Below are 288,358 nucleotides of genomic sequence, written 5' to 3'. Positions count from 1 at the left end.
GACACTGAAACTCTCCTCCTCTCCTCTCCTCTCCTATCCCTCCATCCCCAGCTTCTCCTGCTTTCCTTCTCTCAGTCCATATTACCATGGTCTGCTGCTTCCCATCTCCTGCGGGGATTAGCAGGCTAAACGCAGGGAGAGGCTCAGTAGCATATGGGAGACGGTCCCACCTCGGATCGTAAATTCGCCCGTGATTGAGGGGAGTGACGCCAGGCCCCTACTGGGCAAGCAGGAGTTCCAAGGCACCATGCCGGGCGGAATGACCTCAAAGTGACATTAAAGCAACCTTGAGTGGGACTTTGTGTATCAGCGCTCTAGCTGGAACATGATGATAAGGCTTCAGATTAACAGTTGCGACTAGGGGGGGGATGCACCATCTTCCAGCGATACAGGAGATTAACGGAGAGGAGATGCATGATGCACGCGTGCTCACACACGTTCACTGGTAAACATGAAGGTGTTTGGTCAGCAGCCGCAGTGACAGCATCTATTTACAGGTGATTTACTCGCTGTTACAGCATGTTCTCCTTTGTCTTTGACAGGCCATTAGGTGAGGTGAGGAATGAAGGTAGGACTTAAGAGAGAGATTCAAGTTTAATCTGCCTAATGCAGAAACACCATTAAAGCCTTCCTTCAACATGTCACTTCAGGCCAGAAGTTTAACTTTATACTCTCTCATTAACAGAACGTGGGAGCTCATCAAAGATGAATGTCTCGCCCTGATGAAAAGTAAAAGATATAAGAGGGGTTCTCATACTGTGGTCAAATAAATCTTTCCGTTCTCCGCTGTTATTCAATAGTTCCCAACCTTTAATGTCTTACTATATAGTGATATCTACTTTTCACTCTTGTCATCGAGTGCATATATATAAGTTCTGTGTATCTAGACAGGATTACACATTACAGTACTGGAATAAAAATGTTGCGGCAAAAAAAGTCCAAAGGATTTTGCCTAGCAGTTTTTCTTTCCCTTTATTTCCTGCAGTGACGTCTGACAACCACTCGTAAAGTTTCCACATTGTGAACCACTGCCTTAAATGATGCCAAGTAGCATACCAATATAAAGTAATAAATACTGCAGATAAAGTACAAACAGATAGAAATATATTTATTGAACCTGTATGAGACATTTTCATATTTCAACAGACTGGACACAGCAGTAGAATTAAGAAGTAAAGCCACTGCAGAACTGCACAGTTGCAGAAATGCAGACCTGCAGAGCCAGATATTGAATAAAAATAAAAAATACACAGTGTATACAATATATTCCTAAAATACAGCATTAATAAGAAATACAGTGTGCAATTTAAAAAAAGATTGGAGTGCAATAAGAACCTGGCAAAAGGGAAGTGCATAATAAATGCAGTAAGAGTATCATCACAAGTATACTTTGTTATGGTGAATGGTTGGATCGATTTCCTGTAATGTTCTTTGTGACAACAGAGCTGAATGACTGATAGGAAACAAGCTGCAGTGTGTCGTGGAGGAAAAGGACGTCCATGAGGGAGAGCGGTTTGTTCAGTGACCTCCTGCTCCACAAAGAAGTCTCACCACTGATGATACCGGCCGTTTGAATGAAGTTATAGATCCTGCTGTGGCACCACGAACCATTATTGGAAAGTAGCTAAGTTAAGTAGAATTTATAGGTTATTGTACTTTATTTGAGTATTTCCATTTTACAGGAAAATACTGTAATTTCTACTCCACTACATGTATAGATAGCTGTAGTTGCTTTAAAGATGATGATGGAAAATGGATAGAATGACTGGCTTTGTCTGTCAGTCACATTGTCTGAATTGTTAACAACTCTGTTTCTGGTTCAAATGATCAATAACTTCAGAAGTCAAGAAACCAAAAATAGTGTCGCAGAAATTGTTATCTTATTTTATTTCCATCCAGCCATGAATGATCTATAATGTGTGTCCTTTGAGGGTGGTGGTGGGGGCTGGACCCGACCCCCAGCTGCCATTGGGCAAGACACAGGGCCAAACCTCTACTCACATTCACACCTACGGTCAATTTAACCTGACACCAATCTGCTTGTCTTTGGACCGTGGGAGGAAGCTGGACAAAACCCACATGGAAACTCCACACGATAAGACCAACCCGGGATTCAAACCTGTGAGGCAACAGTGCTAACTACCGCACCACCCCATATACAACAAGTATTTCTGGAAATTAAACTGTATAAAAATTAGTTTAAACTTGTTCCACCTGCAGCAGCTGAAATACTGTGTACAAACTGATGCTTCAGCATTGATACCGAGTAAAGGATCTTAATACTTCTTGCACTAAAGCCAACAGTCTTCCACGTGTATGCACTCTACTGATAAATCTCATGTTCTCTCTTCTCTTGTCTCTCGTGCTAAATACCCCGTGTTTATCTTTCTCTGTAAGAAAGCTGGACCCGTCCTCCAGCTTTGATGGAGATGGATCCAGACTTTACAGACTTCTGCTCTGTCAACACAAAAACATCGATGTTTCACGCTCTGCATTAGAATAATACCAGAAGTCTGTCGGGGGGGGCTCTGTGGCTAAATCAATACCGTAATTACACTTTTGGAAAATCTTATGTAATGCTTGGTGATAATTGGACTCTGGTGTATCGTAATCAGTGGAATTGGGGCTCGGAGATTCCTCTGGCTGAGGCTGTGGATGTGGCTGCAGTGAGAAAGTTCTGATGAAAATAGGAAAGAACACAGATGATCTCATGGAGCTGCTCTGATGTTTCTATTTAGTCTATGCACTACAAGAACGATGGCACAGTTCACAATAACAAAATATCAAGTTTTCTTAGTTTCACCAAGTTTATTTTGTGACGTTTGATTCGTATTGTATTTGACATATTTAGTTTCCAACATCACATACCTGTCTATCCCCTCGTTTATCCACCTCAGGAGTCTGTCTCACGTTTCCTCACGTGAGTGACTGCAGCATAGACTGTTCACAAAGAGCGACCACACGTCTACAACTCCTCCTATTGGACAAAGATCCAGCTGAAATATCACGGTGTGGGTGGTGCTCATGTCTGTGATTTGGAGCCAGAGTCTGGGTAGTGGTGATCGGGATGTGGAGCTGAGGTGTCAAGGTTTTCATTCCACTCAGGGTGAATTTGGGTAATCTGGGACATTTTTTGCAATTTTGTCTTCAGTAACTTATTCCGATATCTGTTTTTACACAAATTATAGCCTTCTGTAATCCCGAAGATGTTTTCTAAACACACCAGGAGAAAGAATGGAGATATCATACTCAGAGGAGACATGGCCAAGCTTTGATGTTCTTTGTGCCAAAAACGAATATTCTGCCTGAATTTGATAATGTGGGACACTTGTATTAATAAAGCTTTAATCGCCTTGTTTTGTGCATGTCAAGCTCAATATTTCCATTTTTTTTAAACAATTATGAAAAACGACAAGAAAATTCATAAGAAAAGTTACATCATTCATAGAAATGTCATTAGTTCAACTAAAGATGTAAAAGTAAAATTTTCTTCAAAAAAAACCTTTCTTAAATGAATAAACTATCAAATGAATTTAAAACTGATTATGAGCTAGTTTAGCAACCAGTCAATCATTTTAAACAGACAGGGACACACTGTATTTACCATTAACTCCTGTTTGATAACTAAAGACCATATGCTACACCTCTTTAGTTTATCTTTTTATTTCCAGATTACCCGAGGTATGCTGTCCCACATTATTAATCATGTTTGATAAAGTGGGCCAACCTACAACTGTTTACAAACTGTTTCAAAAACTCAATGCATATTTTGTTGCTTGAAAACATCACAGACATAATTTGAGAATATTTGGCTTCACTGTCTGGAAGCCGTCATGTCGTCCATCTCTATGAACAGTCTATTGTCTGCACATGTCCCACTGAAGCCATTGTCTCAACATGAACCTTCAACAAGATGCTTTCATTGACTTTTAATGAAGATGTAACTAACTCTAAGTAGAGGTGATGCAGTCAGAAGGAGGAACAGCAGCTGCTCTGAAAGTGCTTCAGGATGTGATCAGCAGGTACAGCGGTGGTTAGCAAACATATGGGAGGGGGGGGGGGGGGGGGGAGCTACAGCACTTTATATACAGCAGTTCTGTCTGGATGGCTAATTAGGTTTGAGTCAATGACAATCAGTTTTCATGTTCTTGATGACTTTTGGGGGCTGAGAATGAAACCGAGAAGTTTTAAGTCAGCGCCACGGAGCTTCCATTCTAAGTGTTTTATGCAGCTTCTGCATCAAGGCACATAAATAAATGAACACTCAATAAAGTGATATAAATAAAGTGGTGCGCCGGATGGGAGCAAAAAACACAAAGACTATTCTCTGGGCAGAGCTGAAGGGAAAAATATACAGTGTTACGTATTCAGAAGACGCTTTTGTTTTTTGAAAGGCGGAAACAACTCTACATTCGGATCGGGACACATTTTCTCTCAGACCCTGAGCTCAATTTGTGGTATTTTGACACTGTTTACAAGCGGCGATACTGGGCAACAGTTACTGGTTCTCATTAAAAGATTATTCCCTTTCACGATACATTTGTCTTGTGTTGCCGTTGCCAAGCGGGGAACATGCCCACTGGAGTTCTCATCACTCACCTACTCGCTGTGGCAGGACTGGCAAGCGGCAGCTCCTTCAAGGGTACTCGACAACAAAACATTTTTATACCGCGTGTTCCTCTGCAAACACAAAGGAGCTCCTCTTCACCTGTCAACACGATTATCCAGCCCAGTGTTTCCCGCTGAATGCAGACCGGTGGTCTTACTTTCCCACATGGAGCCCTAGGAAGCCTCGAGATGTGGGACAAAGAAGGCCCACAATCCTTCCTTGGATTACCTCATGCCTTTGGTCCCTGAAGTGGCCAGTCAGTCTCGCTCTCTCCCCCCTCTCCCCACACCCCACCCCTCTTACAAAGCCAAGCGAGGGGATGGAGTAAGTAAGGCGGAAACGGGAAGGAATCAGAAAAAAGAGAGGAAGAGCAACAGTGTTGAGGGAGTAAGAGCATAAAAGGTGCGGGTTAGGAAACAGAGTGAAAGTGTTTGCTAAAGAGAGAGAGAGAGAGAGAGAGAGAGAGAGAGAGAGAGAGAGAGAGAGAGAGAGAGAGAGAGAGAAGGAGGGAGGGGTCTTGTGTTTAGTATTCATCCATGTTTGTACGATTAGGCCAAGTGGGGCAATTACTCCAGAAGGAGAATAGAGATTGGGTCCAAGCGCAGGACCAGCGATTCACATGAGGGTTTCCTCAGGGACACAGTTCAGCGGCTGTAAATCTGCCGTCCACTGCCGGATGACCTCACACAGCACGGCAGCGCACACACATATTTATGACTTGGTGCCCACCCACTACTGTTACATGTCCGCCTGTGGCCACCGACCTTGTCTGTTGTTTACCAGCATGACTCACCATCCTGATTGGATATTTGAGTGAGTGGTACAGTGCACTGACATGATTTTTCCCTGGTAAATATTGTTTTTCTCTGAGGACACTTCACTTTGCTGCATTAAACTGGTTTGTTACGGTTAATTTCTTTAATGCTGGTTGCATGTTAAAGAAACCGTGTATCTCCACTTATGGAGGTTCTGTTTTTATCTGTGTTTGATTGTTTGAAGGCAGGATTACACAAAACCCTACCTAGCAGTTAGAGCTTTAATGTTTTTTGTATTTGCTAATCTGTCCATGACTCCAGGAAGAAGAGCTTCTTTTTCCACTTTCTTTAATTTTGCGAGATGAGGGACTTTTTTAACATTTTTGTTGATTTCTCATAAATATAAATCATGGATTTGCAGAAAAGGAAAACAAATCAAGCTTGTTTAGGGGACTGATATCTAGGATTGTTTAAATGTGGTTTCATCAGGGGACTGTTGTGCTTCAGTGGATGAATAAAAACAAGTTCCTGTTTATGATGCTTTCTGTCCACGTTGGGGCTGATCGCCTCAAAAAGCCACACAAGTATTTACATAAACAGCAAGGTGATATAGATGATTTGTTAGTATTGGTTCAAATGGGCAGGGATGGAGCAATATTTAATTTAATTTGGACTCATGTTTCTTGTGACTTGACAAATATGCAGTTGGCCAAGTCCCATCTTTACTCTCACCGGGTCCGTTTTGTTTTTCACTGACAAACTATTTTTTGACCAGATATTTTCTGGGCAGATCGAGTGCAGGGACTTAACGGAACTCAGTAATCAATAAAATGCTTTATTTATTAATAGCACCAGGAAGATGGTTGGAGTGAATGTTGGTAACACAAAGTGCACAATGATCACACCACAGAACAGGGATTACATTCAGAGTACTATGGACTTGGGCAACAAAAGCATCTAGGTTTAGATTCAGGAGTAATTGTGGTTATGAATATGGTTTAATTGTTTAGTTCAGATGTCCTGATAAATTTAGGATCAACACAATTGCAACTAGTCACATGTAAAATACTACACAACCTTATCTCATTAATAGACAGTGTAAGCTGGTTGTTGTTATAGTAAAGGTATGTGTTAGAGGCAGGGTTGGCTAAGGGGAACTGCAGAGCTTAGAATATACATTCTCGGTCATTGTTTATATAAAAATATTCATTTAAATTGAGCTCTAAAGTTGACTCACAAAATTCTTCAGATATTCGTACCTGCAGAAATTGAGAAACACTAAATTAGATGTAGACATATATTTTCCCTTCGGTCCAATTTGTCTGGTTAAAAAGTTGAAAATATTTCTCACCTGAATCTTGATCTGAAATTATAGACAAAAGAAAGTTCCTAAAAGAGTTTGACCAGAACTGAACCTTTCACAATGAAAACTTTGAATAAACCTAAAAATCATTCCCATCATTTAAATTTCAGGATCTTTCTGTTCCTTCACTGCACAATGTTCAACAGGTGGATTCAACTGAAATACGCTGCTAATCTTCACAAAGCTGCATTGTTGTCAGTTGTTGTCCTTCAAAATTAATTTTGTTGCACCCATGGCTTTAATTTCCATTCATATTCACTCCACAGAATACCACCTACTGCTTATTAAGAGCCATAATAAACCGCTCATTTACTATTTGTGCTGTATACAAATACAGCCAGTTACCACTAATTCGTTTTACTCAGATGTGATTGAACAGGCTGATTTCTGACACAGCAGGTGTCTCTGTATACACGTCTTGCCTGGATTTACTTGTTGTTGATGCAGCTTCTGTAGTCAAACACGTACCAGTGGAAGGAAAAACCCAGATTAAACAAGCACCGCACTCGAACAAGAATAAGATCTTCTGAGATTCCGAGGGAAAACCGATCGCTGAGATTAAAGTGTGATGAAATCGAGGCAGGGAAAAGGCAAACTGTGGCAACCATCCCTCCGATATCTCAGAGAATCAAGCTGTCTCAGGGCATCAAGTGTTTCGAATCATGGATGAATTGGAAAAACAGCTAATATCTCACCGGACAGAGCCTCATTGATTTTACCCTGAGAGCATGGAAAAAAAGAAGAAAATCACTTTGCAAGCAGCGTGAAGCCCGAGCCCCTGGGCACGCAACTTAACCTTGAGGTGCTGAATAATTCTTCAGTGATTTGATTTGAGCCTCAGTGCCTTAAAGCGGCTGAGGACCGATGACCAAATATAAGCCTGTTAGGTCACAACCAGCAGGTGGATAAATAAAGTAAAGTCACACTTCTTCTTACTTATGGGGAGAGTTTAAATGCAAGCAAGAGGAATACAAATGAAATGTTTTTGGTTTGAATTAAGGTGTTTTTATTATAAATCTCCATGGTAAATATACATTTGTTTTTAGGTAATAGACAAACAGCATCACAATTATCTGCTTTTTAGAGACAGTATTGAAAGGGACCTCTCTGTGGGAAACTATATGTTTTTTACCAGAGCTGATGGAACAGAGGCAATTTTCAAACCGGACTGGAACTTCACTTCTCTGTAGATTACCTTTAAAACAATATCCATTGAAGTGTTGAAACTCAATAAACCCCATGGCAAATATATTTAATATATAGTTTTTATAATATCTTTCTTTAAAATCAGAATACCAAGAAAGAAAAGGGCAGAGCGGATTTTCAGGATAATAAAGTCTTTCAATATGGAAATAAGCCACTTCAGAGAAAAGCCAAACACTGCATTCCGGTTAGTTATGTTGAACACATCTTTGAATTAAAGAGACAGGGAATGGTGCAATGTAACATTACATTTACTCCATTATTGTTCAGATTTGCAATTTTAAGTTAACTGTAACTTACTTGAGCATTTACACGTTACGCTTCAATCGAATTCATCACAATTAAGACAAGGAAGACATTTTTATTCTGATATATAAAGGAAATACGGGTTAATCCGACCCTGTGTAGGAGATCACCCTTAAAGTATTGTAAATGTATTAAATACATAATGACAAACTGTTTAGAATGTGTCAGACCGGCTATATTATTTATACTTATTGTACAATGTGTGAATCTAAAAGGGCTCCACCTCAATAATACCTGATGGACATATTAATACATGCAATACATACGGCAATAACACAACACACTGTGTAAGTGTAGTTTTTGATGATGACACTTCATTAAATGTGTTTTAATATTTTTTTGAAATTAAATTAAATTGGTGCATTCTCCTTGTTTGATGGCACTTTGATACTAAAGCTAAATTGATGTGTGCACTACAAGTCCCTGCCATTGTTCATACATGTATGATGTAGATGTATTATACAGTAAAATATATTCTAATAAACAAAAACAGAGCAGGCACCACCTCATACAAACTATACAAGCATGTTATATTTTGCTTTGGGATCATATATATATCATATATCATCAACCATATTCCTATTTATCCACCAGCAGTCGCATGTCAGTGTATAGAAAGACACACGTGACATTCATTATTAAACATGTTCTCACAGATGATTTGAAAAACAGAACCATTTGTCCTGGGAGAATCCATCAGTTTCCCTGTGGTCGCAGCTCAGTATGCGTTTGGTTTGCATTGCTGCTGAATGACTTTAATGAGATGAATATATTCATTTAATGTTATTTATTCATCTGTTTATGCATGAGTTAATGCAGTCAGTCATTCAGTCATTACACAGCCCCGTCCAGACCAGAACACATTCTGTGCATAAACACAACAATTTCCAACAAGACCAGTTTGTATTTGTATCATCTATGGGACATGGCTTTTCAGTTTTTTTCATATTGTCATATACTGTGTATATTCTTCCTACAGCTTCATACGTCTACATTTGTTTCCATTCACGCATGTTGTTTTTGCTATATTTGGTTACATCCATATTTATTTGTACTAATGCACTCACACTATTCCTCGTCAGCTCCCTGGTGCACGCACGTTACTCAGAAACTCACTGGAGCCGGGTCCATCTTCGGTGACATCTGCCATCAGCAGTGCATGACTGTGGAGGGATGTGTTCAAATCTACAGGGCGCCGTACTGAGCGGTTCCCATTGATCTACATTTGCCTGACACTGTGACTGACAGAGCCAATCAGCCTATCACGGCCCTGGAGACGAACAGACACTCATTTACAGGTGAGACAGGGTGGGGATGGGTTTGATTGATTGACGGACTGTCACAGAGCCACTGGGGCATTACAAAACCATCCCTGCACAGCAGTGGGGGTAGTGGGAGCAGCGATATTATGTTGGTGTGTGAGTGTGCGCGTGGATGCGTTTGCATGGGTGTGTGCGTGTGGATGTGTTTGTGAGTGCGGGTGGTCATCCTTATACAGATTACCCATCGCACCTTGAGTGAGGTGACAGGTAAAGAATCAGGCTGTCAGGTTGGGCCCGGCCCACATCTTCAAACACTGACAGAATGAAATAACCTGAGGCAGGGACTCTGACAGGCTGCCAGTCCACAATCATATACGCTCGGCACATAGACACGTAGCCATGAAGGTGCCCATACCCACACCCCCCCGAGGTGCTTCTCCACTCTGCCTATGTATTTATATAGACTCCTAAAAAAAACAGCGCTCCCTCTGGTAACTTCTCTCAGTCTCCCTCTCTCCCTCTCGCTCTCCGTCGTCTTCCCTCCCTTCTTCTATCCTGTGGTCCAGGGTGGGATTCAGCGGGGCCATTACTCAAACAAGGCCTGTCAGGGCAGATAGCGGTTGTTTGTTGTTTAACACTGTGCAGAGGCAAGACACAAATCTGGAAGCATTTTGTTTTCTTCTCACCAGTTCTTTGTTGAAACCGGCTCAAACTGGCCCTAAAACCTCAAATTTGATGATTTTCTTTTCCACAAATTGTTGTGTCTAATCTGAAGGATCATAATTAGTAGAGAGGAAATGTCTTTTATGTAGCCTAGAAATGTCCGCTCAGCATATTTAGATATCACAGAGAATAAAGACCCAGCTATTTAACTACCTGTTTCATAGCTTTAGTCTTTTTTAGTTTTACAGTGTTTCTTTGGATCTTTGTTCTGCTAAATTAACTTCTTATCCAAAGACATCTACTGCCCTCATGAGGCCGAGAGACGTAGGTCCAATCCAACAGGGCAGTTGTGTTTTTCCAGATTCAAATATACAGTATATTGAATCCTTGAGAATACAAGTTGCAGAAATGTTTTAGTTCAAGAATGAATACACATAATTTTGATTGGAACTTGCCAAGTGTGGCCCACATGGAAACTGTCACATGTTTTTCTGATATTTGTTTGGCATGGGAGAGAAACTGTTGATGCTTGTGACTCTTAACGCATCAATATCTTCAGTTGATCATATATATATATTGAAGAGGTCACTCATAGACAAACTCACACTAAATCTTTACTTTTCAAACAAGTTCCTCTCAACTCTATAAATCTTTATAGCATATCTCAGCTATAACGGCAATTTTTTTTTACAGCCTGTAATTCAACTCTCATCCATTTCCCCTCAATCTTTCAACATAGTGGTCAGCTATGAAATGTAACTGTTGATTTAAAATAAAATAAAAACCTAACCCTAATCTAAACCTAGCCCCCACCTTAAACTAAAATTATCCTAACCCAACATCAACATCCTATATTTATAGCCCTATAAAATTCTCACAACCTTTTCTAAATAAACTTACTTACTCATAAAATCTCTTTCCTCTTTATTACTGGACCTTAGCTTCAGCTCAACCTCAAACTGAGCCAAGGTTTTCAATACCAAGCTCGACCTAAACAAATTCTCTCTACCTCAGTGAGGCTTTGGGACATATTTCACCTCTTCCAAATAAAACTCTTCTCAACCTTATCACCAACACATACAAATTTAGAGATCCAATTATTAGGAACCCCGTTCTAACGTCTCCTTTCGGCCTTATATTTCTTTTCCCTGGGCAGGACTGCACAAAGCGCTCACTGAAATCCACCACGCCTTTGTCTCTTGACTCCAAACCATGGAGTCATCAGTCTGCACAGGGAGAGTCATCGTGGTACATTCCTGAACCGAACCCTATAGCTTGAAGAATAAATATTGGACTCACACTTCATGTAAATTTGTGGTTGTGGTTAAGGCAAAAAAAGATAATATTACAAATACAACAATATCCGATACTGATTTGGATGATAAAGTCTGAAACTCCACCAGCATTCAAAAAAATAAAAACAAAAAATCAACTTAACTTTGCACTTGTGTTACAAGCTGTATGATACACACACTGTAACATCCACCATGGGAGCACAGAGCAGAATCTGTTGATGAAAGCCCCTGTGCAGCAACGTATTATATGAACTGGTGTTTGTTTGCAGTGTCTCTCACTGGGTGGTCTGGTGCAGCATCAATGTTTCATGGGAAAAGGAAACATGTGGTTTAACACTTTCCTTCAGCGTGGACCTGACAGTGTGGTTGGGTGTGTGAGTGTGTGTGTTATTGATGTGCTGTTGACATGTTGCTGTGAGGGAAGCCACGCTCCAGTGGAACCTGTTCCGCTAACACACCTGTTGCTGACACTGGCAAAAGAGCAAGATCATTTCCTCTCCTGGCAGGAATTGCAGTTCTGTAAGTTTCAGTGAGTCTATAGTTTTTTATGTCTTTACATAACTTATCTTCCTTTCTGTCATCGTCCCTCATTTGCTGCTATGTTTCTTTTACAGTTTAAAAAAGCATAGCAGAAACCAGAAGTCAACCTGGGACCTAACATAATAGCTGTGAAATGAAGAGACAGAGCCAGAAATCCAGTTAACACTGCAGCACATGGAGCATTGGGAAACATGTCAGCTGACACGTTCTGCCTGGACATATATTCTCACCCTCGTGTTATTCCTCACGTCTCTGCATCCTCGTGTTTTCAGATGATTTTGGATCCCGGGCTGTTTTACCAAGTGCTCCGGTGCCTCAGTGAGCTTCCCAACCAGGGTCTGGCAACGAGCGTTTCCCACAAACTCCCCGTGATAATAACCCCAGCACCATGGAGCTGATTTTTGACATAATAAATGAACAGTTTGACAGATGAAGGAAGAGACTGAAAGAGGAGAGTCTGAGAGGGAAGTTCTCAGCCTCGTCAAATCTTAAAGCTTGGTCTTATGGCAAATGTCAATTTGAAAAACAGATTTAAATTCATTCAACACAACAAATCAAACAAAAAAAAATTGTAAACAAACTGAGAAAACAGATGCAACTAGACACCAGTAGATGGCGGTAATGTGCAATTGAGCTGCTTCCTCAACAATAAAACCAGTTATCAGTGATTGGTTAATATTGCATGTTGTTAATACAAGCTAAACAAAAGTCGCACATTGCTAAAACATTCTTGATATTATTTTTATTACGTCCATTCCTGGACAATTGGAAATAATCATAAAAGACTGTTTGGACTTGGAAATATTTAAACAAGAAGTTAAGTCATTTAAAATAAATAAATAAATGTAAATAACATTAATAAGGCTGCTCCTCAAATTTCCTGCAGATCAGTGCTCAAACAGAATGGAACTCAGAGGGCAGACATCCTCTGACAAGGCCCAACAGTCACATTGTGAAAGCTCATTTAAAATCACCAGAATATAATAAAGAATAAAAGAAACATTAGAATAAATGATTGGCAGCAGCATATGAAAAGCAGCACTGTCGAGTGAACTGGTGACTTTCACTCTGATATGACCTTATTGTTCTGGTCAATTAGTCTTAACAGGCAGATGATGAAATAAGCCCCAGGTACAGTTGACATTTAATCCTTTGGTTCCCTTTCAAACAGAATCACTGTGAACTTGAGTCAAATTTCCCCGAAACCCATTTCCATGTCATCTAAAGCAGGGGTGAGGAGGAGCACATCTCTAATCGACATCCATTACAGAACTCAGTGAATTATTCCACACATAAATTGTACATTTGTGTCTTTTTGACATTTGCCATTTAAAAATGAACTTCTGAACTTTAGTCTAACTGAGTAGATTTTTCCTCTTTCCTTACAGCATATCGCCGGCTCCTTATAATGCCCTCACCCTCGATACCTCCAATAGGACAATGGAGAAATCGTTATCTCACCTTACAGATTACTGAGGGTTGGACAGACTCTTGATCATCCGTGCTGTGTGCAGCGCTGGGTCGATCCCTCCTTTTAGAAACATCCTCAAGTTGAAGACAAGTCTAATCCCCACTAGCAAGAGGGGCGGCCATGTTAACCACACTGACCCCCCCACTCACCAGCCAGAGAACAAAACCTCAGACCTCAGCGACCTGTCAGGTCCCTGAGCTGATTCAGTCAGACCACAGACTGTGGATGAAGTGTTGAGACCCGTTCAGGTCTGAGGTTTCCGGTGTCTCTCATTAGTGCCAGAAAGAAATCACCTGTGTGCTGGTTCCAAACACATTGGATCCTACAAGTCCCACAATGCACCCCAGCCTCAATGGGACTTCTTCCAGAGCTTGTTTACTACCGTGATCACACTACTCCATAAGGAAACATGTGGATTTGGCCATGTTTCTCAATAACGTTTACACTTTGTCCTGCACATTTCACACTGTTTTAAGTTTTTATGCCAGTTTTTTCCCCCATCTCTTTTGCGTTATATTCTTTTAGTGTGATGTCTTTTTAAGTGTTTTAAGGGCAGGTGCAATATTCAACTTTGATTCTGCACTATTATTCTGGGTCTTACACAATTTTGTCCTTCTGTGCTGTTTTTTGTTGTTTGTTGCGCAATGTGCTGTTTTGCAGCTGCTGTAGCACTGTGACCAGAGACAAATGTCCCCAGGAGGACAACAACATATATTTGATGGATTAGGTGTTAATATTATTCTTATTAAGAATTCACAGGTTTTCAAATAAACAGGCAGAACCACCGGCAGTTACCAGCAGCCAGCAGCAGGGGTCGCCACAACCTACATTCCTTTCCAAATAAACAAGTCTTTGCTCTGTTCCCAGAATGTGATGTGGAGTAATAACAAGAATTATGACATGAGAAATTTTGACATTTTATTGCTTTGTTGTTCGTAGCTTTATATGGTACATTGGTTCAAAATAATAAATACATTGCATAAACAAAACTGACCCATAGTACTAGAGGTTGTAGAGGAAAGCTATTTTCAGCCATGATGGCTCCAATGCTCTATGATAATGTTAGTCTATTGCTGAATCACTTTCATCTTATATCTGAACAACTTATTGTTTGATTGTCATAAATTGTGTACAGACATTCATGACAGGAGCATGACGCTTAATTGCCTTTGACCATGAGAGTGATACCTTTGGTTTTAAATGAATTAGCTCAGTAATATTCAGATTAATAGCAATAGAATTCAACACATGCATTATTCTATTCCTTAGGATGATACATTTACTTTTCCTCAAGCCATCATTGGATCAACATATCAAGGTGTCATCCATCAATCAATCAAATTATATTTTCATGATCCATATACAAAAAAATCTGAATTTGCCTCATAGAGCTTAACAAGGTGGGAAATCTCCTGCTCTCACACCTCGAACTAGATTGAGAAAAAACGTTGCAAGAGAGAACTTCCTCTCCCCGGACTGACAGAAGTACAGTAGATGTCATGTGTAACAGAAAACAACAATATAGCAATAACATCAATCACAAATAACAAAAACAGTGTCTAACATAAACGGAGAGGTATATCAATGTTTAAAGTATTTATACGAAACAAAAGATCTGCCAGAGATCAATGGAGCAGTAATGACGATGATAATGATAGGGGCATTACCGGTATATGTGGGGGTAAAACAATCAAATTGTAATTGTGAACCACAATCAGCTCCCAGCAGGATCCATGACGTGGCTGCAGCAGTGATCCTGGATCTGCAACGACAAAGAATGAGGGAAGAAGTCAAGACAGTAACATGCATTGATGTGTTCATGTGATGAAAAGGGAGAAGAGGAAAAGAAGCTCCATGTGTCCCCATACAATCTCGGGCTACAGCAGCATAACCCGTCAATCAATCAATCGATCAAATTTTATTTGTATAGCCCATATTCACAAATCACAATTTGTCTCATAGAGCGTTAAGAAGGTGTGACATGCTCTGCCCTTTAACCTCAACCAGAATTAGAAAAAAACTTTTAAAAAACAACTTTTAAGAGGGTAAAAGGAGGTGGAAACCTCAGAGAGAGAGCCACATGTGAGGGATCCCTCGCCCAGGATGGACAGAAGTGCAACAGATGTCACGTGTAAAGGAGAACAGCAGCAAGAAAAGGGTATTAGCAAGATTGATTAGAATAGACACTTTCTATCATAAGGTAAGGTCAAGGAATTAATGGATTATTGAGGAGAAATATTATATATCAAGCAGTCTTGTTGAAATCAAGGTCCAAGGCAGACCATATATAAGGACATTGTAATTGCTTGTTAGCTAATTTTTATATGCTAAAAATAAATGTTAACGGTGGTAAGTCGTTTTCTGTTTTGAACTCGCTGATTGATTACTTACACACTTTACAATCCAGTGGAGCACATTAAATATTCATTATAACCCTTAAAGATCTGGGCTTATTGCTGGTCTCTTCCACTGTAGTGTTGCATAAGTCCTTCCCGGAAAGAGAATATAAGATATATATCAATTTAAATACAGGAAGATGCTGTTTCCTTGTGTGTGGGCAGCAGAGTTCATGAGGAGGAATTATCACAAAGCTATCAAGTTACTAGAAAGCTGTTCTCTTGTGCTTTTAATTTGAAACAATGAGAGGAATTATGGGGCTATTAGATATATATCATATATTATATTATAGCTAGTAGCTTTAACACAATATGACAAATCCTCTGTTTGACAAATATTGAGTGTTGCCTTCCTAGAAATGCAAGCTGTGAATTTCTCACTGCGCGAGGAGCTTATCAGCAAAGTGTGTGTTTCCTGATAACATCTACACTGCTCTCCAGTAACGCACAGGGGAGGAGGCCGGGCAGGAAATATCAGCCGATGCAGAGGATGATGCTTTGCTGCTCCGCGATTGGTTGCTTGTAAGTCAGCACTGTGCCTTTGATCAACACTTAACGTTCAGGGGGCTGGGGGATTCTGGGAAAGCGTGTGACAACAACAAGCAGGAAAACAGCTGAAATAATCACTCCTGGTTTTGCTGTGGATATCATTACTAGAAGTCCTGGCCAGACCTCATCACAGCAGAGATGTGCAATAGTGCTTCCAGGAAGACAGCTGAACAAGATGATTCTGACTGTGGCCGGATGCCATTAGACTACTTTGAGCCTGAATTGATTATTGCATTATAACAGTATGTGTTTCAGGAGAATTCTGTGGCTGTAGTGAAAGTTTCAAACAGGGAAAAGAGGCCTGGATAAAATTCTCTGCACTGCTGATAGTGAACTTGTTCTCTGCATCTTCCTCAGAGAAGAAATCACAGATTCTGCAGCTGAATGTTTTAGGTGTGTCTTTATGCACGTTAGAGAATTACTCTACATTGACCAGCAGAGGTCAGCAGATACTTGGTGATCTTATGAATTACCCGGGCTGAAGCAGAATTTCATGTACCATGCCTGTGCTTTCATCATTTTAGTAGGAAAACTAATATTATCCTCAGTCTTCTTCCTGTTATTGCAGCTAATCTTTTCCTGCAGCTAAAAGCAGAAGGCGCTCAGCAGCCTTTAAATCCAGATTGAAAACCTGTAATTTACTTTATTTTATTAGGGTTAGGGTTATATATAACCGTTTACATTCAGTATCTTTAGGATTATAAACGTTTTTTATACAGATTTATCCTTATTTTTGAATTAATCCAAATTAATCCTATTTTTTATCACACCTTTAACTCTTTTATTCTGCTTTAAATGTATTTATTATTAAAAAAATTGTTTAGTTAATATTCCTTTAGGATAAATTTTCTTTTAATGTAGTCTCTAGGACGTTTTCAAAGGGCCTGTCCTGCACTTTGAATCTAACTCTGTGGGTGAGATATATTTTATAAACATGTTTTTACTGCAGCAGGGACAGAGCATCACCCTGGTACGAAGATGAAGTAGCATAAATGCATTGGACATCTTTTGTGGTTAAGACTCAAGTTGGTCTGTCAAGCCTTTGATCTGGTTATCTGACACTCAGCTGTTGTAATGGTTTTTAATTATCATTTTTTACTATCCACTGAGATCCACACTTTCCTGCCATCGGCCCGTGCAGTGCTCAGGTTGGTCTGTCCAGTCTCAAGGTCTCTGACCCTCTGGCCCTGTGACACTGTGGTGTTCTATCTTGTGGGGATCATTTAGGATCAATATCCTTCATGAACATTATAGAGCACCGGTCGAACAGCTTCTTCTCGGTCAATGTGACTATTTGTCTTCTGCTCATCCACTGTTCCGATATTCGTTGCATATGACCTCTCTACTTGTTAGTGTTCCAGCAATTCACTATTCTCAGTTCTTGTTCGTGCGTCGTTAAAATGGAAATCCGTGCTTTGAGAGCCCTCCTGTGCTTTGAGAAACCCTCCTGGCTTTCGTCATGTTATTAGGAAAACCATAATTATCAGTCCGTCTTTGTGACCTGTTACGCCAGCGGATATTCCACCTGATCAGTGAACAGCAGAGGGCTGTGTTAGTGTCCAGAGCAGCGTTACAGCGGTTTTCATGCCTGCAGGTTAAATGAGCTTATTATGGATCAGCTTCTAATTGGTTTCCTGATCTCAGCTTCTCACACCAAGTGTTATAAAAACACATGCAAATAACACATGCACATTATCACTGCAGATTATGTCGTCCATGTGAGACTAACAGCGATGACTCCTGCCAGGGGGCCAGAATTGTATCTATCACAGGGATCTCAAGGTGCTGTGATGGTGTGACATGACTGATGGCACGTTGTGACAGGCCTTGCGTTGGAAATGGCGCAGCCCTTCACAGCAACACTCGCAGCGGATCCACTTTGATCTAGTTCCCTCTGCAGCACGTGAAAGAGTCAAGGGTGAAAGTGGGGCCAGAATCTCGCTGTCACCTGACCTCTGAAGGACGCGTGAGAGTGATCTGTGGCCCTATTCTTTAGCGCCGGATACCCTCAGCCTTACGGAGGTGGTGGTGGTGGTGGTGGTGGGGGGGGCGGGGGTCATGTGGTGTTGGTATGCAGTGGAAAGAATGGCCCCCGCCAGCACCGGAGTTGTGGCATGCTTTGCTGTGACATCACTGGTCTCCTGACCGCATTCCTGCCGAAGAGGCTCGCCTATGTTTGGAAAAGCTGTGTTGACCGGTGGTGAAACCAAGTAAGGGTGAAAAGAAACTGCATCTCCTCTCAGGGCAAACTGGGGGCTACTGGCTAACGCAAGTCACGTCAACATACAACCCCCCAGTTGAGACGATTGCATTCTTATATAACAGGTCAAGTAACCTGCGACTCTTCTTTATTTTTGACACCGAGCTGTAATACAGCCTGCAGGTTGAAAACAGTTTGATACTTATCTTTCCTCTTTTCACAACACATTGAGAAAGATCTGCAGCTGTACAGTCCACTTTGCACATTCAGGGAACAGCAGGGGACTCAAATCCAATCTAATCTTACGAAGGTCGTTTTTGAAACAGTGCTTCCAAAAGGAGCTCCGTCATCCTCAGGACACACAGTTCATACAGTTCAAATTGATTTTATGAACAACATCAGCACTAAGATTGAAATGGTGGGTAAAGTAAATAGCCTGTATTTATATAGCCCTTTATATTCCCAGTTTAGTTTTACCATCCACCCAATTGCACACTTTAATAAAGGGAATCTATGTGCAGGACTTTCCATATCATACTTCAGTCACACAGTGCAGGCACAGCCGTCAGGAGCCATTTGGGGTTCAGTATCTAGCTCAACCCACTCTACCGGCTCCTTAGTATTCAACAGAACCGGCAATGACAGTGCAATGCTACATAGGTTATTAAACTTATACCAGGCCCTCGTGCATGTGACCACACACTCGTACCTTTCTCTTCTAAATATATCTGAAACGCACAGAGGGACAGAGGGAGAGCGTGCGAGCCAGTGCATTCTTCCCATTTCCTCGTTCTTTGTAACACAGTCAGATACAAACCACCTGTTTACAGTATGTGCATGCAAACCAGGAATGTGATGGGGAGACATACAGCACACAGCAGAGGAGTCTGCTTTACAGTCACCACACCCGGCAGTGTCGTGCTACAGTCCACTGACGTAGTTTGACAGTGTATTGTCTGACTCGGCTGTATCGAGTGTCACAAGTTATTTCCCACCTTATTGACAGACCGGTGAGGAAAAGGTGTCAAGTATTATATCCTGGTTGCAGAAGCTAAACGTCTTTAACGAGGGGAACTTTAAATGAATATCAGATTTTGTGTTTTGCACCTTGCTCGGCCCCGAGTGATGTTTTCTTGCTACAAGCCGCCTCTTCACAGAAAAGCATCACTTTCCTTCCCCTGCATTCATTTTGCACAAATGTCCCTTCAGGTCCCTTGAGGATAGGAGCTGCGCAGCCCCTTTCACTTTGACACAATGCGCCAACCAACTCCCCCCCCCCCCCCCACCTCCATGTCATGTACCAGATACTTTCACCTTCACCCACATAGAGAGTGGGAACTGTTTACTGACACTGAGTCGCCCTAGGTGGGCTTCATTTCTGCTCTGCAATTTGCATGCATGCTTTTTTAATCAGCAACAAGAGAAACACAAATGCCCGGCATTTACAAGCGCACATGCGGTCTGTACAAGTTGTCTTTGTCGTATTCAGTTTCCATGTGGTGGTCATTTAGAGAGGGGGAGACAGACGGAGAGAGGGGTGAGTCAAGGTGGACGGAGCAGAGGAGGTTTAATAAATGGAACAAAGAGAAAAATGGCACAGGACATTCTGACCCGGAGTGTCGAGAATGGAACACGAGGTGAGATCGACACTGTTTGTCTGCTCCGGCCCCTGTGATGGGGCCTCGTGCCAAGACTATCAAAAGATCACCGGGGCGCGAGTGGTTGCACACACACGCACATGCACGTGCTTATAAATGTTACCGTGCAGATACAAGCTCACATGCACGCACGCACACAGGTCAACTATGTATATTCATACAAACAAACACAAACACACACATGCACACTCACAAACACACACACACACGCACAAACAGTTAATACTGATGTCCAAAGAGAGCAGGAAAGGAGATCAATAGCTATTAAAGAGCGCTGCAAGGTTATGTTTCTCTCTCTCCCTCTAATGTGCACTGGCCATGATTTGTTTCAGGAAAAGCTCACCGCCATTTCTTTGCAAATGGTCACTTGCTATTACGGGAACAAATAAATAAAGACAGCAGCACATTTCCTATTCCTCTGTGCCCGTGAGGCGTTATTTGTTCCACGTCCCTAAAGTAATGTCAAGAAGGTCTACAGACTCCATTTAGCAGGTTTTACAGCAATAACCCTGCAAAATATCACAAACCATAAACGTGACGAGTGTTCAGTGTCCTCCTGCTGCGATACTGCACATGCTGTAGAGGTGAAACTGTCATCGGCCCCTTGTGCTTCATCGGAGGAGTTAGATAAACTGGAGGGGATACTACTTGTCCCTGCGAGTCCACATGACTTTCTTTTCTAATTGATTTACAGGGAGAGACTCTCAAAATAGCCACTTGGTGGAACAGGCTGTCTTTGCAGGGCATGTGCCTGTAACACATGCAGTCCTTTTCCATTTGCTTGAACAAAAAGTATAACGTGGGGTCAGAGAACATTGTGATATTGCTTGTTGTCAAGATGGCCAGTTTTGTTCTAATACTGTCTGACTTTCCTCCATGTTACCAGCCTGCTTTAGGACGCAGGACAGAGGCCTGTTTAAAGGGTTTACCAGATGAAGCACAGCTGATTGCTCTGTAATTGCGAACCATGCCAGGACTTTCTGTGGGCGTGCCTTAGAAAAGAGTGCACAGTATGCACCCTTGATTACCTAAGATGTTTTCTGCATTGACCTTTATTGAGTTAGGATTTGAAAATGTACTCGCCCCAAGTGTCTGCATCTGTCTACATTACTGCATTCAGGGGAATTGCAAAAACATGTAACATGACTACGTGCTGCAAAAATGAAAACTATGCACGGGGGGAATTTGCCTACAGGGAGATTTCAAACATTGATACAAGGGCTGTTGCCTTTGGTGTAGAAACTCACTTCAACAGATCATCCAGCATTAGTCACATTTCACAAGAATATAAGAGATATTGAAAGTAGTCGATATGCAGAGTCATTAGGCAGCAAGTCCAAAAGATTCCAATCCAGGCCGGTCCTGCTTTGAGTCAGCGTTTGTTACTCTGATGCCATGTTTGACTTTCTCTCTCCTCGTAGACATGTGCCCGAGCTGTTAAACCTGGGGACGAACTTCACACATTCTTTCGAAGGTCATCTCACATGCACTGCAAATCAACGTCAGAATTTGTTCACTATATAATAAATAACTTGCTGGATTCATGCAGCAAGCGTAGCTCAGTAGTTTGTGCCTCCGACACACAGAGTTTGATAATCTCACTGTGTCAGTGTGAGCTGCACTGGTTTCCTCCCACATTCAGAGGAAAAGCTAATCAGTTGAATCTAATTTCACAGATATCAGTCCATCCTATCTGTGGCTCGAATATGTAGAGATCTGTTCATCATGTTGCCTTCACACTTCTTCTGTGTATTTTTAAGAAAGTCTAGTGTCAGATTTTGTGCAGAACAGCGGGTTCACAAGAACGGAAACAGCAACAACTGAGTCTTCTGCGTACTGGGTGGAGCTTCACTGAACTTTGAACTAACTGGTGAACTGCTCTTTGTGCAGCTGCAGGTTTCTGTGGACTGAGTCCGGCAGCCGCTCAATCACTGGAGGTCTCAATAAGAGTTTAAGCAAGAGAGCTGCAACCAGCAGTTGGTGCTGGGCTGCAAAACGGCTTGCAGAGGAAGCAGCAGGGGTCTGCAGCCTGAAGAGGCTTAAATGAGACGCCTTGTCTGAGCTCTGTCAATGAACGCGTGGAAGGGAGTCAGCTGAGCCATTATCTGATGGCTTTGAGATCAGCTGCTGTAGCTGTCAGGTGGGCTGAGCTCGACTCCGCCTCACGCTCAATTCTCAGCAGTTATCAAATTATCGAAAATGTTGCTGTAATTTGTAAAAATTCAGTTACACACCAATCATTTTATTATTTGTGTTTTTTCATATCTGACATTTTTTTTCCGAAACAAGGCACAGCAACAACAAAAAGCACACAGAATATCACTGAAGTCACACTTTAATGTGATGTAGATAAACGTTCAACATTGCAATTCATAAAGGAATCAGAAGAGGATTGGAATAAATAGCAAACATCTATTTTTAATATATGCAAACTAGTAACAAATATAAGTTATTCACAAAATAATACAGAAAAAGAAACAGGTGTGGCGTGTGGAGCAGGAGCAGACACAAGAGCCTACGCGTCAAAAGCCACTGGACTGTCAATGAGAGGACTGTTAGGGAGGGGTGAAAGGTCAACCAGTAGCAGGATGGGAGGTCACTGAGTCAGAGGTGGCTCCCTGTGCAGTAATTGGGCCGTCCCCTGGGCTGTGTAAGAGGGACTGGACAGCTGTCCTGCCCCACAAAGATACATTAACCCTGCCCTGGCTAAGTGCAAACTGGACCTACTCTCTGCTGTAAATGGCTGTAATGGATCATGGTCAGAAACAGCACAGACAAGGAACCTGTAACAGTGCAGGAACAATGGAGTAACGTTCGATTTACAGAATATGAAGCTGTTCGGTGACATGCACACGCCTCATGCTGTCTTCTAGTCCCTTTATTCCTGGAGGAATCATATGTGTATTGTGTCTGTTGAGGGTTTGTGCTGTCTGCCTGGTGCAGCTGCTGTGTCCTTCAAAGGGCAGGAGGAGGAGAAAAGGGCCAGAGAAGAGGAGAAGAGGCTCTGTGCCCTTTGCCGTCTGATCACCATCGTGCTGCTGCTCCTCTCTGTCTTCAGCCCACTACTCAGGTTTCACAGCCCACATGACTGAATCACACAGTCGCCCGGGAAATACACGTGTGCGCACTTGCACACGCTCACAAGCAAACACATAGCCCCGGGAATGATTCATCTTTACCCCCTCATTTCCCCCCCGGGAGCAGTGACTCAGGCTGAGAGGAGAAAGCGAAAAGGGAGACAGGACAGAGCACAATGCGGCGCAGTGCAAAGTGAAGAGAGCAGGGAGCAGCGTGACGATGAGCAGTTTGGCCTTCAGTGCTTTTGAGGGGGCAGCAGACGCTCCGTGCTGCAGGGTGAACATGAGCTACATGATGCACAATGCTCGTCTTAGTCACCAGGACAACTGCTCTATGGAGCTCAACGGAGAGAGACGCTCTCTGCAGGAGTCAGAGACACAGTTTCAATTTCCTTTTGATTCAACACCGGGGAATTATACTACACGGCCGTCTTAGCTGTGAAGAACAGAAATCAGATTCTGCAGGTAGGCCAGTGGGTTTAGCTGTACAGGGAACTTCATTTCCCCTCATGAAGACACTCTCCTCACACTAGTTATTAGTGCTTGTACTGAAAAAGGAATTACTTGTGCAATCGGAGGCTAATGTTGAGGCCAAGGTTTTTAAAGTCTTGCATGGAAATATGCTGAGAATCTAAGCCGTGATGTAAAAATACAAACACTTCAGAAAATGCTCGCCATTCAAACATAGCTGCAGAGTTATTCCTGAAATGCTTTTTCGAAATATTTAGCATAGCAATATTTAGCATTTTTCTTTTTCAAATGAAGAGAGTTCAAGTTAGCGATGAGGGTTGTGGCACTTAATATATCACATGTTAATCTGGTCAATGGACTATTTCTATAGCACTTTTCCGATCACTAAAAGTTCTAAGTCACATCAACCCATGTACACACATGGTACAGTGCTTCAATATGGAGCACTTTCTATAATACACTCTAGGAGCCAGGGATTAACCGACCTTCTGGTTAGTGGGTCCACACTTTATAATGTATATTATAATCTTACTGTTGATCTCATTGATCAATATGCATGTCAGGAGAGGATACAGATGTTCAAATCCGCTCTCTTTTAGAAATGTTAAACGACATTAAGGTTTTAATAATGATGATCAACCAATATAGTTGATCCTGTGATTCTTCTTTTCTTTCTTTGTCTTTTGGAGGCTTAACACCAAGAGCAGATACAGATGCTGAAATGTATCTCCACAATATCTGCTTGGTGTGCAGCTACGTGCCGCTCATATATTATCTAAGATGTTTTTTTGCTCTGTATCATGACTCCAGTTTAAGGAAACTACCGGGCCTGTCTTCAAACAGCTTTCTCTGACTGGGCTGATAATTCCTTTCTCTGATAACCGAGCCAGTTGGTATGAAAGAGCTGACCTTTCAAACAACTTATCTTCACATCTATGTCTTTGTCTCTGCTGCATGTTTCAGTAATCACTGCAGAGAAACTGCTACAGGTTTCTAACCACGTGGTCCTGTAATCGGTGCAGTTATGAGACGTCGCCGTGATCTTTTCAGACAAGTGAGTCGGGGGTGAGTCAGAGTGTGTAAAGTGCAGCATCTTAAAACATGCCCCGACCACGTGGTGTGGAGGGAAGAGAGAGAGGGAGAGAGGTTACCGCACAGCAGTTGGGCACATGACTCACAGCTCTTTGTCTTTGGGATGCTTTCAACTCTTGTCAGTGCGGGTGGCAGGTAGGTGTGTGTGTGTGTGTGTGTGTGTGTGTGTGTGTGTGTGTGTGTGTGGGACTGTTGGTGTGTGTCGTCAAATGTGGTGAGGATATGTACCATCTAATGTCACTGTGGCTGAGGGGGCAGAGTGGGCAGCCGCTAACCAGAAGGTCGGCCCAGATGTGCGCAAGCTTCCCCATCTGCAATGCCGAAGTGTCCTTGGGCAAGATACTGAAGCCCACATTCCCCCTCATAGAAAAAGAGTGCTGTCCATGGATGCACTGTATGGATGTTGGTGAATGCCAATCAACTGTAAACTGTAAAGTGCTCTGACTGGTCATCAAGACTAGAAAGGTGCCAAATAAATACAGACAGATCTTAACTTTTCATGCATGAACAATACATCAATATTGATAACAAACTTGATTTATTCAGCACTTTTAAGTTGTACAGTGCCAGCAAAATAAAACAGGCATTAAAATCCTCAATTTAAAAAAGGAAGAGTTAAAAACAATTAGATGCTTAGCATACGGACGTGGGCCGCTTCAGGCAATGACAGCTTGTGATCTTCTTATGGTCCAAAGAAAATGCAGGTGAGCCTACAGTTGCCCAACTATAGGCTCAACCCTAAATATTGGCCCATGTAGTAAATGGTGAACATGGCCCGAATAGTTCAAAACAAGGTTTGGTTGACATGCGGTATTGCTGTTGTCTCTTAGCTTTGGCTAAAAGCCTAACAGCTGAGTTCTGGACAGTCTGTACTGGCAAGAAAAAAGTTCTTTTCATGCTCTGGCATAAAATAACACAGCTCAAACTTGTTTTATTAGGTTGCATTAACAAGTGGGCACAGAATTTTCCAAGTTTGAGCTTTTATGTTGCGTACTTTAGAAATCACTTTTCAGAAATGAAAACAACCTCGACCCCGGTGCCCATGATGCGATACTGTGAAGAGAGTCAAGCGAAGTGGAGTTTCCTTCAGCAGAGGAATCCCCCTGATGCTGTGACCTGGTTTCTGTCTTTCTCACACAAACACAAACACACACACACACCCACACATACAGTGCAGATGCTAGGACAAGCCGATGCATGCACCAATAGGTATTTTATCTTATTTTGCATCTCTCTGTTCTCTTTTTTCTCACAAAACTTCACAGGGGATAAAAAAGTGATTTACTTTCTGATCCTGAAGTTTGTGTTTAACTGTCATTAAAGTCAAATATTTCCATGTCTTGCATAGTAAACCCAGTATCTGTTACCTAGATCCCAGTGTTGCTGTCTGCGTTGTGGCGAACGGGCCAAAGAGGCAGGTCATCATTGGATTGACCCCTCTAATGGAGTATGATGATCCCTGACCTCTGACCCTCGCACCAGTCGCCGACTCAGATCGAGAATCGGCACTTTGCCACATCAGCCGGCTGATAAAAAAACATTGAGAGCTGGCCCTGGATCAGCAGCTGTGACCATGTTTTAGCCTCCCCCCCCCCCTCCACCATCACCCTGCAGTCAGAGGGGGCTGACAGTGTGGAGGAAGTGAGCGCGGTGTCAGATGATTATCTGGCTGACAGGAAACCCTTTTGTCTCTGAGGTTATCTGGCTGCCTGGAGAGGAGATGACGTGTTTGAGTGTGGGGGGGGGGGGGGGCATTTCACTGTCACTGTGTACAACTGTGGTCAGTTTCCTGGAGATGCACCCACGGCCAAATGCAGACTAATTCAACGTGACATTTGGTTTTCCAAAATGACGATTGCCATGATCGCAAAATGAGCTGTTCCACTGCAGGTCAGCCTGAGATTCCATTAACCCAAATCAACATGAAGCTGTCTCCCTGTGCCAGACTTTCCCTCTTTCCTCCACTATGCTTTCTCTTTTCCTCTCCTTTTTCACCTTGTACCCCCCCCCCCCCCCCCCCCCTTGATGCCATGCTGCTTTTGTTGTCGCTTGTAGCTGTGAGATTTCACAGAATTTACAGGTAACAGGACCCCAACCACAGTGTGTGCAGAAGCGGCCGAGGTGGTCTAGCTCTTGCTCCAGTTCTCCGTATTCTCTGTTTACGTCTGCAGCCATCTGTGTCAGCCGAGTTCTGTAAACAAAGGAAAGTGGAGGAGCTGAGATAAATATTCTGTGTAAATACGTGAGCCCCCTCACTTTGTATGTGTCAGGCAGACGAAGACATCATTAGCTTTAGTAATCCCAAGCTATAAATCTCCAAGGAGTTTTGTTTTGGTCTGCGTTTGTTTGTTTGTTAGCAGGATTACACAATAATTTTCACGAAAGAGAGGTGGGTCATCGCCAGAGGAAGAACCCATTAACTTCTGGAGAGGATCTGGATCAGGGGGCGGATCTTTCTCAGAGAATAACTTGTTGATCTTGATGAATAAAATCTGGCAATTATCAGGGATGGATGTTTATGAGTGTTTTCAATTTGATGCAGATCAAAACAAAAATATGTGTGTTTTCATACACTAGTTATTTCAAATGAGTATTCAAAGTCCACATGGACTCACAAGACTAAACAAAACCACAATGCTGCATTTAATACCAAGAAAAGCCAAACAGATATATAAAACAATTTTATTAATTCAACATTGGGCTGTTTTTCAATCATTTCTTTAGTAAAATGGATTCATTTAAATCACCGTATGCGCATAATAAAGAAAGGCCACCTCATTTTTCAACTCTTCCACGATCCTGCAGGTTACACAACTTGATTTTCGTCCCGAATATTTCTGCCGACCTGAATAGCCGGCGGCAGAATTCCATGTCTTCACTGTAAAACTGAGGATATTTGACTATTGAATAAGCAGAATGGGACTTTCCCTCACCGAACACTTTATCAGGAACACGTGTACACCTGCTAAGGACTGTGAAGCTGAGAAATCTGCAGAAATGATGTGATGCAAAAACTCAAAATGATGATGTTTGTTAAAATACGTCCAAAACATGAAAATGACCTATTGTTTTTGGTATAAAGGGACTTTCCCAGAAGGGATGTGACTTCCCAGAAACACGGTGGGGCCACTTGTTGACTCCGCAGGTGTTTGGTGGTTTTTTGAGTGAGGGGTCTGGTGGTAATTTGCTGTTGCACACACACACACACACTAACACACACACACTAACACACTCACGCACACACACAACCCTAACCCTCATATTTACTAAACTTGTTTTAAGTGGCGATTGTGGTTCATTCTGCTCTGTTCTGTTTCAGTTTCAGTTTCATGCTGGACAATCAGGCTCACAAACCCACAGGGACATCTTTGCAGTACATGTGTGTGTGTGTTTGTGGGTAGGGGGATCTGTCTGGGTCTGTGCGTCTGCTTGTTGGGATTTCAGTGTAGTCGCCTTGCTCTGGTTCTCACTCACAGGTTGGGTGGCCCTGAGTCTTCGGGGTCTGTCTCTCCACCGCACAACACTGCCCCGATGTCGACCACAGACTCACGGCACTCGCACACAATCAGCGCTAGACAACACAACCTTCGGAGGAGCAGGGTGGGCTCATGCACGGAGATATCATCATCTTCGCACACAGCATCTGTCCTGTTGAAACGTACTTGAGAAGACATGGACCCCCCCTGTCAACACGAGGGAGCAGCTCCGTCTCTTCCCCTCTGATCTTCAAAAGAAGCGCAGAGAGACTTTAAACAGATAAATAGAATATCCCATTATATGTAATCCCCTTTCTCTCAATTTCACCCTCTTTTTAATCTGTTTGTCTCACACGCAGGCAAGTGAGGACACCGTCTCTCTGGTGTCTGACCAGATGCGACTGCAGCTTCGGCGTCAGCTGCTCCTTTAAGCTAATGAAATGGAGTTTTAAGATTTTCAACAGGGGGATCTGCTGACTTTAAAGAGATGCTGCCTTTTGCAGATAATGCTGCGGCAGGTGGAAAGGCCGAGTAATCCAATTAACACAGGGTCTTCATCTAATCATCTGAGGTAGAGGGGCTGAAAGAGACTGCAAGGAAACAAGGAACAAAAGTAGGACCATTGTAGGGTAGGTGCTTACATTGTCCACTTATAAAGAAAGTCATTGCATACTGGACACAAGTTTGTTACTAATACAGTTTCCTTCTGTGAGGATGCAGCCGCAGCTCAAACTCCTACAAATGATCATCCAATAATCCAATTACTATATTTTGCACAATGCATACAGGTTACTTTCTAGAGTCCTCCAGGGTGTGCAGACTTTGGCTGTAAACAAGCCTTGTGTAACGTTTCACTCAGTCTATTAGGACATCACCCTGAGTGCACAGGCTCTTAAAATAAAGCTGTGGCTGTGAGGACAGCTGAGGGCACTTTATCACTGCAGCTTAGATCTGCTGCCTTCACTCGGGTCTGTCTCAGGAGCTGCATGCTGCATTTTCCCTGCCACTGTTTCCCATGTTCCTTTCAACATGAAAGGACCGTGCCTGTGTTTTGAACTCTGCATGTTTCATGTGCAGCTGAGCCATGTGGTCAAACCTCTGCGAGCATGCTCCGTGTTTGTTTGCCACCATCGGGTTCAGAAGAAAGACGCTTAATTCTATGGTTCTCAGCATGTTTACTGGTGCACTGGCTGTGGAGTGTGTGCATCTGTATGTGCTCACGCTGAACTGTGCGGTTGCTTTGTCTGGTTAATGAACGATGCACAGGTGTCTGGCGCGTAGAGACCTGCTGCTTGTAACTGACAATTCATGCTTCACACACACAGGAACACACACCCTCAGACAGATGGTTCACACACACCCACTGCTTCATTTCCATTCACATGCACATGCACATGCGGCCCCATAGCTCTGGCCAGAAAATGTGTTGAACAGACAGAGTGAAAGGGAAAGGTATGAATATTGTCGCTACACACGTTTATTTCAGTGTGGCGGGAAGGGGTGGGGCCCTGACCACTTCAAGACTGTCTGAATCACATGGATCTCCACCCTGCAGGGACTCCAACCGTGTGAGTCAAAGACAGACACACAGTCATAGAGAATCTGCAAATGACAAGGCCCTCGTCTCTCAACATTATCGGAACACAAACCCAAACCTTCCAATGGGAAGGGAAGCAGACAGACAGTCATAAAGTTAAATGGTCTGATAACTGCCACATCCCAAGGCTATCATTTAGCAAACTGCATTTAGCCAAACAGAACAGCACCTGCAGTCATAACGTGCAGTTTCTCTTGCCACGAGAAGATAGTTTAACAAGGTGAGCGGATCCGAATGAGTGGAATCAGCTGACGGAATTTTTCGCATAAGGTCCCCTTCATTTCCCACCGCAAGCCCTCCGCTGCATACCAGCGATCACGTGACCCCAATCACGTTGAATTTATTCCAGGAGCAACGTGGAATAGATTATGCCCTGACACGTTTAGGCTGTGCCGCTTTTGGAAACACTGATAGCCAGAGATAGAAACCACAAGATGTTGTTAGCTGGAAATAGAATAGTCCCTTTAAAAAAAGGAACTGGGGCTCCGAAAATAAACCTTTCCAGGCTCGGTTAGAATAAATCTCCCACGAAAAGTACAGATAGACATCTTAGGGGGATATTTACTGTGCAGTCATCCACTTAAAGTGGCACATTCGCACTCTGGCTGCCCTACATGCACCACGTCCACTGCAGCTTATCCACAGTATTCAGGTGAGAGGTGGCTACTGTGCGATCTGGTTCTCTCTGGTTAGTTCTCAGAAAACCCAGAAGCTAATCTTACTCTGTTTCTGCAAAAATGCAGGACCACTATGTGATGGGCTGCATAAATAAATGATAAATATGCAAACATGAGCACAGCCTCATCCAATCAACACAGCTTTTCCTTTGCTCAATCCACATGCAAAGTGATTCGTTTTTTTGCATGTTCCAACCAACTGAGGCTGAATTTGTAATCTCCCTCCACGTGAACTGTGCTGCAGGTCATTGGTAGTCCGGAAATAATCAGAGTGGCGACAGGAAACGACCACATGCTGCAGGGATTTATGGGTTTGAGGACATATGACAGACAGTCTGTGTTGGGAAGGCCTAAGTGAGTTTAACTTAAGTCTCGTTTCCAGTACTGGCTTTCGTGTTTTCTGAGGCAGCATAAAAAATGATAAATGATGCAGAGGACTGCAGACTGCTCGGTCACCTACGTTCAACTGCCCTGGAATTAGTTTTGATCTCTGTACCTTTAACCTCAGGGGATTATGGGTTGTCAACACTGTATCCTGTAAATAACCCGTTCATGTCACTCAGGCTTTCAAGCTCTATTTTTACTATGTGAACCCAAACAGATCCCCCAAAAAATTACTTTGTGATCAAAAGTAATTACCAATGCACATTTTGCCCATCATCATTGTTGAATTTTTTTTTTAAAGCATTGATGGTGAGACACTTTCACTTCCTCCATCCGTCGTTTTCTTCTCTTTCAGTCTCCATCAGCTGTTGTCTCCGTCTCTCTCATACACGTGTATTGTCAACGTTCAGTCGGGCGTATGTGACTGTTGGTGACTGTGAGTGTCTCTGTTGTATCCTGCCGTTAATCCACTTCCCTCTGAAACACTTCCTTTCCCCCTCCTAGATATACTCACACATGCACACACAGACTCCTGCATACAAAACACACACACACACACACACACACACACACACACACAGCTGACCATATGTGTTTTTCTTTCACAGTCAAAATATCAGCAACGAATGACCAAACTAGTCGTAGATTCTAAATGATTTCTAGCAAACACACACAATTTCTTCACTCAAATTTAAATGCAATCCATTTACGATCATATATAATAAATAAATCTCATCTACACTGAAAATGAAAGGTGCAACCACCGTTTTGATTTAGTAGTTTTCTAATAGGTCGATAGGTCTAGCTGATAGGGAACGCTCTCTGCTGGATTACTTAGAAAAACTACTTAAAACTGTGACATCCTTAATGTGTCACTTCTCCCCATTACTGGTTATGACCCACAGCAAAGCAGAGGTGGGTGAACCAGCCATTTGTCATCATGTAATCTCATGGCCAACGTCACAGTTTGGTTTAGGAACAGAACCTCTGTTAGTTTGACGGAAAGTTTGTGGTTGGGGTGAATATAAACACTTCGGAATAGAAGAGCTTCAGCGTCATGGCTCCGTGGAGATAAGGTTGGGGAACGGGTGTGGATAGATAAACATTTGTCTCCAGCGTGACTTGTCTGGGTTTTTATTGATCCATCCACCCTAGCAAGGACTTGATCGCACGGCTACTTCACCTCCTCCTTTGCTTTTAAAGGTCAACTAACAATAAAACATAACAATGGGTCATTACAAGCTGCCTGCATGGATGACTTACAGGAGGACATTCCCTTCACAACAGTTTTATCTTTGTGTCATTTCTCTCTCCTCCATCTTGCCTCTCATCAGATTCACTATATGACTGAAAACTTCACTTGTGTTTCAAGTATCAATGTAAAACCTGCTCTCCCCCTTGATTCAGAACTTGCAGCTTGACTCACATGCTTCTTGCTCTCGTCTTGCACACTCCGGATGTATACAAATATGAGACATTTCTCTGTTTTCGTATTCTAATCAGTCGTTCTCCGCCTCAAGACTATTTTGGGTGACACACATGCACATCTTTGTATCAGTGGATGTAGGTCAAATCGGCTGCTTCTATCGAATCGAGACCGGCTTGAATGAAGAAGCGGGTCAGTCGAACAGTTATGCCCCAGATATCTTAACCTACATGTCCTCTTTTGTGTAAGTGGAGGGAAAAACAGAGAAAGGGAGGACAAGCCCACCTGGAAACGTCTGGGATGTAAAAAAACGCCTTTGTCTTTCTCTTCTGACAGCCCAAGGTGTCAGAGTCAAAACAATACAAGAAAAGTATATTGGATGTCAGGACAGAGTTTTCAACTCTTACTTGACTGGTCCTCGATTCTGCAGTAAACTTTAACAAATTCATCTTGCAGAGACATATTAACATGCACGTCACATTAAAACCCTGTGTTTCTAAGAAAACACATTTACTTTTGAATTAGAGTTTAAAGAGGGAAATTAAAGCACTCTCTGAAGGTGAAACTTTTGAAGACAGTTATTATTATTCCCTGTGCACGCCCTTCACTTCTCCATCAATTATCCCACAGACCCTACTTTGCATGATAAAATGTTCTCGGTCAATTTGCAGGCTTAAAAGAGGATATACAGCAGCTTCAGTGGTCGGGTAGTCAAGAAGACCAGAGAGAGCAGCCCCAGCTCTGATTTTACCATTTACAAAGCTCTGGCAAAGTGGAATACTAAGAATTCTACGTCCGCCCTATAATATAGCGACCATGTAATTAGAGAGAAGAGGGGCTTTTAGATGCTGAATTGTCTTTTGAGGTAGTTCAAAGACAAGCAGCTGCACTGAGCACTGGAGGCCCTGGAGGACACGAGCCCTCATGTGCAGTAACTGATCGATTGTACTCGACTTGATTGACTTTTGCAGCAGTGCATGATGGGCTGTGATGCTTTTTGGGGCACCAGACTACACTTTGAGTTTGTTTTACTGTTTGAAAAAACTGATGTGTGCTTGACATGCAAAAACAAACTAAAGAAATGTGCAATGTGTGATCAAATCTGATAAAAACCTCTGGGAGTTAACAGTCTAGTAAATGATGACTGTGCAAAAGCAGAACCATTCAAAAACATTAGCTCCAAAGTGATGTGACTAACACAACATCTTAGTAGCAGCAAATGTAATATAAACCTTTTACGGATCTATAAAGATGCATGCAGTCATTTATGTCTTCAAGCACTTGCCATATAGTTTTATACCAAATGACAAAGAATAGATAAAGTTGCACATGCAATTGATGCAAGCACAATTCAAATACACAAACTGGATGTTTAGAGTAGGTCTAAGGTCAAGGTCTAAGTTAAGAGATATTCCAGCTGTTGGACAATAATTTCAGCCACTCTCTCACGTTTTAAACATTACATTGATAATTACATGCTGCATGTTACAATTTCCACTCACTTAAGCAGTTAAAGCAGTGAAACAGGAGAATCATGTGCTTTTCATTTTTTTCCCATATACTTTCTGCAGACAAAGATGTTTCAGAAGTCACCACATGAAAAGGATGCACGCTTTAATTTTACACCGTCTCAGACTAAACTTCATTACAAACGAGGTCATGCACGGCCGTGCTTCTCTCCTCCACGTGCACCAGCAGCATGTGTGCATGCCTGAGTTTCACGGATCTGCAGGCTCAGAGTTTCTCCTCTCATTCCCCCTGAGAAAACAAAAGCCTGCGAGATGTGTCATTGTGAAAGCTCTCCCCCTCAGCAGGGGAAAATCCTGTTGCCGTACATGAGCAGTTCTGAAAGTGCTTGGCTCTCAAAACAGTACTCCTTGCAAATCCACGCAGATCAGCTGTTTCCTTTTATAGATTTTGGATAACCACAAAGATGAGAGTATAATAATTACACACAAACAGTGTGGTAACGGGACAATTGTATCGAGCTGTGAGGTTCGGGAGACACAGACTGATATTACTCCTCATCACAGCTTTTTGCATGAGAAAGTAATTTTCTAACATGAAACCCAGAGAGTGTTATGACTTTCTATCCAGGCGCTGGTTTGAGTTCCTGAAGTCAGTCAGCTTGTTGTGGGGAACAAAGGCCATAAACAAAGATGGACGACATGGCGACTCCTCAGAGGTGAAGCTACATCGTCTCAATCGACCCCCGGTGACTGGCTGAGGTATAGGTCTTAAACCCTGCCTCCTCCAGGTTAGTGGATGGGACATGGGCCAAACCATAATGTCCAAACACACGTCAATTTTCACAATGATGGTTTCTGTCATTCTCGGTATAGTTCTTATCACACTGGTGTTTGTTCAAGTGGTAATATTTCCAGTGCGTTTTTTTAATTTACTTATTTGATGCAAGAAAAGCAAGGTGATATCTCATGATTGACAGCTGAGACTGACTCATGATTGGTCGAGCTTGTGTATCGATAGGATCCGAACCCCTGATCGCTACAGCACAGACTCTGGCTCAAAATGATATCATCCAGGCAAGATGGCAGCCTTCGTATCCAGGATATTTTTGCTTCATTTCTGGATAGTAGGAGGACATATTTATGTACAATCTATGGTGAATTCATGATGCTGTCTGGAAACCACTGCTACTGTTTATGTGCTCTTTGGGAAGGCAGCTCTAACCCTAACCCCAGCTGACTCAGCCAAGTCTAAAGCCATTTCCAGACATGACCTGCGGGTAAATTGGCCACAGAGTTTAGCCGTAGTTTGCATTTCACACATGCACAACACAGCTGGAGGTTGTCTGCACAGACGCATTCACAACAGCATCAAATCCTCTCCATTATCCATGCTGGAGGCTGAGCAGTCGGGTGCAGCAGACAGAGACAGGAAGTGATGTATTACCTCCGCTGCAGAGATCAGGTGATCTCTTGACAACACAGCAGCTTTAGTGATAGAGAGCAGTACAACTTGATGGATCGCAGACCTGAAAGGAGGCGCATTCAAGTGAAGCACAGTTGTACCTCTTGTGTATATGAAAGGGATCAACAGTTAATTAAGTAAAAAAATGCAAAGTCAACAGAGTAATTACATCTCAGCTGAGGCATAATTATCTTTTGCATACTTTAAGGACATAATAAAACAATTAGAAGGGAAACGTTATGAAGCTGCAAAGATCAAAAAGGGCCCAAGATTCCTCAAACATGTGTAATTCCCTTTTAATCTAAGTGTTCAGCATAATCAGCTTATGTATTTAAACTACAGGACTAAATAATCTTTAATAATAATAACATTAATCATGCTAATCTATCGTCCCTGGTCAATATCCAGTTTGGATTGAGACCACAGAAATGTTTTTGGGTTTATTGTCACCTAAATATATAAAAACGTTGAAAAGTCTTAACGCACTGTTTTGTCAAACTAAAATCATCAAGCATATCGTTGAAAGAAAAGTCTGAGTCATTTCTAGCAGAGACGTGTTGTGTCTGACTTCTATTAAAAACACTCCTTTTGTTTTCCCCGTCTATAAAAGGGTTAGTCAGTGGAACCGGGGCAGAAAACACCAGTTCACCGGATTCCCCTGATTCCAGGAATAAACACTATAATCTGCAAAAACGCGTCTGTTTACTTACTCACAGCCGCTCCACCTCAGCCATGACATCACGGCCCGTTTGCCGAAAACACAATAAAGACTTTGTAATTTGCCAAATCTATTTGTGTCATTGTGGCTAAAAAAAGGAGTCGCTGCTCTAAAAATAGAGAGCGCCCGGCGTAAACAATGGACGCACAAGTGCTGTTATTACAGAGCTCAGTTTCCCTCGGCACTGCTAGGATTACAGGAGTTAGCAGCACACGGGCGCACTGAGGCATTCTTGTTGCTGACGTGGTGTGCGCCGTCATAATGACTGTGCAGAAAAAGACTGAAACCATCCACACCTGACCTTTGGGTTGAGCAGGAAATCAAGCAACACACAGAGGTTTAGGTTTGCTTTTGGAAGAGGTTCAACGAGGCGGAGGGGAGAATCCTTCTAAACATAGTCAAACAGACCACAATACACAAAGGCACATACAGCCGCCTCACACTGCAGCATTTAACCTGATCTGAGAGAGAATCTAATTCCATGGGCGTACTACTAATTATAGACTCACAGGGTTAATTACATCATCAAAGAACAGTATGTGCTAAGCAAGCCAATCGCAGCATGAACTGTATTCTGTACACCCAGCATGAGTTCACTGGAGATGTGAGGCTGCTGCACAATGTTTTAAAATGTTTTGTGTAGAAACAGCAGATCTTTGACATTTTACTGGTGGATAAAGAAGCAAAGAAGCTTTAGACAAGTGCATAAGAGATTCACAATAATGCAAATCATTTCCACCATCTGTGTAGAGATGTTTTGTTTTGCACAGTTTAGATCTGTGTTCTGTCTCTTTATTGTTTTCCTGTGTTTATTCTGTGTTACAGCATATTGAAGTTTTGAGTTTTTTAGAATAAGGTGGTGATATTACAAGAATCAGGTCGTTAGTGACAAGAATGAAAACAATTATAAGATTACAGTATTTAATTAAATGAGAAAGAGATTATGTTAAATTTTATTATAATTAATTACAAAAATAAAGTCCTAATTGAATTAGTGGTCCTGTTAACCACTTTGTGACTCCTTTCTTAATACATTTTATTTAACTTTAACTTTTTTTAAAAGAGTGTTTATAAACTATGTGAACTCAATGAAAAGGTGGAAACACATTTGGAAGAGAAGACTTCTGCAGTGCTAAGAAAATGATGACAAAGATCAAGTGGATCCATTTGAAAAACACCCTAAGTGTGTGTGTGTGTGTGTGTGTTCGTGTGTGTGTGTGTGTGTGTGTGTGCGTATGTATGTGTGTGTGTGTGTTTGTATGTGTGTGTGTTTTAGAGTTTATCTAATCACTCTGTATCTGACAGTGAATTAAATCTTTATGATGCCCTTTCCCCAATTTTGCCTCACAACCAAACTCCTCCTCCTATTGTTTTTTTTCATTTATCTCGATTCCTCGACAACCTCTCTCTCTCTCTCTCCCTCTCCCTCTCTCTCTCTCTCCTTCTCAGCAGCAATATGCACACTCAGCTCCCAAATCCCAGCTCTTTGTCTCCAGCTTAGAGCTGTGATCTCCATGACCTTATACAAATATGATCGTTTGAAGAGGAACTGAATTAATACTTTTTTAACAACCGCTCTGGAATTAATCCTGTTCGAGCCTGTGTATTTTGTTAATGCTTTTTTCTCCGACAATTCCAAACCCTTGATTAATGGGTTCAAAGGAGCCAGCATATGGGTACTCAGTAAGATCAGAGTGTACTGCACACACACACACACACACACACACACACAAACACACACACAAACACGCACACAAACACACACACATAAACACACACACACACACACACACACAAGCCTGGATTAAGATACAGAAGGTGGAGCTGCCATTGTAGCAGCATTATTACTCATTAAAGCATATTTGTGAAGGGATTTCAGGGTTAGCGTGTGTCCGAGGGGATTTCAGGGGTGATGCCCAGCGAGTGATTAGCAGCCTCCAGATGTTCCTGACATCGTCTGCCTGACCACCGACACTGTCATATCGCCTGTTCATTGAGAAAGTGTGTGCGCAGAAGTTGCAGCGAGAAAAGACCTGTGAATGTGACGTCCCAATTAAAATTAGGTTTTAAACTTAAAAGTTCCACACTTGTCTTTAGAAATAGATTCCTAGGAGCTCTGCAACTTGTGCATGTTGCTAAAAACAAAAGTTTGTTGATATTTATTAAAGTATCTTTGTTTGGTGTTAGCAGGATCTCCCAAAAACTGCTCAATTGATTTCTATGCAATTTGGTGCAAAGATGGGGCAGAAAACAAGGAAGACCCCAATCAATTATGGTCTGGACTCAAGTCAGGGGATAGGTCCAAGATTTATTTTTGCACTGATATAAATGAGTGTGTAAAATTTGGTACAGATCAAAATTAAGTTCCAAACTTAGTGAATTTAAATGTGGTATCATGAGAGGAGGTCTGAGCTCTATAGGGTGTCAATGTTTGGAAAAGAGGGGAAATGTCTTGTTAGAAAAAACAAGATGAACTCTTGGACATCTGAGGCAACCCGTAAAGACAAGGTGGAGATCTGAAGAGCGGTTCTCTTTAATGTTCTCAGACAGGAGCACGAAGAGCGAGGGGAGCCGTGGAAGAAGAAAGGGGATGTGAGGGGCGGGGAGTCATTTTCTGAAACTTCAAGAAGTCCCAGTAACTGTCTCTGAAGGTGCTGAGCTCATCTCATTTTACTGGTGCCACCCATCTAACTAATGTATTTTTGAATTTGAACACACTGCATTTTATCTCACATGATGACACATTTAGACGTCCAGTGCTCCTAATATTGGATGTATTTGAAATGACTAGATGTTTTAATGGTGGCCCTCTTCATAATAACACTTTAAAACAGATTTTAAACTGAAAGTTATTAGAGTCTGTGAGTTCATTGGGTTCAGTGACATCAATACTAAGTCATCTAAACCACATCAAACACTCGCTTCCCTCTTCTCTTTTCATCTCATATGTTTCTTCTCCCTCCTTCCTTTCTTCTCTTTATTTCCTTCAGTGCAGTCCATCCAGAATACCTGCACTGCGTACTTTTCTTTTCATGCCATTATTCCTTCTTCCCCCCCTCTCTCTCTCCTTTAAAGTTTTCCTACTACGCTTTCTACCACAGTCATGTAGCCTGAGGGTGTGAACCTGTGTGCAGTCTAAACAGGGTGGAAAAAGACAGAAAAAGAGAGAAAGAAAGAAAGAAAGAAAGAAAGGAGAGTGAGGCTGGGTTTTGAAGAACAAAGCTTGTCATTAGCTGCTTTGTAAGCTGCACAGAAACTTAGCAGCTGTGCAGGAATGACTTACTGCATCAAAACTGAACTAGAATGAAACAGCGATGAAACTAGAATGACACTTAGCACACCTGCAACAATTTCCTTATGAAAACACATTCAAATTCTATCGATCCAGATTTTTATTTCGATCAAATTGCACACACTCATACATCCCAGTTCCCTGAAAAACTTAATATCGCAATGTTTAAGAAAGGGAAAAATAATTTTTTCCCCGGATTTGCCCCCTTGATCTTTATCCACACAAACAATTATAATGGATTCTTTATTGACCTCTTCCTCCTCCTTACACCAAGTTCCGTGTGAGTGTAAATCGTTTTTGCGTACTGGTTGACACACAAACAAACAAAGGGACAGGAGTGAAAAGATAACCTCCTAAATAAGGTCAAAATCTTTACTATAACAAACTACCTATTCTCTATACTATAGGTATGATGCACAGGCAATGAGATATTAACGTTATAACTATTGTCTCTGTTTTACGGGTTATGATTGTCACTGTACAATATAAAAAGGGGTTGTGGACCTAGATTATATCTGTCGAGACTTTTCATTAATCATAAAGTCTTGCAGGGGTCAAAGGATTACATGTTCCTCGAGGTCATATATTCTTTACATGCATCAAAACCAGGTCAGTGTGTCAAACAGTGAACTGGACTCATGTACAGTCTCCTTTGTGCCCCAGAGCCACCCAGATTACTGTGGCCCCTCTCCGAGAAGGGCCCCCTTCTTCTTTAGCTGTTCGGCTGGTGACATCTCACGTCTCATTAACTCTCACCCAACAGGTGAGAGCGCAGCTGCAGAAATCTGCATACATCTGTCGCAGCCCAGCGGCCAGCGGGCGAAGGGGGCCGGCGGGCCGGGGGGGGAGTCATAAGTGACACAGCTGTGCTCATAAACACATACGGTGGAGAGATAAACGTTTAACAAGTAGTGTCGCATGTGCAAAGAGCCTGGCATACAGTAGTAACCCCTGGGTTCACGTTTATGTCCACAACTTAGAACAAGAGTGAAGATTATGGATGAATAGTTGATCTTCATACGTCTCGTTCTATAACTTTTGGTGTTAACGTTAACACCAGTTAAAGATATAATGTGTAAGAAATCTTGATTAAGATGTCTAAAAACAACTAGATATAGTATATTGTTGAATTGTGTGGTTTTATTGTTCAAAAAGTGTCCAACAATGTTCAAATTCACAGAAATCCATTCAATTCATTATGGTCGCCTTTTAATCGCGTCTCATCCGCTTGAAGGAAAAACACACAGTTAGCCAGTCCACTGTTTGAATCAGTCACTCATACTAGATCGAGATTATTCATTTCTATTTGCTACGAAAAGTGATTAAATCTTTATTACATGATTATGTATCCTTATCCATGAACATAATATCCACCTCAGGTCACATCATTGGCGATGGTGGTGAAGAACATCTCCCATGATGCCATGCTGCATCACGATCACGACGTTATCTTACTCAGTCCTTTGTTATTGTTTTGACTGAGAGACCCCCTAATGGCCAAAGTTACACATTGATGCATCCGTACATGCTGTTTAACACACACACACTCTCCTCACACCCGAAAGGAAAATTGCATCAGGGCTTCGTCGTGTTCCGGCTGATAAGTGAGGCCTAATGGTGCCACTTCCTCCTTCACTTTGATTGATGGCTCACTATCAGGCCCCTGCGAGCGACCACAGCTGAACGTGCGGGTCATGGGTCAGAGCAGGAGAGATAACCACCTGCTGCCTCTGCTCGCTGCCCCTGCATATATCACACGCTCTGTATGGCGTGGGCGTGGCCGCGCGAGCACGTTGACGTGTGTGTGTTTTAGTCGTCGGGGAACTCTGAACAGGTCGTCTTTGTTCTGTTGGTGGAAAACACGCCAGCAGATGTTTCAGTTTAGAATGAGAAGTAACTAAACATGACCAGAACAAAGGCCGGCATTGAAACATGACATGAGCCGGAGCCGTGCTGCCGCAGAGTCAACGAGTGCTCGACCACTGTTTTTTTGTGGACAATCGAGATAAAGCTGCACCTAAAGTCCCCCCCCCCCCTCCCTTAACACGTTTGCAGAAGCCGGCTAGGTGCCTTCATTAGGGATCACAGGCACTTTACAGGTATTCATTACCACCTTTGCCTGCGTTAACCACACCCAGTCAGTCAGTGTTAGTGCCTAAGTGACACCTTTCTAGCAATGATCAAGAAGCACCCGCCCAGATAAACACAGGAAGTGGGTGTTACCGGGAAAATGGAGGGTCAAAGAATAAGAGAACCCCTGCGATGACAAACAGGAGGATAACGTCCAACTTGACAATACTAATTATCGAACTGCAAGTTGAATGTGAACAAATACACATTTACTCTTTGTTTCACGTGATTAAAGGGTGATTTCCACTGCTCTGGTCTTATCTGTGTCCATCTCTTCCTATGGGGAGTAAACAAACAGCACTAATGCATTTTAAAGAGCTGCACGTCTGAGTTCTATGCTGACACACTACAGGCCACATGGCATTTACTGCATTACAGTGTGAGGACGGTGAATAATTTGATGTGACAGCATTAAATGCAGCCGTCTCTGAGCATTTCAAAATAAGAGCTCAGCCGCAGCAACATTCAGCACGACAGATATGAAGGAATATCAGAGTCTTGCAATTATTTACACCTCCGCATAATTGAAGGTGAAGTGAAGTAGCTGAGGAACGTCAGAGTGTGTTGATCAGCTCCACAATGGTTTTTTTTGTTGTATTATTACAGCATTTTTAATATCAGTATGTAAATAATACTAATATCTATATATAAATAAAAAACTAGGTATACATCATTTCTGATACAATAATAAATAAGACCTACCCGAACGTATTTAAGTCCTTGACCGTCACATCTTCACATATTTAAGATTATTTAAGGCCCATTTTATGGAAACACTGTAACACAGAAAGTTAACTTTAAAAAAACAACCTTGACCTGTTTTTCTGGATGTATTTTGACAGATATTAAACGTCTTCCTTATCCTGAACCGACCGAGCGATCAGACGACAGACTGACCATTAACACTGACATGTCCTCCCATCAGGAGGGAAGACTGAAGGTGAAGAGGAAGAGTCAACTCCCCACTCTGCTCCCTGCAGCAATCTGTTTCCACAATGGAGAATCATCTTCATTCGAAAGCGTAAAGTCCTTATATCGATAGCATTTTGTTTTTGAGAAAAACTTTAAATCCTGAACCTAAAAACAATGAAGGAAGCTCAGGACTACGGTGGCCCTGAAAGCTCAACGAACGGCAACTTAAGAAAACACATGCAAAAGTAAAAAAACATCTTCATCAATTTCACAACACAACACAAAACATTACAGCAACGCGCTGCAAAAAGAGAAAAGCGCTGCAAATACCGGAACGAGCTGCAAATAGAGAAACGCGCAGCAAATACCTGAACGCGTTGCAAAAATCCAAACGCGCAGCAAGAAGCCAAACGCGCAGCAAGAAGAGGCCACAACACAACGGAAGTGTTTCCATGGGACAGCTAAAAGTGATGGACACTGCTGCCACAAAAAAGTCCAATACACCATAGAAATTCGGTTCCACACAGGGTTCGGCCACCCGCGGCTCTTCGGCCCCTCTGCAGTGGCTGTACAGTACAATGTTGTGCATATGTTTCGCGAACGCTGAACTTAACGAATCAGTTTTCATATTATTAACGTGAACGTAACGATGAACGTGAGTGAACGTCACGTACATCACCGTATCAGGCCATCATGAAATACCAGGAACGGGCGAGTGTGTGTGTGTGTGTGTGTGTGTGTGTGTGTGTGTGTGTGTGTGTGTGTGTGTGTGTCGCTCTTTTGATAGTAAAGGTTTTGTACCCCTGCACACTATGGACAATATATTGCCTCACAAACAGGGGCTTGCTTGTTAGCGCTGTTTATTCAGTTTAACAGGAGAAGACGACATGTCTCTAGGTCGGATCATCTTCCGTGATCAGAGCTCACTGTGGCTCTCTCCGAGTGAGTGGGCGGGGTCGGAGCGCCGGGGGACACACGTACACACACACACACACACACACACACACACACACACACACACACACACACACACACACACACACACACACACTCGCCCGCTCCTGGTATTTCATGATGGCCTGATACGGTGATGTACGTGACGTTCACTCACGTTCATCGTTACGTTCACGTTAATAATATGAAAACTGATTCGTTAAGTTCAGCGTTCGCTAAACATATGCACAACATTGTACTGTACAGCCACTGCAGAGGGGCCGAAGAGCCGCGGGTGGCCGAACCCTGTGTGGAACCGAATTTCTATGGTGTATTGGACGTTTTTGTGGCAGCAGTGTCCATCACTTTTAGCTGTCCCCTGGAAACACTTCCGTTGTGTTGTGGCCTCTTCTTGCTGCGCGTTTGGCTTCTTGCTGCGCGTTTGGCTTTTTGCAGCTCGTTCCGGTATTTGCAGCGCTTTTCTCTTTTTGCAGCGCGTTGCTGTAATGTGTTGTGTTGTGTTGTGAAATTGATGAAGATGTTTATTTACTTTGCTGGTGTTTTGTCAACTTGCATGTGTTTTCTTAAGTTGCCGTTCGTTGAGCTTTCAGGGCCACCGTACAGGACACCTTATCTTTCTATCTGCTCTTAAACTAACAGGAGTGTCTCCGCAGGACAACGTTCGCTATCAAGTTAATCCTCGAGGGTGTGTGTTAACAATAGATAATGAGCTACTTATCAGATGGTTAGTTCTGGGATTAATTGCGTGGTCAGTGTTATTCAAACAAGACACCCTGAAGACACCCAGAGGGGCTGCACAGCTAACTCATCAGAAATGCAGAGCAAGCTGAAGTGAAGCTCATTACTGTGAGTAGGAGCAGACAGACAGAGCACACACACACACACACACACACACACAAACACACACTCACACAGACTAGACAGTGTGAGCCAGTAATAAACAGGAATGTTTCAGTCTTCATAGTTAAGGAGATTTACGGTAAAAACGGATTTTGATGCTATGACCAGAAACCTAAGAGACGCGTAGCTGGATTTACTGCACACTGAGTGGTAAGTGCAGATATTACAGTCAAAGCCTCTTCTCCCCTGCTTTATTAATAACTACACGCACACACAGACACACACACACAAACACACCCTGCTCCAACACTTTCTACCCTGACACTTTATCTGCACTTTTGCACAGCGCTGTTGTTGGTTAGACATCTTTTCAAGTAATTCTCAATAAAATATTAACCTAAATATCTGACCACATTGATTTGAGATGTTGCTAAATCCTGCACCCCCACGACCCCGACTGTTTATCATGCTCTGCTTACTGTTTAAGTTTTTTTTTTTTCTTTCACTCTCCGCCCCACAAGCTCTTTTATTATGGAAGAGGCTCCACAGGAATGTTATGCTAAACTCTGCACTGCAGACGTCAGGCCTTTGGGTTGAGGACACATTCCATTGATTCCATTCATTTTACACTGCACACATGCCCAGAGAGAGAGAGGGAGAGAGGGAGAGAGAGAGAGAGAGAGAGAGAGAGAGAGAGAGCACTGAGGGAATCCCCATGGGGCCTTGGTGCACACTAAACGCTATACAGCAACAGCTGCAGACACAAGTGTGTGATGTTGGGAAAACCTGCAGCTAAACATCAAACCACCCAAAAAGCCCATTAGATCAGCACTTCACGAGGCTCAGCACACTCCCGCTGTCCTTCAAATTAACATGTGTTGTCGGCTTTGTGTCAGACAGACTTCTGAAGGTTTCCTTTCAAACCTTTGATCGGACCTGCAACAGATACAGATATAGATCAAATACTGCAACACGACAGCAGACACTATTCCTTTGACAACTTCTATATTTGGTCGAGCAGTAAATATCTCTCTCTCTTTGTCTGTTGCACCTCATAATGTAATTAATAATTCCAGGAACTTCTGTGTATCTGTATTTGACTCACATACCGTAAGAACAATTCATCTAATCGGCTTCACACATGTGTATTTTTGAGGGCCCAATGAAGTGGTTCAGTATTAATACATTTATAACAAACAGGCAGTCACCTCTCTGCAGCGGCGGACCAGTCACCACAACAGCACGACAACGGCAACAACGGCTGATTCTCCAGTTCACGGTTTTGCGAACTGAGTCGAGCTTCGCTTGGCTTTAAATAAAGATGTGAACAACTATTTGCAGGTCACTTTTACAGATTCAGAAAGAAAGCTGCAACCAGCGTCACCACAGGACAAGCAGACCACCCATTCCAAACTGGTTAGAATGGGTGCTGCACCAGTATGAATATCGGTCAAACAGAGACAACCTCTGGCTCACTTGCCTTCGGGTTTATAGTTGTTGTTCTTCGTTACCTTTAAGCCACTGGACGTGTTTGTCTCCCCACATTGTTATCGCTCTCTCTTTGGTTCAGTGTAGAGATTACAACTCAAGAACAATGGGGTAGTTCAGTCGGTATTATAAAGCACCCTCATTTCTACCCATGGTGACTTAGGAAGACAGAAGAAAAGCTGAGGGATAAAACCACATCTCTGAAAAGATGTAACACTGAGGAGATTCCACACTTAGCTGAATCTCCTTAATGTTTTTTAATTGCTCGTGGAAAGAAAAACAACTTGTCGGCAAAGACGGAAACAAACAAACTTAATCCTATTGTTCTGCCTCTGGATGTTTACCGTGGTATGATCTGTTGTTTCCATATGGTTATTTATAAATGATGAGCCCTCCACAAAGAGCAGGGATTGTAATCCCTCGATGTCAGATTAGTTAATGCTTAAATTCCTTCTGCTTTATATCACGTAGGAATTATGAGAGAGAGGAGGAATTGAACAAAGAGCAGCTGTGGCACAGAATTTGAGTCAATTGGGGAAATGATAGATAACTGCAAAAAAAGATCGAATACAACTGGAGTATTTACACAAGAAAACTAGCATAGCACTCAGGTGAGCTCCCTCTGTACCCCTGTAAGGCCCAACAGTCCCCTTATGAAACCCCAGCTCACTAGATTTGGATCAAAGCCAGATTGCTTTTCATCAAGATCCAAGAATTATTCTCCAAGAAATTCAAAAAATAGTTGAAAATCTTTTGCAATGTTAAAGGTTGTTAAAAATTCATGGATCTGCACCCATGATCCAGAACTACATCATAGTATATTAATGGGTTCTTCCTTGGGTCATTCCTCAACCTTCAACAAAATTTCATGGAAATCAGTTAAAACATTTTTATGTAATCACACATACACAGACAAAAACATAACCTCCCTGGAGGGAGTAGCGATGGGGGCACTCAGAGAATGAATACTTCGGCCAAGGCTAACGCTCTATCTCCCCACGTTAAAGAAAAATCATGGATCCAACCATTTAGCTGGAACTGCTCCAAATATTTAACATTTTTTGCCATATCTCAGCCCTTCCAACAAATTTCATGGAAATCGGTTGATACGGTTCTGCGTAATCCTTCTAAAACAAACACATGAAACCAAAATGTCTTTGAGGAGCCTTTAATAGAAGCTTGTATCAGTGGGCGGGCAGCGGTGCTGTGGGCGCAGGGTACAGTGGGTGAAGAGATGACGCAGAAGACAAAGAAGGCGGAATTATCTTGTAACATGCAGAAGAAAGACAAACTCACAGGTGTCAGGGAAAGTCAAAAACTGGCCCTTGTCATGTGCAACCAGCGTCGAGCATGTTGATCTCCTCGCACATATTTATGCATGTTAAACTAACACCTCCAAACACACACTTGTCCTGCTTCTCTCATACACATATTCACACACACACACACACACTGGCACACACACATTAATCCTCAGGGGGGGGCGGTCAGTTGTCGGCTCTCGCTGTGCAAAACATCCCAGGGGGATTTTAGAGAGCACTGATCCTCTGAGATTGCGTATGTGTCAATATGTAAACATGTGTATCCGGATGCATTGCTCTGTTTTTGTTTTCAGGGATGTGCTGTATTCTAACATGTGGCGCTTGATGTGCTGCTGCTGTTGTTGTCATCCACATGGTTACACTGTGCCCTTTTGGGGGCTGAATTAATTAAAGGATTGTTTGACTATGCAGAGCGGGATTAAGACAAAGTCCTTTGTATTTAAAAAAATAAATACAATAATACCATGTGTGATGTTTACTCAGTTCTTCCTCTGAAGAGTCACAATCGTCAAATCTACTGGGCAACAGGCTGCCAGAATATGCATTCATTTCTGTTTTTTATTTAGTTTTAAGAAATTAAATGACTCATGTTAACCAATAGCCATTTGATTTTAATTCTATGAATCTCTGCATCTGTTTAACTGTGATAAATACAAAGTAATTCTCCCATTTCCAAAGAAGAAGACACATAACACTGGGATCTATTTCTAGTGAATACGAAGGGAATAAAGCATTTTTTTTTTGTAGCAATAAAACTAGAAGCAAAGGACAACAGCCAGACAAGCTCTGTCCAAAATGTTGGGAAAAAATCACTTTATTCTTGAAACTTAATATCTGTTACCTCAGCCAAAGAGGATAGGTTTTCACTCCCTGTCCTTTGGATGTTTAATTTGTTAGTCAGCAGGGTTATGCAAAAAACAACTCTATGGATTTCCAGGAAACTTGGTGGAAGAATGGGACATGGGCCAAAAAGGAACCCATTCCCTTTTGGTGTGGATCTGGAGAAAAGCAATGGATCCAGGAATTTGTTTCCCCCCGGCAAAGATAAAGTTTCATACATGTTAACGACCGCCTTGGGCCTTTTGATACCATAAAAGAGATATTTTATGTGATAAATTATGAAGTCATCGCCAGGACTATTTCCAGAAAACGAATGCCAGTCTGAAATAAATGGATTTCAACAGCCAGGGTTTGTGATGTCACAAACCTGAAAAACCAATCCTGTCAACATGTGGATGGGGCTTAGTAGCTGGAAAAGGCTTCTCCACTGTAGCTGAGCTGTAATAATACAGATATATCTGGTATATTTAGGGGTCTGATATGAGCTTGTGTACTTTGGTGAAGTTTCAATTTAATTGGGCTGTTGCCAAATCTAGTTTAGTTTAGCTTCTTTCACAGAAGAGTTAATTTCAGTACTAACACTGTCAATTTAAAGGTTTAGGCTCATTTCAAGAAAAAAAACTCAAATTAAATGATATACATTCACCACTGAGATGTGCATTCTCTTCACGAAACTACATGGATGCAATTAGCACCTTCGTGTTAGTTTCTGCAAAAGGAAACATCCATATTGGGTCATTAGCAGGTGTGATCCCAGGTTGCCCGATTATTGTGCAGAAAGCAGTAGGTGACAGAGTCAGTGGCTGTGTCCTGAACTCACATTAAGTATAATCTCCTCATGTGACCCAGATTACATCGCCCTACATAGGCCCTGCGGACCAAGACACTGCTGATCCCTCAGTCCAGACTCCGCTGGTACTGTGCAGCACTGTGCACGAGGCACACAAAGACGGCCTTGTGCTGATGCAACAAAAGGCAACAGAGAACATCAAACACATCTGTAGAGGGAACACCCCCCACTGTAGGCCAGAGGCAATCCCACTCTGTGTGCGAGTGGGTGTCTGTGCGAGTGTGTGTGTGTGCGTGTTTTTGCGTGTGTACAAATGATGATTTTATTGTGTACAGTGCTGGACCAAGTGTCCCTGTGTGGGCCCCACAGAGGAGCGGACCGTGACCTCTGGATAATCAGCTGTTGAAGGCCTTGATTAGCATTAGGACCCTTTCTACGTCAGAGAGCCGATACTCTGGACCCAGAACTGCTCTGATTCCAAAGCTGTCTGGATGGAGTCCAGCCCTAGGAGTGGGCCTTGTTCACTGTTTGGTGTTTGCAGGGGGTAAGAGTGACCCCCCACAAGAAGGAGAAATAATATCCCCCACACATACAGAGTGTATTTGCTTGCAGGTTCTCACACCCCCCCTCCTCCTTTTCTTCTTCCTCTTACTTCACCTCCTGTGTTATACTGTAAAGCTCCACAGAAAACAAAAGGCCTTTTAGAGAGGATGACGTAAGAATAACATTTCCCAATAAAACCATATTAACATAAACGATCTAAATCTGTGATTTAATACATTGAGTACTGGCAGTGTCTTTGCAGTTACCTCTGTGGGGCCGTCATGTGGGACCACAAGACTAATTTAAGCATATGAGAGTCATGTTATTGAGGTGGTGCTGGACGGTGATCGTCACTGTGCCGAGCTGAGAGGCTGAGCTGTCCTGTGGTGCTGAGTGTGTGGTTCCGTGGTATGACTGCAAGATGAGGCAGCATGAAGTGGGCATGACAAAGGAGAAGAGGAGGCCAGTGGGAGCTCCATGTGGGAGGGCAGTAGGAGTAGCAGCACAGAATAAGGGTGTTGTTTGTTGGATCGTGTGTGCGTGTAACACAAGATCATGTGAAATGAAAGAGTCCAAGAGTCTGTTGCCTGTTTTACTTACAGATGTAGGAGTTATGGTGTATTTATAATGATATATTCACAACATAAAAAGACAAACGCATTAATGTTGCATTCCTGTCCACACTTATAGGCAATGTAGCAAAACAAACTGTCTCCTCTCCCTTTGGGTCTCTCCTCCACACAAATCGAGTGTTAAGACACTAAAACGGAGATTTTTACAAATGTCTTCCAAAGAATATCAGAAACCCTAGTTTCCATGTATCCACAGGTACAGAAACAACAACAGTGTTGTCTAGAACCCAGTTTCTCTTATGTTGGTTAGTCCTGCAATTACAAGTTTGCAGCCAAATTTAGCAATACTGCACCCTATTACCGGCATTCACAGGCATCTGTCTCACCCGATGCTACTTTGATCAAACCTTCTACTCTTATATTTGACGGATCGTTGAGGTTAACTTTATCGCCACCTACTGACCTTAGAATGCTTGCCTTAGCGTTTGTAGTAATTTGTGTTCTAGTCGGGACGGAGATATTTTGTTAAACAAACGTGGTGAAACTTTTTTTTTTTTTAAAGGGGAATAAAAAAAAATTCAGAATAGTGTAGATTAGGCCAAATTGATCAAGTTGAATACAATGTTAGATGACAATGTAGCGTTGTTAGTGATTTTTTAATCCACTAATGTCATATCTAATGCTGTTTACCTACAGCTTTAGACATGGTGAGATACTCAGATCACAAAAATATGGTTCGATGGATGTTTTCGACATTATGACTCGAAAGGATCATGCACATACTTCCATCTTGCATGTAGAAGAGAAAACTGTCAGCACAAAAAAATAAACTACATGAATAAACTACATGAATTGTTTTTGAAAAACATTGGAAACTGGCCCCACTTTGTTGTTTTTTTAACTCTGCCTGTTAGTCTGAATGAACAGAAACAGACATTTGGAAATGATGACGTAGACTTCCACGTTCACTTCCTTAAATGCAATATGGGCAACAACTTACAACTGCTGCTGAAGTTTCACATCCCGGGGGTTACTTTTTGTAATTGCTCTTCCTCATTTTTAGAATTTGCTGCAATAAGGAACCAATATCAGTAGACCTTCTATTTCCATCATTGTAATCTGATTACTCCTGATTTGGAGCTCACCATGGCGTTTTAAATTGATAACACATAAGAGTGGGTGCAGCCTGTACGTTTCGAAGAATTTTAAAAGAACATTACTTCCCTGAAATCTGAGAAAACCGATGTCTTTAGACATGGTGAGATACTCAGATCACAAAAATATGGTTCGATGGATGTTTTCGACATTATGACTCGAAAGGATCATGCACATACTTCCATCTTGCATGTAGAAGAGAAAACTGTCAACCAGTATTAACGCTATTAATATGTAGGATTCATCATTATAATAAATGGTTAATATAGGAAATTTGTTCCAATGGTTCTTTATGGAGGATAGCTTGTTTGAGACAATCACGTCAATAACTGGTACAAACAAGTCACAATGTGAATCAGCCGCACTGCATTTCTTGATGCAGCCACCGGGGGAGCCCAAAGTCTAAAATTGTCTGCACATTGTGGCTTTAGTTCGTAAACCTTTCCGATACAGATGCTATATATTTTTAAGCCAAGCTGAAGTATTTTCATTCATAATCTCCCTTCAAATTCCCCTAAAGAGACATAAATATATCTGTGACATTGTCTCCATCATAGGAAAAAATAAAACAATCCTAAAACAGATTATTCTTCTATAATACACATTTGTTTTTCCCCTGAAGCAGAATCAGGGGAAAGATCAGGAAGCAGCACACAGCCTGGTGCAGCTGAGTCACTGGAATATCACATGTACCTGTGACGTGTTCCTTTTTTATTAGCTCAGTGGTTCTATATTAACAAATCCTTTTAATTCACAGATCTGTCACATTAGATTCATGCTTTTCTCTCTATTTTTACATAACAGATGTTTTCCATGTCCGTACAACAACAACAGTGTAAATCTTTCCTGGGGCAGGTTCTTTTTTAAACCAACATAAGCACGTGTGTATGAATCAGGACTTTACGACAGAACTGCAACCACTAATACATTTGATCTTCTACAGCTGGATTCTGCATGCAACTGCGATTTATTAATGAAAAACAAGCAAAGTGTATTAAAGCAATGGAAGCAATAGACATATCAGTAATCAGGCCATGTATTTTGTGCACCAATTGCTGCAGCTCTGCTACAAGAAAAGACTAAAGTACAGACTGAAACAGGCTCAGGTCGAGTGGTTGCTCCTCATTTATCTGAGGTTTCTCTCTGCCTCTGACAGGACGGGGACAATCGTTGGCCTGGATCTGCAGAACTATCTGCTTGGAGACTGATGGTTTTGCCCCACATTCTGTTTCCAGGCCTATTGCAAAAAGAAAAGAAACAAGACATTACACAGAGCCAAGCAAAGACACAAACCAGCTTCCCAGCGAGCACAAAGAGCCTCAGTCTGAACGAGGTACACATGGATGTTCTGTGGTCAAATGTTCTTTGGTAACAATGGGTGGCACAATTTTTGCCCTGTGATCAGAGCAAGAACAAAAATGAAAGGCATGTTATTTCTAAATATGTGGGAAGGGGCGTTGCTATAGATTACATTTTACCAACCAACACAACCATTGAGAAGCACAAAAAATAAACTACATGAATTGGTTTTGAAAACTTTGGAAACTGGCCCCACTTTTGTTTGTTTTTTAACTCTGGGGTTGCCTGTTAGTCTGGATGAACAGAAACAGGCATTTGGAAATGATGACGTAGACTTCCGCGTTCACTTCCTTAAATGCAACATGGGCAACAACTTACAACTGCTGCTGAAGTTTCACATCCCAGGGGTTACTTTTTGAAATTGCTCTTCCTCATTTTTAGAATTTGCTGCAATAAGGAACCATTATCAGTGGACCTTCTATCTAATCACTGTGATCAGATTACTCCTGATTTGGAGCTCACCATGGCGTTTTAAATTGATAACACATAAGAGTGGGTGCAGCCTGTACGTTTCGAAGAATTTTAAAAGAACATTACTTTCCTGAAATCTGAGAAAGTAGATGATTTGCTGTGGATGGTATTCTATAGTGTGACTTGTAACACTTCAGGCAATATACAGGGTCATGGTTGGTTCATGGTTAAGATAATAAAACACAGCAGCTCATTCTGTGAACAGCTGATGCAGATATTCATCAGAAGGGGAGTTTTCTGCACGTGTCGCAGGCAGGAGAGTCAGCAGCCTCACTACAGGGGAATTTAACAGTTCTGCGTTTTTATCACTCGCTTTCCAATATTTTCTGATTATGCAGTTACTCCCAACGGTTCGGAAATAAAGCTTCGACTGTGGCAACACAATCAACCTCTCACTCCTTCTTTCCTCCAGCTGATGTGAGATTACGCACATCAGGGAAGTGGTTACATGCAACCATGGAACAGCGTTTCCCTGTGCAGATGCCATGCGACAGTTCAGATTTCCTCCTCTGCACCGCTGTGCGCGAGCATGGAGGTCCAGAGGCTGAGCGCCCTGCCACACAAACACCACGACGTGTCCTCGTGCTCCCGTGAAGTTACACAACCCTGCGTCACACAGTCAACTGGTGCTCTGCAAACAAAACATGTGCTCTGTTGTGATCATCAGAGGTCTGTGGCTGACGCATGTCAGCCGGCTGCATTCACCTGCGGTCCCAGGTGTGATTCATGGTTACACAACCGCAGCACAGGACCGGCCGTCACTAAAGCCCTGCGCACAGCGTGGATTAAGGTGTTTTTCAGTAACAAATGGGGGAATCCACACATTATATCATGTAAACTCCACTCTTACATGTTAAGGAAGCGCTGATCCACAGCTGCACCTGAGGTGCAATGTCACAACAGGTGCACACAAGCAAGCCAGGTCACCTCAAACCACATGCATGTGTCATGCTGTTTTCTCAGTGTGCCTTCTTGCTGTCTCGTGATTTTATTGCCTCAATATCTCTCTGCCCTGACCCGAAAATCAGCTATGATATATCAACTTTTAAATCGAAAGTTTGTAACTTATGAAATATAAACTTTGCACAATTTTATGAAATAGATTGTAAAACATTTAGCTTATTTTCCATATGGATTTTGTGTGTAACAGATATGCATTTAATGGTTTCATCACTCAGACGTATTGTTCTTTCCTGCTTACGATCCATGGATAACAAATCGATGTCGGAAGGCTTCATTTATTTCTTCAAGGTTTTATGTGCCATCAGTTTAAGTTTCTAATGACTATTATCCACGGTCAGAGGCCAAAATGCGTGGAGAAGCAGAAGGTTAAACTCCCAACTGACTGAAGGAGCGTGATGTAGTGCAGAGACACAGGAATGTAAACAGACAATAGATTCAGAGCAGAGCTGTGATATTGTAGCTGTTTTTTGTCCAAGCAGATTTAACAGACCTCTGCATATCAACAACCTTCACCTAGGTTGTAAATTAGAAGGCGTTAGCTATTCCTCGAGCACAAGCAGCTACTTGATTGGTCTGGTTTTCCAGCCAAGAGTCACAACCTAGAGGGGATCCACTGAAATCAATTGAATCACTGCAGGTTATTGTTTTGTTATTTTTCTAATGTGGGGGTGACTCCTTGAGACACTGCAATGACAACATGACTCACATGAAGGAATCAGACAAAAGTTAAAGTTTAAATCAGTCTCAGTTTTAATACAGGGTCATACAGGGGACAGCAGTCAGCGAGGCAAAGGTTACAGGGAATCCATAGAATCCCAAAAAAAGCAAAAAGTCAGAAAACCAGACCAAGGCAGCAGAACCTCATGGAACAGGCCGTCTCGGAAACAAAAACAGGTTCATAGAAGGGCATGAATGCTGGAAAGCTCGACTTGAAGCACAGAGATAATGTTGCGGAGGAATGTGTGTGAGCAGGTGTATTTATACTGGGTGACTGACTGGTAATGAGCTGCAGGAGTCGTGATGCAGGAAACTGAAGAAAGGGAGGAAGTGAACAGAGAGAAGGAAAAGCTAAATAAAACAGGAAGTGAGAGCTCAGTTCGGACAGGTCGTCATGCACTGACACTTTCTAACATGAAGCCATTTAAAAAAAAAGATTTTGTTATTTAACTTTTATGTGACAATGCTTTGGTTGAGATTTGTGACAGGCTTAGAAACAAAAGCAACATGGTTGGATTAAGGAAACATCACTGTTTGAGTTGTTTAAAAAAAAATCCATCGCCACATTTTTGTCCTGTACAAATAGGTTTAAAAATGTAATAACTACAATTTTTTATTAATATTTTTGCATTATTTCTTGAAAACAATAGTTTTTTGAAGATGACAATACTTTATCCCTTAGGTTAAATTAATTGCAAAGGAATATGAATGGGTTCTTCCTTGGACCACACCTCAGCCTCCTAAAAAGCTTCAAGACAATTTAGTTTTGTAGTTTTTGTATTACCCTTTCAAAAGACAAACTGACATAACATCCTCCAGCAGATAAGCTGATTCATATTTCTACAATTTGAGGGATAAAGAAGATTGTTGTCGTATGATACACAAACCTACATGTGTGATAAGTGCTTCCACAACAAAAAAGCTATTGTCTATTACTTTTTATCTAAGAGACCTGAAGACAAGCGTTCACTCTTCACCCGGCGACAGACATTCCTCAGATAAACCTCAGAGGATAGTAACCAATTCATAAGTAGACATAGGCAAGGAAACATGACATCATCTGCCTCAGGCAGTATCTGTATTTCCCCCTGAAACACAGATACAGCATCATGTCAGTACAGTACAGCATCACACGTCTGAATTCTCCTTACATAAACCCTCACCGCTCGCCCCCGCCCCCGGATGAATCAGCCATTATCTTAGACGCAGGCCAGTATCCTTAGACAAGGGTCTATTCTCCAAGTGCCTCGGAGCTGCGTTGTTGTTAAAGGGAAGGCCGGGGACTCACAGTGTGTACAGACACTCAGTCTGTGTGGAGAGGAGATTAATCTGCATGGTGTGTGTATTGTGTTCATAACAGATGAACATGACTGCAGAACAGAGAATAGCTCATGTGCTTGGTATGTTATCTGCAGCACCTTCCGTCTTCACTACAGAACTTAAAGAACATATCATATCCAACAAATAGTTTGGTGAGGTTTATTCACTTTCATGTGATAAGTGCAAACATTAGAGCATCATTATCAGCACTTCTTTCTGTGTGTAAAGCAAGTTGTTGAGTTCATGGGGGTCAGATAATGCTCCTCCTGTCCCTGACCGTCAAACTCTCCTTCACTCACAGGGAGGCCTGTGGAAGGGGGGGAGGGCCCGAGGTTAACAATTCCTGCGTTTTACTGCACATCTATCACCAACTGTACGAAACCCTGCAGAAACCAGATCCTTTTTCAGGCAGCTGTCGCGTGCAGCTGGTAACCCGAGACCGAGCCCTGCGAGAGGCTTTTAATTCCACACATGTGGCACTACCTGTCCAGGGTGGATTTGAAGATTTTATGCGCGTGGGGGCAGCTGCTGTGGCTCGTAAGACATGATAAGCAGGGAGAGGCGAGAGAAAAGAAAAAAAGAAGAGAGAGGCGGCGAAAGTGCCCCCTCTTAGATCTTACACATAAATCTGGATCCATGTATGCACCATTCATCCCTCGGCACCGTTTCTGGTGCACATGACCACATGTGTCTGGATACGTCAGGAAAAGAGAGAAGGGGCAAAGTGGAAATCTGTCACCACAAGTGTGTCTGTATTTATGAAACTTTACCGCTGACTGCTGCCTCACAGTAGGTCCCCCAGAGACACTGCACAGAGGGGTTAGTGAGCTGATGGGCGTGGGGGGGGGGGGGGGGGGGGGGGGGGGGGGATGAGAGGAGGCATAGCACAACACTGGAGATTAAATAAGGCTATCGTGCTGTTAAGTGGATATAATCTTCGGTCTGAATTATCAATGGAAGTACTGTGCTGACTTTATTTGCATTTTGCATTTGAATTAAAGTAAGAAGGACGAAAGAAAAGAACTTCTGGCTCACTGACTCTCCTCCTGCTCTCTCCCCTCGAGTGAGGTGACAGACTCGCTGCAGAAACATTCTTGCAGCGATGATTCAGAGGTGTGTGCTCTGAGGTTTCCTGGAGAGAGCTTCTCTTCTTGTGCCCTCAGAACACTCTGCTCTGAAATAAGCTTTCGGATGACTTATCTAACGTTTGCTAGTCGTCTGTGCTCTTTGAAAAAGTGCAGAAAGTGAGGACTTTAACAACGTGGTGGGACATTTGTCAACAAAACACTTCAGCAGGTAATTTATAAACGCTCATATAAACAAACACGGAACAGCAACGGAACCTCTGAGGTTTTTTATTTGATAGGAACATTTTGTCTCTTTCCTTCTTAGCACTGGAAAGGAGGGAGACAGCCTGTTCTACTTGGAAAGCAACAGACACTGAGTACTACTTAGAAAGTAACCGTATCCTCATTGGGCCGCTGCTGGGCAGTGACTCGGCCTCTGTTTACAGGAATGAGCACAACACCGATGCACTGAGGAGAACTCTCCGGTGCAGAGGCAGAATACATGAGGAGGTAGAGTAGGCCGTGTTAATATAAGGATTTACAGTGCACTTCTTATTTCCGAGTTCTTTTTTCTCAGAAGCTCACTCACTCTGCAGCTGGATGTGGACTTCACTTATATGTACTCAGCTGGACTCAACTTCCCCCATGTCCTCCTTTCCCTCGGCCTAGTTTACAGCCTGGTCTGGCAGCCACATCAAACAGGAGTTCTACCATTGAGGAATTAAATGCAGGTGACTGAGAAAAAGGACGTGCGGGGCGATGTGGGATGTTTGATGCTGCGCTGTCTCACACAAGCACCGCACTTCGACAAGCTCTGTGGTCACACAACTGTGGTTACACAGTGTAAACATTGTTCAAGAGGGCTCACAAGCACTTTATGACCTGATTTAACCTAAAACTTTTCATATTCAACCTGATTCTCCCTTGCTGCTCCTCTGACCCCGGATCGTCCCTCCTGTTACATACATGGCTAAACGAAGAATCCAGGTTGTTCTCACATAACTAAAAAGCCACCAAGTTACAAAGAAGGTTTTAACAAATGCTCTTCTCTGTATATCTTCTCTGGACACAAATGGATAAGTTTACTTCCACTAAATGACAAAGAAGGCAGTTGTGAGAAGTCCTCCACAATAGAGAGCAGGCTCTCCTCATGGCTTTCCTTGTTGAGCTGCTACAAAATGCAGAATCAAACAGCCAACTCCATTGCTTAATCTTGCAGAGCCACTATAAAAGACAATTCAGGGACCATGTCCCTATTCAGGAACCATGTCCTTCGGAGGATACATCTGAAGACCGATTGCATCACAGCGACGCGACAAGGCTGTTCCATCCTCAAGGCTCCTTCAAATACCAAATGCATTCTTACATTTCCAAAAAAGCAAAGGAGACAACATTTGGATCCTTTCCAGGCCAACCCATCCCAAGATTCATTTCGTGCCATTGCAAAAGCTAACAAGCTAGCTATGCGCTCAAAGCAGCTAACAATGGAATGCTAATGGCGGGAAAAAGCTGGAACTCCTCCATGGACCAGACCATCTCATTTCAGTTTTCTTTCTTTGTTGTAACACCTTCATAGACTCTGTCCCTGAAGTGGGATACAGCCTACGTCTTAAATCTGTTGCAGTACAACGTGCAACCATCAGGAGCAGCACTGAGTAAAGGGCTCTGTGGATTTCTACCTTTTTGCATTATTTGTGTTGACTTTAAGTGAAATTGCATTAGAGTTGGCTCAACATTGTTTCCACTGATCTGAGATTGACATTTTAAACCTGGTGGTGTGACTGAGAACTCTGATTAGTGCATATTGTCAACACTCTTCCATGAAGGAACGTACTGATCATTGGATGAAGTGCACAGATTGTGGTATAAGAATATGGTTCAGGGTCCTACAGAAGTTCTGAAACGTCATTCTAGTGTCTGTTGGTTTCAGATAACTCTCAAGCCCAAAGGGTACTCACATACTGTTCACCTGTTTGCATTACTGCTCTCATGAAATATTCAGTTTAGACTTAGACTTCCCTGTCACGTCAGATAATATGAAACATTTCGATGTCTTTACTTGCAAAACAGTTTCTGCTTTAGGTCTGAAATGTCTTTGTTTTATCACCGTCCAAGAAAAAGTGTAACTCCAAAGACACATGGTTTTAACAAGAGAAAAATGTGTGGGATCAAGCCTTAAGTTTAAGTGATAACTAATCACATATTCATGGCTCATCCTAAGGCTAGTTTTATACACATTGGACTTTTTACTTGTACTATTACAACTTTATTATTGCAATATTACAACTTTATTCTCATAAAATTATTTATTTTTTCTTAATTTTATGACTTTATATTCTTAGTTTGTTTACCCCTCCGATACTCGGTGGTGTATTTCTACACTGTGAGTCCATCACCATCATTCTGTGCTTGTCTACAGCGGCTCATTCCCCCTCTCTTCAAACAGCTGGCCGGTACAAGAAAACAGGATGTAGGTAAATTCTGCTCCGCTGAGAGAGGTGATGTGTGGCTCGTGTTAGATGGAGTTTGAGTTCAACGTGTTCACTGTTGATGATCACATCAAAGTGACTTTGCGTTTGGCAGAGCAATAAAAATCCCACTTCAGTGAGTTTCTGCTTTTAATGTGTTTACACTAACGACATTAAGTGTTTTAAGTTAAAGCCCACGCAGCAGAAAAAAAACACATCTTAGAATAATATTTGGCCGCTCAAAGGAGGCTCTTAATGTGCGATGATGCAGCAATGACTCTGCCTTGAGATCATTTTGGCTCTGTGCGGTGGAGGGGTATTTAGAGAGGTTGAGTTTATCTCCTCCTCCCAAAGTGATTAATCCCCGAGTAAATGTATCATTTGATAAAGGATTACTCTCTATCTCTTTGTTGTCGCTTCACTCAGAGCAGATCTTCCAAAGCTCGGATGCATCAACTAATCTACATCCAAAAGTGATTCAATGATAGAGTCAGTGCCTGAGACAAAAGCACTGTATGCTGCTGGTTTGGACTGAGATGACAGCAGATTGCTGGAGTTACTTTAACTCACTCATCTCTTTCACAAAGACCAAAACTCCCTGACATATGATCAAAGCATTTGTTCATCTTGAGAATCCTTTTTTTCCCCCCTCTGTGTTTCAGACTTCAAAGCGCTCCAACATCTTACGCTCTTCTGCTTAACAAAGAAAAGAAAAGGAGGGAGAGGCAAAGCACTTGCAGTGAGGCTGCTCCCAGCAGCAGCAGGACGGTGAAAGCTGACAGCAGACACGAACACGGCTTATAATACCTGGACTGTCAAACACATGCAGCCCGTCTGCTTTCTTCTCCTCCTGCTGTCTGTCTTTCTGTCTGTCCTTCTTTCTTTTCCCCCCTTTTCTCTGCTGGTCACTCTATTTTCTAACAGTGACAGCGTGGTGAGTCATCTCGGACTTTCCTGCCTCTTCTCTGAAACTGACCTAATGTTGCTTTTTCCTGGCACCTGCTTTTAGCACGCAGCCCCCCCCCCCCCCCCCCCCCCCAAACACACACAAGTTTACAATACATTGACTTACATTAGTTTACTGCCTTACCCTAACCCTAACCCTAACCCTTGAACAACCTTACCTCAATCTAACCAATACAATAACCTAACCTTGACCCCAAACCTAAATCCAACCCAAATCTAAATTTGACACTCACTTATACCAAACTTTACATATATTTATTTTGTTTGCCTTTATATGGACCAGACAATGGTCCATACTCCTCAACTGGTCATGACAAAGTCAGTGTTTATGACGGAAAAGGCTAATAAAAATGCATGTACACATGCACACGCACGCACACACTTATACACACACGTGCGATATTAAGCGTTAAGTCTTTTCTCCCTTTTCTGTGAAGACCAAATTTCACACACAGGTATCTAACATCTCACCTTCTCTCGTCTCTTCGGTCCTCTTCCCTGAAGCAGGTTATGAACCCATCTAAAGGGTAAAGACCACAGGAATCCCCCCCACCCCCTCTCTGGCTCGAGGATTAGTGTGGCTCCCGGACAGTCTCATGTCACACTGGAGTGTGGAGCTGATCTTTCACCTCTTCTCTCTTCTATCTTAGCTTCCTCCATGGGGCTCGGGAGCTGGCCTGGGCAGGTCGAGTGGACTGTTACTTGGGTGTGAACGGGTGCCTGTGCGGAGGCCAAGTTTCACACTCTGACCCGAACCGTATCTGAGAAATTCTGAGTGTTTCTTAGATATGGCAGAGAAAACAAAACATTCCATACCTGAGGCCCAGTGTAATCTCTCGTGGTGGCACGAGAGCTTACACTGGCCTCTCGATGCTATTTTTGAAATCATCTTGACCCAGAAAGTATAGTTACCTCAGCAGAGGAGCTTATGACTTCACCTCTGTCCACCTGTTTGTTGGTTTGTCTGCAAGATTGCACCAAACAACTGAACAGGTATCCATGAAACCTGGTGGAAGGAGGTGATATGTGTCAGGGGAGAACCATGTCAGAGCCCGTGGGCTATCACCTGAAAGAGGAATTAGCCCCTAAGGGCAATTGCCAACAATTTGGAGCTCCTGGTTCAGACTCTTCCGTTTACTGTTTACTGGCCACATTAGGCAAACGTTACTGTGGGGGTTTGACTCTAAGGTGATACAAATGCAGGCACAGATGTTTGGTTGATGAACACCAATTTAATATGATAAGACAAAACTAAACGGGCTCACGGTGGCAGGAGTTCGGCAGAAACAGATAAATCCATAAATTAATACGTTCATAAACAGACAAACTTACACGAACAAAGGAAAAGGTAGGCAGTGATAATTAAACACAGGTAGGACCCATTGGGACAGGTGCACATTATCACAAGGGCCGGAAATGGGAAGTAAAGCAAGACGTACGCATATGAAAATAAGTTTTAAAAAAAAAAATAGGAAGAAGAGCTCAAGCGTGTAAACAAATATCCAAAGAGAAGACAACTCAGGAATTCCAAACACAAGGAAAGCAATGTCCAAATCTTAAGTCCAAAAAAGTCATTCAAGAGTTCGCCAAGCAAAACACAAACAGGGATACTTTATTCAGGTATAAACCAGAAATTTTCTGGCCCCAAAATGGTGTCCCTCATCTACAGATCTGCATATTCACATGTAGAATCTGTTTATAGAGATCAGGGAAGAACCCATTAAATGTTGTTGCGGATCCAGTTCGAGAATCTTTATTTCACTTTCTATAAGAGCTTTTTTTAACATTTGGGGAACTGGTATCTATGAGTTGGTGCCATTCGGTGCAGCTTGATTGAATCGAAGGGGATTGTGGGGCTCCCCACTGAGTGTCAATCTAGTTTCAGCAGAGAGACATGAGTCAGCCGCCGCCCACCTCTCACATTATTTACATAGTTTAAACATTTGGACTGTATTGATTATAACATAGGGTTTATATGCACAGCTGGGTATATGCTGTCTTGTGTTTGCACCAAACATTCATGCCCATGACACACACACACACACACACACACACACACACACACACACACACACACACACACTCACACACTCCTTGCATGCACACAAAGAAACATGCACCTGTCTTTGCAGTCGCAGTCTTCAGGTAAAGAGTTAAATGAAGACACTCAATCGCCGCCTCAAGCCACCGCAAACTTGCTTGCGTGTCAACGTTGTGTCGTGTGTGCGTAAGCGTATGTTCTGTTCCGTCTGTTGGCTCCTCCTTAATGATGCCTGCGAGTTTAGGAAAAGAGATTTAGACTGTTCCCCCCCCCCATCCCCCAGTGTTTAACAAGTAAAGGTGGCAATTATAGTTTGATTTCATCTGGTGAAACAAAGGGGGAAATAAATAAATGTTTGTCTCGAGATTTTTCAGAAGTGCACACGAATAAATATATATGCATAGATTCAACTTTATATATCAGTACGCCAGTGTCATAATAATGCAGTCTGGGAGTGCCCATATATTTCCATAGCCAGTCTGGAACGTCCATGTATGACAGAGGGAAAGAAAAGTCCATCGTGTGTGTGTGTGTTCCAAGTGCTTCCAAAAGCACACCTTTGTAAACACAATAACCTCATAGCGTTTTGGAAAGTGTCTCCTCCGCCCATGAGGTCACGAATTACGTCCTCAGGGTGTTCAGTAGTTGAATCACGCCGATTAGATCAGCCAGTCAGCACACAAGCAGCCATGTGGGTACACAAAGCGACGATGGCGGAGTGACGACTGCACAGACAGGGTGGTGTACCGGAAAGACGGGTTCTCCCTCCAACTGCAATTACCCACTCTGTTGCTGTAAATACACGGCCGTGGTCTCTATCCGCTCGTCTGGGTAAACCGGGAGCTTTGAGGGACTGCACACAGGCAGGCCATTGATGGCTCGGTGTTATCAAGTGCTTCGACAGGTAGATGCAGGTATAAAGTAAAGATAGTGAGGTCGACAGATTGTTATCGGCCATGCAGCAACATGCGCTGTTGTAGGTGCAAACAGTGCAGATAGGGAGATATAATGGCAAAGACACTCAGGAGAGTATATTCTGTTTGTGTTTACACCCCGTGCAAGACTCAGCAACCATATGTGTGTGTTTACATACACAACAGTAGAAGTGTGTCCTTTATTTGGCTTGAACAGGTGTGTGGGTGCATGCATACCTTTTACTTTTTTTTTTCCTCCCTCCATCCAATCTGTCATCTAAGCGAGTTCACAAGTGGTGGTAGAAACAGTGGTGTGTGTCAGGAGATCAGACCAGGTGCCCGAGGTCCTCTGTGTTATAGGTCACCACATTCAGCTGGCACACTTCTCCTGCTTGATAATTATCACTCTCAGGTAAATAGGGGCATCGCTGGCGGCTGCAGTGGAATATGTTCCATCAGCATTGACATGTACTTGGAGTCTATTCTTTTATCAAAGCCTAATGTGTCTGTAATTATCAGTCCTTTTGTGATTGATTATAAACAGGACTATTAATCATATTTGTTTTCATTGGACCATCAGAGGAGGCCTGCGGGTTCAAGAAAGGTTTTGTGTTGTACAAATTATACAATAGATGAATTATTTTCCTTTGATATAAAACATTCAGGCACATTTCCAGGTACAAAATGTTTTTAATACAAGCGTTTACATAATTAATGAAAACTGGGGCGGCGCAGTGGTGAAGTGGTTAGCACTGTGGCTTCCAGGCAAGAAGGTTTCCTGTTTGAATTGGATCGCCATACAATTGGGGTTAGGTGTAAGCTAGGGTTGGTTTTCTAGAATAACTAGTAAGAGCAGACCAGACTTTGAAAAACTGCAACTGATACATACCATCGTCAACTGCTGCAAGTTGACGTTTCCTCATTAACCACCGATCAATCGTCTCTAGGTCAATAAGAAACAAACCAACCAATTATTGAATGCTGTCTAAATGAAATATTTGGTTTTGTTTATTATAGTCTGTGCTTTTTTTCCTTTTTCTTGTTGTCTTTACTGGTGCTTCAGAAACAAATGACCAACCCTACCTTTAACTGGAGACACTGAACTGTAACATTCAGTCTAAGGTCTTGGAATGAAGCTTGTTTTCTCTGTGTACAAATAAAACCTGCAAATAAACACATTAATACACGCTGTGTCCTGTTTACTTTGTTATTACCTGCTGGATATTTTCCGATCAAATGCACAGGTAGTTCTCACAGAGCTTCCTGAATCCCGAGGTTGTGGTTAACCTTTTCTTACTAACGTGTTTTCTGATGATTACCTGCAGCGGATACAGCTTTTAACAAACTTAAGCGAGCAATGCATTCAGTATCTCTCTTCTTTCATCCAAATCCCAAAACAAACCATAAATGGCAATGATGTTGAGATATACAGCAAAAAACATGTGTGCTGGTATAAGCAAACTAAATAATAGTGACACATAAAAGAATATTCACCGGATACAGGTCCTTTGGTGCAACCCTTAAAACAGAAGGATGATATCAACATGACGGATAAGAACATGTTTTCAGGCGTGTGCGTCCGGCCCCGGTCGTCTCATTTCCAGCTGACTGACTGAGTGCAGTATCTGCTCAGACTCCCCGGGCAGTTGCTGCTGTTAATTTAACTTTGAACACATTCTCCTGGCATCCTCTGAATGACCCATTCACGGTCAGTCACAGTCAGTTGATCCCCACCTCGCTCGCCACGCGGGATCAAGTGCCCTCGTCTGACACATTTTTAAAAATCCCAGAAAAAGAGGCATTGTTCTCAATTTGCTTTCCCTGGCAAAGTTATGTTTGGACACAGACGACTTTTTGCATCGCAGCTAATGACAGTGTGCGTTATAAACAAAGAGCAGACAATGGCTCCTTAATTGAATCAACCGTCGCCCTGATTTCGGGGGCCTCCCCCCCCCCACACCCTAATTAAGTGCCGCTCGTCGGTTGTCATGGGAGACAATGACAACCTGAATGGAGCTGTCACTCCGGATCATGACTGACGTGTTGCCGTGGAAACCGGGGTCAGTGGGTTTGCGCTGCATGTGGAGGATGTGAGATCGGAGGAGGAAGAGGAGGAGGTGGAGGAGGAGGAGGAGGAGGAGGACAGGAATGTGGAGGGTGTAAAGAGAATTTTAGATCCAAGAATCAGCTGGGAGTCAGGCTTGCATTAGCATGTGATGAAAACAGCCGAACAAAGCACATAGGTTTTGCACAATTGTCTCTAAAGGTCAGTGTTGCATTAGCGATCTTTTAGAATGCTATTTGCAATGTGTCATTCTATCTCTTACTTTAGCAATCATCTCATCTCTTCTCCCTCTTTCTTTCATTTATCTCCATTACCTGCATTCTGCAAACATGTGACTCAAGGCTTTTAACCCTCGGCTCTGTGTACTCTGCGCGACGGTTCAAGGCAAAGTCTGGATCTCGCTCGAGCGGGGCTTTTGATTAACAGCTTTGCATGCGTCTCCATAGACTTGGCTGCTGTGTCAATATCTTGTTTTTGTGCAGCTCTGAATGACTCCTCTGGGTCAACAAACTCTGACTCTGTCCTGGAGTTGCCATTGTGTTTTCAATAACAGCAGCTTGGAGGAAAACAGGGCCATAAAAAGCTGTAGAGGCCGTGAGCGTCTGTCTGCTCCCCCCGCCCCTCATACTATATGAGTCCACCCAGAGTGCTCTTTTTATTTGCAGAGGCGTTTGAGGTGAAGTGTGCCACTCTTTATGTCTTGGCACAAATCCACACCCATCTCTTTCAAAAGCTCTTTATCTTTCCCTTCTGCACACAAACACACACACACACACACACTGCAGAAAAGTGGCCCCTCTATTCTTCATCACAGTCTTGTATTTTTGAAAGGGCCTGGCTCAGATATCCTATAGACAGGACTAACAGCTGTTGCTAAGCCACCAGAGCTGGCCCCCACTCAGCACCCAGTAGGGACCCGAACCTCTCCATGCCTGTCGCTGTCTTCATCCCGCTGTCTAGCCCGTTAGACTGGCTGTCTCTGTCTGCTTTCACTGTCTGCCTCTCTCTTCCTGTTTATCCCTGCGTCTCCCCTTCTTTCACTGCTCCTCGTCTTCCCTCTAATTACACTGCAATCCTAATTCTTAATTTAGTTTTAGATGAAACCTCCTTTTGTTTTTTTTGGATGACAAGAAAGAGGAAAAAGAAAGGGAGAGGCTATATGAAAAACCGAATGACTCAGGGAGTGGGACAAAGGAGGTGGAGAGGTCCTGTCCTCTATTCATTCAGTGCAAAGGCCCCAGACTGGGCCACACGTCCCATCACTACACACACACACAAACACACACACACGCACACACTTCACCCCACCCCAACCACCCTCTAATCTGCACTGTTCCGCCCTGAGGGCCCGAAGCTGGGGCAGCTGCTACTGATGGAGCCAGGGAGCCAGCTGTCCTCAAATACACACACACACACACACACACACACTTACCCCCCACCCACACACACCTTACTCATTCATTTGGGACAATGGAGTTAGGATAGGAGTGTGTGTGGCTCAGGACTTTGGAGTGTGCCATGGTTATGGGGAGGGGGGGCCCTCGCAGTCAGTAAAGTGGCTTTTTATGTTCGCTTTGTGTCTCGGCAACAGTTGGCAGCACGTGTGTCAATGACACGCCTCTCCGCTTTATTGTCCATGAAGTCGGAGGGTTTTAGGAAGACCCGGGACCAACACACTGACACACTTATCGGACCGACAGCAAACAAAGGAGCGTGTGTGGGTGGAATTACGGTAACTTTGGAAAAGCACAGTCTGTTAGAAAAACAGAAAAACACAGACACACTGTTTGCTCTGCCTGTTTGTGGGATTTCATCATCTTGCAACATCTGCAGCAGACCTGATCTTTTAACAGGTTTTCAGTATCCTGGAAAATACATGGGGGGATTTGCTCTGGAACACACCAACCTTGTGCATGTGTGCATGTGTGTGCGTGCCTGCGTGTGTGCGTTCGTGTGTGTATGTGGTTTCCCTTTGTATTAATAGATATAGAGTTAGGATTACAAAGTAAGGGCATTCACAACTTTGCACGTTTTACTATAAAGAAGAGAAGTTCTTAGCTGAGCTTCAAAAACAACACATCAATGGATTCAGCCGTGACATTGTGATTGGTTTATCTCTATCTCTAACCGCTTCACTTTCTGACTCCTGCTGCGATTGGCCAGCCCTCTGTCTGCATCCCTGATTGGCTCAGCTGCTGATTGCCTACAGCACTGCAGCCGTCCGATTGGTGGAGCAGCAGCCTAGCGATTGCTGTGATTTGCCCCTGGTTGAGTGTTACACCAGCCAGAGCGTTTTCCTTAATGCTGCAGCTGCTTTGGAGACAGGGTGAAAGCGAGCATGTGTTTGTGTGGAGGCAGATTTGCTCGAATGGCTGCATGAGGCGGGTTAGGTGTGTAGTTAGCAGCTAGAAGCCCATATGGCTGATGACACATACACACACACACACACCTGACGGCTGCCACACACCTGCTCTACTGTCTATGGTTGAATAAGATCAAAAGAAACAAGCCCTCGGGGACTTGTGTTTGCGTGCGTGCATTTATGTGAGTTTGATGAGACATTCACTCCTTGTGGATCTGTGCCAAAAAGAAAAGACGATTTCATTTGAATGAGAGACAGCTTCCAGGATAGAAAAGTGTAAGAGCTGAAATAGTGTGAACCGTGCTGCAGGTTGCACTCACACACACACACACACACACACACACACACACACACACACACACACACACACACACACAAGATAAAGAAACATATGGTGCCCTTGCATGACAGGGAAAGGTGGAGGATTGCAGCATGGGTGGCAAGAGGAAGTGAAACTCCGAAACTGCAAACTGCACTTTAAATTATGCGCTGATATTATTCATATAAAATGTGTTGTAGGTGGCAAGCAAAGTGTAGAAAGAAAGACAGAGGGAAAGAAAAACAGAAAGTAAAGAGAAGGGAGGGAAGGAGGAAGGAATCATGGTAAATTAGAAAAGTAGGATGAAAAATAGAGAAAATCCATAAAGAAAGAATGAAAGAAAGAAAGAACGAACGAACGAACGAAACAAACAAACACACAAAGAAAGAAAAAACACGAAAGAAAGAAAGAAAGAAAGGAAACGAATGATAAAGAAAGAAAGAAAGAAAGAATGAAAGAAAAAAAGAACGAAAAAACGAAATAAAGAAAGAAAGAAAGAAAGAAAGAAAGAAAGAAAGAAAGAAAGAAAGAAGGAAAGAAAGAATGAATGAAAGAAAGAATAAAAGAAAAGCAAAGGAAAGAATCATCATGGTGAATCCACTGGTGGATTGTGGCATTGTGACCTCATGATTACGAACGGAGAAACCCTTTAATTTGCCGTAGGAATCAAAGTTCCTCTGCGCTCGTTTACAAACCCACCCACCAGCCTACACACCAGTGCACGCAGACGTAACCAGAGCGGGACGCTCAAAGGCTGGTTTCTCTCGCTTCGCCCACGAAGGCAACAGAGTCCGTCTTTGTCACTTTCCCAGTCAGACGTCAGTGAGAGTTCTCCTCACTCTGGGGCTGCAGATAGATCTTGCCCACACTGAGCCCTCATGTGTGTTTGCGTATAAATGAACACCCACGCGCACACACTCCAAAACAGTGCTTGATACTGTACGAGGAATGATTACTTAATAAAGACCAACAGCAGATGCAGAGCCTCCTGATATATGAGAAGGCATGCATGCAAAAGGGCAGACGCACACTTTCATACTCTAGATCGAACCTTTGACACACAAACACTCAAGTGGGATCTTTTGTCTGGATGCACACATGCATGCCTGTGTTTGTTTGCAACAGAAAACAGATTGGTGCAGTGTCGGTGTACAGTAGTTGCTGGGTAGAGCTGAGGAGTGTGTGTGGAGGATGTTGTGGTTGGCTGGACCCTTTCTTTGTTCCATACACTGTCCGTCTGGTACTCTGCGGCTCGAACGAGACAAAGGAGCCAGTCTGGATTCAGACTGCAGTCAAGAGAAGACGAGGTTCGTCTGAGGGAAAAGTTTTCTTCCATTGTATTTACCTCCCTCCTGTCACTCATGCTTTTGAAGTTGCCTTGAGGAAGACACTGAATCCCCAGCTCCACAGGCTCCATTTCACCTCATCCCTTCGGTATATAGAGACATCAGTCAAATATCACCTCCACACGTTCATATTGCTGCTATGCATGGACTGTCACTCATTTACGTGATTAGGGAAATGTGATTGCATGCTTTGTTGGGTGTGTGTGGATAAACACACACACACACACGCACACACACACACAAACAGAGAGAGAGAGAGGGAGAGAAAACGTGGATTACTGATTAGATTACCTCTCTCTCACCCTGAGGGCACGTTCAGCTGAAGAGCTGCTCATGGAGTTTAGACGGAGAGAAAAGAAGATTAACGGAGAAGACAAAGAAAGCCTGTTTTAAGAATATACAATTTAATTAAATTGTAAAACACACTGATGCAGATGCACTGTACACACACACACTCCCACTGTTATGAAGCTATACTGTTTACTTGCAGCTGCATCCTGTGTGGCAGTTAACACATGGCGTCGACTCATATGCACCCTCACAGGGACAAAGAAAACACACAAACACACACACTTAGACTCCTTGCAATCCTCTCAGCACCACGTGTGGTTTGAGTTTGTGTTTGTGCTCTCGTGTGCTCGCGTTTGCCATATTTTTACCACTTGGGAGATACCGGAGCTCCCGTGTTTTCTGAGTGTGTTCACGATGATAAATGAAGTATTAACGGGAAGACCGCAAGTTCCTGGTGGTAAAGGGACTTGAAACAGGTGCCAGAACCAGCAGTCAACCTCTGTCATAACAATAACAGCTGCATAAGGACAACAGACGCACATGCATGTACAAAAACACATACTGCTTTTAGTGTGACAGGTGCTCGTGCACAAGCATGCACGCACACAGCTTTTCTATGGTTCCTATACGTTCAAGAAATTTAAATTATGGAAAGTTTTACAACAACAACAGTAAAAGAACACTCTTGATGTGTTTGTTCAGTTTTCAATACAAGCAGATAGACACACACACACACACACACACACACACTCACACCCCTTATAGTCCGTAATTGTGAGATTAAACTGCTGATTTCTAATTGGCCTCGCAGCATGTTTGTTTGACTCTAGTATTACTGCCCAGTGTGTTTTCCTCCTTCAGTGAGCTGATTACAAAATCTCTGCCCCCCCCCCCCCCCCCCCTGTCAACACGCTGCCGGATAGATACCACTGTTTGATTAATTCACAAACACACATGTCATAATCCCCGCCCTCCTATTGGCTGCCGTGAGGGCACTGTTTCCAAAGCAACATGGGAATGCCGGGTGTTTGGCTCCGCCCCTCTCAGGAAGGAGCCGCATGTAAACAAAGCCGGCATGCGTGCCGCACATTGTGTGCTCCACCTGACTCTGTGGTAAACAGAGTGTGACTGTGTGGACACGGCGGCTGACCTCTTGTGTTGCATGTTGTTTCCATTAACCTTTGTGAGCATGTTGCTCGTGTGACGCCGTGTCATGGGATCATCACGTCTGAGATGAGAAGACAGGCTGGGATGTGTGTGACATTCTGCATAATTATTATATATTCGATTTGATATTCTGCATATTTAAAAGGTGAGCTGCCACCAATAACAACAACAGGCTGATGTCACTGTGAGAAAGCAGGCGCAAGAGCTTGATGCACAACAGCGGTGTCAGTGACCTGTCCTCCTCTCTCACCCCCCCCCCCCCCCCCCCGCCCCCCTAGTCATTTTACGGGATGTCCAGTCTATGCCGCGTGTGTGTGTGTGTGTGTGTGTGTGTGTGTGTGTGTGTGTGTGTGTGTTTGTGTGTGTGTGTGTGTGTGTGTGTTTACCTCTGTGCCCCAGATATCGCAATACGACCTCTCCTCTTCAGGCCACCAGCTAAAGGTAACCCAAGTTCAAGAGACTCAGAAATCTGACTGGATCATAACAGGTCAGACCTTCTTTACTACGGTGTGACCCCAGCTGCCGGCCCATTAAGTCCCCCTCAGTAAGTAAAAACATCAGGGAGGTGGAGAACAATAAGGTGATTATTAGAACCTAACAACACATTCATAACTATGATCAAAATACCCTCACACTCACTCACCTATCCCATTGAGCAACAACTCCGGGGGAACCAATCAGATTTCTGTTACCAACAGCAACCTCTCTTGTTTACGCCTGCCTTTGGCTAATCCTGCACTCTGATTGGCCGTTGCCTGAGCCTCGGAGAGCAGCCCCTCCCCTCTCTCCCCTCCATCCCTGCAGATTAAGTAACAGTGGCAAAAACAAAAAGAGCTTGTTTTTGTTTTTCATCAGTGATGATGCGCCCGCCCCAAAACACGGGATCTTGTTTAGACGTAAAAAGCTTTTCAGTTGTATGATTTCACAGTGAAATGCAGATGAGCAGGCTCAGTGGGAGAGGAGGCGGGACGTGGCATTCCGCTGTTGCCATGCAGCCTCAGTGTGTTACTAGGTTAAGTATGGTATGTTGCACTGAGAAAGAAAAAAAAAGGAAAGTGCAAGGAAGAGGGGCAATTGCATCAGTCCCTTGAAAAGTCCTTGAAAAACATACGCTCTCCTTTTTCTCCACCCTATGCAAAATTCTAATAGCACTTCCATTCCATTCCTCTGGGAGGGATTTCATAATTGAAATGCAGCACATCACACGGCAACAGCGTTCAAACTTTGAAATGCTCCCTCGTGCATGAAAGACACTTCTCTCTGTTTTTGATCATGAATCCACCTCAGTGTTTTTGTAAGAAAAGAAAAAGAGAAAGAAATCCTGCATGATGAATGTTTATGAGCTGTGTGAAGTCTCATTGTTCCACTTTGCAGCTGGCAGTGAAAAGCAGAGAGTGTGAACACGGCAGCCAGCTGCTGTTTGTTTTGATCTGTGGATCTTTGTTCGGATCCTGATGTTGTAGTAGAGGCACCGGGAGATAAGATAGGTGGTCAGTCCAGCGCTCACGTTATGATGCAAGACCGAGATGTTCAACGTTCAACTCCCAAGAAAACATGTCAGCCGCACATGTGTGCACGAAAACTGAAAACATGTTGTGCCCAATTTGATGTTTAACTCGCATGCTGGAGTTACCACACGCTTTTTTCTTTTTCTTTCCTTCCTTTGACTTGCACAGTATTCGTGTGAGTGTGAGAACACATCGAGTGTATTCACAACCTGCAATTACTCATTCACTCACACCCAGGTGCACTCTCATTCTGATAAACTTGTTTGTGCATGAGAGAAAAAGGGGCTGACGCGGGGAGCTGCTGGATCCTCGCTCCCCTTGTAACCCTGACCTGTAATCGAGTGACGGCACAAGCGCAAGCAAACAAGGCCTTCATCTGGGATCCTCCTCTTCGCTCCTCTATCTGTTTTTTTCCACCTCTCCTGCTCCCTTCATCTTCTGCTTTCCTTCACTCATCCACACTCTCATGCACTCTGCTCAGGCTCTGGTCTAATTAGCATGTGCGCTGAGAGGAGAGAGGCAGTCTGGCTGTCACCCTGTTTACCCTGCTCGCTCTGTCTCACAAGCCCTCTTTCTCCAGGCTGCCTTTTCAAGTCATGTACACAAAACAACACCATGACACTCCTTCATATAAGAACACAGGGCTCAGTATTTCTTCTTTCTTTTTGATGACCACTTTGCATGCACAGAATCCAGATCCTACCAACCTCGTTCTCTGTGTATGCAAAACACATGTGTGCATACCTCGGATCTAACAGTCCCTGCGGATAAGAGCGAGTGTTGCTGTTTACGCCCCTACTTGGTTTTAACCTTAAATAGTCTTTCACATAAGCACAATGGAATTTGGAATGTAAACCATCCATGCAATCCTGTCTCTTTCTCTTAACACCCTCTGTGTCTATCCTTGAATCAACCTTGTCGTCACGTCTGCCCTCTGCGTCTGCATGCCAGGAGGGAGCAGCGAGTCCATCATTCATTGCACAGTTTACTTCAGTCTATGTTTTATTTGTACATGTCCATCATGTGTCTGTGTGGACGGCAGCTTCTTTCCTTCTTCTCCTCCGGGCTGTGTTTCCATTATAGCCGTCCCCTCTGGTCTGCTGCCGTCCCCTCGAGGATTGCAGGCTATGCGAGGGGGTGGGGGGGTTCCTTGCATGTCTTCGAGTACATGTGCTATTGGACGGATAAGTACAGCTATGTCAGTAATGTGTCGGCCCGGCCAAAGTTACAGGCTGCTCTCCATATTTGGCAAATCACTTAGCCCCGCCGCCGCACCCGAGCCAGAACGGCAGCCACGGAAAAAACATGGAAATATGCACAGAATGCAGACACAGACAGGGGTGTGGGGGTGGGGGGGGGGGGGAGAGTAGTGAGAAATAAGATGCAAATTTTCCGTTCATTAAATACCAATGCAGCCAGAGTAGATCTATTTTAAGGTACTTTGCGTTATATTTGGCAGCTTTGCTATTTTCCTCTTCTCCTTTCTCCTCATCTGCTCTCTGCTGGGCCAGAGGGAGCCAGGTGAGACGTCAAGACGCAGACTCTCTGAGCTGCTGACCTGAAATAGCCTTTGTACTTTACACTTACCACATTGCATGCTGTAAGGACACGAGACCCAAGCCCCAGTGTAATTCAATCAATGCACATCCCTGCTTGTGGACTTGGATCACATTCTTGTCACATGTTTACGCTCTCTTGTTTTCTCAGTATTTTGCATCTTGCATGTGATGCTGCTCACTTCATGTGAACCACCGGGAGGTTGGATCAGGTTAGATGTCTGTTGCCAGGATCATGCAACCTAAGTTTAGCTGTTGAGGTTTACATAAGGTCAATGCTATCGTGGCTTGTATAATATTTTCTTCATAAACTGTTGTGGCTGTTTGAAACTGAGTTTTAATGATATAAAAAGTCAATCAGGGCATCAGCATATAATCCTATGTGGATGCCGATAGTGGAGACACTGCACCCAGAAATCGCACATTTCATCCAGTCAATCCATTCTGCTGCTGTTGAACAAACACCCTGATGCAATCCCAGGGCAATTTTCTGCAGTCATTTTAAAAACAAACATCCAAATGACTGGATCCTGCAAAAATAGTCGACGGATTATCTTTCAAATTTAACAACAGTCTCTCTGCCGGGCTGATCATTTATATTTAAGACCATTGTCTCATTGGTTTTGACCAGAGGACTGAGGGTGGTATCTCACTTTAACAGCAGTTAAGTTGGTGTCATGACCTCATCCACTGTGACCTGCTGCGTGTGTGTCACCCTAACCACCCCCCCCCCCCCCCCCCCCCCTCCCTCAAGCATACACGGTAGATCAGCATAATTTAGGTCAGGTGTTTGTGTATAAGTGTGTGTCGGAGAGTGTGTATGTGTGTGTGTGTATGTGTGTTTGTTTGTGTGTGTGTGTGTGTGTGTTTGTTTTTAGTGGGTCATTCTCTGCTTGTCTCACACAGCTCCATTTGATTATAGGCTTTGCAACAAGACAACCGCGACCATTACTTCTGAACTAAGAGGTTTGGATCATGTGATCTCATCCCTCTCGGTGTGGTGCAGTCATCCCAGGTGCCCAGGTGTGTGGGTGAGTGTGTGTGTGAGGGTGTGTGTACATGTGTACTCCTCAGCATTTGCAGCTACCTCAGATCAACTCAACCCCAGCCGAACTCGGAAACCAGCCGTGTCAGGTCACACTGACAGACTCTTCACAAACAGCCGCCTCAGTGTGCTTGTGTGTGATGGCCCCCGGCAGCGCTGAGAAATTCCCTGCACAGTAAATCTGAGAAGTTTCCGAAAGTTGCATATTTTGCTGGCTCACCGCGCAGCCTCACAGGGGTGAGCTCACCGCGAGTTGAGCAACAGCAGCAGCAGCTCGTACGCAGCTCTTTTCTCGAGTGAGTGACACATACTTAGATTAGAGACACCCAACACCATCCATCCATCTATCCATCCATCCATCTATCTATCTATCTATCTATCTCTACAGCCTGCCAGGGCCAGCTGGGCCATGAGCTCATGCTACCAATCCGGCCACGCGAGACAAGAAAGAAAGACATGGAGAGAGAGAGGGAGAGAGGGAGAGGCTCGGAGCTGGGTGGGGTGAGAGGGGAGGCTGCCTGCCAGCTCATCGTGTAATCTCATCTTGCTGTGGTTACTGTAAGTGAGAAGGAGAAGGGAATGGGAAGATGGGACCACAGCTTCCAATGAAAGTAAAGGCTCTGGAAAGGGCGGATCAGGCTACTAAAAGTTCCTATGAAGCATTCAGCATTTACAGTCCAACCACAAGTCTGGGAATCTTTGGGTTTCCTGATCTAGAAAACACATACTGTAACATCCCACCAGTCAGACTCCAGCCCCACATTGTGTTATGATATCACAGGACAAACATCCGTGCTATAAACAGTGTGTACTTGACCTATTGAGTGAGGCTAATAATAATCAACTTTATGTTTAGAGCAACTTTCAAAGCAGAGTTACAAGGTGCTTTACAAAAATTGAAGGCAAACAATAGAAAACAATTAAGAGCAATTTGAAGATCACAGCATTACAGCACAAATGCAACAATAAAGAAGTAACAGATGAGAAACGAGTTATAGCAACATTATGAAATGATTAAATAAGTTGATATCATCAGAAATATTAGCACATTATCACAGTAGCATTATAGTTTCCATATAGCATATACATTTGTCATACAGGTTTTTAACTTTCTTGTTTCTCAGTCATATCCAGTAGAAGGACCAGTGATCTTTGTTACAGACCACCGGAAAAGATGCAGTGTGGAAAGAACCACTTTTTAAGATTTTGGATTTAACGTTTGACTCTTTTGATTTCAGTCGCTAATAATTGCTGCCAAAGAGGTTGTGTTTTCATCTGTCTCCGTTTGTTTGTTTGTTTGTTTGTGACCAAGATTACACAAAGACAAGTGGACGGATTTCTACGAAATTTGGGGGAAGGATGCGACATCTGCCAAACATTTCATTTTGGTGTGGATCCAGGATTTGGTTCCCTTTCTTAAACATTTTCTCCATTTGAATGATTCATGGTCCTAAATTAAAAACAATGTAGGTAAGTGTGGAACTGATATCTTTCTACATGTATGTGAACTTTGGTGGAGCCTGATTGAATTCAAGGGGACTGTCAGGCTTTGGCAGAGGACTCTACTGAGTGCCATTCTGTTCATAAATACAACTTGAAATTTTGTTTTCCCCAAAATATGGGAAAATAAGCTCTTTCACTTGCTTGCTGAGGGTAAGATGAGAAGATTGATACGACCTCTTCTATCTTATTAAGCTCGGGCCAACACCTGGAGTTCTGGCATCACTGTGAGGTTGCCAGCCGACCATTTGCAGGATCCAGGAAGTCTCTGTGCCCCGGCCAAGAAACACTTCCACACATAACCCCCTTTGTAAAACCACAACCTGCTTTTACTCATTGGTGTTTGTTCGGGATTAAGCAGAAATGCACCGAGTAAATTAGCGAGCATTTGTGGCACTTTAGGGGGAAGTTATGGCCTTGGAGAGCACCAGGCTAGCTGTTCCTCCTTGTGCCCAGTCGTAAGCTGAGCTGAGTGGCTGCAGGTTTCAGTTTCTTATTGATCGGACAGCTATGAGCGTTTGTATTGATCCTCCCATTTAACTCTCAGCAGGAGGATGAGTAAGCGTATTTCACAAACTGTCTAATTTTTCTCCCTGTGAGTGTAAACTGATCCCCTTTTAATCACCACAGTAGATTTTGGGGTTTGTATTTACACTGGATCTCTGTGTTATGGCTCGTGTGAAATAGAGGAAAACAACAGTCTGGCTTGTGTTCAGGAGTATAAGCTGCTTCCTGATGTTTACCATCTTTCTGCGCCACGGTTGAGAACACTAATGTTTCTCAGTCACAGCACATGTGTCTGGTCTTGCTCCCTCCCTCCCTGTCTATCGAAGCGCTAGATCTCTGGCTCAGACCTCGTGCAGACAGTCGGCTTGTCTCGACAGTCTGGACTGTTGCTTCAGGCTTTGGCACCACAGCCAACAGGGCAGGGAAAATATGTTTTTTACGTCTATAGTATTTCATCAGCGGCAGAACCACTGAGTCCTTTGCCTGAGTGTATTTTTTCCCTCTCTGCTGGCCCACATTCACTTTTAGCCAAAAGGAAAATGGTATAAAAACAGAGATGTTGCTGTTTTTAGTCTGGAATAGAGACTGTATGAGTTGCTGCTGTAGAAAGAAGCACAAAGAACTGACCACTCACAAAGACCAGTAATGTAACTTTCATCCAAAGTAGGTCAAGGACTTACAGTTGATAAAACAGGGGAATTAATTCCAATCTTATCTATCTCTTCTTTGTTTATTCAGAACACACAATGGCGTGGAACACATAACAGGCTCACTAGATAGCATATTCTCCAGCAGGCATGCGCTTATGGAGAATAGCCACACCGCAGTGGCGTGGAACACATAACAGGCTCACTAGGTAGCATATTCTCCAGCAGGCATGCGCCTATGGAGAATAGCCACACCGCAGTGGCGTGGAACACATAACAGGCTCACTAGGTAGCATATTCTCCAGCAGGCATGCGCCTATGGAGAATAGCCACACCGCAGTGGCGTGGAACACATAACAGGCTCACTAGGTAGCATATTCTCCAGCAGGCATGCGCCTATGGAGAATAGCCACACCGCAGTGGCGTGGAACACATAACAGGCTCACTAGGTAGCATATTCTCCAGCAGGCATGCGCCTATGGAGAATAGCCACACCGCAGTGGCGTGGAACACATAACAGGCTCACTAGGTAGCATATTCTCCTGCAGGCATGCGCCTATGGAGAATAGCCACACCGCAGTGGCATGGAACACATAACAGGCTCACAAGGTAGCATATTCTCAAGCAGGCATGCGCTTATGGAGAAATGGCCACACCGCGGCGGTGAATGGCGCACACATAACAGATACCGATTCATTCGTCAGGCTCCGAATTTGTGCAGTGTTGGGGGGTTACAGTATTAGCTCATCATTCCTGTGTTAGCATATGGGGAGTGATTAAGTTGGAGCCTAGACACCAAACACAAACATGTTCTATTGTGAATAATAAATATCTTAATAAATAAGATAAATAATCAAACGTGAGTAGTCTGACTGAAATGGAGCGAAGCCAGCGAGCTAGTTCTGGCAGGCAAATCGAGCTGCGCTGCTTCAGTCATGTGCCATACATCAGGTGACATAAATCATGTGACATATCAGGTGACATACTTCACTTGCCACAGCACTCATCCACTGCATTAGGCGGTCTATTTAAGCAGAGGGAAATCCCATCTGTCCAACCATACCCGAGCGTCTTGACCCCATGGTATTCAACCAATTCCTACAGAGCAGTGAATAGATCAAGAACCAATAACCTTATCATGTGTCAATGCTGCTACAATAGAAAATCTATGAATCCTCAATGATGACAGGTAAGACTGTCATTTACCTTGGCTTTATATTTCCTTATTACTGAATTGTTGTCAAGGTGAGTCAGAGTATACGATAACGGAAGCAGTCTAATAGGAAATCTGACAAGGACGCTCATTTAATCCTCTACATGACCTTATCCTCTCTAGTCTTAGAAGAACACATGTTCACAACAAGTCTGATAGATCTTGTCGAGACTTCTGAATTATCATTGCTAAGAATAAATACTGCTTTCTGTTCTTTCTTCTCTATGATCAAACGCTTGCATCCCTCTTCAACCCATCTGACGACACCCTTGCCTACCAACAATGGTTGAAAATGCATGACGAGATCTCCTCAAAGCTTCGCCATCCCTGCCAGAGCTGAGGCCTAACACCTGGATGCTGTCCCCGCACTCCCTAAGATGTGGCACCGCTATGACTGCAACACTCCATCATCAATGCTACTCATGCTATGTTGGACACCACAAGAAGGAATATTGACTCTCAAACATCATCTGCAGCCTTGATGTTTTAATATGTAATCTCCGCTGCACAAATTCTTTGTTGCATGTCAGATCTCGGGATCCATCACGTCTCCGCGTCCGGGTATAGTCACTGGCATGTTTCGGCGCGCCTTCATCCCCTCAAATGGTGACGTTACAATGCAAACGATGCCAAGGGATTCATTGCACCCTTGCCGTGGCATACATCTGTTCCTGTCCATCCTGGGAGAGGGATCCCTCACATGTGGCTCTCTCTGAGGTTTCTACATTTTCCCCTGTTTATGGGGGTTTTTTGGTAGTTTTTCCTTACTCTTGTCGAGGGTTAAGGACAGGATGTCGCATTTGTTAAGCCCGACGAAACGAATCATGTTTTGAATATTGGCGATACAAACAAAACATGTGAGTGAATAATTTCTATGTGCTTTGCAGACTGATTCTTTTATTGCATTTCAGGTGGTTTGCTGGGCTTAAAGGTGAAATTCCGATGCATATGTTGCCATGTGCCAAGTTCACTATATTCCCGTATATGGAACCTCACCAGGTAGTATATTCCCCCGCAGACAATTTGGCTACATCGAATGACCACACCACGGCGGTGAATGGCTCACATAACAGGTTCACTAGTTAGCATATTCTCCTGCAGGCTAATGCCCCTACGGAGAATGGCCACACCCCGGCGGTGAATGGCGCACACATAGCAGATACCGATCCATACGTCAGGCTCCGACTATGTGCAGTGTTGGGGGGTTACAAGTATTTGCTCATCACTCCCATCATTACTGTGTAATCATATGGGGGAGTGATTAAGTTGGAGCCTAGACGCCAAACACTAAATCTGTTGTAATAAATATATTACATGATCAAACGTGAGTTGTCTGACAGAAATATGGCGACGCCTGCGAGCTAGTTCTGGCAGGCAACTCGAGCGGCGCTGCGCCAATCAGGTGTCATACATCATGTGACATACATCATGTGACATACCTCAATCTCCACAACCATCTTAATACACACCCACCTTATCAGGTGGTCTATTTAACCAGAGAGACATTTCCCATCAACCCCTCTTGCTCGCACTGCTGCTGCAGTATTGCTACCTGTTGCTTTAGTCCCTCCACCACCCCAGCATCCACCTGTAGGCCCAGCATCCATCTGTAGGCTCCAACGGGGGGTTACAAGTATTTGCTCATCACTCCCATCATTACTGTGTAATCATATGGGGGAGTGATTAAGTTGGAGCCTAGACGCCAAACACTAAATCTGTTGTAATAAATATATTACATGATCAAACGTGAGTTGTCTGACAGAAGACCAGTAATGTAACTTTCATCCAAAGTAGGTCAAGGACTTACAGTTGATAAAACAGGGGAATTAATTCCAATCTTATCTATCTCTTCTTTGTTTATTCAGAACACACAATATAACACTCAGTATTTTATATAACTCAGATTTGGTCTTTGTTGAGGTCATTGATTATTGTTTCTTTTCTTTTTTTTTACACCGAACAGGTCAATATCATGGTAAAGGGTCTGTTTTTAATTATTTATATAACTCTTTTCTCGTCTTAAAGACCACTCAAAGTGTTTTACAGTCCAGTTTTGACATTCACTCATTTTTACACACATTCATAACATGCATTCTATACCACACACTGTCAACACATCAGTCAGGAGCAACTCGGGCTTCAATATTTATGTTATATTAATATATTTATATATATAGGATTCTTCAGTACACTTAATGGAGGAAACCGGGGATCGAACCACTGACCTTCTGGTTAGTCGAGGATCTTCTCTATCCCCTGAGACGCAGCGGCTTGGACACAATGGTCACTTCCGTTGTTTCTCTTTGTTTGTCATAGACTAACTCCTTCAAATCCCCTGTTGTATGCATTATGCACATCTTAATTGTGTTGTGCTCTAACCTTCCCTCTGAGCTGGCAGGGAAATTTACTGGTGATTTTTACAAGACATTTTCCTGATATTTCATTGATGTCTCACTGCCTACTAGTGCAGATTATAATGCTCATGGAAAGTCCCTTTGTTGCAACTCCCCTACTACTTTTTTGTAATCCTGTGTAAAGCTTCCTCTGTTCTTAGAACACTGAGCAACAGTCCCGGCACAGAGGGACACCTCCTTTTCTTGTGCATGTGTGGTTGTGAGCATTCATGTGTGTAAAAAATGTGCATATACAGGTGCCTGTTCACACTGTGAGTGTGTTCACACATGCAGGGGGATGACCAGTCGGTTGGCTGGAGACCGAGTCGCTGCCAAGAAAATCGAGACGGCTTCCACTGAAGTCTGCGTTTCCTTTGATGTGGGCTTTCTTTACTGTCAGCTTCAGCTCACAGCCGACCACAACATTCGCAACACTTCCCCTTACCTGCCGCTGACTATCCGTCTGACCATCAGTCTGCTGCAGCTCAGCCTCTATTCCAGTCTACATTCTACGGCCTGAGCACACGTGGCTGTCTGCGCACATGTCTGCAGGAATTCAAAATGCATAACTTGTGCCTGATGGTTTGCATGCATTGTTAAGCCTTTGCAGGATTTATAACACGGAGCCTTTCCCAGCTCTGATATGTAACGTCAAACCTCAAGTGTTTTACAGTTGAGCAAAAGTAGGTTATTAATACAATACAGCCCTCCCTTTTCCACTTGAATGCACAAACCTATAACTGAACAATGGCAAACGCACATCTACCCCCAGCTGCCAGTGCAGAGAAAACAAAAGAAAGCTCTTTCCTGCAGGTCGACCCCCCCCCTGTCGCGGCCTCAATTCTGGCAGCAGTGATTGTGGCGCAAAAGGCAGCTGGTCTCTGAGTTGTGAAAGGTCACTGCCGAGAAACAGCACATGTCACAAGAATCATTTTCTTATAACTCTTCCTTTGTATCTATTTAGTCTCTTTCTAAAGAGGTACCTATCATTTCATCTTTACTCTCCAGTTGCCACCCACTCTTCAGTCTTTCCTTGCCCATATCGGGCAACACTTCCTGAGACGTCTACGTCTGTGCGAGCTGCTGCAACTTCCCACGCTCGGCTGCATCTTAGCTAACTTTAGACCTGCTGACATGCTCTGCTGTGAGGCTTCACTGGAAAGGAGAAATAATGCTTCTGACAAGAGAGGATGATATTGATTCCATGTGTTTATTTCACAAAACATCAAAAGTGAAGTACAATTCAAATTTAACATTGCATCGGTTTCGTCTGCATATTTCAAAGTAAGAACAATAGTCCGTTAATAAAAGTGTCCCAGGTACAGACACTGCTGAAATCAGGATTCGCAAACAGAGTCTCTGCTTATTCCAAGAACATCCCGATAGCTGTGCAAGTCCTTTGAGACACTTTCTGAAACCATCTTGAGGACCAGCATCTTCCTCTTTCCTCTCGGATGAGATTCACTGCAGGCTCCAAACTTCCATGAGTCCATTTCTTACAGTCTCCTTCTCCGTGACTTTCTCTGCTCACTTCCCCATCTACTTGTGATTCAGGGCAGCACCTGAGTCACGGCTCATCCTCTTTTCCTGCTCAGTGCAGTACAATCCAACTCCTTCTCAGTGTCCATCAACCTTTCGGTCCACTCCACGAACACCTGGTCCACGGCTGACGCCTGAACTCGCACCCCAGTCCTCAGGGTATAATCCAGAACCAATGTGCCGACCCAGACTGGTCTGCAAGGGTGCACTCTGGCAGGGGTGCTGGTTGTGGGAGGGTCTGCAACCACAGCCTCTTCATCCCCAGAAAAAGTGAGGCAGGAAGGCTTTTGTCGCCCATCAGCTGAGGCTCAGCTCCTTGACTTTCTTATCTGCATCATCACGTGAAGCATGTCAGTGGGATGTCGCTTCAGCGCTCTGGGAGGGTGATGGTGGGCACCCAGTCGTACGCGCTGCGGCTCTCCTCACAGAAGTGGCTCAGCTTGTCCAGAGCGGGGTCTTTCCATGGGTTTGCACTGGGGCTCTGGAATGAAAACAAAGGAAAGGGATGAGCTATTTTGAAGTCAGACAACACTCAGCCAGACACCCAGCTATGCAGACATGAAGGAAACCTGGCAGCGTGCGCACAGAAAACTCAGACAGAGGAGTGATTCGTGCATGAATCACTGGCTGCCAGGTCCCTTAATGACTCTTTCTCTGTGTGTGTGGGTGTGCTCTCACTGCCGGGAACGTACCGTGACAAGAATGCAGTGCGCGTCCTTGGGCTCGCCGGTGCCGTCGGCGCCCACGAGGTCGGCCAGGCGCGCGATGTCGTTGACTCGCACCACGTTGATGTCGTTGTCGAAGCAGAAAGCCTGGATGAGGGTGAAGTGGATCTGGAGAGCGATGTCGCACTCGTACTCCTCATCCGTGGCGAGCACGCAGAAAGCCACGCTGTCTGGATCACTGCAGGGAACAAGAGGAGCAGCGCGGTTAGAAAACAAGTCATTCCCCTTCATCCGCATACGTCATTAATGTACAAAAGTGCGAACCGGAGTCAAACTCGTGAATTGGACTTACACATTCATGACTTTGGCAGATTCGTAGACTCCCACTGTCAGGTAGTCCTGCTTCTTGGCGGAGATGAGCAGCTCCTCCAGCGCTGCGCCTGCACTTTGCACCCTTCAGACAGAAAAAAGCACGCACCATCAGAACACTGCGCATTGGAACATTCAAACATTTAAAAGCGTCAATCCCAGAATGTGGACTCAATAAATCCGTGCGTAAATTACTCTGCGTGCGTAAAACACTCACCTATCTGCGTTATCCATTGCGTTCTCTTGTCCGCGGATCTCTTCCAGAGTCATAGTTAGAATAATCCAAGTGCGATCGGAGAGTAGAATGAGAGAGGAGCGGTTGCGTGTCTGCTAGAGTCTCTGTCTCGTGTTATTCTGAGCTCGGATCAGCCTGTGGGTGGCTTTATAGCAGCTCCGCGTTGTTTCTCGGCAAGGGGCGGACTCTTCCTGCTCGCGCCTGCTGCCATTGGCTCGCTGCGGCCGGTGGGTTTCAGAGGAAAGCAAAAGTCCCCGCGGGGCAGATCCACCGGGGGCTTGTTGACAACCCCACGTGGGGAGAGATTACAAGAAAATTCAAGAAACCCCCTCCCACCTCCTTCCACCCACCTCCACGGTCGATCCTGCATCGTCAACATCCAACATCACCATGTCCAAAAACTAAAAGTCCCCATTCACTGTGTATTTGTACAGTCATTGCAAATAGTGACACTATGACTTCTTGAACCCTCGGATGCTGCAATCATCCTGTAAGATACAAAACAAAAGGATAGAGGAATAAGGTAGACAAGAGGATAAAAGAGCAATAGATTAAAAATGTAAAAATATATTAATAGATAAATAAGAGTACAACGTGCACCGTGACTATGGAATTATTGTTTTTAGAGAAATGTACTTGAGTAAAGTGCAGTGGCACAGGATGATTGTGTAAAGAGATATATAAATACACATATCCATATATATACTGTATGCACAAACAGTATATAGGCAGGTATGGTAAACATAAAGAATGAGTATAAAATGCTATGCTATGGTAGATTCACCATGGCATAATATACCTTAACCCATAAATACTATATTGTTTGTAGTGCAATTATATAAAGATGCATACGTACATAAATACAAAAGTATAAATTCACAATATTATTCAATAAAATATAAATATAAAAAAGTATATGAATCTGGGAAATTCACGATAAGAAACACACAGGTGGAAAAAGGTAATATGATTTGATATAGTTGGTGTACATCTTACAGAAGTTGTGCAAGTAGTGGTAGCGCATTATGTAAAATCACATTATGTATAGCCAATTATACCAGTTATATATGTAAAACATTTCACGTCACGTATAATGATTTCATGGGCTCTATTGTATAATAATTCCAGGCGGAGTTTGGGGCTTGAGGTTTTTCCACCTTGTTTACCTCCTCACCAGAGATCCGGCTGCCAGGAAGCCTGCCCTCTGTTTGTAGGTTGTATAACTGTTATAAAAAGAGAGGGTATAACAGACCAATACATTTCACACCAGCTATAAAAGGATCATGCAACTGAATATGCACATGAGTACACAACAAAAATGAAGCGTCTATATATAACAAACAGCAGAGGGGAAATGAATCCATGAGGAAGTCTGGAAGCATCGTTTCCAGGCCTGGACTTCCCCGAGCAGCTTTGGGGAATCACTGCCGGGATATTTATAGCTCATCCAAACTTTCCCTGAAGTCTCAGCTCCCGGTTAAACGGCTCGTTGGTGGCTCACCTGCACGCCTGCGCGCTCTGCCAGCCTGTTACCCAACGTGGTGCCCCGGGAGAGTTACAGAACTGACGGCCCGCACTGCCTGACCCAGACTTGGCCACTTGGGATTTAGTGAGGGCGAAGTGTGTCTGAGGAGGTGTTTGTGTGTGTGTGGGGGTGTGTGTGTGTGAGTGTGTGTGTGAGAGAGAGACCAACACAGCTTGTGACCGGCACACGCCACTTAATCCATTGAAAAGGATGCTTTAATTGCCTGTTTGTCTTGAGGCGCGTCGTTTCTCCTCCAGCAAGAGAGAAAAAGACAAGAGGGACTTTGTGTCACAACAATACTCCACGTCCTCCACCTGCCACCCACCCCAGCCCATTCATGAAGAGAGAGTGTGTGTATGTGCGTGCGTGCGTGTCTGTGTGTGTGTTTGTGTGTGTCTCTCCCTCTGTGTGTGTGTGTGTGTGTTCGTCACCCCATGCACTTCCATTCACTGTCCTACAGCAGATGCCGGACAGATGTGCGTCTCCCCCCTGTACCAAGTGGTCGTATCATGACATTGTATCTTATCTGATGAACTGTAGACGTTTATATTCAGCATCATTATACAGAGGTCAAACACTGTTCACACACCAATTGCAATTCGAAAAACAAATTATCAAACCTCCTAAAAAGTTGTGTAACATTTTGCACTACAAACACAGACCTACAAAGTGGTACTTCTTCTTACTGGAATTGGTTTCAGCTGAATGTTGTTTTCTTTGCAGCCCCCTGACGATGAGTAAAATAATGAACCACGGTGACATTTGCTTGAGGGCAAGTGAAGGTGCCCACGTGTTGACGACTTGACCTTTAACCCCACCTTGCACGAGGCTGTTAGATGCTGATCACCTGCTCACCCCTGCTCAGAGTGAAGCCCTTTCAGTATCAGAAACCTGGACCTGCAGCGCCACCTGCTGGTGATGTAAGGAGCGACCTTTCACCCACTCGTGAACGAGTCGGAACATGTCTGAAAAGCTCGTGACTCATGATTCCACCGTCGCACATGAGTCACCATCCCGGTCCCTGCATGCTGTTATTCCCCCACAGCTGAGCGGACGTCTGCGGCCAGACAAGTGCTGTTTGCGAGCAATGGGAATACAAAGTGAATTTGAGTGAAAAACAAAAAAATCTCTAACGTTGCAGAATTAAGAATATATGAATTTAACAAGCCTGTAATACAGAGAAAATGCCCAGAACACCGCGTTGTTAACCACACAGGTAGATTTACTTAACATGTAATGGGATGTTATTTGTCATAAAGGTTACAGAATTTAAAGAAAGAAACGAAACTGCATGAATCCGTTCTTGTCTGGAAGTTTTGGGACTTTTACAAGTTAACATTGCAGTCATCAGATTATCTACGAGAATAACCATCTAATAATTAATAAATGTTTAAATTAAAATTGTTTCTTTGCATTGACTATAGCTGTGGTTTTCTGGTTTGATTGTAGGCACAAATTTCCCTGTTGCAAATGGCACTGTATCCATTAATCAACAAATGTATTTGTAAAGCGGCCAATCACAGTTTGCCTCATAGGGCTCGACCATCTGAAAGGTGCAACATCCTGTCCTTGACCTTCCACTAGGGTGAGGAAAGACTCCCCCAAAGACTTTTAATGGGCGAAAGAAATGCAGAAACTTCAGGGAGAGACAAGCGGAGCATCCCTCTCCCAGGACAGTAGCACAGCCGGACTATTGAAGATGTATTTCTACATTAAGACAGAAATCAGAATTGTTGTGCAGTGGAGTTAAAAAAGTCTGTAACCTTTTGTAAATTCTAATTTCAGAGCAGAGTTGAATGAGGAACAACCCATGTGCTGATCTATAAAACCACAGTCATTCAGATATATAAAAAGTTTATTATTATTATCATAGATGTCCAGACATGTTTATACATAAAGAGTTCAAAGGTACAGAAGAGCGACAATCAATGAAGCTTATTTACATTCCATTCTTTAACCGTCAAATGTCAGTGCATTTGTTCAACATGAGCAACATTTAAAATCTCAACCTCGACTAAAAAAAAAAGTAGTTTCAATACTTTTTGATTCCATTTACCACTGACAGTAACCGAAGATATAAATACACAGAAAATGACAAAAATGCCTCACTGACAGAACAGGTCATCACATTTTTTTGTATATTTTTTACTGCAACACAATTTACTGAGCAAATATACATCAAACCCCCTTTTAATCTGACGGTTCTAATGTATTTCAGATAGGTTCATAAAATATAAGAGCTGTACTTTGATGTAAAACAGGAGATTGTAGGGGCGGACTGGGGTTAAGAGGTCAAACGGTTCAGTGTCTACAATTTAAAGACAACATTTTTCTTGAATCACTGTACATGAATGTAAAAAATAATAAAAATAAGCATTCCAAATTTCTAAAGGTGCATGATGCCCTTGTTACAAGGGAAAAACTAACAAACTTCACAAGTTTTCTAAATGTGCTGCGATGGCTTTAAGCATTATGGTGACCAACAACCGAGTTGATCGAGCTTCATGAGAAACAAGCAGCCCGTCTGAGTCTAAGCAATGGATGTTCACGACTAATACGATGGCAGGGTCATTATCAAGCAGAGCACGTTAAGAGCTGGTGGAACAGATCAGGTTCACGCACCGACTCGCACCCTTCGTGTTGAATGATTTAAAGAATCAAGTTATGCTTCTCTTAAATAAGCTTCTGCCGCTTCATTATACATTTTTTTGTTGTACTGCCGACAAATTCACAAATATTGGCCGTCACCACTGGTTTGGAGACTAAAGTGAGGCCTCTGTGTTTAGCAAGAAGCCTCCAGCAATACAGGTCTGCTGCGTCGCTTATTCCTCAGGTAGTTTAAATTGCTGAAACATTGGAATCTCTCTCCTGTTTTATCATTGGTAGAGAATCAGAACAAAGTGCAATTAAAGTTACAGTAGTACAAGAGAAGGCTGCTAGAGGGGAAAAGTAGGGACGGACAGACTGATCCTAGGTCTTTATGATTAATGTTTTTTCCCCCTTCCTCCTTTTTGTAAGAATAAGATTCCCTCTTCCACCAAAAACATTAGGAGTATGGCTCCCTCTGCTGGTTATAATGGTAAATATCCCCCAACTACATCTCATCGGAGCGGTGCTGCTGTATTATGACAGATGGCGGGTTCCGCTCTATCCAGTTATCCTTTGCATCGGCGGACGGCATGACCGCGTCAATGGCTCCTTCCTCTAAAGACCCTAATCCTCCAGCAGGACCCGGCTTCATCTCCGCGGCCTGAGCAGGGGCGGGGAAGTCTGCCGAGGAGTTGCTGTTGACGCCGGTCTCTGATTCGGGCTGTTCCACCCTTTGGTAGTCAGGGGTGTGGTTCTTCTGACTCATGGCGAAGATGGCGTTCACGTTGTCCACCTCCGCCTGCGGCACGAAGGGAAGCACGTCCTCTTCAGGCTCGAGGTAGGAGAGGGCGTCTGTGCTTTCTTGTGGAACGGAGCGCAGGGTTCGGGAGATGACTGCAATAACCAATGAGAAATGGTTAACAAGGCTGAGCCATTCAAATTCATGAATCATGGGTTACACATGAGATAAAACAACACTACATTGACAAGGATCCGCTGCTGTACACACCGAGTTAGGTGTTTGGAGGAAACGTCATGGCAAGAAGGGTTGAATAACAACAAACAGATTCTATTCTGATGTAACTTACTGGATGTGGGTGTGTAGATCTCCTTCTCTGCTGTGTTCCCACCGAACGGATTGACTGACGGGAAGATGATGAGACAGAAAGAGAGCAGGAAAACCTGGAAGGCAAACCACACGAGGAAGTGAGGAAGAAATACAGCATCATTACAGAGAAATCGATATTTAATATGAGAAAAATGATAATCAAGTGACTAAAGGGAAATGAATAGTGTCCACAAACTTACCATAACACAGGTGCTGGTAGTGCTGGCCTTCATGGTGGACATCTTCACGATGGACTGAAGTTTCCTCAGTTGTTCTATCAAAGAGCTGCAAGAACCAAGAGACATCTACTGTCACAGCTGTCGACAGAAACACTAGATTTGTATTATTTAAAATGAATACAGACGAAATATCTCAGTCTGTACTTACATGTTCTGTTTGTGGAGCATTTGGACTTTCTTCTGTAATTCCAGGTTGTGTGCAGTACAGATGGCAACCCTGCAGGAGGCACATATTCAACAGTCAGGATTTCTATCCTTTATTTGATCCTTTTATAATTTACTTGTAAAATGAAGACATATGACAAATCTTTGCTATGGTCAAAAGGAACAATTCAGGCAAAAGTGATGCTCGCTTCTACTTTAAATACTTCCCACAGTAAATACTTGGAAAGGCCATCATATTGACCTCAAGAGATTATTAAATATACAAAGAATGGGTCCCTGGCGTGTAACTGAACAGGAGAATATACTTAAAGCTCCAAGGAATATTTGACACCCAACTTAGGAACAGATGTCGAAGCGTATGCATCTATGTTTTAATATTTAGGAAATAATTCCTGATTTGCAGAAAACCTCCTCTCACCTGTTTTCCAGTCCATCGACATACACCTTCTTCTTCTTGCGGCTCTCCTGAGCAGACTGCTTGTTGCGGATCTTCCTCCTGACCCTCTTCAAGGTCCTCTCCTCTGCCTGTGACACAGAGAGGAAGAGGCTCTCAGCAGAATGTTTTAACGTGACAGATGACAACGATTGTATAAGAGCCTTTCGCAGCTAAGCCACAGAAAGACTAAATCAATTGTTCATATTTATTTAGCAAACACAGGGTGTGAGGGGAGAAATGCAGAAACAGGAACAATCAGGTATGTTCAAACGATAAAAGGCGAACAACAATACATCAGCTCAGTGGGAAAAAAGACATGAAGTGCATCCGTTACCTTTGTGAGAGGCATGTGTGTGGGGAGGGAGGCTCCCTCTTTCGCCAGAAGCCGCTTCTCCTCCTCAGTGAGAACAATGTCTTCGAACTGAAACTGAAGGGAGAAAACAACCATTTGCAAAAAGAAGAAGCTGTGCATACGTCTCTCACCCATTTGTGGCAATATCAGGAAAAAATACCGGCATGTGTGGCATTGAAGCAAAGCTGCTTAAGCAACAATAAAAAGATTTAAAAAGTTGCATGTTACTTTCTTTAGCTCTTTGTTAAAATATTATTTTTAATCTGGTTTAAATTTGTGAGAGAAACTGACCTCGTCTGTGTTGAGCAGCATGGAATCCTCTGTTGAGTCCTCCATGGACAAAGTGCAGGGCAGCTCGCTGGTGATGTCCTCCTCCATCTCCATTTCCTCGGTCACCAGGTCGTCTGCCAGAAGAAAGAACATTTTAAATAAACGATTTTGATCTTTTTGGAACTGCCACCTCAAAGTTAAGTGTCTCCATTTATTACATCAACCCCCACAAAATCTCTAAATCCCTAATACAGGTTTTCTGAGGGGATTTCCATTAATGAGATGAATTTTGTTTGTTTAAGGTCCACATACCCAGATCAATGAAGACATCTGTATCTGGCCTCTCTGCCCTCACACTCTGCAGGGCATCCATGTCCTTCCCCTCGCTCTGCAGCAGAGAGTAGCAGTGATCTGACTGGACTGTTACGGCCTCCGTGCTCTCCGTGTGCACCTCTCCAGGGACCAGGGCAGGGTCCGAGGGAACTGGACTGGGCTGTGAGTAACTGGGGCTGGGCACAACGTCACTATCGCTGTTGTTGGGACTCGGGCATCCTGGAAGATTGGTGTTTCCAACTACAGTACTGCTGTCATCAGAAATGCCGCTGTCGCTGCCCAGGGGAGAATGAGAGGGACAGAGGGTCCCCATGTTGTCTTCTTCCTCCAACAAGCTGGACAGAAAGTCTTCAGTGTCCATACCTGTCAGCATCTGAGGGACCAAAAACAGTATTTATATATGAAACACACAACAGGTGAGCTCCGTATTACAGTTATACCCAGCTAACTTTATCCTAAGTTTATGCATCTTTTTTGGGGAAATCATCTTACATCTTGTTCAGACAGCCAGGATTCGATGAGCCCGTTTCCATAAGGGAAGAAGGGCTCCGTAGATCCGTCCTCTCCATCTTGGAACAGTAGCCCCAGCAGATCTGCTCCATCCATGGTTGGAAGCTCCTTAGTGACTGACATCTGTAGTAAACAGAGCAGCATTCACATTAAGTTCAACATTAGAGGTAAATATCTGTTCAATATTTATTAATCTATGTTGCCAATAGGAGCCTTTGACAGAAATATCGGTATCAAGGTCTCTGTTTGCCGATATGCAATGAAACAAAAAACTTTTATTTTACCGTAAAAACAACATAGAAAATATGTGGTTTTATGTCAATATTTTACAGAAGAAATATTTTCTTTATTAGGGCCCGAACAGTAGGAGACAGTGATAGGCCTTATTGAAATTATGAGGATTATTCTTTTTTTTTTTTTTTCAGGCAAGTTAATTGGCTTTTTGAGGGATTTAACATGCTCAAATTCTTACCAAAATTTTTAGAAAATTAGAAAGTAGTGAAAATTTACATATTAAATATTTTGTTGTATCGTGTTTTCTCGGACTCAAAACGAGATTTTGGAAAACAAACCACAGTTTGATATTGGAAACAATCATTAGTTACAGCTTCACAGTTAAAAGGAAGCAAACGAACAGCTGTAGCTGACTGAGATGAAGTTGAATAACTCCAGAGACTACCATGTGACAGCTTATCAATAGTTCCAATTATCAACCTCAGCTGTGACTAAACATTGTTTAGTCACAGTTTAAAAATCTAAGAACCCGAAATGCTATAACATAGTTATTTTCGTTATTTTAAGTCAAAGAAATTAATTGATGTTAGATAAGACAAGATAAGATGAAACATTAATGATCCAACAATGGGGGAATTCACAGACGAGTCAGTATGACTTAGACAAGAGAGTGAAAATAAAAATAAAAAAGACTATGCACATAATAAACATCTCTCACCACAGAAATATTGTATGTATAGATATGTACTTAAGTAAAGTGCAGTGGCACAGGATGTAAAACTGTATTTGTGCACTAGACTAAAGAAATATGTGCAGATTAGACTGTATGAACACTCACAGGAACATATGGTACAGAATAGTACAAAATCCTATAAATGGGTATAAATTCACCTTAGACAACTAAAAACACAATATATGATATATAGTGCAACTTCAAAAAGATGGATATAAATTCACAATAGAATACAATATAATGTAAATGTATGAAGGTATGCAGGTAAATATATATATGTATAACTAGAGCCTGCAGGTACATGTGGATGAGAGCTGGGTGCTGTTTGGACCGTGAGGCGTTCAATGACCTTTGCCTCCCTGATATCTTAAGTGTGGCAGATGAGACTTCCGCTGTCAAGAGGTTTAATAACACGTCGAGCAAAGTGCCATGTAAACATCCTCACATTGCATCATTGCCACGCGGACATCATGACCTCATCTCATAGTGGGCCCCGCCCCCACATCTTTGTAACAGATACACGAAGTCAAAACAAATAACGCGGCGGATCTCGAGTTTAAAAGCAGGAAACGACTGGATTCATGTTGCGTGTGTTTCAGCGTAGAAACAAGAAAAAAGCAAACACACACACGGAGGCATCTCTGTGTCTTGTGTCTCTATTGTCCTGCAGGAAGACAGTTGTCCTGCAGCATGTCCACGCTGAGACACACGGAGAGGCCTATTGTTAGCAGCAGCTCTTATAGAAGATACAAGCTGTTTTAAAATCTCATTTAACAAGATGTAAAGATAAAAGATAAGCATATTATTGAGTTGACAGGCTGACAGGAGGAGGCGTGTTTAGGCCGCGTATCAATAATCCTGTGAGGATCTTTGTTTAAAGAGGGCGTGGCCCCCAGTCCCTTTAAAACACACTTTTAAAAACATTACACACACTTGACGTTCGAAGAGTCGTTTCTCTTACCGTTCACTGTGAGGAGACTGGAAACCATCGACTGACTGGTGAATCGGAGTGTGTGGCGTTTCTTCCCCTCGGCTGCTGTCACTGCACTTCCTCCAAAACCACCTTCCAACGAGGCAAAAAATGCGTCATCGCGTCAAGCCGGATATCTGTACGTGAACTTCTTAAGAGGCTTCTGGGAAATGTAGTGCAGCGCTGTTTGGCCTGCTGATTAGCCTGCTGATTGGCCTGCTTCCTGCCCTGGCATGGATGTATTTATTGATGTTATTTTATATAATCATCATCTTCTACTTATAATAATCATAAAAATCACAATCAAAACGATGATCACACTTATTATTATTAATATTATCTATACCCAATGTCAGCTGGTATCTATCTATATGGACAAATATATGGATCATTGCTTTTGTAAGTGTTTAAAATATCAACATAATAGGGAGAATGTTTTTCTTAAAGTACAAAATATGTCAGTCACATGTGGATGATTTAAAACGCTTTGATGTCTGTGTCCTTATCACAGGTTGAACTTCAGGTGTCAATAATCTGTATCGCATCTCCCAAGAGAGTGTGTGTATTAGTGAGTGTGTGTGTGTGTGTGTTAGAGACAAACAGAATACAGAAATCTGATGCATTTCAATTTTAAAAGTATTTTAATCAACACATGATCATCGACATTGCATCAAATTATATAAAACAAAAAATGTATATATAACTGAAATACATACTGAAATAACCTGATTCAAAACTGAAAAGGATTCAACTTATTGGTTTATATTTTTAGCCTCATGTCATGTCTTGACTTTTTCAAGCAACAGGGAAAGAAATAAAATAACAAAATTTAAATGAAACAAGACCGTCTGATTTCATAGCATCACAGAAAACTAAGGCATTGGAAGAAAAGTGCAAATCAACAATAAAAACCTATTTCATGTGCTTCACCACTCATCGCCTCATCAGGATTTGAATTTCAGAATCTTTTCTTTAAGATCCATGCTACATTGAGTAACTAAGTAAGACTTGTGGTCTACAACTATCTGACCTGCAAGACCCAAATCAAAGTTATGTATGCCATCTAATCCTCGTTATGTGTCCTTAAATCGAATTTCATAACATTCCCAAATCTCATGAGGAATAGGTCCATGTCAAAAAAAGAGTCGATAATAAATCAATGGTGGCAGCATTCTCACAGAGACTAATTTTACTAACTATAAGAGAGATACTAAAGTAAGAAATCCCAGATTTCAGGAGCAGAGTAGGGTTATATACTGTGATATTTCAATGTGCCTTATAATGCTGGACTGAAAAGCACTTTTTATTTCTAATGAAGTCCATGCAGGCTCAACCAAGACTAGAACACCTCGTTTCCACATAGCTCAATGTCCATATCCACGTCAACATGAAGAGTATTCTTTTCTATGGAAACTTCCTTGATTTGGAAGTGCAGTGAAACTCCCATACTCCATGCTTGGTTGTCGATGTTGGACAAATCATATGCACTGCAAGTTAGCATAAAAAATATTTAGCTAAAAGGCTATTTCATTCAATTCAGTTAATCTGAAAGATTGAATATTACCATGATCAACCACACTGAGAATTTGTATGTACATTATATAGATAATATATAATTAATCATTTGAATATATCCATAGATATATTGATAGCAATACAATCAACATAACAACTTTCTTTAAATCAGCAATTTGAAAGTATAGTAAAGTAAAATCAGCCCTCTCCCATGGCTCCACCACCTATAAAAAATACATTCTGTGCAGTGACCACTAGGGGGCAGAATCCATAAAAGACACAGAATTATGGACACGAAATTAAACTTTGTGGAAACGAGGTGTTAAGTCATTGAGTTTTCAGAGTGGAGCAGAGCATTTCGTCACAGAATCACGCAGAGTTTAGACGTGTGCCGTAAATTACGGTACACTTTTAGTCGCTCCTTTTTACTTGTTTTAGTTGGTCCGACAACCTTGGCGGCTGCAGGCACGCTGTGAACAGCCCGCCTCTTGTGAGCACGGTGCAGCAGGATCCGGTAGACCCCGGTGATGGAGCTCCTGCAGTCTTTCCCCTGGTTGTTGAGAATGTGTTCTGAGGTGATTCCCAGTGTCTCCAGCGCTGCCTTTACCTCCATCTCCTCCTCCCTGAGTTCAGGTGGATCCCCCTCTGCAAGGTAGGACGGGTCCAGTTTAAAGGGCTCCATGGACCGCGGGAAGTCCACTGGGAGGAGCCACTCACAGCCCATCATCTGCTCCACCTTGCAGCGGTCAGATGGAATGGGTTGAAGGATCCCTCTGATCAGCCTCTGGCACGCCTCTGGCACCCAGGAGGGCAGGATGTAGGCCCCCTCCAGGATGCATCGCTTCAGTTTGGCCACCGTCTCTGCCCTGAAGGGCATGGCCCCCGTCATCATAAAGAACAGCATCACACCGAGGGCCCAGACGTCTACAAAGATGCCGACGTAATGCTCGTCTCGAAAGAGCTCAGGTGCAGCGTAAGGCGGAGAGCCGCAGAACGTGTTAAGTGTCTCATCCCGGCGGCTCAGCGTGCTGAAGCCAAAGTCCCCCACCTTGACACACGAGCTGCCGGTGTAGAAGACGTTCTCTGCCTTCAGGTCACGGTGGATGATGTTGCTCTCGTGCTGTGGGAGAAAAATGAAAAACTGAGATCAATGACTGCGGGTCAGTCTCAGCTGTCAATCATGATATTCCACCCCAATCATATAACTCATGAGAACCAAATTTACCTGAAAGAAAAGGAAATATTAGTGTGGTAAGAACTACCTAAAATTACAGGTATCTTTAAGATAACAATATTTCATAGGTTAAGTCCAGGTCCAATATGCTTACATGGAGGAGGTGGAGTTTTATATCTAAAATGCAGCCAGCCACCAGATGGCAATAGAGATGATTTAGTTTAAATTTTGGGGAGGTGTCATGTTGAACATCTTTGTATAGACTAAAGTAAATGATCAGATACAAAAATCTAAATGGTCAATGTTATTTCGACATATAGTTTTGAGATGTGGTTAAATCTTACAAAGATAACGTTCAGATTGAGATGTGGTTTCCTTAATATTCAATATAAACTCCTATGTTCTGACCATGTGTTGAACAGCAGAGAGGATCTGAGCAAAGACAATCTTGCCATCGGCGTCAGAAAGTTTCCCTTCCGTGGTAATTTTGGTGTAGAGCTCCCCTCCCCCCGCATACTCCATCACCAAGTGTAGCCGTGTCAACGTCTCCACCACCTGAAGAGGGAAAAGACGTCCTGTCAGAATGCATTACTCAGATGAGAACTGGATGTCCCCACACGGTGTGATCCCTGAGAAAGCCCCTTGTGATCAGCTAATGGTCATATCCAAATCAAGAGGAGAGTGTGTGGTGTGTGAGTGGAACCTCATAGAGGCGTATGATGTTGGGATGGTGCAGTCTCTCCATGCTTGAGATCTCTCTGGACAGCAGCCTCTGGGTCTTCTGATCCAGCTTGGTTTTGTCCAGGATCTTTATGGCCACCTTGTCTGGAGACGGATCAGAGAAAGATCAGTGAAACTAAATATCAGAGACACATTTCTAAAGAGAAAGTGGATTCACTTCAACCATGCAGAAAAATACAGTTTATACCAGAAATAAGGTGATATTGTAAAAAAGTGGAACAAATACTGGTTTTGTATTTTGTTATGAGGGTAAAATAGTAGGTTTAGAATATATGTAATTTTAGAGAATATATATATATATATATATATATATATATATATGTTTTTTTTTTAATTCGTAATACTCGTGATATAGACCTTTCCCCCTTAAATTAAAAGGTTTCTTGGTTCTTGCAAGATAGACTTTTTTCTCATTAAATTAAAACTTTCTCCTTGTTATATATTAACATTATTCTGGAAACCTCAGATAGATTTTTCTTTGATAAGGTCCTCATACTTTCATCGTGTCTATCGCTGTGCATCACGACTAATTTAATTTAAACTCTCTGATAAATCATGTACTGTATCTGGAGGATAGAAAATTGTGGCCTGGTTCCAACTAGCGAACGCAGAACTGTCCCTGAAGTGACCAGGCCTGACGCTCTGCTCCAGATAATTTGATGGAGGATTAACTGCCACCAGAAACCAATTTTCCTGATTATGTTCTCCCCAGGGGTGAACTCTCACTTTCAGCTCCAGCTGAGGGAAACCTGTTTTAGTGCTGTGATCTAAAGTCTAAGCAGATATGAAACGTCAAATCAGTGAATATCAAATTAGACAGGGGTAACAGACAGATGAATTACTGTGGCTACTTTGTTTTCCGGAATCAAATTTAACAAACCACATTTTTTAAATGCTCAAGAAACATTGTGCAAATTAAAAAAATGTAGAAATCAAACAACTGCAAAAGCTCAAAATGACTTTACATACAGTGTTTGAGACTCACGCAACTGATTAATGATTCATAAAGATAAATAAAATAAAACCTCAGGTAACTAAATACAGGAAAGTTCTTAAGGGGCAAAATGGTGTTGAGATATCTAATTGTGCATCGTTATACATTATTCAGGCTGGTATTAGACTCCCTTTCAGCTGTGACATCGCTTTCAATGAGCATTTAAAATGCATCGCAGCTCACATTGTTTTTGGAGGACTGAGTGTGACACACACACACACACACACACACACACACACACACACACACACACACACACACACACACACACACACACACACACACACACACACACACACACACACACACACACACACACACACACACACACACACACACACACACACACACACACACACAGTAGAGTACATACTATCCTGCAAGGACACACACTAACACACGCACAATCTCCTCTCTCTCTTTAGCCTTTGATGAAGCATGCAGCAATTTCAGCCGTCGCTAAGGAAACTGAAGATCTCTAATCAATCCATCTGTTCAAGGGCAGCAGACAGTCTGTCTCTGTGTGGCTGTGTCAGCCCCCTGACCCGGAACACATCCCCTTGTTGGTGAATGGCTACATAAGATCACACTTGTTGGTGTTGCAGCTCATCAGCCTCACTATCACTTAAATCTAGGAAGAAGAGCAGAGCCAAGAGCGAATCTTTTATCTTTAAAGACTGATATTCTACAGTCATTCCCAAAAACATGTACAACTGACATTTTATTATCCCTGTGCATGTGTCGCACGGTTTCATTTCATTAATATCATATCAGCTTCTGACCTTTGGTGAGGGCGTGAATTCCCAGCTTGACATGGGAGAAATTTCCAACACCGATCTCTCCTCGAATTTTGTAGAAGCCAATTCTTCTTCCCACTGTCATCTCGCGGACGACCCTGTGACCACATTACAGAAGATGTTACACCAAGAAGAGAAGAGCCACCACAGAAAGGATTTCACTGCATGGCAGGTGAGCAAAGGAAAGAGAAATAAAAATCTATCGAATTCCTAAATTGAAGAAATAAAAAGGGGATTTCTGTTTTCTCTCCCACCTGTCATCCTGGCACATATCCAGGTTCAGCCGTTCCAGTGGAGTGAGGCGGCGGATGGTGGCTCCCTCATCGTCCGTGTTGATGTCGGAGCTGTCCTGGCGGCTCCAGCGGCTGTACCGTTGGCCACCAGTAACCACAGCTGTGCCTCCGACGGAGCCTCCAACTGAGTCTCCATTAGACTCTCTGCCGGTCTGTACCCCGGAAACTGAGCTGCTCCCAGCAGTGCCCGCTGGCCCCGACGCCGACCCCTTAGAACCTGCTGCCCTGGCCCCGGCTGCAGTCCCCTCTGGACTGTTCTCAGCGGGGCAGACAGCAGTCATCCTGCAAGGTGGAGTGGACTTAGCTCATGGCAGGTAGGGCTGCATGACTGGGTGCACACAAAGAACACAAACAGTGGGTTCGTTGTTAGATTCTTACAACATTTTTAAAACAGTATATTTCTTGACTACATGTGGTGTGTTTTCTGATGCACTTTCATTGATGTTCTGATGTTCTTTAAACTTCAAATAAATGAGAGCAACAAAGAACACTGCATTAATAATATATTTGGTGTTACTTCTCATTAAATCTATATAAAGCCCACTTCAACATGTGTTATTCAAATGTTCTTGTCTAATCATACATTAAATATTCATGGTTTTGCGACACACACTCTTTGTGTAATCAAAGTGTTGTTCCTCACATATATCCATAGGCTGTAAAATAAAAATGCTAAAGTGAAATAGCCAGCACATTCATTATTCATTCCTGCAGGTTCATTAAATGCTTTAATATAAATATTGAATCAAATACATTCTTATTCCATTGTAACAGCTGATTTGAAGGAAATTCATTCAACGTACCTTCAGATATGTGAGCCATGTCGCAGCTAAATCCTTTCAGAGTCCCAAATCTCATAGCTATAGAGACCGCCAAGTCAAAAAACACATGTTACTGATGTGTTTTCTTTTACTCAACTCAACGAGTAAGAAGCTCCAAGGCTCCGCAGACCCAAGCACATGCTGCGTCCAGAATTCCCAAACGAGCTGCAACTGACACCGGTCCTCACCACAGTGGAATATCAGGGGCGGACTGCAGCCGCAGTCTCATGCATTTCAAGAACTTCCAGCAATCAAAGTTTTAGTTTTCCTCATTTGAAGCTGCTGAAGAAGAGGAGCCGAGGCTGAAGATAGGATAGCAGGTTTTGCTTGCTGTTAGATTCACCATCATGGTCGTGTCTGAAGAGATCTGTGGAGCTTTAATGGGCTCTCCTGAGTGTCCAGGGTATAAATAGGTCACAGGCTGAGGAGGAGGGATGAGGAGATGAAGGGTCGGGAGAAAGAGGCTGAACAGATGATAGTGTCAGGGTGGGACATTCATCAAGACAACCTGGAAAAAAAAGCACAAGAACGACACAAAACAAATGTCATTAATGTTAAAATGGAAACCCTCCTTTTCCTTTTGCTAGTCCAACTTTTTTCTTTATAATCTCATTTATATCATTTAGAATATTTTTGAGAACTGGATTTTTTCTATGAATCAAGTGTCTTTGAAATGTGAAACTTTGAGTTCACATGTCAACGCAGGTGTAACCCTTCACTGTCTGCTTGAGTGCCCGTTAATGTGGGTTGTAATCCCTGCCTCACGTAGCGCTCGAGTCCCGTCCTCCGAGGGCAACAAAGACTGACGTTGCCGTGAGAGCCAGAACGGACAAATGAGCGAGATCCTCATGACTCTCGGCCAACAAGGGGATTCTACCAGCATGAAATACCAGCGTGACTAACCTTCACATTTCAAATAAAAAACATGAGTAATGACCGGTACTCCCTAATGTCAGTGTGTGTGTGTGTGTGTGTGTGTGTGTGTGTGCATGTATGTTTGTAATGAGGTGATACCTGCATGCTGCTCTGACAGCAAAGCTCTAACAATGTCCCCCGAGAGGGAAAAGTAGAAGGTGATTCTTAGGTGAAGCTGAACACTGACATGGAAGAAACAATTCAATTTAGCCAAATAAACTTCACAAAATCTCTCTTACATGCATTCAAAAAATAATTATTACTCTAATTATTTAATTTCAACTACATTTCAAATGTCCATGTATCTGTATTTACAAAGACTCAATGTAATGGGTCACATTTAATGCAAAGTTTTCTGTCACGTTGAGTTAGTGTGAACAAAACAACTTGAAAAAAGTAATAAATATATACAGTAAACACATTAGTTGTAGGCATAATTATTTGTATTAGTGTTAACCTGTGAACTGAATGAACTGGACTGGCCTGAATTGTCTTTACTTTCTAATTCCCCATTACTTACTGAGGTGTTGAACAGAATAATAGTGTGCACTTACTTTCTACCAGTGCAAGTCCATTGTTCTATTGAACCCAACACCTGAATACAGCAGTGACTGTATATACACACAGGATACTCAGCCCAGTCCACACATGTCTCAGCACAACTACATTTTGCAGCAAACACTTTGTAGTGGAGTATATGATTTTGCTGTATTGTAATTTGTACTCATGTTTGAGTAATGTTTTATAGTATTTTAGGAAGTTGCTCAGCTTTTAAAAAATGATTTACATCCTTAATAGGAACAAACAAGAGTGATGCTGAGTGGTACTGTAGGGAAGCCAGAGCCTATTTTGAGGGGTTTGATCTCTTCATAGAAATAAAGTTAACCGGCTTTATTACATTACATGTCATTTGGCTGACGCTTTTGTCCAAAGCGACTTACAATTAGTACACTCAACATTTATCCTGCACAACTGACGCCAGCAGCCTTTTAGTACATCCTCAAAGCATCACAGGGCCTAATGTGGCAATTCAATCTCTCTCTGTGGATTTTAATGTCAGCAAATGACCAGGAGAAGTAAATACAAATACAAATTGGTGACCCAGTAATATGGCCATAGTGATGTCAATAATCAAGAGTTGGAAAAAACAAATTAAAAAACAAAAAGGAGGTTGTGTAAAACTGACAGAAAATATTTATCTTGTTCTCCCTCAGTTTTATATAAAGTTTGCATTTTTATTTTGAGTCAGAAGAGGACACTGTGTGCCGTGTGTTTATGGGTCTGTGTGTGTGTGTGTGTGTGTGTGTGTGTGTGTGTTTGAGACAGGAGTAACACGGTGTTCTGGAGGTTGCTCTCTGTTCTCTATATATAAAGATGAATGAATCTATGTTTAAGCTGCTCTGGGAAATCAAAGCCATTCTCCTTTGTCAGGCTTGAAGTCTCCCAGCCTTTCAAACACCTTGCTATCATCACACCATGAATATCTAAGCATTGATCTCAGGCGGCCGAGAAAGGCCTGGCCAAGAGACGAGAGGCCTCCTCTTTACAGCACAAAGCTACACCAGCCTTTTATGTGTGTAAATAAAAAAGACTAAAGGACAAGCGTGCATGAGATAAATGCAATAAATAATAAGAGGAGAGCAAGACTAATTCTAAAGTGATGAGGAAATTGTATTTTTCAATTGCAGATGGATATATACTTGATCATTTTATGTAAATGATGGATTAATACGTCTTGGAACATATTCACAAATAGTTTATTGGACCATTCCCACTTTTTTCAACCAAAACATGAAAAATATCAACTTTACAAATATGTTCCAAAAACTATACTTATAAAGCTGGTTTTCAAAACTGAACTGACGTATTATAGCATCAAGTGGAGAGTTTCTCCACCGAGGGTCCGTCTTTAGACGAGCATCTTCCCAGATTGCTTTGTGCTTTACTGGATCCACTGGATAACAGATCTCCGTGGTTGCTTGGTGATGGACACTGAACCAGCATGTTTGTTTGTCTTCTTTGCTCAGGCTGAGGATTAGGTATTAACCAGCACAGAGTGTGAAGACAGAGAGCACACTGCAGTGCTGTGTGAGACAGCGTCGAGCAAGCAGAGCAGCCAAGGGAAATGTGTGTGTGTCTGAGAGAAGACAGAACACACACCAACAGGAGCACTTTACATGTCTATTACACAGTAACTAGCTTAATGCTGAAATCAATGCATTAAGCAACAAAGGTCATTTTAGTCAAACTATAAGTCCAGGACATTCGCCAACATTTTATATCTCAAAATTTAAAATATAATAATTTTAAAAATATGTTCTGGCTGCTGGTCTGACCATTAAAGATACCTTACATGGTTTAAGTACAAAATATTACTTATACAAATTGAGAATAAGCAAATCTATACTGAATGTGTGTTGGAAGTTTTAAATTTTAAAGACTGTGGGAGCCTGGTTTCAAATCTGAGGTAGATCGATCACGTGTTAAACATCCTCACAGTGCTGACACAATACATGAGCAACATATCTATATATAATGATGTTTAATGTTATGTTGCTATTTAAGAACATTATACTGTGATAATTATAAATATTGATTTATTGTCCAAACCAACTCTGGGGTTATGTTTAAATCATTCTTGTGATGTAGTGAGGACCGAGCCACATCCCGTCCTAACTTGCTAAATGTTTGATTTACAGACATAGCTAAAAAACCCTCTATATGAATTGTTTACCACGGTCCAGTCTCTGGGTCTGAAAACAGCCTCCCCCTTCATCAGCAAACACAATCAGCTGTGCCAAGTGTGGGTCCTTACTCACCAGACAGTCAATCATGTGTCTGAGGGTCCCTAAAGGGAGGGAGGAGAGATTGCGCTGGTGCACTCGTGCTACCATCAGCAGCCTCTTCACACACTCCAACAACAGAAAACACGAGAGCCCTTCCACAGCAGCTGTGGATCGAGAATTAGTAATTCTTACCTAATTGCCTGTCTGTGCCTGAAGACGATGTATATGAGGAGACAGGAGCTGTGCAGCGTATATCTGCAGAACAGTTCCTCCTCTCCGATTTGTCTCTTTAAAAAAAAAAAAAATCACTTTTGAGTCCATTCCCTCAGTCCAGCCTGTGTTTGCATCCCATTCTACATTTTTCACTGCCATTATGCATCCGGGCACAAAGACAACGCACGCGCCAGTGCACACACATTCACGCGCACCATTTTCCCTCAGACAAACACATGCACAAGTGCACTCGTGTAAATACACACCCGGAGAGTGAGCTGTACCCACATAAAGCTCCCCAGTGTGATAATTGAGACACACGGCTGACAAGAATAAAGAGCTCAACGGTGAAAGGGCTGCAACAATGAGGACCACGGGCCCTAGGAACAGAGAGACAGGCCTCACTGGAATCTATGGGGCAAATATTTCACATTTTCCAGTTCCCCAAAAAAAGGGTGACCTCTAAATCCCACCCCCCTGACACATAACCACACATAGTCCAAACCAGAGCTGAACACACCACTGTGGATGCGCTAAAACCAAAGGAGGTGGAAATAATTGAGTTCCAATACCTGGGACTGCAAAAATTTCACTCAGTCTTATTTATCTACACACACACTGTTCTTCCCAAAGACACACACACACACTGCTGTGTAGTTCCCCATACATCTTGGAGAGCGACAGAGAGATGAAGACGTCTCTGAGGCCTGAACAAAGTTACCATGGCGCCTTGTGCTCAGAGCACAATAACACAACAATGCACGGGACACTGTTACTGCTGCGCCTGGTGCCTGAAATTTGAAATCTCACCGGTTTAAATGTTGTTCGCTGTCTGCGCATTTCAAAAGATTAGAAACATTCTTATTCAGGGAGAAATAAACAATATGAAAGATTCTTCTAGAATATATAAATGCATTCAGCTTTCAATCCAGGTCAGAGGAATTAAGGGATGATGTATTTGTTTTTCAGAATTTTAAGTTTTGGTTCTTTATCACATGGTTTTAAATAGTTTACATATTGATGAAGGAAGGGGGGAAAAAAACATAAATAGTGTAGTTAAAGACACAAAATGGAGCCAACTGATGGATCAGTGGAATAAATGTTGATGGGGAAGACTGTGACATCTGAATCTGGCAGCTGAGTCATTCAGATCTCTCCTCTTTCTTTGCCAAAATGCAAATAACCCAGTCAACGTGTATGAGAAGTGTAACCAGTTCTAGTTCCAAGCTTTATAAGTCCTTATAATCACAGGTAGGTTTTGGTGGTTAAACCATTATTCCCTAACAATGCTTGTAATCTGTATCAATATTTGCTGATTGGTGGCAATAAATCTCTTGCTCCTGAACCTTCAGTTAAAATGTCCTCAACCTGCAGGAGAAGCTTCTTTTTATGATGGCTGCTGCAGATAAGAGCTCATCAGAGCAACAGGTGCTGCAGCCAGACTGTGTCCTCTCATAACCTGCTGTCCTCCAGCTTTGTCTACCTCAGCACACGGAGGCAGAAGAGGGCTGACGGAGCAGAGTCTCATCCAAACTGTGGATCCCCCCCACCCCCCAGAACTTTTGATCTGTTTACTGCGCGTGTGCGTGCGTCACGTGCGTGCGTAACAGCCAGGTGATCCCTCTCAGGAGTGCTGCATTGATAACACAAGACCATAGTTTGATTTTAAAATATATAGGTAACGAGGTTAGGAGATTAAATCACATTGTTTTAACCCGTACGAGACGAGCTCCATCCCCTGCAGAGGGGACTATTAGAGGTGCTGCAGAGTGGCCAACCAGGATGCGGCTCTGATGTGATTCAAAACGCACATTTTGCGTAACTCAATGTTGAATTGCGTCAGTTAAGTGAATGACAGTCAACAGTTCTCATCCCCAGCAGCAGCAGGAGGAGAAGCAGGAGGAGCAGGAGGCCACTGCCCACATCAACCAGCGCGTTTCTCACCACAGACCCACCAGCACAGAGAAGAGCAGCCACACATCTTACCTGGATCACCTCCTCCACAGGAGCCCGCCGACCTGCACCTCCCTCCCCGGTGCGGAGATCATGTTCTCCGGTGACATTCAGCGCACTGAGCCTCCTGCTCTCCTGCTGCAGCTGCTCCCTAAGTCTGTTGTGAGGGGAAATCCACGTGACGGGCAGGTGCGTCGACCAATCGGCGGCGCCCTCACAGAGTGCACCGCGCGCGTCCGAGCCAATGGGAGGCGAGAATTACGGATGGAGCCGCAGGATCCGTTTAGCTCCAGTCTGCGGCCACAGGAGCGAACAGAGCCAGGTAACTTAACCCGTGAGTGTCCCCGTGGGCCGGGTATTAACACGGCACAGGGTCGAGGTGGGGTCAGGGGACCAGTCTGCTGGACAGGTAAATGCTTGATAACCCAATAATGAAAATAGAGCAGCTTCGGTTGATAAATGGGAAATCTAAACTCATGCTTATATTTTCTATTTCTATGTTTTGTTATTGTCTTAATATATGTACATTCTTGACTGGAATGACAACAAACCCCAATTTCCCCCCAGGATCAATAAAGTACTTCTGATACTGAAGTCAAAAGTTTGGGTTTCATACTTTTCAGCGCAACATGTATGTTTTTTTCACTGGCAGGGGTGAAGATGAGATGAGCAATATGTGGATGTTATTCATTTCATGTCACATTTAGATGAATCTCATTCAAGTGAATATCAAAATCCTGATGTAAAAGACTTTTGGGAGAATGTCATCCCTGTGATTCCTCAAACAGCTGATGAACTACAAATAACTTTACAAATAGAAACGCTAGACCAAAATATTCATCATATAAGAACAGAAGAAAAATAGATTTTCAACATACGGCTCATGAGGATTATTCTGCCACTCCCTGATGTCCACAATAACTATTTTTGGCCACTATGGGTCAGTGTAATCCTGATATTAACACAACATTGTCACCCTCAGTGATGGTTAGAGATGCAAACATTTCCAACAGATCCTGAGGGAAATACAGATTCTGGCTCCACCAAATAGTAGCCGGCAGTGCATGTGTTGTTTTGTGTAGGTGATGTACAGAGGCTGAATCCAGTGAAGTTACAGCTGATAAACCAAAAGCAAAGGGGAACAGCAGACTTGGATGCAAACGTCTGTGGGTTCATCACCGTTCAGATTATTGCCATTTTATCAATTGAAGAAAACAAATAATCAAACAAAGTCTGAAGGTATATTAAAGACATTTAAAGTGTATCTTTACCTCACTAAGACTATCAAGCTCTCTGAAGATGGTTGCAAGACTTTTAGCCCATTCTGGAAACCAGTTTTAATTCCTATTTGACTTTTTCCTACAAAAACACCATAAACTCAATATTAAAATAAGTTTGAACACAACTGTAGCATTAGCACTGATGAGCTTCAGCAACAGGCAGCAGCTGTTTTATGAGCTGCAATGGGAACATTTCATTCAGTGTCCAATTCTCTTGGCAAGTGATCCAAAATATAAATCCGAGTTGAGATAAAGACAAAAATAAAAAAATAAACACACATTACAATAGGTTGATGAAGCAGTGAAGTCTTCAAAAATATGGGATATGACGGCAAACAGCGTTAACATAAATACAGCTTGATAAGCAGGAAGTTACTCATCTCTAGAAGTTCAAAGAGTGATGTTGCCAGGAACAAAGTCATTCAACATGATGGCAGAGAGCAGAACATATCATGGTGTCGTGCTGGATCCTGCATGCAGTGTTCTGTATGGAAGCTCAAATGTCAGCTGCACGATAATGCAGCCATTCACGGTGAGAATGTCCTTCGAGTCATTTTCACATTCTCATACATCCGCTGCGTGTTCTACTTCCTCAACGTTCACCATCTCCCCCTCCAGCTCTACCTCCACCTGAGATTCCACAACCTGCTGACCGTCAACTTCAGTCGTGGTCACATGCACCACCTGGATCTGCACCCCAGCCTGCTTCAGTCTCTCCATGTCCTCCTCACACATCTCCGTCACCCCTTCGTCCTCCACCACCACCGTTGCAGTCTCTTCCATCTCCATCATATCTACGGGCTCCACTGTGACGTGTTCCACCTGAATGCCGTCGTCCAACAGGACCGTTTCAGTTCCTTCTATGCTCTGCGTTGCTATAGCGAGGGCGACGGTGGCAGCAGGGTCTGTAATGACCAGTTCTTCAGTTGACTTGCTGTCCTCAATGGAATGGGCGTCCTTCAGGTGCATCTTAAGCTCTTTCGGGTGAGTGAACCACATGTCGCACACGGTGCAGTGGTTGGGCTTGTCGCCTGTGTGGCTCACGAGATGGTCTTTGAACTGGTCCCAGCTGTTAAACACACTGCCGCAGACCTGGTGGAGGCGGTAGAGGAGGAAACAATAGGACAAGGTCACAGACAGTCAAAGGAGCATTTGGCCCTGCTGTTGCTAGAATATTGGGCCAACTGTAGCTAGCATGAAACTATATCATTTTGCCAACTACTGGATTTTTTTTTTATATGACTTGGGAGTGGAAATAGTTTTACCCAATTAGGCTGTGACTTCTGCCATCAGTACCACCGTTTTTACAAGCATTTGCTTGTTTCACCTAGACCTACATTTTAGATGGAAGTGACACGAGAATCTTGTCTTTCATGCAGGAAGGAGGCTCAGGCCCACAGTATTACTTGGGAGGCATACAGCCCTGGTTATCTTATTATTTCTCACACAAACAAATATTAATTATATATTTATAATAGAAATTAAAAAATGTGCAATATTTATTTATTCCAATATCGAAATACATGCAAATATTTAATATTAAACATTCCCACTGAGATAGTATCAGACGTGCGTTTCCACTTTGATGATGTTCACAGTTTATATTTTGTCAATACCTGTCAAATTAAATTCCCCAAGGTAAACCAACTCAATCTAAACTGACAATGCATCAGTTTATACAGAATTAGAACCGTTTTCTACTGAAGACACAACTCTATAATCGCAGCGCTTTCTGGCCTTGATTCTGGACAAACTGTACCTGGCATTCATAGAGTTTCTTGCGTCCTTTCTTGGCTCCTGCCCCATTCTGACAGGCGGCCATATGGCATTTCAGAGTGCTGTTCCTCGCAAAATGCTCATGGCAATCTGGACACTCGTAAGGTTTTTCCCCTAAAGATGGACACGAAAAGACAGACATGTACTTCAGGACATGTAACAAGAGGCCCACAGGTCAAACATGACAAATTATGGTTATATATGAGCTCATCCAGCTTTTCATTCTCACCTGTGTGCTTCCGCAAGTGCTCCTTAAAGTGGCCAAAGTGGTCAAAGTGCTTCTTACAGTATTCACAAACATGAACTTTCTTTTGGGGTTTCTGGTTTCGAGAGAGCTCCTCTGCTTCGAAGTGAAACGTGCTGATGTGCTGCCTCAGGGCGCCCTCTCGCGTGTAGGGTCGACCGCAGTGGTTGCACACGTGCGGCTTTTCCAATACGCCCTGGTGCGTTTTCAGGTGCTGTTTGAGGTGGTAGTACAACTTAAAGGAGCGGTCGCACTTGTTGCATCGGAACACGTTGTCCACTTGTGAAATCTGGACCTCTACGATGTCGACGTTCTCCAACACCTTGGACGCAGTCACCGTTTCCTCCTGATACACAAGATCCTGCCAAGCACCAACACAGAAGTTCAAACTTTTTGGTAAGTTCTTCAACGTTTATTACTCCACAGCTTCCCAATTAATAAGCCAAAGAAACAATAAAACAACCGTTGATGAAAAAGTGACAATACCTCTTCTATACCTCCCTTCTTGATCATATGTATTGTAGGTTCCTCTTGCTGATATTTGCTAGTTATGTCAGCAAGAAGAGCCAAAGCAGAGTCGTCCGAGGCAGACTGGGCGTTCTTTGCTGCATCGACCACCTCCTCTAAACCCGAATCCTCCACCTCAATGCCCCCATCCCCGATCACCTCAATCTCCACCTGGAGAACATTGAAAATATTCAGTCTTGACATTGTAAAGGTCACTTGTGTTCAATTCCTACATTCTCGAAGCAGCAAGAGTCGATTTTTTTTTTGGTGGAAATATGCACTACAAGAAAACAATAACATTTCAGTCAATTGAATGTCAAGCGATTATATTATCTAGGCATTACTTACCGATTCTCCTTCCACCGAGGGTAGAGTTTCTGTGATCACATTAGAGGTCTCTGCAATCTTCCTCTTTTTACCTTTGCTCTGTTCCATCACTGGTTTCTCATTTATCCTACAAGACAGAATTAGCTCATGTTGAGAGGTAACAACATCATTATAACATCAATTAAACCCGAGTGGCACAATTCCGCTTCTTCAGGTTCAACATAGGCATGCAAGTCTCACTTATTTTCCAGCGCCTTGATGGCTTCCTGCATCTGGAGGTACTCTGCAGCCTTCCACACATCGTACGCCTCCTCTTCTCCAGATACAGCTAGTGTAGCCGTGTAGGTAAACTCCATGAGCTGGCTGAAGGCTGTATTGCTCACACCTGTTGGAAGATGACAAAGCAGCAGTGGTGAGTTAAGGCTGTTGCACCTTATAAATACCAGGGTAGGTTTAAGGTCATTTAAAAATATCTCACAACTTCATAGTGTGTCCATCAGGGGGCACTACCAAAATATCTTTCAACTGTAAAATGCTGCGCTCGATATGCTTGGAAATAAAATACAAAGAGAGATAAAAACAGTTATATGTTTATTTTGAAGTTAGTATCAGCAGATATATCTATATTTTTTTAACTTCTCCATACTGATTGGTCTGTTCACATCAGCTCTATTTTCATTTAAGCATTTTAGTCACCTGTCAATGCTTTTCTCAGAATTGAAGTAGAACACAATACCTTCTATCTCCACCAGTGGCTCCTGTGTAAAATCCTGGAAGAACGTGTGGAAAAACTGACTGCATGCTGCCAACACCGCTTTATGGGCTCTGAACTGGTGTCCTGCAAGAGATAGGAAACATGGGAGTTGGAAGTGCTGCTTGGGTCATTTCTTAAAGGCATTAGAAGATAACCTACAGTGAATGACTACTTACCGTCCACGATTAAAGTTATGTCTGTGAACTGGTCCAGCTGCCGTTGCTCATTGAGTTTGTCCATCATGACTTTGTAATGTGCTGGGTACTCGCTGGCTCCCTCCAGCTCCACCTCCACTTCAGCCGCCATTATTCACCAGGTCCTTCTCTGCAGGGAACACAGGAAAACAAACTTTTAAGAAAAGTAAGGTATCACTCAGAATTTTGTGTAGCTCGGTTTACTACTTATCATTTACCAAGCATCTGAGTTACAGAAAATATTCCAAAGTACAGTTTTGTAATGGCTGACACTAAATTCAACTCAAACCTCATTTTTTAACACTGTAGATCAAAGTACAAGTTCAAACCTGCACACGTCTTTAAGACTTAGGGGTGGTCATAATATCAATAATTTTCATCGATAGAAATATACCAAGGTCCAGTATTTAAAGATACAACACTTGCATATTGTGCGGGGACAACACATAATTGATCTACCTCAGATTTGTTCAATATTTTGCTGTTTTGTTTGTAAAGATAGATTGTATAGCAGATTTCAAAACCACAGCGTTCCCTGAGGAGCCAAAATCAGTCTGATATGATTTATTTGTATCTTTATTCAAGCTCTCGTCATACTTAACCTCACATTAGGTATATATAATAAAAAACATAAAACTGCTGCAACTTTCTACACGTTCTCATTTTGCATGACCCCGCTTCACATTTCCTCTATTTTCAGGGATATCAATCTGACCCATGAGGAAGCACAAGTGACTGTAAATTAATTTCGCATGCTTTGGTGCAAATTAAAGTGATAAAAGGTGCAATGGTTTTACATGTGGTGGCCACAGACAGGTGTTCTCTCCTTCTCCTTCCTGACTGATTATTCTCTAGTTTTGTGTTCTCCTACTGTCACTACTGGTAGCATGAGGCGATATGTGCAGCCCAATCAGGTTGCACAGGTAGCCCTGCTCGTACAGGATGGCACATCCATACATGCGGACGCAAGAAGATTGTCTGTGTCTCATCACACAGTCTCAAGATCATGGACGCTGTGTATTGGTGCCTCTAATATTCAAGTACCAGCACAGACTGACCAGGAGCTCACTGATGCCCTGATCCAGGTATGGGAGGAGATGCGCACCATCAGCCGACTCATAAGGAGCATGCTCAGAACGGTGTTGGGATGTGGTTTTGAATCCAGCGCTCAATGGGTTAATGATGTGTGATTTAAGTGTTCCCTTATTTTTTTGGGCCAGAATATAGATATTTGAAGTTTGGATCAATTAATGTAGATGATTTAATTTGTTAAAATTTGACATGGCAGGAAAAAAGAAACAGCATTAAAGTCTTTAGCTGTGTAACCAGAAATGAAACAAACTTAACAGAGCAAGACATTTCATACTGACACTAAAGAAGAAGTCACAACTTGTTGAATCAGAGCAGGAGCAGAGATCAGGAACAGAACACCTAAAATAATCAGCTCAGGAGAAAGTGAGTGAATTCAGAGGAGGGGTCCTGAGATACAACCTGGAGAGGTGCGACTCTAATTCAGTTCCTGATCCCACACATGGGCAGATTAGCCAGGGAACCAGCCTGGCTAGCTGTTAGCCACACTAGCATAACACACAACTCCGCAGAGCAAAACAAGCCCTTTCATAGACGCGATACGTGTGTTTGACCGCAGACCGACTCCCCGGGGCCACCTACATCTGTGTGCCGGGTTCGATCCCGGAACATGAGCGGAACTCGCGTGGTAAAGCCCCTACAGTGTAACAGGCGACGGGCCTCTTAGCACGCTCGCCATTTCGCGTTTTTGACAATCAACATTACGTCATCAAACCGCGCATTAAAATACACATCTCCCGCTCGTATTCCCTCGTTAAACCCACCGCGGGTCAAAGTTCGCGTGGAAACACGTCGGTTCACTCACCTGGAGTTCGGTCACACGCGTGTTCTGCCACAATATTCCCCGCGACGCATGAAGCTCGCTTCTACACCCGTCGGTCCATAAAAAAGGGCGGTCGTTCCAGTCTCCGGCCTCAGTTTCCCACAATCCACCGCGAAGTCAAGGACGCCGAGGACCGTTGCTTGGTGACAGGTGTTTACGTGTTCGAGGGATCCGCCTCTGGAGACAAGGAAAAGTGATCCTGACCCAAAAGAGACAAAAGTCTATTTACAAGACATTTCCACCTGTAGTTACTTCTCTTATTGTAGATCAAACGTTATGTGCCATTGCAGAAAATAATATTTACTTCAAATAATGTATAATGTGAGGTAGACCAGTGTTAAATCTGCTTACTGATTGATAATCAAATAAATATAAAATAAGATAAGATTAGACTGTGTCAATCCCAAAGTAATCCCAACAGCAACAGTAGAATATTGAGTAGAATACAATACAATGGATAAAACCGTATAGAATTAAGTCTAGCAATAAATGCGGAAGTGTATTGTTAACTAAATAAAAATATGTACTCTGTTTAAGTGTAAACAGAGTATATATTAGTGTCTAATAGTAAATATGAATAGGAATGAGAATAAAATAAGCACTAAAAGAAAATGTAAGACACATGAGACAGAGAAACTAATACTAAAACAAAGTGGCACTAAGTAGAAATCAATCCCAAAGTAATCCCAACAGCAACAGTACAATATTGAGTAGAATACAATACAATGGATAAAACCATATAGAATTAAGTCTAGCAATAAATGTGGAAGTGTATTGTTAACTAAATAAAAATATAAAGTGTAAACAGAGTATATATTAGTGTCTAATAGTAAATATGAATAGGAATGAGAATAAAATAAGCACTAAAAGAAAATGTAAGACACATGAGACGGAGAAACTAATACTAAAACAAAGTGGCACTAAGTAGAAATAATAAAAGGAGGAAGTGATATTGAATATTGTACATAATATGGAATACCGCAGGTGGTGTTTAAATAATAAGAGGATGGTAATTATTGCACACAACTGGTAATGTTAGAATAATGGTGGAAGATATATGAAATCCGGTTATGTAACAATAGGCCACTGCGCAAATCCTGAATATGATTAAACAGTTAGAGGTTAAAACCTGCAGGTTAAACTGAGTCAATGTCCATCGTCAAAATTTGCAAGCTTGAATAACTTTATACCTTTATAACTTTATTGGTATATGGTGTCATCTTAACATTATGAAATCAGACCATCTGAAACAGGCTGATATGTCTTATTACTGTAGGTTGTTCAGGTCAGCGTGTTCTCTTGAGGGCCACATGGTGTCAGACGCTGTTAATGAGTAACACTGGGTCACAGAATAAGATAAATTACCTTATTCTCTGTCGTCTCAGATGGCTGCTACATCAAAGTCATCACGTAGCACTGCACCAAACGCCGACCTCGACCTGGGGTTTATAGATACTCCTTCATTTATTCAATCTTTCTTTTTTGGGGCTGTAATTGCAACCTTTATATCCCCTGCTGTAGCTTTAGTTATTAGTTAACTCCCACTAGTGGGATTATTTTCTCCAGTGTGCAATACTGCTGGTAATTTCCCTGCTCTTGTCATTACATACCTAAGTGGAAAACCATACTACTAAGTCAGCAGCTGCAGAGTGTGTTCCCAACAGGACAGCTTGAATCAGGACAAACAGCTGTTTCCACCTGTCTTCAATACTGGCTCAAATATATCACTTTGTCAGGATTCGAACGCTTGGCAGAAACATCCTCAACTAAATGGAAGACTATCCACACCGCCTGTAAATCCACATGGAGATGGACAAACACTAAAACTGTCACACGAATACGCTGGAGAAATACAAAATATACTGCAAATGTGGTTGTTGCAGGCCTGACTCTAGTAATCTGAGAACGCGGTGACCTCACTGCTCTCAACTGCATGGCCTATATCTGCAAACAGATTCTCAGCACGGGCTGTTTGCAGCTTTTAAACATACTCACGGTTTAATGCAGTGTTACTTAACAATTAAATCCTAATTTAAAACAAGATTCAACAAGAATTACGAATAATTTGGAAAAGCACCTGAAGCCTAAGGTTAGTTTATATGTTGGTCATGTCCTGCCTCGTCTGTCTGTGTAAGTTAAATTGCAGGATGCTTTTACAGGACAAATGTCACTTGTGCATATTGAATGACTCCTGATTTTTGTGTGGATCTTGCAGAAACATGCCAGCACCAACCAGATTCCTGCCCTTTGTCCTTTTTCACTTCCCCCATCCTCTGTGCTGAGTGAAGTTGCACAATGTTCTTAGAAACAGATAATACACCTCTGTATGATATACTTAACGCTATGATGAAAGTATCAATTTACAAGGTAGATTCATGCACTTTCTCCAGGCCTATCAAATCTTAACCAGCATTAATAAAGAGGAAAGTTTCCCCACCCCCCCACCCTGCGCACCATTCCCCTGCAGGAATTTGTCAAACTGCCAGTTGCTACCAAACATTTTGTAATGAAAAAAGTTGGAGAAAAAGTGTAGGCATCAGCAGTCCACGGCTGGGACTGAACTTTGTCCTCCTTCCTGATAGCAAAACAACAAGCAGAGTATAAAAGGGGGGAGCAGCGGGGGCAGAGGCTTGTTTTTGTTCCTGGAGTTGCAGCAGCGAAGAACTGAGCAGAGGGAAGGAAACTTTTTAACCAAACGGTATGTGAAGGAATTCATTTGATTTTATCCAGTTACTCAATATGCAGTGAATAATGTGACATATAAATCTATTTGTAAATGGACACAAGCTAAAACTTAGAACTGAGGGGTATTTCGCAATTCAGTGTGTCTGAGCTAGTCCGTGACGCAGATTTGCTTGCACCAGTCATGAAACAGTTGTTTACTCTATTTAATATTGCCTCCTGTCATGCATGAGGTAAAATATTGCAGAAATATTTAGACATCCTGTCGCACTACTTGTTGTTTTATTGTGTTTATCAAAGTCCAGATTTGTAAAGAAACAACCCCGATTTGCAATCCTCTAATAAACTGCTTTGTTCAGTCTACTACTTGCACTGTTTTCTTCATTTAACCCTGTCCAGTCAGAACTTGAGGGAAACCAGGAACAGGATTCTTAGGTTGATTTGGAGAATATAAAAAGGATAACCCTCCTCTTGTGTTTTGCACCATACTAGCATTCTTGTCTGCTGAGCTTGACCAATATGTCCTCCGTCTTTCTCCTCTCACCCTCCTCCTTTCCCCCAACACTTCTCCCTCCTCCTCACCAAAACCCCCCTTCTCCTCTGTGCTCAGCAGAATAGGGGCAGTGAGGAGGCGCCACAGTGATGTGGGTGAGCCTCAGCCTGCTCCTCTCTCTCTGCCTGCTCCATGGGGGCGGAGCAGAGAGTGACGGAGGTGGGCCTCGCTGTCAGCCGCCGTCCTCTTGGAAGATAGGGGAGGTGGAGCCGATGAAGGAAAGGATGGGCAAGGTGACAGTGGTGGCCCTTCTTCAGGCAAGCTGACTGTTCTGCTTGGTGCAGGCTTCCAGGTATTTATTGGAACATCACGTGTTCAGTCAGTTTTAACCCTGACCTCTTGTCCTGCTCCTTTGTTCATTCAAGATCAAGCTTGACGTGATGTTTCCCCCTAGGAGTCCTACCTCTGTGGAAAAGCATTTCATTCTCCTGCTTGGTCAATCAGAAAGTGTTTCAGAAACGTATCAGATGAAATATAGGGTCAGTTACATTTGATCCGATTGGCTCGTTATTTGTCAGCAAGGTGTAGCAAACACAGATTCATCCCTCTGAGGCAACTCTCACAAAGTTCACTTGAAGAAGTGCAACCTGTTCATATATATTTGTAAAGCATTATCTCAGAGACTTTTTTTTAAAACTCAAGGTCTGTGATTGCTCTTCTCTGAACAGATTGGACGGCCTGCGCCTGAAGCTGGAGAGTCAGGGCCTGAGGGATGTGACCTACATGGTCATTAACCACCAGGAGGAGCGGGCACAGCGCCTGCACACCTTGCTGGCCCAGAGACTATCAGAGAACATCATCCTGTACAAACAGGAGGAGCAACAGCCAGATGTCTGGCAGACGCTGGTGGGAGGGAAAGACGACTTCCTCATCTACGACCGGTGTGTTACCTGTAGTGGATAGTTCCCTTCATTCATTTGAACCTTTATAATCTCCATAGATATTCAACCTCCACATGTTTTCCTATCATCTCGCCATCAGGTGTGGCCGTCTCACCCACCACATTTCCCTCCCATACTCCATCATCGGACAAGGTCATGTGGAGAGTGGGATCAAGGATACCTACTGCAAACGCATGTGTGGGGACTGCACACATGAGGTAGATCATAACTGCATCAATATACACCGATTTAAACAGTGTCATCAGATAAGGTGTTTTTACACATTAACTCAAACATGGACTCTGCATAACCTCTCCCCTCTCTATGTTTTTACAGAGCGCTGAGATTCCAGAAGAGTGCAAAGAGAAAGCAGATGTACAGCCTGATGCAGGTGCTGCCCCAGCTGTGGAGGAAGGTACAGGACATGGTCACGGCCACGGTCACCATCATGGACACCACCATGGTCATGACCATGCCCGCCATGGGGATAATCATGGGTTTCACCCCCGTGGCTTCGGCCATGGAGATGGTCACCACCAAGGTCAACACCATGGAAATCATGATAACCATGACCATGGACAAAGCCAAACTCAACAAGAGCTTAGTCCACAGGGGCAAGAGCAGAATGGTCAGGTGTTTCAAAGGCAGCAACATTCAGAGTTAGGCCAGATGCAGCAAGCAGTGCAAATAGACCAGGTACCACAGGAGGCCCATGGAGCCCATGTGAGGCCCTGAGTGCCAAAGAAGTTGAGTTGAAAATCAAAGCACAGCTGACAGGGGACAGCAGGCTCTGACAACGAAGCCTTTCCTAAGGTCAGCTGATGCTGACACTGACGCAGGCTGTTTGGGGAAGCAGGGAGCGAGGAGCCCGTCGGTCTCTGACACTGTGATGAGGCGCTGCCCGCCTCCTGACAGTGACACGGACTGACAGGCGATGTATCCAATAATGTTAGGGAGACCTGACAGTGACGCTCGCCTCATGCTGACTGACATCAGCCTCAGCCAGCCCAGTGACCCTGACCCCCAGGTGTAGTGAGCTGAGGATGAGAGCAGCACTAAGCTGAGTCTGATATCAGCCTCATATTGACATCTGCTAACAACACCCTGGTCAGGTGCACTTTTTACCAACAAGTATTACCCTGGGAAAAGGCGGGTCCGTCCCTGACAGCATGTTTGATAGATGAACAAAAGGTATCCAGCATCCCAATGAAAGATAAACAAACGCCTTAAAACATGTGGTGTGTTTCACTCGTCTCAGCATGTCTGACAGTGTGTCGCACCCATTTTTTCTCGGGAGTACACGTGGTTATCATATTTGTAAATTGCCTTTTCCATTTCGCTCTCCATCCTTTATGAAACCAGACGCAGAAACTACGCTCTAGTGGCGTCTGTATGAAATCCGGCAGGAGAGAGAGGAGAGGGTAGTTAGGGAACATGATAAGCACTCAAAATATTTTATAATTAAGTATGAGAGGATGTTTGAAGAAACAGAGAAATTTGATAGACTCTGCAAACACAACAAAAATGAATGATTAAGAGGGAATAAGAGAAGATGTTATCACAGTAACATCATATTATGAGAATTATTTAGTTTTGGGGGGGAAACCTGAAAGCACAAAACATGTAAAAGCAAATCTAAAAAACTTCACATCAGCGAAATGTTTATCTGCAGGGCCTGATATAAATGTTTTTTTTAGCACGTAGAATTGCAGTAACCACTTCCTTTTGTTTTGCAAAATCCACACACTTGATTACACTAGTGTAGGTCTTTTCAGCTTTCAACGTGCACATTTTTAAATGACATTTCATTATTTCTTTATTTTTGCTTTTACTAGACATGTAGGCTGCAAATTGTTCATTTATACAAGGCTTGTTTAAAAAAATAAAAAAATAAATGCTCTATTGTTTGAGAAAAAGACAGAAAGAAAAAGAGAGTGAAGCGATGAATGAATGTTGGAATACACTCTGTGCTTAATGACGGTTTCTGTGGGAAGGTCATAATCACCATGAAAACCTGATGCCTGCACAGAGAACTGTATTGTGTTAATGTCGTCACAAATGCAAATGAAAAAGGGAATAAAGATGGTTGAGTTGCAGCTTTGGTTTATGTGTGTTTTCTTGCCTAAGTGAAAAACAACAGTTGACAGTGATTAGTATATTTAAGAAGTGTTAGAAGAACTGTGGGCAGTTGAGTTGATGTTGGTGGGATATGGCAACTGTCCTACATGTGCCTGAGAAGTTAGAATCAAACAAAGCACGGGGATCATGCTAACATACCAGTCATTCAGAGCTGATGTCTCTATGCCCCTTATTGTGTTGTGTTTATGATACAGGGTTTTTTCTTTGAATATACACTCCTGATCAAAATCTTAAGACCAGTTAAAAAATTGCATGAATTTGCATTTTGCACTGTTGAATCTTAGAAAGGTTCTAAGTAGAGTTTCAAAATGCAAAAAGAAGAAATGGGAACAAGAGCCCAAAAGTTGTGAGCAGGCAATTTATTGAAAACAACAATTTAACTGAAGTAGGCTGTTCATCAGCTGATCAAAAGTATAAGACCACAGCTAAAAAAAAAAAAAAAACCTCCTAAAACAGAAATTAAAGTGTCAAAAACTGACTCAGTAATGAGTTGCTCCACCATTATTGTTGATCACTTCAAATTCGTTTTGGCATGCTTGATGCAAGTGTTTCCAAAAGGCTAGTGCAAATGTTGCGCCAAGTGGTGAAGATGGCTTCACGAAGGGGATCCACTGTCTGGAACTGAAGTCCATTTTTGTAAACTTCCATTGCCATCCATCCCCAAATGTTCTCAATTGGATTAAGATCAGGGGAACACGCAGGATGGTCCAAAAGAGTGATGTTATTCTCCTGGAAAAAAGTCTTGGTCAGACGGGCATTGTGAATTGGAGCGTTGTCCTGCTGAAAAACCCAGTGGTTACCACACAGACGAGGGCCCTCAGTCATGAGGGATGCCCGATGCAACATCTCCACATAGCCAGCTGCTGTTTGACGCCCCTGCACAACCTGGAGCTCCATTGTTCCATTGAAGGAAAAAGCACCCCAGATCATGATGGCGCCCCCTCCACTGTGCCGCGTAGAAAACCTCTCAGGTGGCATCTCCTTGTCATGCCAGTAACGTTGGAAGCCATCAGGACCATCAAGGTTACATTTTTTCTCGTCAGAGAATAAAACTTTCTTCCACCTTTGAATGTCCCATGTTTGGTGCTCCCTTGCAAAGTCTAAACGGGCAATTTTGTGGCATTGAAGGAGACGTGGCCTTTGAAGACGTTTCTTGTTTTTGAAGCCCTTCCTTCGCAGATGCCGTCTGATGGTTATTGGGCTGCAGTCAGCACCAGTAATGGCCTTAATTTGGGACGAGGATCGTCCCGTGTCTTGACGGAGAGCCATTCGGATCCTCCGGCTCAGCGCCGGTGAGATTTTTTTGGGTCTACCACTTGATTTTTTTGTTCCATAACCCTGAGGATCTTTTAAGAAATGCAAAATGACTGTCTTACTGCGTCCAACCTCAGCAGCGATGGCACGTTGTGAGAGGCCTTGTTTATGCAGTTCAACAATCCTACCACGTTCAAAGACGGTGAGCTTTTTTGCCTTTGCCATCAAGAGATCTTCACAGTGTGATAACTTGACAGGAAATGACATGGAATCCAAATTTTTGCACAGATTTTTGCTTTTAAAGGCTGTGGTCTTAAACTTTTGATCAGCTGATGAACAGCCTATTTGAGTTAAATTGTTGTTTTCAATAAATTGCCTGCTCACAACTTTTGGTCTCTTGTTCCCATTTCTTCTTTTTGCATTTTGAAGCTCTACTTAGAACCTTCCTAAGATCCAACAGTGCAAAACGCAAATTCATGCAATTTTTTAACTGGTCTTAAGATTTTGATCAGGAGTATATAGAAGATTTATGTGAAGGGTGCAGTTCTAGCTCTTGTTCATATTAGTCAGCAGGTGGCGCTGAAGGTCTACAAAAAAAACAGCACCACACATGAACTGTCCTCCTCACTCACCCTTTGCAGGTTCAACACAGACTTTGACACCTCCACTAAAATGAAAAACCTCTTCAGCTCAAACGATTGAGTATTTTCATTTCCATGCAGTACTGCAGCATTTTTAATAGTCTTGTGTCATAGCATCTTTCTCCATTTCTCTTTATACAAAATAATGAATCCAGTGGTTTTTACTACCCTGATTTTGCATGTACATGAGTGATTCATCCTGTGCGTCATTTTGAAGCTTTGCAGGGGCTGAAAGTGGGGACAGCACAGTGGTTGCTTCACATCAAGATGTTTCTTGGTTTGAATCCCGGCTCGGCCAGGGTCTATCTGAGTGTTTGCATGTTCTCCCTGAGTCTCTGTGCTCCAGCTGCCTCCCACAGTCCAAAGACATGCAGACTGGGGTTAGGTTGATTGGAGAAATTGACAGGAGGTGTGAATGGTTGTTTGTCTCTGTATGTTGGCCCTGTGATGGACTGGCGATCCGTCCAGAGTGCCCCCCCCGCCTCTCGCCTCGCCCAATGTCAGCTGTGATTGACCCCAGCCCTCAACGATCCCCAAAGGACAAGCAGTATAGATGATGGATGGATGAAAGTAGGTTTCCATCACGTAAGTGAGACTACTTAAAATTAAAAAATGTCCATCCCATTTAGTCAATTACGGTTTTGCATATTTTGATTCCTCAACTACATAGGTTGTTTATGACACGTGTACATTCATACACCCTCTTCACCCAGAGGTCTGTCCCCTGATAAGCTGTATGACAACTGGCTATTTTAAAGTGATGTCTCCCGCTGTATGTCTATATATCTTTATCCAGTATTAAGTATTTTGTCTTATTTATTTTCTGTAATGTGAATGGTGTTGACTACTACTGCAAGTGAAATGGACTTCAGAGATAATAAAGATAATCCATTCATTCATCCATCCATCTATCTATCATGCCATCCATATGATGGTTTTCATTCTATTTGAATAAAAATAATCCATTTGGTTTGTTTGAGTTTTTATCAACCACAGGAGGTGCATCTTAAACCTCATGTTTTAACACTCACATCATGGAGTCAACATCCAGCTCAGAACCTGTGAAATTGTGTCCAGGACCTAAAGTGTAACACCCTGGGCTTGGTGTCATGTATCTGAATCGCCTGTCAGACTGTGTGTCTGAAAAGGTCAACAAGCAACCGGAGGTAATAAATGAGAGCGAGGCGGGCTGCATGTGTGGGCGTAATTGGGCTGAAGATCCAATACAGGGGAACAGTGACTTATGGGTAATTACCTGCAATGTCCTGAGACGAAGAGCTGTGAGTGGCTGTCTCTCTGATTCAATCAGCCCCACACAGAGCAGCGCAGTACACAGCCTCTGTCTTAATTGTCCGATATGCTTTCCCCCTGATGCACAACTGTTTCTGCAACCGCTTCCTCTCCACTTACCCTGGCAGCGAGAGAGAGAGAGAGACAGACAGAGAGAGAGAGAGAGAGAGAGGAGAGAGAGAGAGAGAGAGAGAGAGAGAGAGAGAGAGAGAGAGAGAGAGAGAGAGAGAGAATCACACACTTGTGAACTCATTCACACACACACAAAGTTCCTCTGTGTTGCTGTAAAGCAAGTACGCATTCTTCACTTTGCAACCAGCACACATACAAACACACAGTTCATTTTCCTCTCTCAGACACACACGCACGCACGCACACGCCCGCGCACACACACACACACACACACACACACACACACACACACACACACACACACACACACACACACACACACACACACACACACACACACACACAACCATTTGCATTCGAACTCTCAGACCACAGTAGCCTGTACATATTCTTCATTACCATCCCTTTCTGTCCCTGAGTGCTGATCTGAACTGACCTTTACTGTGCAGCTTGTTTCTCGTGTGCTCTTAATGGCAGCGGGTTTCGTCTGGTGGACAGAGTTGGGCAAAATACATTTTTAAATTGAATCCATGTTAGAAATGCTACTCTGAATTATTATACTGTATACCTGGTGAATCATAAGTACCTCCCCTAAAGGAGGTTGCTTTCACCCCTGTCCGTTTGAATGTTGGATTCCCCCCGAAACTTGGTGGAAGCATGCGGTGTGGGTCAAGAAAGAACCCATTACATTTTGGCGTGGATCCAGATCTTTAAAGATCTTCTGACAAAAAACATTTATGGAGCTGATTTCAAATGATGTGTGAAACTTGGTGAAGCTTGCTGAATTTAAAGGGCAGTGGTACCTCCCCCACATCGCCCAAGAAGATTGTGATTGGTTAAATAAATACAAACGAGAAGGGCACTCAGTGGAGTGCAAATCTCTGCCAAGGCCCAAAAGTCCCCTTGAATTCTATCAAGCCGCACCAAATGACACTCACTCATAGAAACCAGTCAACTAAATGTTTCTGATTTCTTTCATAGAGATTCATCAATTATTCTGTGGGAAAAATTTGAAAATGTTGAAAAACAACCTATCTAGAAATCTAAAAAATCTAAAAAATCAACCCCCTGATCTGGATCTGAACCAAAATTGGATTGTTCTTCCTTGACCCACATTGCATCCTTCAACAAAGTTTCCTGAAAGTCCCATTGGTTGTTTTTAACTTTTGGCAAGAACCAAGCAACACAAAACAAACAGACAGGGGTAAAAAAAGTAACCTAATTGGCTTAAGTAACCCTCCCCTTTTTTTTCCCACATAAGAAGAATAATATTGTTGGTATACACAGGTTTATGTGAGATTATAGTTATTTTTGTTACAATAATTGTCCAATTTATGCTTTGAAAACTACAACTATTAAAAACAGGTTTGACTCTTAGAAAAATCTAATGACAAAGGAATAATACACAATGATAATTAGAGTTTGCAGTATGTACATTTATTGAGTTACTTGTTGAGAGCTTATTGATCACACATACAACACCAGAAAGGCTCAACTGGTAAGGGAACAATATCAAATCATCAATGTTCAACACCCGGCCTCGAGTAAAACAACAGCGAACAGACAAGGACATTGGCTCCAAGGTCAGGAGGGCAAGAAAATAAAGTGTGAAGTCATTATGAATTAGTCAGGCCAATGCAAACCGATGTTTACACACTGGAGATCACAATGCAGCTGTTTCAAAGTCTGACATGTAGAATAATTCTGGTGCAGTGAGCCTGAACGACACACGTCAGAGAATAACAGCACATATGTGATTCATGCTGCCCCCGCCCGTTACAGGTAGTAGGGTAATGTGATGGCTCTGAGCAATCAAATATATAACACACACACACAAATAAAGGTCGAAGCCACTGAACCTATTCATGAAAAAAACAAAACAAGTCTATATACTACAGAACTCAAGTCGAGAATCCAACTGTTTCTCCAATAAGCTGAAACATATCTGGCACGAGTCGCTTTTATTTTGACAAAAGAGTAAAAACCAGCACAGACTCCAGCTCTCTTGATCATTCCCAGGCTAAGCATGGTGACAAAAGCCACTCTTCAACTGACACACACACAAAAAAAAAAAAACGTAGCCAGGAAAATCATTATAAAACACTTCAGCTCCATTTAAATGCACTTTTATCAGGAAAATGCTGAAATCACATAGCGGGAGACGTGTAACGAGGGTAGAGTTACAGTAGAACTAGTTTCTCTCAAACACTATCTGCTCTATCATCTATCCATAAATCTTTTAGCAAACATTAAATACTCCATTACAGTACATCATCCTAACAATCTGGTAGTGTAAAATATGTCCTATGAACATAAACTCTGTTGAACAAAACTAAACTCTATTGATACTGAAGGGTCCTCAAAGTCAGATTATTGTGCTGAATGAAAAAAAAAATATATATATATATATATATATATAGAACGCTGCTTGTAATAACATGTAATTCATAGACAGGATTTTGTCCGATATAGAAAATCTGAATACTATTTTTAAAAATTCAGACATATACTGTATTTGTACAAAGTGCTTGCTCTAAAGTCTGTTGTAACATTTATAAGCTCGTAATAACCATCGCAACCTTTTACACTACATTAAGAATTAGCTCATTGTGAACTGGTAATGGCAAAAACAGGAAAAAAAAACGCTGACACAATGCAGTAACCTCTTTACCTTTTTTCCCTTTTTTTTTTCAAACAAATTTTCCACTTTATCATAATTGCATTACTTTTTCCAGTTTGCACACATTCACATCACCACGGTACATCTGGAAAAAGAAAAATCGAATCTTAGCAGTGCTTTTTCCATTGTCTGATTTTCCTTCATATAAACAGAGAGCCTTCTGGGGATCTTTGGTTGGGAATGGTGGGAGTCGGTTGGTGGGGAAAGAAACAGATTGTTTCCAGATCATTTCCAGAAATCAGTATCGTCCATTTGGCAGGTTTTCATCGCCTCAGCATTTAAAGTGTTGAATGAACCCCTCCCACCACAGTAAGGCTTTATGTACCGAGCAGCAATATGTTGTGATTAGTAACATTAATGACATTAAAAAAAATATATACTTGTAATTTTACAGCACTAGTAAATATATTAAGACATTTCTGCAACAGCATTGACCTGCTGGTATCATTAGCACTTATGGCAGCAACAACAGAACACTGAGCTCTTTTGAGAAAAATTGAGAAAGAGGGAAATGGCACATGTTTATTATATTCACATTTCTTTTATAAATTGTCATTCTAAGGCTCTTGCTTTGTCTCTCTTCATTATGGGATTGTCTGATACAAAATAGACTGTTCCTTAGTGAGTCACTGGCCTGCTTATCTCAAGGATAATTCCAAGGCAGGATATGTTGTCCCTTTGTGTTATGTGTTCATCTCTCACTCATTCGCACATGAAAGTTCATTATGTCGCATCCCATCATGCATATAGCCCAACCTTTACTTATGTAGCTTATTGTGTAGTGTGCTATGCTGCTGTTTGCCACAGGCATATTGTCAATGTCTTTAATTCAAAGAATGAAAAAATACAAAGCCATATAAGCCTCTTTTGCCGTTATAATCAAACACCGTTGATGAACCAAGGGCACACTCAGTGACTAGGAGACAATTCTGCCAAAATAATATCCTAACATGTTATTCTAAGATTATCATAAGGTTAAAATAACTATTATAAGCCAAATTGAATCGACTTGTTTTCACCATCCGACCCGAAGCTGGATCTCTGCCCCTTTGGCCCTGATCAGCATTTTTGTTTGGAAACTGTGGTCAGTTTTACAAGCGCAATCAGAAACATGCAAATTACAGTTGACTGGCCTCAGAAAATCAACATCCTCACAACTATTTGCTTAGACAATGTTCAGATCATAATGTTATTGGCTATGTCAGGAAGGCAAAATTAAATCGGTCAATTAAGGAAAATATTTATCATGCAGCTGTTTGTGTGTGAGTGTGTGTGTGTGCATGCATGTTACTGTTTTAGTGCATGTGCAGGCTTTTTGTAGTCAATCTATGCAGAGAGGCTTCACCTACATAGCGGTACATATGCTGAATATATTGTAGCAATGCATAAATGCACAAATCCCAATGACATATGCAAACCTCAGCCCACGCATAAGGCGAGCCAATAACACTATCATAGCGCAGGTGGTTAACACGGTGTACTCGGCAGTTAATAAGTATAAAATGTTAGCTAATTACAGCTATTACGTACTTTCACAGTCTCTCAACTTGCTCCAGTTGCTGTCCCTGCAATAACTATGCAACATGAGAAGAATAAATCTCTCGAGTTGAAAGCTTGCAGTTTAAAGTGATGGATTGTGAGTGAATGAGTGAGTGGATGCTTGAAAAAGATTCTTGGCCTCATGTTGCTGCATGCGTGTAATGCGTTGTTTATTTTTCTCCCAAACCGCCTGGTGTTCCCTTGTGGAAAATAACATGCCCTTGGGCAAGGCACTTGGTGGTAGTACGGCACTATTTGTACTGAGCGTCTCCGAGATGAGACTGAATCTGAGTAGACCATTCCACACACTATAAGAAATGTTGATGAGTATTGTAAGTGATGTATGCTCACAGTGCAGCGTGCATTTCAAAATAAAATGAAAACATATAAACTCCACGTTTTCATTTCCCTTTTATTTGTCACCTCAACTGCTAATCGACTTCCCATAATGACTTTCAACACCTCCAAAGGACGGAAAGCAGTGTAATTAATATGTTACGTTCTCAACCTGAACAAAATTTTTGTTGTCGTGAACGCATCTGAACGAAAAGAGTATGGACCCAATCCCGTATACAATCCTCCGGAGTTCATGTCTGAAAACGGCTTATGTTTTTTCTGAGCAAAATTGACATCAGATTGGCAATATATCCACTAAAATGTGACCAGCATACTATGAACAAAGCGAAGCCAAGAATGCAAAGTAAAACTGCTTAGTTCTGGCTGGAACTGTATTTAGGGGCTGATTCTTCCTATATCTTTATGTATAAAAATATATATCTCTAGCGAAGTGCTTATAAGATCACATGATGAAATAAGAAATTTAAGATAACAAAATAAGCCATGATCTAAGCGGCAAACATCTCCACCAGCGAGAGGTGTCAAGGACAGCAATGACGTGGGGGGGGGGGGAGGGGGGTGAAACGCATGACGAGAGTGTGCTTCTCTTCGTCAATCTTACACTGAAAAGTCTCAGCAAGATTAAGACTTCTGTATTGTCAATGCTCCAAACACAATCAGCCAGAGGATGCAATGAGACTGGAGCGAGGTTAGCAGTGAGCTAATGCTTTTTTTTGAGGGGGGGGGGACGGACTCATTACAGCCACAGTCTAGGGCTGTTATGTGTCTGTCAATTACATGGATGTAATTTTTCTAACACGTACGTTCGGTCAACTCCAACATCCATATCACATTAACTGACGAGGCAGAGTCAGAAACTAACAGCTCATTACGCCCTTTCAGCAACCCTCTGAAAACAAACACCTTTAAAGGCTCCTCGCACTTTGTGCTACAGGTTTTTTGGTTTCCAGCAGGAATTAGGTAGAAACAGGCTTTTGTGAATATGGGGGACTTCCTAGTTAATCAACCTTGCACCCTAAGGTCCAATGGCATGGTCATTTCATGGTGAGAGGCTCCCCAGCAGGTCTGGGGTGATGTACCCTACAGGCATAGCAGGTAGGGCCTTGAGGGGGTACTGTGGCAGGCATGGAGGGGAACACTGACGGGGAGGTTGGTTGAGGAGCAGACTGTGCTGAGTGTCCACCTCCTGCACCACTGTGTAGTCTGAAACAGGAGCACTGAACTGGGACTGGGGAGATTCAGGAACAATGTAAGATGATTGGTTTTCATCCACTTTGGTCTCCACTGGCTGCAGGGGTATGGTTTGGTACCCTTCACCAGACATAGGGGAGCCAGGGGGTGTGCTGATTTGCCGGGTGGTGCTCTCTGCGGTGTAGCCGCTTCCCTCGGGATCCACGACCAGCAGCTGAAACTGCAGCTCTTTTTGCTTCTTCTTCGCCGTCCCCTCGTTGTCTTCGCTCTCTTTTCCTTTATTCTGTGTTTCACTCTCAGTGGCTGAGGCGCTCTCCTGGATCCGGAGTTGCTGGCCGGGAGACAGCACCACGCCTCCAGAGGGCATGACGTTGCTGACCTGGGCGTAGAAGTCTGTGTTGACCCAAGTCTGGGGACCTGCAGTTTGGGTTTGGACGAGGTTCCTATCTGAGGTTGAAAATCCTTCTCCCACAGTGAGGGATGCTTCTCCGTCCTCGGGTTGGCCTGGCAGCAGGGTGGCAATCATCATTAGGGTGTCATGGTCGAAAACATCTGGGTCATAACAGCTGGCCCTTCCTGAGTCATCATCCGGGAAGCTGACGCAGAGGGAAACAGAAAGAGAAAAGGGGATTGAATTCATATAGCATAGATATTGGTTAGCATGAAAACACAGCCTTCACGTAAGAACCTGTGCAGTACCCGATAGCGTTGGAGCATCCGGTGTTCATGTGGTGGCTGGCGTGTTGGGGCAGGCCAAGGAGCCTCTGGGTGTCTGAGCCCTGGTTGTCCTCCTTCTCCCCAGAGTCCCCATCCTCAGCATCCACCTCGATGAACTCAACCCACGGCTCGTCTTGGTAGAAATCTGGTGCAAAGGTGGACAGGCCGCCCATACCTCCACCACTCAGGATCATATTCAGGTCGTCCAGCTTCCCCTTCTGCAAATGCACAAATTTGTACAACAATATTAAGCGTTTGTGGGGCGATCAGGAAGTAAAAATAAACAGGACTTTTAGTTTTCGCTGCATAGTTTCAGCTGTAAATCAAGCATTGTGTTTCCACCTTTGTCTGATTACGAAATAGCAGCGTTTTCATTTCGTTATTCAGATAAGCACTTCTTTGTTCTGAGGTCCAGGGCTGGCTTATAAATGCATCCCACAGCCAATAATACACCCACAGCACAATACTGAACCAGGACCCTCTTCAAGTCTTATTATCCCTCAGTGGTTCTACTGTCCTTGTTGGCTTAAAAAAAAACAAAAAAAAAACAAAGTGGTTGCCTTTAAAATTGTTTACAGATATATTTTTTTTTTTCTATTTCATTGTTGACGAGCAGCGGTTGGAAGAGGGATGGTGGGTGTGGGTGGGATGATTGCGTGGCCTAATGTTCCACATGGATGTCCAGGGTCGTCTGTTTTTAATCATATTAAATTGGAAAGGGACTCAAAAAACAGTGGTTACACAACCCCTTCTGAAAAACCAATCCACAAATTCCTGATGTAAACTGTTGTGAATTATTGATGGCTATAATTTAACCCTTTAAGCACATGCAGTACAAGAAAAAACTTGATATTTTACAGCAGAAAAACTAAGCTGACAGATAAATCATGAATTATTTCAAATATACGGCCTCTTTAGCATATTCACAACTACAACTTCTTCTCTTGACGACACAGAAAGCCGACACAATATATCTGAGACAAGAAAGCTACAAACAGCCGGGCCAATATATCACTGGAGTCTATTATTTTGTTCATCTAAATAAAAGGCAAGGCAGAATAACAGAGGAGAAATGAATGTACCTTCAACAGCTCTGGATCGATGCCTTTAATTTTGGGTGCAGGAACTGGTGGCAACAGAATCATCATGAATCTGTAGAGGCAGCAAGAGGAGGACATGATGAAGATGATCTGTTTATAGTATTTGTCAGTGTGTGTGTGTGCGCGTGTGTGCGTGTGTGCGTGTGTGTGTGTGTGTGTGTGTGTGCGTGAGTGTGTGTGTGTGCGTGGCAAAGTATGAGGCCCTGCTGAGAAGTGCCCTGCAAAATCTGCTACAGATTTAGCAAACACACGCATGTTGTCACTGCCATCATGCTTCAGCAGGTCCAGTGTGTTTCTGACAGAGTTGGTTGGATAGAAGAGAGAGAGAGACCATAACTCTTCCTACCTGTACTGCTGAGAGACGACAATCAGCAAGAGGAGTATGAGGAAGCCCACAATCACGAAAACAAGTACAACTGTGAGCGGGAACGTACTCTCTGGGGAAAGAGCATAAAACAGATTCCATCATCACAACCACACAGTTCCAAGTTGATGCAAAGCGCCTGAACCCAAATAGGCAACGGACCAATCAGATTGAATGTTCCACCCTTGACCCAAGATGACTTTACCTCCGCTGAGAATATCATCCACGTGAATGAAGATGGAGTCACTGAACTCTCCAAACTTGGTGAAGGCCTGCATCCTGCAGTGGATGTGCACTTCATACTCTTTGCCTATGTGCAGACCGTAGAGTGCCTGCTGAGTGTGCCGCTGAATCGTCAGCTGCAATACAGAAACACATGGAAGACAATGAAAACAGAGCATAGAGAGAGAGAAGAAAGTGATTTTGCAGTGTTTTAATTTATTAGAAAACATCACTGAGGACTGAATTAAGCTGAACAAGATGGTGTGACGTATATAACAGTGACCTTTCCATAGGGGCAATTGTTATTTTTGTCATTTCGGATACATTAGGCAGAGGACTGTTACAATGGAAGCTTCTGAAAAGTTGCCAAGGCTGCATTTGTCAGATGGTGGGCCATGCCGTAATGATTATGAGCCTGCACAAGGTCCCATGGCCTCTGACCTACAGATCCCTCCCTTCACTTCCTTTAGAGAGGATGTGTTTTCCCAGAGGACCTTGCTCTGGCTTCCATCGCCTTGCCAACAAAGCTACACTGCATTTTAGCCATGAGACTCCGTGGGGGAGGGGGAAGGAAACACGACACTGTGCCACTATGACCTACCCACAATTTACTTTAAAGAGAGTGCATGAGTGTTTCGTTTGTGTGAGCTTGTGTGTGTGCACATATGGATATGCAAGTTTTAAGGTTCGGTTTAACTGGGTCGGCACACAAACTAGTGTTTGCCTGAAAGCAAAGGGAAGAAGAGAGAGAGAGAGTTTAAGAGCAAATAAAGAGAGAGCGGGCACTCACCGATTTCCAGTTTGTGGTATTTATCTCTCTATACTCGAATTCGTACTCAAGGCGCATCCAGCCCGTGTCGACGTCTGCAGAGGGCGGGGGCTCCCAGTTGACCATGACATCATACCTTAGTCCAGAGGGACTTAAGTTCAGGAGGGTCCAGTTTAGAGCCACTGGTGGGTCTGGACGTACTGCCAGGAAAAGGGTAAGAGTTCAACATGAACTTAAGGAAAACAAAAATAAGCTATTAATACACCTCAACATGGTAAATTCATTAATGGCTTAGAATGCACTTGACATCAGGTGAACAAATAAAGAATTATAGTTAAACATAGATGATACTCATGCACATGGAAATTAAAAAGGCTATTTGAAAAATATAAAAAATATAAAGTATAATGTGTAGATGGGCGTTGCTGTTTTGTCACTCTTGTACTCACTGGTGTTAGCCCGATCATTGGAGGCTCTTGTATTGACTATTTTGAAGGTGGCATATGCAAGAAAAGCCGTGGCATCAAAATAAATAAATAAAAAGGGCCAATCTACAAATTCATGGCATTCTTTCTGTTTGAGTTGATAGAGTTGATATTTGATCTGAGGTAGACGCAAGGCAAAAAAAAAAACATCCCTCAAAGGCGCCAACCTTTTATTGGAAAGCCAAGTATTGCAAATTGCTATTTCTTGGGTTCAAATTTCAATAGCACACGATTGGAAGCAATAAAAAAAAAACTCATATGACGACCAATAAAAACAAGCAATCTTCTAGGAGATGCCACCAGCAGCCGTTGAGATTTTTCTCCGGACAGCCTTTAGAGCCAATGATTCAAGTGGTTCTTTATTCGACGTGTGTTGTTGGTTCAGTTTTGAAGACGACAACATCCATATGTTATCTATAAAACAACACACTGACACTAGTTTGCACACAAGAACTTTCCCGGGAAGCGATATCAGCAAACACATGACATTGACATGTGATAATACAGCGTCTATCATTATCGTCCAGAGTCCTGATTAGATAAATACCATCAGACATCAAAACACTTGCTGTGATGTTGACAAGCATGTGACATTTGCTGATTTGCTATTCAGCAGCAAATACCATTTCCTGGAAACTTTTAGGTGGGATCCATCATGCTAAAACATGCTTCACATTCTGTAACCCGCTGGAAATATTGTGAAGAATTTCTCTAGTTCGTTGGATGTATTACAAACATTAGGATATGCACAAATGTTTATTACTAACCAATATTTTCCACTGTAAAACAATCGTCCTCATCAAAAAAGGTGGCGTTTTGGCTGCGCAGCTGCAAGCAGTAGGCGGTCCAAACAACTGTGTGGTTCATGTCGAAGAAGCATTCCCTGTTTGAATAGTCATAGTGGGGACACTCTTTCCATCGCTGATCGATGATTGGACGGCTGAAGGAGGGATAAAGTGAAGGAGGAAAAAAAGGAAAGGAAGAAATTATTATCATCTGTAGGTTTGAGCATCTTGGACACACATATATGAATTTAGTGTGACACGTGATAGAAAATAAGTCCCTTTCACACTGGAGAAAACAAGTAAGACCCATTGACATCGGGCTTTTGTCTGGGAAATGGTATAATCAGCTTTCACTCATGGGTCAAATGACTTACAAATGAATTAGATCCAAATCTTTGTTATACAGTGCCATCTGAAAATAGTGCCCAACGGCAGGCGAATGCTAACAGACTGAGTCACACTACTGCTCAAGTAGCATTCAACATTTTCAAGTTTCAAGTCAGCATTGAGTTTGAAGGGACGAAAGTAAAAGGTGCAAATAGTAAACAATGTGTTTTTTTACTGTTTACCAACGTTTTTCTAGCATGAGACGTTGAACAGAAAGATAAACTTATCAATTAGCACTTGAAAAGGAGTATAAACTTTAATTGAAGTAGGCCCAAGGTGAGTTTACTCACTCTTTCTTAAGGTAGAAGACTCGGAGAGCTCCAGGGGAGGACAGGTTCTGGAAGGTGCCTGGACTCCACCAGCAGCGGAATGTCTCCTGCTCCCTGGACACGCACTCAGTGAAATGAGGCTCAATGGGAGCTAAAAGGCAAAGAAAGACACAAACGGTAATGGACAGAGTAAACAACACAGACTGCATTAGGCTGTAGAAACACCTGATTATCAGTTAATGAATTCTGCAAAAGCAACCCTCCATAACTCCATAACTCTCTTATGCTACTTTTGCTGCTAGTCACCAAACAAGCTAACAACAGCTAACTAAAGCTTGTTTGTTTATTCGCTATATGATAGTTTGATTGTTCTCAGAATTTACACCAGTGAAATTTGACTAACACTTTGTAGTTTCATGCTTTTGATTCCCAGACATGATCTGATGAATAGCATGCTGTGCTACGTTAAACAGAGGCCGTCCATGATGCTAGCTAGTTAGCTTCACTTGAGTGATTTGACTAGCAGCTAGGCCTAACATTAATACCATCGATCTAATGGCAGACTGATACACTTCAGTAAGTTAAGAATCATCTACTTCTTATGTTAAGTACAACAAGTTAATCACATTTGGTTGTGTTTGTGTAGCCAACATTTTCCTATGATTCCCAACAACGCTGTTTTTGAGCTGTTGTTTTTGTGAAGCTTAGTTTCTGAAACTCGTTACCTCCCTGTGAATGGCCAAGGCTATTAAATGAATTCTAAATATAGCACAATATGATCCTTGAAGTATTCCACAGATACATGGGGCCAAACGTATCAACACTACTTTCTCATACACACTACACACAACCTTGATGGCAGCTGTTATGACCAGTGAGCAACGCGAGTCACGCTCTGCTGGTGTGCAGTGGCTAAAGGGCCAACTCATAATCTGCAGCGGTTGATGCTGCATCGAGTTTCAGTCCCCGTGTTTTTCAACCATTCATATCTATCCGCATACATTTCATGTTGTCCTCTGCCCCACCCCGAGGCCCTGACTCAGCCCCTTTCCACCTCTTCTTCATCACCCTGTTACTCCTCATCACCAGTCCCTCACCGCCAGTTTGGTGCAACCATAAATAAGCAACTGAGGGTATTGATTTCTGCTCTACCCACTCTCCCACAGCTCTTCTCATGGTAACTGCTGCACTATATCACAGACAGAACCAGATCATAAACATTTCCTCAGAACACAGGGCAGGAGTTAAACAGACTGCAGCTAAAATCTTTGGAGATTTTTATATAAACGTGCAACAAAAATTATATCCACAGTCGCTAAAAGCTGATGAATCTCACTTTAAGTCATGAAGGTTATACTATAGGCATCTGCATACATTGTGCCATTTGTGCAGTGACAAACACTGAACCAGCATGCCTCTCTGATCAACATAAACATCTTTATAACCACAGACACCACAACTAATCACCCGAACCAACAAGCCCTACTCCAGGCAGGTATCAATCTGCACACACTCATCATTTATTCACACAAAAAAATCCTATACACTATTACTTTGATTACTTTGCTGACTTGCTATTAGATGCCAGTGTAGCCTCATAATTCATTGCATTCCTATGACATTTTGCCTCTAGCCCTCTCGCTGATCCCCCCCCTTTTTTTCTCCACCTTCCCTCCCTTCATCTTCTGCATACTGTCGTGGTTCCCAGAGCTTTGCTATTTCAACTTGCCCTCCCTCCCCCATCCAACAAATTCCAGCTGCCACCATCAAAGAGCTTTGTGCAAACGCTGTATGCAAAGAGGTTTCGAAACTACAGACGGACTGATTGCGGAAAAAAGTTAAATAGCACCTTGGAAATGGATGGTTTTGGGTTATACGTCTCTTGATGCCTTTGATTTTCATGGTTGGCAATATCTCCAACAACCCAATACAATTTTTGAAAGTAAATAATTCCTGATGCATATGTACTATGTAAATTCCTTAATTTTCATGCTTTAAAATGTAATTATTTACATGGGAAGACAATCTTTTGAGACAAACTCCAACAGCTTAAGACTCAAAAGAACACAGACAGAGTATTGAAAGCTACCCTCAAAGAATGGGGCTCTGCTGGTTAAGGTCAGAAAGCACAGCATTTTTGTACAAGTTGTAAGTTGTAAGGGAGCAAGTTGCTTCCCTGTCTGGTTTATAGTTGAAGTGTGTCAAAGGTGAGACGATGTGCAGAAACACCTGGAGTCACGCAGTCTCTACTAGTTCTCAACGTCTTTTCTTAATCATTTGCTGACTATCATACTTCTCATCTGGCATTATGATGAAATCTGACATCATAAGACTCAATCGCTAAATTGTTCAAGTTGTAACTAGCTCATAAGCCAGTGGGCAACAACTTGACGGCTACATGTTGATCATGTAGAGGCTGGTATACTTTTGTTTTAGGGCCGTACTTGCAGGTTTCTGCTCATACTAACCATCACAGAGTGTCAGTGATGAGAGGCTACATCATGCCTGTACTTGCCAGCTGCCATTAAATGAATAGCAGCTAAAAAACCTGATTTTGTGTGCGTATGTGCATGCTTGTGTGCGTGTGTGCATGCTTGTGTGCATGTGTGCATGCTTGTGTGCATGTGTGCATGCATGTGTGCACTCCTCCTGGTTTTCCATACATATCTGTGGGTCCTTGTGTGCTGTGTGTGCAGCTGAGACTGATAAACAGCTCTTCGCTTCATGTCCTGTGTTCATCAATCTATACAGAGCAGCTAGGAAACCACTTATCTTCCTTGATGTCAGCTTCAGCCATTACGGATTAAAATCCATTAAAAAGCCTAAATAAAGCCCTCTTCCTCCAGCCCTTGTGGCAGCTGGCAAACAGCACTAAAAAGGAAGTGAGAAAGGTGCAAGGAGGATTTATCGGTTATCGCACTGTGAAATATTTAACTATCGTGAGGAGTGCAAGGAAAATGAGGCTATGACGCTATGAATTACGACCTTTTCCAGCTCATTTGCAGATAGAGGTTAGTAATGAGGTTAATAACGCTTCCAAGGAGAGAGGAAGAAGCTGTGAGGGAGGAGGTATGAGGAAAGAAAGAGGGAATAGAGAGAGAGACTGCAGATGGCAACAGTGAGAGAAAGTGAATGTATTATGATGGAAGACAAAACTGAAAGGCAATGTGAGATCTTTGGCTGCAATAACCATCATCATTCAATGTTAGTTACCATTAGGGGAAATTACTGATAGGTTAAAAAATGGAACAGCTTTATCTGCTATGCAATGAAACCTGAAACTATTTTTTCACTATATTTTCAACAATGTCAGGCTGTTGAAAGTCATCAGACCAAACATTAGGCATCTGCGTGTTATTACTTGATGGTGCACTGACATAAGCTAAACTTTTAAATTTTGCTTTATTCAACATATAAATCTGAATAATCCCTGCCCCCATCCGACATGGAGAAAATTCTTTGTGATCATCTATTTCAAACTACAGAAAACTGTTTGCTAGTAGTGCCATGGGTTATTTTTTTTATTTTACCTATGCTACAATAAAATAACGCAAAATATACTGAACTAAAGCAGACACATAAACAGTAGACATACAGAATCCGAGTGTCTCTTCATTGTGGTATTGGCACATTATCAGTCTGATTCCCCTCTGCTTGAAGAGAACACACACACAGTGATGCTGAACAGTAGAAACTGTTATCTCTGGTCACTTCACTCACATTCAGCTCTTGGCTGACTGTAAACACAATTAAATGACAGCCAAGGCCGAAAAGCTGGTGCGAGTCTCAACCCAACCCAAATAAGAGGAATAAAAGGAAAATGTGAGCTGTTTTAGGTTAAAGTTATTTATAAATGTTATATCATGTCACCACAAAGTTTGAACTACTGTCAGCAACAACATCTGATTGATACTAGAGCACCCAGGCCAGATGATCCAAATCATTTCCTGCACCAGCATCGGACTGTGTGTGTCAACCAGATGGAGAAATTGGCAGCACACACTGGCGCTGTGCACATGTCGTATCCCTGCATCACACGCTCAACACACACATGCTGTTTTCTGCAGCACACACTTGTTGAGGTGTTAATGCATTTACTGCAGAAAGAGTTGTTGGTCTTTCACAGGGAATGTGAACATGCGTAACACGTAGATGAGATGGGAGAAAGGATGGGACAAAGTTTGGAAAACTCTGACCGGAATTTAATTTTATTACGCAATTGTCCCAATGCTCTTCATACTTAAACATACATATTTCATTTTTGGAGGAAACTTAAAGGGGACATATTATGAAAAATCCACTTTTGTAGTGCTTCTACACGTTAATTTGGGTATCTGGCATGTCTACCGTCCCAAAAACTCTGGAAAAAAACAACTCCCGCGATTTGTTGTGGTTCCTCTATGTAAGAAACTATACGATAGAGTGTGTAGAATGGGAATACGACCAGAATTGACGTCACAATCGGTCTACATGGCATAGCCCCCCCCCCCCCCCCCCCCCCGAGGCGGAGATCTGGTGGAGGAGGAGACCGGGTTACGTTACGAGCCACAGCACCCTCCTCAGCTCGAGGCGGCGGGTGTTAGCTGGGAAGCTAGCCGAGGGGGGACGCTAAACAGCCAGGGAGCGGGGTGAGAGGCGGAGATCTGGCCGAGAAGCAGAGCCTGCGGTCGGGGTAAGTCACAAGCCCAAGCCCCCTCCTCAGCTCGGGCTCGCTGGGTGATGTTGTCGGGATGCTGGCTCCATGTCAGAAGCTCGCTTCTGGTGGACGTGTCGGTGTTTGTTTACGGTTAGCAGCAGGGAGCTAACGCTAGCTTGCTGTTAGTTTGTGTTTAAAGTTGCAGCACTTTCTGGGATGGCTGCTTGTGCACGTTTTTACAGCAGTATTGCATGTGGAACCCCGGCCGGGAAGCATCGGACTGGGAGGTGGGGGGAGAGATCCCATTTCGGGTCCGGAGTGGAGGAACAATGCTCTCGGAGTCGTAGCTTGTGTGTGTGGCGCCCCGTGGATGCAGCAGGTATACATAGAAAACAATGCACTCGGAGGCTAACCCGAGTCGTAGCTTCTGTATGTGTCTGTCTTTGTAATGAAAATAGCACCGGAAGGTGTTCCAGGACCCCTCCGGTCTCCGGCTGCATTGTACCCGTGCTAAGGTGCTTGCTCAGCGGACAGCCTCTCCTGTGATGCCCTGGCGGCGAAGCGGAGGGGGGGAGAGAGCGGCTCCTTATAACTTTTGTGACCTGTACAGATTTGCTCCAAGCACCCCGAGCGGCACGAACCGGTGCCGGTCACCAGCAGCTCGTTGCCGCCTCCGTCGCTCGCTTTAAAATGAACTCATACCCGGGGTTTTAAGTGCATTTCGCCGCAAAAGTTGCAGCAGTGTTAGCCTCCAAAGCTGTAGCCCCCCACGATCCCTTTGTCTGTGTGTGTCTGTGTGTGTGTGTGTGTGTGTGTGTGTGCACGCGCTCAGAATATATCAAAACAGGTCAATCTGAGGAAGGCTGTTTTAGACAGGGTAAAAAGGGTGCTGTTTTAAATGATCCTTGTGGTATTTTGACCAAATTTTTTTACAGACATTAAATTAAGACCCCAAGGAGCCATATGAACTGTGGTAAAATGGGCATAATATGTCCCCTTTAAATAGAAAAAGCTACTAACTGTACTTAATAGTTGAGGTTAAATGTTGAGTCAGGAGGCCATGTGGAATTTGAGAGAGCCAGAAAGTGCAAGAGGCGGGTCAGAGGAGAAGGGGGGAACGCTGAATGACCGCAACAAGATACAAACAAGAGAAGGCAAACAGCTGATATAAATAACAGCCAACATGCACATGCAGGTTCACACATAAGTGCACACACGGACTCACAAAAAACATGCACATGCACACACTGAACTTCCACCTCCAAAACAAAAACAGACAGAGAATATCAAAGTGCCATTGTGCAGCTCCTTGAATACGTCCTGCCTTTCCTCCAAGTGAAGCAACAAGACCCATGGCTTCGCTTCCCCCTGTCGCATTCGGCAGCACAGGATGACAAGTGCTCGCTCCATCTGATCCTCATGATTCCCATCAGTGCTATAGCTTTGAAGTCTTACAGACACAAGCTGGTGTGTTTAACAATGCAGTGACCCAGTCAGCATATTCAGGTCCCAACCATGTATTAGCCTGAATATGTTAATCTCCTCTAATGCAATTACAGCCCGTAGCATTGGCTTAGTTGTGTCATATTAATTTAAAGTGAGAGTAAATATAGATGGGCAGGGGCGTTTGGCTTCCAGCACAGACACCTGCACACACACATTTCTCTAGTTACCTTTCTGCCTCTCTTGCTTTTTATTGTGGCTTCTTCCGACACGCTGCCATCCGCGCTTCACTAGGGTGTCAGATGTTTTCACAGGGGTCAAAGCAACATGTTAAATTCAGCTTCTGACCATGGGGCCTCACACAGAGCCGCGAGACCCTCGTTTTAGATATGAGATAAAACGACTCAGCCGACATAGCATTAGCTTTTTTTCTTAAAGTAGTTTTTAAGACTAAAATGCAAACTTCAAATGAATTACTTTTTTCTTTTTCTCTAATGCCCATCAGTCTGCCCTTCTGCTTTGACATTTTTTTTAAATATTTTTTTCCTCAGACAAGTTATAGGGACGTTAGTGTCCGATGAGCAGTGCTCTGCTGCTGCATCTGCTATTTCACAGCCATCCTTCATTTACAGAGCGTTGCCTCAACAATGAACTCTCCCCCCCACCATTTAACAGTATGCATTTCTCTCTCCTGCCTTTTAAGGCTCCAACTTTACACCGCACTTCAGACATTGCATCCCAGACAAGGCCCCGATTTTGCCTCTCAGGGCAAACACAACCGCGTCTCGTGTTTAAAGCAGATGTAACTGTAGATTGTGTGTGTGTGTGTGTGTGTGTGTTTGTGTACGAGCCAGACGGACCCAACCTCTGCACGGTTACCAATGGTTACCACCGGTTACCACCTCTGTGGCCTAAAAAGCACAGCCTAATGCAACAGGATCAATGTATAGGCCTGAGGAGCGAGTCCTCTTGAGACACACACAGGCAGACGCTCGGGGAGGGCTGGGGCGAGATGAAGCGTATATGTGAAAGAACGGATGAAGACAAACGACTGCCTATAATCACTCTGGTAAACCTTTAAATATATAGCAGCATCTCCAAACGTCTGCTCATGGCTTGTTATGCGGCTCGCCTAACAACAGACATAAAGATGCGGCAGAAACAGCACAACCAACAACACTCCAGGTAGGCTCCTTTCAGTCTGTTCAGAGAAACATCTAAATGGTTTAATACAAACCCAAAAGCACCGGATGACACCCACTCCCCCAGATTCCAGATTCACTGATTTCTGCAAGGGTCTGGGAGAAGTGTAACGTGTTATCGCAAGTGGAGAACAAAAGCTGTCGGGATCAGAGGCTGTGCGGGGTGTTAACTCGAGAAAGGCGTAGTCTGCATGTGTTTGCTTAAGCTATCGAAGACCAGGGCTGCGTTAAGCCATCGCTTGCTCAAGACCGTTTAACCTCAAACAGTTATCAGTGGTTTGTCTGCAGGCTTATCAGAGCGGTAATGTAAATGGGATAGTGACGTTTGCTACGGCTTGTGAGCAAACATAAAGTCAAAAAACCTGAGGGCAAACGACTCAGAGCTCAGAACTCTATTTAGGGTTTTAGCAATTTAAAGTCAGGAGCCGACACACCCATAACACTAGAGCTTTTACTATAACATCATCTGTTTTGCGTGAATATTATCAGATTGATAAATGAACTATGATATAATGAGCAGCTCCAATGCTACAGACATAACTGATGGCCCTTCTTTAATCTAGTTTTCATGTGTTAATACATACAGCAAAATCTTAACAGGAAACACAGCCTTAGATTCTCACTAACTTGTCTGCAATGAGAATGGATGCAATGAGCATTCACCTCCAGGTCAAATGACTCTGCAGTAGACACAGGATTTAATCAGCTCTGGCTCTGAATGGCTGTGATGGAAGAGTGTCACTCGGGTGAACGCCCTTATTTGCCAAGACAGCGAGGTGAGACAACACAGAAATCCAAAAACAGAAAAGGCAAACTCCTCTACTGGCGATGGGAAAGGAATAAATAACCTTTCTTATCTGGTTTAGCCACGTTTAAAATACTTGCGTACACCCCTCTTACCAAAAACAAGACTGACAGGCATAGTAATGACTGAGAATTATTAATTACCACAAAAAATTATATTTTAAATTATTTTAAATTATATTTGATTTATCAAAATTCCATAATGGCCCATAACCATTTACTCCAGATTGGGATGTTCCAGGTGATTTAACCTCGGCGGTTCTTTAATAAAAAAGAAGATGAGAAGATTCATAACCAGCATCTGTTGGGCACAAAAGTGTGGCAACAAGCACTAGGACCACTTCTTTCTGCTTGGAAAAGCAACGTCTAGTTATTTTACCACTAGAAAAACACAAGAGCACTGAACAATATGTTCAGAAAACATGATAATTGAACCAATATTCAGGAACTGCGCTGTGGCACTTTGGCCGGCTGAGTTTATTTTTCCTCATAACTCAACTTCACAGATGCATCGCTTTGACCGTTTTATCCTCTGATCGCTGGATTTTAGAACGTTCCAGATTGTATAAGTGACCCAGGTGACCGAGAACCATGAAAAATATCCTCCTTGGACTGTTTGATTGAGCGTGAAGCTGAAACATTCATCAATCAACATGTTACATTAATGACGGTACCCCCTATACAAAGCCCCTCAAAAGAAGATGAAGAAGGGTGTGGTCAGAAGAAGATGAGATGATTTGGGATTTTGAAGCTAAAGCCAAAGAACATATTTCCAACAAATAAGGGGCCTCCTAGGGAAGTGGCAAAAAGTCAATACACCATATAAATCCCTAATGACAACATGACACAAAGGATGAATGTGTGACTGCATCTACATTCTCATCATGATATATATATTTTTATACATCCTGCACATTAATCCTGTCAAATCCCACCACCAGACAAACACTGCACGTTATTAAATGTCAGCTTCATCAAACAGGTTGGGAATATTTAAGTTGCAAAACTAAAAAAGCAAAATGCAGAGAGAAATAATGGGTCCACTGCTGTTAGCTTAAATGTCATTCAGTGTGTCATAGCGTTTCAATAACTATATAACCAAGATGTACTCAAAGGGATCATCTGTACAGGGAGTTGGTACCAAGGCAAAAGGAAGGTCCTGAAAATGTTTTTGTATGTGCAGGTGCCACATGAAATACTGTGTCTAGAGGTAACAGGTGCTGCAGAGGTCTGAGAAGCTGTCCACACATGGTCTCAGGTCTCTATCCAACGCTGTCTGTCAACCGTTAACGGCAATGAGCAGATGTGACTAAGAATCAACTGGTGAGACAGGGACTTACAACACTGTACATACAGAGGATGACAAGCTGTGGTGTCAAATGTTTTCAGGGCCATTAAATGACTCTGCATTTTTATGTTGCCTTAGAAAGAAAGAAAGAAAGAATAGAAGAGAATAGATAAATTTGAAAATATTAAAAAGTGTGATTTTTGAATCATTTACATTCAAGAATGACAAACTGTGAACATAACAAAGATAATCAAAAATAAAGAAAGACAGCACAGAAGAGAAAAAACTCATTGAAAAATTGTAGAAAATGTTATTAATCAAATTAAATCAATAAATATTATTGTGATGTATGCATATGGACAAGACGCTAGATCAATCTTTCTGCACTATAATTCTGCACTATAATTACAGACAATGTCTCATGTCTCATTTCTCAAACAAATTCATGTCCAAAATCTTCAGTAAAACAGCAGCGAGTGTCTGAACAGAAAATGGTGTCTTATCTGTCTCTCAGAAACAGATAATGGAGACACGTCCTGACAAACAACAGCAGACAGCAACCCTAACCCTGTGTATCTTTGCTGTGAGAGTTTCCTTGAATCATGTTCGGTTCCCGCCCAGGTAAACTTCAGTTAAACAAGAACTGTCTTGGCCAAAGTTGCCGGGGCCGCACACTTTAACCCTGTTCATGCTGCAGTCGCTCCATCCGGTTGGCAGAATTTACCAACTCATCGCCATCTCTCAGTCACTCCAATGTTTGAGACTGGAAATGGTGCCGTGGAAGACATCATAATTCATGTTAAAAGTCCTATCTTGGAGAAAAGGGGGGGAGTGTGGCCTGTTTGCTCATCCGCCGCATTCTTTCACCTAATTATTTCAAATGGCTCTGTGACAACTGGATTAGCTGGCTGAACATCCTGCATCGTCCTGTCCCTGGACTTTGATAGAGAAGCCCCAGCCATGTATTTACCCTGGCTCTATTGATCCCAACCTGTTTGACAAGCCAAACCAGGAAAGTGCTGCATTTGCTCAACGCTGGACCTCGTGTATCTGAGCAAACAAAGCATTCTGCAACTGATGTCGGACACAAGACGCGATAACAAGTGTCAACAGCAAAACCTGACTCACGTCTGTTAATGTTTCATGAGCTGCATGTAGAGATTGTGTTAAAAATATACTTATTTTTGCTAATTTGTCCTCACAACAAGAAGTGAAAAAAAAAAAATCAATAACCTACCTGATGTTGTCATGTGGTCCCGGTCCAAGAGAAACGCCGAAGTGGGAGTGGACGGCCAGTCCAGGCAGGAAATTAGAAGAATCAGGAGGTGAGAGGAGGGTGAAGAGAAGGCCATGATGCTGGAGACAGAGAGAGAGACAGAGGCCCTGTTATTATAATTATCAGCTTGACGCCATGATGACATACCCATGTTAAAAAAAAACTCCTTCCTTCCCTCCCCTGTTTCCTCCCTTTCTCTCTCTCTGCCCTAGGAGGACAACTGCCATTTATTTTCAGCTGGTGTCTGTGAAATCCAACACGAGACCGGGCATAGTTAATAATTGTCCCAGGTTGCTGCAGTGGCAGTTGAAGATCAAATGTATGAAACCCAATTTTACTTTGTAAATGTGCTGTTTGTGCCCAGTAATATTTCTCAAGCTTAAGCCTATTCGTCATTAGCTGTGATTTTATCCAGAAATACCTACTGAGGGTTCAGATATCAGAGAAAAGAAACGAAATTAAAAACATCTGCAAAAAGCAGATGTTTTTAGCCATGAGCTGAACTTCGGATGTTTTCCAGAGGGGACGTGTGTCTGTATGCAAATGTGAGAGTTTTTACTCAAGACATTTACCTGAACTTTTCATGCCCACTTGTAAAATATCTGTAAAATTAATCTATTCATGTTGGCGTACATGTTCATGGGGTTTCAAAGATGTAATGCTTGCAAAAGAAAAGCAGGTAATTTCAGCGTGCAAATTTTATATCTATAATGTATAATATACATCTGCCTCATACATCCTTTATCTTCCTGAATTTTCCTGTTGTGAGAACGTCTGACTCAAGTAAATTTCCCACTGAGTTCTTCATATGTGAAAGGCTGAGTCATTTCTGGAGTTCATATTTGAAAACATAACCACTCACTGCAACAACTTCATATAAGGTAAAGTTAACCCAGTATTTTATTTGGCATTTTGGTTGCAGCAGTTTGCACCTCAGCTGCAGTCGATATGGAAAAACTGTTTTCAGACATGTGGACGCAAATGTCTGAAGGAGACTCTCCGCAGTTACTAGGGACTTCATCGGCCTGACCTCTTAAAGCTGCACATGACTGCTCCACCTCTCACCTGAACGAGGAGAATTTGTTCCTGTTGTGAACATGTCTGTGCAGAGAACCTCCCGTTCTGTTGTTCACGTGTGAAAGGCAAACTCTGTGTTAACTCTGAGGCCAATTCTACCTGGAGGTCATGTCTGAAAACGGGTTTAGCAAACAGTTGCTTATCTACACATCCATGAGCTACATTAGCAGTAGCATGGATTATTAGCAGTCATTCTGGCCAACTTCACTCTTCTTTCAGCTCTGTTTTTGGTCTCCACCAACTGCTGAAGGAAATAATGCTCTGTATCCCCATAAACCTTTTATCATGTTCATTAGCTAGCTGCTTACTTAAGTACACTAAGATACCCCTGAAGGAAACTGCACAGTCAGCGATATCAATATTACATACAGCTTGAAGCTCTCTCATAAAACCAATTTCACATAAAGCCTGGGCCACACTGCCGGCATCACTCGTACGTGGCAGTCGCTGAACTTTTTCCACGCCCCTGTTGACAGGTTAGAGCGGCCCCACTGCCTACATTAGAGTTCCACCTCACTACTGTCACACGCCATTTAGAGTTTCTCCCCTATTGTTCTTGAGAGACGCCTGCGATTCCCAGGATACATTCACAAAAACAGATTTGTTGATATTCATAATGACATAATTCCAGCAACATTACATAAAACTGACACCTTTTCATGTATTTTCAATGTTTGGACTATATCTGAAAATAGGCATGAAAAAATATTGGGTTTTAAAAATAATTTTTGCAAGTACATGTCATCAATTGAGAAAGGGGAGGCTACATGTGTACAGACAGTCAATGTTGAATATAATGATTTAATGTCCATAATGTTTTTATGTAAAATACTGAAAAAAAGGCTTTTATCGAAGGCAAACTGGAGTAGCAGTGCTGCAGCAGACACGTTGCCGGTGCAGACACATAACAGCAGCTGCAGCAGTTCAGAGAGGTAGGCGTCAGGCACACCAGGTAGGCAGCGCGGCCCAGGCTAATCAAGCAGGAGTATCTATTTCATTTAGTGTCGCTATCACATTGTTTAACTAAATACAGGACAATCATTTCCCCTGAGCCGGATTCCTCTCCTACAAATGTCCCCCCTGACACCTTTAAATAAGAGATGTGGTGACTGTCTATCTCGCCCCAGGCTATTCTGGGAGATTCATTTCCCAGTATGTGTTTGGTCGTACAGAAAAACCCCAGACAAACTCTTCCTCCAATACGCTGGTGTTGGCGGAGAAGTTCTACGAGTCAAGTACGACCTCTAAATATAGGCCCAACTTTATGTCCGCACCCTTGGCTATTTACAGCTGTGTCTCCACAAACTCGCTGGGCAGCCAACAAGCCCAAACGGGGAGCCTGAGTTTCTGAGGGCAACAGTGCCATTATTTTTACCCAATTCTGGTGTGACCTGAGGACAGAGGATCTTAAAGACCTACAGCATAACTACAGTGAGCAACAGAGCATACTGAGTTAGCCTTTATGTATTTACTTAGGGTTGGGAGCCGAGAGATAAGAAGCCAAAAGACCAATTCACGATATATATTTTTACTTATATAGAGTGACAACTACTGAGTACCTGTGACAATACCTTATTTTCACATTTTCAAATCCAACCAGCTTTGAGTGAGCCTTGCAAGACTTAGTGGGAGGTAAATGCCGGGACAAAGTTCATATGAGTGTTGGTTCAACAGCATATATCGAACACTGGCACCTCATTAGGGTGAGGATGTCAGATCTCCATGTACTCTGGATTAGATTTACTGCAGATTTCAAATAAAGCCCACAAGAAAGGCAACTACAGCAAAAACAAAGGGAGAAAAACATTGAACTAAACATAGAACAGCAAAATGTGGAAAAACTCAGTTTTGCTAAATTTAACTTACTCATTGTGACAATGACTATGTTTACATGGACATTGAATTTCGATATTAACCAAATTAAGACAACAGTCTGACTGAGACACTGCCATGTAAACAATATATACTCAGATTACCAGTGTTTTTCTCTGGTATTTGAGGGATTATTGATGTAGACTTTATCGCCACTTATTGGCCCGACATTATTGTTTGAGATATTTTCATAAATGTAGGTAAAAATATTTGTTCAATGACAATCAGCAGTACTGAAGACAAGGTCATAATCGCACCATAAAAATCGTATTGGAACTCCATTGATCAGTTGTCAGTGTGTGCGTGTGCGTGTGAACATTCCAAGGGTCAAGAGGCCACACATGCCCGAGTTATACAAAGCAAGAATTCATGGCATGGATCTGTCAGGCAGCAGGCTCATCTGGCCTGAACTAAAAAGATCCATTTAAAATCAATCATTTATAATTGTCAACCCTTTTTCTACATCTGATATTTTTGCCCGAGTTCATTTTCAGTCTCCCACTCCAGCTCGCTTCATGTCTGACTATCTTCTGTTCTGAAATCATAATTGAAAACATTTCATTTTTCTCTCCTCATCAAAAGCTGAAGCACCATTATGATGGTGAATTGAACATCGCTTTAATGAGCACTTTAAAATTGCTCTACTTCTTCTTCTTCTTCTCCTCTTTTATTCCTCCGCATTGTCTTTTCTTTCAGAGCGTAACATTCGTTAATCAGTTGAGGAACCAAAGTACTATAAAAGAGGGCCAAACAGCCCCTCCATTCCAACATGTGGCCTCATGTTAATCCCAACGTTAGTCTCCCCTCCTCTCTCTCTCTCTCTCTGTGAAAGCCCTGGCAGGCCTGGTGCTTCTTCTCCAACTCGTGCACATTTCTCCCCCATTCCTCTTCTTCTCCAGGGCCAATTACAGGCCTCCAGGCTCGCGGGAAGGCTGCCTGAGCCAATCAGAAAAGAGGGAGGCTCAGCCCAAGCCTCCTGGGGTCCCTTGGTAAACATTTAAGGCATCTGTGGTCAACCTTCCTCCCACTACCTCTGCCCCAAAAACACATACACACGTACACACACACACACACACACATGCATTCAACATGAGGGCATCACACATACAAACCCACACACACACAGATGGCCCCCCACTGCCAGAACCAGGCTTCTCTCGCGTGTTTCCTCAAATCTCTATTAGTCATCTGTGTTTGTTCAAAAGGATCTGCCAGGCAAGGGAGGTTAAAGACCAAGGGGGTTTGGCAGTGTAAGGGTGAAGCCAGGGAAAAAAAGAAAGTTTAAGGGGTGAGAGTTCACATCGTGTCTGTATTAGTCCCCTCTATAGCTGCAGGAGAAAAGTATGCACACACACACAAGCGATTTTATGAGCCAAAATTTATCTGAGGTTCCACCAGAGAAGAAGCAGAAAGAGTGCAGCGTATGTGCTGAAATATTATGTCTTCATGACTCAGTCGCCATTTTTCTAAACTTGACCCAGCTCACATCCATGTCCTCATTTACCTTGTTCCCGCTTTTTGGATACGACTGGATCCAGGGAGGTAAAAGTTCAAATTTATGAGGAGAGGGGGAGTGGCCTTTAGAAACAGACTGTCCTTTTTCTACACTATTGCTGCAGGGTCATTACAGGGGAGAAAACATTGCCAAGAGGAAAAATGGGAGAGCATTTTCAGATTTATGAGGGAACTAAGATAGTTACAAGGAAAACAAGCAGTTTTGCAAGATTCATCCACACAGACACAGTTAGAGTTTCTTATTAAATCAATTGTTATTGTGGAAGAAATATTCCTGAAGAAAGCATTTGACTGAAATGTTTTATTAAAGGTTCTAATCTAGCAAGTGTAGACAGTGTTTGGGTGTTTACACTTATTATTAGGAACGAAGAGGAAAAGGTAATTTAACGAAAACATATCTGAAGTCATATCTGAAATATGTTCTAGCTTACTGCTTTTGAATACACTATAAATATAGTGGGAGTGATTTGGCCCTAGTGTATTTGTTGGGGAGCTTATCTTGCTTTTTATTTGCTCATAAATTGGTTATTGGCTGACACATGCTTCAGAGACACTGTTTTACAAAATCAACTCCATGGGCATAAATGTCCATGGACAATAAACCAAGAGACATTTTCAAAGTTGCTTTTTCTCTTTCTGAAGTGCAGAAATGTCAGGTTTTCTCATTAGATGAAAAACAACAGGTTTTGTCCACATTCTAAGAGATATTGAGAAGTTTTAAAGATTCCAGAAATGAAATCAGAATGGGTTTTTTTAAACCTCTTCATACATGTTTTCTTGTCGAGGTGCCCATGAAGAAAGTGATCCAGATACATGCAATAAGTGAACAAACAGTCAGTACTGAATTGGTCAAGTATTTCAGAACTCTTGATGATCACCTATAATAAAATAAAATGAATGCAAAAAGGCAATTCTACAAATATAGCTGTTAAATTAAAAATGGTTTTGGATCTAGTGGCCTTAAAGGCATACAGATCAATATTTTCACCTCTTTACTCGTAGTGCTACAGAGCAAGCAACAAGTGGGTCAATATTTTGCATTGAAAAACCAATACATATATGCCTGGTATCCAATGGATGTCGTTTAATTAGTTAGTTTCATCAAATATATTATCAAAGAGGGCCTCAGTTAGGGCCTCCTCTTATTAAAAATGTAGCAGAAATGTTTACTCAGACTCCACCCCTATTTCCACCCCTGCTAAATGTTAACTTATAGGTTAAATGTGATAATTTCACCATACATCATACATTCATTAACACAATTATACAAATGCACAATGTACTTCCATGCACAAACATAAAAGCACCCAGGAAAATGAGGTCGCCCTAAAATGGGATAATGACTGTAATGACCACATGCTGGGATGGACTCATGCTACACGGACAACCTCCAATGAGTTGTTGGCTTCAATCTGTGTGACACCGGCACACACACACACACACACACACTCATTAAGACAGAAGACACGGGTGTTCAGCTTATAATTGGCAACTTTGCCTGAGTCAAGTGATTGGTCCAGATAAAAGGCAGTGAAGAGCAGACAGAGTTTGACATCAGAGGTCAGTTGTAAATGTGTCGCTGGTGGTAAAAACAACACAGAGAAGGCTCCTCAGAGGGAGTCAGACAATCTGAACTAATACCTCACCTGATCTTAAACGTTGGCTCCAATAAGCACTGTGCAATTTTTCCCAAGCTCAAAGAACACAACTTCGAGAAAAACGCAGTATGAGTCAACCGGTCAAAAGTACATGTTCCAACTACTCGTTGATTTGAAGTTTTGGAGACCAAAGTCTACCTGTGTTAAATATTCAATGAAACTGCTGCTGAAACCAATGTCTAAAAAAAAAACTGGCAAATGACATACAGTTTTTTTCAATACAGAGAAGTAAATAATAAGGAACAAGGGAAAGCTTGCTCTGTGTTTTGCTGCATCTTCAGATGGATGATGCAAGTTGATGACATCTTTCTCTATGTGTAGTTGTATACACACAGACTGACTCTTGAGTTTTTCCTGCCAGAGTGCTTATCTCACTTGGCCTATTAAGGGCTGCAGGAGCATTAAAGAAAGATGTGAATCAATCTGGATTGACCTGGTTATTTACTATGAAACCAGTGACTGAATTAGCAGCCAAACCTGAATCGCTAAATCCCGAGGCATTCAGGGTGTGACAGCCTGCAACCAAAGGCAATCAACTATAATCCTGGAATCAGGCCCATATGAATAAAGCATGAATTTGTGACACCACAAAGCATCTTTAATTGGAACGGGGGACCACAGCGGGCAAGTAGGAACAAGCACTTTGGGTCAAATGTGCCAACGTTAGCTAGAGCTAGTGGTGACGGCAGGATTAGGCTCCAACAGGAAAACATGCAAATGAAATATAACTACTCACAAAAAATAACCAAGACGATTTATTTTGAACCATTGTGCTTTTCTACATCAGCCAACTTTGCACTGCCAGCTCCTCCAAGTTGTCAGTTTGGGAAACGTGTTAAAGCACTTCTGATAAATGGTAAATGGTCTGTATTTATAAAGCACTTTTCTAGTCTTGAGCGCTTCCCATTTACCCACAGCTTCTTGCACCCTTACCTTCGTACAGTGCATCTATGTGCAGCACTGTCTCTTTCTTACATTACTCACACACTCCTGGCCCTAGGGGGCAATTAGGGGTTCATAATTTGCCCAAGGCCAGCAGTATAAGGGAGAAGGGGATCGAACCGCCGATCTTCTGATAAGTGACCACCCACTGTAACTTCTGAGGCACATGAATTGTAATCTGAAAATGTCAGCTAATAGAGCTGCACAATGGCAACATGATAAAGGCTGAGAACATCGGAAACCAGCCTGACTGGTTTATTGGTTGGCTGATTAAATTGGTAGATGTGATTCTTTTCAGAGAGTAGATTTGAATTGGTGTTAAAGTGTTTGCTTTATTTGTTAAATGAAACTTAAACTTTAATTTGCACCTTTAAATCTGTTTCACTTCTCTCTTTCTCTGCCTGGGTCAAAATTCAATTACAATGTTTCCCTGATTTTAACCTGCTTTTACATTGAACGGTTGGATGTATTTACATGCATTAACTAACCTGTAAGCATGTGTGCGTGAGTGTGTAAGTGTGTGTGGAGAAGGTATTCACGCAAGCATGCTGCGTTTTTAACCTATGTGAGTGTGAGTGTGTGCGTGAGTGTGTGCCGGTGTGGGGGAGTATATACGCAGGCATATGGTACGTTTTTAACTCGGATGTGTGTGTGTGTTTACGTGAAAGTGTGAGTGCATGTGAGTGAGTGGAGGAACTAAACACATGGGCAGAGTATGTGTTTTTAACATGTGTTCATGTGTGTCTGTTTGTGTGATTTTTACTCTGTGAGGACCACTTTCAGCATAGACCTTACGGAGTGAGAACATTTTTGGAAAGTGAGGACATTTTGGCCGTTCTTCCCTTTTCAAAAGCTTGTTGGAGTGTTAAGACTTGGTGTTGAGGCTAGGATTAGAATTAGGTTTAGGTTATTAACAAGAAAGTGTTTGCGTGTGGGAGCGTGCGTCTGTGTCTGTGTGTGTGTGTGTGTGTCTCTCAGGCATGCAGATCTGGCTACTGGATGGCTCTAATGTCTCCTGCTTCTATTTCATAAGAGAGAGTGGAAAACTCAGAGTCAGCACACTGGCATGAGAAGAGCCTCTGCTGGACGCAGATCAGGACACACATCTGCAAACCCCGCCATGGTCTGTGCGTGTGTGGGAGGCGAGACAGGGAAGGAGCTGGCGTGTGTGTGTGTGTGTGTGTGTGTATGCCCGTGCACGGATATGTGTCCGTTAAATCAAGTGTGTGCATTGGAGTGATAAGAAGAAAGGCAAAGAGAACAAGCAGCAGAGCACAGCAGACGTAGAAAGTATGTGGACACTGCACCGTACAGAGCAAACATTTGATCCTAGTGGAGACTGTCTGCTGTGGTGGTGAATGCTACACACTCATTGCTTCAACTTGAAGAGTTAACAAGTGTTTAAAAGAAGATATAAAAGTTCTTGTTGGTTCTTGTTTAAAGTCTACGTGTGCAGATCTGCAAGCTGCTCTAAATCCTGCACTTTCTCCCTCGTTGTCGGACACACACGTATATCCCGAGAGTCGTGCACACCACTAAGGAATAAAACCGAATGGAGTGTTGTCAAAGGGTGTAGAACATAACAGCTGTACTTAATGTTGTACGTGGGAGTGTAGCAGACACTGAGACAGAAACTGACGGAGCTAACGTCTCTTTAAAACTTCTTGCCTCGTCTATTTAAAAAATCTTTCCTTTTCCCTTTACCTGGTGGATGCTAATGGCTGCCATTACGCGTGTCCTTCGTCGTGCTTTACCTCTGCTTTAGTGCTTACTGAGCGAGCATTCCAACGTTGAGTCCCATTAAACGTGATTCAGCTACATTCAGGTGAATATTTTCAAAGCCACGCTGTCTGAAAGTATCAACGGGAACCGATTTCTGAGGATTATTAAATTGGCCTCTAAACCAACAGCATCCAGTGGCCGTAATAAACAAGCCGTTTTTCATACAGCTGCGTGTGATGTGATTTGGATACGAAGAACGAGCCGTTACAGAGGAAAACTGCGAGCAAAGCATTCCTGTCCAGTTCATAAACACATTACAACTAAACAGGAGACTCAACAGGGCAATAAAACTGTCTCTGAGGAGATTAATTAGCCAGTCCCACTACAGAGCAAAACAAATCTTTAATTAAAATATTATTTTTTACATAAAACATGAATGGCTCCAGCAGATTTGAGCAATGAGGCTGAGAATCCTTTTTTTACCACCAAAAACCACAGCCTTGGGGAGCATTGAACAAGGCCCCGCGTCTACAGGTTTGCACATTGTGTCTAATCATAGGGTGTGAGTTTCCTAATTGAAACAGCAGAGCAGGGGAAGTGTTGACAGGAGCAAACAATATGAGAGGAGAAGCTGCAGCTAAAAAGATTTGAAAGTTACTTCAAAAGCTGAAGCCGTTCAATGAGATACAAACTCTGATATTCTGGATACTGGATGATAAGTATTCCCACTTATTCAATGTTATCAATACAGTGCAAGACCCTGGATTAATGTTATGTATATTAAATCTCTAGGATGTCCTCCAAACTCGTTGAGCATTGGTTAGCCTCGTGAAGTTCTGGCAAAAAAAGTATTTTACATATTTTTTATATTAATTCTGACCATTATCTAAAAACTGCAGTTTTCCTGTTTTATATATAATTGAAAATGAATTTTTTGGGGCTATTTTAATGAAACCAAAGTAAAATTGTTATCATGAGCTGGTCGTGGTAGCTTCTGACTGACACTTCTAATTTTTTGTGATTTAACTGGCTGAAGAACTTGAAAATGGATGTTCATCGCCTGTAAAGTCACTAATCATAGGTGTACTTTATGAATATATATCTGTTATGGGCCAAACTGAGCTCCATGTACACATAGATTGTGTCAAAAATTAAGCAGCTCTCCAAAATATTTCGAAATATTCAGGCAAATCTTTAGCAGGTCCTTCTTACTATCTTAACCATAACTCACAATATACAGCTGAAAACCTTAAATAGAAGTCCTGACGTGTCGTTATTAAGGGGGAGAGAACTCAGCTGTCCAAAGCAACCATGTCTGTCCCCCCATCCACACAGCGTCTTACACCAAACTGCAGCGGAACCGTGGACAACCTCAAGTTTCTGTGGTTTTAATGTGGGCTCTTATCAACAATGCAAATGAAGCCACAGACAAGCTACGGGCAGGTTGAAGTGAAACTCGTTCACACTCACAGCCAGATGCGTAAAGACGAAGTAAAGCAGTCTGAAGCAAAGTTTTGCGCGTCGTGCGTCTAGCTGCGTAAAAACCGGACTTTCTGGAAACATGGAGACAAAAGGTGCAGTAAACGCGTCGGACACATGGAACCACTCACTTGTTGTGATGTCTCGAGCGGATCGACTTTTCAGAACTTGGTCATCTGATGTCCAGCGCGAGCTCCGACAGGCGCGGAAAAGTCCTGCTCCCGCACCTCGAGCCTGCTGCTCGGCCCCGAAACCAGATCTGCTCCGAGCGGGGTTCGTTCACATCGCCCACCCACACCTCGGCTCCAGTGCGCGCCGCTTCCCCTCGGACGGATTTCTGTCTTTTCTGCCTCTCACTTCATCATCAAGCCTGAGCTGTACTTTCAGGGCTACACACACACACACACACACACACACACACACACAACACCACCTCGCTGAGACTGAGCCACCGTGTGTATATGTGTGTGTATGTGTGTATTGTGTGCGTGTTTGTGTGCGTGTGCGTGTGTGTGTGTGTGTGTTTCACATGGCGGCGAAGCGCCCTCATCTGCCAACAATCCACTCTTACTCCATGATGAGCTGAGAGAGAGAGAAGAAGCCTGCAGGGACAAACCTCCAAAATAAAAGCCAGAGGGAAAGAGCAGCCTGCTGCAACACTTTCTCTTTACTCTGACAAAAATATGAATTATATATTTTATTCTGTGGTTTCATTGCACCATATTAGTACTATGATACAGTTAAAGAAAACATATTACAATTATAAACCAATGCAACTGATTTCCTATTGAAAACACAGCTAAACATAACGAGTCTGATAGTCAAAGTTAGATAGATAGATAGATAGATAGATAGATAGATAGATAGATAGGTAGATGCATTTAAGACCAATATTTGTATTTATATTTTCATTTTTATTTATTTATTTTCCAGTACATATACAGTCCTTGAATTAGGGATGTAGAATATTATTAAAATCAGTCATCAAGAAACTAGTTCCCTAAAAAGTTGTCAAACGTACATATCCTCTGCTTATTTACCTGTGGGCTGTGTTTAACAGAATAAACAACAACAACCTGTTTCTGTATGTAGTTGAAACAGTGCGTTATGAATGGTGTGACAAAAAAAAAAAGTGCAGTCCTCTCACATGCAGGGTCCACTGGAGGAGTGCATGACGCCACGAGAGGCTCGCCTAGAATTTCAGCTGTCAGTGGATATACAGCCCCCCCCGACCCAGGAGAGGAAAAAATCACCCCTGACACGTGAGAGAAGAACACACCCATCCAGCTGTTGCTGCTGGTTCTGCAGGTTTTTTCTTTTTCTCTCCCTGTGCACAGTCAGACTGCCTGTGTTTGCCTGAGTGGACCTTTGTGCTCATTTGTTACATTTCATCTCAAGATTCCACTTTGAATCCACGACCGTCCCAAGACAGACATCCATCCATTCGGTGCAAACATAATGTGCAGCATTGAAAAGCCATACAAGGATAACATTGCTGTAGCATGCTCAGACTGACCTCCCTTTACAAGCACACTGCACACACTACACTTTTGAAGTCTGATCACGTCGACAAACAGGGTCAATGGGCCTCAGCTCGAGATGCATGGTGGTATGACAGATCTGAATAAACTGCATCGTGTCAGGAGCAGTGTTCAACGTGCTCAGCTGTAAATAGAAACACAGGCAGAGAGATAAACAGGCAGAGGCACAGAGGAGGGCTGGGAGTCTGTATTTTTCCCTCCTCCTGCCAATGCAAAAAGCCGGTGTGTATTGACATAATTTTCGATACACAGGAAGAAATGGAATTGGCCTGTCTGTAGGCCACTGAGCGGGCCGTCCTTGTATTTTTTATTTCCCTGTCCCCTTTTCGTTTACAAGGTCCACAAGTTATGGCCGAGCTTTTCCCAAGTCCTCCCCCCCGGCTGCAGTGCACATAAAAACACTCGATGAGCTACCAAGGCTGCTCTCGTGTACAAATTCAATGATTTATAGCTTGCAGCACAGTGGAAGAGGGAAACAAGTACCACCGAAAGCTATTCACTGAGATTTGTTTACCATCTTTCACTAATCATTTTTTTCTTCCATACCTTTTTCAATGTACTTTTAAAAAACGATCAATCCAAGCGGGGTAACTCCAGGTTACTCTCCTCTGCTTACCTTTCACTTGACTTGAGGCGCTTTGTGATATTAATTACCAAAGAGCAACAGACATGGCCAAACAATTAGTTTGTATTAAGTGACCTCTGTACATGTATTGGTAGAGAGCTCTGATTGGAGGAGAGCGGGGGGCGTCCATTGAATTAGTTCCTTTGTTATGGAATACTCGTTCCTGTGATTGTCTGCTCTGAGTGATCATGTGGACTTAGGCTGTATTGAATGTGACAACAGAACAATACATACGGCCCACAGACTGATGCCGGCGCTGCAGTGGCCTGAACTGGGCTGCATCCAAACCAGTCCCTTTGAGCTACACCCAAAGTGGGATGTTTACTGCGGGCGACAGTAAACAAGTGTAAGCGCAGTCATCGGATTAACCATCAAAACTGTGCTCTTCATTTTTCAATTCACTTCCAGTATTTTGTTAATCCACGATTGCTTTTTCAACTTGAGGTGATAGAATATTAAAAAAGAAAATTATTTGAGGTGAAACGTTTTGTGTCATTTATAAGATTTAATGACAACTTGTGCTGAATGACAGAGCAAAACCCTGACAAAAGAATGTAGTTTTAATAATAATAAAAAATAATAAAGGCTAAAATAGTCAAACTGATTTATTTGGGACTAACCAATCAGTGGGGGGGATGGTGTATGGATCAATTCAAATAATCAATAGTGCTCAAGTTCAATGTAATTAAGGAGCGTCTCACTTCATGTGGTAATGTGTCTCATTTATGTGTCTTTAATAGGTTTCAAGCAGCAATGTGAGTCTGCCTTGTGACACAAGCTTTGTGTTTTGTCCTTCATACCATTTATTAACAATATAAAAAAATTATCTTCAGATTTCCATTTTCCATCTATTTTCTCATTTATTTAATGGACTCCCCTGCACCTGTTTGACAAACAGCTTTTTCCCTCTGGCCATTAGACTCCTTACTTATTTATTTGACCTTATTGTTTCTTTTTAATTAGTTTTCCTATTTTGTAATTGTATATTCATTCGACAAATACACATTTTATTCTGTTTTATCGTATATTTTAACTATTATTTTTCCTCTGTCTGTGGCTTACTTGCACTGCAAGACCACCAGTGTGGAAACAGAATAAAACTGAGTCCTTGGTTGTTTTAAGAGATGTTTTTTTTTTTCAGTTTCTGAGCCTCCTCACTGAGCACGCATTAGCTGCTGCAGCCACAAATGTCCCGGCCATAAGTGGGTTTCTGCAGGAGCAGGCCTTTCAGCAGCCATGTAAGATCTATTAGCGTTTGTCTGTCTATTTTTGTTTTCCACATAATTTAAGAGTGCCCTTTGTGTCATCCCCCTCAAGTCACCTGTAATGTATTTAGTACAGGCTCATATTGCAAGTGTGTCCATTCCCAACTGTGTCTGCACCCTACTGCCAATTGGATTAGGATAAAGGAGAGGAGATGGCTACAGGGGGAGAACCTGCACACACAGCTAATATAGGGCACGTCACTGTGCTCCTGCTTACATATCGTCTCTAATGCAGAGCTGTGGATAGGCTCAAAGTGATTCACATGTAATTCACTATTAACAGTTCTGAACCCTCTTCCAGTGCCAAGAGTCCCTAACCTGCCACATACATGACAGCGGGGGGGCGGTGGGATGGATGCACTGAAGTGTAGGGAGGAAATTGAAGTGAACTGGTGAGATTGCATGGGATGAGTAAGATCCACCGAGTATCAGCATGAGAGGCCCGTCATGTGCAAAACAACACAATTAAGAGGGACGCTTACCCTAATCAGTGAATGCATCATGTAAATTATGTTTTTTTTCCCAATGCCTTCTTTAATCTTGGCCGTTATCGTGGAATACAAATCAGGGACTTAACTCTAATGAGAGGAGGAGAGCGTGGAAGGAGTGGGATGGGACGAAGGTGAAGAAGAGGAACAGCAGGAGATGGAGAGGCTGATGTGAAAAAGAAGCAGTTGGAGTGAGGTAGTGGGAAACAGCTGGTTGCATTGACCCTTTTTACAGTTTTTAGAGTTAAGTTGAGTCTTACAAGTCAAATACTTATAAACACAGAAACAAATCTTCATTATAATAACAGTATTTACTTTCTACCTCCACTCAGCATCCATGTGTTGGCTCTGATTATTGCATGTCTGCATTATCTTTGCACGAATGATGCTTGATTTTAATAAATTAAACGACACAAATGCAATTCAAAACACATCGCCTCGAAGGAGAGTCTCGGAATACAGAGGTAGCGATGCAACAGTAATAGTTAATAGTGCAGAATTATAGAGCTGTACAACTGTTGCTTCAACCCCACTTATTTCTAGGTACACAAACAGTGTTTTCAATAATACATAACCAACAGACAGCATGTTTCAAATTAACCTCTGTGCAAATGTAAAAATGAGAAAAATTACCCTATTTTGCAGCTACAAGTAAACCAATTTGAATAAGGCGATAACATGAGACATTGCGTTCACTGAGGTTTCATCGAGCAGTAAAAAACTCTGGGAAAAGACATACATATAAATATATAGGAAATACCTATGCAAAAATATTCTCCATGTGAAGTAAGTAAAAAAGTGTGGAGAAAATGTATAGAGAGTTAAATTAGGGGCTTGGGTAAAAATGCTGAGTTTAGACCTTGTATTTTTAAAATGCTATGATAGAGTCGTAATCCTCACCTTGAATGCTTTGTATTCTTGAGGTCAGTAATTAAAGCGATTCTTCCTCATGACACTTCAGCGGCCTCCTGTTGATTGTGGGAGATAAGAGGCTGGAGGTTTTCTACCAGTTCACTCGTCCAAAGTATCGCCTGGGAACCTCCCCCCCCCACCGACCAACCCCCAGCCACCGTTATGGGGAGACGTTTGCTAATGGTCCACAATCTGCACTCTAAATAAACTAAATAAACAGACCTTGAAAATATCCTAACCCAGCAAATTACAGAGGTGAAACCAAACTAGCTATAAACCCACAGTATCTTCTGCAACCACTTCACAGCTGTCCATGTTGTCAGTTCCAGCTCCTCACGGGTGGGTCTCTTCCTCCACCAGGATCACAGAGTAATATTATAGGATTAGGAAATGTTATTCTCTGCACACCTGCCCTAAGAAGAGCTTCCCATGGTTTGTATAGTAGTTATTTAATGTGGTTCCATCCTCAGGGACAGTCTGTGTAAACATAAGCATGTGCCTTGGCACACAAACACACAATAGGTAAATAGATGTAAAGCGGGGACCAGGAGTAAAACATCCTGTTTACAGTGAACAGGATGTTGTTAGGATGAAAAGTCACTTTGTGCCCATCTCCAATAGAAACACGCTCATTTTACACACACAGCCGCCCCTCTATTACTTCCTTCAAAATCTCACCAGTAAAAAAAAAAGATAATAATAATTCTCTGCCTGGCCACCATTCTGCTCAGCTTAATGCCCCTGAATTGCACCAATCATGGCTGTTCTAAATCTGTATGTCTATGAAAATGATTGTTGAGACTGAGGAGCCTTCTGATGGACGGGCTGCGGAGGAAACATACTTTTGCCAATAATTTGTGGTTGCCTAGGGGACTAGAACAAAAGAGCGTCAGTGAAGAGCATTATCTTGTCATGCATGTGGCCCTAATGGCATGTGGGCGCCGCCGCCGGGGACAACTGAATATGAAACAGTTGGCGCAAACACAACTTTAACACATTAAGGGAGGAATGATTCAAGTGTTGCAAATTCAGTTTAAGTCCAGTGAAGCGCACAAAATGAGACATGGAGAGTGTGAGGGAATGATTTTCCATAAATGTGGATGTAATCAATTGTGTATTCCTCATGTTTGCTGACAGCTACATGTGCTGATGAAATAAAGACATATGATTAACTCTTAATTAGTTTTTTAAAGGTCCAGTGTGTAAGATTTAGGTGAAAAGGATCTATTGGCAGAAATTTGATTTGAAATCATCATAGTAATGTTTTCACTTGTGTTTTTTTCTTTACCCTAGAACTGTCCCTTTATTATATTTATATACTTTATATTTACATCGAGAGCGGGTCCTCTCTATGGAGGTTGCTTTTTTTTTTACAGAAGCCAAGACTGTTTTGAGTTTTTATGTCAACTGAAGGCTACCACAGGTTCTCTGTCATGTTTGGAAGGGGGGTGAATGGTATTCAGCGTCAACATGCAACAACACCACTAGATGTCACTAAATTCTACACACTGAAGCTTTAAACAATAATAGCCACAGAGAGGAACTTAAACAAAAAAATGAATAGTGATAATAATAATATATATACACCAAACTAAATGCACCAAAACAACAGTGAGATAATAATAATAAAATACACCATGCTGTGGAAATGAATCTGTACATATAATTTAAACCATTTTTTTTATTCCTGGCTCCATGTAGAGGCAAGTTGTGTCATCCTCCCACAGTACATTGTTTGATTTGGCTTTGGCTGTATGTCTTATATTTACATAATCTAATGTATTCCAGGAAACCCGTCAGTAAACTTCTTTCAACAACTCTAGAATTCCGGAATTAAATCAACGATAAAAAAAAAACTAAAGCAGTTAAAAAGGCCAAACTTTCAATAATCTAGAACTGAATCGTTCAAAAATGAGTACCGCTCCCTGGTGGCCACATCAGGATATTCTTCCATACTTGCACACACACCCACAAGCCCAGCCGTGACCTCAGAGGCAAGGAAGCACAGGGAACCAGTTCACAGAGTAGGAAGTAAATAGCTTCCACTGCTCACAAGTTCTTTAAACTGTGACTATGTGCATGAGATAGAAAGAAAAAACCAGAATGGAAAGACAGAAAACATGCCTCATACATAGAATAGTTTTAGACGCCATTAGAAGGAACTTTTATTTTGAAAATATGGTAGAAAAAAGCAATTCTGCAACACACACAAAAATTCCAATTGATTAAGTTGCTTTTATTTAAGTAAAAGCCACATCGTTGTATGTCAGAATAAATCATTGATCAAAAGAATGTGGGTTTTGTATGAAATTATACAAGCTGGAGGGTTATTGGCACACGCTCAATTCAAATAAAGAAAGAAATGAGAATAAATATTACTAATAACAAAATATTTCCATGCTTTAAAGTACTTAAATCATGAGTATTGAATAATGTCACGCCAAAGAATGTGCCCACTTTCATAAATTAAACACCTGAGGAGTTGTAAAAAAACCGAGTTTTTACGAGCTTGTTTTATTTTCATTTCCTTCTTCTACAACTGAGTTTACACCTTTTTTTTATCAATGCAGGATGACGATTAACAATCCGGCAAAAGAATCGCTGATAAAAATTGTTCTTTCAGCTAAAGCTGGTAAATCTACATTTGGATTAATCATGATTTATGTAGATTGTCTCTTTTCAAATAAAACATTAAATAAACCTTAAACCTATCGTGTTCTTTCATTCAAAACATCGAACGCTTCTGTCACTTCCTGCTCCACAGAACACAATGTTGAACAAACCAGTTTGTGGAGTCACTTTCATTTTCTACCTTACTGTAATTTATATTTATACCCGCACCTACCAGGAGAACCTATAGGCAGGAAGCTGCACTGCCTTTCTTTGCAACTCTACCTCCAAGTATTATTTCTACTTCATCAAAATATTATATCTACTTTGTAAAATTATTGTTTTCACTTCAAGCTTTTTACTCAATAATTTTTCTGTTATGTATTTTATCTGTTTCTCCCATGTCTCTCATTCTCTCCATTATTTTGCCATTACATCAAACCGCTTTGTGTGCCGGCTGTAATTGTTCCCTTCTGTCTTTCTTGTTCCTTTGCTTGTTCTTGTTTGTGAAGCACTTTGTAGTGGTTGTTTTGTGCTATATAAATTAAGTTTATTATTACTATTATGAAAAACAGAGTCTCTGTCAGGTCATCCAGATGAATAACAGTCAGTCTCTTCTGTTGCTCAACCAATTCATTAGACTCCACGGGCAGCGCTCCAGCCCTGAGACACTCAGCGTACATGTGCTGCACATTTCTCAGGAACTGCCGCAGTTTGTCTTGGATTCGGGATAATGCAGCCGTCAGGTCTGTGTTATTAATCCATCTGGATGCCACTGGAGTTGAGCGAACTAGCTACTATCAGAGAGTTTGACTCCAGAACATCTCAGCAGCCAGGAAATGCCATCCAGAAGCCCTGACAGGGATTCTGCCACTGTATCCTGCACCTGATCATCACAGAGAAATACAAGCAGGGGGTTCAATTCTCCTCATAAAGGCCTGTTATTCACAGCAGACAATGGGACATGTAAACAGTACAGCCCCATATTCCACCGGCACAGAGAAAACAAAACACCTACTAACATCTGGCTTTTGTCTGAAATAGGACCGGGTACAGACGGCATTCACTCCCCGGTCAAAAGACTCAGGTTTTTATCGGCTCTGGGCTCGGTTGGCAGTGATGGAAACGAGACACATGGGTGCACATGCTAATTTGGCAAGACAGCGAGGTGAGAGAGTTTCTGTTTTCGTTGCACTTATGACTTTGAACATGACGCACCAAAAAAAAAAACTGGAGAGGGGGAAATGAGTCACAATCCCATTTTCAGTGGGATTACCTGCATATATCCTCTAATTTTGGTGTAAAAAAATTGGTGGTTTAATTCAGTTGAAGAGTCTCAGGAAGACATGAGCATGTGGCAGTGAGCAAGCATGAACAGTACAAGAACCCTGAGAGCAGCAAAATGGAATTCAGCCATCATTCATTTTAATGTTTACACCTGTTCTCGTCCTACCTCTTGTCTGGTGTGATACATTTACAGTTAAGGAAATAGAAGCCTTTCAAATAACCCAAAATCAAACAGTTACCATCCAGGGGTTGGCCACTTGATGTAGGCTGAGTCTTTTTGCCATCTCCACACAGGGAGTTCGACGCCTGGCCGTGTTCCTGTGTGCACTACTCCGCTGGCTGGTGGCGCCAAACGCTTCCGGGTCTTCTCTGGAGACACAGGAGAGCACCAGCAAAGGCCTGGATGTGGAGCCCCTGGCTGGGCTCAGTACAGCCTGGATCTGAGCCACCTCAGAACTCCACCCGTCTGTTTAAAAACAAGGGCGCTCATGCAAATGTTCCACACTCGTGATTCAACAGCCAACATGCAGAAGCTCCAAATAGGAATGCATCATCATCTCACCTCTCCCTGGCTCTGCGTTGGCAACATAGATGAACCCATCCACCGCCTGGCACACTTGCTGGACCTGAGGGGAGGGGCTGTACATGGGGCAACCTGACTCATCTGTTCCATCGATGGTAAAAAGTTTATTACTGATGCTCTGCTGCTGCACTCTGGCTCGTTCCCTCTCTGCCCTGCAAACAGATACAGTTTCTGTGACCATAAAATAAACACCACAACGTGCAGAAAACTAATAACAAACAAAACAACTCATGTGGTAACACAAGATACTGAGTTCTTACCTATTGGTTGAGTACAGAGTGAGGATATTAAATCTGTGTTGGTTGTTGAACATGTAACTGATCCCTGAGCCGATCCCTGGGATAAAAAAAGGTGGGTGCTTAGTTGCATACTCGGGGTATCTTGGCTGAAGTATATTTGTAAGAATCCTGGGCCAATACTGCCACCTAGCGGTAGGCAAATAAACCTACAACAAGCAAGATAAACCAATAAACAATAACCGCAAATTTTAAAAGAAAGATGCATTATGGGTCACGAAAGATGATTTATGAATAAAAATCAAGATCTAGTGACTTCACAGGTGCTTTCATAAAGGGGTTGTTAAGCTTTGGCAGAGGTAACTGTCCACTGAGTTTGTTAGTTAGCAGGATTACTAAAAAATCAACTCAAGCTATTTCAATGGAGCATTTATTTCCCCACTTTCTTCAACATGGACAGATAGGACATTAGCCTTGGAGGATGTATTACTTCAGAATGTCACAATCAAATTCCAGTGACAGCAGCGGTCCCAGGTATCTCACCGTTAATCTGTCTGTGCGGTGTGCCCGACACAGGAAGCACATCTGGGGCGAGCATGAGCCGCGTGACTAAAGAAACATCCAGCTGCTCCATGCCGGGGCCAAACATGGCATAACGCGGCTCAGACGAGGGCACCAGAGACTGAAGAAATGAGGTCAAACGCTCGTACGCTGGCCGTGAGGGAAGCCATTGGTGTCTGCAGGATGGACAGGCTCTCAGGTATCTGTTACAGGCAGATACAGACCATACTGTTACTGCTGGTAATACTGTAGAATCCAACTGAACTCGACATTGGAAAGCACACAAAGATACCTACTCTGACATGTAGTCACATTTTGATTCCATCCCTTTGTCCTCTCCTTCAACCAGGCTTTCGTCTTCATTGATTACCGGTGCATTCAACATCTCAAGCTGGGGCATCGTCAAATGATCAATGGAGGACCAGTATGGCATGTCCCTGAGCAGGAAATACCTCCAGAGTATTTGATCTCTAACCAGGTCCCTCCAGTAGCCACTGGTGGCTCCCAGTCGGCAGATGTCCGCAGGAGACAGGAGGGTCATGATGAGGAACTGCAGGTCCACCTTAAGGGAGGTCAGGAATCAGGATACATCAACTACTATTGTTTCTATAGCTTGAAGTCCTTAACATGTGATTCCTTATATTGATAAGTCTGATGCTGTGTTTTCTTTTGGTTAAGGGCTTATTAGAAAATTCTTTCATGGAGACAGAGGAGACAATCAACAAAAGGACATTGGTTATTATGATAACATATAATATATAGTCACAAAACCATATCTATCTATCTATCTATCTATTTATATATGTGGTATTTCATTAGCTTCAGTTTTATTTAATATCAGAATCTGTAAGTACAAACCATCAGATACTTTTTATGTAATGATGTTGTAGTAAATGATGTAGTGGATGTAAGAAGAAGGCTACAACCTTCACTTGATCTGTTCTTGAAAACAGTGGAGGAAAAAAAGTTTATTTTCACCTCTAGGGCGATTCACCTCCTGCACAACTTAAACTTGATTCCATCCATTTTAAGGATAGTATACATACTTCCAGATATTTGTAGCCTAGATTTGTCTTGGATAACTTTGTAGTTTTACTGGTCATAAAAAAAAGTCGAGCAAAAAATAGAAGACTACTTTCTAATTAATCTAATTATGTCTCTTCCTAAATATCACATCCACAAATGTAAATGTAAAGAAATTGGACTCAATATTGCTTACATATCTTGAACAAATGAAAGCTGTCAGAAAGTAAAATTCTGCTCCAGATTTAAATGTATGGTAACACAATTTTCACTTCAGTTACATTGTGTTTATTATTCAGTTTTTTATGTCAATCCCTGGCTTTATTAACAAAGAGGTTTCCATGTCTCTAATGAACTCATATATGCATCTGTTTAAGTATAATTCGTATTGTTAGTACGAGTCTCAAATAAAGTTTTTCAAAAAAACACAACAGTGTAACCTTGATTGGCTTTAGATCGTATGAACTTTATGCAAAGTAAAGAGTGGAACTTTTACAAACGTTCAGTTCAGTCCCACCTTGACTAATGACACGTTTATACACAGACAGGTATTTACGGATAGTTCAAGGTTTGATTTGTCTCACCGGTAAACTGTCCAACAGCCCCGGGTGTTCCTCTTCCTCCCCCGGATCTCCACCTGCTGCCCCGTCACCGCTCACCGCTGCCCCGCTGTTTGTGAGATAAGTGTCTCTGAAGCTCCGGAGGCTGCGGATCACCATAGATTCACTGAGCCGCTGCATCTTTGCTGCCATGTCTCCCAACGTGTGACGAGACAAACACTATAATACAGTGACCGGAACACACGACTACACTGTTGACGTTTCCTTCTCCCCTGTCACGCTTCCTCATTGCTGGCGGCAGTACGGCATTGTGGGTACTGTAGTTTTATAAAAACCTAAACTTTTGAATAGTTGCAAAACAATTTATTTCTTAAAACGGGCGTGTTTATTGTCAACGGGGACATAGAAAACAGAAAATGATTTTTCGTCCAAACAACACAGAATCTCTACTAATAGTTATACTATCAAAGTTACTCAAGTGGCAGAAAAACAAAAACTTGCAATAGATGGGAATACAAGTGGTGCATTACAAAGCTGGTATGAACAAATCTGAACACACCTCAAATGGTCATGAATACGTCATCTGTCTCTTAACACCTCTCTTTAACTCTTGTGTGTGCGTTTTTACACACACACACACAATTATGTATATGCAATTATAATATATTAAAAGCATAACAAAATGGAAACAAAACAATAAATAAAATGTTACTGTGCAATGTCTCATCTCCAGCTGGATTATCCTTAAACTTGTAACAATCTTAAAAAAAAGAAATAAAAAAAAGGTCAATTTTATTAATAACCTTTTTTATATTAATATTATTATAACACATTCTTAGAGCAAAGTAAGTGCCCCCAGTCAACAGTCTGTAATCAGGATGATAACTGCTTTTTCAGCAGGACAGGGCAAAACTAAATATTCCTCAGCCTCCTCTGCAGCACCTGCCACTTTTACACCACCACTCTTAGACTCTCTAACCTCGCATTCCCCTGCTTTGGCCACGGGCCGTTTGGCATTTGATGAGGTTGCCAGTAGACACTGATCCAAAGACTCTTTCTTCACATATTCCTCGTGCCTCCCCTTAACCTTCCACAACATTACACCCCACCTGATGGGTTCAATTTTTATTTGGGGTCGACACACATTTGAATACTGAAGTTAGATCGGTGCCTGAGGGCAACTTCAACACAGGAGCAGCGTGGTTCACTGTAGAATACTAAGAATTTCCTTGGCGTTCTCCGTGTTCCAACCCTGGCCTTGCAGAGGTCCCTCGCAGGCAAGCACGTATTTGTTGAGGATCTGAGTGCCAATGTCCCGAAACTGCAGGCGATCTTCTTTCCGATCCATGGTGTCAGCGCTATAGTCCTCGTACTTCACGGCCCAGAAACACATTTCTCCGATGTACATCATTGTCAGCAGGTGTGTATCTGAGAAGATGCCTGGCCAGAAATATAAGCAAGCAGCGAGTTTGATCACATGGAGGGCAGCAAGAATGTTTTTTTGTTAAATGACGATAAGTGGCGACATATTTACCTTCAGATAGGAAGCCTGCAGTGGCAGTGTCATGGAGCACCACCCCATCATTTATCTTCACAGAGTTTCTCACCTGCAGCATCCGCATCAGGTACCGCACACCTTCCTGAATACACTGGATTTAAACATTCAGCCAGATGAGAATTAAGACTTAATATCTGTACATCAGCACAAAACAACTTAAATACTAAGCTACTAAAAAAGTAAAAGTATATATTTTCAGAGCATAGTACCTTTAGGAATGTATCCTTGTTCTTCTTGATCCACTGTTTTCGTTGATGAAGGGTGTGGCAGTACATGTACAGCAGAGCTCCACGTCTCCAATAGAGGCATTCTAACAGCTCCAGCCCCAACACAGACTGCACCTGTCATGGACCACAGGCATGAATAGTGCTGTCACACTCTTAAGTAGATGTAAATGCATCAAAATGTGTTTTATGAAACTCTAAAACAAAGAGAACATAAAGTTCTCTTTTAGTTTTCATTTATTTGATTCCCTTATACATGATATCCCCAGATAATGAACTATACAGTTCATTGAACAGTGATGTTGACTTCATGTCAAAAACTGTTTTGATAAAATGACAGTCTCATCACCAAACAAAATTGTTTTGAGAAACTCAAATGCAAACCTCTTGTGCTGGTGCTAGCCTCCCAGCCAAAACCTCTGGCTCGGTCAGATCTTGCAGCAACTGCTGGATTTTAAATGGTGAACAGTCCTCAGGGAACTCCTGGTCCACCAGTTTATTCTCTTCATAAAATGTGATGTCTAGAATCACCTAGATGATAAAAAGCAAATATATAACAACAGCAAACAATGGTGATCATTTCCCTCTGACGTCAAAGAGTGGGAAGCTCAAATGCAGTTATCAAAATGATCACGTGATACTATTGTGTGACTTCAAGATGCACATTGTGTAAAAATATGAAACAGAACTAGTTTCAACATAAAACATGCTTGATAACCTGTTAGTTAATGTTAACATTCAATCACTTCCTAGATAACGTTCCATTTTGATACTGTTACATTATATGAAAAAGACTTTTAAATGTCAAATATCAATGAACAACGTGGACAGCTACTTAACCATTGAGGTGATATTTTCAAACAACAATAATCTGTTTCGATGTCAGAAACCACTACCTTCCATTTCTCAATAAATGACTTAATTAATAAGGAAGATCAAATGAGGGAAAATACATATTATACTGCCAGATAGTAGTAGCCACATTTGTTGACTTTTCTCCAAACCTATTATTATATATCTCAAAAAGAAACTGGTAAACAATAATGTATGAATATAAAACATTTAACTAATTGAGAGTTTATGCTATTTTACATAACAAAAACCATGTTATCCCAAGTTCTGTAACTAATAAATAACTCCATCATTGGACCTGGCACCTGTAAGGTTTTTGTTTTAAGCTTTATAATTTTCTTCCTTCACAACACGGGCATAAACCTCACTCCCACATTTACAAAGTAGTGATACTAGCTTCCAAAATAAATATCAACCCCAATGGTAAATGCAAAGTGCATGACTTTGAAGATATGAAGATATACAGTAATTTATAATTCGCCTAACTCATTAACTTCCAATCATTTCCCCTTTCTTCAATTATCAACCTTTTCACTATGGAGTTTCAACATCACCCTGTCTGCAGGGAAATCCAAACGGCCATCATCCCAATCTTCTGATATATCATAAACTAAATCGTTAATTGAAAATGATCATTGTTTGCAGCTCTGGACACTTGATGCTGTGTGATGTGAGGATGGGGTACCTGTGTGTAATCCTGAAGCAGCTTGGACAGGTTGCTACTCTCCCCTCCTTGTCTGTAATAGCTTTTCAACTTGTCTAGTATGGCAGACGCATTCTGTAAATAGTCGTCATCTGTGGAAGAACGACAAGTCAACATTAACCATTACTAATATAAACAGAAGCGATCTACACTATTGTGGGATTGATGTCTATTTGAATTGGCTACACATTCAATATAAATATGAACATCCTCTGATGCTTGTAAAACGGAAGTTGCAACGTCACAACAACAGATGCAGCGTGACAATGTAGTAACAATTGTGGACTACAAACACACAAACATACGCATACAATGTTCATTTAGACGTGACACTGCCGCCGTTATAACAATGTGCTCCCGGCTCTGGGTTGTTCCGCTTTGGGCTGCATCGTGCGTGGCCAGCTACACGTTTGTCAACAATGATTGCCTTTTAGCTAACATTAGCGAACTTGCGCTAGCGGTTAACTCGTGAACACCGTATAATGAAAAATAAAACCACCAGTTAGTGAGTGCACGTGAAGAAACACCACTAGGTCGACACCTGAGCATCGAGTAGGTAACTGTTAGTGGAAGTTCACACGTCGACGTGCAGCATTTCATCAGACAACAGCTGTTGTTATGGTTGCGAGCTCCGTTAGGTAACGTTAGCTCGCCTGCTAGTTGGCTAGTAAACAGGAATGCACGGCCGGACTCGCGAGTCGCGGCGGTCAGAGCGAAAATAACAACAACAACACGTCGGTACCTTGCTTCTCGGCTCTGAGACTCGAACACTTGATGTCTAACTCGAATATCCTTCTCTCCAACTCGAAACCCTGTCGCCTGTAGTCGTCGGCCATGACTAAAACTATGCGTCACGTGAGCGACGGGTCCAGGGGGAGGAGGAGGGGGGTGGGGTTACTCACGTGCTCGTTGATGTCACCGACGCGCGTTTCCAGGGCCGCGGCGCGGGGCTCGAGCGTGAGCTTGCGCGCGCAGCGATACAAACCGTGAAACCGTCCGTGGGTAACTTTGAGGTTTAAGAAAGTCAACCCACGCTCGGAGGTGAACGGGTTATAGTCACGCTAGCATGAGTTAGCTCGTCGTTAGCACGGCAGCTGATGTTCTGACTTTTGACGCTCGTATGCTCGTATCATCCGCTCACCGCCCCCCCTCTCCCCCTTCATCATCATCATCACCCTCCTCCTCTTCACCCTCCTCCTCCGGGTGAAGCTCTCAAACATGGCGGCCCTCAGAGTTGTGTGCAGAGCGGAGCGTCTTTTCCTCAGAAACATCTCAGGTCCCAGCAGAAGCAAACATAACGACCAGCAGGTGAGCAAGGTCAGTATCCACATGGCGGCGGGCTGCAGGGAAACACAGCCCGGGGCTCAAGTGAGGTTATTGCAAACTCCTGGAGAAAATATTTAAAAAAAAAGATCATGATGTAATTTGAGGCTTTATTCTGTCCGAAGAATGAAGTGAACCCTGGCTGCTGGTTCACGAGTCTCCACGGTGTCTTTCAGTTTGACCGAAGTTAACTTTCCGGTGATGTGGGTGAACTGACCTCTAGCTCTTAATATCCCTGCGTGTCCTTTAACACGCAGCGACACTGACACATCCCGCAGCACAACCACAACTCCGAGTCATGATCATTAAACCCACATATTCCTAGCAGTGAAAGAAATCATGTTGAATGCTAAATCAAAATTATTAGATTAGAAAGTCGAAAATATGAGATAGTGATTCACAAAGTTACGATATGATATAAAATGTATCAATCATGATTATTAGATACAAAGTCGAAATTGGTGGGATAAATCATGACGAGATAATACTTTGGAACGATGAGGCACTAACTCATCATTTTGAGATACCAAGTACATATTTTAAGTTAGAAAGTAATTATCCTTAGATATGAAGGCATTGTTTAGTGAGTGAGTAACCATTTTGAGTTAATCATTGTTTTGAGATACAAATTATTATTCTGACACAGTAGCCTCAGTCATTATCTTTAGACAATAAGTTTATTTTGAGTTGGTATGTCATTGTTTTGAGAACGTTTCTCATGATAAAGCCATCAGACAGATTTATAATAATTGGCAATATAAAGGTAATGGTTGTGATAAACACTTCAAAGTATCTCATCTTTTTTTCAAATGCAGTAAGCACCACAGGTACACGTCTTCAATGATTTCTATTGATACAAGGTTGTATTTTTGAGAGCTGAGCTTCCTCTGGGACTGGGGCTCTTGTCTTTGGGTTGCCCTAAATCTCTGCTCCTTTTGTTGGAGGATTTGCGCTGCTTATCTTGCCCTTCTTCAACTGAATAAACTGGATCAACCGTTTAAGCTGGGCATAGTGGCTGCCCTCAGATGGCTTCTTTTTTTTACTTGAGAAAATTTACATTTTGAGTTAATGTTGTTGTTGTTGGAGCTCTTTTTAAGAAAATAAATGAAGACACCTTCTGTTTCACACACCTCTTGTTCTGGTTTCCACAGACCTGTGGCTGTTACTTTTCCACCTCCAGCCAGAGAAGTTCACAGTTCTACTCGGACCCTACAGATGCAGTCAAAGATATCCCCAGTGGAGCTACAATCCTGGTGGGAGGTAAGATGCACTGTACTTATTAACCTGACTCAAGTTTAAATAGTTACAAACACACCTCAATGAGAATGCTGGCAAATATCTACAGTTGTTAACATGTTTAAAGTGTTGTTAACCGACCATTTAATAACCAAGTGAGCTTGAGCTCTCTGGCATGCTGTTTGATTACAGTGCACAAATGCAGCCCACAGATTTTCCACAGCTCTTATTTATAGTCAAGTTCACAGTGACATTGTTAAAAAAAAAATGTCATTGTGTCATACGTCTATCTGAGGGGAAGCAACAGATAAGCAGAAATCGGCCTCGCTCATTGTAATATTAGAAATGTAAACATTAACACCCTATATACAAAGGAGGAATAACTATGGTCTGTTTTAATTCATCAACATTCTTGATGAACACATATCACACTAACCTCTCTAAAACCGTGTGTTGCTCTTTGGCGAGTCGTCAGGTGGTAGTGATGATGTGTTACTGGCAGATGGATTTCCAGGTTTGTGTCAGTCCGTCTTTGTAACCGTCTGTTCTTAGGTCTGAGCTTGTCATTGCCTGGGAGCTCACTGACTTCGTGTTGTGGGTTTACAGGCACATCAATTTGTCCCACATTAAACGATTTGTTTGTTCAATGAAGTTAGTTCCTTTTGTTTGTATTTCACACCCTGGAACTTCTCACCAAATGGCTGCATTAGTTTTACATGCTCGTTATCATATTCAGATGTCACGGCAGGCTTTTGTTCTCGCCTAGTTGGAAACTTTTCAGTGTTTGCACACAATGCTAAATTTGTCTGGTTCCAGCTGCTCCATGACAGACACACTTCACAAATCGCTTCAAATGTCTTTATTATACATCACTTTGTTTTCTGTGCTTCAACTCAGGTTTTGGATTATGTGGCATCCCAGAGAATCTTATCAACAGTATACTGAAGACTGGTGTGAGGGGTCTCACTGCCGTCAGCAACAATGCAGGGTAAGTTTGCACATGTATGCTTAGTACAAATGCAGGTGCTTAAACCTGTTTAGGAATGATTGTGTTTATAGAGGTGAGTTTGTTTCTGTTTGGATTCACACCTGTATCACCGGTGACAGTTTTAACCAATCTTGAATATTCTTGATGCCACATTTATCACCACTTTTGTGAACAAAGACACTGAGTTTTTTCATTTTTAGGAAAAGTATAATGGGTATGTACTTTCCAGGTAGTCTTTCACTTTCTCAAATTGGAGAGGTACTGTTGACCTTGTTGCATATCTTCAAACAAGCGGTGTTTACCTGGAGTGAGGCCCAGATGCTGAGCTCTGATACGTTATCAGAGTTGCAGGCACGAGCAGAAGGTGTGTTCAGTGGTGGCCAATCAAGTGTGCTGCTGGTAGACTCTCACTCTCACATGTTTACCTTTTGGCGCATGACCTTCAGCTGCTACTGACATTAATGACCTTTATAATATCCCCTGTCTTTTTATAGCAAACTTTCATTTGTAGTATCTCAAACTAAAGGACTCTGGAGTCAAATGCAAGACTCAACTGAAGCTTACATTGGGTGGCTCGGTGGAACAGAGGTTCAAACTGCCTCCTCACAGCAAGAGGGCCTCTCTGTGTGGAGTTTTCAAGTTCTACCTGTTATCTCCCCTGTGTTCTCCCTTTTGTCTGTGTTAGTTTCCCTGGGTCCTCTTACTTCCTTTCACAGTCCAAAGACATGTGGGCCAAGTTATCTGGTGACTCTGGTTGTTTGTCTGCCCTGTGATAGGCTGTGACCTGTCTGGGGTGCATGCCTCTTGCCCAAGCCCAGCTGGGATCAACGCCCCCACCCCCTCCCTTATACCCTGACAACTGGAGGTTTTCACTACAATCCTCCTGGACAGATTTCAGCTTATTGTTGATGTTTCCTTCTGTCACTTAGAAACTGTTGTCATGATTATTCCATTTTTAAAACCCAATGTGCTCACTCAGTAATCACTTCCTTAGTGGTTTACACAGCAAGACTGAAACTTGAGCCAGTAACTTATACCTAACCGCATCGACTGAAATATGAATTATGATTGATGAGGGCTAATTATGATTGATGAGGGCTATTTTGAGTAGAAACTGAATACTACTACTACTTTTGTTTGACTGAGGCCAACACTAGGGATTAACGAATGTGAGTGACCAATACACCGCCTTAGATAAAGTTGAGACTCAACTTGGAAAAGGGCAAGCGTTCAGTCTGTACCACTGCATTCATACATATCTGTGTCAGTGCTTGTTATAGCCTGTAAAAACTCAGGCCTGTGAAGTGAGCTAGTGCTTCACTATGGACTTTGATGTTTGTTGGATATCGATTTGTGGAACAGCTACTCGGATTGTTTGTTTGTATCGGGCAGTTCCACAGAACAATCATTTCTCATCAATGCTTTCTCTCTGCAGACATTACTTTCTGTGGAAGACTGTAACCACTTGAAGGAAGTGGCCTTATTGTCTCTTCTGTGTAGTTTCTGAGGAGATTGTCTGGAACATTCAGGGGAGGGGTAGTGCCTGGGAAGAGCCTCCTGGAGGCAGGACACGTGTAAATTCTCCTGTGGAAATTTCATGTTTTTGTTTATTGCATATCCTCAAAAGTGTTTTCACTGACAGGCATACAGCTTGTTAATGTTGCAACAAGCGGACTTGAAAACTGAGTTACTTGGATCAGAGATTAGCAACACATGACTGTTAAAATAGATTTTTCTTGCTTTAGTAAAGTTACCAGGCCTGCAAACTGTGTCCACTGTTTTGTTGGTAACAGCTGAGTCCTGTTTAAATAGGTCAGGCTCTGGAGGGAGGAGGGTTAGAAGAGTCCGGTTCGTAAAGATCTGCTCCAGTAGTAGTCCTTTGCAAACAGAAAAACAAACTTTGGTGAATGATATCTTTGCAGAACACGGAAATTCTCAAGATGTGCACTTTAAATAACTCAGCAGAGGGAGGAGGGTGTACTTAGTTAAGACCTCGATGTTGCTGTGCACTTAAAGAACTTCATGTCTTAGGTTTTCTGACACATCAACCGGTTTAAAATTAAATATGGCCTAACAAATATATGCAGTTCCTTTAATTGCATTTGCATGTCCTGAAACTTTTTGACAAAGTTCTGAAGGAATATTTCAGATTTCAAGTTGAGTGGTTTGTAAAATTGGTTTAATTTGAATGAAATTATCCTAAAAAATATTGTTTTTGTGTTTTTTATCAGCAATGACTAATAATACTCAAAAGGAGTTTATTTAGTTGCGAAAGAGCCCTGTGTAGCTCAATACTTACTGCTTGATCAGCGGCTTGAGGCATTTTACACGGACAGAATAGATTCTATATAAAAGGCGGTGACATTTATGTCTAGGATCACTGCTGTAAATCTCTCTGATCCATGAGCTTTTAACATTTGGCTGGAAAAGGTCATTTTTCATTGTACATTGAAGTTCACCAGTCTGTCCACCTGATTTTATTTTAAATTTGACATGGTTTTAGCCTAGAGGCACACAAATGACATACTCATGAGTTTTATCACATTCATCTGTTTTTGGTGTTCTGAGCAAAAATGGCCTAGAGTGTGTTGTCAGCTGACCTGAGATCACAGAAGAAGACAAAGCTGTAGTAGCTGATTCTCAGCTTCTTGTGGTTTAGAAATGAGGGAGAACTTTCTCCTTATGAAGATCCACTTTTCTCTTGTAACTGATTAGTAGATTTCAGCATGAGTTAGTAGTATGGATATTGAAATCAGCTGTTATGTAATCAGACAGGAAATGCCACATGAGATGCTATAATTTTCCTTAATGCAACTGTGTTTTATAAAGTTTTATGAAGATTATTCTTTCATAGATTCTTGACTGTCTGAGATCAAAAAGGAGCCATCTCGTCTGCTTTGATTGGTCACAACCTTCAATAACCTTTTTACAGAGTAGGAGTAATATTCACAAGAGCAGGGACAATTTAAGCTTGATAAACTGTAGAGGGAATATAAAAATCGCGCAATAACCCCCTAAATAATTGATTTTATAAGTGTTTCACTCTTTGAGATGGTTTCTTAGCAGCCTTGAGTTTGGCGTCAGCTTCGCAAATCTATAAAACTACATCTGCCCAAGCTCTGTCAAGTAACATGGAGTAGAGGCTTGAAGAACACAGCCTAGATAATATTATTATATCCATTCAGCTTGCAAAATCTGGGTAAATAAGTATAATTCTAGTAAGATTACCCACCTTTCTGTCTCGGTTATTATAATGTATAATAAAACAATACTATAGCCACTAATATTGTGTCAATGTTTTCATCAGAGTGGATAACTTTGGGCTGGGCCTGCTTCTCCAGACGAAGCAGATAAAGAGGATGATCTCCTCATACGTTGGAGAGAATGCAGAGTTTGAGCGACAGTATCTGTCGGGGGAGTTGGAAGTGGAACTGACACCACAGGTTGGTCCAATCACACAAAGGCTTACACATAATTTTGTTCACATATGGAAAAATGATACACGTCATGAAAACACATCCACAAGGCTTGACAGTCCAACATTCAACATCATACTTTACACTTTTTATTTATCTGTTTTACTCATCTCCTGATGTGTCACCCCTTTTCTCCAAAGGGCACTCTTGCAGAGCGGATCAGGGCTGGTGGTGCCGGTATTCCAGCTTTCTTCACCGCCACAGGCTATGGGACACTAATCCAAGAGGGAGGCTCTCCCATCAAGTACAACAAAGATGGCAGCATTGCTATCGCTAGTGAGAAGAGAGAGGTGACAGTGTGTTTACTTTGGATGGCCATTGATATTTTCCCAGACCTTTGACAACTTTGTCTGTTAGTTTGTTTGATGAAAGAAATCGGGCATATTGAGGTTGATGTGATGATATGTGCTCATCTAAGTGCCTAGTTATGTACAGTATGTTCTTATAGGAAAGTTCAAACTTGTTTGACTGGTTGTATTGCAGCAAGCTCAAAGTAGTGCATTTGAATAATGAGAGCAATATCTGAAGTTATAAATGGTTTTTAAAATATTGCTTCACACTGTTACATAGAGATATTGTGCTATTGGTTTCCTTTCTATATGAACTCAGCTATTTCGGCCATGTTACCATGTTCAGCCCTGACTATTTTCAGTCCTTCTCACTTCTTAAACTGTGTTGTCATTGTGCACAGGTCAAGGAGTTCAACAACAGGCACTACATCATGGAAAAGGCCATCACCGGAGACTTTGCATTGATCAAGGCATGGAAGGCAGACAGGGCTGGAAACATAGTTTTCAGGTGACTGCTGGAATCTCAATACAGCTCATGAGTTTTGAACTGAACGTACATGTGGTGTTTTGGTTATGATGTTATCTATCTTGTAAAGGATTCACCTTTCAGACTTTATCACCTTGGTTGTGTTTGCACATCACTCTGCTGTAGGTGGGTTTGAATAATGGATATTAGCTGCAGTAAAGTACTTCTCCACAAGAGAGCAGTGTTCTCTAGTAAACTCTCTGGCTTATACTGACTGAGAAAATCGATATCACATTGAGAGTGTTTGAAGTCCTTTGGTTGTAATTCTGTATCTCATACTTGTCCTGATATCATATCTGCTTTCTCTGTCAGGAAAACCGCCAGAAACTTCAATCAACCCATGTGCAAGGCAGCCAAAACTACAATAGTAGAGGTATGCATTTTCAACAACACAATCAGATGCTTTTAATGTCTGTCTGTATCACACACATCCAGCTGCAGAGTCATCATCTAAAAACCTTTTAGCTTGCCTTATAATGGTTATCATGCATTATTCAGCCTTTCATGTTCTAGGATTCTAGCAGTCCCTGTGCCCGGATAGCTGAAATTTGACCTTGAGGCAAAATTCTAAAAAATCATAAAAATCAACAGTAACATCAGACCCATGAGAACACGTGTACATGTATTGTTATATAAATACTTCTTAGTTTCTTAAGTTCCATTGCCTATTGCAACCATACTGGTATGATTTTTTTGTATCAGCCAAGCTACAGCTACAAATAACCTTTTGAAAGAAAACATTTCACTAATGTTTAACTTTAGCCCGTAGAAGAAAACAGCCATTTAAAATTTGAGCCCTGGCACAAAAATATACAGTTTTCCAGCTATAAATTGTAAAGCCGGTGGAGCAACAATACATAGTCATCTTTTCAAGTAGATCCTATCTCTCCACCCTCAAAAGTCAGTATCAGGAAAAACAGACTATTCTGATTTCAAGAGCTCTAGATCTGGAGCCAAAATGTGGGATTGGCCTCTTACAGGTGAACCAGGTGCTGTCAGGTTGTGGGCTGAAAGATGACCTTGAATTGGGAAACGTATATATTTCTCTGACTGTCTCTAAGATCTGTGGTATTATTAATAGACTTGCAGTTTCAGGATCTTATCCTCCATCTGTATTGCCAAAAAAATAGACTGGGCCGGCCGGCTATCTCTCTGTCAAACCCACTTTCCTTCTGTCTGTCTGGATACCCACCTATCTAGGAAATTGACAGTACAGAAATATGATGATGATGATGATGATGATGATGATGATGGTGTGTGTGTGTGTGTGTGTGTGTGTGTGTGTGTGTGTGTGTGTGTGTGTGTGTGTGTGTGTGTGTGTGTGTGTGTGTGTGTGTGTGTGTGTGTGTGTGTGTGTGTGTGTGTGTGTGTGTGTGTGTGTCTGTGTGTGTGTGTGTGTGTGTGTGTGTGTGTGTGTGTGTCCCGTCTCCATCTCCCTATTCAGCCCTACAACACACAAACAGCTTCACACCTCCCTTATAGACACAGTTGATTCAGAGAGCAGCCGGGAGACAAATGCGTGTCCATGTGTGAGAAAAAACCACAGAACATGGGCGCTGTCTGAAAATAAATCAATACCAAGGGGTCTTGCATAAATCCCACAGAGCTCGGTGCCTGGACCTGAGATTTATTCTGTTGATTAGAAATATCTGGGACCAAATGGCAGTAGATTTTCTCACAGTAAAGCTGTTTGCTGCATTTATGGTCGGGTGATCACTGAAATCTGCTTTACAGAGGTAAGCAGAACAGGTATTAATGGGTTTTTAAGACATCAGCGCTCTGCACACGCCCCAAATTAAAGAGCCACTAAATTCCACTATTTGGCATCACGTCTAATCCTCTGCATATATGGCAACAAGGATAATGATGCCACTGACGGGTATCAATGAATTGTGGAGAATCAGCGCTATGGTGGAATAGAATTTTTGTTGTTGCAAGGATGAGACTAGTCACTGTGGCAGCATTGATGCGACTACATAATGCGACTGTGTGACGTCTGCTGGACCTGTGATGTAGATCGTAGTGACATAAATTATAATGCAGCTCTGCCTTAAAAGCTGCATTGTGAAAAGCAAGCTTCCTTGGTTGCATTTAATATTGAATTGTGTGCTCAAGGAGTTTTTTGAGAGGGGGGAGGATGAAACGAGCCGGGTTTCATTTGGACTCAAATAAAGGAGCGTTTATTTTTCCCAGGGTGCATTTCTAGGATTGTCTTTGTGGCATTGCTGCTCCAAATATCTGAGGATGGGTGGCAGAAATGATGAGGAAGAGGGATATAGAGCGCAGTAAAGCTATAACAAGTAGAAAGCTATAGATCTGGCGACATCATAAGCTTCCAGAATGCACCTGAAATATTTAAGTTCATATGCTCTGAGAATAGTTGTTAAAAAACAAACAGCCTCTGCAAACTGTCATAGGTTCAGAAACAATTGCTTCCCCGGATAATTAAAACAAGTACACAGCCTTTTGTAATGGCGTGCCAGACAAAGGTGTGCGACCTTAAGAAATGTTCTCACAAATGATCTTCTATTGGGGCGAATCTATCGATTCTAGTTTAAATATAATTTGATGCTCCGTGCCAGCTCTATAACTAGACTCAGTCAAACCACTGTGCCAGTTTCAGCTGAGTCTTTGAAGATTTTGCATGTCTTTGCTTTTTGATGTCATGTTCTAACAAAGAGTGCATCCAGAAACTTGTCATCCACATATCAACTACAAAGCTCTAATCGGGGGGGGGGGGGGGGGGGGGGCAGTTTTGCCAGATGGTGCTGCAGTTCGACAAATAATATCATAAAACAGGATTATCGAATGTTTCTCATTCATTTTCACCCACTTCAATTGCCTTGTATGAAATAATAAATAAACATGGCTCCAAGTGTAAAACAGATATCAAATTATTTTATATTCGATTAGGACAACTGTTCAGTAGGTGTGTTTGTATTGCCGTTAAACCAATTAAAGCTGTCTGAATATGCTTTTTTATGGCAGTGCAGATAAGATATGAATATTATCTATAACAAGCCTACTTACTGGTGACAATAAAGTTATAGGCCTGGGTAGCAGCACCCATTAAGATCCTTTATCACTGATACCGAAGCTATTACCGTCAATGAAAACAAATGTGTCTTTAGGATTCAGCCCACGCTCGGTCATAAATCTGCTGATTCGCTGACGATATTGACCCTGTTATCTTGGGTGCAGGCTCAGGCAAGGAAAGGAACCAGCAGACAGGGTCAGGTGCTTTTCAACCTTTTCATCCAACTCGCAGCGCAGCACGGAAGCCAAGGCTGATGTGCAGCGAGGTCTTAGACAATCATGTTGCACAGTGAATTGCTTGTCCGCTTGACTAGATTCCTGTCTCTGTAACCTTGACACAGCCAGGTAGGCACAAATTGTTCTCTCCTGGACAATAAGGCCCTTATCAAAGTGGCTAAAATATCAGGGCATTGTGGTGGGTGATTGACAACACAACTGGAAAATAGTTTCAGTTAATGGGCAGCAACTTAGAAAGTCGTTATAACTGGGCCAAAACCATCCATATTAGAAGGGTTCAGCATTTCCTTTGGTCGGTAATTTAACTATCAGGGCTCAGATTCTCCGTTTGATTCTGGCAGTCGACCTGTGCTACATGTCATATCCATAGACGGTAAATGAGTTGGACTACGCTTCTCTGCTTCCTCTCGTTGTAAAAATAATGAAGCACAAATATCCCGGATACAGGTGCCTCCATCATTTAGAGCCAGACTATGTGCAGTAGTGATTGATGTGTGGAGCTGTGGTATCAAGATCCCACCGATATACTCCACCAATCAATCGCCAGTCAGTTTTAGCTGTCAAACATGACGTTTCACCCCAACATCAAATACCTAATCAAAACCAATCAATACATGCATCAATGTCAAGAGAACTACGTCAAGTTAAAGACACCATTTATGTAACTTGAACTCCAATCTTTTATTCCGTGTCCCTTTCATTAACATGTAAGACGCCCATCCAGCCTCTTGAATAACATTTCATGAAGCCAACCCATTCCCTCTCTAATGGATGTGCTGGAACCTGCAATCTGACTTGGCTGTGTTTCTAAAAATTTGTATACATTAAATCCCTAGGGGCTCCGAGACGTATTGATAGATAACCAGGTGGCTCTGCTCCTGTAAGACATAAATGGCAATTCTGGGAAGCAAAATCAAATCATCTCCCAGTAGTTATTCAGTAACACTGCGATTGTTGCCAGTCGACTCCCTTTCTATCAAGGGACTTCTTGTCTCCCATGTTCAAGATAAATTGATTCATTTTCTGTTATTCGACTAAACATTCCATCGAGGTGAGACCTTACCAGAACAGACCACTCTAACCATTACTACTGCTTTATTCTCTCGGGTCAATGACCAGTGCAGAATCATTGTAATGTCTTCTGCAATCCTGACATGTGAATCACCGAATTTAAACTTTAAAGAGGCAGGGATGCTTCCGGAAAACGAGATGACAAAAAAAATACTTACCTGATCATCACCAGCTCCTGCCCCGGTTGCTAGGCAACCAAGCCGGGCTATTCAATTGTTGAATGTTCCACGGTATCCAGCTGGTCCAGTTATTCCCTTATCGCAGATACTGTGATAGGTCCCGGTGCATTTTGGGATACAATTCACCCGAGACTGAATAAAAGCATAGGTGTCTGCTGTTGTTCAACCGTCAGTCGCAGTAAATGACTCAACTCTATTATATTACTCTGGCAATGCAGTGGAGTGGGTGTTGGGGTTTGCACAACCAGTCATGCATGAAGTGAATTAATATATTTGTGCGTTTGTTCTTTTAACCAGGCTGGACATCTAATTGAATATGTCCTCTGTCCTCGGGGCTTTCAGCATCCACTGTACACTGTGTTGAAACACAAGGGCTTAAACAGAGTAGGCTTTAGGCATAAGATGGAAACCCATAAAAAGGGACAGATTTGTCTCTCTTAAAGTCTTTACTCTAATGAGATCTGTTTGCATGATACATTTAGTAATTTCTATGATACACAACGCTGTCTTTGTTCAGTTATTTATTACAGCCATCATTTTCCGTGCTTGTTTACAGCTCTTACTACGCCCTGTTGAGTTTTCTTGACTTGTACCCTCCATTACTCCAGCTGCTGTTAGAGAACAATTAGAAATCCACTCATTTCCCCATCATTTCCTGCCTAAAGAGGTTCATGAACTATCTTCTTGTGTGAATAAGATGTGCAATGTATGTCTAATTTCCGTCTGTATTTTGTACAATGTGTAGGAAAGCATGTTGTGGGTAAAGGCATCATTATGGTGACTCAATTTCCACAGTATTGCAAAAGTGATTGGTAGCTTTTACTGAATAGGATTGTTTAAATTGTTTAACGAAGTAATGACACTCGAAACGGCATCGATACAGTGGCATTGCACCCTCAATATGTGGATCATCCAAGTCCCCAGTATAATGCCACGTTTAGACTTAGAGATGAAGTTCTGACCAAATTTTGTTAATTGCAGTACTGGCTTTGCTACTACAACCACTACAAATTGCTCTAATACCGAAAGACAGATGGGTTCAGCAGCCTGTCTTTTATCTTCTCACTAAAAGTGTACCCTCAGGTCATTGGTATGCCTGTATGGGATGCAAATACTTCACAATATCACTGATGGCATTGCATTGTGGAATTGTAGTTACATTTCCATAAGCTGAGATTTTTCTTAATTTCTAAAATCAGAATAATTAAATTATCATTCAGTGCTGGAAATACTGACAGCAGTATTTGCTTGTATGTTGCTAAAGAGTGGCCCAAATGGAAATTTCTATTTTGGTTCTGTCCAATCTGAAATGGAATATTACATCACTAGGGCTGACATTGACTTGTCTAGTAGGTAAACAGGTTGGAATAGGCTCTGTGTACTCGATGTGCCATGTTGACATTGACTTCTATATGTCTGCTATGAAAGCTGATGACACTTGTGCTCAGCTTTATTCGTCAGTTCACTCTAGGTCCGAGAGAGAGACACAAAAGCAGATGATGAAGCAAGTATTTGAAGTGGCACATTTGCATGTTAAAGGTAACCAAGTACATATTCCCTTTCCAGTCAGTATTTCCATTTTATGCTCCTTAATGCTCACACTCCAATAGATTTCAAAGGCTAATGCTGTATTACCATTGATTTAGTTACTGAATTTATGGGGAAAAAGTAATACAATAGATAACATAATAAGCTGTCAAAACACAACATACTTTTAAAATGACCCAGTGTCTCGATTGTGTCTAAGATTAAAAACGGGGGGGAAATATGAAGCTTTTTCTTCTTTCCTGCATTTGGGGTAGTTCACACTAGTTCTGCCTGCAGTAACTATGACAGTAAAATGTTGGTTACCCCCTGCTGCTTCAGTAGCTTGTCAATGAGCTTATATAGTCATATACAGTAAAACATAGTATCAGTCAGATACAACAAATCTGTACTTTTTTCCACTTTAACACTTATGTACTTTACTAATAATTTAGTTATTTTACATTACTGTATTAAGGATCCAAATACTTCCTCCACAATTTGAATGTAAGTTCAAAGTTGCCTGACGACTGCCTATCATCTGAAGCACATTGCACAGAGGCTTATGTGTTCTTTGAAATGTAAATATCCCAATTTGAGCTCCTTTCTAAATCTTTTAGTAAGCAGTATGTGCAATTTTGAAAAATATGTATTTTTACTTCCTGAAATGTTGACAGGGTTTGCACAGGTTTGCTGTCTCCCATTTTCTGGATACCATAAAGGCTGTCATAGGCTAGGCAAGCTTCCACTGAGAGGAAACAGATTGCTCATGTTGTCAGTATTCTGGGTTAGAGGATAAAGCCGTGGAGCTGAGCCCCGAAAGTGGCAGCAGAGCGTGGCCAAGTGCCCACACACACACACACACACTGGGAGGAAGATGGAGAGGCTATAAATACACAGGGTAATGAGAGTGTGGTGTTGCTGTCATCCTCATGCTCTGTCGCCTGTGGCCACACCACCTCTTTCTCCTGGCTGTCGCATTTCGGTATGCACACAAACACGCACACACCCAAACAAAACCGGTTGGACAAGATGGATTAAGATATCAGGTACCTCCACCCACGCATTACCTACTGATGTGTGTCTGTTCTATCCCAATTAATCAATTTATGATATTAATCTGGTTTAAAACTGAATACCAACATTTGGAAATGCACACTCGCTGATTCAATTATATTAAGGTTATTTTGGTCTTTTAAATAAAGCTCCATGAATGTTTATCTCCATTAGAGAAAAGTTTTTGCCCCACTACTTGTTGGCCGAGCATATGGGTGGCAATGTGAGCTTGCTTAGCATTATGATGCAAAAAAAAAAGAATTTAGTATCTGAGGGTTAATGCCTACCAGCTACTTCTACTATATAGTACATTTGTTTTGCCACATTTTCCTAATGATTTGCAATTTTTTTTACACAACATGAAAAATCTCTTTGTGTTTTGCACCATCGTCCTAACAGGAGAAATCCTTCCCACTGGATTTTGATTTAGTCTCTGCACAAGACACTGATGATGAATGACCTCATTTTTATTCAATTTGCCATGCGTCTCAATGATTATCAGAGGAACAATTATCTCCTTTTTTGTAGTTTGGCATAACTTCAAAAGACTCATTCTGCATAGGCACCACCCTGTGGACAAATTTCACAGTTGTGCGCTCAGCACTTTAAAAGTTGAATGCTTTTGTAACCAGGGCTGTAATGAACACTATCGCCTCTAGAAGCTGCTTACTAACGTTTGGTTGGAACAGACAGAATCATACTGTAATTCGGTGACACAAACACTTGCTGCTGTTTGCTCATTTGGTGATTGGAAATCTAACCCAGATGGTCAATAGCAGTGCAATCGGCTCAAATGAATACCTGTACCCAGAGGGCACTGACACACTTTCACTGAACGATTGTTCGTGCATCTAAATCCCTCTCTGAAAACAAACTGGTACATTTCATTTATTGATCGTCATGTCAGTCTTTGCATGTTTGTGCAGGCACGTACTAATAAAACACAAAAATGAACTATTCACTATCCTTATTTATTGTTTTTTCCCCCTCAGATTTAGTTCCATGTATTACAATAATCTGCTCAGACTGTAAATGTAACAGACTTGTATTTTAGTTCAACACACATTGCTGAAAATTGCATTAAATCCAGCAATATGAAGTCCCTCATACGCTGTAACCAACACTTCTGTTGGTGGTTTTATTCTAGGAATTTGGTAGCATTGTGTATCAGTTTGAGATTAACACGATTTGACAAAGCTCACAGCCTAAAAAAGCACACACTCGGGGGGGAATAAATCGCTTGTTGTGTCCCCACCGGGCACTTTGATACCCTCTGTCCTCCTGCAAGCTCACTTCATGCCTCGCTCTGTTCTCATTGATGTGAATATTTTTCCTCCGATATGGGAATATCAATGTGTTTGTGTGTGTGTTTATATGTGCACTTGTTCGCTTGCTCCACACACCTGCTCATTTGTGTATTCTGTCTAAGGCTTGTGTGTTTTTTATTTATTTATTTTGAATGCTTGATCCTTCCTGGTCCGTTGAACCCCCTGTCTGAACTACATCTGAGCACCGGTGCAGCCCGGACACATCACCTACATGAAAGGAACAGGGGGGCTTTTTTTTTTTTTATGTCTACAGAACATTTAAATTGTATGAGCTTCATATTGTGCTGTGATTTGGCATTGGAAGGCTAATTTAAAACTGAGCTGAATACATGTTGGTTTGCATGTGTGAGAGACAAACAAATGGAGGAACACATCTGAGGTGCGATTTCTTTTGTTGTTGGTTTTGCGGGGGCCGTTTATTTGACACCTGTTGATCGAAGTGACAGAAGTACTTCATACTCGATACTGCTGCTTCTTACATTGATTCATCTGAAGTCTTGGAAATTCATGCCACCAAATATTCGTAGAGCTTCCCTTTGCCCCCAGTCCTTCCTTTTTTATCACTGTTTTATAATGCGATGAGGGCAGCCTTGCTTGATGAAGATGTCTATGGAAATCATCATTCTCACAAAAGACAGATTAAGCCCCCAGAGAAAGACGTGGGTGGATGTGTGGGACTACTGTATCAGTTCTCCTCTGCCACCAATCTCATCCTCCGTGGCCTCGTTTTAACTGCGGAGCATCAAAGATTCACCATAACCTAACCAAGGGATCCAGAGGAGAGAAAGTCTGAAATCACTTTGCAGTCCTGAGTGGCCCCTTGCTCGCCACAGACCAAAACCTGCGTATCCATGACAACACTAAGATGGGATCCACTCTCAGCCATTGACTCTTCTCAGTCAGTGCTGAGTGCTGAGGGAGGAAGTGGCGATAAGGAGAGATTCAATTCAATTTGCTCTGAACGGCTGCTTGCCCCAGTCATGTAAATGGAATAAGTAGGTTACTGCCACACGGGAGTGCACAGAGAAGCATGAGGGAGTTCGAGCATTATGTTGTCATGGTTAAGTTCCCTTTTGGCTGCAGGAGATGTGATGATAACCCTGGTGCCTGGGCGCTCTCTTGTCTTTCTTTTAAATTTTCTGTCATTTCAAGTGCTTTTTCGCCCCCTTGAAGGAAATTGCATCCATCTTCGACTCAGCTCGGTTTGACAATTGAAAACCAGTTCCATCTGCTCGCTGTTCATACCATTGTCAAGTTGACTCAAAATCTCAGGGACCCCGGTGCTTGGTTATACCGTCTAGTGTCAATATGAGCCCGACACATGAAGTTCAGGCTCTACACAAGACTGAGTAGAGCCCACACATGCTGCACGACTCCTCTGAACACCTGCGTGTAGGTATAGTGGAGGCTGTAGGCTCAGTTTGTAGTGTTACCTATGGAGGAGGCAGCAGGTGTGATCATGGCGCGCTTTCTATCTAGTCATGTTGACCCATATCTGCTTAAATCAATATCCATTTCCACCTGAGTCTTGTGAGTCAGACAGAAAGCATGTACATGCACTCTCCTTCTGCTGACCCACTCTCTCTCCACAAATGTGACACATTTTTTGTGTCAGGAATATATAGAATATTTACACCTTTTTTTATTATTATTCTGTCATCTTAATGTGAGGATAGTTAAAGTGTCATGAGGGTATATTTAGGTAACATTAAGTGACCAGTGTTATAGCAGCTCCATCAGAATAAGCTTCGCAAACCTACAAGAAAGTCCCGAGGCAGAGCTTGTGGAAAAGAGCTATAAATAAAAATAGGTAGCTGAATGGGTTTTTTCGACATGGGAGAGTAAGAGATTGTTCTGACCTCTGTGTTTGGTCTTTCCAAAGTCCTGCCAACACCAAAACAATCTCCTCCACACTCCTCTTCTCTCAATTGCCTTTAATCCAAGGATCAAGCTACGTCCCCTGGGTTTGGAGTGTCAGATGATCCTCTTCCGTGCTCAGTCATCCAAGCTGGCTTTGGGTAAACAGGCGGCTTTCACTGGACTAAGTGGAGTTGCTAAAATGAATAAATGCAACACCTTTCTTTCACAAATATTTACCCTTTTCTTCCCTGGGAAAAAACTGTCGCAGTTTTTTTTTTTTTAAACCTGTGAAATCATACTTGCTGTGTAGGCACAGGTTTATTTCCTGGTCGCATAATCACATCACTGCACAGTTGTGGTATCTGAACTAAAATCTCAGGGGTCGTGAGACATTTTATAGGAGAAAGCGCAGTGTTCAATAACTCTTGTCTATCTGTGTAGGTGGAGGAGGTGGTGGATGTTGGGACATTTGCTGAAGAGGACATCCACATACCCAGCATCTACGTGCACAGGGTTGTCCTGGGAGCCAGCTTCGAGAAGAGGATCGAGGTGAAAAGAAAATAAATGAAATATAAAGCTTTTCAGAGCTTTACATAAAAGCCTTGAAACAGCTTGTTGTATGCATTCTTTTTATATTTTCTGAATTATGTTGCTATAGCTTTGAAAGTCATGTTCCATTAACTAATAAGTAGAATTGCAGAAGTTGTATGATTAATCCTATAATAATTATAAGCAGAGTCAAACTAAGGACTAAGTGATTGCAGCAGTGTTTGATAACGCACACATTCACTTTTATTCATATCTGTCTTTGTACTCTAACGGAAATACTGTCTCTCCTTTATTTTCCCCATCATTTTTTTTGCATGACTCCAGAAACGCACAGTAAAGAAAGGTCAAGATGAGAAGCCCAAACCCAAGAAGGCCTCGGATATTGTTCGGGAGAGGATCATTCGCCGAGCTGCTCTGGAGTTTGAGGATGGGATGTATGGTATCCTTTGAAAAGAAGAAGTTCTAAGTTTGTGCGCTATATGCTGCCCTTTATTTAATAACCTATAGTTAAACCAAAGCAGGTGCTGGTCTATAGCCACAGATTTGAGAAACATGTGCTTAGCTTCCTTTTTCTTTTACAGCATAATGAGTAATTGTTGCCTTTGAACCAGTTGATTGCATCAGCTATTATGTATTATAGTTATGTAGATAGCTTATTTTCCATTTCACATTAAGATGTTATTGTGAGAGCTTTTGCCCTTCATTATTAAAGCAGACACAGATTTTAAGTGGCTGATCTTTGATTAACCACTTAGTCATTTGTGGACAAATCATTCTCATTTTAGTTTCTTGGAAATATTTGAGATATTCAAATCCATTTTGAAATGGATGGACACATTGTCTTATTTGCCATTGTGTTTTCTTATTTACAGTTTTTTTGGGTTGTTGTGTTTTGATTAGCACTTCACAGTCACTGTGGTAATGGCTGCGAGGTGGTCAGAGAGAGGGCTGTCAGTTATGATTTTCACTGTATAATTACAAATGGAATAGTTACCGTCTTTAACAAAGAGCTAATCAGCTAACCTTGGTATTGGTATCCCCATGTTGGCCAGCAACTTTATAAAACCAGACATCACTGTGCACCTTCAAAGTGAAAATGGGATTTTGGGACTGGTAAGGCACAAACAGAGTTTTCTTCCCCCACGTCTCTCAGTGATTTCAGTGTATCCGAACTCAATTAGCTAACAAGCAGCATATTGCCTGAACGTTTGTTATGTAACCGACTATTTTTCTTTCTAACAATCATTATTTGCCGGCTAAGCTTTTACAAAGGCTGCTGCTGCTGCTATGGAAAGACTTTCCAATAAGATGTGTTGACAGTGGAAACACCTAAGCTAATGTGTAATTTGTCCACGTTTGTTACTACCCTCTCCTTTCATCTCCTCTCCTCTCCTCTCCGAAAGGATTGCTCCCTATTCTTGAACACAGAGAAAATCAATGTCTCATCTAATCAGAGAAATGTGATTGTGTCTGTCTCTCCCTTGAAAGATCATGGCAGGTCAGGCTGAGTGACGTGTGAGTGAATGTGTGGCAGCTCGCCGCTGTGCAAATTCACGTCGATCTTCATTTCTCTCTCTTGTTTAGGGGCCGTACCCCACGGAGGATGCAGTGGATCCAGATCTGATTAACGCTGGTGAGGGTCATTGTACTCACTACCTCCCAATGATTAATGCATCTATACATAGGAAATCAAAAGCTATAGAAACATTGGTCAAACTAAATTATTGATGGATGAATAGACACTCACATAGAGGACAATATAATGATCTTTTCTTATTGACCCTCTTTGGTTGTGTAAACTGAGTTTTTGTGTACTGCTGTGATTAATGAACCTTAAATTTCAGTTTCTCAAATATGTCATCTGTGTGCTCTGTAGGAAAGGAGACTGTCACCGTGCTCCCTGGAGCTGCCTATTTCTCCAGTGATGAGTCATTTGCCATGATCCGAGGGTAAGTCCACAAAACTAAAGCTCTGAAAAAATATTTGCTGACTAAAAGTTTGATATGACTGACATTTACATGGATTTACATTAAGACAATAATACTTTGTGTGTCTTGGTGCAGGTCGTATACAAACAAACAAAACTATTAAAACAATGTATTTTCTTAGCAGGTTTGTTCCCCCTTTATTCAATAGTGCGTCACTCTCCTCATAAGGCAGCTGTTACTGGTAAACAGGATTTGACCACAGGACATGGCCCATTCAATTGCGACACAGAAAATTATTAAATTGCCACTTTCACCGGTACGACTAGACGGCTGTCTGGTCAATATTCCTAAGGTTGTTATTGATTTGCCAACTGTCTGAGATTGCCCACCCGCACTGCGTGCAGCCGCAGTTCTGTTGTCCGCCCAGAGGAAATCCAATACTGCTCAACAATAGTGTTGCTTTTGTCACCATGGCGACAATATTTGCGCTTCCTACCGGTAATCGCTACTTTGGGAAAGTTAAGACTTCGACTAAGGTTCAGGCATTCATAGTTAGACGAAAAAAATTTCCGGACTTTGTAGTCACAAAGCTATCATCATTTCCCACTCTGAGGGTGTTTGTTAATATCCAGTCTGTTGGTTTTGTGTGTCTGCTGGATTGCCCCGACTTATTGTAGGAAAAATGCTCACAAAAACAAATTTATTCCGGTAATAAAGTATATCTATATGTAACAAGCATTAAACGGTGCAGCTACAATAGTCTTGATGATGTACATGCATACCATGTATACCAGAGGGTAGATACACAAAATACAAATTTTATTACAGAAACAAAGCTGTAGTTTTTTTCACCATTGCACTGTTTTTCAGAATTAGCTATTTGGTTGTACTGCTTTTTGTACAATGGCAGTAAAATCATTCTATTTTCAATGTAGTTTTACTTTTATTTTGATGATGGGACTTGAGAGTCCGTAAGATGAGCTGATTCTGAAGCTGACAGCTGTCTTCTTCCATCATGTCTTTCTCTTCAGGGGACACATCAACCTGACTATGCTGGGAGCCATGCAGGTGTCAAAACATGGAGACCTGGCCAACTGGATGATCCCGGTCAGTTTTCTTAGCTTTTTGATGCAATACTGTCGCCCAGATTCATGCTCTCTGCTCCCTCTGCTGGGAGTCAACGCAACATCGCACTCCATGTGCGGCTTTTTGCAACTTGTAAAAGTCATCTTTGCACTTAGCGGCAGAAAGGTGTTCACATTGTGTTGGATTCTGATTATATTTCACTGCTACACATGTTGCGTCCTTTATGGACATAGATTTGTAAAAACAAAACAAAAACTGTTCCAGTCATGTCTAATGCTTGATATTCTTTAGGTTTCAAAATCAGTTTAAGCATTCTGCGTTAGACTTTCAATTGTTAAGCACTTAACATGAGACTTTGGAGTCAACAGTTTATCACAGTTTGCCACAGCTGAAAAGGACAGCTTCAAATAGCTAGTTTAATCCCACCGTTAATCCAAAATCGTTAGTTGCTAGATTAATTGTTTAGTTGCTTCAGCTTTACTCTGAATACCTGGAATTGTATTGTAATGACTAAATCCTAATTACTTCATCTTAACATTTTTTTTTACATAACATGGTCAACATTTCAAGTTCAAAAGTAAAATAATGGCTGCAATTATATCATCACTTTTAACAGTGTAGTCTTTACAATTTAAAATATGAGATTATTACTTTCATTATTGAATGCATGGTGGCCTTCAGCATTTCTCAGAGGAGGAAATGTCTCGGTAGAAACCGATTCTTACAAGTGCGGCCTTGGTTGTTATTATTCAAGAGCACAATTATATGCTTGTTGACTGGGGACTAATGGGTAGGGTGGTGTATGTGAGTGCAATATCCATAATGGATGGCCCACATTATTGCTAGATGTTTCATTGGGTCAATTGGTCTTGGGACCACAGTGGCCACAGTCATCCTCAGTGATTGCTAAGGTCAAGAACCCATTGAAAGGCAGCGAGCCCCCTCCTGCTCATAGCTTCTTTCCATTCGACTGAAGTCCACATGCAAGGCAGTTTGAGCCGAGTGAACTCAGCCACAGTGTGCGGAAGATGTTTACATATGAAGACCTTCAGAACATGAATAATCAAACATAATGTATATATATATATATATATATATATATATATATATATATATATATATATATATATATATATATATATATATATATATAAATGGCAGATTTAGATGAAGACAGCACTGATGCTGACGTGTTCGCTTAATTTGTTTTCTCTCTACATTTCCAGTTGCACTCGTTAATCCTTGATAATCTGTAATAGCCCATTGCTTGATTAAGCATGTTCCGCAGATATCGAAGGCCCACTGGGCTGCTGCTGTTCAAAGGCAGGGGCATTTATCTTGTTTGGCCATTCTACTGTTGGATAGTTTGAGCAGCAGAATAATGCGGCAACACAGGCGCACACAGCTCTGTCTTCACCTATGCTTCATTCTTCATTATCCCCTCTTTTGAAAGGATGGATGAAGAGAATTACTCTTCCCACCTTCTGTGATAATGAAAATTATTCTCCATCTAAAGATGGGTGCACAGCGTGAAATTGGAAATGTTTTACGTAGGAGTCCAGAATGCAGTCCTCTCAGCGTGATTATGTTGATTTTGAACACTTTTAATACGCAGAATGCTGATGAACATTTTCCAGTTAAAGGCCTTGAAATGCTTTTACATCACGACTCAGCCTGAAACATCAGGGGGAAAAAGAATAGATGGGGTGAAAGGGGTAATGGTTTGGGGGCATTTTGGATTGTATGTGCTATTTAATCATTTAGCTGCTCCCAGTATAGTTCACTGGAGATGTCACATGTTACTCCTTATGGATTTCCAACAGCCTGCCACACGCTGCTTTCAAAATGAGAATCATATTTGACTTTTGCCAACTTGGATTTCCTCAACCTCTGAGAGAAGCAAGTGAAAGAGATAATGTAAGCGCAGGTATATTGGAGTTGACCAACGCAATAAATATGTATGTGGTCAACTCAAATACAGCTGTGCATTTCACATAGAATTCTTGTGAGTCAGAATCTGTTTTCAAATCATTGCTGAAACTAAACCCTGAGACCACCTCATTATCTGCTACTCAGAGATGTCCCACATCCTCTCCTATGCCTCCATGTCCTCAAACATGGTTGCTTCAGTCCTGGCTGCCAGTGGTTCAACAGCTCAGGACGACCATGGTCTTGGCCGTAAGGAGACTCCAGAGGCTAGAGCCTTATAGTTCAAACAACATTCTTCTGCTACTGGAGTTGACGCTCATAGCTAGAAAACCTCTATAACTTGAGCAAGCTAATTAGTATGACAGAAGGGTAGGGGTGCGTGCGTGTGTTTCAGGCCTAACACTGCATGTAAAGGCATTTTCTGAATTTCCAGGGAGAGACACTTCAGCCATAACTTAAAAACAGAGCAAGTGCTACATCAGAAGTATATTTCAAACCTGTGGAGGCAGCTTAAGGGCTGCAATAGCTCAACAGCAACTGACAATTAAAATACAGTTTCTAGCTCAAGTGCTCTTGATAAGGTCTGATGGCAGCTTTAATAAAGGAGTTGCTTCAGAACATTGTGGTTTTATTTTCTCCAGATTTACCTGGACATGGTTGACAGCTTCTCATCAGTTACATATGGCTACATGTAGTAACACACACCTCTCACTCTGTCTGTGCATTTGCATACAGTATATGCAAATGTGTGTGAGCTGCATTGACGGTGTGAGCGATTAACCTTTAATCATTATTGTACCATATTGCATATAGCAGCTTCCGCTGTGCACATTTAAAGTGTCACCGTTGACAGTTGGGAAAGGAAAACCATGTTTGTGATTACTGATTAGATTACACTGCATAGTACAGTACACAACTGTGTTTTACAAGTACTTTCAACGCAGTTGTCCATTGTGTCCCTGTCAGTCCTGTCTCATCCTCTTGATTCTCGTCATTAGTTGTCTGGGTAACGAAGGATTGTGGCAGTCCGTCGCTATGTAATTAAAAAAGAGCCATTTGTGTCAGACAGCGGAGATTGTCAGAGAATTTGAGGGGGAGAGAGAGAGAGAGAGACAGAGGAAGCCAGCTGGTAAGTGGGAACTCTGAGATTGTGAAGGGGGTCATTTTCTGTGGTGTTCCTGCCTCTGACTGGAAAGTGAACACTTGCACAACAAATGAGGGACTGGTATTCTGTTGCCATGGCAACACAAAAAAAATTATGCACAAAACTCTCTAAGCTTATTGCCACAGCAGCATATTTAGGATCCCTTATTTCACTGTATGTCATGGAAAAGATGAGCTTCTGAATCAATCACTTTGACTGGACCTTTTTTTTTTTCTTAGCGTTCCTTATCGAGGACATACACACTTGTATGCAGAGGTTGCTTTGAAAACACCCCTGCCTGTCTTTGAATTGCTACCCCTCTCAGCCCATTGTCCTGCACATATAATGAGCAGTAGTTTTGTAAGTACAGAATAATAAACCACAGGAAGAGTCTTTGTTGTGTGCCAGTGGTGGTTCTCTGAGTAAAACTTGTTGTTTGAGTGGGACTGTCTCTATATCATTGTCTCCGCTCCTGTACGTTATGATGGGTGCGATCACAGCAGAGCTTCGATTTAAGAAGTCACATGTTATCTGTGCTCTGCACAACCAGTACTGCCTCCTGCAGTCCCATTATCTCTCACTTTTAAAGCCATTAAATTCTGAATGGTTGTTCCCTGACCTACATCTTCTCTAATGCCTATTTAATTAGCATATGTGTAGGCTACTGTATATCCCCCCCCTAGCAAAGATTAATTTCAAAGCCAGTAAAAAAAGTGAAATGGATGTAAGACAATTTTCTCATTACTGGCTCTACTGTGAAGCAGCGAAATAAATAACTACAAAATTAACATTGAAATGCCTTCTCATACTAATCGGAATGTAATATGTAATGCAACAAATACAACAGTTCTTCCTTACCATTCTGTACGAATATGATCCATGTTAAAACATTTTTTTCCACTTGTGTATTTACATCATCAAATCTCCATTTTTATTCATTGGAACAGGAACTTTAATTTTGGTTGCCTTCGATTACATTATACCTGCTTTACCAGTGGCTTTGCCCATCTCTGCCATGACTTCTGGATCAAAGAACGTATGGCGAAAGAAAACCCCAGTTTTTTCCACTTGTAATACATCAAGATTATTTATTGCGGTTTGTGCACTTAAAACTTAAATACATGACCTCATCCGTATACAGGATTTGTGCCTGAGTGGCATCAGTTAGATTCTCATCAGCAATCATGATGAAGACAACAACTCCCATGATCCTCAGTGCTTCATGACATCATCAAACTAGGTGTTTTGTTATAGTTTCAATTGAAAGGCAACTTGCGGCAAGAGGTAATTATTGTACGTTTGAATATTTTATAGGAGCGATATCTCATATAGTACTTTCTGTGGGTAGATACGTACTTCCAGGTTTCATAGTTCCCATACAATGCTAAGATTACAGTGGTAAAATGGACACAATCACAGTGGGAAGGAAATTCAATACCTGTGGGACCAGCAAGGTTAATATCATCAGAGCTGAATTAATGAAATGAGTAAATTACACACCACTGGAGACTTGGGCAGAGGATATTTATTTTTGTGGAAATTGTTCTGACAATATATTTGTTCCTTTTGAGTTCTTCTGTGTAGGTTCCACTGGTAGAACAATCAGACTATGACAGCCTTCATATTCAATGAAGCCATGAAACTGTCGATTTGTCCAAAAATAATTCTATAAACAGGATGCCTCCAGTATTAAAAAGCAAAAACCAACAATATTTGGCTGCCATGGTTGCAGGTGATCAGGAAGACGCCTGGAATGCAAAACCAGCCAAAAGGGCACGATTGGATTAAACTAAATCACATAATTGAGCCGGATCAATTAGGTTATTAGCTAATCCCATCCTAGAGCCCAATCCTGCCTGGAAGTCTCCAGAGTAATATTATTTTAGTCTTTTCTTTCTAGCAAGGTCGTGTACATTACAGAGACCTTTCACTGTGAGCATATAGTCATACCCTGTGTTGCTGGCAGCTGTCTCTGCAATGCAACACAGTCTGTGTAAATGCATCATTACATAGAAACGTACAACCAATACATTTTTTGATATAGTAAAGGCTGGTTCCACTAGAATAATTCCCCCCTCGGAGGTGAAACAGGTGAAACATTTTGTGATTTCCTTCAAATCTTTATTATCATATTGACCCATTTTATTGATCATAACCAGACCAGTAGTTTCACATGGATGTTTAACAGATTTGATTAACAACAGCCTCTCCGGTAGGTGTAGTACATTAGCAGATGTCTGGCTCTGGCGCAGCTGTAAATCCAGATCTGCCACTACCAGTGTTGTCCCCCCAGGGCCTGTACTCACCACCTAGCCCTTTTGAAAGTGCATTAACATTGATTATATGAAAAGGGACACGGTTCCCCTTTTAGAGTATCATTGTGTAGGAAAACCCTGAAGGGAAGAAAAGGGTAGAGACATTGTGCATGAAGGTTAAAAGTCAAAGTGTGTAGTGTTTTAATAACAACGATTTTCATGGTTTAATTACCTCCGCCAAAGAGGTTACGTTTTCACCCCTGTCCATTTGTTTCTTGGCTGGTTTGATTGTAAACAAGATTACACAAAAACTACTAGACGGATTTAGACGAAACTTGGTGGAGATATTTGATATAGGTGGAGAAAGAAGCCAATCTGGGCCTCGGTAGACTACTGAGTGCCCTTCTAGTTTAGGATGTTAAGTGAGCTTTTATAGTTGTAAACTGGTGTTCTATAAGATAATGCAGCCAAGTCTATGACATTAAACACAGCCTCTCTTATATCCAAGGTCTTTGCTTTTCCCTACTTCCTCAACCCCACCTCCCCTCTCCCAGCCCTTTTTCCACTCTCTGTTGATATCTCCTCCACCCAGCTGGCCACCCCCGGAGGCAGACGGTATCCTTATGATGCACCACACTTGGCATATATATCCTCTGGTAGGGAGCGGAATGCAAAGCAGGCTCCTCACATGATTGATGAGCAAATGGGATTTTAATTCAGTTACTCAGCCGTCACCCTGTGGCCATATCTGCATGTCAACCTTATTTGGAAACCTCCTTACTGGGATCAATGAGGGACGGGAAGACAGTTTTTCTCCCGGCTCAGCTGGCAGTTCTGTGGCAGCGATGATCTTTCCGATTGCTTGCTTTTAACATTAAGTCAGATTTTTCTAAACTTCTTTTTTCTTTTTTGTACAATAAATAATTTGTTTTATTTTATTCACACTTACAAATACAAATTTTAACGGGGAGATGGGGTTTAACATGGAAGAATTTATACATGTTTTAAAGCCCCTATTTTGACTGTTTAATTCAATTAGCTCAAATATGCTTCCTGAGGTTTCCTTCATTGCAAATCTTTTGTTGCCTGCTCTGCTTGCATTTTGATAGGATACAATGGTATCTGGATATTTATGTATTGCAGAGACGGCGATCTTTTGAAGGAATATCATTTTTATTCTGTTTTAACACATGCCTTCAGTGGTCTCTGCTAGCTGTGATTTGGATTGTTATCTACAGGTTCACACTTATTTTATTTAAAAGAAATGGCTTCACAGGCGACCCCCATCAAACCGCCCTGATCATTCTTACAATGCTACTCATGCCTCAGAATAGTAAATACTGCAATGATGCTGTGTGTCTTTGAATGCCTTTGACCACTAAGCACACACTCAGAATACCACACTTCAATTTGTAACAATCACCATGTATTTTGATCATATTTCAACTCAACTAATTACAAAAAACATATCCGTATCTATGGTCTCATGTAGCTTTGTCTCAATTCTCTCAGGTTTTAGAGATATTCTTCTTTGACATTTCTGCCAGCGACCCCATACAGAGGCAATAAATATAATTTAGTTTGCAAAGAAAAATGACATGCAGCGTGTGTTGCCAGATTAAACAGCTATTCTGTATAATTCCCTGGTGCTCAGTACCAACTGCTGTTTTCATTGGGGCTAATTTTTACCAGAGAAATTGTCCCTATTAAAAGTTGTGTTGTGGCTTATTACAATGAAAACTTGGTCTATTCGCTGTCATCCTTACTTCTAAATATGCAGTGTTTTGATAACCTGGAATCATTTCCAACCTGTGTACTTAATTTTTCATTGCACCTTTTTGTTTCTTAAAGTGAATTTGGCTCAGACACTGCCTCAAGTTATCAATTCATTTGAAAGGTGATGCATTATAATAACTGATGGGAGCATTACAAAACACTCTCAAAATACTATGGATTTTTGGCACGGAAAGAGGTAAAGTATATTTTGTCCACTTAAATTTGACAATCTGGTTTTACCTCACCACAGTTTCTCATACTGGAGATTAATTTTAATCTTCTGCTCCTTTCCTTTATCTCACTGTGTGACATTTACTGCTGGGTCTTATTATTTTAGCGCATGGATAAAATTAGACTCTTACTCTGCACTAAGCATTACAACGTATTCTTGCACTGAAGACACAGAAACTTTTATATTTTATGGTTTTGTTGTAGGCTACAGTGGACGTCATAGTAATTTTAGAACCTGTACTCTTTGGTAGTTTGGGATTTTATTTCATTGTCCACCCATAAATTAATCTTATGACTGAAACTTCAATGTATTTCTTTCTTTCCGTCTTAGGGTAAGATGGTGAAGGGAATGGGAGGAGCCATGGATTTGGTGGCTAGTGCCGGAACCAAGGTGGTGGTTACCATGGAGCATTCAGCTAAGGTTTGTGTGTATGTGTGTCTGTGCGTTCGTGTGTGTTTGGGAGCGTTCACAAAAAAACACTCAGAAACAAGCAATCAAATTGTCAATTTCCTTTTCCTGTGTTAAAACCTTCACCAGCATACTCTGTATCAATTTCACCATAATGACTGAGTGTTATGACTGATTAAAGATAATTCTGTTAATGGATTTCTTAATGCCTCTTCACCAGAGAGCGTTGGCTCATCCTGATGAGATTCAGAACACAAACCATGTCTTTATTTTTCCATTGGCTAATTCAAGTCTACAATTTGACTCTGGGTTTCAGAAGCAGCGTATTAGTTATGCTTGTACTGCAGGGCTTCTGACAAAGGCTGTGGGGCAATCCAGCTGAATTGGTTTACTTATAGAAAGTCCAGTCTGATATGATGTAAGGGCAACGTAACATTCACTATTCACAGAAGCGTGCAGTCTTCTGCTAATGCGAGCCTGTCTGGCACCCATTTATAGTCCAGATGGTGCAGCAGGTGAGCATAAATTTCCTCCCCTGAAGCTTGTGTTCATTCATGATGGAGAAGGTGGGGGTGGTGGTTGATGTATGATGTGTGTTTTTCAGGCAGCGTTTGAGGCATTTGGATGTGTGCTTTCTTTCCTGACTGGCTGAGGAAACTGAGATATACACTTAAATGGAATATATGGTGTATTTCCCCCTCGGGGTTAGCCTCAAAGTACATAACCATCTGCATCCCTGGGTACTTTAAGGTTTATGCTGCATCGCTGAAAGTATGAACACACTGGTCTTTTGTGTCTGACGAGCTGAACTGACTAAATTACCTCTACTTTAGTTTTTCTGGTAACCTGCTGCTCTTTTCTTTCAGGGAGGAAAACACAAGATATTGGAAGCATGTAGCTTGCCGTTGACAGGGAAACAGTGTGTGGATCGTATCATCACAGAGAAGGTGCGTTCTGATCATTTTATATGTATTTCATTAATGCAAACATTGTCTTCACCATCCTAAATCTAAATACAAGTGGATGGATGGATACATGCATGAATGGATGGCTGAGCCATTAGTCATGAATTTGGACTGCTTACTCAAGTAAGCTCTGGCCTCTGACTCTTATTTTATTCACTTCTAAATGTTTTTTGTCACCGTTCACCTTGCAAAGTAATAAAATGTCCCACCTTGCAGTCAGTGGGTTTACTGAAGACAAACAGTTAACACGTTGGCAGTTTGCAGTCCCATTATATCACCGTCAGTCAGTTCCCGGAATATTAAAGCAACAAGCACAGGCACACAGAGTCAGTGAGCCTGGTGAAACACAAGTCACACACATTGCTTCTTTATCTTTCAATTACATCTGCCTCACATGCATGCACGCACGCCAGACACACACACACACACACACACACACACACACACACAAGCCACTGATGGTTTTGTATGTTGTAACAGAGTGACACTGATAGATAGAAATTGCATTTATCAAATCAAAACTAATTCAATCAGTTGATTTCTGTCGAAGGATGGTTATTGATTTCCATGGTTGGGGTTGGTTTCCCCGTAAATGTAAATGTAATGTAAATTCTGATTCTGATTATTATTATTGTGGTTGTTGCTATGATTAGTGCAGTGCCCGCTCTAAACATGCTTGTGTGGAAAGCTGTCAAAGTGACCTGCAGCTGTGGCCAGTAGATAGGGTCCTCAGAACGCTGCTGCACAAAGAGCTGTTCACTTGGTCATTCAAATTTAAGTGAAGTTTAACTGCGACGTTGAACTCCGAACTGCAGAATCAGTTGTCTTGCTGTTGTCACAACCCGCTGTTGTCGTGAACGCACATTAGTTGTGATTGACAACCTTGCTTATGTTGATTAGTCACAGCCGCTGCTTCTTCAGAGCACTGGTCACGTGTTTGTTCAAAGTTTATTAATATTGAATGAATCACGTGACAGACAGAGATTTCTGGCCAGAAGCACTTCAGCTGTGGTGTTTGCAGAGGCAAACACTCAGTGATTTTATGTGGATTATTGATTTCTGGCCTTATGAATAAAATTGACTAGACTTGATGTGGGTGTGCGTGGAGCACGAATCATTCACATTCATCCGAGATTGTCACTCAAACTCCATTTAACTGGAATTACTAATGTTCCATTTACAGGTAGAACTTATCCTTTCAAAAAAGGGCTGGAGATAGTCTTAGGGTCACATTTTCTGTTTAAGGGGAAAAGGAGGTTTCTTTTTAAGTGAAGATGGAAGGTAGAGAGCAGGTGGAGGAAATAGAAAAATGAAGCTCTGATTCGGAAATAAAAGGTTGTGGGTACAGCTGAGAAAGAAAAATAAAAAAAAGTCCAAAGCCAGAATCTGGTTGCTAGCAGATCTCAGTGGAGATATAGTCTTTATCTCCCTATGTACTCTGGTCAGTTTCCTGCTACTCTGATGGTTATTGCCTTTGGAACTCGCTCATTGAAAACATGACCTGTCAGGGGCAGAGTAAGACAGCGTGTCCACCCCGCCACCGCCCCCGTCTGTTCTTTTCTGCTCGGCCGGCTTATGTTGTGATTGCACAACATTTCTCAGCAAGCAGATTTCTGTCAACATTTATAAAGGTTAAAGCTCTTTCTAATACCCCTCGAACACTGGCACCAACTCCTCCTCCTCCTCTCCCCCACCTTCTCATTTCATCTCCTGCTGCTTCCCCTCCCCTTCTATTCATTAATACTATTTTCTTATTAAATCCCAAGACTTTTTAATGAGCTTGAATTCTATATTATGCCCTCCTTCCTCAGTACCTGCCATCTGTATCGATGCATATTTTCCTCTTATTTCCTCATCCTTCTCGCTTCACTGCTGACCATCACATCCCTTCTACTTCATTCTTTTGTTACCCTCTCTGTTGTGCTGTGAATACATTCAAAAGTACCCCTAAATGAAGACCTTGTGAAAACTCTTCCATTGACAGCGTTGGTCTCTCTTTGTAGTCTAGACAGGTGTAACTGAGCCTGAATGGCAGCCTGTCAGCCTGTCAGCCTTCCAGATATTGTGCGCAGGACTTTGACTCGGCCGCAATGTTAAGAAACCAACTGTCTGCCACCTCCAGCTATAGCAGTGAGTGTTTGTCCTGAGAACCAATATACTCAACTGCACAATAAAGATGTTAACGATTTTATGTTTCTGTTGTCAAACAGCACTTGTATAAAATAGGGATTCGCTTGAGGGTCAGATTATGCTTATGACAGGGGCGTATCCATTGGCGAGGCCAAGGGGGGACAGCTGAAAGCCAGTTAGCCCCTGATATGTACTTCACCTTTCAGTGGTGGGCTGGGGGGGTGGGGAGACTAACAATAAATATGTAAATGTAATATTAAACCATAAATATGACAATTTGTTAAGATTTTTGAATTAGTTAAACTTTTTTGAAGCATATGCTTTAAAAGGGAACAATTATGTGTGGCTTTGATCAAACCTATAGAGCTACCAGTAAACAAGGAATGACTTGAATGTGCACTTCACTGAATCAGCAATAATGCTTGGAAGTTGAACATATAATTGTCCCCTATGTCTAAATCGTGGCCAATTTATGGCCCTCGGTTTAGAGAAATTATAGCTCCGCCACCGGATTATAACCCCAAAATGGAAAACTTGATCACTGACAAAACAATTATTGCATATTTGGCTTTATCCTTTATCTAAACCGCTTGTCCTATGAGGGTTGCGCAGGGGCCAGAGCCAATTCCAGCTGACATTAGGGCGAGATGTGGGATTCATCCTGGAAATGTTTCCACTCCATCACAGGGCTGACATATAGAGAAAAACAACCCACACTCAAATTTACACCTTTGGGCAATTCAGAGCTTAATTAACCTAAGCTGCATGTCTTTCGAATGTGGGAGGAAGCAGGAGTACCCAGAGACAACCTACGCAGACACGGTAAGAAGTCTAAGACAAAATAGGAATCAAGCGTCAGGAAAACAAAACGGTCTCCATTCATTCTGATTCATAAGCAAATAGCAAATATTTCTTTGAAACATTTGCAGTAAACATTAAGAGAACAGAAAATGCTGCGATATAATAAGTCTGGGTAGTTTGACACCAAATCAGTGAGGTCACACCGGACATGTAAACAGCTTCAGAAAATCCATTCTCTATTTGCTCAGCTGCATAAAATGTCCTCAGCCCTCCTTCACTGACTGTCTCTTCCAGGCTGTACCTGAATCTAAATGAAGTTTGCCATGCCACAAACTAGGATACAATAGGGCAGCCAAAAGATGTATTGCGTATTTGTAGCTAAGACTCAAATAAGAATTAAATACACTTAATTAGCTTCCGTCGTTCGCACCTTTTATTCATAGTCGACAGGGATAGATGTAACAGACAACAAAAACATATCTGACAGTGGCGCAGGCACAAAATGTCACCTCATTTTCATCGTAGTCCTCTTCTGAGTTATTGAAATTTATTTCATCAATAAACTTTACATGCCGAATAATAATGGGTATTGTTTACCCAGCACAGCATTGATCCGAGATTTCACTATAATCAAAAATGGTTCATTGTCATCATCCACAGGGACGGCCACTGTTGTTTCCATTGTTGGTTTTGTGTGTGGAGCCCTTTATGCAGTGTGCACAATAAGCAAGCATATGCCGCAGAAACCACATCCAAGTTTGGGTATTTACATGCGAATGGGGTTGATTTTACTCTTGTGTATAACTTGCTTCACAAATTATCGTGTACACTTTTGTTCTTGACATTAAAAGGTATGCTGACACTTTAACTAGAGGGCTTGAAAATTGCTTTCAAACTCAACACAAAAGGAGTAATAATTTTCTGTTTCCAGTTTAATTTTCCAATGTAATAGAATGTGCCTATGACAGGATATTGGCTTCCTTGAGGCATAATTTAACTAGCGATAAAACCACAATCTGCTCTGCATCAACATCCTCATGACAACAATGAAGAGAAAACCTGTCGTCTGTGATTGTCAGTAATCACTGATCAATAAAAGTTTCCATTTAGAAGTCTGTAAGGCCCCATGCTGAAACTGTACTGCTCCCACAGAAGGGATTGTACTAATACAGTTGTAGTACATACAACTGTTTATGATCTCACAGGACGAGGTGTTAAGACAATAACAGAAGATGAGGACTCCAGCGGGTAGGACAACTTTGTTTTCCCACACTGGACACAAAACCAATTAGGGCACAATATCTGAATGTGTTGTCAAGTGTAATAACTGGAATCAAGTCACATTTTTATTCAGCAACTTATATTCCAATTGATTAAATATAGCAGACTTATTTTTAGCCTGTTAATGTTTATATTCTCTGTGAGTTGCTATCTTTTTCCACTAGAATCTCTGTGTTTGCCAAATGAGAGCTGAAAGCAAATGTTTTTTCCATCCACAGAGATGCACACGAAGATGCTTAGATATACAATATATTCTCACAAACAGAACAACCTCCTATACTCGCCATGGCCTGGAGGGATGGCCATTCCAAGTGTCTTAAATCGTGGTGCAATGAATTGAGACTCAGGGTCGTGGGGAACCTGTTGCCTCAGGGGGTGTTTTCCTTGCTTCTCTATAGAGCAGGAGCATTTTATAACATCACCCATTCGCCTCTCTTACCATCACCCATTCACCCACAGGATGTGGTATTTCTCTTGCTGTCCTCAAGGGGACAAAAACATGCGTGTTTGTGCGCTTTATGTTACCACAATTAGAAAATAGCCTCACTTCTCTGCCTCCTGGTCCTTAAGTTGCTGCCCTGACAAAAGTCTACACACCACCTAGTATTTTTCTCCTCGAAAGTTATTTCGATAATTATTTCCTCTTTTAAATATACGAAAAGAAAAAAAAGTAATTGCCAATGTCATTCACAGATGAGTAGAAAGACCTCTGAATAATTCAGTCATCATAATGGGCCCAGAAAACCGTTACCTGTGGCATTTTCTGTAACGAAGGCAATTCCAGTGACAGCACTTGTGAAATTTCTCTTTTCATATGCCGTAATTGATTGAAATTGTATCGGATACGTCTATTTGTTGGAGAGTAAAATGTTCATTTCTATTTCGATGGTCTAGACTAGAGTGATAAGTCGGCTTAATGTTGTCGGTGTATTGTTGTTACATGAAATTCAACCCACTACTCACCAAACCACATATGGACAACACTGGCAGCTTCGTAATGACGAACCTCATGTGAATCTGGATAATGGTGGTGACTTAACTATTTATGAGAGAAATTGACTCAGCAGTTTCACAATAAAAAGGCTGCTTTGCAAACAGATGGCTTAAGTGTTGGCATAAGAAACTAGCTAAGTTGATAGTTAGTTGCTTTAAAATGTTACCACTTAGATCACACAGAGACATTGACATTAACACAGCAGCTGCCGTATCTGTACACTGTCGCTGCACCTATATTCAACACCGCTGGCCCGTTTTGGCAAATCATTAGATTTTCCCTTTTATCCTTCGTGATGCACGTCACATTTAGAGACTCTTGTCTGCGTTATCCATAGACCCTTGTGCCTTGTGACATTCCATCTGCCTTGCTATATTGGGGTGAGATAGCCGCCTCCTGCCCTGTCACTGTGTGTGAGGTCCTAATGAGCTGAGAGTCCTGACAGGCTTGGCCGGGATGTGATGCTGGCCTGGCCTGTCAGCCCCTGCTGAGAAGAGCCACAGGACCCAGCTCGGCTCACACCCCCTCGTCTGTCTTTAAAACCTATTTTTTGGCATTGTGTGTGCATACATGTGGGTAATGGCACTGCTGCAGATTCAGTCTAAAGGGTTAATATGTAAAAATGGACACACTTGGCTACACTTACCTATTTGTTACGTCAGACCTGTGTATAGATGCAGCAGTCTTGAAATAATTGCTTTCAATAAAGTATCCTTTCTAGAATTGTTTTCTAAAAGACTGTTTCTAAAATAAGTTTAAGAGGCACGAACAAAAACGTAGAAGTTGTGTTTAAGTTGACCATCTTTTCCAGTAAAATCAACCAAGTAAGAAAACTTTTTACAGATTTGAATGTTGTGGCTGATCGTGTTCATCACTGCCCTGTTGTAGCCATAGATATGGCTCGGAATGCAACATGGTTTTAGCTCAGTTGTCTGAAGCTGCTGAAAAAGCCCTAGTGCATCAGATTGATCTTTTATTTCTACGTTTCAGAAAAGAGACCTTATCTTTGTGTAACTTTTCAAGAGGTTGTTGTACTCTCTGTACCATAGTATGTCACAATCAGACATGTTAAAGGCTCCAGGGGCCTCATTTATGAATCACCTTGGCCTCAGGGGTTTTGTGCATAAACCGTGTGTAATCTCATCTGTAAGGTGGGAGTCCAATTTTCACATTTCGTGCTTGCACATATTTTTATGTAGAACAACAATTATCATGCACGAATCCCAGGTTGTAGAGAAGTGTAATGTAAAAAGATTGCCCAAGTAACCACAGAAACTCAGTTATCTTAACCTTGTAGAATTATTGATAGATGACACTCTTCTATTGTAGCTCCAGACAGCCATAGCATGGGTCCTGCGTCTTTGAGTTACCTGTTTTGACCCTGTGAGCCTAATTCATGTTATCCAATGGCACAAAGAAAAACCTCCTCTACATCCGTTAATCTAATATTTGTATAAAGGTTAATTCCCTCCAGTAACCTTCATAAAAAAGAGGTTCATAGCAGGCTACTTCCAACTCCTGGTCTCCGACCACTCCCTGAGGCTGTTCTTCTCTTTTAGCTCACTTTGATAACCGAGGCTCCCACATCCTCGTCTGTGACGCTGCCGACCACACACACACACATCATAGGATTTAAAGCCATATATTAAGGAAATAATCCCTCCCACTATTTTGTGTTTGTGTCTTGTCATCCCCGCTCTCATCCTTTTTATCTATTCCCTCCCTCCGTCTCTTTCTGCCCTCTCTCTTTCTACCAGGCTGTGTTTGATGTGGATCAGACTAAAGGCCTGACTCTAATAGAAGTATGGGAGGGGCTCACTCCAGAGGATATCAAGGCATGCACTGGCACAGAGTTTGAGGTGCGTAACTCAACTGTTATTTTTGTACCAGGATCATATTTCAGTGACTTTAACTTTGAGGTTACTAACCAGGATGCATTTCTTCTCTCCTCCTTACATCCCCCCCGGTGTCTTCTAGGTGTCTCCCAATCTGACGGCCATGCAGCAAATCTAGAGGAGCCTGGAAAGAGAGAGAGAGAGAGACACACATTTTTGATTTGTATCACCTCATTTCTCTGTGATTAACAGTTGATGTAGCAGCCTGTGATTGTCAAATAAGTTCATAAACCAAAACTACTTCAGGTCACATCGCTTCCTGCCGTCCTCACTTATAGGAACCAAAATGAATGATTATTTTTTTTGCAACCAGATATAAGAAACAAATTTATTTGGGATCATTACATTGTTGCGTATTACACCATCGGTTAGTAAGTTATTCTTTTGCTTTACAGATTTTTCTACTATGATCAAATTCATGCAATATATATACAACCAAATGTGATTCATATTTACCGCAGGATCAAGACGTTGCTATAAAATGACACAGAGCTGAAATGTAATGTTTAGATGAGAATTAGCTGTAATTCAAGAGATTTCTCATTTGGAAAAAGGGAATATGTACGTAGTTGTACCATGTGACAAAAAAGTGATTAATGATTTATGCAGTCAATATGAAGTAAGATATCTATTCTTCATTTGGGAAATGCAGTATATGAAGGAATGATGATCACCTCTTCCACAGTGATATGAACAATGTCTACCTGTCTTCCCCCCCCCCCCACTCTCATATTTTGCAGCTGGTTGGTGATGTTGAGTTGCTCTGCTCGTTAACCAGAACACATAATGCCTCAAGATTTTGCACTCAGACGTTTGCCGTCCCTCTGCCTTTGTGTACAATAAAATACGACTGTGTGCTGAGTGGAATAAGTACAATTGTATTTTTTTTTCTCTGAATAACTGTCGGCTTTTATTCAGCGCATCAAATCTCACTTGGATTTGAGGCCATTCATTTGAGATTGATTGCTTCTGACACTCTACAGGTTTAATCCTTCCATATATGGATGGTGGGCTTACATTGACATTCATGATGCGATTTCCCCACTCGCGTGAAGAGGCGCTCCCGTTACCTGAGGGCTGTTATGTAACTGGAGGAATTCAGCCACTGGGCTTTTGGGTTCAAGAAGATCAACCGGGTTGGATCATCAAGCAGAAAAATGTAGGAAAGTGACAGGGGATGTTGCCACCGGCTGTTGATGTTAATCCAGCACATCCCTTAATGGATCAAACCAGAGCGCTTCCCTATAAGCCCTAAAACTTTTACAACCTATTTCCTCATCAAGGTACTGGAACACACAGAAATAGAAGGGAATATGACAGACTGCAGCGGGAACAAATGGGTCTTAACAGACGCAGTACGTGTACTTTTTAAGCGGTTGCAAAGGACAACGTGCACTGGCACCGATTTTCTGGTACAATAAGTGGATTTAGCACAGTAAGGTAAAGAGGTCAGACGAGTCGCCCCCCCATACCGAGAGGCATGCACTGATTCTCACTGTGCACATCGGCTCCTTTTTGACACTGCTGCCAACTATCGTCAATCACTATCAACAGGAATTGTTCAACCTTGGCAAATTAGGACATTTTTGCCATCAGGCAATTAATAACCTGTCGTGTGTTTCCGGGGTTGATTCCATCCAACTGTTATCTATGCCGCTCATCGTTATGAGGATTGCCGAGGGAGCTGGAGCCACTATCAGCTGACATTCGGCAAGAGGCAAGGTACAACCTACACAGGATGCTACCGTATCACAGGGCCAACATACATAGAGAAACAACCATTCGCTCCTGTTGAAAATAAGCTTCTGCTTCACCTAACCGAGGAAGCTGAAGTACCGGGGGAGGGAGGAGACAGGCAAACTCCAAGCTGGGATTTGAACCAGAAACTTCTTGGTGTGAAGTAACAAAACTGCCCCTGTGTTGATTGAAGAAAACCTAAAAAAAAATTTTTTTAAATGTATGCACCAAAGGATTTTCTTCTTTCTATTAAAGATCTTCAGTATCTCAGAATAAGGAACAGATTAAATAATTAATTGGAAGCCCAAAATTGCAGTGACATTCATGTAAATGATGAATGTAGGCCTAGTGTAAAACAAACATCCTATTTAAAATACTATTCTGATAGTTGATGACTTCTAGATCAACAACTGCAATCAATTGGAATTGAAATGTCCACACCAGTATTTACATGTAGTAGACTAGTGCAGTGCCTGTTCTAAACTTATCTGTTTTCCCTATGAAACTGTGAAAGTGACCTGCAGTAATTGAGAAGTAAAGACTCTGAAGCTGTGCCACGACTGCTGCACAAAGGAATCTTCACTTGTTTATTCGAAGTTCAGTGAAGCTTGAATCCGTACACAGTGATCGACAACACAACCATATTTGACACCGCTCTACCATGGGCCATTAACGATACACATGCAAGGTGCACGGCTGGTAAGATGAGCGGTTCTCCAGATATGACATTTTTGGAACGACAGCAGACTGAGAGAAGATTAGTAGATTGATAAAGGTTTGTCTGATTCATAAGTATTAAAATTAGCAGGTAATGATGCAGGTCTGCTCGTTATCTTTTTTTACGACGAAATTCTGGCTGCAATTTTGCAAATTACACTTACAATGTTGAATCTAACCTGGAACCTATGTAATCGGTGAAGATTATATGCAGTGTGGTTATGTCATTATTGATCCAGCGGTTCAATGGGATCCACCCTCCCTTGCATGAAACATGACTGCAGAGACACACCCAAGAGGGAAATGGGAAACCAGTCTAGAAAATTCATCTTCATCAGTGTTGCACCACACATGAGCTTCAAATGTCTTTTCCTCTGAGGCGGGGAGATGCAGCTTTTTCAATATTATTCATAACCACACCTTTGTGCTCTGGTTTGTGAATGACCCATGTTCAAAGCCACGCAGATGATTAGCACTACAGTGAATATGTCAGTTATTCATCATCACTGTCAGGATGAATCACTGCCATATTGCGTTCAGTCAGAAATGCTCGGAAATCATCCAGGAATTAACCTCTGATTTATTTTGAGTCAGTGCTCCAGGTTATATGGGAAAAGTAATACAAATTCATGTGCACATCAATGGTGGGTTATAGACCCTGAACCTCTCCAGAGAAAAAAGCAAACATTTGAGGAGCACTGTAGATGAAAAAAAAAAAGATTGATTAATTATTGGATTTATATTTCCCAGTTTAGGTAAATCACACATGTCTGCGTTACTGTGGGGTTGGTGCAGATTGCTGGAAATACAACCACCGACTGTTGAGTCACATGTGGATCCGTCCAACCTCATTTTCATAATTGTGCATTGCGCGCTGATGTGCACTGCTCAGGGGGGTGTGGACCACAGCCCACCATCCCACTGGTGCGTGTGCGTGTGAGTGAGTGAGTGAGTGGAAGAGAGAGAGAGCGCACTCCAGCTTGGCACAGGCACCGGGTCTGGGAGAGAGGAGGCAGGAGCGCGTTGTGCACGGCGGCAGCATGGCTTCGTCTCACGGGAGGTGCGACCAGCGGTTCGCAGACTGGATGTCAAGTTTACCGCAGAGCATGCACACGATCCCGCTCACCAACCTGGCGATTCCCGGTAGGTGTCACACTTCACGTTGCCCCCCGGGTGCAAGGAGCATGATCATGATGCCCATGTCTTCATCCGCGCGCATTGCACGCATCTTAATAGACGAGGATTTAATCAGCAATCGATCATATTTAACGCTTTGCAAAGTGTGATGTTGGACTTTTGCCTCGAGTGCAACTCCTGCGAACTAGAAGTCCTCCGTTAGGTTCATTGCACCTGGTCAGAACCAAGGCTGAGACCTGTTGCGCATCGTGAGAAGTGCCGTGTAGTCGGAACAGGTCGGCTCCCTCCTGTTACGCGGTCTGAAGGTTATGAACCCGGATTCTTCGCAACCAATTAGTCCTGAAGACGAGATTACCTGAGACAAAAAGAGGGGGGGTCACCCAGACTCATTTGCAATATGGCTATGTTGAAGCATGCGGAGCTGGTTAGTGCAGAACTTTGGGTTCTGGGGTGGTGGCCATTGAGGAGTAGACATGGGAGTGGGATGGATTCAGTCTCTGAGCTCAGAGGATCCCATAGAACAGGAGCTGGTGGACATCGAGCCAATCAGTGCGCAGAACCTCCTTGAAGTCCATTCAATTTGGAAAGGTTGTAAAGCCCACCACTGATGGACTGGCTTATTAGCAGCCAGCTAATTCCATATCTGCTGCTCGGTGATTATCACACCTCCATACATGGATTTCTAATCCCCTCTCTCTCTCTCTCTCTCAGACTCTCCCCCCCCTCCCCCCCCCCCCCCCCCTCCTCTCAGCTCTCCTCCCTCTCTCTCTGTCTTGCGGTTGAACTACAGACACCTGATGTGTTTAGGATGACATTTCTCAGGCAGATGTCTTGCTGCTGATGGTTCAGTGAGGCGTGGCATAAAACCAACTCTGACCACAGCTCTGAAGGATGCTAAGGCATGCAGTCCATCAAAGACTCAATCAAATATCGAATGAAAGACAGTCACAGCTTGGCATGTATTTCCTCATGCTTGCTGATGAATAATGTGACATGCTGTGCTGCACCACAGTTCACCCGTGCCAAGGCTCATGGGAACATGCTCTATCCCATTTAATTAGGTGTCATTACTTAAGATTGGCCCTAAGGCCTGCAGCTCAGCTGCTCTCAATCTGTCCTCCGACTGGATACAGATTCTGTAAACACCCTGTGTGTTCACATTCAGCGTAATGTTTGTCAGGATAAATTCCTTAATCCACAGGATTTTCGGAGAGTTTATTTAGGAACCACGTGCTCTTCCTGGGGCGTATGTCTGATTTCTTTCAAAAGTCTGTCCCCTGCATTGTGTTTGTCTCATCCTAGAACACAGTATCACAAACCTTTGTTCGAGCAGGAATGAAACTGGGGCAGACAAGAAACTAAAAAGATGACTCTTTCATTCCCTCTTAACTTTGAGTGATACGATATTAAGAAGAGGAAACACTTCACCAGCTGGCCCAGCCTTAATGACCGGGTGTTTGTGAGTTGGTTGTTGTGATGGTTTGACCCTCCCCTCAGTCCCCTGCTGCCAAAGAGCTCCATGGCCCAGTGTCTGTGTTGCCAGCCTTGCACAGCTGTACTCATTATATGCAATTTTCTGCATGATTAGTTTATTTCAAGGATTCCTGGTGACACCGAAGACTTAATTAGCACCAGATTTGATGTTTTAATGGCATCTATTTGTCATGTTAAAAATAGTTGGTATATGAACAAAGGCGCAAAAATGATTTAAGGATAATACTTTACATGTCTATACACAACACAATGTTTTACAGATATAACAGCTACTGGATGTCAGATAGTATTAATAATTTATCTTCAGTTATGTGCTTGGTTTTGTTTGTTTGTTTGTTTGTTTGTTTGTTTTAGGTGGGGGGGTAGTAAGTTTGTGTAGGTAATTACAAAAGATATATTTTCAAATGACAAGCTCACAAAGGTTAGGGGGTTAGTAGACTCTTGGATATTGCCTCAGTCCATCATGTGGACTGGTGGAAGTACCAGCTAATCCAAGCAACTGTACCTACCACCATGCAGCTTGAGTGTAACATACAAATGACCTTATCTACAGGGGGATAATGGAAATCCGTTCCATAAAGAGAGTTTCAATTAAATTTGAAGTCTAGGGAAGATATAAATAGGGAAATGCTGTCCAAACGGTTTTACAGAGAAGTACTTTATATATACTTCTTATCAAATTAACCACGCATGTAGGAGAAGACTCAAAAGCATGAGTAATTGGCAGTTTTAAATGCCCTGTCAGCCTTTCTGGGCATTTAGAAATTAACAGAAGCTGTTCAGAAGATCCAAGGGTGCTGGATGAGATATGATGAGGCAGAACCTTCAGACAAAAATAATCCTCAAACCAGTTATTTGGTAGCCATTGAAGAGAGATGAGTACAGGGAGGTGGAGAGGTCAAGTTTTCTTCGAGAGAGTTACTGTTGAAGTTTGGACAAGCTGCAGGCGAGACCAGGCTGACTCCTACAGACAGCTACAGTAAAAAGCGTGTTTAAAAGTCTACTGGCCTCTAAATGAGAAAATGTTGTAAAGGCGAAAAAGCTATCAGTGAGGAGACGGTTGTACCTTAAAGGGTCAGAGGTGAGAACTTACGTTGTATCTCTGTTAAACTGATGGCCTTTAAGCATGTGAGAATAAAATGGTCTCGAGGATAGAGCCTTGTGGTACACCTAAGGGAGATTATCTACAGAGAGTTATCAGCCCTGACCTTTGATAACGAGTCTCTGAATAGGCGAGAGGCAGCCCAATCCATTCATTCTGTGAGTCATGACTCAGCACAGCAGCCAAGTACATTGCTTTTTATTTATTTCATACAATTTTCATGAGAATAATAATGTTGTTCTGTCTTCTGCTGGTCAGAACCACTTTGTTTGTGATATAAGAGCATAAAGATGTGACTCAGCATGTGTTGCATATTAACATAATATAATAACAACATATCAAATCTACATGTCAGTTGTCCTTGTAGCCAGTTTGACTCTTTAGCGAAAGTGTGCAAAGGTCAGAGGATGAACAGAAGAGTAGAGGCTAAGGGAGTGGTAGCAGATTAAAGACAGAGACAGAGAGAGGGAGTAGTTACTCTTTTCCTTTTCCCGAGCGGATCAGTGGGGGACTAGGTGGTCGGATTTTCTGTGACTATGTTTGATGTGTGAGGCGATCGCTGGAGACTGCCTGGCTGTGTGTGACTGAGGTGGTCAGCAAAGTTGCACTTCCAAACCTATACTGTGAATCGGTTCTGCCACCATGAAACAAGCTTAACTGGAGGGAAGGGGATGATTGTTAGAATTCCCTCACATATCTGTTTACTGCAGGTGTGCACAGGAACTGAATATAGATTAGATTTCCAAACGTCTACGCAGTTAGGTTCAACTTTCCATTTTTTGGCCACAAGGTGGCTCAGATACACCCCCCCCGTTACCATGATGTACTATTTCTACTATTCTATTATATTAGATCAATGTTGATGTTTCAATAACAATAATTATCAATACAGGTCTGAAACTTGTTGTTGAAATGGTTTACGCAAGCATTAAGTGATTCACACATTTTTTTATACTTAATTACGATGAAATAATTAGCTTTGAGGGGAAATGACATTTAATTTGAAGGAATTTGAAAGAAGGAAAACTGCTGGCTTGAATAAGGGACTTGACCTCAGAGACACTACAATGTCCACATTCCACCAAAGTGTCAGATTTGCATGAGTGAGCTTGTGTCACAGCCCAAAGCTTCACCAGAGGCAAGAAATAAATAACAAACCTTAGGCCGAAGGGACAATTGTATGAAATTGAGATGGCCTCGCAGGCAATAAAACTAAACCTGGCATCTTCAGTCTTGCTGCCTCCCTTGTGTTGAGAAAAAAAAGGGGCCGGCCTTTTAGCTGTTTATTTGTCCATCAATCCCTTGACTAGATCCCTCTGCTGCCTCTTCAGCCCTGAACAGGGAAGATGGATGGTGTGCGATGCAAGGATAAACACAGGCTTCGCATGCAAGACGTCTGAAGGGCAGGAAATCAGCCAGTTAAAAGCAATTGAGGAAGTCCAATTCAAAACAAACAAGGGAGGAGAAAATAGATTGAAAGAGGGAGAAAACCACAGAGCGAGAGAGAAACACTTCTAGAGAAATGAAGCAAATGGGGGGGTAAAGATGTGGCAGTGGTGCAGCTAGTCTCTGTTAATGCCCCCGTGAGTCATGACGCACCTAAATCCCTGTTCAGCTCAACTTTCGTGTGACGAACTCAAATAATTTCAATCTCAACGGAAATGTTTGTACTGCGTCTCAAACAAGATGGAGAAGAGGCTTTTCATTTGCTCCTCTTCTCTCCATCCCCAAAAAGTTCTTAGAAAGAGTGCGTAGTAAGCAGTAATTATTATTAATGAAAAAAGGCATAGACCACCAGTGGTCCTGTCTCAATGGTCTGCTCTCATTCAGTCAAAAGGACTGTTAATGCAGGTCACCTCTCTGAAGTAACAGCTATTACCCTCCGCCACTGTCATCTTCATCATCATCATCATCAACAAGGGAATTCCTGCATTATCTTCCTGCATTATATTATGTCTCTGCTTGTTTCAGCCTTTCTCTGTCACTTCTTTTCTTCACATCTTCTTCACCGAAGTCGAACATCAGCTTTTTCCGTGTCCATATCCTAGACTAAAATAAAAGATGGCTTTCATGTCACTGATTGCCATTGTGCAGACTCTGGCTCATTCTGATGTTTTGGCTTCATGTCTGGATACAGGGAGACATGTCCATCTTTGTTTACTGTCTGTGGTCCATACCTGGCATGTGATTAATTACCCATTATGTGACCAGTGTGAGGGAAGAGCACATATTGGATACAATAGTTCATGTGGACAAGAATAAAAATGGCTCAATTCTGAGACAGAATTATTTGTTCAATTTTGTATGAGCATTAAATATTCATTGGCACCACCTCAAACATTTGAATGTTTCCTCACATCTCCATATGAATGGATTAATCCCGAGACGTGGCACAGCTTTAAGGTTGAGCAAATAGTGAATCACGTTCAAAGCGTTCTGGTACAAACGCTGGATTGTGTTGAATTGCAGTTTCCACGACTCTGCAGCTTCTCAGCAGACGTTCTGCACACCTGGCGAAATGTTTGGCCCCTTCAGGCTTGATAATGTCTCCGACTTCCTGTGAGATTGTGTCTCTCTACAGTGTAACATAAAGCACAGGCCTATTTGTTGTCATGCATAATCAAGACAATGCTTTTTAGTGATGCACAAACAAGTTTTATGAGTTTGCCTTAGGTGTTCAGCTGACAATATATAGTTGGTTGTAGGTCACACGGGACAGATGACTGTTATTTATATCGAGTGTAATATCATGATAATAAAGATGTCAGGAGCATTCATGATATTACAGATTTGAAGTAATATTTTAACCAAATTTTTCAACCATCAGAGTGGAAGAGAAACATTCTGCTACACCAGCAGCAGATGCAGCCGTAGTATCTGGCTAAGGTCACACTCTGTCTCACTGTGACCCTGCTGATGCAGCTCAGCCTGCAGCGACGCTGTTTGTCGCGCTGCCCCAGGATTCAGCTGTCTCGCCTGCTTATGGTCATTCTGTGGGCCGACTGTGAAGACCTGCCACTGCAGCACAGAGCTGAAGGTCAACTGGGCCTCTCTGTGTGTGTGTGTTCGTCTGTGAGGGAGCGAGATGACGAGACAAAAGGAGGATGAGATTGATTGGAGCGATGATTGCAGTGATGTGAGCGGGAGGCGGTTACCACAATTAATGTCAGATTAATTTGCATAACACACACACACACACACTCTTGCTCTTTCGTAATGGAAGGACACACAACCTCCAACTAATGGAAATCCCCTTGGATCAGTTTCAAATGTCACAAAGGCAGTATTGACAATCTATTGTCATCACGGTCACTGAATCGATGAGATATCGACAGGAGGCTTGTACTGTCAAACCCATGTTATTACTTTCTATTAGATGATTTTAAACCCCCATTTATTATTAATTATGTTTACAGATTAACTTGATTGACTCTAAAGCACAGTGATGAATATTTCTCATTAACAGATGGTGGGGTCTCTCCATTCAGCTTCGGTTTTATCTGCTGAGGCTATGAGATGTTTATTTGTCTGAGATTTGTGCTGCCATGCTAATAAACAGCGGCGGTGAATGAAAATTCATCAGCGTTTTATATCTTCAGATCAGATGATGATGATGAGCAACACAGATCATTTCTGTATCTGTATTTCTGAAGTCAGTGGCGGATCTAGGATTGTATCCATGTACTGCTTCTTATTCAGTAATATGCACATTAAAGTAATTTATTGTTTACTGTTAACTGTTAACTCTATAGCCAGACATTAGTTGATGCGAAGCTGGTAGTTTTTTCTTCTTTCTTCTTTCTTGGCCTTTAATTCTCTGTTGACTTTGCGAGATATTATCTGACCACAGTAAACACCTTAAAAAACATTCTTGTTAAATTGATGATGAGATATTGAGAAAAAACTCATCATATAATTAACAAGACTTTCGGAGAAAGTGGCATCCAGGAATTGAATTTGTAAGATTTAGCAGCTGTTTTCCTGATATCTGAAATAAAATACTCTATCCACCAAGGACCTGTGAATAACATAGCTGCGGGTTTAAAACTTTTTTCTAGATGGTTAGAAAAATTCTTCGAGGGTGTGAAATTGCAAACTTAGTCTTTGAGGACCAGACTAATTTGGCACATTTTGAAGGCAACACATTTGTATCAGGTTTAACCACAAATCAAAGTCTCTACTTAAAATTAAAACCCATAAGGATGTTTTGTATTGTGGAGTATGGAACAGACGCTCTGATGAAAATGTTGTTTCGGTCAGGAGAAAAAAATACGTAGCAAAGATTAATGGATTTATTGGTCACTCTTGTGACATTTGATTAAAGTTGGGATTGTACGGTTGGTAATTTGTTTTTGAAACACTTTTTTATCTTATTTTTCTTGAAATCTTCTTCAGGTCCTGAAAGCCATCAATAAATAAAGCAGTATGAAAAGAAAATAATAAATAGCTGGTCGCTGTGGCCTTCGCAGGACTGTGATAAACATGACTTACCAGCCTGAGCTTTATCATTAACCTCATTTTCCTGTTAAATGTTAAACACTTGAAGGCTCCTGCTTCTCAAATGGGCAAATTTAAAAAATGTTTGGTTTAGATTTTGGACTTTGAAGACATGACCCATGTTTTATTGACCCACGGATTACTTAGTCATTAAAATAAGCATTAGCTGCTGGATGTTATCACACGGTTACAGTTCCTGCTCTTGAATTACATCTCTCCAATTCTCAACTCAAGGCTGTTTCTTAATCTTTCAACTTTCAAAATTCAGCCTCTTCAATCTTTTTTTCTAACATCCTGCAGAGTGGATCAAACTGTGAAGTACAGCCACACACACAGTAACTGGAGGTGTACAAACAGGTAGAAACCACCAACCACTTGCATTTGTGGATTCACGATAAAACAATATTGGCTGTGTGATATATAAGAAAAACATGAAATAATAAGCACAACTCAATTTTTCTGTGTTTGTTAAAAAAGTGTTTGCCTGCACAGTCGTACCTGATTTCAACTTGTCAGAGTTCATGACTTATGACCACGGATGCTGTTATTCACATTGTCTGGTTGTTGCCATTGCACCAGGCAGGTTCCAGCACTAAACCCACTCGTCCTGCCTCGCACCACCACAGAAATTAAACCCGTGGTCTTTAATACCAGTATGCCGATTCATGTTTGTGTCCTTTTCCAGGCTCCCACGATTCCTTCAGTTTCTACATCGACGAGTCCTCCCCGGTGGGCCCCGAGCAGCCCGAGACGGTGCAGAACTTCGTCTCAGTTTTTGGCACGGTGGCCAAGAAGCTCATGAGGAAGTGGTTAGCTACTCAGACGATGAACTTCACCAGCCAACTGGAGGCCGGGATCCGCTTCTTTGATCTGCGCATCTCCACCAAGCCCCGCGACCCCGAGAATGAGCTGTTCTTCGCCCACGGGCTCTTCAGCGCCACGGTCAGTGCGGAGCGCGGTTCTGATGGGATGAGAATTTAGCAATGCTTGTGGTTGCTAAGTGACGTTAGTACCTTTCTGTGTGTTTTATGCGTGAGTGAAGTCTGAGAGCTTAATCATACCAGGTGCTTCAGGGATTTTGAGTGTACATCACAGCTATGTCAGCAAAGAAACGATTAATATGTGTATTGTTCATATTTGTGTTTCTTAGGTCAGAGAAGGTCTCAAGCAGATCAGCGGTTTCCTGTCCACTCACTCCAGAGAGGTTGTCTTCCTGGACTTTAACCACTTCTATGGCGTGCAGAACATGCACCATGAAAAACTGGTGACCATGTTGAAGGAGGTGTTCGGAGACAAGCTCTGCCCGGTCGTTTTCGCTCAGGAGGTACGGTCAAATGTTGAAAATGCTTTCGGTATTTATTGGTTTCTGCTCGGTACAATGTGATTTATGTGTTTTGGTCACTTAACGCCGGAGAGCCAGACTTCTTTTTGCCAGAGCTTTAACAGGCGAGCAACAACTGAGATGGAGTATCATGGAAAAAACCTGAGCAGGATCCGAGAGAAAGTTTTTAAAGCTTCAGATGAAATAAAGAAACTTTGTGTTCATAGGAAAAAAAGAAAGCTTCAATGGCAAATACAAAAACAGGTTTACCATTGAAGTGGCTTTTCCTCTTTGGAGTGAAACAAGAGAAGAGACTGAGGCCAGACTCCTTTTTGCTCTTGGGCAGGTTGGCACTTATGAAATGTTGTGAATCGGCTGGGTAGCTCTTACATAAATGATGTGTTATTGTTCTGGATCTTTAGATGTGTCTCTTCTTTTCCACCGTTTGAATTGGGAATTTCATCAGCCATAATATTTGAACCATCCCAGGTAACCCGAGCTACAAGATTGTGAAAGGATGTTACGTTCTCCTGAAGAGGGCACAAGTCCCGATAATATCAACAGCTATTTAAGATAAACCTGTTTCATTCACGATGTCAAGGAAAAGTTGTGCACTACCCACAATCCTCAGGTGTGATAGCGGCGTCTCAGATTGGTGACCACGGAAATGTTTACCACAACCGCAAAAATAAGAATCAGATCGTTCAGCGTTACATTTACCACAGAGCTGATTTCCCTTCTGAGCATGCTGTGCTCCTTCTAGAGATGAGGAAGAGGTTTTCCTCTGATATAAATGTCTCATGGTCATGATTCATTTTGTAGTAAGTAAAGTAAATGAATGGGATCTAAAAGTGGCCGACCATTGTTACACTGCATTGCCTCTGTTTCTGTCTGTCCACAGTCCTGAGGTGAGGGCGAATGTGAAGAGCTTGAACTTGTAAAAACAAATCTGCCTTAAAATGAATCAGCCCTTTAAGAACTCCTCACACCTCCATCTCCACACTTAGACCATACTGTCAGGTGCTGCTGCTGCTGCCCGCTGATGAAGTGAATTCCAGTGAATTCTGGTCAAATACTGAACTTCCTCTCAGTGCTGTCGGCTCGTCTGGGTCGTATTTAATTTTAGAGCGGACCAATGAATGATCTTCTTTACTCCACAGGTTGTGGCCCCTGTTATTTTCCCCTTTCCCCAATTCATCTGTTTGACTACATCAACTCAGCTATTGTCACCTCCTCAGCCCCTGAACAGAGTTAATCCTTTGCACTGCTCTGATCCAGTGGGGCTTTGGCTTGTTCAAGTGACAACGTACAACTTTGACATCAACATCACAAAGTAAATATCATTTAAATAGTTTGACAGGGAATATAGATTTAATTTATTATGACAAACTATAGAAATGTAGCTAAGTCTCTACACTTTCTTTTAGGTCTTACTTTTTTTTTTTTAGAGTTTTTTAATAAGTAACACAATAATTAGATATTTTTAAAATTGGCTGTTTTGTGACTCAGCTGTCTGTTCTCAAAGATCACACATCTGACAGTTGATATGGTCAGTCGGTATTGAGCAACGGGGCTTAATAATCACTGTGATGCTCTGTAACCAGCAATTGGATCCACTTATTTCTAATTGCTTCTATTCAAATGCACATAAAGCTTTTTTAAGTAACCACCAGTGACATCTCAGCGACGTGTGTAAAAGAAATTCTGTCACTCTTTTAATATTTCTCTTTTGTCCCATCCCTGCACGACCTCCCGCTCTGTCTCCAGGTGAGTCTGCAGTATCTGTGGGAGAAGGATTATCAGGTCCTGGTCTTCTATCACCACCCCATGGCCCTGGAGGTGCCCTTCCTGTGGCCGGGCCAGATGATGCCCTCTCCCTGGGCCAACACCACAGACCCAGAGAAGCTGGTTCAGTTCCTCCAGGCTTCTGTCACTGACCGCAGGTCAGTTGCTTGGTTTATGCTTTCGTGGGCAACTAGAATCCACCGTGCATTAAGTTAAATGGGACGTACTGGGATGTTTGTGCTGCTAATAGCTTTTACAAATGAATCATCCAATGTGATTCGTCATTCTGTCATGATTTAAGATTGACTCTCATTATGCTCATACTTTGCTAAGAGGTTGGAGCTAATGATTTAATAACTTGTCCATTAGCTTGCTGTACGAATGGAGCATTTTTAGATCAAATGCACAGTGAATCACAATTGTTTGGATGTTTGACGCACATTGAATCGACTCCTCGCATCAAAAATTCAAAGTAAAACAACATCTATTCTCTGTGAAGCATACAGATGAGAAAGATATGAACGTGAGTTTAGAGTTTCCACTTGTAAAATAGCAAATGTGGCCCAAATATCCCAAAACAAATCTGTTACAAAAATTCAAAAATGTAGTTTGGGGTGATGGGGTGAACTGGAGACTCTAGATTGACAGTGTTTGAGAATGTGAGTGTGAACCGATGTTTGTGTCTGTATAATGCTGCTGACGACTCAGTGTCAGCTGGGATTGGCTCCAGCTCCCCACTTACAGTAAATGGGAAGAGTTTCAGCAAAATCCTACATAAATTTGCATGTGAAATGATTGTGTCTATGATTTTCTTTCCAGCAGCGTGTTTTTTGTTTTGTTGTGGGCACCTAGAGTAATTCATTCTCCAGTTTATTTATGTATGTCCCACCTCTCTGCAGCTGCTTTACATAAAAGGATTAAATGCCCCCCAAAAGGAGAGAAACAAGAAAGATCTTCTAATTCTTTTATGTGTCTCTTGCAGGAGGAAGGGCTCGTTCTTCGTCTCCCAGGTGGTTCTGACACCGAAGGCGAGCACCGTGATGAAGGGTATGGCAAGCGGACTGAGGGAGACGATCACAGAAAGGTGTGTAGACCTGTTTGTGTGTGTGTGTGTGTGTGTGTGTGTGTGTGTGTGTGTGTGTGTGTGTGTGTGTGTGTGTCTGTGTCTGTGTCTGTGTGTGTGTGTGTGTGTGTGTGTGTGTGTGTGTGTTTGTGTGTTTGTGTGTGTGTGTGTGTGTGTGTGTGTGTGTGTGTGTGTCTGTGTCTGTGTGTGTGTGTGTGTGTGTGTGTGTGTGTGTGTGTTTGTGTGTTTGTGTGTGTGTGTGACAGAGAATAAGCAAAAAGTTCACGTCCAGTATAACACAACGATTGGATAAGAGGCAGGATTTGCACCAGCAGTGTCACATAATGTTAAACATATACACCGACACTGTGGGGCCAGAAAGATAGCATCCCCTCACCCCCCCCCCCCCCCCCCCCCCCCTCACACACACACACAGCCATGTGACTCATGGTGGTGTATATATCTACATCCACAGGCATGTTGGTTCCTGCAGGTATCCCCGGGCGATTGACACTGACCCCATTCAAGTTTTATTTTATTTTTTTGAAGCTGCCACAAACCCAAGGCGATGCTTCTCATCTCCCCCCCTCCCCTCTGTATCGCCCCTACCCAGTTACACTGGAGGATTTTTTGATTCACCCTTAGCTTTATCTGTATTTCACGCCCTCTTAATGTCACCAGTTTGTTAAAAGCCTCCGCGGGCAAAACCATCAATTTCCTTGGCATGAATTATTTATTTGATAACTCCACTATCAGCCGTTCTCGCCGGGCGTGCGGTTACTTTGATGTCGGCATCCTTTTCAAAACTCCATCCATTCATATTTCCCACAAAGGACAGCCAGTGCAGGGAAGGAGGAGGAGAGGACACACAGAATTTTTGCAGAAAGCAGGACTTACATCCTCCTCTGGTGCTCGACTCGTGAAACACGTCCAGCAAGTGTCATCCTCCCAGTGGGGCTCTGGCTCGCACACAACCCATGCTGCCTCACGGAGATCTTTTATCAGAGCGTGCCCTTCTCCACGTTCTGAGAGGGTCTTCTATCCCTCTCTGTATCTTCTGTGACTTTATTCCCCCCCTTCCCCCCTGACATGTGTGTGTTTCCGTGCCTCCTCTCAGGGCCTTACCGGGCATGATGCAGTGGATCCGATCGCAGCGACCCGGCGAGGACGGCATCAACATTATCACGGCTGACTTTGTGGAGCTCGGGGAGTTCATCAGTGCCGTCATCACCCTCAACTACCACCTGGACGAGGAGGACGACGACGATGCCACCTGAGAGCCTGCGGGGGGGCGGCATTAGTGGCTGGGTCTGCGCTCTCTTTTCTATTTGGCATTTATTCCAGGAGGGGGGCTTCGCTGCTCCTTTCTCTTTATTTAGGGCTATGGTGAATTGAGAGAGAGAGGCGGGAAAGACGAGATGGGTTTAGTAGAAGCAGCGCCTGGTGTTTGGTTTGGGCACCGGGAGGGAATGAGAGTCGGCTCGGTTCCGGTTCTGAGGGACCCGTTTCTTTCGAGTGAGATATGAATTTTTTGTTTTTCTTCTTCTCGTGCTGTAAAAAGATAACTCCCTTCTCCAGGCTGTTCCTGTTTCTAGGCTCACCGCTCCCTCCGAGCATATCAACTTTCTGCTAAATGTCCTGGTTAATCATTCTTGTGACAGTGAGATTCTTCTACGGTTTTAAACGAGTCTGTGAAACTTAAACCACTCAAATTGTACGTTGGTGTAAGTAGCTAGAAATTGTCTGTCTGTCTTTCTTTTTTTTTATAATTTAAATCACCGTTTAAGAGAAATTAACCATTTTGCATTTCTTTCTGGAGCATCCATCTCTCATTGTGGTTTCTTCCAGTAATAGTCTCACATGAAGTCACCTTGCAGAGTAGAAACCTGCGCACACCGGTTAACCCCGTTCACCTGCTGACTCCAAACCAGTGCAGCTCCACTTGCCAAGATAAAAGTAACGTTAAGTGATGTGAAGTTAATCTTGTGTGCATCTCGATGAAACAATCATTTTCACCTTCTCAGTGTTGCTTCAAGTTCAAGAGAATCTGCTGAAAACACATTTGTGGAGGGACAGCTGGGGATGCGTTCGATGTCATTTTCAGTAAAACGTTATCAGGGTTGTTCACCTGCAGAGAGTATTTGTAACATCTCAGCGGTTTATTGAGGTTGATCGATTCAGCAGAGTGGCTCACCCTATCCCTCTTATTGTTTCTTTTTTTCCTACAATATAAATCTCTGTTGCCACAGGCCTCAGAGTACTAGAAAGAAAAATCTAACTACAGTGATGCATTCAATGTCCTTATCTTGTCCACTTTATCCAGAGAGTCCACCTGCAGTATTTAGGAGTATTTAAGATTCAAATAGGTTATGTGTTGAGATTTATGGATTAAACCCATTGGCTAACTATAACCATGGTTGAATATATATGTATAAACGTTGCTGAACATTAAACTCTCTGTAGACGCACGATGCAAACAAAGTGCAGCTGTCAAACTGCCAGCGAGACGAACGTATTGGATTTTGTCGTGGGTGCTGAGTCGTGATAGCCGAGTACAAAAATACTGTACGAGAGCGAATCCACTGTCTATGAGTCCTCTGCAGGAATCTTTGCCCCCCTGTGCTGCATGTGTGTCTCTCCTCGCTGCTGTCGTGCTTTTACCGAGTGAGTCAGAAGCAGGTGATTGAGTTGCTTCACGCTCCCCCAGCGAGCCATTACTTCAAGTCAGAAGAGGTTGAACACCACAATTCAGAGGCAGCAGATCTCCATGTGACGCAAGTAGTTTGACACTTGACAGTAAATGTTTAGTTGAGGTGTAGCTGTAGCTCTTTGGTGTCCACTTTCAATTAGGTGTTTCATGTTTATGAATGTTTCTGGATTTCTGGTGCAATACATTTAGTGCACTCCCATTTTTTTTTTTTTTTTTTTATATGTTAATGGCATTTCCCTCCTTATCCTGCAATATCTTCTTAAGGACGGAAGAGTACGTTGGGATGACGGAGAAAAGACAATGGAGATATTTTTTACACTTTATGCATGAAACAAAAAAATGTGCATAGCAGTCACACATCCACACACCTTATAAAATTAACTGTGGCGTTTTCTGCAGAGAATGTATTCTGTCAGGGCAGTTTGGTTTGTCTAGTTTGGTCACGTTAAAACCAAAAAACAGGAAACTCAACTGTTTGGATTTGTGAATGTCTGCGTCTCGTGAGTAACTGTGCCATTTCTATTTCCGGTCATGTGATTCGAGCGACTGGCTCTCAGCAGGAACGTCATGTTTGTATCATTTGCTTAAGTGTAAAGATTCCAGTTCAAACAGTACTTCAGTGTGGTTTCATGTAAAATGTTTTATATCGTGGGAAGTTTGTACATACTGTAATTGCAAATAGTATACTGCCGATAAAATTGTAAATGATACAAATTTATTGTGAAGAGTCATTGACGACGATTTCTTAACATCCAGCTAGACCGAGCTTTCATACTGCTTCTTGTTTTCATATGTATTTGGTACTTCACAGTTTTTGTGCATGATAAACAACTTTCTTCACGCACCTTACGAGGGCTCATGAGGTTTGTGCATTAACTTCTGTTGTTTTTATGCACATTGTTCCTTAGAGCAGCTGGAAATGTGTTTACCCTTTAAAACAAACCTCCAAATGAATATATTTTTTAAATGTCGCTCAGCTGCCCAACACAGATTGAGAGAGTGAACGGAAACGGAAAGAGGCTTCGAAAAAATCGTGTTGTGAGGATAATTTGTGTCTTCCCTGGTCTACACTGTTGTTGTTGCCTTTATGTTCTGGTGTGAAACGAGTCCCTTTGCTGTTGTGAAACTCAAAAACCTTCGTTCCAATCAAATTGACTCTGTACTAAGTGGAAAATGGCCGATCAAATAAAGCTTCTATGCTAATGACTGACTGATGTGTCTTTTCCCGACCGGTCTCTGGCTTATTGAGTGGCGATTGGATGGGTCTGTGCTGGACTGAAAGTAAATCATCATTAAAGCCATTTCAATGAAACTGTAATTTAATTAGATCAGCAAATGATAGCACTCCACAATTCAACGGACTATGTGGATCCACAGCTTTTAAGCAAACATAAACCAGTATTTTATTCACTATCTGTGCAGGGTAGCATCCTAAAATCCTCCAGTTTCCAGGGTGATGAGGATGGAGGTGGGTGGGTAGCGGCACCTAGAGTGACCTTGAGTGACTGTGTTTTGTAATTCAGCATCTGCCTTACTGCAGCCAGGTATCTCTTACAAAGAGGAAGCTGAAGTAGCTCAGACGCTGGATGGCCGACTGTGTGTGTGTGTGTGTGTGTGTGTGTGTGTGTGTGTGTGTGTGTGTGTGTGTGTGTGTGTGTGTGTGTGTGTGTGTGCATTTCACTATAGCTTTCACCTTTCACCTGACAGTGCTGTGGTGGTAACAACAAACCAGACGTGGCAGCATGTGCTTTAATTGCGCATTTCAACAATGTAAGGAGAAAGGCACAACATGTTTAGGTTTTTGTGCAGATGTGTGAGGATTCTATAAATGTTCCTGTCATTCCTCTCTGTGTCTGTGGAATACTAATGAACCGCAGGTCGTTAATAATGCTTCTCGAGGAATAAGTGAAAGAAAAGGCCCTGGTGCATCCCCTCGGATTATACTGACGGTCTTTTTGCTGGAGAAACAAGTAAAATGCACCGTTACTGTGTTCATGAGAGTACGAGCAACTTCGTGTCTGTCTGTCGTCCTCTGTCACGCACACACACACACACACTCACATACTCTCAGGCAAACACAAAAATGAGGAGGAGGTAGAGGTGTAGGAGGTAGAGATGGATGTGGCATTCAGACAGCTTAAAGAAGGGCAGCAGCAAGATGCACACTTTCGCAAAAATTTGGGAGTTTGAGGAGTAGACAGAGTGATTTCCAGAGCTGTGTTTCTGAGAAATGTGACACAGGTCCAATTCATCTGCATATAGAAGCTTCAATAGCCACAATGTGCAACATTACAGCGAGAGAGACATAAAACACAGCATAAAAAGCTCCACGAAAAAGAGCCAGCACTGTTATCCCTCGTGAATATTTAACTTAATGAGGCTGAGACGCACAAAGAATTATTATTAGCCAACAAATATGGAATCATTATCGGGGACAGAGGCAGAATCGTAATGATTGTTACAGTCATTAAGACATGAAAACAGCAAATGGCCAAAAGGAGGCAACGCTCTCACAGGAAGGGAACATAGAAAGAGAGAGAGAGAGAGAGAGAGAGAGAGAATTAGAGTGAGTTGTCCTCTAATTGTGTCTGTGTGTTTACTTCACAAACCCCTTCTTTGCCTTTGTGAACACGTTTTCTCCAGAGAATCTCGAGAGAATCCTTCCAGATTTGGCACAAATGTTTATTTAGAGTCACAGATTAACTGGTTAGATTTAGGTGGCTAAAGGTCAAAGGTCACAGTTATGTTTACTCAATAATACAATAGATGAGGATTGACGGGTTATTGAGGAGACAGATTCAAGCTTTCAGTTTCAGAAAGAGGCTCAAGAGGAGCTTTGGGCCAGAGGTTCCCGTAAAAAATGTGCAAATTTGTACAGCCAACTCCACACACAAACACACACACACACACACAATGATTGTTACAGTCATTCAGACAGGAAAACAGCAAATGGCCAAAGGGAGGCAACGCTCTCACAGGAAGGGATAACACAGAGAGAGAGAGAGAGAGAGAGAGAGAGAGAGAGAATTAGAGTGTGTTGTCCTGTAACTGTGTCTGTGTGAACGGATCATTGCTCTGAACTGACCACTATGACCTTATTATCACAGATTACTAACATTTAGTTTGAACTCTAAACTCAAATTAAAACATTACATAACAATCAAAACTGGAATTTTATTGTTTTTAAGTGATAGATTTGCCTCTGAAAAGTACAGTAGAGGATTGTTTTTCAGCCTGTAAAAGAACAATTGATCATGCAGTTTGACTGAGTCATCATTTTTTCAGTCCCCCAAACATGCCAAATGTTTTTCATTAAATCCATGAATCATTCTCTGAGAAATCAACGAAAACGTTATGATAAAATGTTCAGGAAAGTGAAAACATATTCCTACACCTGCACCAAAATGGAATGGTAACTTTCCTGACCCACACCACATCCTTCCACCCGATTTCACAATCATCCGGACAGTGTTTTTGAGTGATGCTGCTAACTAACATATAAACAGACGAACAAACTCCTCCCTGGAGCTTCATGTTTCATGTGAATAGGACTGAAGGGCTAAAATCGTCCAGTATTTCACAACAGATTAGAGAAAAAATCGGGAACAAATGAAATAATAATATATTCTAAACAACTGAGTTGGGAACCGCTGGCTTATAGTTTCGCCAGTACAGATGCTCCAGAGTGTTCAAAGACATGAATATCACAAACGTGTTGAATTTCTACTGGAGGGATGTTGGCATATAAGCTGCATGATCACTGCCTCGCTCACTGCCCGAGCCTCGCAGACCGTCGTCCTCTGGCAGAGCGAACTTCCAGGGCAGATGGCGGTCAAACACGGCCCTCTGAACATCATGGGAGCCACGGAAGCGGCACTAATGGAGGACACGGTCTGGTGGCCTATTGTCTGAGCCAACTGTTATTTTAGCCTGAAGTGCCGGGACTTGGCTCGCTGCTGCATACAGTAGCTGAGTCGTTTAGCGTTTGGTGGTGGTCATTTCAGAAAATCCATTTTTAGTCATCATTATTTCAGTCTATTATGTAAAAAGTGTGCGTGGGTTAGGTTTCAAGAGATTGTGATCTGACCTGAGGTGATGGATAACTTGAATAAAAGTGGTGTCCCTGTTTTCTTATGATATTCTAACGGGAGTTTAATATAATGAAATATATGCACAAGGCAACAATAAGGTTTAGTGCTATACATTAGAAAAGATAAGATACAACTTTGATCCCCACACCAGGGAAATCCACTTGTTTCAGCTGCAGGCAGTCAGACATGAGAGTAAAAGAGATGAACAAATATACAGATAAATAAAAATGCAGATAATATGTACATTATAAACACATTGTAGTTGAGTAGAGTGCAGTGCATGGCACAAGATGGTTTCACGAGGATAGATACTGTTTTTGTGGATTAGTAAGGAGATGTTGATATTGACATGTCCAATTTGTTCATATATAGGCAGGTATACAATAGAGTTTAAAGTACACAAAGAATTGGAGTGTAAAACTATCCCATAAAAACAATTTCTGCATTGGTCTTGAATACCTGGAAAACCTCACATTTTCTAGATGGAGCTTAATTTCTCAGTGGAAAAAATACTGTCTGCGTTATATGTTTGTTTTAACCAAATTGTCTCTATTTCATGCTTCTGCTATGAGTTCAGAGTCTTGATTCCAAGACTTCACTGACACTGCAGTAAAACTCACCTTTTTCTATCCAGCACGACTCGTTTAAAATTGGGCTGCAGGGTTATTTCATGTGCTTCGTTTGTGAGCAGGAACAAAGTGTTTCTGTGGCTGATTCCTGGAAATGATGTGAAGCACAACCGCTAAAACAACCTCACCTGCCCCACGGCTGCTAGAGCAAAAATCAGAACACTCCAACTCGCTGGTATTTCATCTGGAGCTGCCGGTGTGTGATGGATTAGCTCAGCAGCGACGACCTTTCTGCACGTGACAGCAGATCCATGTCTGTAATTACACAGAGAAGTGGACTCCACATACAAACATGGGGTAATTTATTCATTAAACATTAGAGTATATCTCACATTTGGCTGCAGGAGATGCAGATATCCAGGTGTTGCTGTGTTCTAACCTCTCTCTCTGTGTCTCTCTCGACAGGTCCAGATCAAAACCATCATTGTAATTGATTGGATCATGTGATAAAAACCTGATTGATCCTTTGCCATGAAATGTTTTCCTGCTAGTGTCTCGTAAATTCTATTCCACTGTGCAAATGTATTTGCTTGGTTTAGAATCACATTTCAGCCATGGAGAGGAAACTGTTCTTAAATCTCTGTTGCCCTCCAGTGTTGAAAGACAACATCACAGCTCGAGTTAACACTTGTGTTGCTTCTGTCTCCTTCAACACTGTTGCTCTTAAAGAGGATTCCTGCAGCAGATCCCTCACTGAACAATTCTGTTCCTTCACTCAGTTTTCATGACAACATAACAAGTTATTAATGAAGAGGATAAGATGATATGTAAGATGACATAATTCAATTCAATTCAATTTAGTTTGTATAGTGACACATCACAACACACATTATCTTAAGACACCCTACATAGTCATGACCTTGCAATATTATATAGCAACCAAACAGATCCCACACCGAGCAATTGATCTCAGTATGTGGTTATATGATGTCAATATCCTGAAAAAGTTACTTTTTTGTTAATTCATTTTAGGGGCTTTTATTTCCTTTATAGGACAGAGTGACCTTGTGAACAGGGGATAGAGAGAGAGTAGGGGAGGACATGCATACATGGACGCTGGTCAGACTCGAACTGGGGCCTCTGCAGGTTGAGCTTTACGCTGCCCCAGGTCATTATTGTAGTACTTTCTCAAATACAATTTTTTGGTTCGAGTCACATTTACTTCACAAAACCCTTCTTTGCCTTTATGAAAGTCAAAGTTTTAAAGTTTCAAAGTTTGGTTTATTGTCACATGCACCAATGACAGGGTCATCGGAGCAGTGAAATTCTTGTGACATGGCAGGCCACATCTACGCAGTAGACGACTTTACAAAAAATAAAAATAACATACTATATAACATATAACATATAACATCATAACATATGATATGGTCAAATGAAGCAGCAGTTTACAGGGTGAAGGAGTGAGGAATATTAAATTAAACAATATGAATATATGTGAAGTAAGTGTATTTGTATGAGTGGGGGAGCAGAATTTACATGGTGACTGATCAGAGGGTCAGTGTTGAACACGATGTCTTCAGAGAATCTCGAGAGAATCCTTCCAGATTTGGCACAAATGTTTATTTAGAGTCACAGATAAACTGGTTAGATTTAGGTGGTTAAAGTTCAAAGGTCACATTTGTGTTTACTCAATAATACAATAGATTAGGATTGAAGGGTTATTGAGGAGACAGATTCAAGCTTTCAGTTTCAGAATGATGCTCAAGAGGAGCTTTGGGCCAGAGGTTCCCATAAAAAAAAAAGGTCATTTTCTCCTCCCTCTAAAATGTGCAAATTTGTACAGCCAATGCCACACACAGATACACACACACACACACACACACACACAAACAAACAAACACACACAGCATGACATGACTTCATTGGAATTCTTTGGGTCATATAAATCCGTGAAACCCTGTCCTTCAATACTCTTTGCTGGACTTCACTCACCATGAAGGTAGGTCTAATTTTAACTTAATAACAGGAGGGAAGTAGCAAACAGATTTTCTTTTCCTTCATGGTAAATGGTTTGTATTTATAGCACTTGTCTTGTCTTGATGACCACTCAAAGCACTTTTTGTTCTATGAGGGGCAATTCAGGATTCAGCATCATGTGTTTTAACAAGTTTATTACTAAGTCTCTCTCCTCTCCTCTCCTCTCTTCTCTAGTTCCTTCTCACAGCTTTGCAGTGGTTGTTGCTCCTGTTCACCCACAAAGGGTACATTTACTTTTATTAAACTGTTTTTCAGAAATGCACAACATGATCAATGCTGATGATGACAAAGGGTTTGGTTCAATTGGATTTGATATTTTTCATTAAATCATTTGAATGTAATTGTTTCTAAGTTTGTGTATCCAGAGAATTGATTGCCAGTGGGGTCCTTATGATGACTGGTCAGAGTGTGATGGCTGCACCAAATTACAGGTCAGGATGATCTGTCGCTCAATAAACAATTTTGCTAACTTGTTCCAAAACCTGTAAAATGTCAACATACAAACCAACTCTTACTGATCAGTGCATTACTCTGTTTCAGACATGTACATGTAACACTGTAAACACTGATGGTGAATTATTTATGGTTGGTTATAGACAAGAAGCCGAGCCAGGGCTGTCTATGCTCAGTTCGGAGGAAACCTCTGTGATGGGGAGCCAACTCAGACCAGGTCCTGTGAAACCACAAAAGGCTGCCCTCTAGAGGACGGGTGTGGAGACAGGTTTCGCTGTCTATCGGGTAAGAACAAAACTCTGCTTTCTGTAAGCTTATCGATTTCTGTAACAATGAGTGAGCCTTCAGTCTGACAGTCCCCTGATCCACAGGGAAGTGCGTTAACCCGTCCATGCTGTGTAATGGAGAAGTGGACTGTGAGGGGGATGGACACGACGAAGGGCCTGGGGTCTGTGAAATTAAAAAATGGATTACATGTGGCGCTGAAACTCCGCCATCTAACGTTGAGCTCCTAGGACTCGGGTAAGGGAGAAGTCTTGATGGAGCTCTATTTGTGTGTACAAGTACACACAAGCCGGTGTTACATACTAACCAATGAGATTTTTTTTGCGTCTCCAGGTTTGATGTGGTGTCTGGGAAGTGGGGGGCCAGTGTCATGAACACAAAGAGCTTTGGGGGTCAGTGTCGCTTTATCCGCAGACTTCACCCCTGGGTTCTTTATCGAGCGCCCCTCAGCACTCTCAAGTACACCTTCATGGTTGGTCTCTCCAGAAAAAAACGACAACAACAACTGATATTGATACATCTGTTTGTAACTTATGTAAAGTATCCAACACAGATTTGTGTTTTCAACCCAACAAATGCCCTCTCCCTCCTGTTTTGTTCTCCACCAGCTGCTGAATGAAATGTCTCTCAGCTGCTACGTTTTCCACTTCAACAGCTAGTCAGCCACCATACTGTCGGCTTTTGAGTTAGTCTAAGGTCTGTCACTATAAGTGGCCCATATCTCATACACACCGCCCCTGTACAAGCGTTGGTGTTCTGGCTGCCATCTGAGCAGCTCCGTCTTAAGTTAACACCTATACGATTTCATTTCTTATCGATGACCAGATTATATCCTGGCTCATAAACACAGTATTTGTGGCAAGACATCAGATCCCAGTCATCGGATCTCAGGATCTTGAGTTACAGACAGTTACGCTGCCACCTGCTCCTGCTGCTCCTGTTAGCATCACACCGTCTTAACTCAACACTTTTCATTCACATCTCATTCTTATACTCGACCAGCTGAGATCCTAAACTTTGTAGAAAGACGTCAGATCTCATTGGATTTTTGGACCAAACAACCAATACTGCAGTTTTTCTGGTACGAGTGACATGCACACAATACAGGAATCTAGGCATTAAAAACATAACTCAGATGCAACTGTAGTGAGCAAAATTGGTAATTACTTTCTAATTTGTTTATATTTTTGTTGAAATTCATGTAAAACTGTCTCTTTTTTTAAACCCTGTGACATATTCTGCTTTTCTTAATGATATGAATCAGATTTTGACCTTTGCCCTCAGTCAAAAGCTCAGAATGACTTCAGTGATGCGACGTTCGACAGTAAATGGGATTATGCAAAGGACATTGTCAACAGACAGAAAGTGTCCGGCACAACATCAGATTACCACAACTACGACTTTCACGAGATAAAGGGAAAGACTCAGGTTTGTAAGAACAACAAAGTATCGCTGTATAAAAGGAAGCTTATTGAGTAGTTTATTTGTTTTACTCCCTACAGACCCACAGGCTTTTGGTTTTAAGGAGTGACATAGAGGTCGTTCGGTTCGAGAGTACTGCTCCTCAGTACATTCCACTCTCTGACGAGTTCTGGAGGGCAGTGGCCAAACTCCCATCTGTCTACGACTACTCCGCCTACAGGAAGGTTTTGGAGAGGTTTGGAACGCACTACCTGTCGGAGGGAAGCCTCGGAGGATCCTTCAGAGTCTTTGCCAAGATTGATGAAGAAACTGAAAGACAAATGGGTGAGGATCCATGAATCATTCGCAGCTATAAAAGACTTTAATCAAACTATATGAGATTCAGTCATGTTTTTTTTGGCCAGGGCCACTGTACAATACTTTAGACTAATATTCAAGATGAAACTATATTTTTTTCGAATATCTTACATATCTAATGGTTGCAGGACTAACTGCATTAAACAATATTAGCCTGTAGTTGTCACCACTTACACGAAATGAGCTAAGTGAGATGTATCTGTAAATGTAATAAGGGAGAAACTAAATATTTGTATACTACATATGAAGATAAGATAGGATAAGATCATTTTTTATTAGTCCCACAATGGGGAAATTTGCAGTGTTACAGCAAAACTTTAAAAAATAAATAAAAATCTGTAAAAGTAATGAATAAATAAAAATGCAATATGAACATGAGGAAATATTAAAATATCATCGGCATAAAGAGAATATGCCAAAATGACCAATATACTTCAGAAAACTATATACCCCACACTTTATGATTTCTTAAATGTATTATACAACTAGTTATCTTGACATTTATGTAAAACATAATCACTGTTGACTTATTAGTTTCTGATATATTTTTGGACAAAACATGATATGCTAATATAGATTTCAGAAAATCTTTTTATTTTAAAATAGAATCTGAACCATTTAATTTCAGTCTCAGAAGTGTCAAATAAACTGTCTTTTTAAAAAAAATGTATATATTGTCAATGCAACTCTAGATACTGCGGTCTGATGCATTAAAATAATTTGTTGTGGAGATATTATTATTATTTTTTTGATGCCTAACAAAAGATTAACTTTTGGTTTTCTTTTCTTTTTTTAAGGTAATGAAAGACTGGATTCTAATGAATGTGAAAGGTCCAGACGTTGGCTTCATATATTCCCCATCAACCGTGTGGATTGCAGCTCTGGTCAACATCAACAAACATCATCCAGAGGTTTGATGTTTGTTCTACAGACATGACTGAGCTCATGAGAGCGGTTGAAAGTTGTCTCTGATCATCTCTACCTACCTTTTCGAAACAGGTAACATCAGGAGCGATGTCACGGGTAAAGTGGAAGTGGAGGGAGGAGGCGTCGAACATGTCGCAGCACTGACGACCATGCAGCTCAATGATCCAGACATAAACTGGGAGATGTACTCAAACTGGTCTGAGTCTGTCGGCTCATTTCCAAAGGTCATCAAACCAAAGGTGAGGGGAAACTTCAAAAGCTTGAGCATAGTGTTGGATTAACTTTCTCAGCGTGTCATCTTATCAAAGAATAAAAACCTCCCATCTCTGATATCTCTTGTTTCCGCAGCTGCAGCCCCTGTGGGAGCTGGTGAAGGAGGTGCAGTGTGCCGGGCTGAAGAGGCTCCACCTCCGCAGAGCCACAGAGCAGTATCGCGGCGAGGGTGACGTCTGCCACTGCCGGCCCTGCCTCAACAACGGCTTCGCTTTCTTGGAAGTTAACGTGTGCAAATGCATCTGTAAGCCTGGGACATGGGGGCTGGCCTGTGAGCAGGGAGCTGAGGTGGACGGTCAGCAGGGTGGGTGGTACACATCAGACTCGCTGTTTACTGCTGCAGCCAATTTGCTCTTTGTGAATGACACACAGAAGTACAAATTAAAAAAAATGTACTCAAGTAAAAGTAAAATAAACTTATCTTCTCACGTAAAAGTACAAATAAATAAACACAAATTTACTCAAGTAAAAGCATCAAATCAACTTTTCTAGTCAATCAAAAGCACAAATAAATAGACAAAAATGTACTCAAGTAAGGGTAAAAGTACCAATTCAACTTTCTACTTAAGTAAAATGACAAATAAATAGACAATAAATGTGCTCATGTAAGGTAAGGAGGTAAATGCACTTTGTTACATCTTGAATCTAATCCAGGAGTGATCGATGGAAGTTGGTCCTGCTGGTCAGCCTGGACATCGAGCTCTCAGGGTCGAAGGTCGCGGAGTCGCTCCTGCTCGAATCCTGCTCCACAGAACGGAGGACAACAGTGCATCGGAGAGTCAATGGAGACGTCTGAGGATGAAGACACACAGCTGCAATACTTAAAGTCAGGGCGAAGCATTTTGTAACAGTTAGTCTATCAGACTCTGCCAGTGGAGGAGGTTCACACTGAATTTACACAACATCCTACTGTTTTCCCACAGAACCGTTGAGCCTCAGTGCTTCAACCAAACTCTCCCAGCGCCTCAGAGGTGTGGGACCCCGCCTGCTCTGATAAATGGCTATATACTGGTAAAGATGAAAATAAATCCTACTGATCTGAGTTAGGAAGGAGTGAAATTCAAGAATGAAAGGAATGTATAGCCATGTACAATAGGAGATGAAAGGGATGTGATTGTAGTCGGTTGAGATGAGATGAGATTTGAGGTGTTGTGATGTGAAGCGTGTGATTTTACATAATGAAAGCTATATATTTGAGAGGTTTAATGCGTGTATTGAAAAGTGAAATGAGCCGACCTCAGTGATTTTTAAAATTTATATCACAACATTTAAATTTCTCTCGCTCTTTGGGTGTATTTATTTGTATACAAAGGTCAGGGCTGATTACAATAAACTAAATCAACTTTTTCCTCACATCACCTTTCTATAGGACCCTAAGGATGTTTACCTTGTGGGCAGTAGGGTGGAGTACACCTGCACTCCTGGTTTCTATAACATTGGTGTTGACCCCATAGAATGCACTGCAGATCAAACCTGGTCCCACAGACCTGGACTGTGCTCATGTGAGTGTGTTTTTTTATACACAGTCTAGAGTTACGACTCAACACAAGGAATTCGGTTATTACCTTGACCAGATGTGGCTCAAAAGGTAGAAGGTCGATCCCCAAGTCCAATCCAATGTTTCCTTGCTATGTTATGTAATAGAAAGCGTGATGAGTTTACCATCTACCATCCGTGTACTCTGCTAAACTCCCTCTTCTCTGGCAGCCAGCAGGTGCAGGATTGGGTCCCTTGCTGATGGTGTCATAGCCTCGCCTTCGAAGGAGGTCTTTGGCAGAGGGTCGTCAGTCACCTTGTCCTGTCCAGAGGGTCGACAGCTAATAGGAGAAGCAACGGTCGTGTGTGACCCTTCATATCGTTTTGATCCCAACCCAAGAGATGCTAGATGCAGCCCAGGTAAGGTGAACATAACGCACATGGGACCGCTGCGTAATATTCTTTGACTTTAGGATGAATAGGAGTCAGTTTGCAATGTTGAAGAATGATGTGTATGTATTCCACAGCCAGTGGACAAAAGCCAAGCTTGGCTCGCTTGGGCCACTGTCAACGGTGGGAGAAGTTTTTCGGAGGAATATGTGATTGTAAAATGTTCCATGAGTGCAAGTACGTTTATTAAACTTCACTTTGATCTCAGAATTTTTTTTTTTTTGGTCATATTTGCTAAAGATAGTGTTTGTGTCCCCAGTTCTTCTTTGGAGTTGTGTGCCGACACTCATGCGATGGGTAGAAAACCCAACGTTGTGAGTGTGTGCGTAATGCAAGTGCTGCAGTGTGAGGGGAAGAAGGTCACGCTGGCAGACGACAGCACCTGCATCTGGCCGCAGCGCAACACAACAGGCTGCACCAACTGTCACATGTGGGAGACCTGTGGAGGTAATGGGATATTCCCAGTATAGACAAAACAACCCATTTAAAAGTGACACACTGTGCTCGTTAATTTCCTTTATCTTCCCACTATTCCCACAGATCAAACCAACGAGTGTGTGTGCAGGGACTCTGCAGATTGCCCGACCCCAGGATCAGATGTGTGTGTGCGTGTCGGGGACGATGCAGCTGCGGCCCCTCAGACCATGAGCGAGTGTGAGGCGGGACTGCGCAGATGTAAAGGAGAGAAGGTGTCGGTCCTCAGTATCCTGCCCTGCACGTCCTGAGGCTGCAGGAGGAGGGATGACGTCACCATCTCTCATCAGCATCTGCCTTTACACACGATTCATCAGTTGTACATGCCTTATATTTTGTCAACTGAATTAATAGTGTAACTTCTAGAGGGGCCTTGTTTAACTATACAATACAATACCCCTGTATTAATCATTGGGGCCGTTTGGTTAGGGGAAATAAGACACAGACTCACACTGACAAACATCCACTGAAACACTAGAATATAACTTTTCAGTCATGTTGAGCTAAAAGTGCATTTCTCTAAAAACAAATAAATAATAAGACAGCAGCCATGTTCAGTTTCTTCTCTCTTTTTTTCAAATCCTGTATATTGGAGGCCTGCATAATCCATATACAACCCTTTTAGAATTTATACATTATACATCTACCTTGTAACATATGTTGGGACCTACAGCCACAGAGAACCATAAAATGAGGACTGGTGGAAGATTCCACTCCAGCCTAAAGTACGGGGGGGGAGCAGGCTACAGTTGAAACTGTCAATGACCCCTGCTGTGTCTCTAGCCGCGCCTCAGATTTTGAACTCTGACCTTCCTATTGGCCTAAGACCCTTAGTCCTGCTAGAAGGCGGGAGTCACCTCTAAGGTGCTATTTAAGGGCAAACACACCGAAAATATTTCTTTCCAGTTCCACTCACATTAGAGCTAGCATCTCCAGTTTAGTTCTCAGTGATTCACAGGACACAAAGGAAACAAACTTAACAGCTGTTTGATTTTTCATAAGTTTATTTTAAACTTATCTTTTCGTAGTTTCACTTTTAGTTTAAAGCTACTTTTTCTAATCCAGTTTAAGCTTAACTTATCCTTTTTTAGTACATCGTAAGCTTATTTTTCCTATTTTTACTTAAAGCTTTTAATCTGAATAGCGCGCGGCAGAAACTCCCCCTCACTCGCTGGCCGAGAACAGAGACACTTTCCCCGCTATCCACGGACAATCCGGCGACGGTTGTTCCTTCCTGCAGACGGGCAAAGACCTTGCCAAGGAGAACGAGAAGCATTCTCTCCGAGACGGGCAAAGACCTTGCCAAGGAGAACGAGAAGAATCCTCTCCGATTCGGCCCAGCGCAATCTCGCCGTCGCCCCCAGCGACTCCGCGATCAGCGGCCCGAGGCCAGGACATCATCCACTTCCTCCTTCCGGGATTCGCGCTACTCCGGTCGTGCACGAAACCCCGCGAAGCAACACGAAGTAAGAGACATATGTCTGGGCAGAGTCTAGTTTAATAATTAGCGTGTTTTTGTATATGATTGTACTTTTATAGAAAGACCGCCGTGTCGATCTTATTGTGAAAAGCGCGCGGTGACGATCCGGCGCTTCCTGTTTGATTCGTGTTTCCGTCAGGCCGATCTCACAGAAGACGTGCATCTGTTAAAAGACACCTCTTACGTAGCTGGATTGCCGGCCTCACTGTGTGATCGCCTCTGACGGCGTTTTTAAGATCATCTCCGATCTGTGTTACTATATGTTTCTCTCTTTCTCTCTATTGTATTCTCTCACATCCGCCGACATACACATCCTCGCCCACGCACACACACATAGCCGCATTACATATAGTCATTCTGATATCAAGGAGGGCCTGAACGCACCTCGACGCCATTCGGCGCTAAAGCTAAGCTAAGCTAAGACAAAGAACCCCTTTGTCCTCCCTCGACCTTTGTCCCACGTGTGTTTAAGTCGGCCATCTTTGACCATCTTGACTCTAAGTTACGTGGTCCTTCGACCATTGATTGCAATACACATCGAGGCCCGCCCTCCATTCGGACTCTAAATTCCTTAGGCGACTCCGCCATTTTGAGTTGTAGTCCTGGTGTATATTACATCACCAATTTTGTAGTCAAACCCCCAGGGTTAAGCCGGCCCTCTTAAACTTCGTGAGTCATCGACCCCCCTTTCCCTCTCTCTCTCTCACACACACACACACTTCCCCCCACTCACACACACACACACACACGAACACACACACAGCCCTATCAGAAGTATTGCAGTGTGATCAATTGTGCTAAATGTGCTGCGACTGTATTGGAGATAGCGGATTGTGTTAAATGAAGAATCATTTGGAACAACTTTGACTTTTATATCTTTTTAATAAACCCCTTTTATACTTAAAGTATTTGAATCTTGTGATTATTGGTACATGTTTATGTGAACACAGTTGGATAACGATAGCCAGTGCTTGAACTCAAACCCTTCATCGTTTATTATATAATCCCTAATATTAACTATTGAGATTATTAATTTAACTTTATCAGATGAGACTGATACTTATAGACTGACTCGTTGGCCCCTGTAACCAGGGTGGTGCCCCTTCTCGAGTATTAATATAGATAGTAGCATTCTTAAATTGACGATTTTATTGTTGTGACTAATTATTTCATTATTCTTGGTTGATAACCTTATCATTATTAATTGATAGCTTGTACTTTCTAAATTGATAATTACTTGTTTTTCATTAGTAGTTGTTATTCATTGATTGATTATTCTTAAAGTTTACATTAATTATTTAATTATTCTTAATCAATAAACTTTATCATTCTCAAATTAGTGATTTAATAATTCTTAATTGTTGAACTTCCTTATTTACTCATTAATGGTTTTATTGTTATTTGATTACTGATCATCTTCAATTAATAATCTAATTATTTTGTTTAATAAATAATCTTTATTGTTTCAATAATCATATTCCATGATTATTGATAATTAGCCAACGTCGAGTCCCCCTACTATTGCACAACACATACTTAAATTTAATGTACATGATGTTCTATCTCTGTATATTTAACTGCATGAAAATAATATTGTGTAACCATTACATTTTGCCAGGTGGCTCACTCCCAGCTGTTTTTCCGCTTCTAGTACTTTACTTGTTTCCAAGAACACATTCCATAAAATGTCCCAATCTGGATATTAGCATGAAAAACAGGATGGGAGGTGTTAGAGCAACAAGCACGACCTTTAGAATCAAGTTCAGATAAAATCCTTTCAAAGACGTCCATTGTTTGCAGACTAACTCAGATCTTTGTTACATCAATAAACAACTTGTTCACATTTGAAGAACTTTCCTTCAACAAGTTTGATCTCTATTGCAGATGCTGTCTCCCTTTAGAGTTTGATAAACAGTGGTGATGATTTCAAAGTGTGTTTGAAATGCAATTCATTCCAAAGAACACTAAATAAATAGGTTACAAAAAAGGCAGAAGACATTAGTAAGTTCATGTTTGGTCATTGAACTAAGCATCTTCACGCTACCTGTGTGTGACATCCTATATCTGATGCTGGAGCAAGGGATCTATTGGCAAAATAATTATATAAAATAATCTTAGTGATGTTTTCACTTGTTTGTTTCATTCAAATTGTACGAATTGTTGTTTTCTTTAGCCTATAATGAGTCATTTATATTTAAATAACTTTATTTTTACATAAGGGGCGGATCCTTTCTATGGAGGTAGCCATGTTTTTTACAGTAGCCCAGACTGGACAAACTAATAACCTTTTGAGTTTTTATGACAAGTGAAGGTTTCCACAGGTTCTCTCTCATGTTTGGAAGGGGAGGCTGAGGTGAGGGGTATTCAGCCGCAACATGTAACTTCACCACTAGATGTCACTACATTCTACACACTGAACCTTTAACACCTCCACAGCATTTCTTCTTCTCCTTCCTTTTTCTTAATATTTCTCTTCATTTGATTCTTCTTACTATTATTTAATTGCTTCTTCTTCCTTTTCTTTTTCTTATTACTACTAGTAAGGTGCTGTTATCATTGATAACATCATTACATCTATAAATATCACTGATTATTTTCATTAGACAACCAGTCTGACAGAGCTTAAATATGACGGTTACACAACTGCTACTGGTATTTCTCGCTCTCTCCTCTCCCCCACCTTTCTCCGCTCATCCCGACAGGCCGAGGCAGATGGTTCGCCCACATTGACTCTGGTTCTGCTCGAGGTCTCCTCCTGCTGAGGGGATTTATTTTCTCTATTTGCTCATTGCTGGAACTGTTGTTTGTATGTCATGGTTTTCATTTTAGAATGTAAAGTGAGTTGAGATTGTTGTGATTTAGTGCTATACAACCAAAACTGAATTGAATTGAGGTGAAGGTTACATGTGCCACCACTCTGATTTGACCTTAATGAGGATTTATTAGGTGAAACCATGTCCACCACTGATCAACCATGACGTGTTTCCTTTCCTGGAAAATAAATACATAAATCCAGCAGCAAAAGAAGGTGTCCGGCTCGTTCCTGTGAGTTATTGGGATTTAATCTCAGTTTGTCTTCTGGTGGTTAGGCTCCCCCCGCTGGACATTTAAGGAGTTTACAAAGAGACAAACCATTGGATTTCAATAACAAAAGTTTTATTAACAATGTAAAATGACCTAAATCAGCTTGGACTACTTTACCTTCACCGTGCCCTAAACATCGATCACTATCATTAATAAGCAAGAGCCATGCTGCCTGCCCTGTGTCTGCACTGATTGACTCAAACACAGGGAGACCCTCCTTGCTCATCTCAACCAAAAGACTCTCCACTAACCAACTTCAACTTTGAAAATAATTCCAAGAGCGTTGCGTAAAGAGTATGTGTATATACAAGTCTAATGTGTCGGTTTATAGATAGATATTGTGTGCAAAGAAGTTTTCTTTTTGAGTATTGTATCTTATATTCTGTTTCAAAGCTGGAAAGTTAAAGTTGGGTACAGGTTCTTGGTTTATGGAAGACTAAATTAAGTACATCGAGGAGAAAAAACAGCCAGAAACAGAAAATAGAGATTGTGACACACGACAAACTTACTCGGCACAAACCTGTGTTCTCACCTCAGGCTGACAAAGGCAGAACTTAGTCAGACACCTTAGTCAAACCTCAGACGCGACAAATTCATAACGCATCACATTTTTTCTGACAAAAACTAACAGTTATATTCCCTTTTTATAACGTGAATCCTAACTTCATTCTCTCCGATTTTTGAAAGTGATTGAACATGGATCTCTCATTCTCTTATACACTGAACAAGAAAAATCCGTTGCAAAATATCTTAAAATATAAGTTCATGACTTTTGTTTTCATCACATTGCAGTTACAATTCTTATTTGTATTACAAAATAAAATTATAAAATGGGTAGCCTTTAAAAAGAAAAAAAGAGAGAAAAAGACGATATATTTGAAAATGGCAGTAATAGATTGGTGGGAGACACAAGTGGTGAAGGACAGTGGGTGATGGTGTCTTTGTGGCCGCCTCCTACCCACGAAGGCGGGGCCCCTTAGCTGGTTACCAGGCAACAGAGCCCAAAGAACCTCCTCTTCCTCTGTCGGACCAGTGGGTAGGGAGTCAGGTTCAGCAAACTGCTGTCGTCTGCAACACAACAACACAGGGGAGGCTAGTTTTAGCTTTGAAGCCATAGTGTTATTATCAGTGTGTGTGTGTGTGTGCTAATTTGTGTGAAAGACAGTGAAGGTGAAGAAAGTATTGGGCTTCTCTCTTACCTTGGTTCTTCAGTGGTAAAGGCATTGTCTCCCTGAGTTTACTGAGGAGGTTCTTCATCTCCCTCATGTCCCTGCAATAACACAAATAAGGATTTTTTTTAATTGAATTTGTGAAACAAATAAACAAGCTTTTATATATATATGTGTGTATTATAAAGACTAAATCGTTGCCTGTTAATAATGTAATGATGTTGGATTGCAAACAATTAATGCATCTTTGATCATTCAACCCTGCAAAGTCATTAAAACTGAAAAAATTACTCACGTGCAAACTTAACATCATGTGCTGATCACACGTGCTTGATCAATAAATATAACCATGTACAACAATTCACACCTCAACAAACAAATGCAAACACACAACACTTATTTCCTACTTACCTTTCAATGTTTTCTATGTCGTTAGCCACGAGCCAGTAGAGCTGAGGACAGTCAGTGGGGGAGGAAGACGTGTCCTCCAAGATGGGGATGTCTGAGCTCTCTTCGATCTTACTGTCCACCCCTGGAGGGCCGCAGGACTCCTTACCTGAAGCACACATGGAGCAGCTACTTTTAAACATGTGCTGCCACGTCAGCCATTGCAACAGAAGGAAAGGGAGAGCAGGCAAAAGAAGAAAAGAGCTGACCTCAAATCACTAAAGTTCATTAAACGGGAGCAAAGTCGAAGGTCACCAGTGTATTGCGAGGTCCACATATAGTAACAAACAACCCTTCACACCTGTTACTGCAATGAGGCTTCTCCGTGTATTCACCTTTCCTGTGGAGCTGCAGGGATCCCAACAAGCAGACAGATTTGAGCATCTCTGTGATGTACATCTCCAGGCAGCACTGCAGCTGGATGAAGAGCCGACAGATCTCAGGGTGGATCTCCCCGTCCTCCGGCCTGTAACAGTACACAGTGGCAAACCTGATGATGCTGCACAAGAAGATCAGCTTCATGGATTAGGATTACAGTGTTTGGAAAAAGGTTTGACTTGATTTATTACCCAGATATTCATAGATCACCTCTTTGTGTCTCTGCGTTTGAGTTCAGCCTCATTTAGTTCCACTTACTTGACTGGTAGCAACTCAAAGGAGTAATGTTCAGCACAATCCTTCTAGACAGTGTGAAATAAAAAAGAGCAAAAACCTGGATGACTTAAAATAAATGTAAATTTCTAAACAATAGTATCGTAAGTAATAAAGTAAAAGTAGCAACGGTCAAATTCTGGCCAAATTAATTATTCCTTAAATATTCTTCCATTACATTAATTATTATTATTTAGTATTATTATTATTATTGATTAATTGATATTGTCTTGTCATTTGTTATTCAGACAATTACTGAATACAGAATTTTCCTCATGTGCATCTTTTACGTCATTTCAGCCAACCATAACTGTCACAAGAATGCTTTTATTTTTTAAATATCTTATATATTAATTTTATAAATATCAAAAGAAGTTATCAGGACAAGTCCTGGTCAGTTTGAATGTCTGTGGGTACATTATCAACAGCCTGAAGGGCAGGTAGACTCAAATGTGGAGAAAAGGTTTACCATCTGCCACCGCAATGAACACTTTCAGATGAGAGAACAGCTGTGCTTTCAATAATGTGTTTCTGTAACTTTAAATCACTACTTGCTGCATCTCTCCTGTCTGTCACTGTGAGAATACAAGGATAAAATGCACTGAGAAAGAACATTAACTGCATCGGAATATTTTGGTATTTACCCAGAACTGATCTCTGGCTTTTATGAGACACCACAGTCGCTTCACAATCATAAGAATCTGGTTTTCAAAGGGGAAACTCCAGCAGGTGATATTCAGGCAGGTGTGATATCACGTTGGGAGAGTGACAGCGACGAAGGTGCGAAACTTGCACCTGGTGCAAATATTTTTTCACACAGATCCTGCTGTCGCGTTCCCCTCGTCCGTCGGCAAAGCTTCTCCTTCCCCATCCATGATGTGTCACAGTGCTGCCGTCTACAGTCACTAAAGCACAGCTGCCATCGATGCTCTGCTGCTTATTGGCTCTCACCATTCAGCCACACTGGTGTTATTCGATTAAAGGGGAATGATCTGTGCTGTCTAACTCAAGCTCAAAGTCTAGTTGTGGAGACAGATGTTGAAACGGCCTGTGCAGCTTTTACGGATGTGTTTAGGGTACGTGGTGGGGAGGATTATAAAATGATGTCCACTGATTCTTCTGTGAAGCTACTACAGCAGCGGGAGATTCAACCACAGGAATGAATGTATTGTATTGAAGGGACAAGTGTAGCTAAGTAGCTGATTAATTAAGTATAAAGTGTAAAGTATAAATTATTTAAATTTCAAACAATACATAGCGAAAGCTTTTGTATAAAATGCTGCCCCCCCTCCTCAGTGGATGCTGTGTGGTGCGTGCCTCTGCGTGACGGGGAATATGCAGCACACAAACTTACTGGTGAACCATATGAGAACTGCACGCACATGCAGCTCAAAGCCGCCCCATATTAAATGGTAAGATTTTGTCATGCATGTAACAGACAGTGAAGGATGTGCGTTCTTGCATCACTGTAAGATATAACAAGTGGATTAATTATTGAGCCAGGAAATAGGTTACAGAGCAGAGCAGAGCAGAGCGGAGAACAGATCCAAACACATTCTGATAAGAAATATCGGAGGGATTTTCTCCAGCTGTAGTTTTTTATTGTACAGCTGGAGTAAACCTGAAGCTGCTTCTGTTGCAACACTGCCTGGCTGGTTGGCAGCTATAGCATAGCACGCATCCTTAAAAATCCTTCCCACCACTGGTTTCTCTCAGTCTAATGGTTTTTTTAAGTATAAGTTGGTCCCTGCTGAGGAATTTCAAATCCCCAACCTCACTCTGCCCTTATTCTACTGCCACCAATGTGGAGGAGCTGTTGTGCTCAACGCAAAGTCAACAGACACGTCTGGTTTCTATAAAGTCTTTCACCAAAAATAGACATTTATCATAAACTAACCACTTGGAAAGCACTTTAGGGTAGAAAACTTTCTCTGGGTGATAGTGGAACAACTTCAAATCTGAGTGTCTTTATGGGATAATTGGTTAACGACGAAAGAAGAAACCCAAGATTCAGATACTCTGAACACTAGAAAACAACAGCACATCCATTATTTCTGCAGTGTTAAACACACACACACACACACACACACACACACACACACACACACACACACACACACACACACACACAGAGAGAGTCTCACAATAAACTGAAAGCAACAATCCAAAACAAATCATTGTCTCCACATTACTATTATCTGCCACTTCCATTCCACTTTGTGCATTAAGGTTTTAGTGCCGGCTAATGGGACGTGGTCAGATGCAATATGTTGTTGTTGTGATTGCTTCCTGTTAAAGCTGACCTCTGCAGCCATTAGAGATGTCATGGTTTTTAAAAGCTCAACTCCTGCTCAATCTCTTTCCCTCACTTCTTCACACTCACTAGTTTTATTCTCATTGAGACACTTGGATGATTTCTGAATGCTCAAGTATGCCCATGCCTAAAAGTGTGTATGCTCGTGCACATTAGAGGTCACGTGAACAACTTTTACAACTTCCTCCAGGCGCAGAGAGGTGTTCACTTTTAGCACCGTGGACAGGGGCTGTGCCAAACTCACCCAGATATCAAGGAGAGGCTGTGATGAGCGGCTCTCGCCATCTCACAGCCTTTGGTCCTGGTCTTGAGCATCTCGGCCCGCAGAGACGGACAGTCCACAGTGATCTCGCCAATGGAGATGACCAGTTCACGGTACAGAGCCACAAGTGTATTGAACTCCTGGACGATCTTTGAGAGGATAGAGTCACACAAACAACACGTTATTGGAATATAACAAACTACACTTGTGCTTGAACGTGTTTTCTGGTCACTGCAGTCAATTTTTTTTCCCCTTAGCCTGCATGCAATTTACTTTTCAACATTAAAGACCAGCCTTGTTCTATTTTCTTTCTGTGCACCATAGGTATAAATAATCTGCAGGTGCACAGAGATATGCTTCAGCAGAAGTTGTATTTCAAAACTTGCAACACTGCACATATCCAGAATTATGTGCTGAAAAACGAGATTCATCAAATAGTCTGCAAAGTCAGCGTGCATGCATGAACAGACCTTTTTTACTATATAAATATTTGACGTTGATGCCATTATGCTGAATTGTGATATTTGCACATGCAGCCCGCAGGTCTTGCGCCTGGTGCACAAATATCTCGTTTAATCCCTCCTGCAGAGCGTCCTGCTGTATCGAGGTGTACACGAGCAGCGAGTCTCCATGACGCTCGCTGATGTATGACAGCGTGAAGCAGGCTGCACACATATGATCCCCGCTGCCCGCATCTGTCAAAACACAGGACATATGTTGCCATGATCGCGAACACATGCACCTCCGCGGATCATCCGGTACATTCAGGCAAATTTGGAAGGGGGAAAAAAAATAACCATGCAAATGCAAATCGCAGAGACGATCAGTTTGGCTTCGACAAAGCAACGCAAATGCACACAGCTATTTTTAGGCTCGACCAGGTTGCAGTCTCTTTTAAAATATTCTGTGTGTGCAGCCTGTGTCTCCTGCATCCGCGGGACAGCCGAGCGTCCTATGGCACAAAGAAAGAAAGCTGCGGGGTAATAGCATCCTCATCCGACGTGTCGCAGACCTACCATCCTGCAGTCGGCCACGGCGCGCTGGGCTCTGCGGGTACTCTCCGTGCTCTCCCTCCTCTCGGGCTCCCGGTGCGGAGGCTTGCCGATCTGGAAGATGTTCCCGGCGGATCTGGGGCGGTTTTTGCGCCCATTCGATGCAGAACTCATGCATACACACCCACTACCAAAACAGCCCTAGTACGGAACGGGTTCTGTCCGATCCAGCTCGCCCCCCCTCCACCCCTCCTCTCTCCTTCCAAACTCCACCACTTTCTACACACCACCCCCCCCTCCCCTTGCACCTGAGTATTCACCTTCTCCTCAGCGATTCACCTTCCCCCTCTAACACTACCTCGACTGTTCTCTCCGGGTGTATCTGTGCGTCTTCCTCCCGGCTAGTGCGTGAGGAGGAGCGGGTCAGTTCCCGGACGAGCCTCGGAGCGCAGAGAAAGTGCCGGATGAGCGCCTGCGACTCCTCTCCGCATTGCCTCGACTGCGACGGGGCGCGAGTCACCTTCACTCCAGCAGCACACGGTGCACAGCGGAGGTTCACACCCAGACCCAGGGCTCCAGCTAGCTGAGGGGTCGCCTCTGACGCGCCGATGTCGGGAGGAGACGCTCGCATTCAAGGACACTCTCCAGATGCAACCATTTCTTGGGATTGCGCGTTTCCATTAAGCACGAGTGTACAGACGGGGCGATAGCGATCTTTCTCTTCGCAGCGCAGCCGATGTCCCTGCTGACGCGCAGCCTCCTCACCGCCCCTGTGCCGGAGAGCAGCGCAACGTCCCCACCAGAGGGAGAGAGACAGAAGTTAGATCCTGGCGTCTCGCTGCGGATTCAGCTCCAGGTGGCTCGGGCTCGTCGCCGGGGCCTGTTTCTAACCTTGGAGGGAGACGAGCAGCCGCTGCAGGCCTGACGTGGCTCTGTGGTTGGAAACACTGCGCACCCAAAGGACGGAATACTAATCAGGCCCATCCAGTCAGACCCCCTCCTCAAGCTGCCTGGGAGAGGCTGACATGTACCGAGCCCCTGTCTCCACCCAGAGAACAAGTGCAATCACATGCAAACCACAGTGGCGATGTTAATGTGCACTTCATTAGACTTCTTCATGATCCTCACATGTAGTAAAGCTCCCAGTGAACTGCGGATCTGCTGCAACACGTTCCTGTTTCCTAAATCAAATGATGATTCATCTCAAGCTGTTACTTTCACGCTATTATTTCTCATCTTTTATTCTCTATGTTTGAATTTCCTTTTAAATGCCTCTTTTTTTGTATTGTCTCTTGTTGCTCTTACAATTTGTCATGACGCCTTTAATAATTTATGTTGAAACCCCTTTGTTGCCTTGTGTTTGCAATGCACTTTACACACACACTTCAGTTACCTATTGATAACCACTGGCACAATGGTTTGAATCCTTATTGTGACCTAAATCTAGTTACATGGATGGTGGGATGTATTTTTTCATGCATCTGTAATTTACTTTAGTAGATTTATTTTTGGGTCATTTTCAGTAAAAGGTAAAAGAGGAGAATGTGTGGAGGATATTTTTGAATTGTTCCATTTCAGTGCTTACATCCCTGTTGTGATGTATTCACAAATGTGAACACAAAGAAAGTTTTATAAACGCCATCATCATGTGTTTAGACACTCGCCCACAGCAGCATTAACACAGAGATGCACATGGTCGTAAGCAGATTTTTTGAGTGTTGATCTCTGAGAAGAAATCAAAGTGTAAACATGGTTTCATAGTAAACCAGTGGATTCATCTTAAATGGCTTTTATTCCAAATACGTCCATTCAATTTAAGTAAATAAAACACACAGTAATCAGTGTTAAATTGCTCGTCCCCCAAATTGAAAAAAAAACAACTCTTGCACTGAAGCCTTGAACATGTCATCACGAAACTCCTGCAAAGGGAAGAGTCGTTTCTTTCCATAGAATCAGCACAAATACTGAATATCTGGAGCTGCCTGGTGTCCTGCACCAGACGCACTTTACATGTTACGTCCCCGGCGCCACTTTTGAAGGCTGAGATCCAACAATGGCCCCAAATCATCCATCTGTCAACAAACCAGGCTCCTTCACCTGACTCATTAGCTCACGACTCTAAACACACTTTTTTAAAACAAAAACAATAGTGATCATTATATTAAATATCATTTATTTACTAAATAGTTGATGGTACATATTTAAAACAAATGTAAAATGGGTTCATAATAAATGTTTTAATATGTGTGTATATGTTTAGCTCCTCCTCAACTATTAATATACACTTTTGATATATTATTTACAAAAATGAAGATGATTTGCCATTTACAAATATTCTAGTAGTAAGGATGTGATGTACGGCGATGAGCTTAAACACAAAAGTTCATAAAACAACAAAACAAATGGTGCAAATTCCCACCAGAGAGCAAAATGTTGGTTTGATTTTGTTTACTGACTCCAAAAAGTGCTTACTCATGTTACTCCTCTATTTCTTTTTGTTATATTGAGGTTTAGGTATTACTAATGGGGATATTAACCAGAGGCACTCTTACATTCTGAGTTTTAATAAAAGCCCAGTTATACTACTCGAGAAATTAGTTATAATTATAACTATCATATAATTCCATTCAAATTTAAATGTCTAGAAATGAATATGTCACTAAAAGTCTAGTCCACTTGGCCGTGCTGCTATCAAGAAAAGCTTTATTTGAGTGTAAAGTAAAGCACTGCAACTAAGAGCCTATGATACTAACTTGCATCCACAGGGACGGGACATGTTGTGCAACCCACATTGCAGGAGCATCATGTGGAGACGGAGAAAAGAGAACATTCCCAAACAGACCCTACAACATTTCCCCATTTAGATCATTTATTAATGAGAGACAACAAGCTGGTACACTGTTGTTTTCCTTCCACCACTCCATCCCACCTGCTTGGAATCTATACATACCCACAGTGTACATATACACATACTGCATATATATATATCCTTTAACCTTACTTTACCCTCGTCCTGGAGTGTCTTCTCTATTCCCTCTCTCTCTCTCTGATCTCACTGTTTCCAGCAGCGTCAAAAAGAAGGGAAGAAGAGGTAGCAGAGGAAGCAGAATATGAAGAAGCCGATGACCCAGTTGACTGAATAGATGTAGATGATGACCATGTCCATGTCGAAGTGCCAGCCTCCAGAGTCGTCCTCAAAGTCCAGAGCATCCAGACGAAAGCCTCCTCCACGGGAGAACTGGCGTCTGGCGTTGGGACTGGGCTGTCGCTGGAAACCTGGTTTAGGCGACAAATGAGGAAACTCAAAATGACATTCCAGCCAAGAACGTGATGAAAAAACACTGTGAAATAGTTATACGTTAATTTTCCCTTTGTATTAATGTAAGTATGTGAGAATGGATTCCAATGTTGACAAGAAAAAAAAATGGCAGGTTACTATTGAAGAAGCCAAGATCACATGCTCAGTGAGGTTTCAGGGAAATTGGGCAAATAATGAAATAAAGAAAAATGCATACCTTCTGTGATCACACACACATTACCTGTTTGTTTTCTAAGGCTGCTCCAGAATAAAAAATGTGATCATTGTAGCCAATCACAATTATATATTTGTTACTGTAGAAATAGCAGAGAAACAACAAGCAGAATAACATTTACAGAAACTATAATTAAAAGTCTGAAACTAATTGTAGTTGGGTGGATGGCCAGTGATTTGATATTGATTTTGTAGTTAATTTGCTGCTGGGATTAATCACCTTCATCATCACAATAATTAAAGTTCCTGAAAGTCCATGAAACCCATCTATCTAAAAGAATCCAGTAGGAATATTTACAAGTTGATGTTTTTACAGTGAGCAATGAGAACGGTTTTGATTATATGCACTTAAAATGTGTGGGTGATTTAAAATGTATAAAATCTCAAGTTACAATGGCTTATTCATTTTACAACAATAAGTGCCTTTTGATGTTTTGTTGGGTGTGGTCATTCTTTCAGGCCACAGTCTTTTGAACTAATATATAGAAGAGTATCTGGAGTTGAACACAGGTAATACAACAGTCATGGGGGACAGTATTTAGAAACTTGCCTCCGAAGATACGGAAGAGTTTCCTGCAGCTCGGTAAAGGCCACTTGGCACAACTCGCTTTCTGAAAATTCTGTTTCCTGGAAAGGTATTCCTTCGGGAAGAACGTTCTCGCCGTTTGGTTCAGCTCTGTGAGAAAGACAAAGAGGCAAATGTAGAGGCATCTCAGTCACGCCTTCTCTTGTCTCCAGGCTGGGGAGATAATGTTTGATTTACTCATTGTATTCAAAACGAAAGAACAAGAAAAGAAGCAGCAGATGAAGCAGCACTCGACTCCCTCGTTTTCTCCTTGTTCTGTCTCAGTGTGACCTTGGCTTTGGTAATCAAAACAAGAATGCAATCTACCATCCTTGTCACCTAATCACCAACAAGAGTCCTCAGTGTGTCTGCAGTTCTCGTAACCGAGTCCCTGCCGCTCATTTTCTCCTCCTGCACAAGTCCAGAAGTAGGTCACTGTGAATCACAGAACTTCATTACTCATTCATGGACTTGACCAAATCAGACTCCGTCCCATGTAATCAGTGTGCAGTGATCGTGAGGTCTCATAAAATATGCATATCTGTGTGCAACATGAAAGTGCACATGATATAACAGTATTGTGTTGTGTTAAAACAGTGTATAGCGTTCACTTAAGTCATCATAATATGTTTCCTGAAATAGCGCTCATCGTTTCTGTCAGAAAAGTCAGAAAGCGTGGATAGAAATGTTCAGTTTGTGTGGGACACCGTCCTCTCAGTGTTACTCATCTGGTCGGAGCTGAACTAAAGGTCTACCGTGCTCCCTGTGGGACGTGTGCAGCTGGGCCCATTTGCTCACATGCAGCTGACACGTCATCAAGCTGCAAATATACATGTAACTATGCGTCTTTTCTAACATTATATTCATCTGAAAGTAATGTTACTGAGTCATGATGGGGTTAGTTTTTAATAGACATTTGACCGGCAGCTATAATTTGATCCAGACTACTGAAGAGAGGCATAAGTAGGAAGATTAAAGAATAAAGTCCTTATTGGCCTTTAGCTCACCCTTCTGGAAGAAGACGTGCGTGATGATGGTTCTGCAGAGGGGGCAGGGGGTGTTGGTGGGACTGTTCTTAGCCAGCGTCCTCAGACAGGGTTCACAGAAGACGTGGTTGCAGGGGTGACACATGTACGGGCTGAAGTACACGTCCAAGCACACAGCGCAGATGTAACCCTCTCTGTCCCCGGCGCTCACGTCCTCCTCGTCCTCACTGCTGCTGCTGGACGGGTTTCCTGTGGAACTCTGGGTGAAGAGGGGAGAGCATCCATGTTTGTGAACAAATGTCTCCTTGCATGACTAAAGAGATGCTACTTAATGCAGATTAATATTTATGTGCATAGATTCACACGCGCATGTGTTCACGTGCAAGTCGATGATGACATCAGAACTATTAGATGTAGTTCTGATTTTCATGTTTTGGATTGAGATTCAAATTGGATTAGTGTCATAATTCAAATACTTTAAAAAAGAGAGATTTGATGAGAATATGACAATAATAAAAACTAAATTTTTCTCCAACTTCACAACTCCATTCAATTTAAATCCAAGGTTTCATTTTGAGCACAGTATTGTGATTACTTGGACCCTGGGGTCTGATTTAGAAAGCAGGTTTGGTGAAAACGTGAACAGAGTGTGTTAATCCTGAGATGAGGGAAACTCAGGAACCGAGAAGACTGTAACTCCGTGTGTGAACCCAACCTTCTCGCTGGCAGGAAGCTTACAGATATCAAACACACACTGCAGCTCATTCGTATTGGAAGACAATTTAAATCCTGGTTGGACATTAGTTTGTTGGACATTTACTCTTTTTTACTCACATGACCTCTTTTCTGATCAATCATCCATCAACATAAGAAACAAGCATCTCAACTCAGAATAAAACTGAGACATTCAGACAACACTGCATTTCCCCTGCACAGATACATAAAAAAAACTAAAAAACTGTGAATATTCAGACGCATTCAGATGAATAATAATTTCTGTGTGATCGTTGGCACTGATGGAACGTCCCTATCCTAGTTTACATATCATATTGGACATTATGGGATATCTGTGAGTGAGAGGCCGTCTGGTGATGTAACACAGGAATCTTTCACTGCTGCTGCCATTTATTTTTAAGATTAATGTGCAGTGTCATGATTCATGTTTCTAGCTTCTTTGGATTAAAAGGGAAGCGCTGCATTTTATCTACCTGTTCCCAAGGTGAGTATGGGAGCTCCATTGACAACCACCATGCACAAACTCAAAGTTCATTAAACCGAGTTCACCTTTCAGAGTTCAGTTTTTGGGTACAGAGTTAAAAGCTGATCTCTGACACAAGCCTCTGGTGCAATGAGGGAATTAAAAAAGAAAATTTCTACCTACAGCGAACTTCTGAGACATATTACAGAATAACAGAGAACCATCCAGACACAAGGCTTTAAGCGTAAATTAACACGACAAGATGTCACTGCACCAATCGCAAGTAAATCTACGTGATTTTTTTTTTTTCTTCTGTTCTTGGTACTTTTCTCTTTGACCCTATCAGTGTGTAAATGTCTTTGACACCTGCCTGTACAGCAGAATAATGTGTGAGAGACGTCGGGTGTGTCAGGTGTGAGTTAAGTGGAGTGAGGCGCCCATCTTCATTTTCTCACATCTTACTGAACAGCACAAACACAGAGAGAGCAATCTGACCCTGAAGTTCAACCTGCATCCACTTCACAGGAAACAGAAGCAGCATCTCAGGATATTCTTATTACTGAGCAATCTATCGTAGGTTTTTCAGAGGTCAGGCAGACGCCATTCTGCTAGATAGAAAACATTTTGTTTACACTGCTCATGGTCAATCCCCTCTTATTTTAAAGTAGTAAGCTTTTACTTCATGCAGCACAATTCATCTGGCAGCCCCTTCCCCTTAAATCTCTCTCCTCTTCTTCAGTATCTTCATCGTGACGTCTCTCCCATGTGCTCCTACACCTAAATCCACATTCGGCCTCACATCTCCAAATCCCAGCTTTTACTCACAGGAGAGGAATCATCAGAACTCGTTGTGAGAATAGTAGCCTGGGCGGGCCCCCCCCCCAATGCTTCCATGGACCTGTTTCCCCAGACCCCCGGGGAGCAATGTCTGAAGCTTGAGATTTGAGAAAGCCTGGGGGTGCGTGCAGGGTAATTACCACTCTCTCACCCAGGGGGAGCTCCAGGGAGTTCCCTGTCACACCAGCCCTGCCTCCCAATGTGTGTCATTAACACAGGAGAGACTCCAGAGCGTGTGGATCCCAGGTTATAACCGGCTCCGAGGCTCTCCCCTGGTTACATGCACTGTAACATGGCAGCTTTGTCTTGGTTACATTTAAAATGTGTACATATATAGATAAATATACCTGTTCACCATCATGGAGAAGTAGAAATGAACAAATCAAATGAATAAATCAAGAGTAGAATAAAAGAAGTAGCATGGCTGGAGCTTCATGTAGGAGCTACTCTTACACAAAACTGAATAATTGAAATTGAATAAACATAAAGGAATCATAATTCTTCCACCGTTAAACAACTTACTGCAACTTATACCACATTTCAGCTTCTCTATAACAGCAATTAGACCGACAGCGTCTAATAATGCAGCACTAATCGTCTCACACCACACAGGATACCTCTTCCTGTGGGAACACAAATGATAATAACTGCTGCTCTGACCTTTGACCTCCAGCAAAGCTTTTCCACAAACCAAGTAGGCAAAGTAACAGGGAAGCATTAAAGTTAGGACGGGAGATGAATAAGAAGTATCTTCTTTGTCGAAACTGAAAGTACATATCTGACATCTGAACGAGGCTTTGTGATCAGAGAGTTCAGGTCCATACAAAGCAGAAAAACCTGAATGAGAACAGCTACTGTTGACCTGCCAGCAGCCCTCCTACGAGCTGTAGTGATGCTGGCTGATAGCAGGAGTGCTGTGGTTGGACTGGGCCGCTCCCAGGAGGCGATAAGTGTAACAGAGCAAAGATAACACGATGCAAGTTCAATAAACCTTGATAATGATAAATGAGCAGACGAGCTCATTTCAGTCTCTCATGAATAAATCAAAGTTAAAAAAAAATAAACAACTGGAAAAATACCCCTACTCAGTGGTTGTCTGAGAGTTTGGTGAGAAGATCAATACCAACTTCTGAATATGCATTAAATGTGGAGCTGCATGGGGCGATGGAGCACGAATAGCTTAGCTTAGCATAGAGACTGGCAGCAGATGCAAGGAGCTAGCCTTATGCTACCAGCGACACTGACAAACCCTGTGTTGACTCAACCACAAGTTACATTACTATACAGTTCTGCTTGTGTACACATGATAAAACAGGAAACTAATCTTGAGTTTCTTACATTTGATCATTTACTCCACAAAGCTGTTTTTGTTTACACCTCTGTCACTGGTTTGTCTGTTTGTTTATCAGCAGCACGATTATACAAACACTACAGAACAGTTTTCCTCAAATGGAACAAGAATGAACCCATTTAATTTTTGGTGCCAATTTTTTTTTTTACACTTTCACTGATTTCCCAAGGAATCATGCATGAATCAAGCAGACTGATATTCAGTGTGGATCCTAATACAAACCCAGCGGATTTAAATATGTGAGATTTCAACATGTAAGTGAGATAATGTGGGTTCAGCACTGAGTCAAACTATGACAGAGCAAACAACAGAATAGGTGCAGGGCTCATCGGAGTTATACACTCTACTGAAAACACATCATAGTTTACGTGTGCGATAAATGTTGGGTACGTTTGGGAAGTTTTTCAAATAGATGCATTTTCCTCTGGGCTGATTCATGGTGACCAAACTGACACAATTCTATCTGCTAAGAGTATTTGAGATGTGTATAACCACATCGTGGCTTAACGTCAACACACCACCTCCAATGAGCCAGAGAGAGGAAGCTCTCAGCTCAAAACAATGCAATAAGCAGGAGGGGACGCAGAATTAAGAAATGGATATTCTCAGTGTCAAAGCAGCTAATTCCGTTCAGCCGTCTGTGATACGCCAGTTAGAATAAATTCAACCCGCCGACACGACTGCAGATCTGCAGCAGCCAATCAGAACGGAGTCTGCTCTTTTGTCTGCCCGGTTTTGAAGGGCTCTCTGCCCAAGCCTCATCGTGCAACTAATTCAGATGTGACCCCACTTTAAACCGCACAGACAATGGCTGTTGAGATGAGCCTGGTGCTGATAGGGCCGTTGAGAGTAGAGAGTATAAATGTGTCCAGTAGCTACACTCTATGCTGTAAAGTATAAATACAGTGAGACGTAGTATATTTTTGTACTTTTTGTTATGTACCGCACAGCACACACACACACACACACACACACACACACACACACACACACACACACGAACAAACACACAGGCAGCTTTTGCTTTCTTTTCTGCATTAGCCTTCGATCCCTAAAAGGCAAACAGACCATTAAGTGGATGAGTTAGGTAGTTTAAGTGCTGAGGTGGTCGACTATATAAATCTCACAGCATCACTTGAAATACTTCACTTTGCTGTGTCCACTTGTTCCCTAAAGTCAACAACCAAATCAAAGACCCACTGCATGTGGTGGTTTTCTGCTTCTGTGTGAAGTCTGCTGCTGATAAAGACTCCACATGACAAGAAGAACCTTTGATTTGATGAATTTAATCGTTTTTCATTCTGCAGTAGATGTTTGAACCTTCATCTCCCGGGTTTTCAGTGACCACAAGGAAAAAAATCACGTAGGATTATTGTATCAATTGAGAAATGGGAGAACAAACTAAATATACATTCATTTAATCACCTCTTCTGTAGTTCCTGACTGGCAAGATATTTGTTAAACGAACACTTCAGCAGAGAGTCGTAATAAGAAGGCTGTTGATTGCGTCATTCACCTGTCTGCTCTCCAGTTGACTCTGTCTCCACCTCTCCCTCCTCCTCTGCCTCCTCCTCAGACACTTAATCCTGTTTTTCTCTCTTTTAATCATCCTCCTCTCTCCAAACGGAACACAGGGCGGCACCACTGCCGGGGTCACGGCTTGACTCATCACATCCATCACGCCACTGCCTTCTTCCTCGCCATCTTCCACCTCCTCGTCCTCCTCTTCTTCACCCTCCTCCTCTTCTCCTAACTCTGTGCTATGACGGCTCTGCGATGATCTCCCAGTTGCTGCCCCCGTTCTGACCCCCACCCAGAAAGGATCTGGCTCCCTGGATGAACTTAGCGGGTGGCGGTGTGAGGCTCCTGCAGGGCGCCCCTCAGGAGACAGAGGTGTAGTTCTGGATTGGATTGGAGGCTGAGGGAGAGAAGAAGACCCGGCTCTCAACCTGGGCCGAGGAGACTGGGCATTTAAATTGATCGGGGTGGTCTGGGAGCAGGCAATACTGAGAGCTCTGAGACATGCGTGTCCTCTCTGGAAGTTGTGTGATCCTTCTCTAGCTTCCAAAGAATTACAGCTGGACGAACTTCCAGTGCTTCCTGTCCCTCTATCGCCATGTGTCTCAGTTCTCTCAGTCTTCCTCTGCCTTTGTTTTCCTCTGTCCCTTCCTTCTACATGTCCAACAAAGTGTCTCTCCTCCTCAGTTTCTTGGTTGTCCTCTCTCCATCGTCCTCTTCCGTCCTCTCTGCAGGTCTTCCTGTGGGATTTCCTCCCCGGCAGGGCAGGTCTCATCAGATGCTCCCCTCCGCTCGACCTCCCCTCTCCTGCTGGATCTGCACTCCTCAGACAAGGTCTCACTGTCTTTAAACATGAGGTGCACGTTTCTCTTTCTTCACTGGCGTCCTCAGTTCCTTGACTTCCAACTCTGCTTGATCCATTCACACCAGAGGCCCCCACATGGCAGCTCATGGCGATGGCCCTGCAGCCCTCTCAGGCACCAGCAGAGCGTGTCTGATGTGACTTCAACCAGCTAGCTTGGTCTCTCCCCTGCCATCCTTCCTTCAGTCTTGTTTCTGCCTCCAACTTCTTCTGGACGTAAAGAGGACAACTCTTTTTTCCAGAGTTCGACGGACTGTTCCAGTGCAGAGGAGGTGCACGGTGAAGCCCTCTGGCCTGGTCCGTCCTGGACCTGTTAGCCCCCTGGGACATTCCACACTGTTGACAAAGACAAAGTCCCTCTGGTGAGCCGCATTACAATAGTTGCACAGTTCCCGGCCTCACTATTGTCCTGTGTGACCTATAGAAAACATCTCTATGCAACCACTGAACACACAAAATAAGATGAAAAAGCCAGAGCCACCTTTTTTTTATCACATCCATACCATGGTGTCAGCTTTTTTCATTCTCCACTTGATAAACAGAGCACAGGGAGAGTGTGTTTATGTGTGTGACTGTTTGTGTGTGTGTGTAGTTGTCATATAAATATAATACATTTTCCTTCATTTGATGTCCGGGTTTTGTTTCTGGCTCGTCTTTGTCAGACTTGCACATAAGAAACTTCTAGACAAGGAGAAACTGTTTTAGATGAAAAATGTCAGTCGAACCTGTTCAATCGCTCTTTTCTTCCCCAACAGGCGTTACTGTCTCTTATTATAGAATCTAAGGGTTGAGAACAAAATATTATTTGTCAGAAGAAGAAACTAACGTTAAGGGGAAAAGTCTGAAATCAAAGCTTTATTTAGGGTTAGTTTATATTAGGCTATGTTGCTAAATTCTCTAATTCATCTGACCCACTAAGTATTAACAGTACTTCTATTAATATTGAGTATATATTTTTAGTTCTTTGGTGAACACCAGTCCAACTTCTGATTATTCTAATGTTTAATTGTTCAGCCTCATTTACATATTCATTGTGCTCACAAAATGTTCAAAGTGATCACATGTTCACCCCTGTGGGCACTGTCCTACAGGACAGAGCAAGACTTTACAATGATAATGTAAGGTAGTGCTTCTCATTTTACATTTGGGATATTTCAAATTCTCTTTCAAACGGACATTTCACAAATTAAAAATGAAAACCAGTTGTCACATGGTGATCTGAAGCATTTGAAGACCTCAGGAAACTGGAGCTCTTGGACAGAGACCCTACTTAACCCATGAGGTGACACGGCTTTCACCTGCAGTGGTACTAAGATGAAAATACAAGTCATGCAAGTCGTTATAACAATGAACTACTGTCCCTTCTCTCACCCGATCACAAGTGATGAGTATTCAAATTAAACATAAAAAAATCTCACTCACATACTTTGTTTCTGGCCTAGGATCTGCTGTCCCTTTTCCCACCACCCCATGTTTTCTGTCTTTCTCCTCTGACGAGTGCCAAAAGACATAATAAAAAAACCTTCAGTATGTTTTGTCATCAAGTAAGAGGGAAAATATACCTTATAAGACATTATGGATTAATTAAGTGACAAATAGAAATGGCAGTTTAAATCAATACGACTAGAGAATATATAAACATTCTGAAACTAATTACAAAAGATCCCTTAAAAGCCTCTGTCCAGAAATATATTTAGCAGCTTGAGGTCCAAGGTGAGGTTTGGGTCAACCATTAAAGCTTCATCAGAGGATCTGAGGGGCAGTTTGCAAATGAGAAATGATGCCACACAATATATATATATATATATTTTTTTTTTTTTGTGTATAGTGGTGTTGAATCCTACTATTACAAGCATTGCCTGGAACCAGGCTAATCCAGTCATGCAGACAGCAAACGTTACTGCCCTGCAAACAAACACACTGTGATGAGCATTAATGTGTCAGCTTTTTGTTTTCACTATTCTCCATTTTAAAATCCCCCTTCTAATTTCCCTTTCCCCTTTAAATTCTGAATTAAATAATTATCCTACAGGTGACCGAGCTCCCCACTCCCTAAGAGGTGGCTCAAAAGGTCAGCGGTTCGATCCCGAGCTCCTCGCCTCTGCACGTTGAGTTGTTGCTGTGCAAGAAACAAAACCTAAAATTGCCTCTGATGGGCGTCCTGGCAGTGTGTGAATGGGATCTATAATAGAGAGCCACTATATATAGCAGTGCAGTATGAATGTGCATGTGAATGAGTAATTTTCCCTCAGTGTAAAGTGCTTTGAGTGGAAAATTACTATCATATAATGTACAATCCATTCCATTCGTCCCTCATAAGGCACACCTGTATTTCCTCACTGGTTTTATTTCTCACTGCTCGCAATATAATACGGGGCAATAGCAATTATTGTTTTCAAGGGATCCCCCCACACTCTCTCTCTCTCACTCACACACACAGTTTCTCTCCCACTCTTATATCATCCCACCATTTCCCCTCAGCCACAGCCCAGCCCCCTCCCGGTTGCCTCACCCTTCCCACAGTCTCTCACTTCAGGATGAACCAGCAGTCGTGAGATCAGAAGCCATGATTTGGTGCAGTACCCGCTGTGGACGGCAGATGGCAGCAGCTTTCCTCTCTCTATTGACATGGCGCTGTCCCTGGTCCTGAAATCAGCTTTCAGTCTCAACACTGTTTTACGCATTTTACCTTTCTCTCAGTTTCTCGGTTAGGAATAGAGCAGTTTGCGAACCAGCACTTTGACCGAACTCGTGTTTTGAGTTCCTCTTTGAGCTCCTTTACCAATTGAAAAACATCTGTTTCACATCAAGTTGAATTCAACGTTCATTTGAAGTGATGAAAGATCCAGATACTACCACTTGAAGTTGAAGCAGCCCCCCCTCCCAACAAATGTGCCTTGTTCTTTCATATCTTGTTATTAAATACGTTTATAGGTGTTCGTCCTGGCTGACACCTACCCTTTAAAAAGCCATCCACGAAATGCTATAGCTATAAGTGAGTCCAAAGAAAAAGGAGAGAGAGGAGAGCTCGGCTTCCTCCTCGGCTGTCTGCGGTGAAGAACTGAGCAACAAGCGGGGCACACGCACAAAACTCCAGGACGACCTCCTCGGGGTCTGACGTACCCAGAGCTGCTGCTATAAATGAATTCACGGCGCCACTAAGCTCAGATGATTCGCAGTAACAGTGAGCGCAAACCGGCTGTCAACACTCACGGGCTCCAACACACACACGCACACACAACCCCCAATCACACACACTCACAAACACGCCTGCGTCATGCGTCCTGAGAACGACGGCACGAACTCGGTAACTCCGATGGACCCCGGTAAAAGAGAGAGCAGCCGCAGCAGCAGTTTGAGGGGCTGACTGTGTCCGGCACATCTGTCCAGCTGCGTGTACCCCCCGCCCCCCCACACACACTGCTCTGGGAAAGTTGCGCTCCGAGTGTGGTCGCACTATGGATTTTATAACAACAAGCAGCAACGGGAGCAACGCGACCGGCGGGTACCCTCACGGGATGGACGTGGTTGCGGACTGGGACGGGGGTGAGAATGGCACCGGGTCTGGATCTCTGCCTGATCTGGAGCTGAGTTACCAGATTATCACATCCCTGCTCCTGGGGTCCCTCATCCTCTGCTCCATATTTGGCAATGCGTGCGTCGTGGCAGCCATCTACCTGGAGAGATCGCTCCAGAATGTGGCCAACTATCTGATCGGGTCTCTGGCCGTGACAGACCTAATGGTATCGGTTCTGGTTCTGCCTATGGCTGCCCTCTATCAGGTTTTGAACAAATGGACACTGGGACAGGATATCTGTGATTTATTCATCTCACTGGATGTACTGTGCTGCACATCATCCATCCTGCATCTGTGCGCAATTGCCTTGGACAGGTACTGGGCCATAACTGACCCCATTGACTATGTAAACAAACGGACACCGAGGAGAGCTGCGGTCTTGATTAGTGTGACTTGGTTAGTTGGTTTCTCCATCTCTATTCCGCCTATGTTAGGCTGGAGAAGTGCCGAAGACAGAGCAACCCCTGACGCCTGCATCATCAGCCAGGACCCGGGCTACACCATCTATTCCACGTTCGGGGCTTTTTACATCCCCCTTATCCTCATGTTGGTCCTGTACGGGCGAATATTCAAAGCTGCCCGGTTTCGGATTCGAAAGACGGTCAAGAAACCAGAGAAATCTAAAGGGTCAGACAAGTGCTTAACCGTGTCCCCGGCGATCTTCCACAAGAGAAGCAACGGGGAGGCCGGGGGAAAGGGCTGGAAGCGCGGCGACGAGTCCAAAACCAGCTCTCCGTGCGTAAACGGCGCAGTGAAACACGGGGAGGAGGGCGAGTCACTGGAGATCATAGAAGTTCTGAGCAGCTCCAAGACGCACCTGCCTCTGCCCAACACCCCGCAGTCCTCGCAGGGCTACGAGCACATGAATGAGAAGAACTCGGGGGCGAAGAGGAAGATCGCGCTGGCCCGGGAGCGCAAGACGGTGAAGACGCTGGGGATCATCATGGGGACGTTCATCTTCTGCTGGCTGCCTTTCTTCATCGTGGCGCTGGTGCTGCCTTTCTGCGCAGAGAGCTGCTACATGCCCGAGTGGCTGGGCGCAGTCATTAACTGGCTGGGCTACTCAAACTCTCTCCTCAACCCCATCATATATGCCTACTTCAACAAAGACTTCCAAAACGCTTTCAAGAAGATTATCAAATGCAAATTCCACAGACCGTGAGCCCACGTGTTCACTGGCACGCGCAGTGAAGGAGCGGACTGTGTGCAACTGCAAAAAGAACATCCAGACTTTTCATTCAGGGACAGTCTCTTATCTGTGTGTGTTTGAGGTCAGCTGATGAAATGAGACATGACAGGAACTATCGCTCTTAATGTACAAGCTCATGTTTATTCAGTGTTTGTAGCTACAGTATTTAGCCTTTACGCGGCGGCAGCCATCGTTGTATTGCCATCCAAGACGTGTCATTTGCCGAATTCCATGCATTTTTACCATGAGGCACGCACGATTTCCGTCCTACACCATGAGCTCTGTAGCACCGAAAACAATAAAAGCAGTCAAAGTTTGTCCTTAAGATCAACACGAGTCAGTTTCTTATTCAGAGAAAAGAAAGTAAATGAGCCCAGAGGAGATGACACAGGGCCCCATATATGAAAGATCACAGTTTCACTTGGGCGCCGTCTTCATCATCATACATCTCCATCTGCTGTGATCACATGGAGTGAACCATTTACTGTGTTGTTGACGAAGCAAAGCAGTGAACGACTTATCAATTTGCACTGACAGGCCGCACTGATGATGATGATGGGAGGGGGCGAGCAGGTTAACAGTGCGTGGTGTGTTTGAGGTCTCCACTGTAGATCCATCAAACCACGCTCAAAATCAAAAGCAAGTGGAGAGGGTCACTTATTTTTCCTGAAAATGGAGGCTGATATTACATTTATGATATATGATCACAGTCTCTCCCGTGTATGTGTGCGTGAGAAAGAAACAAACAGACTGTGAAAGAAGGATTGCTCAGGAGAAAACTCAAGAGAGAAATATCACACATCTGTTATTGTTTGTATTGTACAGTACATTCTCCAAACAGGTTTATTAAGCACTTTACACACCATCAACATGAAGACAAATCTCAGCTGTATATAGTGCATGTAAAATCACATAACAGACAAGAGATGCAGGAAACCTCCTCTTTGCATAACCACCTTTCTTCTGTCAACAAATCCAACTCACAAATCCACTTAGATGAAACGATAAAGACTGTCAGAGAGTGAAAGGGGCGAGAAGGAGAGGAAAACAACTATCACGAAGAAGCCCCGGTGAGGCCTGCGCCTGCCACACAAGATGGGTGGCTATTTGGCCCGTTGTCAGGGCAACACATCAGGTTCCAGAGGCACCGCGGGTCAGTCGGTGCCGGGCAGCCGGGTGCTCGGCCGAGCTCGGACAGATAATGTGAGACACATGACACTGTGGAATGCAAACGTGTTGGGTTTGCATCACCGCACTGATGAGACAGCGTCTCTGAGGGTAGAGAGGGATAGAAGCAGACACTTAAACAGGAAGTAATCAAAGGATGAATCCATCGATCATCATTGAAACGTGTGTGATTGATAAAATAATAGATTCATATCATGAAACACCTTCCATAAAATCCCATATTGATTCGGCGGTCTCAGTTCTTACAGTGACAATCTATTTATGCTAGAACTGAAATTGTTGAGTTAAATAATTAATTGTGTATCGACAGAAAAACATTTCAGATTATTTTGGTTATCAATTAAACATTCTCTCCTTTGAGCTTCTCCCGTGTGAGGAGTTAATGCTTTTCTCAATATGATAGTACACTAAAAATGACTTAACATCCCTTTTCACTATGTTCTGACAAAATAAGACAAACCCTTGCATTTAATAATATGCTCCTGTAATAGGCCAGTGACAAACTACAGTTTTCTTGCCAAACATTAATGATAAACCAGATAAGGTCTGCATATAAAACTAGAACCAGAATAGATCTTTTAAAGCTTGAAAAAAACTCAGTCATAAAAAGTTTGAAATTGCGCCTGAAGAAAATTGAGACGGTCATAAAAACTGCCACTTCTCCCGGCCGCAGGGTTCCCTGTTCCATCCGATCGCTTCTGCTCTGTGCAGCGTTATCATGACATCAAAAGCACTCAAAATGCTTCTTGGAAAATTAATCTAGTACCTGTGACCTGCAGGTCAAATTCTGGGCTTATGACGGCCTCAGTTTCGATCATAGAGAATGGGATGTGCAGCAGCAGAGAGGGGTGGAGTATATATCTCCTTTGTGACTGATCCTGCATGTTAACACCATTACCATCATTACATTTTGGATCATGATATGGGATTACGGATGACCCGTTTTAAACTATGTTGTGATATCAAATGTTTGGATTGTGGGGCTGCATTAATCCCACCTACTCTGGGAACGTAATATGTAGGTGCATGAGTGAGCTGTGATGACGCAGGAGCTTTTCCTTCCACCCAGCAACAGAAGAGGAGAGGATTATATAAAATATTTCCAGTAACGGGGGGATTACCGGGTTTATTACACGTGTTCCACTGCCTTCTGGCCTGAAACAAAGGGGGAAACTGCATCAGATGCTGCCTCCATACAGTCAATTTATTCTGGTCCTATAGAAAGGATGAACAGTCATGTAAAGAGCAGTCCAGTACTAACGCAGAGCTCGTTTTCATACATTTTTCAACACTGGAAAGTTGTGTCCGCCTCCGCGCTGTACCCCTTACCAGATATTAAACATTTATAGATTTAGCATAGAAAAGCAGGACAAGAAAAATATCAAGTGTTACTCCGAAGGCAACCCTGTTAATTTTAAAGTGACATTTGTAATTTTCTTTCACTGTGATTGATTCAACCGATCAATATCACAACAACAGCTGCCACCTGACAATGAAGCACTGTGGCTTTTAGTTTTAGGTTACTGCTTTAATAAGACGCAGAAATCCCAGGCATGCAGAAGTACATGTACTACTTATTATCAATTACTTTTTCAACATATAAAGTTACATGATCAGAACTTTTGTGATAAGAAAGTAAAAGACTTTTAAACAAATCAAAGGATCATTATTTATAGATCTTAGGAGGTGATCGGATAATCTGCTCTGATTGTTCCAACTTTGAAAACAGACATTCTTCACTCAGCACGGAAGAAACTCAGCAAATCTGAAGGCAAATACCACCGACACCAGACTGACAAAGAGTGAGTACAGAGTTTATATGGATGTAAAAACATATATATAATCATTTTAAAAATCAGCATCGCTAATCAAAAGCCCGTGGACTAACTGAAGCCTGTCAGAGTGATGGGTCTCAGAGGAAAAGCTCAAAATAAACCCATAAATTCAGGCCGGGTTCAAAGGATGACAGACTGCTTTGGTGATATTCTCATAAATGATGAGCACATCTAAAAATATTTGCTACATAAGGACGTCCCTCTGACATTGATGATAAAAACCTGCTGGGATACATTTTTATCTCCAGTCTAAAAGTAAAAACCACTGTAGGTAATAAATAAATAACAGTCGGATAAACTGTTAAGGTGGCAGCTGAATGTCTGGGGGTGTATCTGTCTCTGTATCTAACACCATTAAAGTGACACAATACAGATTTACTATTCAGTTAAAAGCGCACAGGGGTTTGACATGGGGGCGCCAACATCAAACAACCCCCCCCCCCCCCCCCCCCCCCGCTAGAAAGAAGTGCGACTGACTCATGATCCCTCAAGTGTTTGCATCCGCAGGACCTCGAGGCCTCGACTCCATCCCCTGGTCGCTCAAGCCCAGAGTCTGGCTCCAAATCCACTCATTGCCACAGGAATGTTAGCCTTCATTTGGCGTCATTTCTGGATAGTGGGAGGAAGAAGAGACGCGTCATTTATCTTTAAATACAATCTATGAGCCAGTCATAGAATTTAAGCGGCTCTAAGAAGCTTGTCATTGCTGCAAACCAAAGTGATCAGACATTTTCTGCTCAGGCCTCAAGCACTTCCTGCTTTGCCTACTCTATCGAGACGCCCCTGCACACAGGTCACATTAACAGATGTGGAATGACACTTGGATACAGACAAAAAAATGAAATATGTAAATGTTCAATTTGGTTACATCACTGTCATTTGATCAATGTATGTTAATGTATGACTAAAGGAAATCAATGTCAAACACCCTTTTGCCCTTAAACTATGTTCAATAATGTCTTTAGGGCTTTGATTTATGTGACATTACCCTTTAAAAAAGATCCTGTAAAGTGCAAAAAAATGCGAATCCATTCTAGTCTGTACTTATAACGTGTTTGCATCAATGCCATTGGCCAGAGCAATGTTAAGTGTGTCTATCTGTGTGTCTGTGTATGAATCTTTTGGATGAGGGCTATGGAGAATCACACAGACTTGACCAAATGAGTGGATGAGCAGGAATCAACGAATGAGAGGAAAGTGGGGACGGGAAAAGGGTTTAAAAGACAACAGGAAGAGGAAAGAGGCAAAGACGAGGAGAAACTGTGTGAGAAATAGATATGACTGAACACTCAGCACAACACATGTTTCTGCTCCCTCCTACTTCAGGGTCTTTTTGATGTGTCAGAGTCTTCTGAAGGATCTCGCAGCCCACGGCCCCGGCCCGTCAGATGCCGCAGGCTCGCTCTCACTCTCTCCTTCTATATCTCCCCCCCGCCCATGCCTAAAAGACAGGCAGGATGGCAAGAGCACCGGAAAACTCCTTCTGACGTGGTGAAATTAGACTTTCGATATGGTCATTTTTCTACTAAAGGGGTTAGTTTTCCTCATTTATAAAAGCTTGTGTCACTTCAGTTTTACGTCGTTGATTGATGACAGATTTCCTCTTTTGCTCTCGCAGACAAAACCCATCACTGTGATGCAGGGCAGACGTCACACGTTCAAGGATAACAGCAAACAGTGGGAAACCGTTAAGGGTAAACAGTGTCTAAAGCTCTCTGACACTTGTCGTTTTCACAAACAATTCAAACCCATGAGGGAGATGAAGAGTCGTGCTCCGGTGCCCTTTGCTTTTTGTATTACAGCCAGTGATGAACACTTCCTCTCAGTTCTTGAAATCTGAAATAACTCCCCTGCATCTCCTTCAACAAGACACAAACACTCGCTGCTGCGCCGCCTATTCTCCACTCTCTCTAATTCTCTTTCCCCCCCCCCCCCCCAGAGGACCCGCTCAGCGCTTCCCAGTAAGAGCCATTCAGCTTAAACTTTGATGGGATAAAGTACGTGGATAGACACTGAGTGGATGAAGCAGAGTGCCAAACACCAACTGTGTGACAAAACACTGACTGCGTGACACAGTATCAAAACAAAGGCCACTCCAAACAAAACAAGCCCCTCGCAGTTTGCCTGCAGGCAGTGAGTTTGCATTTGCCAGTCCGTGTATGTGTGTATGTCTGTGTGCGTGCGTGTGCGTGTGTGTGTGTGTGTGTGTGTGTTTGTGTGTGTGCAAAAGGGGCAGAGAGAAGTGGAGAGAGCACAAGCTGCGTGCAGACAATCTGGAAAGCCTATTTGAGATCGGGTCCTTAAAAGAAGTGTCCATTATTGTGTTGGACTAGTATTCAGTATCTAATATATAACTATTACTATCAAATAGTATATTTACTAATCAGTGAGGGGAAAGCTCAACGTCAGTCTTAACTCTCCTGTCTTCCAGAGGGAATTTGTCTGATATTCAGGTGGAACAGAACTTGCACAAACTTAAAAACAATATACTTGAACTAAAAGACAGAAAACATGCATTTAAACCTATAAAAACATTAGTTTAGTTATATATATGAGGTGAATTCTGTAAACTTCAAATGAACTTCAAGTTCCAAAGAATTCCAACTGACCTACCTGATACCTACTGACACACAGTACTTTATCCAGCATTAACCCCATCCCTTACACTAATAGATTATGAATATTTATAGCACACACATATGAATGCAATTGGGCGTCTGAGAGATCTGAAAATGCAATCTAGGCTCCAACTTCCAATATTCACTTCATCATTCCACAGATGGTCAGGGTCAAAATGGACTTCGAGAGAGAGAGAGAGAGAGAGAGAGAGAGAGAGAGTGTGTGTGTGTGTGTTTTTGTTCCTCCTAGTGGCGAACTGTGTCAGTGATTCACACACAAGACGTCAACACTGTTTTTAATTTGGCCCTTGATGCCTCTGGCACCCTTCTGATGGCATTGGGAGGAAGAGACAGAGAAACAGAGCGAGACAGAGAGAGAGAGAGAGAGAGAACATCACTTGGCTTATTGCATCATTTCCAGTGCCTGTCAGCGAGCGAAATCCGGTGCCAAGAGTCAGATCTATTGCCTTAAAATGAACTCTTAAAATAAAAGCCCCCCCTGTCTTAGTTTCATCTGCTGCCAGCTCTTGCGGAGCATTTTCACAGCTTCTCTCCACGTGTCCCGCAGAATATGTTTACAGTCTTAGAATAAACAACATGTCAGCTTTTTGCTTGAGGGACGAGATTTAATTTGAATATATTGTTTTTAATTTTATATTTCCTCCGCGCGTCTCTGTCCCTGAAAACGCACCAGTCATTTAAAGTGTGGCGCCCACACTAACGAGGGGTTTATTGCTGCTTCATAGATCCTTAATGACGGTGTCATCTATATGCATGCCTTTTTGTGTCCTCAGAGACAGCGTCTTTGCTGTCACTCATGTTGTCTTAACTGCCAATAGGAGACTGACACTGGCAGAGGATGTGCATATTAATTGAGCTCTTAGAAACCACACACAATCTGGTTTTCCAACATAAACCAATACAGTTATTCCCCCAAGCCAAAAGTTCTGCTGCCACCTAATTGGGTCTCGTTTGTACGAACCTTAACCGGTTATTGCCACTACTTGTCACTAAATTGATGGCAGAGTATTTTACAGAGCTACACAGCCTACACTACTATCACTTACAACTGCAAGAAACATAGAGCTGTCATGCCTTACGTAGTGACAGGGATGAAGATAAGTTTGCTTTGTGTGTCTGCTTGTGAGTATTTTGTGTCTTTTACTGTGCAACTTCAACCTGAATCTGAAAAAGAGCCTCTAGGCTAAATCTGACTAATTTTACATTAGATCTTTTTAAATAATTAATGTACATTGTCCCTGATTAAGAAGAAAGAAATTAATGAATAGAAATGAAGAAAATTAAGTAGTCAGGTTGAAGGAGGGGTAAAGGCTGATTAGAATATAATATTACGAATATTTGATAATTTACATGTCTTTGCCGTCACTTCTTTGTAGTCAAAGATGTGAAATGAAAAGACAAATGAAGAAAGATAATTTTTTTTTTTAGATATATTAAAATAGACTTCAGATAAAAGGGTTTTACACGCCAAAAAAAATACTTGGCAGCAGATATTCAATATCTAAACTATTCACACTGGCAGCAATATTAATTTGTGATAGTTCCAAAACTCAACTAGAGCCAAGGTCAAACAATCCTACACATGATTGTCGAGTTTTATAGCAGAAACATAAAAGAAAAAAAGGAAGTGTTCTGATAACCGGAATTATTAATTGTCATAGAACATTCCTGGATCGGCCCTGTAATCCACATCTCGTTTTATATGGTTCTTTGCAGGCCCAGGCACCTTCAAGTTTGGAGTAAACCTGTAAACAAATAAACTGACTAACTGCCATGAGTGAAAACACAACTTCTCTAGTTTAGATATAGTAAAAGGTTCAAATAGATCAGCACCAAGTCATTCTTCAGATGGAATGATTTGTAAATCTTATCTTCAAGAGGAAGATAAGATCTAAAAGATAAGATCTAAAATCTAAATCATCCAACGAGAACCTGCGAGTACTCTCTATTTGTATTGGATTTACCTGCAATGCTGTTTACCCCTGAAACTGTTTTGTGGACTCAAACACTCCATCGGCATAGTGATAAATAAATAATGAGCTTCACAAATTTGTCAGACCCACATTAATTTGCATGGGCGTCATGTAAAATGTAAAATATGTTAGTTGTCCTCCTTTTTAAATGTATGTAAATTTCTCACTGGTTTATTGTTAAGATTGTTCTGGGGCGTGAGGTTTAAAGACTTGTGTGGGTAAGGTGGTTGGTTGAGTAATGTTCGGCGACCATAACATTTACCGCTGTTGGTCTAATACAGTGGCTCCACTGACATAATGCCTTATGATGAATAGGCCCATAAGTTAAAGCAGGATGACGGCTGAAAGGTTTGATGCTACATTAGTGTTGTTGGCCTTGAGCTACGGTCACAAAAATTCAGACCTGAGCACTACTCTGCTCAGAAAACATTTTTTACCGAAAGGCGAAGTCCTCCGTATGAGTGTAATGATGTATAAGGACAATCAGAGTCTGGGCTCACAGCTAAGCCGACGGCCTTGGGGCTTCAGATTAGGAAGCTGCCGCTGTGTGCAGTCAATTCGCTTCCAGGCATGAAATACATCAGAATGTTTCTATTTACAGAAGCTAATTTTGCTCATGTGCAAACTGTAAATCTTAGTCATCTGATTGTGTCTGGACATGAGCAGACACCTTCAGGGTATTTTCATGCCTAGATGGGATTGTCAGACCTCGGTAAACAAACTACTGTATGTGTGTGTACTGTTGTGTGGAATGCACTAATTTGTTATTCGTGTATATGCGTGCATGGCATATTTGTATGTATGTGTGTGCAAGTTGTGCACAGTTGACTAATGTCAGTGGACAGCAACAGCAGTCCCCATGGCGAAGCCTATCCATTAGTCTCTGTCACAGCCCAGCTACAGCTCCACATATCTTAAGGATAAGAGCTCGCTGACACTTCATCATTCGCAAACTGAGCCTCTAAAGGAGGCCAATTAGAGACATGCAGTGCTAACAGCAGCCAGGGGGCTTATCTCATGATCCTCTGACCACGCCATTTAACAGAGAGAAATAGCCTACGATAGTGAAAGCACAGAGCTCCGTGGGTAGTCGAGCATGGTGTAAACAGGAACACGTGTGCTTGCCCACTCGCACAATGTTATTTTAGGACAAATGGAGGATCCATATGAGAAGCAGTAAACACTCACAGCAGTAGTCTGTGCTATTTATAAAGATACCTGTTGTGTTTCTATCTAAACCCTTAGGGGTTAAAAGGTCAGATACGTATTCCCTGAAGTGTGTTCTGGGTCCGCCCTGAGGTCTCTTCCCTGTTGGGAGACCGTATTGGAGACCTTCTGATCAATAACTGCATTTCAGGATTATTAACAAATTCCTCCTCTAAACCGTCAGTCCCAGTCCATCGTGAGCTGGTGTCAACAAAAACGATTTAAAAAAGAAAAGGTTTTTCTTTGGATTTTTTCCTGTCTTGGCTTCCTGTAATGAAAGATTGAAAATAGATTTCAGTACAAAACAAAGTGGCAGAGATGTGTGTCGTGGTGCACAGACACTTCAACTCTGTGTCCCCTTTTCCTCTTCAATTTTCACCTTTTAGCTCCTCTTTCACTATTCCCTGAGCAGCTCTCCCCTCGTCTCTCCACTGTCGAGTCTCATAGACTTTCCACTTCACTTCAGCAGAGAAAACAGGTCAAAGAGGAGCAGCAACCACTTGCTGGTCGGCTGGCAGAAGTCCATGACCTTTTGCTCGCGATGCATCGGAGTCTGTCAGTGGACCTCTCGTCTTGAATGAGAGACCCTTTAAATGTTGCTGAGAGGGACAGAAATAGAGAGAGTGGGACAGTGGGAGGGACACGTCTTATTCAGAGGTTTAGCAATTGGTACAGACTTATCCAGTGCCTCCACATCATTGAAGAAATTTGATGATTTTCATACCAGTATCAAGTACTACTTGAGCATTTAAAAGAGCAATTTTATCTCCACACAAAATGCCCCTTTCCTAACTATGGGCGTTTCAGTTCTCTATGGGCAAAACAAAAACAGGTAATGTTCTAAGTTTTTCATTTAATGCTATTCAATTTTAAAATAAAATGTAATGCTGTAAAAAGTACCTATTTCTCATCAAAGCAGAGGTCACTGTGGTAATTTGTTCAAATATCAATAGGCACAAGAAAAACAATTGTGTAGCCCAAATTATTGTGACTGCATTTCACTGCATTAGTTTACTTTTTCTGTTCTGTATCAAACTTTTGTGTTGTTACACAGGATATCGTACATTCGCCTTTAACCTCACTTTAACATTTACAGTAATAATCATTAGCAGACTGAGCCCCTCTAATAGGAAACAGTGAAGGTGGGATTAGCCTTTATTCATGGGTATTTGAGAGATGAAAACAAACACGTGTCCCAGCAGCACACAGCCTCCCCATATATATGATCCTAATAGTGTAATAATGAAAAGCACTGAACAGTTAAACTACAGTGTCGGAAATTCAATGGATTGCATCATTTTGCTGGGGAACTAAAATAAAGGAAAGTGGTGATGAAATTATCTGCAATAAAGTTGGAGTAACGCTCACCAGGGAAATCATCTGTATTATTAGCGCTAGGCTTGTAATACGAGGTGGCTTTTGCTGTGGACTGAGATCTGCTGTATCATCGGGTTGGATGTTTCAAATTGTCTTTTTTTAATTTAAAAAAGGTAAGAATTGAAAGATGTAGTGCAAACTTAAATGTTGGGTTTCAGCATTCAAATACATAATATGGCTTTACGGCGACTAAACACATTAATGGTGGTTTAAATCACATCTATAACGAAAAGTATTATAAAATAAATCTATATTTAGAAGTTAAATACTGCTTATAACGCCACCTAGTGTTTTAAACCATATTGGAGCCTTGGAGGGCCAATGCTTAAATAGTGTCAACCCGAAAAATCTATTTTCAAATCTTTGCTGAAACTAAACCTCTAAACCACAACATTGTTTAGCATTCAGAGACATCCTCTCACACAAACACACACACACACACTGGCAGAGACATGAGCCTTGGCCAGTGGTCCGACTGGCACCGGCTGCAAGTGCCAGCAGTTCAAACGCTCGGGCTACTGTGTGGTCTTAGCCTTCAGGCTAGTGATAACAAGCTTCACACATTTCGGTTGCAATGCTGTTTCTGTTGTAGTCGCTCATGACAGACAACCTGAGCAGGCAAAATAGTTGTTTCTGTATGTTTACAATGTGTGTGTGTGTGTGTGTGTGTGTGTGTGTGTGTGTGTGTGTGTGTGTGTAGGGGTAACATGTGCGTCTTACACCGACTCCCAACAATGCGTTCTAAAAGCTTTTTAAGAATTTACTCTAAGGCATTTCAGCCAAAACTCAGGGTTGAAATTCTACTAAAACAACTAAGTCTGGTTCCTAAAACTTGGGGAGGTTTATGAAACTTTTCGAAAATGTATCCAAATAACCATCAAATACTGTGATTCATACTACAATTGTTACGGTCTCTCCTAGAGTGCAGAGAAATTGTTGAATGATCAAATATGGATATTAATCCCCTTAGGGGTAAAAGGAAGGAAGAATATATATATATATATATATATATATATATAAAGGAATGGATATTGTACATACAGTACCTCAATAATATATGCCTGCCTCAGGTCCTATTAATTATGTAGACTCAGGAGAAACACACTGCGCAAGTTTGCAGACTCAGTGCAAATTTTGTAAGCCACCGATCACCGTCTTAAACTGACCCAAAACAGTTTTCCCATCCTCTCCCTCAGAGAAGACTCACGGGGGGGGGGGTTGCAGACACAGCAGTTTGTGCATTTGTATGTGTGCATGCATAAGTGAGGCAGGTACACTGCTCATATTAGTGTTTCATTTATGATTTACATTTCAGTCCGTCAGCTCGTCTGACAGCTGCCATGCTAGTGGTAGTGTTACTTCTATCAACTGCACTGTGTGGAAATTGACAGGCAGCAGGTGGATAACACAATCACACGGACTCTATGCACCAGTGCAAGAGTTCTTCTGATCTGATGCCGTGTGAGGAAAACTGATACCATGGATGTGTTTCTCGCCAACACACACACACACACACCACTATTCCCAACCATCAGCATGGTGTGGCACTGGGTTACATAAGGGAAAAAGCTCGGCTACTGAACACTGTTACAAGTGCTGCTATATTTTTCATGCAAAAAGGCCTCGGGGGAGAAAAAAAAACCCTAGTAACGAATAAGAAGCAGAAGAAGAAGACAAACACAACTGAAGCTGTCATTACCAAGAGGAGGGTGTGACAGAAGCGCGGAGAAAAGGGTCACAACCACATTTAATGAGAAATGGCAAAAGCATCACAGTCGGTTAACGTTTGAAGCAGAAAGCAATAAAACGGTTTTGGCAAGAACTGTGGAGTTGTTTTAGTATCACTATGCCACCATACAAACACAAACAACCATTCACACCTTTGCAGACAATTTCAGAGTTTCCAATTAGCTGGAGAATTCCCACACAGACACAGGAAGAGCATGCAAACCCCACACACACAGACAGCCCCTTGTTGGACCAAGATTTGACCTGCAAACTTCATGTGTCAACAGGGCTTGAGTAGATACAAGGTAATGTTAAACTGTCACCTCACTGATTCCTCTGTGCTCTAAGCTGTTAGTTTAACACATGTTCGTAAAATGAATCACACAATCACTTAATGAGACTGTGCTTTGTATAATGAGCTTCTATAAGTCCAAGGCTGAATAGTTTCCTTTACCTAATTCTCTATAAATCATTGAATTCTACAGTCTTTCATAGGGAAGTAGTCTTTTTTTTAAGATACTGCACATTCTTGAAATAACCTCAAGGCAAATCTAAAACACTGTCCATATCTGACCATGTTAAGGCTTACACAAATGGACTTAATTCAGAACCGTCAGGAATGACAGTACACTCAAAGTGTCTGTGTGGCTGTATTAAGGCTTTGTGAGCCTTTAATAAACTCCTTTATTGTTTTGTTACTTCCAACGATATGCCATGCTTTACACGCATGTCCTTTTGATGAACCCTCAGAGTTCGACGCTGGAGATTAACAGTGATTCCATTTCCTGCGGCACGATGTATACGATGTGAACTCTTTGGGTTAAAAAGGCAGCAAGGATGAGGAGGGTCAGTCAGAGTTCCATGGCTAAACTCTTTATCCTATGACATAAGCTGGCAGGGCCACTTGACAAAAAAATACTCTTCAGCTGTGCGCACGCTTTACACAATAAGACATGAAAAGAATGATAACACAAGAATATACTGGGGGGGTTGATATGTACCATTTATGCACCATCTTTCTTCACTTCATCATTTATTCATATGTAAAAAAAAAGGTTAATATGACTAAAGCTGTGAATTACAGCTTCGAACAGATCTACAGAAGCCTGGATCAGATGGATGAATATATTCTACTCAAAGTGACGTAAAATACATATGACATGTCAGTAAATCTGAGCAGTTACACCTACAGTGTGAGGTCATGTGAATATTCAATCCCGAAACAATGTTATAAAGTACTTCATGCAGAGTACTCCTTGATTCAGGACACCAGAGGGGAAACTACAGAAAAGCCGAAAAGCATAACATATGCTGTTTGACAAAATATGAATAATGTAGACAAGCTTCCTGACTAATAATCTGTCGTGAATAAAATTACGAGTACCACACGTTTACTTTGATTGGTATCTTTTGATGTAAAGCCTCAGTCATCTTCCTTCACATATTGTTCTGCTTCAAAAAGGATTAAGATCTGACATTTCTCATGTCATCCCGGTGCTGGATTGATGGTATGTTCAAGAAAATTATGAATAAATCAGCTGGGATGAGAAGCAGTGTTAAATTAAGGAAGAACGGATTGAAGCAGTAGACGGTGAAATATTAAATTGGTATATCTGATTTTGTAACTTCCCAAATAACAGCGTTTCAATAAAGGTGAGATTAAAAATCCCAGTGGAATCTTCTCATATAATCCACAGAGGAATAGACTATCAGAGATGTGATCACCACAGTGACAGGAGCGTTTCACCATGTGAGAATCTATGGAGCGAGTGAAACTTGATTTCGAAAGTAAAGGTTGTCCTACTAAAATGCTTAAAGGCTTTATTACTGTAAATTATGCAGGGACACATACACTCTTGGAAACAGGGCGCACATGTGCACACATACAGTAACTGATTTATTCTGGATCCCTGGATTTCTCTCCTCTTTTCATCCTTCCTGCATTTTTGTTTTATCAAAATCTTTCACGTATTCTTTTGTATTCTCTATAACATGGTTTTCCAATTAATCATTAATTCTGTCCTATTTTTCTCTGCTCTCTCTCCATCTCTTCTGGAATCAACTTATAGTCACAAACAAATCACAAATAATACTTAAAAGAATGAGTGTGCAAACATTATGACACGGTACTGTTCATTTAATCAATTAATGGTATTGTTTGGCAGCACTATGGATAATGGCCATAGACAACTTCATGGATTTCAAAGGCAGGACGGTGTCGCGGCGCAGTAAAGGATATTTAATCAGAACAGGGAGGCAAAAAGAAGACTGAGAAACAGAGCTGAAACGGAGCTGAACCAAAGCATTAGGGTCAAACTGGGGTTGACGAAAAGATGAACTGACAAACAGGACAGGTAGCATAGAAAGTAAATAAACAAGGGGAGGCGGGGGCAATTGGACACAGGTAAAACACATCCAGGCGGTGCGGACAATCACAAAAGTGGGAAAAAAGACAAACACAGGATGTAATAAAATAAATAATAGAAAAAAACATGGTAGATAACTTCGGAAGTAGCGTGGGAAATACTAACGAGAGTCCAAAAGTTAAAAAAGTTATTTTCTAGTTTTGTGAAGGGCAAACGAGGAGTGACAATTCCACTAGGATAACAAAAACATGCAGTGGATGTGTTTGCTAAGTACACTTTTCTAATATAATAACTTTATTTGTATAGCACTTATCCAAACAGAAAAACTCCAGAAGATATCCGGACAATTGGGTCTGGACAGTTTCCGGAGTTCAGTGCATGCTGAAAGTGTGTAAATAGAAACAGAGTTAAGTTTGTACACATGAAAACCACGATATGAGAAGTCAAGCAACTTCCAGGTGCTGCCAAGATTGATTTGACCTTGGCCACATGACCTCCTCTTCTCTAGACTAAAAATACACAGAGAGGTATGGCCAAGTCTCCTGGAGCACGAAGATCCGGGATCAAAAGGGTACGGTCTGAAATATGAAAGCCACTATATGGTTACTGCTAATCCTCATTAGTATTTTTTCAGTTATTATAATCCTCATTTCCTCCTTTACTTGCCTCCTCATCCTGAGAAATTCTTCTCCTCTCCTCTCCCATTAAGGGAAGCGAATGCTGCTGCAGACCCCAGAGATATCTGAGGATCCACTGAAATAAGTGCTGCTGGTAATGGTTCTGCATGAACAAAAAGAAAACATGATGTGCTAGATTTGCACACAGGGAGCAATTTCATACGATACGGCTTCCAATTTGTTTACCGAAAATATGCAATCCACCCGCTTCTTCAGAGAGTGAAGTTCTTTCTCTTTTGTCCTTAAACAAATAAAGAACATAATCATCCAACTCTTCCTCGACTGTGTGCCTGCTTCACAGGTGTAATATTTGAGTGTTCAGGTTTATTGTGTACGTAACGGAAGAGAATCACAAAATACATGACACACAACTCACTCAAAATCCTGTAAAATCCTCGCTCGGGGCTCAGTACTTTCACTTGAAGCTATGTCTTTCCTAAATCAGGTACATTAATATGCCTGACCCGCATCACCTTGTAGAGGTACAATATAATGGATGAGGCAGCCGAAATCCAACCGTAGCCGGAAGCCATGCATTTTCTGCCATAATTGCATCTGGCAATATCCAACGGTGGTAACTGCAAAATGGGAGACGGCCAATTTCATCGTTACACTGGAGTGTGAAGAGGATTTTAATTCAAAGTGCTGCGATGTAAAGTAGAGTTTAGCTCAGTCATCATGTCGAATGCAGGAGGAAATGAGGGAGAGTGATGGGGCCGAGGCATGAAAGCCTTACAAATGCCTGAGCTGAAACCATTTGCAATATGCGATTGGGAATTTATTAATAATAATATCGGCAAAATGGGAGATAAACTGGGAATGCACCGATGGCAGAACAGGAGAAAAGTGGGGGATGATGTTGATTTTAAGAGACTGACTATCTGTCATCATAAAGGTATCATCTCTCTACTTTCTATCCATCCATCTATATCTTTCGTCGGAATAAATCTTTCTCCTGATTGGTCATAACCAATGCTCATCACATCAAGATTGAACATAGGAAAGAGAATCTTCCTTTTCCAGCAGCACACAGACTCAAATATATTTCTGATTTATCTCTCATATCTTCTAATACTCCGTTGTCATCCTCCATTTCTCTTTCCATTCCTCCCTCTCTGGCTCCCTCTCTCTTCAGCCCTAGAATGGCAGTACTCCTATATATCCAAAAGCATGTTCCTCTTCGAGGGGTAAAATAAACTGTTATTTTCGGTGAGGATTAACAAAGATTGTCACCATGGAAACTCTCCCATCACGTGTGCACTCCGTGGCCCTTTTCCCAGTTCTAAAAGGAGCAATTATCTGACGACATCAAAGACAGACAACGACATAAAAAAAGCAAAAGCGAGGAAATTGTGCCCAAGCCATTCATCATAAAGGTGGACACCGGGTCTAGTTCAGCTTATTCAGTCTAGTCGGAGTGGCGGCTTCAAGCAACAAGAGCTCACCTTGAGGCGTCTGATGGATTAACATTAACAGTGAGCCTGCTTGAAGTGTTTTTATGCAATGCAACAGGAAAGACCCACTGCTACTTTGTGGATTCTACAAATGTAGGTCAGGAGGATATTACTGCAATACAAAGCAATTACACCATCACAATAGGTGGTTACAGGGAAAACCTTTTCTGTTTAGAAATACAAATCTAAATATAAACATTTCCAACACAAACAACCTTTTATTCAGTTTTTCTTGAGATATGCGTTTTGTTTTTTTTAAAGCTGCGCTAATCAAATTTCTATATTGACAAAGTAAAATAGAATAAAAACCAACAGGCTTTTAAAAATTTAAGAGCAAATGCTCACAGTCTTCAGTTTTTTTAAAGAAACTATTTATTGTATCTCTGTGTGTTAATAGGCACTATATGGAACACGTTGGTCACAGTTTACAAATCTATCTTTGAGTGGTTAAGTTCCCACTATCCCACTTTGACTATGAAGACACTACAAGAGCAACATTGCAATCAGTTTTCAATGTAGTCATATACCGTGATCTGAGCTTCTATAAATTCAACTGAAACCCCTCTTCTTCCCTGATGCACAAATTGTCTTTTTTAAATACAGAATGACACATAAATCCTCTGGAAGCCTGATGGGTCTTCACCTCTTTGTGCTCTCATCTAAAGCCAGAGCTTGTAGAAGACCAGCGCATTTATTGGCTGGGCCAGCATACAATCTGGATTTTGGCTGACAGTAATGATATTTCACCCTTTTTTATAGCATAAAATAACCCATTAAAAAGAACCTTACATAAACAATACACAGACATGTATCAGTGTGATAACAACTAGGTTAAATGATAGATACTATCTTTGCCAACATTTTACTTGACTTTTTAGTTTACCTCATGCCCCATCTGCTGTGGAGGAGGCTGGCTTTATGAGCTATCTTGTAGCCAACCACCAGGTGGTGATCAAGACACTTTGGCTTCACCTTTCAGAGACAAGATATCGCCCATCTTTAGATACAGTCTATAACATGACAAGTTTACATTACATTATCAGGTACCATTTACAGGACGTGTTATCATGGGATGTCAAAAAAAACAGTCCAGCCATACAATAAGATTTGACCTAGGAGTTCAGAGTCCAGCACTATAGCTATACCACATACACACATTAAAATTCAATTGATTCAACTGAAACACAAGGGCCTTTGGGCAAACCAACATTGAATGTCCTTAAATTGTAACTTTGGCAATAAGACATTGATTTCGTTGTTGTTCCCTCAAGAGCTGGGCTGGCATTTTCCTATAATGGGAGCTGAAAACTCTCAATGATAATTTATAGTCCGTTGAGATGCAATCTTACTGAGAAGTTGATCTTCGGCAAAGTTCACCATGAAAAATGAATTGCTATCCGGTTCCCTGAGGATTTTCAGTATCTTGCAGCGAAAAGTGATCCAGTGTCACCCGAGCACAGAATTATTGATGAGTTAATCGATTAGCAGTTTCAGAACACGGAGTAAAAGAAAAGGGTTATAGTGTGAAGGGGAACTGCATGATGCAATGTGGAGAACAGTTTGTATACACAGAAGCAGGTCAGTGCTCAGGTGGAGATATGATCAGATAACAGCGTGGGATTCAACAACTGAATTAAGATTTCCCCACAGGATCATGAGAGAAGATGAGTCAGTGCTCAGCTGATTTAAGGTATTTTTCGGGAAGTGATGAATCAACACTTTTCTCGATGAAAAAACTACCTAGGCAAAGAAAGGCAGACATGGTGCACTGTCGTTGAACTGTCAAATGATTTTGGAGGAGGTCTGTCGGAAGGTTTGCCGAAATCAGTGACCATTCAGATCCCATCTTCTACTGCGGTATGCTTGAGTGCTTACAACAAAATCTGAAATAGCGATGTTCCATGTCTTCACTTCTCGATACCAATTCTGATACCTGGACTTTGCATATTCACCAATACCAAGTGCCAATCAGATACCAGCTCTCTTTGTTGGATGGCCTATTTCTGGTGTTGTAATTGGCAACCCCTCGAAAATCGCTGACATTTTAGCTAGCTTTGGCTAACGCTACACTGCTGAAAATCACTTCTTTTGTAGACAGTACTTGCCAGTGCCAGTACAGCACTCCTTCTGTTTTGGAGCTACAAGATCAAGTGATTACAGGTAGAGGAAAATTGCAGATTTATAACAGTAAAACTAATATACTTAAAGACGTGGTATCGGATAAATACATATTTTTCTGGTAACCACCAAATAGACTGTAAGACAGTGTACGTGTGCATTATCCCCATGTGTATTATATGTGTGTTGAGATATGAATGTAATGCAATGCTGGGATCAATGTTTGAAGACCCTTTCTCATCCCCACATTTTGGAGTCTACGTGGTTCTCATTCCAACAACTGCCTGTGTAGAGTCTCCATATTAAATATTTTAACCTGGAGTCCATTCATGGACGTCAGCAAGCACAGCAGTTAGAGTAGACTGACTTCTAACTGATAAGAACCTGCAGCAGATGAAAGATAAAGATAAAAGAGCACTCTAAGGACGCTCAGCCGAGTAGAGATGAGACTGGCAAACTAAGTTAGGAGGGTTCGGTGTCTCCGATGTTCTGGTGGCTTAACCATTCATGGCACGACAAAATGCTTAGAAATATGGTGACAGTAGTAAGGTTATTGCTGGATAACAAAGGAGAGTCCAGAGATTGTGGTGCTGTGCGGGGTTTGAATCCAAGGACTCTGGGCTTTTTTAACACCTATAAAAAGGTATTATACCATCTTCTGACAGCCTGTGTAAAAGACAGGCACAGAAATCCAGATTAATGCCTGTGTTGAAAAAGCTTTGTAGCCAGATAAAATACTAACGATTCATATTTTAAAGTAATACATGTAAAAACAAGTTGAGGTAATAAATATCTAGGTTATGGCTGAACTGTGTATAGTTGTATAAAATAGAAGATATTTTATAATTTGCTGTATTGTATTGACATCCTGTTCAGTGTCTGCAGGTTCTGGCACTTATCTGTTTGACCATTCACACAAAAATGTACTGTGTACTATCACGTTGAAAAATATTTTAAAAATAAGGCATACAGATCGTTCATTGCACATAGGACCTCCATCTTGCTCTCATTGCTTAAAGGGTTACAACTCATGAGACAATTAAATCATTAGGAGGTTAGGTCATCAAGGTCATTGTTAAATGTGCAAGCTTAAAATATTAATGTTCAGTTATTCATCTCTACAGTTCAAAAGATTTTCAAAATGAAGCATTACAACAGATGTAAATATTTAGGTAATCCAACCTATTTAGTTCTGCTCAGAAACCGTTTGTTATTCATATTTGATGGTTTTTATTTTTTTCCTTGTTCATTTGGCTGGTGGCAAACAGATTTGAAAGGGTTCTAAACATGATTCATTCATGGAGGGCTCCTAGAACTCAAGTTAACCAGAGGATGAAGCCCAGGAATATCAAAGGTAAAGAAGGCACCTGGAGAACAACTAAGCAGGCAGAGTGTGTACACGGAGGTGAAGTGCATTACACTGAAGGGGTACTATCAGTTCTGCTGGCCTTGAGTTAAGACCAGACAGGGTTGAAATCTGCTCAGAGGTCCAGTGTCTCTTTGAGTTTGAGATCTGAAACCACACACGCACACCACACGCTGTGGTTTCAGAGACTGACAGATCCCCTGCTGTGAACCGTGTAAGAGAAGTCTGTAGATGATGGGGCAGATCAGTGCGAGTCAAGAGTTTCGAGCTGGTGTTTCTCTGCAACTCCAAGCCTGACAGAGTGAATGTATTTTCAGTTGGACAATTGTATCTAATCTGACAGATACTTTGCTTCTTGGTATCTTTCGTAGCTTTCCTTATGCTTCTCTCTTTTCTCCACCAGTATCATCATCACCACCACCTTTAAACCAGAAGTAGGATTTGTGGTTAGTGAGGCAACTATAGGTTTGATTCTAGGTTTTCAAGGTTCTAATAAAAATAAACATTATTTATGTAGCACTTTTCTTATTTCTAAAAGCTATAAAAAAGAGAAGGGTTTTAACCCAAGATTTACAAGCTAAGGCCTGTGGTTCACTTTTTACTAGCGTAAATCGCTATGGGAACTCATGCTACACCCACATAATTTTTCTGAAGCAGGTTAACTTCAGATGATCAGATCAAAACCTGTCAACAGCCCAACTACTGACCAATCAGATCAATGGAGGATCAGACTCCACATTCCTTCAGGATCAACACAGGGAATTAAGTGACAGTTTGTATTGAACGTTTTCAAATCATTTTTACTTTGAATGTTTTTGGACAATTAAATCATTGAGAAGGTAAGTAATCAGGGTCAGTGTTAAATCTGCAAACATGAAATATGTATAATTATGTTCAGTAACATGCTTCTGGCGTTTTTGAAAGTACAGTATGTAACTTCGTTATGGGGCTCTGAATCATAACAAAAGCAGAAAGACCTAGTTGAATAAGTCATGAGACCGTCTCAGATCATGGGAGTTTGGTTCCCTTGTGTGTTGCATTTCAGTGAGAGAGTTTTGGTGCACAACTATTGGTAATGAATAATCCCAGTCCAATCCAGTTACCAATAAAAATAGTGAAAGAAAAAAACAGCCCACTGGCTACTGTCTTTTTCCTTTCTCACACTTTGGTTGTCCCGGAATTTACCGAAGCCACGGGCAGAGAACATATGACACAATTAAAAGGCGACCAATATGAAACTCACTATTACCTTGAATAAAAATGGTTATTTCCCTGGTTTGAACATTGTTGGAAACATTTTGGATAATGCAAGTCAACGAAATCCATGGTCTGCTTTGAAGAAAAAGATGCTCTATCGACCCCATTTTGCTCCCACTTAGAAGTCATGTCTCATAAATGATGAATGCATACGATTCCGCAACTCGCCGAACATGGGCAACAAAAATACATGGAAAAATAGATTATAATTATATACCATGAAGAGCTGGCTGCAGTGGACCGATGTGCTTTGCACTAATCCTGTCTCTCTTTGAAGTTTAATCCAAGGTTTCCTCATCTACATGTAATACACACTTTTGTATTATACATGCACACACTTGTGACAAACCATCTGCCCACTGTGCTGCTAGTTCATCCAGACCCCTGCTGTGTATTAGCTTCCTTGTTGACTAAAACCTCATCCTGCCACCTTCATGTTTGTATATGTTCCAGCTAACATCAATGTGATCTCCTAAGCTTGAGCACATGATGTTTTCTGATTACTACAGTATGATTTACCGGTTGGGTTTATTTGCTGTCGGTCTCGCTTAGTATGATGTTAGATTTTGACTCTACATCTCAGGGTTAACGTAAAGACTATATGCAGAAGCAGATGTAAAAGAGAATCCTTCAGCAGTGAGCCCTGCATCCTCAGATACAGTCTAGTGAAGAGAACGTTTCAGGAGGCACACACATAAATCTGCACTATTTATATTCTCAGAGGAGTGCACCTGCAGATCATTGTGTATGTGGAAACAGGTTCATAAATAACTGTGAGGGGAAATGATCCATGTCGAAGCCTTACGTAAACCTCAACCTGCCTTTGATAAGAAACTGTACTGCATAAAGCAGTGAGCTCCGACCTTAGGGATTTTGAATCCACTTTTTCAGTGCATACAGTTGTTCTCCAGATAGAGTCTCTCTACTTGTATACACCCTAATGCATTCATAATTCATATACCCAAGATGAGATGAAAGATAGCGGTTAAATAACGAGGAGACGTTTGCCAGATTTTTTCCATATTTCACACTTTTCTCCATCACAGGTATTATTCAGTGCCTCCTTGAGTGACTCATTTCACATGCATGCCTATGATTTCATGAAGACTTAAATTTGAAAGTGCAATCAGCTGTAATTGGAACGTTATAATAACTGGGGGTAACGTTACGGAAATAAATTGGTGGGAAAATATCAGCATTCTTTTTCCAGGGTTTCTGCAGGTTTAATGTAAGACTTTAAGATCATATAAATTAAGTTAAATACCTATGTCAAGTGTGACAGATATGAAGGAATATCAGAGACCCACAATTACTTACACTTCCCGTAATTGAAGATTATGTGAAGTAGCCTATATAAGGGAATAGGGGAATGTTACCTGACAAACTACACGCAATAGTTATCCATAGTTTTCCCCATGGCAAAGCGTTATTAGACATGATTAGAAGCAGTTAAAAGGAAACCACAATCCTGTAACCTTGAATAGGATCGTGGATTTCCTTAAATAAACAAGTCAACGAAATATATAACAGTCTAGTTGTTGATCGACATTTTAATAAAGAATGAAAGGTTTTTAAATCTTTCAAATATATTATTTCACATTTAATATAAATAAAATATAACAATACTTTTTGAAGGCATAAAATTGAGATGATTACATTTTAGACTAAACTGCAGTTGCCCTGTATCCACCTTTTGGGATATGGAAAAGAATAAACGCGAACATCATGATGAACACACATTCAAATATATTTAGGTCTGATAAATCCACATACAAACATGAAGCACAATCACATACTGTACAGTGTAGTCACCCACATAACATAAAATGACATGTACAGAACATATTAAGTAATCTGTGGCCCGACAATCTCACAACCAACTCTTTGATATCAGAGGAATTAATTCATTACTCCATCCCCCTTTTTACCCCACTCTTATCACTCTGCCTGATCCTCTGCCTCCATATCCCCCATGAGGATGCCTCTTTAACGGCTCTTGCATCTTATCCATGAGTCAGTCATTTTCTCCATCTCCTCTCATTGGTAATCTTGGATTACCTTTATATTCTTGGCTCCATTTGCATGCATCGTTTCCTGCCTTCTTGAGCAGCTCAGGAGCATAAGGAGAGAGCGATAGTAACCAGAGATCCCATTCTCACGCTGCATTCTCTCACAATTGTGGGCGGATGAATGTTCAAGAAAAAAAACCCACTGGACTGTTCCAGAAACAGAAAAACACAGCACTCTCATTGCGTTATTACATCCAGATTGAGTGTAACAAACGTATCAACCGAAGTCAGATTATATCGACACGACAGGTAATATCAAAGTGACATTTCAACGTTCTCTTTAAAATGCTGTCTGAAAACCAAGCATTAGGGTTCCAGCTTAAAGTGATTATTATTTAAATTTTTCTTTGCTGTCAATCACACAGAGACTAGCGTTTGAAATCATGTCACTCAGACCCATCGCACTGATCCTTGCATTGTCACCTCCTGTCAGTTCTTAAAGGTTGTCCAAAAAAAAACCTCTACACCTTCCTCCTCATTTGGTGACTTGGAACTACGAATATGCTGATATGGCCCCACCCCATATCCCCATCCACAAATTGACAGGTTCGTTTTCTTAGGGTTGTGACATCATAAATCCTGGATGTCTAAATATGTCATGGCATTGACTGTTTATTTCCCTAAAAATATGCCTTGTTCTAAAACCTGATTTTCTCCAGAAGGGGACTTTATAAGAAACTGTGTTGCTGGTATTTAATAATCAAGTATCAGCTAACAGATAAACAATTTAATAACGTCCAACCTAAAAAGATCTCTACCAAGGCAAAACTGTCCCCTTACGAAAACACATTTAAAAACAGTTGATGCAGGTACTAAAATCATCGACGTCAGGTTGCAGATACATAATTAAATCTGTTATTTCTTCCACTATTTGTTCTCCAGGTCAAGCAGTGCCCGGGTGTGCAATAAAAGTAGACTACTTTGAAGAATCTTCACAGCCGTGTTAAAATGATTTACTGGATCAATTGGCACAGCCTGATTTCTGGCTCACAGGCCCAGCTCATCTGATTATTCAGATTATCAAAGTCCTGCCAGAATCAGAGGGGAACGAGTGGAGGAAAGTGAGACAGTCTGGAAGGAAGCATAAGAGATGTAGAAGTATTTTTAAACCTGCTCCCTAGACAAGACAGTCGAGATGTTGAAAGCATTGAAGTTGAATACAAATTTGACACTTTGTTCTGAAAATAAAGAATCTATTTTAAATGGATACCTTATGGGGTAACAAAGGCTATAATTAGTTTTCAATACTGACACAATAATGGTTGATTCTTAACTGCTTTTTTTTATTCATAGGTTGTCTTTTACACAGATTATTTTATAGAAGGCGAAGGTGGAAATAAAATCAACACTGGCAGGAGCAATAAAGGATAATATTGGTTTGGGGGTGTTACTGGGGATGTTGTGAATTCACAGTGTAACCACGTCAGGGATCGGATTTGCACAACAGTAAACAAACCACTTGACCTCCCACCCAGCAGCTTGTCTCACAGAAGGTCAAAAGAAGAATTCCTTCGAGGGTTGAATGACGTTTGACACATCGATTTGGTTCTGATCACATTGAATATTTCATGGCCAAGGTTCAAATTTAAGGTCCCAGCAACACCAGCACCCATGTCCAATGAGGCCTTCTGGCTGGAGTTAGTTGGGATTCTCATGCCTGCAGAATGAGGGTAAGGTGTTCTCTGGTCATTGCAGTGGCATGGATACAGTCAAAACTGTTCCTCATAATGTAAATCTGGATGGTTCCATCATTATAAAGATAACTTAGGCCATGACAGGGGATTCTAATGTTAGCCATTAGACACCAAGCATTAAACAAGTCTTTGGTTAACAAGAAAGTGAGGCTCAAGTGTCTTGATCGCTCCCTTGTGGCTCACTGCAATATAAGTCCTAAACCCTGCCTCCTTCTTGTTAGTGGATAGAGAATGGATCCCCAAAAAGTTATAAAGCACACAAAGCAGATTTTCTCCAAGATGGTTTCTGTCATTCTAGGTTTTTTTCTTACTGTCTTACTGATGTATGTCCAACTGCAAATTTTTCTTGTATACGTTTCTTTTAATCACTTGTTTAATGCTATAGAAATGAGGTGAAACTTTGTGATAGGCAGCTTAGACTGAGTCCTGATTGGTCGACCACAGGTGTTGGCATGTCCTTGACACCATGGTTGGATCTCCTGATCGCTGCTGTGCAGACTCTGGC

At 42.2% G+C, this 288,358-nt stretch overlaps 13 protein-coding genes and 1 long non-coding RNA gene across 21 annotated transcripts; 5 read left to right on the top strand and 9 right to left on the bottom strand.

Moving 5' to 3' along the window:
• Window positions 1-82,353: 82,353 nt before the first annotated feature.
• On the bottom strand, window positions 82,354-84,112 carry gadd45ga (growth arrest and DNA-damage-inducible, gamma a). The gene is made up of 4 exons (XM_053421620.1): window positions 83,953-84,112; window positions 83,719-83,820; window positions 83,394-83,604; window positions 82,354-83,182 (listed from the first exon to the last, which is right to left on the bottom strand). Exons 1-4 carry the CDS (start codon window positions 84,003-84,005, stop codon window positions 83,069-83,071), a joined length of 480 nt encoding a protein of 159 aa, XP_053277595.1. The 5' UTR covers window positions 84,006-84,112; the 3' UTR covers window positions 82,354-83,068.
• Window positions 84,113-87,332: 3,220 nt separating this feature from the next.
• On the bottom strand, window positions 87,333-93,577 carry creb3l3l (cAMP responsive element binding protein 3-like 3 like). Its single transcript, XM_053421161.1, has 10 exons — window positions 93,426-93,577; window positions 91,480-91,620; window positions 90,967-91,360; window positions 90,676-90,788; window positions 90,367-90,459; window positions 90,015-90,121; window positions 89,580-89,648; window positions 89,393-89,477; window positions 89,173-89,266; window positions 87,333-88,978 (listed from the first exon to the last, which is right to left on the bottom strand). The coding sequence occupies exons 2-10, from the start codon at window positions 91,618-91,620 to the stop codon at window positions 88,590-88,592; spliced, it is 1,485 nt and encodes a 494-aa protein (XP_053277136.1). The 5' UTR covers window positions 93,426-93,577; the 3' UTR covers window positions 87,333-88,589.
• Window positions 93,578-94,098: 521 nt separating this feature from the next.
• On the bottom strand, window positions 94,099-106,714 carry nim1ka (NIM1 serine/threonine protein kinase a). Its single transcript, XM_053421427.1, has 7 exons — window positions 105,670-106,714; window positions 99,752-100,277; window positions 98,910-99,276; window positions 98,641-98,753; window positions 96,827-96,948; window positions 96,532-96,678; window positions 94,099-96,069 (listed from the first exon to the last, which is right to left on the bottom strand). The coding sequence occupies exons 3-7, from the start codon at window positions 99,227-99,229 to the stop codon at window positions 95,311-95,313; spliced, it is 1,461 nt and encodes a 486-aa protein (XP_053277402.1). The 5' UTR covers window positions 99,230-99,276; window positions 99,752-100,277; window positions 105,670-106,714; the 3' UTR covers window positions 94,099-95,310.
• Window positions 106,715-106,870: 156 nt separating this feature from the next.
• On the bottom strand, window positions 106,871-112,766 carry znf131 (zinc finger protein 131). The gene is made up of 9 exons (XM_053421426.1): window positions 112,613-112,766; window positions 110,701-110,848; window positions 110,507-110,608; window positions 110,011-110,155; window positions 109,792-109,897; window positions 109,423-109,614; window positions 108,922-109,297; window positions 108,676-108,806; window positions 106,871-108,008 (listed from the first exon to the last, which is right to left on the bottom strand). The coding sequence occupies exons 2-9, from the start codon at window positions 110,828-110,830 to the stop codon at window positions 107,481-107,483; spliced, it is 1,710 nt and encodes a 569-aa protein (XP_053277401.1). The 5' UTR covers window positions 110,831-110,848; window positions 112,613-112,766; the 3' UTR covers window positions 106,871-107,480.
• A 2,400-nt stretch (window positions 112,767-115,166) lies between these two features.
• Window positions 115,167-118,842, top strand: selenop (selenoprotein P). 4 transcript variants are annotated; one of them, XM_053420508.1, is made up of 5 exons: window positions 115,167-115,328; window positions 115,926-116,157; window positions 116,534-116,746; window positions 116,847-116,964; window positions 117,083-118,842. In XM_053420508.1, exons 2-5 carry the CDS (start codon window positions 115,955-115,957, stop codon window positions 117,785-117,787), a joined length of 1,239 nt encoding a protein of 412 aa, XP_053276483.1. In that variant the 5' UTR covers window positions 115,167-115,328; window positions 115,926-115,954; the 3' UTR covers window positions 117,788-118,842. The 4 variants fall into 4 exon arrangements, with proteins under 4 accessions (XP_053276483.1, XP_053276485.1, XP_053276486.1 ...); XM_053420510.1 differs by having other exon boundaries at window positions 117,083-117,736; XM_053420511.1 differs by having other exon boundaries at window positions 117,083-117,709.
• Window positions 118,843-123,617: 4,775 nt separating this feature from the next.
• On the bottom strand, window positions 123,618-158,926 carry ghra (growth hormone receptor a). 4 transcript variants are annotated; one of them, XM_053420065.1, is made up of 11 exons: window positions 158,801-158,817; window positions 154,113-154,370; window positions 143,678-143,796; window positions 133,089-133,218; window positions 132,394-132,566; window positions 131,163-131,341; window positions 130,356-130,509; window positions 130,133-130,223; window positions 129,769-129,838; window positions 128,669-128,904; window positions 123,618-128,565 (listed from the first exon to the last, which is right to left on the bottom strand). In XM_053420065.1, exons 3-11 carry the CDS (start codon window positions 143,790-143,792, stop codon window positions 127,818-127,820), a joined length of 1,896 nt encoding a protein of 631 aa, XP_053276040.1. In that variant the 5' UTR covers window positions 143,793-143,796; window positions 154,113-154,370; window positions 158,801-158,817; the 3' UTR covers window positions 123,618-127,817. The 4 variants fall into 4 exon arrangements, with proteins under 4 accessions (XP_053276040.1, XP_053276041.1, XP_053276039.1 ...); XM_053420066.1 differs by lacking the exon at window positions 154,113-154,370 and having other exon boundaries at window positions 158,801-158,926; XM_053420064.1 differs by lacking the exon at window positions 158,801-158,817 and having other exon boundaries at window positions 154,113-154,565.
• A 2,023-nt stretch (window positions 158,927-160,949) lies between these two features.
• Window positions 160,950-165,887, bottom strand: fbxo4 (F-box protein 4). The gene is made up of 7 exons (XM_053419925.1): window positions 165,697-165,887; window positions 164,386-164,651; window positions 164,072-164,292; window positions 163,553-163,628; window positions 163,272-163,444; window positions 162,949-163,175; window positions 160,950-162,308 (listed from the first exon to the last, which is right to left on the bottom strand). Exons 1-7 carry the CDS (start codon window positions 165,862-165,864, stop codon window positions 162,213-162,215), a joined length of 1,227 nt encoding a protein of 408 aa, XP_053275900.1. The 5' UTR covers window positions 165,865-165,887; the 3' UTR covers window positions 160,950-162,212.
• A 147-nt stretch (window positions 165,888-166,034) lies between these two features.
• rimoc1 (rab7a interacting mon1-ccz1 complex subunit 1) lies at window positions 166,035-169,908 on the bottom strand. The gene is made up of 6 exons (XM_053419926.1): window positions 169,752-169,908; window positions 168,992-169,101; window positions 167,839-167,985; window positions 167,440-167,571; window positions 167,207-167,321; window positions 166,035-167,112 (listed from the first exon to the last, which is right to left on the bottom strand). The coding sequence occupies exons 1-6, from the start codon at window positions 169,843-169,845 to the stop codon at window positions 166,877-166,879; spliced, it is 834 nt and encodes a 277-aa protein (XP_053275901.1). The 5' UTR covers window positions 169,846-169,908; the 3' UTR covers window positions 166,035-166,876.
• A 65-nt stretch (window positions 169,909-169,973) lies between these two features.
• Window positions 169,974-207,382, top strand: oxct1a (3-oxoacid CoA transferase 1a). 2 transcript variants are annotated; one of them, XM_053419924.1, is made up of 17 exons: window positions 169,974-170,317; window positions 171,484-171,592; window positions 172,466-172,556; window positions 175,864-175,999; window positions 176,173-176,322; window positions 176,724-176,830; window positions 177,161-177,221; window positions 187,581-187,688; window positions 188,013-188,127; window positions 188,707-188,801; window positions 189,273-189,321; window positions 189,565-189,637; window positions 190,648-190,723; window positions 198,369-198,458; window positions 199,313-199,393; window positions 206,375-206,476; window positions 206,595-207,382. In XM_053419924.1, the coding sequence occupies exons 1-17, from the start codon at window positions 170,228-170,230 to the stop codon at window positions 206,628-206,630; spliced, it is 1,569 nt and encodes a 522-aa protein (XP_053275899.1). In that variant the 5' UTR covers window positions 169,974-170,227; the 3' UTR covers window positions 206,631-207,382. The 2 variants fall into 2 exon arrangements, with proteins under 2 accessions (XP_053275899.1, XP_053275898.1); XM_053419923.1 differs by having other exon boundaries at window positions 169,977-170,326.
• Window positions 207,383-209,989: 2,607 nt separating this feature from the next.
• On the top strand, window positions 209,990-223,014 carry plcxd3 (phosphatidylinositol-specific phospholipase C, X domain containing 3). Its single transcript, XM_053421003.1, has 6 exons — window positions 209,990-210,109; window positions 217,882-218,138; window positions 218,347-218,520; window positions 220,285-220,460; window positions 221,285-221,386; window positions 222,483-223,014. Exons 1-6 carry the CDS (start codon window positions 210,007-210,009, stop codon window positions 222,640-222,642), a joined length of 972 nt encoding a protein of 323 aa, XP_053276978.1. The 5' UTR covers window positions 209,990-210,006; the 3' UTR covers window positions 222,643-223,014.
• Window positions 223,015-230,336: 7,322 nt separating this feature from the next.
• On the bottom strand, window positions 230,337-234,621 carry LOC128438847 (uncharacterized). Its single transcript, XR_008338391.1, has 2 exons — window positions 234,279-234,621; window positions 230,337-233,244 (listed from the first exon to the last, which is right to left on the bottom strand). It is a non-coding gene; the product is annotated as an uncharacterized LOC128438847 (long non-coding RNA).
• On the top strand, window positions 230,583-237,444 carry c7a (complement component 7a). Its single transcript, XM_053421582.1, has 18 exons — window positions 230,583-230,737; window positions 230,950-230,999; window positions 231,128-231,206; window positions 231,372-231,513; window positions 231,600-231,750; window positions 231,847-231,985; window positions 232,798-232,941; window positions 233,016-233,259; window positions 234,090-234,203; window positions 234,292-234,458; window positions 234,568-234,796; window positions 235,147-235,318; window positions 235,416-235,503; window positions 235,862-235,994; window positions 236,200-236,388; window positions 236,496-236,595; window positions 236,678-236,865; window positions 236,959-237,444. The coding sequence occupies exons 1-18, from the start codon at window positions 230,732-230,734 to the stop codon at window positions 237,141-237,143; spliced, it is 2,520 nt and encodes an 839-aa protein (XP_053277557.1). The 5' UTR covers window positions 230,583-230,731; the 3' UTR covers window positions 237,144-237,444.
• A 4,062-nt stretch (window positions 237,445-241,506) lies between these two features.
• Window positions 241,507-247,527, bottom strand: rgs7bpa (regulator of G protein signaling 7 binding protein a). The gene is made up of 6 exons (XM_053421204.1): window positions 247,316-247,527; window positions 246,282-246,448; window positions 243,408-243,538; window positions 243,037-243,181; window positions 242,656-242,726; window positions 241,507-242,524 (listed from the first exon to the last, which is right to left on the bottom strand). The coding sequence occupies exons 1-6, from the start codon at window positions 247,463-247,465 to the stop codon at window positions 242,433-242,435; spliced, it is 756 nt and encodes a 251-aa protein (XP_053277179.1). The 5' UTR covers window positions 247,466-247,527; the 3' UTR covers window positions 241,507-242,432.
• Window positions 247,528-261,330: 13,803 nt separating this feature from the next.
• Window positions 261,331-263,205, top strand: htr1aa (5-hydroxytryptamine (serotonin) receptor 1A a). The gene has a single exon (XM_053421201.1). The coding sequence runs from the start codon at window positions 261,599-261,601 to the stop codon at window positions 262,877-262,879; it is 1,281 nt and encodes a 426-aa protein (XP_053277176.1). The 5' UTR covers window positions 261,331-261,598; the 3' UTR covers window positions 262,880-263,205.
• Window positions 263,206-288,358: the final 25,153 nt, after the last annotated feature.

The sequence above is a fragment of the Pleuronectes platessa genome, chromosome 4 (genome assembly GCF_947347685.1).
Source record: "Pleuronectes platessa chromosome 4, fPlePla1.1, whole genome shotgun sequence".
In the NCBI taxonomy this organism is placed as follows: domain Eukaryota; kingdom Metazoa; phylum Chordata; class Actinopteri; order Pleuronectiformes; family Pleuronectidae; genus Pleuronectes; species Pleuronectes platessa.
The sequence above is the reverse complement of the archived record's forward strand: the minus strand, read 5'-3'. Positions and strand labels throughout refer to the sequence as shown.

Coding starts and splice junctions, on each gene's coding strand:
- gadd45ga (XM_053421620.1), bottom strand. CDS start 84,005: ATGACTCTGGAAGAGATCCGCGGACAAGAGAACGCAATGGATAACGCA. Junction 83,605..83,718: donor TCTGCCAAAGTCATGAATGT/GTAAGTCCAATT, acceptor TGTTCCCTGCAG/TGATCCAGACAGCGTGGCTT. Junction 83,183..83,393: donor CGCACTGCATTCTTGTCACG/GTACGTTCCCGG, acceptor TTTTCATTCCAG/AGCCCCAGTGCAAACCCATG.
- creb3l3l (XM_053421161.1), bottom strand. CDS start 91,620: ATGTCAGTCACTAAGGAGCTTCCAACCATGGATGGAGCAGATCTGCTG. Junction 91,361..91,479: donor CCTGGCTGTCTGAACAAGAT/GTAAGATGATTT, acceptor TTGGTCCCTCAG/ATGCTGACAGGTATGGACAC. Junction 90,460..90,675: donor TGCTGCTCAACACAGACGAG/GTCAGTTTCTCT, acceptor TTCTCCCTTCAG/TTTCAGTTCGAAGACATTGT.
- nim1ka (XM_053421427.1), bottom strand. CDS start 99,229: ATGACTGCTGTCTGCCCCGCTGAGAACAGTCCAGAGGGGACTGCAGCC. Junction 98,754..98,909: donor GATATGTGCCAGGATGACAG/GTGGGAGAGAAA, acceptor ATGTGGTCACAG/GGTCGTCCGCGAGATGACAG. Junction 96,070..96,531: donor TCTCTGCTGTTCAACACATG/GTCAGAACATAG, acceptor TTTCTCCCACAG/CACGAGAGCAACATCATCCA.
- znf131 (XM_053421426.1), bottom strand. CDS start 110,830: ATGGCGGCTGAAGTGGAGGTGGAGCTGGAGGGAGCCAGCGAGTACCCA. Junction 110,609..110,700: donor CATAACTTTAATCGTGGACG/GTAAGTAGTCAT, acceptor TATCTCTTGCAG/GACACCAGTTCAGAGCCCAT. Junction 109,298..109,422: donor AGAAGGGAGGTATAGAAGAG/GTATTGTCACTT, acceptor GGTGCTTGGCAG/GATCTTGTGTATCAGGAGGA.
- ghra (XM_053420066.1), bottom strand. CDS start 143,792: ATGGCCTTCTCTTCACCCTCCTCTCACCTCCTGATTCTTCTAATTTCC. Junction 133,219..143,677: donor GGACCACATGACAACATCAG/GTAGGTTATTGA, acceptor TTTGCCTTTTAG/CTCCCATTGAGCCTCATTTC. Junction 132,567..133,088: donor GTCTTCTACCTTAAGAAAGA/GTGAGTAAACTC, acceptor TCCCTCCTTCAG/CCGTCCAATCATCGATCAGC.
- fbxo4 (XM_053419925.1), bottom strand. CDS start 165,864: ATGGCAGCAAAGATGCAGCGGCTCAGTGAATCTATGGTGATCCGCAGC. Junction 164,652..165,696: donor GGCTGTTGGACAGTTTACCG/GTGAGACAAATC, acceptor ACCTCCCTTAAG/GTGGACCTGCAGTTCCTCAT. Junction 164,293..164,385: donor AAATGTGACTACATGTCAGA/GTAGGTATCTTT, acceptor TGCCTGTAACAG/ATACCTGAGAGCCTGTCCAT.
- rimoc1 (XM_053419926.1), bottom strand. CDS start 169,845: ATGGCCGACGACTACAGGCGACAGGGTTTCGAGTTGGAGAGAAGGATA. Junction 167,986..168,991: donor TGCTTCAGGATTACACACAG/GTACCCCATCCT, acceptor TTTATCATCTAG/GTGATTCTAGACATCACATT. Junction 167,322..167,439: donor ACAAGGATACATTCCTAAAG/GTACTATGCTCT, acceptor GTTTAAATCCAG/TGTATTCAGGAAGGTGTGCG.
- oxct1a (XM_053419923.1), top strand. CDS start 170,228: ATGGCGGCCCTCAGAGTTGTGTGCAGAGCGGAGCGTCTTTTCCTCAGA. Junction 176,831..177,160: donor GCTGGAAACATAGTTTTCAG/GTGACTGCTGGA, acceptor TTTCTCTGTCAG/GAAAACCGCCAGAAACTTCA. Junction 188,802..189,272: donor AAAATGGGATTTTGGGACTG/GTAAGGCACAAA, acceptor TCTCTTGTTTAG/GGGCCGTACCCCACGGAGGA.
- plcxd3 (XM_053421003.1), top strand. CDS start 210,007: ATGGCTTCGTCTCACGGGAGGTGCGACCAGCGGTTCGCAGACTGGATG. Junction 218,521..220,284: donor CGGTCGTTTTCGCTCAGGAG/GTACGGTCAAAT, acceptor CTCTGTCTCCAG/GTGAGTCTGCAGTATCTGTG. Junction 221,387..222,482: donor AGGGAGACGATCACAGAAAG/GTGTGTAGACCT, acceptor GCCTCCTCTCAG/GGCCTTACCGGGCATGATGC.
- c7a (XM_053421582.1), top strand. Junction 234,204..234,291: donor TCAACAAACATCATCCAGAG/GTTTGATGTTTG, acceptor TTTTCGAAACAG/GTAACATCAGGAGCGATGTC. Junction 235,319..235,415: donor ACACAGCTGCAATACTTAAA/GTCAGGGCGAAG, acceptor GTTTTCCCACAG/AACCGTTGAGCCTCAGTGCT.
- rgs7bpa (XM_053421204.1), bottom strand. CDS start 247,465: ATGAGTTCTGCATCGAATGGGCGCAAAAACCGCCCCAGATCCGCCGGG. Junction 246,449..247,315: donor CCGTGGCCGACTGCAGGATG/GTAGGTCTGCGA, acceptor ATCCTCTCAAAG/ATCGTCCAGGAGTTCAATAC. Junction 243,539..246,281: donor AGCCTCTCCTTGATATCTGG/GTGAGTTTGGCA, acceptor GTACTGTTACAG/GCCGGAGGACGGGGAGATCC.
- htr1aa (XM_053421201.1), top strand. CDS start 261,599: ATGGATTTTATAACAACAAGCAGCAACGGGAGCAACGCGACCGGCGGG.